General features: G+C 50.8%; 2 protein-coding genes across 2 annotated transcripts; one reads left to right on the top strand and one right to left on the bottom strand.

Annotated features, from left to right (window-relative positions):
* Window positions 1–18,932: 18,932 nt before the first annotated feature.
* LOC140395365 (transient receptor potential cation channel subfamily V member 6-like) lies at window positions 18,933–160,834 on the bottom strand. The gene is made up of 15 exons (XM_072483021.1): window positions 160,594–160,834; window positions 157,152–157,249; window positions 133,610–133,732; window positions 85,518–85,658; window positions 75,059–75,157; window positions 66,128–66,300; window positions 56,855–57,004; window positions 56,544–56,756; window positions 50,623–50,709; window positions 41,436–41,512; window positions 33,986–34,151; window positions 29,664–29,730; window positions 29,180–29,448; window positions 25,139–25,245; window positions 18,933–19,342 (listed from the first exon to the last, which is right to left on the bottom strand). The coding sequence occupies exons 1-15, from the start codon at window positions 160,722–160,724 to the stop codon at window positions 19,120–19,122; spliced, it is 2,124 nt and encodes a 707-aa protein (XP_072339122.1). The 5' UTR covers window positions 160,725–160,834; the 3' UTR covers window positions 18,933–19,119.
* A 41,169-nt stretch (window positions 160,835–202,003) lies between these two features.
* Window positions 202,004–223,517, top strand: LOC140395364 (E3 ubiquitin/ISG15 ligase TRIM25-like). Its single transcript, XM_072483019.1, is given in 5 exon segments — window positions 202,004–202,595; window positions 202,597–202,672; window positions 215,343–215,438; window positions 216,677–216,910; window positions 221,559–223,517. Coding segments are annotated over 5 exon segments (1,059 nt in total). The 5' UTR covers window positions 202,004–202,104; the 3' UTR covers window positions 221,721–223,517.
* Window positions 223,518–262,424: the final 38,907 nt, after the last annotated feature.

Raw genomic sequence — 262,424 nt, 5'->3', positions numbered from 1 at the left:
CCTGGCACGGACCCCCCCATCCCCCTGCCTGGCACGCACCTCCCCGTCCCGCTCCCTGGCACGGACCCCCCGTCCCCCTCCCTGGCATGGAGCCCCCCCCATCCCCCTCCTCGGCACGCACCTCCACGCCCCCCTCCCCGGCACAGACCCCCCGTCCCCCTCCCCGGCACGGACCCCCCCCCCCCGTTCCCCTCCCCGGCACGGACCCACCCCCCCCGTCCCCCTCCCCGGCACGCACCTCCACGCCCCCCTCCCCGGCACGGAACCCCCCCCGTCCACCTCCCCGGCACGGACCATCCCCCGTCCCCCTCCCCGGCACGGAACCCCCCCCGTCCCCCTCCCCCTCCCTGGCACGCACCTCCCCGTCCCCCTCCCCGGTATGGACCCCCCGTCCCCCTCCCCGGCACGGACCCCCCCCCCCGTCCCCTCTCCACGGCACGCACCCCCACGTCCCCCTCCCCGGCACGGACCTGTCCCCCTGTCCCCCTACCCGGCAGTCATCCTCCCATCCCGGCACTCCCCCCTCCCGGCATTCCCCCGGAGCCCAGCCCACTTTAACCAACCCCCCCACCGCACACACACACACACACAACCCTACACACACCTCTCCCCCACACATACAGACTGCGGCCACGCCATCGCCTCTCAGCGGCCAACCCCCCAGGCCGTCACCCACCTCCACGCTGGTCGGCGTCAACCATGAGCACTGGTTGATGCCGATTTAATGGTGTTTTGATTTATGCCGACGTGACCCATGGTCTCACTTAACAAGTGAGATAAAGTCAAATGTTTTTGTGAAGTAATAAGCAGAGATAGTTGTCCAACAGGAATATGGAGTAAATGAGAGGGGTATTAAAGCATAGAATCAGACTACAAACATGTTGAAGTGATTTATTTGAAGTATTTCTTATATCCCACAGATTTCATTCAACAATTCACATAATTAATTTTTATCACACAATTGTTTTAATTAGCTATTTTGACCCCACAAGCATGAAACATAAATCCCTAAATTTGCATAAAATTATTAGACATAAAATATTTATTTTAACAACAATTTTCTTTTATTTACTTTATTTAGGAGTTATAATTTTTACCAGGATTTTCCGAGCAGCAACAGAAGTGATCATCACTCGAAAATTCCCCAGACTCAGCGCTGCTGCGAATTTCTACTGGGACCTTCCAATCCTGGCTTTCACAGAAATACGCAAAGCAGGGTCATTTAGAGAATTCTGTCGGAGAAGTCACTGGGGGGTGGGAAGTGGGACTTTTTACGGCAGTAGCTGCTGTACGGTCAATGTCCAGTCAGAATGTTATTTACATAGAATTTGTACAGTGTAGAAGGAGGCCATTCGGCCTATTGAGTCTGCACCGACCCTCTGAAAAAATATCCTACCTAGGCCCACTGCCCAACCACATCCCCATAACCTCACCCAACCTGCACATCTTTGGACACTAAGGGGCAACTTAGCATGGCCAAACCACCTAAACTCCATATATTTTGACTGTGGGAGGTAAACGGAGCACTCAGAGGAAACCCATGCAGACACGGGGAAAATGTGCAAACTCCACACTGACAATCACCCAAGCCCGGAATCGAACCCGGGTCCCTGGCGCTGTGAGGCAGCAGAGCTAACCACTGTGCGACCATGCTGCCCCATTGGATGGATGGGTGAATGGGTAGGTGGGTAATTGGGTGATGTGGTAAGTTAGCTATGCTGATATGCATATGCATAGCAATATATATAGTTAAATGCATGACCTCCGACCAGCAGGTGGGGACTGTGATCCACCATGAGATCCGGCAGTTGGTAGTAAGTCGTACAAGAGGACAGTCGCAACAGAAGCAGCTCCAGGAGAATTCAATTTTTCATTACCCTTTGTATTATAGTTTGTTAGTTATCTTCCCATGTGTTCATTTTCTTAATAAACTATCTTACTAGTCAAAGAACTAGACGTTCTGTGTGCATCTTTATCATGGCCACAGCACAGAACATAACATGAGTGAGGTGGATAGGGTGGGTAAAATGATAGATGGGTGAATTGTTACCCATTGGAAGTTGAACCTTTATGAGCAATTCCCATGGAGGTCTGCGCACCAGGACTTCCACAAGGTCGCAATTCAACTCTCAGTCATACATTGGGTTCTGATGATCCAGAGAACAAGAATCACAGAATCTCTACAGTACAGAAGGAGGCCATTGGGCCCATTGAATCTGCACCAACACTCTGAAAGAACACCCTACCTAGGACCAGTGACCTGCCCCAACCCCATAACCCCACCTAACCATTGGATAATAAGGGTCAATTTGAGCACAGTCAATCCACCTAACCTGCACATCTTTGAACTGAAAATTTAGCCCATGATTTCTTCTAGTCGTTCTCTACATCCTCCGTGTCACTCGCAAAATTCTTTGGATCAAAATCTACACCTGCACCTTTCCTCAGTATTTGTTAATACGTAAAATATTTCGTCTTCAGTGTCTCGTTATATATTTTCAGTTTTTGCTGAAAATTTCATCATGGACCACATTAGAAATTCTTCCTTCTTGAACCAAATTAAAGAGATTTCAAGATGTTCGTACTCAGCTTTTACACTTTCTGATGTTTTGCAGAAGAGTTTGGTCATTTGGTACTAGACATTGAGCATTGCTAAAAAAAGAGACATTCTGAAAAGCTTTATTCAGTAATATTCAAGTGTTGGTTTTATTAGTCCTCCCATAAGAGTAATATTCAGCATGTCGGGTAGCTCACTTCATAGTGTCAGTTATACTTTACCATTTTCCACTCTGTTGCACCATAATATTCAGATCTATCCGATCTACTACCAATACTGTACTCTTGGTCTGCCTTGGAATTGTGATAAGGATAATAGCTGAAAGCTTCTTTTAAGAATCTCAGTCTCTTACTCAAAGCGCTGTCAACTTCTTGCCTTCTTGTTTCAGCTTTTTCTCCTTCCTTGGCTCTATGTACTGTCTGCCATTTCCCCCCTTACAAAACAATGACGGGTAATGTCTCTGAACAGACATTATGACAAACTAGATAAAACAAATGAGATGATCTTTCCAGGATCTACAACCAGTTTTATCCTGAAACAGTTCTCGAGATGGATGTCCCTGTCTTCCAAACAGAAACCTTTGCTCAATTTGGCTACTGTCAAGTGACTGTGTTCACCTCATTGTGCGTCGAAGTAAAAGGGAAACCAGACTGAACATTCACATGGTGGGTAACACTCAGGTTTGTGCATTCTAAAGTGTAAAACATGAACACTAAGTAGTCCAAGGGCAGGATCTCTGTTTCTGAGACTAAGTGTTGAATCCGGCTCAGAATTCATGGACTTTCACGACAGCAAATTTGCCGCCAAACCTGGACCGATTCCATGACTGTGGAGGGGCTAGCACCGACGCCACGTGGAACACTGTCAATTCCATTGAAAAACGGTGCGTGATTGACACTCGGGAGGCTGACAAGCTGCAGCCGCACATACACATTACACTCCCTACACACACTCATCCCAGCCAACAAAGTGGCACTGGTTGTGCTGGAACGCGCCCATACAGCTGATGGGTCGTCTAGGGCTGGAGGGCACCTAGGGGGGGGGGCACCTGGGGGGACACCCATACGATCCGTGGCCCTAGGTTCACGGTGGGCAGTCAGCGGCATGCGTAGTTGCATGGCTGCCTTTCCTACTGCGGCAGTGCTGTTCCATGCCCATCCACCCCAACCCCACAGCCCACCTCCCGGCCACACCCCGCTACTTCCCCGACCCTGGCAGAAATCCCTCGGCCAGCGGCACAACTGCCAGCAAACTATGGCGATGTTGGACACTTTCTGTACCCCCTCCCTCTCCCTCAGCAGTCACGATGCCGGTTTCACGATTTTTGAAAGCACAAGTGAACCGTGCCATCGGGAACTCGGACCATCGAAGGAGGAGCATCGCGGAGGACCAGGAGAATACCAGGTCAGGCCCGCTAATGATATGCAAAGAGTGTTTGCTGTACGTGCGTTCTGGACCACATTGATGCTGCGGTTGAGGTGATGGAGAATTGAGATTTGGCATCAAATCGGCGCCCGCCACGATTTTGCTGTTGGAACCTATGCTCCGCCCAATCGCGTTTCTCGATTTTGGTGTTAGCCAACGGAGAATCCGCCTAATGTGTATGATAACATTTATCAGGTTACACATAGAAAATAAGAGCAGGAGTAGGCCATTCGGCCCTTCGAGCCTGCTCCATAATTAATCATGTTCATGGCCGATCCTCTATCTCACCACCATACTGGTGGGGGGAGATTCAGAAATTCATATCGCCCCTGGATCTTTTCACTGTTTCATTTTTGTCTGTCCCTGGAGGTTACATGGCTGCAGGGAAGGAGGGCCTAGTTATAATGGTCTGTCCATCATGATGAGGGCAAGGCTTGATGAGTTAGTGGCCTTTTCTTGCCTATCAATGTTGTCTGTTGATAGCTCAGCAACAGAAACCACTATGCTACCACCGCACCCCTGTTGGTTGAATGCTTGTGGAGTCTGTATTCAGCCAAGCATCATTGCTCACAGAAATATGTCAACACCACATTTATTCTCTAATTGGAGTGTTAAACCTTTCATTTAAATATTTTGAGTTGCCGTTGATGGCATATAGATATGCAAGTGTGAACTTTCCGGTTTTGCAGTGATGACACGTACCAGCCTGTAAAACTGCAAAGATGCATTCCACCTTTTAGCCAAATGTTGAGAAGGTCAGAGTCATGGGGCGGGATTCTCTGTCCAGCGACGCTGGAATCCTGAAGCACGATTGGGTAGAGAATTGCATGTCAGCTGAAAATCGAGGCTAGCGCCGGGCGCCCAAAGGAATACAACGCTCCGGTGCCTCGACAATGGATGCATTCTACGCTGCACGTACAGTTACCGCCGTTGGCATATCATTAACAGGCCCGCCCCAGTATTCTCCGGGCCCCTCGTGATGCTCCGCAGCCACCAGGAGGAATAACCAATGGGGAGTTTCACTTGTGGTATTTAAAATCGGGAAACACTCACCATGGTTGCTGAGGGAGAGAGCGGAGGTAGGACATGTTCCTGAAAGTGCAGCCGTGGGTTGCCGACCCTGCCGCAAGCAGGGCTGGCTGGGGGGTGGGGTGGAGGGTGAGGGGGGAGTCTGGCAGGGCAGGGTGGAGTAGTGGGAGGTGACCAGGAGATGGATCGTGGGGTTGGGGTGTCCCCCCAGGACCGAGTTGTCCAGGCATGCACCTTCATTTCTGCGGCCAGCAAGGCAACCATATTGCTGCGCACCCCATTGCCCGCACACCATGGCCGTGATTGTGCAGAGCGACACCTACCGTATGGGCGCCCCTCCCCACCGCCAGCCACACCACTCCCCTCCCCCCCATCTACAACCGGATGACACCGGCCACCGGGCATCACACGGCCCACCTAAGGTGGAAGCCCACAATAGCTCCTACAGGCAGGGCATGGGTAGTGCCAGCCACTGGTACTCCTGATGGCAGGGACGGGTGCCATGGCCATTCTATCACACGGTCCCTCCGAACCCTTGGGGTGGTAGAGGTGGGGACACTGAACTCACCTTTAAGCTACCATGAAAGTTGGGAGTACAAGATTTCAAACTCTTTCCCCGCCGTTGGGAAGCTGATTTTTGGCCTCCCCCTAACTCTTACACCTCCACTGCTGGCAGGAGCGGCAAATTCCAACCAACATCTCTCCTCCCTTCAACAATTATTCTTTCAGCATTGATGCGATTGTTGGTTTAAAGATCTTGTGTTGTCAGTCTGTGCTCTGTAGGAAAGCACAAGGCCAGGCCAAGTGCAGCACCAAGGAGCATTCATTTCTCATAACCACTGGAGGCAGAGGTAAAGGCCCATAAACGCCAAGAGTCCTGCTCCACTGGAGCAAGCCCATGGATCTCACAAAAGGCAACAGAAAACTGCAACTAGCTCCCCCAAAAGAGCAATTGAAGCTTTCAAGGCCGTGATCGATAAAGTTTTGTTCGGCAAAAGTATTAAGGAATCAATTCAGGTAAATGGGGTTAAGGTAAAGAGCAGCCATGATGTCATTCAATGGTGGAGCAGGGTTGAGGGGTTGAATAATCTCCTCCTGTTCCTATCATCTTGATGCTGATCCTACTCCCCACTGTGGGAATGGTTTGACTTAATTGTTGAAGGAGTGTGTGAAAGCAGATTGGGAAATCTCAATGGTGCCATGATGGCCGAGTAGATGCTTGGAAACGGTAAGGTTGCCAATTTTACTTTCTGCTCCTCTGTCTTCCAATTAAGGCCAGTTTGGGGACGGGGTCCAGGGTTGGGGAGGGGGGTGGGAGGGGTTGGAGCTGGGTACCAGGGCGATGTGCAGTGGCTGACCTGGGGGCCCTGGCCTCTGCCCACCTCCAACGGCTGCCCTCCCCACCCCACCTTGTCCCTCTAACCCAGGGCTCCCTCTGCAGCCAGCCCAGCCAAGCCCATCCCTCACACTCTTCTGACAGAGCACCGAGACAGGTTGGAACATTTGTAAACAGGTAGAATCATAGAATTTACAGTGTAGAAGGAGGCTATTCAGTCCATCAAGTCTGCACTTACCATCTGAAAATAACCCGATCTAGATCCACGCTCCTACCCTATCGACATAACTCAATATCCCTACCTAACCTTTTGGACACTAAGGGCAATTTAGCATGGCCAATCCACCCAGCTTGCATATCTTTGGACTGTGGGAGGAAACCGGAGCACCCTGAGGAAACCCACGCAGACACAGGGAGAAAGTGCAAACTCCACACAGACAGTGACCCAAGCCTGGAATTGAGCCCGGGTCTTTGGTGCCGTGAGGCAGCAGTACCAACCACTGTGCCACCGTGCCGCACGTGTTTAATGTGAACAGGTCAATATGTCTCTACAGGTTTATGGCCTAGCTACTAACACTATCCTGTGTGCTGCACACATGCCAACTTAACTGGTGTCTAACGTTCTGGCCTTACGGGCCCTATTGCTGCATCTAGTTGCATTCCCAGGTGACACATCAGCAGTGGAGGTGGCCTGCTGCGATTCCCACCCTGTGACCTGAGTCCACTTTAGTGGCCATCCTCTGCAGCGATTGGGCCTGGATGGGCCTGGCAGTCTATCGGGTGTCCATGCTGCCACCCTGTTTTGCCCGCTGCCCATTGTATGCGCAGGAGGGACAGTGGGGGTGGGGGGGAGGGGGGTGGGGGGGAATGACTCCAAGGTGCTGTGGTCCCCTGCGGAGTTTAATGGCACGGGCCCCATCACCTTGTCCTCCCTCAGGCTACTCTTTGGGACAGGGGAGTGGCCAGAGCAAATACCGTTGGCTCCCCTGCCACCTGGCTCTGCCAGGCCTGGAGGCCTGATCCCGTCTCGACCAGTGTCTCAATGCTCACGGCCATGGAGCACAAGGACTGTGCCACATCACTCTGTGACTGGCTCAGGTCAGCCAGCGCAGAGGCAATGTTGTTGATGCCCACAACCAAGAAACATTGTGACTAGGCCAATCTCGGGAGCACTGCTGCAATGTCCAGGTGGCCCTGATACATAGCTGCCTGTGACAGAGCCGCCCTGCCATGTGGCAGGCCAACACCACCTGATGAGTGTTGGCCTGGGTAGTATGCATGGTTGGCACTACCTCCAGCACCTCCAGACGATTGGAAATCTGTCATCCTTACCTGGTCTGGCCTACCTGAGACTCCACACCCACAGCAATGTGGTTAACTCTTAACGGCCTGTTGGAATGACCTAGCCAGCCAATAAAGGATGGGTGAAAATGCTGTCCTTGCCAGCAATGCGCACATCCCATGAAAGAATAAAGGGAAAACAAAGTATTTCAAGTGACAGGTCTGTGCAGTAGCAGTCCTCCACTGAGAGTGGAATACTTTACTCAATAAATAAGGGAAATAAACTGAGATGGGTTTGTGCCTATTGTTCCTTCAACATGGTGAGTTCCCAATCTCAGCCATACTATCTCCTAAAAATATGGGACACTAAATTTATAGGCCTGAGTTAGGCTTCTGTTCTAACCTGCCTGATTACTACTGGCTGAGGACTAATGGCAATCCCACAATCCTTAGTGAGTATGTGCTTCCCCAATGAGGGGGGCGGAGAAATCATTAGCAGAGTCACCTGCATAAATAGAGCTGGCCAGCATGGAACCAGCTAGAGAGGAGAGAGCAGTGGTGGAGTACTGCTGCTGTTGTACATATGTAATTGTAAATAAAGTTTTTTTTGATTGTACAAACTCGTGCTGGATTCTTCATGGCCGTCACAAAAGCTTCTGAGCCCATGTCCTCTGCATTACTGAGATAGTCTGGACACTATTCTCCCCCCCCCCCCCCCACAGCGGGTGGGAGAATCGACGGGGCGCTGTGCGAATCGCACCAATCTGCCCCGACCCCCGCAAGCGATTCTCCCACCCATCGGAAACCAGCGGCGCGCAATTCGCACCGGGCCGCTCAGAGAACCGGCGAGCGGTGATTCTCTGGCCGGGTGGGCTGAGCGGCCGCTACGACACGAAAGGTTCCCGCCGGTGCCGTCCACCCCTGGTCGCTGCCGACGGGAACTCTGCGGGAAAGCTGGGGGGGGGGGGGGTCCGATGGGGTCTGGCCCGCGATCGGGGCCCACCGATCGGCGGGCTGGCCTCTCCCCCCCCGGGCCTACCTCCTTCCGCGCACGGCTCCAGAACACTGGCTCCATGATGGTGAGGGGCCGGCATGTGTAAGACGTTCCCCACGCATGCGCAGGATGGCGTGGCCCAACTGTGCATGCGCGGGTTGGTGCGGCGCCAAATTGGCATCGCGTAAGGACCCTGGAGCGGCATGAACCGCTCCAACGCCGTGCTGGCCCCCTAGGGGGCCAGAATAGGTCGTGTCCGGGCCCCTAATTGCACCATCGTGAAACGTGACAGCATTCACGACGGCGCAAACACTTGGCCTCAATATCGGAGAATCGCCCCTCTATTTCTACTTCCTTAACATTGTCCAGTACCATCGTTATCTCAGCTAATTAACTCCTGAAATCCAATCCATTTGTCTTTGCAGTTCCAGCCACAACTATTCCCTCTTGGCTGGCCTCCTACCTGAAACTCACTTAAACTTGAGCTCATGCAAAATGCTGCAGCCTTAACCTAACCTTTCACCCCTGTGATTTTTGACCTACATTGTCTCCCATTGGCAGTACTTCAAATCCCTCCATGGCTTTGCCCTCTCTATTTCCATAACTTCCTCCAGATCCCTCTGAGATCTCTGTGCTCCTCCATTTCTGGCCCCTTGTGCATTCTCGATTTTCATTGCTGCATAAATGGCAGCCGTGCCATCAGCGGCCTAGGCTTTAAGAGTTAGAATTTCCCTCCTAAACCTCACCATCTCTCTCTCACCCTTTAGGGTGATCCTTAAAACTGGCCTCATTGACCAAGCCTTTGGTCACCTGCCCTAATATCTTCCGATGTGTCTCGATGTCAAAATTAGTTCACTAATGCTCTTGAGAAGCGCTTTGGGACATTTTACTATCTTAAGGTTATATAAAGGGAAGTTTATGTTGTACAATGTAGTGATCGAGGAAACAGGCCTTTCTTACGCCAGAGGGAAATGCCTGTACATCAGTAGTGTGGTTTTTGATTAAAGATCCTAGTTGCCAGAGAACATGTTTATTCTCTGGTGTGTTGTCCATTATAAGGTGCCGTAAATCAGAATCAGCCTTCAGGCCTTCATTGCAGGAAATAAACAGAGATTGACCATCAAGACTAGGATAAGGTCATAAGAAATAGGAGCAGGAGTAGGCCATTCAGCCCATTGCACCTGCTCTGCTTTTCAATAAGATCACGGCTGATCAGGTTGGGGCCTCAACATCACACTCCTGCCTGCCCGCCATAACTCTTAACTCTTGTCAATCAAAAAGCTGTTTAACTTAGCCATGAAGATCCTGAATGGCCCCGGCCTCCACTGCTCTTTGGGAAAATAGAATTCCACAGACACACCAACCTCTGAGAGGAGAAATTCCTCCTCCTCTTCATCTTAAATGGAAATCCACTTATATTTAAACTGTGTCTCCACATGCCAATTGGGCGAGGGACCAGCCTCCTGGTAATCAGCATAAGTTAGTCTCTATGGAGAGCAGGGAGGGAAAAAGGAAGTCAATAAGTCCCTCACTAACCCTGCTGATTGTTTGAAGGGGCGATGGGGTATGTGGGCTTGGAATGGCGTAGCTTCCAGGCTACAGTGAAAACTGTGAATCTCAGTTATCAACCTGACATAAGCTGTAACCTGGCCCTGAATTCTCCGGCTGTTCACTGTGGGTGGGATTCTCTGGGCCCACCGGCAGCGCACCCATGCCCGCCCATTTCCCGGCGACGTGGGGTGACTTCAATGGGAAGTGCCATTGGCAGCAGGGGGAGCAGAGAATCCCGCCGCCAGCGAACAGTGCGCCGCCTTCCGCTGCTGAGAAACACGTGGCTGGGAGGCCAGAGAATCCTGCCCTGATGTGTATGTTTAATAAGGCTCTGCTTTCAAATTGTACTTCTATTGTTTTATTTTAACATAAAGATCTTTGGTCACATCAAGCATCGTTCATGATTCATGCTAAGAAAGAAAAGCCAGTGAAATATTTGCTCAATGCTCAGCTCCATTCGTGACTCCTCAGATACTGATACACTGCATATTCAAATGCAGAAAGAGTTGGACAACACTTTGGCTTGGGCTTGGGCTGATAAGTGACAAATTTCATTTGCACTACACAAGTGCCGATAATGATCATCTCCAACAAGAGAGAATCTAACCATCTCTCCCTGGCATCACTGAATCCCCCACTGTTACCACTGTGATGAGTAGAAGACTTTAGGAATATTGGGTTTGAAGTATTGGGCGATTTAAAAGTTAAATGCCTGCAGTTAGAGGTTATTTGACTGCAGTGGTCATATTTAAAAAAAAAAAGAATTCTGTTTTGCAGGGCCTGGGTGCTTTTAGCAGCCAAAAGGTGAAATTGACAAAGGAATGTGTTTTGCAGTCAGGGCTAATGGACTGTGGTTTGACTGGGAAAGTCCCTGGAGAGTTAATGTGCTGCAGAGATAATTTTGTTTTCAGCTTAGGGAGATAAGGTTATTGCTGGATGGGGCCAAGGAATGCAGAAATACATTTTGAAAAGGTTTAATGAGGCAGTTTTTGGCCTGACGCTGAGTCCATAATTCTCTCACAGTAGGATAGTTATGAAAGAGTAATATGTAAAGCAGAGCAGTCTCATCTGGGGACAAGGAAGAAGCTGAAAACCGCCAGGTGTTTTTGAAGATATTCAGCCAGAGTCTGAAGGGGTTCTAACAGGAGTACAAAATCTGTTCTGTGATGCATGTATTACTCGATGCCATGCTGATTTTTAAGATACATTATGATCTGTATGTTTATTTTCTTGTTTAATGGAAATTTGAGTAGTAGTGTTGAAGGGGTAATTGTAATAATAATCTGTGAGCTGTTACTTTCAGGTTAAAAATGTTAATATTGTATTTATAATAAAATTTTGTTTTAAAAATAACCAAGCCCTATTTCTTTGTGCAATCACTCCTGGAGCGAATCATTCTTTCCTCACAGTCTTACAAATAAATTAAAATATTGGGATTTGGGTCCAGTATCCTAGCCTGGGGTCTGGTCTGGGATCGTAATACCATTGACCAAAATCTTAACTGAGCCAGTGATAATGTGATTGCAAGAGCAGTTCAGAGGCTGGGAAATATGTGGCGAGTAACTCACCTCCTGATTTCTCAAACCCATCTACAAAGCACAAGTCAGGAGTGTAATGGAACACTCTCCACTTGCCTGCATGAATGCAGCTCCAACAACATGCAAGAAGCTAGACACCATCCAGGTCAAAGCAGTCCGCTTGATTGGCACCCCTTCCACAAACACTCTCTCCCTCCACCACCGACACACAGTGGCAGCCATGTGCATCATTTCCAAGATGCACTGCAGCAATTCATCCAGCTTCCTTCAACAGAAACGTCCAACCCCATGATCTCGACTGCCAAGAAAACAAGGGCAGCAGCCACATGGGAACACCACCACTTGGAAGTTCTCCTCCAAGCCACTCACCATCCTGACTTAGAAATATATCGGCCGTTCCTTGTCATTGGGTCAAATTCCTGCAACTCCCTCCCTAACAGCATTGTGGGTGTATCTACACCACATGTAACAGAATTTGACATGCGCCGCCAGGCAGACATGTGCCTGACCTGGAAGTGTATAAAAAGCGTGTGATGATGTTGGACGCATAGCCTGATGTTATCCCACACTAGCGTGATTGTTCGTTTGGCAGATGCAGGTGCGAATCGGCAGCGTTACAGTTAATGAACAAATTGAGGAGAGTATTTGTCCTATGACCGGAATATCATGTGTCTGTGATTTTTAGGTGGTCGCGCAGGCAGCACATAGAAGGGGGCCAATCCGTTTTCCAAATATGAAATGAAATGAAAATCGCTTATTGTCACGAGTAGGCTTCAATGAAGTTACTGTGAAAAGCCCCTAGTCGCCACATTACGGCGCCCGTTCGGGGAGGCTGGTACGGGAATCGAACCGTGCTGCTGGCCTGCCTTGGTCTGCTGTAAAAGCCAGCAATTTAGCCCAGTGTGCTAAACCAGCTTCTTCATCTTGGGCGGGATAGTGAAGCGAGGGGGGGGCGGGGGGATGCCTCAGTCTGAAGGCCCCATTCAGATTTGGGGCGCGCTCCCTTCCGGGACCTGGGAGCTATGGTCCTCACTCCATCCCTCACCCTGGCCTAACCCCCAATGCCGTGATCGCCCCCCTCCCGACCCTCCCCAGGGCATCCCTTGGGAGCGGCCTCCAGACCGAGGTCCAGGCAGGGGGCTGCAGTATCTCTTCTGCCACTGCAGCATTGTGCCTAGAGGGGTTGGAGAGCTGTTGGACAATCTGATTGGCAGAAAGGACCTCAAGGCAGGGCTTCCTCCAGGGTTGGAAGTTCTGCCTACTGCCAATCACATCTCAATTGAGCGTTAAATGGCAGTGGGCTTCTGACAGTCAGTGTGAGCGCATTTTGCGCCCACTCTCAGGTTGGTGAGTGCTGAGCCCTCCTAAAATCCTACCCATGGACTGCAGTGGTTGAAGAAGACTGACTCACTATCACCTTCTCAAACAAAATTAGGGATGCACAACAAATGCTGTTCCAAGCAGCCAAGCCCACATCCTGCGAGTGAATAAAAAAAACACAACGGGCTTTGATAGTTTGATAAAATCTCAGTCCAGTAGGTACAGTCTGTGCCACCTCATTACAAATGACATTTCAACCAATTCACTAATGTCTCAGTTCAATGCACAACCATTTAATCTTGAAAAAAAACAGAACAACCCAGAAGATGATGGTTTAAGCCTGGAACGCAGACCTTTGGAGCTGGAGAGTGAGGTGCCTCATTGCATCAAACCAGGTGGCTGGAATCAGCCCTTCCCAGCGCTGGTGCACCGAGATAACTTCAGGCGTTGCATCTATTATAGTCTGGGGTAGTGCTGTCCTGCACTTTGTGCCTCACCTCATAAACAAATACGCAGCTGGGTGAGAATTTTCCAGCCGTTCGTTGGCGGCGGGATTCCCTGTTCCCAACGGCAATGCACTCCTGCCCGCAGGTTTACCGGCAGCGTGGGGTGGTTGCAATGGGCAATCCCATTCAAAAGCAGCAGGAGTAGAGAATCCCACCACCAGCTAATGGCGCGCCAAATTCTCCATCCTTGATAGCACCGGTAGTGGGGCGGACTCGCAACGGAGAATCCCAGCCCTGCCATTTTATTGTGTCGGCAATCTGTGAATGGGGAATCGGTTCCCAAACCATGCCTACCACAGTTCATGGAGGCCTCTCCTCACCTTGTCCCACATTTGTAGAGTGGTGCTATATATAACCAATTGTCTCTCTCTCTAATGGAGAGAGATGCCTATGGTCCCTTGTGGACTATAGCTGATTACCAATTATCTATTACACAGAGGACAGTGGCCTGTAGACCAAAGGTTGAAGCTAGTCACAGGGCTGTAGCTGGGGCAAAGTGAGTGGCTGTCTCTGGCAATGAGAATGGGGAAGGGTCTGGATGTGAGCAGGAGGGTGCCACCATGATTGGAGATCGACTGGGGTCTTGCAAATGCAGTTCAGGATCGGGGAGGCGGGGGTGGTGGTGGAATGTGTGTCTGGTTGCTCTCTATATGGGACCTTTTGGGGATTGGGGGTAGATCAGTGCTGGGGAGGCCCAAGAACTGTTTGCAGGGTCTGGATAGAGCATGCTGCTCCTGTTTGCCCCACAGGGAGTTCTTAAACAGTCACCTTAGGGGAAAATGTGAAAAAGGAGAATAAAAAATATTTTTCTAAAAAACAGCCACCTTGGTGTTGTTTGACCTGTTGGTGGCTTCTGTTGTGTTTCAACTGTTGCGTTAGCAAACAGTGCAGGACTCCCCGAAATGATGTGAAAATTGAATGTAAAGTCTGCCTATAACGGGAGCCTCAGTTGAAGGTCAGGTTGGTTATTAGACGGGGCCTGAAATTAACCCCCCTTCCCCACACCATGGCACACCATTCCCATTGGGTGAGGGGTTGTTACAATTGAGGCTACAGAGTGGTGAGAAAGGGGAATTTGCTGCCACATAGAATGGCTTAAGCAGGGGGCCTTAATGCACTTATGAGGAGGATTGGTGGAGAAGTAACTGGACGGATATGGGAGTAAGGTGAGTTGGGGTAAATCCATTGGGAGGATGCTCATGTGAAGCATAAACACCAGCTCTGAACACTGGAACAAAAGGCCTGTTTTACGCTCCATGTACAACGTAGTTTTTTGAGCAACACTGATTAGACCAAAAATAAAGGTCCTTCTGCACCGTCACATCCAACACTCCCTGGCTGGGTACAGTATGGATTAGCTCCCAGTACCCTGGCATTTCTGCAGCCCAAATCAGGTAGACCATCCCAACATAACGGGCAGAATGTTCTGTTCCGGAGACTAAGGGCGGGAGTCTCCATCTGTTCACCGCAGCGGGATTCTCCAGTCCTGCTGCAGTGAATGGGAGATTTGACTGAGCGCCAAATTCTCTGTCCTCATTAGCAGCGGTAGCGGGGGGTACTCGTAAACGCAGAATCCGGGCCTAAGTCTGGTGGCAGAACCAGAAGTCGGAGTGGCTTCTGCTGGAGGGTGCGGTGACTGAACACGTACGATTTTGTGCTGTTCAGATCATGAATTATGCAGCCGTGAGGAGATTGTCAAATCTTGTGGTGGGGCCGGGCGGGCGGGAAGTGGCCCAGGGACGTCGTTACCTCATCAGCTCCAACATCCAGGCACTATATTTATGTGCCCTGTTCAGCGTGCATGTGACAGGCTGCTGATGTCCCTCAGTGAGGGTGTGAAAAGAAGACAAAACCTGAACTTACTGACCTGAAAGTTCCGGAAGAAGTCTCCCTTACCAGGTGCATGCCACTTATGTACAGCCGTGAAACAGAGCGTTCTAAATTCCTGCGGGCAGGGCGCTAAATTTGGAGGGTGTGTTGGGCTTTCAATGAGTATTCATGAGATACAAATGAGGTTCCTGCCACAGATTCCCGGGACACTGAACTCACCTTTAAGCTGCCGTGAAAGTTGGGAGTACAAGATTTCAAACTCTTTTCCCGCCGTTGGGAAGCTGATTCTTGGCCTCCCCCTAACTCTTACACCTCCACTGCTGGCAGGAGCGGCAAATTCCAACCAACATCTCTCCTCCCTTCAACAATTATTCTTTCAGCATTGATGCGATTGTTGGTTTAAAGATCTTGTGCTGTCAGTCTGTGCTCTGTAGGAAAGCACAAGGCCAGGCCAACTGCAGCACCAAGGAGCATTCATTTCTCATAACCACTGGAGACAGAGGTAAAGGCCCATAAACGCCAAGAGTCCTGCTCCACTGGAGCAAGCCCATGGATCTCACAAAAGGCAACAGAAAACTGCAACTAGCTCCCCCAAAAGAGCAATTGAAACTTTCAAGGCCATGATCGATAAAGTTTTGTTCGGCAAAAGTATTAAGGAATCAATTCAGATAAATGGGGTTAAGGTAAAGAGCAGCCATGATGTCATTCAATGGTGGAGCAGGGTTGAGGGGTTGAATAATCTCCTCCTGTTCCTATCATCTTGATGCTGATCCTACTCCCCACTGTGGGAATGGTTTGACTTAATTGTTGAAGGAGTATGTGAAAGCAGATTGGGAAATCTCAATGGTGCCATGATGGCCGAGTAGATGCTTGGAAACGGTAAGGTTGCCAATTTTACTTTCTGCTCCTCTGTTTTCCAATTAAGGTCAGTTTGTATGGACTTGATGGTCATTATGAAGATAAACTCAAGAACATGAGAACTAGGAGTAGGCCATTCAGCCCCTCGAGCCAGCTCTGCCATATAATACGATCATGGGTGATCTTGTCTTGGCCTCAACTCCACCTTTCTGCCCACCCTCCATAACCCTTCATCCCGCAACTAATTAAAAACCTATCTATCTCCTCAAATTTATTTTATGTTCCGACATCCACTACACTCTGGGATAGAGAGTTCCACAGATTCACGACCCTTTGAGTGAAGTAATTTCTGTTTTAAATCTTCCACCCTTAGCCTAAAACTATGGCCTCTAGAGTTCTAGAATGTTCAACAAGGTGAAACACCCACTCTTGATCAACCCTGTCAATCCCTTTAGCATCTTATATACCTCAATTAGATCTCCTCTCATTCCTCTGAACTCCAGCGAGTAGAGGACTCGACTGCTCAATCTCTATTCATAAAACAAGTCCTTCACCCCTGGAATCAATCTAGTGAACCTTCTCTGAATGGCCTCTAATGTATTTATATCCTTCCTCAGGTAAGGGGACCAAAACTGAATATTCCAGATGCCGTATCACCAATGCTCTATACAGGGGCAGCACGGTGGCGCAGTGGGTTAGCCCTGTTGCCTCACGGTGCCGAGTTCCCAGGTTCGATCCCGGCTCTGTGTCACTGTCCGTGTGGAGTTTGCACATTCTCCCTGTGTTTGCATGGGTTTCGCCCCCACAACCCAAAGATCTGCAGGCTAGGTGGATTGGCCACACTAAATTGCCCCTTAATGAGAAAAAATGAATTGGGTACTCTAAATTTATTTTAAAAAAGAAAATATAAAAACCAATGTTTCCTACTCCATTCCATTAACAATGAATGTCAAAATTTGCCTTCCTTATTACCTGCTGCACCTGCACACTAACTTCCTGTGATTCATACACGAGGACACCCAGATCCCTCTGCACCAAAGCATTTTGAAGTTTCTCTCTATTTAGATAATAAGTTTCTTTTTTTATTCCTCTAACCAAGATGGATAATTTCGGACTTAGCCACGGTAAACCCCATCTGCCAATCACCTAACCTACCGCTATCCATTTTAAAATTTATTTCCTCATTGCAACTTACTATCCCACCTATTTTAGCATCATCTGCAAATTTGGGTATAGTACCTTCTATCTCTGCATCCAAGTCATTAATATAGATTGTAAATATTTGGGACCCGAGGACTGAATTCCACTAGTTACACCTTGCCAACCAGAAAAAGACTCATTTATTCCCCACTCTCTGCTTCCTGTCGGTTAGCCATTCATCTATCCAAGCTAATAAATTACCCCCAAACCAATGTGATCTTACCTTGTGTATTACCCTTTCGTGCGGCACCTTATCAAATACCTTTTGGAAGTCCAGATATACTACATCGACAAGACCCCCATTATCCACTTTGCTTGTTACATCTTCGAAGAACTTGAGTAAAGTGGTCAAACACGATTTACCCTTAGTAAAACCATGCTGACTCTAATGGATTGTGTTTTGACTTTCTAAATGCCCTGTTGTTACTTTCTTAATAATGGATTTTAACAATTTCCCAACAGCAGACGTTAAACTAACTGGTCTATAGTTTCCTACTTTCTGGCTGGAATTCCCTAGCTGTTCGCTGGCGAGGGGATTCTCCGATCCAGCCGGTAGCGTTCCCCACCTGCGGGTTTCTCAGCAGTGTGGGGCAGCTTCAATGGGAATTCCCTTTGGCAGCAGTCGGAGCAGAGAATCCCGCCACCAGCGAACGGTGCGCCTCCTCCTGCTGTCGAGAAACACACGGCTGGGAGGCCAGAGAACACTGCCCTCTGCCTTTTTCCCTTTTTGAACAGGGGTGTTATGTAGCCTTTTTCCAAGCCACTGGAATCTTTTCAGAATCCAGGGAATTTTGTAATATTATTACCAATGGATCCACTATCTCTGCTGCAGGAAAAAGCCTCAATGGTTTTTTAGGATGAGTCAAATTAAATTGGAACGTGATTTGAATTCAGTTAAAACCCATTCACGTCGATCGAGATAAAGTGTTAATTGTGAGAGTGTCAATGATTGGTCATGGTGCTGTGTCTCAATCAGCAACACCAGGTATATTTGTTTCTGCTGTTTAACATTTGGTGTTGTTTATGACCAATAGATTGAGTGAGCAAGGGCACTTGTTTCCTGGGCGTATGGATATGTGCAGCATGGAATATTGACGGACTTCATACAGTCAGCTATTTAACCCAATTCAATTGGCAATGCTAATGAGTGGCTATGCTATTTTGGGTGGTACAGGCATGGGGTGTACGACCATATAGAACAAATTGAGGTATTTAGGCTCTCATAAATTACATTAAATGAGAAGGAACTAGTCAGTGTGGTAAGCTGCAATTCATTGCAGTGTTAATGAAAGCCTACTTGTGACAATAAAGATTATTTAAAATGTTGTTTTAAGTTATCTACAGAAACAAATCTAATGTCATATCGAACTATTGGCTTGACTCTGAACTGAATCTTCAAGCAGTTGATTGGAGATTGGGCTGATACTGGAAGAGGAGTGATGGGTAGGATTCCCCCCCCTATTCCCCGCCCCCACGCCTACTCCCCCCCGTGTTCTGCGGTGGCAGAGATGGCCCGATGTTGGCGGCTGCGGTATCGTCCGGTTCTGCCGCTGTCAATGGGGTTTCCCGTTGTTTCCACCCTCCAATGCCGGGGAATTTATATGGTGGGGGTGGGGAAGGGATCGTCGTTGGTGGGACTAGAATATCCCACTGCGGGGAACGGCCAGAAAATCTCGCCCTTTATCTTTGGGACTTTAAATGAGGCAGGATTCATCATTGCCCTCATTGTAAAGGTCGCTGCAATTCTGGCCCATCTTCCTCTGCCTCACCATCTGCCACCCCTGACACGACCTCTGCTGCATTTCATTCTTCTCCGATGCCTCATCTTTCTCCATCTTTTCCTCATATCCTTTGCTTTCCATTGTTTTGCCATAAGAGCGGATCTTCAAGACAGCATTGTCATTCCGGTCATCCACTCTGCATCAAAGACAGGCAACAGTAAAGTTAGCTTAGCCTTTCAAATGGGTTACAATCGACAATACTGAAGAAGAGTCACATTCAACTCGAAACGTTAACTCTGTTTCTTTCTCTACCAATGCTGCCAGATCCCCCGTGTATTTCCAGCACTTTCTGTTTTTATTACAAGCTTTTATACTGTCATACTAGATTCTTGCACTCAGTTTTAACTGTGCTTCATCTCATGTACTGGTCAACTCAATTCAATCATTCTGTGCTGTATTGAAAATCCTGCAATATTGATGGGGCGAAAACAGATTAAAATGTGCGGTGCAGGCACTGGTTGAGATGGTAGACTCAATGGCAACACGACAGAGCGGTTGAATTCGGATCAGTTCACAGTTTGCGACTTACTGAACACCTGATCTCACCTGGGGACCTGGAGGCTGAGCAATCAGAGTTCCAGTCATGTCCTGTGCATCACTCAGGCAAGATGGTGAGAATATTCATCACCCATAGAACATAGAACATTACAGCGCAGTACAGGCCCTTCGGCCCTCGATGTTGCACCGACCTGTGAAACCACTCTAAAGACCGTCTACATTATTCCCTTATCGTCCATATGACTATCCAATGACCATTTGAATGGCCTTAGTGTGGGCGAGTCCACCACTGTTGCAGGCAGGGCATTCCACGCCCTTACTACTCTCTGAGTAAAGAACCTACCTCTGACATCTGTCCTATATCTACCTCCCCTCAATTTAAAGCTATGTCCCCTTGTGCTAGACATCACCATCCGAGGAAAAAGGCTCTCACTGTCCACCCTATCTAATCCTCTGATCATCCTGTATGCCTCAATTAAGTCACCTCTTAACCTTCTCTCTAGTGAAAACAGCCCCAAGTCCCTCAGCCTTCCCTCATAAGATCTTCCCTCCATACCAGGCAACATTCTGCTAAATCTCCTCTGCACCCTTTCCAATGCTTCCACATCCTTCCTATAATGCGGCAACCAGAATTGCACGCAATACTCCAAATGTGGCCGCATCAGAGTTTTGTACAGCTGCAACATGACCTCATGGCTCCGAAACCCAATTCCTCTACCAATAAAAGCTAACACAGCGTACACCTTCTTAACAACCCTCTCAACCTGGATGGCAACTTTCAGGGATCTATGTACATAACACCGAGATTTCTCTGCTCATCCACACTGCCAAGAATCTTACCATTAGCCCAGTACTCTGTCTTCCTGTTATTCCTTCCAAAATGAATCACCTCACACTTTTCTGTATTAAACTCCATTTGCCACCTCTCAGCCCAGTGCTGCAGCTTATCTATGCCCCTCTGTAACTTGTAACATCCTTCCGCACTGTCCACAACTCCACCGACTTTAGTGTCATCTGCAAATTTACTCACCCATCCTTCTACACCCTCTTCTAGGTCATTTATAAAAATGACAAACAGCAGTGGCCCCAAAACAGATCACTTTGGTACACCACTAGTAACTGGACTCCAGTCTGTAAATTTCCCATCAACGACCACCCTTTGTCTTCTTCCAGCTAGCCAATTTCTGATCCAAACTGCTAAATCACCCTGAATCCCATGCCTCCGTATTTTCTGCAATAGCCTACCGTGGGGAACCTTATCAAACACTTTACTGAAATCCATATACACCACATCAACTGCTTTACCCTCATCCACCTGTTTGGTTACCTTCTCAAAGAACTCAATAAGGTTTGTGAGGCACAACCTACCCTTCACAAAACCGTGTTGACTATCTCTAATCAAATTATTCCTTTCTAGATGATTATACATCCTATCTCTTATAAACCTTTCCAAGACTTTGCCCACAACATAAGTAAGGCTCACTGGTATATAGTTACCGGGGTTGTCTCTACTCCCCTTCTTGAACAAGGGGACAACATTTGCTATCCTCCAGTCTTCTGGCACTATTCCTGCAGACAAAGATGGCTTAAAGATCAAAGCCAAAGGCTCAGCAATCTCCTCTCTAGCTTCCCAGAGAATCCGAGGACAAATCCCATCCGGCCCAGGGACTTATCTATTTTCACACTTTCCAGAATTGCTACCACCTCCTCCTTATGAACCTCAAGCCCTTCTAGTCTAGTAGCCCAGATATAACTCTTGCCCTGCGGTATATACCTATCCCTTTCCATCACTGAAGTAAAAGTAATCGAATTGTGGTCACTATCACCAAAGTGCTCACCTACCTCTAAATCTAACACCTGTCCTGGCTCATTACCCAATACCAAATCCAATATGGCCTTGCCTCTCATTGTCCTATCTACATACTGTGTGAGGAAACCCTCCTGCACACATTGGACAAAAACAGACCCATCTAAAGTACTCGAACTATAGCGTTTCCAGTCAATATGTGGAAAGTTAAAGTCCCCCATAACAACTACCCGATTGCTTTCGCTCCTATCCAGAATAATCTTTGCAATCCTTTCCTCTACATCTTTGGAACTTTTCGGAGGTCTATAGAAAATCTCTAACAGGCTGACCTCCCCTTTCCTGTTTCTAACCTCAGCCCATACTACCTCGATGTGGAGATGCCGGCGTTGGACTAGGGTGAGCACAGTACGAAGTCTTACAACACCAGGTTAAAGTCCAACAGGTTTGTTTCAAATCACTAGCTTTCGGAGCGCTGCTCCTTCCTCAGGTGAATGAAGAGGTATGTTCCAGAAACATATATATAGACAAATTCAAAGATGCCAAACAATGCTCGGAATGCGACCATTAGCAGGCTAATGGTCTGCTAATCCCTGTACTGACTGCTTCCTCCCAGCCCCTCCCACCGTCACCCATCTATCTTTATTCTTCGGAGTAACTACATCCCTGAAGCTTCCATCTATGACCACCTCTGCCTCCCGAATGATCAGAAGTTCATCCAGCTCCAGCTCCAGCTCCCTAACACAGTTTCTGAGTAGCTGGAGATGGGTGCATTTCCACAGATGAAATCAGCAGGAACACTGACAGCGTCCCTCACCTCAAACATTCTGCAGGAGGAACATTGCACTGCATTCCCTACCATCCTCTCTAGATAAAAAAAACTTACCTGTTATTCACTCTACCCCTTAGGTTAAAGGAGGTGGAAGGGTAGGGGACACTACAAGTGTAGTGTCTAGGGTTAAGAACCACTCATGTGTCACTTGACAACAGCTCCTCCACAAACCACCTTCAAGTTAGGGTGACCACAATGCACGTATGCACATTTCCCCCGCAACAGCCAATCTGCAGCTCCGCTCTACTTCCCTCTGCTGGATTCTTGCCTTCACTTGAACACCTAGGGTCTCTTGCTCAGGTTCACCTTCAAGTTAGGGTGACCATAATGCACGTATGCAAATGTCCTCCGCAACAGCCAATCAGCAGCTCCGCTCTACTGCCCTCTGCTGGATCAACCCATGAAGAGTTTTCTTGAATAGGTTACAGTGTGTGGCACAGGAGATAGGAGGTTAGGAAATCTCGAGTAAAGTGACACATTGGCAAACGGCAAACTGGTTGATGATGATTGATTTTCCTCACTTTCTTTTCGAAGGACACTATTCGTAGAGATTTTGCTGTGAGCTTTGAGACCCCCAAAGATGTGGCCAAAAAAGTATCCCGAATCTATACTTTCCGGCACTGGCTCAGGAACTTTCTGGAAGGTGGTCTCCTAATTGGTCACCTTTGCATTTGCCATTTATTAAGGATAACGGAGGGTTCTTAATGTTGCAGGTCTCATTAGAGGGCTGACAGCTCTGGAGCCTCTACAGTCCTATTAGGAGAGGTGGGCACTACTGAGGCAGGTTGGCACACTGGCACAGTGGTTAGCACTGTTGTCTCACAATGCCAGGGGCTTGGGTTCGATTCCGGCCTTGGGTGACTGCCTGAGGGGAGTTTGCACATCCTCCGTGTATCTGCGTGTGTTTCCTCCGGGTGCTTCAGTCTCCTCCCACAGTCCAAAGATTTGCAGGTTAGGTGGGGTTATGGGGATAGAGCAGTGCCTAGTAACGGTGCTCTTTCAGAGGGTTGATGCAGACTCGATGGCCCGAATGGCCTCCTTCTGCACTGTAGAGATTCTATGCTGGGAAGGTTGGAGACTGCATGGGAACCTCTACATGGAGGTCCCTTCACTGGGCTGCGCAGCAGTGAAGAAATAAATAGCCAACGGTACCATGGAATGAAAGAGAAATGCTTCTGCTCGATTAGGCTTGGCAGAGATTTTTGCCTTTGACCTTGTGGCCCTGTCAATGGGGCATAAACCTTCTCGCTCTGTTGACCCAGCAGCTTGCTGCAGGAAGTCTGCCTTCGCTGGTAGCCTCCACACACGATGAGAAGCCACAAAGTTGTAACATTGCCCTTAACTTGGGCCTTAAACATTTTAATTGATTGTCCACCTCTATGGAGCAGCCAGCCGATCTGATTCCCAGCCCACCCCGGGAAAGCTCCCCAATGACAGGTGTGCATCAGCGAGCATAATCGGTGCAGCTCCCCCCTCTATTCCTGGCTGAACTATTCCACTTTTCAATCTCCCACTTTGCATCAAAGCAGAGGGGATGACAAATGAAGAAATGAGGAGTAAGCTCTGTCTATAAAAATGGGATTAGTTATATTATTTTGAAACTTGCTCAAAAGAGAAACATGTTGCTGAAGCTTTTGATCTTACACTCATCAGGATGAATGCAAGAGTACAGATTTCAAACCATCACAACAATTTATGCTACAGGAGAAAAGGGTGCTGATTGGTCAGCAAGTCAACTGAGATTGTCCAAGGCTTTGCCATGGAGAAAATAAGGTTTTGTGGGGGGTAATTATCAACTAGATATATCTGTCTGTCTCTGGAGACTCACCGACCATTTATAAGGTCATCCACATCATATCGGCTAAAAATCCGATATTATTCTGCCCGGACCCTGGCAGTGCAACCTTTACACCCAGACTCTGCCAGTCTGGCACCCTGGAAATGTCCCTGGCACCTTGTAGTACCCCTGGTTCCTGGATGCCAGGAAGATTGCGAGGGTACCACCCTGCCCTGTCCCCAACTACCCAGGGGTCTCCAGTGGCCTGCGAGACCCCCCGAGGTACCGTTATGCCTGGGTCCACCTTTGTGGACCAGTACTGAATGGCACCCTGGTCAGGTCTCAGAGGCACAGCTGTTGAGTCCCGGGTGAATCCGGCATCCGGGTATTTAAATGAGCCATTCGGCTAATTTAAATATGCAGATCTGGATCTCGTCCAGCGAGGGCAAGATCAAGATCGCGCCAGGTGGAGTGAGTTGGGTGACTTGCAATCAGCCTGGGGCCCAGTGCAGAACCCGATTTGGGTTCTCAGCAATTCATCCGTTGCTTATGTGCTGCGAACTGTGACTAACAGTTATTGAAGGGAAGAGGCCAATTTTGGTTGCTGTGAACAGGGGGAAAACTGTGGGCAAATGGGGAGAGTCAGGGAGCAAGAGCACGTGGGCCTGTGCATATTGATTTGCCCTCTACCAGTCCTGACTTCTATTAGACTAAGAAGATGCCCATCATTGCCTACACATTCCAGCAGAGAGAAGCAACACAGCCTTCTTTGTTGAGGTAAGTTGGGAGCTACGTGCATGGGGTGCAGAACGGTTCAAATGTTCTTCGCCCCCAGAGCCAAGATTTCATAGTTCAGCTCTGGGGAGTTTGACAAAGGGTTAAATCTCCTCATCATCTTAATAGATGACTGAAAATGGAAGTAGGCTGTTGAGTGAATAATCAACTTCAAGGGTATCCTTCAGGTGGTAAAATTTGGGACATCTGTCATGTAAATGTTTGTCATATTACTCTTTGAACTCACCGCAGATACCAGGTGTCTCCAAATCCATATTTGCTTCCACAGATTCCCAAACGAGGAAAGAGGCATCTCGGGAGTCGACGCTCAAGCAGTAGAGTTGTTGCAGCGACCTTTGACCAGGAAACAGGGTAACAATGAAGGTCAAAGTATCATTAGCTGTTGCATCTTTACAACTTTGGGACCTGGGTTTTTAACTTGGCCCAGATACACTTTCACAACAGTCACTTTCTAATAGAGCATCACATTAGCAGGCACCTGGCAGAGAAACCGTCATCACCAACAGTCAGAGGGTCCTTTGTCCCTGTGAGGGTCCTTTGTCCCTGTGAGTACCTGAAGTATCATCATGCACGGTTCCAGGGTGTGTTTAACTGAGGTGGCTGAAAAAAGGCATCCAGGAATTTGCAGGCATGTGTTAACTACATACAATTATGTGGAGGGATAGATAAGCACGAGGTTCCTTCCAGAAACATTTGAGTTCCAGTGACATGTGATCTGACATCACTATTGATGCATGTTAGCTATCAGCTTCATAACTTTGAACCAGGTTATACTATGTCTCCCCCAAGTCTTTCATTCTCCTATTAAATACTTACACATCTACTTCTCTCGCTCACACCCAAAGACACTAGCCCTCCCAAAATGCCAGCCACTGTAGGTTGAAAGGCCTCGGTAACTGGGTCAATTCCGAACGGTAGGCGATTGAAACAGTAACAGGCAAAGGACGTGATAAATGTCATGAGCAATTTGGACTCTGTCTAATGGGAGCTGCCAGGAGCCACTGGTGTCAGATAGTTTAGTGAAAACTGTGCTCCTTACAAGTCATGCCAGTCTCTTTCCAAGAGATGTCATGGGTCGAATCTCCCTTTCTATGTTAAAATGTGTGAGGTCCATACCAATATGAAGTGAGTCTGGGTACAGGCACCAAATCTCACCACAAAGAAGTGTTGCGTTACTGCCAATCCCCACCCCCCCCCCAACTCTGGTATAGGATGGGGTCAATCTCTTATCTCACCTTTATCAAGAGAGGATGTTGGAACTTCTGTGGGGTAAATAAACACACTGGTTTGGAATTTGGCTTTGGAGTATTTTGGAACTTCCCCTGACCTGTGAATAGTTGTGGGAACTCCCTCTTGAATTTACACCCAATTTGGCCTAGTTGTTCAGCTACTCCACTTTGTAAACAAGTTGCAAATCTGAGTAGGATCTCTGGCTCAGTATTGAGTACATCTGATTTTGGATAACATAAAAAATATCTTCCTTGTGACAAATTGTGGCAGTCATGTGTGGCAGCACTTCCTTATAGATATTTAACTGTAAAAATCCAGTTATCTTACCCACAGCAAAGCAGCTGTCACTTCAATAAGACTGTTGCTTCCATATAACCTCTCAACCTCACTTCCACTCTGCTGTGGAAATCCAAGAGCTTCAGAACAAGGCTGCTTTTTGCAACAAGGGACTTTTTTGGCTTGACTGGATGATTCAAATCTCACCTCCTCCCAGCCCAGAGATGTTTCCAGGAGGTCTTTCCCATGCCGGCAACACCAACTCAACTTAAGATTTCTCCTTAAATATCCTTTTTTCCTTTTCATCTTCAATTCCATTGTTCTGAGCACTTCTTTGAAATTAACATTTCCAAAGCACAAAAATCTTTTCTGTGTTTCCTATTGCTCCAATCTTTGGGATCAAATAAAATTTAATAACCTTCCCTTGTTTACTTATCAAATTTTCACAAGCTGTAACAGCCTTTTGAGATTTAGCAGCTGAAAAAATAAGTCTCTCGATCTCCTAATGCAAATTTCTAAACTTTACTTATTTATTTATAAAACCGCTTTGCCCTACCTTTAGCACCTTCACTTCTTTCATCCCTCAACTGTTCCAGGCCATTAAACGTTTCCCAGCTTAATTAAATCATCTACAGACAGGGAGATGGACACACACACACAAACACACACAAACGTGCGCACACAGACAGGCACACAACTTTCTTTATAGAATAACACAATATTGTCCCAAAATGTAAAATAAAATCCATTCTCGCACAGTAGTAGAGTGAGGGGGACATGGCCACAATTGTGCGGGTTGCTTGGTAACTCCATTGTACAATGCTGACTGGGTGCCAGAATGTCCATAAGCACTGGTAGTTGTATTTGTGTTTGTCTGCCCATGTAAATTGGGTGCTCTGCCACTTCACCTGGATCAAAGCTAGAGGACATCAGTGGTTAGAAGCATGTGTAAACATTATGACCATATCCTGAGAAATTATGTTGATCAATTCGCTGCACAGAGCTGGAATAACAAAGTCACTGATGACCTTTGAGGCTGACTGAAACATTTCACAATATTATTGTACAAACTTCTGAAATGTTCAAACCAAATGCCATCAATGATTATTTCCATTGATGTGAAATAAATAGATTACCAGCTCAATTAAATTAGTGGACAGAGACATATTAGGAGGTAAAATTGCACAACAGGATTCCAGGCAGTGTGTTCAAAATTACTAGTACTTTAATTGATATAAACAAACAACAACAATGATTATAGACCTTCCAGCCCTTCAGTGCTCTCCACTTCTAGCAGAGGTGCAGCCTCATTCTCCAATCCTCCCAATACCTGATGACCTGGGCAACGCAATAAACTAAAAGTGGCCAGTTTCAGACAGAATCTGGCAACCTCTCCCTTGCCACATATAGTGGTAGAATGTTACAGACAGCAGATCTTTTGATCCATTGCTCTCTTTCTGTTTAGAACTTTTTCCCCTGGCCATGGTGTCTCCGTTTGTTCTCGGATTCATCCACATGCTTAGGTTCATTTGCCCGTTGCCTATTTCACTCAATGCATCTGCACTGGAACCCCAAACCTGTTGGGCAATTACAGACTTCCAAATTAGAAGAACCTATCGTATCTAAGCGTCCAGTAACTCTCACCATCCACAGTGTCTGCAGCTCAGCCTCCAGCCCAATGACTCTGAGCTGAAGCTCCTCAAGCCACAAGAAAAAAATGTTCTTATGATGTGGATAAAATGGGAATGCTGGAACTATTGTGCATTTCTAGTCACTCTGAGAAGACAGTGGGCCCTAATCTTGAAGGGATTTGACAACGGAGGGGGGGCTTACTATGTTAAAGTCAACTGCAGATTAGACTGTTCTGCTTGTGAATTTTAACATTATTTTTCTCTGCATCAAACTTATTAAAGTAATTTTCACAACTCATAGTGGGATTTGAATGCAGTGTCCCCATCTGGTAATCTGGGATTATAACTGTTACATTTTACTAAAAATGTGAAACAGCCACTTGGTATCAGTCAGTCAGTCACCCAGGTAGAAAATATCAGATGCAGTCGCGACTGATGGGAATTATATATGTTTTCCCTCATTTATTTTTAACACGAAGGAATGGGATTTTCCAGTCCTTCTTTCCAGTCCCACCGAAGCCGACCCCTGCCATGGGTTCCCATGCGATGCGACAGGCGAGACACACAAATTGCCATTTCAGTCCCACCGAGGGCCAATGGTGAGCTGCCTCGAGCTGCCTCCGCCATGGAAAAACCTACCACGGGTGGGGGTGTGGCCAGTGTGGAGGGCTGGAAAATTCCATCCTGTACTCCCTCCTCTTCCTCTCCTTATGATGTTGAATCCATTGATCAGAGTGGGATCCTTTGAATATTACTGTCTCTCCGGTCCTAGCCTTTTTTTGAGTAATTCACATGTGAGGTGCATCACAGCTGACCCTGAAGCTGGTCACACCCAGTGTCCAACTCTTTGCCGCAGAATGCTGTGAAGGCCAAATCACTGAGTGTATGTAAGACAGAGATAGGCCGGTTCTTGATTAATAAAGGGATCAGGGGTTATGGGGAGAAGGCAGAAAAATGGGGATGAGAAAAATATCAGCCATGATTGAATGGCGGAGCAGACACGATTGGGCCGAGTGGGCTAATTCTGCTCCTATGTCTTATGGTCTTATGGTCCATCCACATGAGCAGAAGGTGGCACTAGATAGATATCTGTTGACTTTATCACATGAGGAAGCATTTTATAAGCTCACCTGCGCTCTCCAGAGGTCATCGTGCTGCTTTGCCACTCGCCGAATCAATTCGCCCATCATGTGGATGACGAGAAAAACCGTGATGGCAAAAGCAAGTAGGGTGTACATGGCATAGAGGAATCGTGCCATGTCAGGCTGGATCACCTCCCAGTTGAGTGGCATGTTAACGAGCCCAAAGAAGAGGAGATATATGGTGAAGAGAACGGTGCTGAAATCCACAAAGCGTTCCCACTTTGCAGGATCCAAGACTTGGAAGGACAGATGGGTACCTGGAGAAAGTAGAGGGGAAGTCAAACGCGCATGCTACGCATAAAAGTCAAGAGGAGCACAAAGGATAAAGAAAGGAAGAATCGGAGGGAAAAATGAAATGTAGACAGAAAGAAAAGGGAGAGTGAAAGTAGAGAGAGAAAATGACTTGCATTTATATAGTGCTTCTCATGACCACCAAACAATTTAAGGCACTTTATAACTACTAAATGCTTACTGCATGTGAATGCCAGCAGCAAAATGAGCATCAGCACCAAATACGGCAGTATGATCTCAAATATTATCTGTGGAAAAAGAAGAAATGTGTCGGTAAAAATTGAATTCAAACAAATTGATTTGTTGCAGCATTGCACACGATTTATATGGACTGGACTCTCACCTTCGTAGTTGATAACAATGGCTTGTGCTTACTGTATCATGAATGGATGCGGGGTTGTTTCTCAGACTTAGGGGCTGGTTTAGCACAGTGGGCTAAACAGCTGGCTTGTAATGTAGAACAATGCCAGCAGCGCGGGTTCAATTCCCGTACCAGCCTCCCCGAACAGGCGCCGCAATGTGGCGACTCGGTGCTTTTCACAGTAACTTCATTGAAGCCTACTTGTGACAATAAGCGCTTATTATTATTATGTTTCAGCCCGGATTTTCATCTTTAATGCAGGAATCGTGTGTCGGTCCATTTTCCGATGTCACGATCCTGCCTCCTGCCCCGCAGTGCCTGTCTATGCCATTCTCATGTTAGGTTGGTGGGGACGGGTTGGATTAAGGGCCACTGTCTCCTGAAGCAGCCCCAAGATGGGAACGGAGACAGGTGATGTCGGGATGGGCAGAATAGAAGGCTCATTTTGCACTATCTAGGGTATTGGCCCAGTTCTGAGGGTTTGTGTTCGGCACTCTAACTTCAACTTTGAGCCTCACTCACCCCCATCCAAACACCCCCATGACCGTTCCATATTCCCAGGATTCTCCATATTCCCATGCCCCTTTATATTACCCTATCAGCAATCCATACCATTGGGAATTATTAGAGGTGTTCATGAAACTGTCAAAATAAACAAATAGCCATTCAAAATCCTCTTCAAAAATATAATCCTGTCAAATGTTCATAAAACTGCCAATCAAAATATAGTTCACAGCATGCCAACAACCACCATTGAGCTGAATCCATTTGTGAGATTTGGAGCTCAGGCAAGCATTCATAATTGAATTCCAATGCACATCTGTATAAACAATATCTCCAGAGCTGAATACAAGAAAATCTTTGATGTAGTGGCTCAGATGGTCATCTCTTCCACTGCTTCAAAGGTTCAACGGATGATTGAGTACCAATCAAAGAACTCAGCTATGTGTCCGTCCATTTTAAAGGCTCAATAGATGGTCATGCTGTTAATCATAGAGTCCAATTAACACATTAAAATCTGAATCTCAACACAGTTTAAAGCAGAAGAGGACATTATTCTCTGGAGAAAGTATTTTGTTGCAACTGAAAACTTTCCCACTTTCACAATACTTATCAATTTAATGGTCACTTAACTATTCTAAACATAGCCCTTTTATCAATTACCGGAGGAAAAACATATTTAACTGATCACATAGATCTAATTATGACATATGAAGCTGTCAAAAACATTTTGAAATTATCTATCAAAAGGTTCCCAACTCCAGACGAGGGTTCCTCTATGGTTCATGATATCTCTGTGAGCCACATCACCTACCAAACCTCCATGAAAATAGCACATGGTCTGAAATTGCCCATCCCCACAATGGAGCAAGGGTGGGATTGAAGTGTGTGGGCTTTCTACCTATGCCCTATTCCTGCATCCTTAAAAATACCACAAGACACCAATGGGGGCAGGAGTCCCAGAATCAGGTTCCGGTTTTCATTTGCAAATGACCGTCTACCTCCGTTCTGAAATGGATAAAGGCATGAAAGTCCAGCCATTTGTGTTGAATGCATAATTACTGTTCAATGCCTATTAAAATTAAAGGAAGGAATATCAGGTGAGTTTTTTGCCAACCTTCCGGCCTTCCCATCTGATTTTCCTGTCTCTGTTCCACCAGTAAAGACGGATCAGACAGATGGACAGAAATGCAAGTCAGGTTGTAGGTAGCGTTGCAAGTATTGGATAGTGCCTTGGGTATTCTCATTAGTACAATAGTGCTGGTCACTGCCACAAGTGGTCTGGGCTTTTCATGTTCAGGAGTGTGCCCATTCTGCTCAATGTCTACTTATATGAAGCTGTAACCCAATTTGTAAATATCTGATCTTCTTGAATCCTCCACTGGATCTAGTGGGGTGGATTCTCCATTGTTCGACCGCTCGATCAGGATCCTGATCTGGCATCCCGGATGGAGCATCCCCCGAAAAACAAGGTTGGCTCCTGAGATGCTCTGTACCCCCGCCAACGACCTCAGCACGCTACCTGCCCCGGGCTGGCAGGAGGTTACAAATCGGTGATTTGCATCCATTTCAATTCAATGAACAGGCTGGGAGCTGGATATACGCCCCCGCCCGTTCCCTCCCCTCCCCATGATGAACCCCCAGGTGGGTCAAAAAGGTCAGTGCATAACTGAGGTGTTCCCCATAATCCGCTGGAAGGCCCCCTCCTCCCCACAATGCAAATCCTGCTCCCTCCCTCGCCAACACGTAGGCGCATCCTCCACCCACCACGGGAATAATGGGTCACCCCCCACAGCGTGCACGCATGAAGGTGACCTGACCACCCGCCAATGGTCCCCCCCCTCTGATGGTGGTCTTTGATGGGGATCTCTGATGGGGGTGTCTGATGAGAGGTCTGAGCGGGTGGGTCTGATGGGGGTGACTGATGGGGGTATGTTGGGGGTCTGATGGGGAGTCTGATGGGACGGGTCTGTTAGGGGTGACTGATGAGGGGTCTGATGGGGAGTCTTTGATGGAGGTCTGATGTGGAGTCTGATGGGACGGGCCTGATAGGAGTGACTGAGAGAGATCTGATGGGGAGTCTTTGATGGCGGTGACTGATGGGGAGGTCTGATGGGGGTGTCTGATGGGAATTAATGGGGTATCTCTGATGAGGGTGACTGATGTAGGGTCTGATGGGGAGTCTTTGGTGGTGGTGGTTGATCGAGGGTCTGATGTGCGTGCCTGATAGGGAGTCTCTGATGCGGGAGTCTGATGGGGGTGGTCTGATGGGGGGGGGGATCTGATGGGGAGTCTCTGATGGGGAGTCTCTGATGGGGAGTCTCTGATGGGGGTGGTCTGATGGGGGGGTCTGATGGGGAGTCTCTGATGGGGAGTCTCTGATGTAGTGGCTGATGGGGGGTCTGATGGGGGTGGTCTGATGGGGTGGTCTGATGGGGAGTCTCTGATGTGGTGACCGATGGGAGGTCTGGTGGGGTGGGCTAATGGGTGGATCTGATAGGGAGTTTCTGATGGGGGGTGTCTGATGGTGGTGACTAATGGGGAGTCTCTGATGGGGGGTGTCTGATGGGGGGTGCCTGATGTGGTGACTGATGGGGGGGTCTGTTGGGGGGGTCTGATAGGGAGTCTCTGATGGGGAGTCTCTGATGTGGTGACTGATGGGGGGGTCTGTTGGGGGGGTCTGATAGGGAGTTTCTGATAGGGAGTCCCTGATGGGGAGTCTCTGATGTGGTGACCGATGGGAGGTCTGATAGGGAGTCTCTGATGGGGAGTCTTTGGTGGCGGTGGTTGATCGAGGGTCTGATGTGCGTGCCTGATAGGGAGTCTCTGATGCGGGAGTCTGATAGGGGTGGTCTGATGGGGGGGTCTGAAGGGGGTGGTCTGATGGGGTGTCTCTGATGGGGAGTCTCTGATGTGGTGACTGATGGGGGGGTCTGTTGGGGGGGTCTGATAGGGAGTTTCTGATGGGGGGTGTCTGATGGGGAGTCTCTGATGTGGTGACCGATGGGAGGTCTGATAGGGAGGTCTAATGGGTGGATTTGATAGGGAGTTTCTGATGGGGGTGTTTGATGGTGGTGACTGATGGGGAGTCTCTGATGGGAAGTCTCTGATGGGGAGTCTCTGATGGGGTGACTGATGGGGGTTCTGATGTGGGAGTCTGTTGGAGGAGTCTGATGGCAGCAACTGATGGGGTTCTGATGGGGGTTCTGATGTCAGTGACTGATAGGGTATCTGATGGGGGGGGGGTCTGATGGCAGTGATTGATAGGGTATCTGATGGGGGGTGGGTCTTATGGCAGTGACTGATAGGGTATCTGATGGGGGGGGGTCTGATGGCAGTGACTGATAGGGTATCTGATGGGGGGGTTTGATGGCAGTGACTGATAGGGTATCTGATGGGGGGGTTTGATGGCAGTGACTGATAGGGTATCTGATGGGGTAGCTGTGAGGCAGCAGTGCGAACCACTGTACCACCGTGCACAGTGTCCATTAACAAATGTCCTATTTGGTTTGATTCAAACCATTGCTTAGCCCTGTTATACATTGACTCCATTTGATTCTCTTGATAGAATTAGCTGCTGGATTTATCTCAGTGTAAGCCATTTATCTGATTTGGACAGTCATAAATCTTTTGCCATTTACCTTCTGGATCATAATGGTGAAAGGTCCCAGCAAGCGGAAGCCTCGAGCAAAGTACATGAGGTTACACCAGGCAAGGATAAGGGCGAAGGACATGGGGATTGTCTCACCAGTCGTGGATGTCAGTCTCAATGCTAGCACGGCCAAAACTAAGACTCCGTAGCAAATACTGTGGGAGCAAAGGAATAAGAGAGGACAAGAGATGTAGTGACAGTCGGAAAAAGACACATCAAAGAGAATGAGAGACACAATTAAAACAGGTCAAAAGATTGAGAGGAAGAGAAAAATGGAAGAATATGAAAATAGCTCAAGAGTTAAAGGGGGGATGGCAATCCAATAAAACAAAAAGAAAATGAAAGAGAAGGAAAGAAAAAGTGCACGAGGATAAGCCGGTAGAAAATATGAATAAAAGAAAACAAAAACGCAAAAGACAAGATAAAGGCCGAAAAATGGGAATGTGAAAGTGAAAGCGAGGAAAGGAAGTCAAGAACAGGGTGAGAGCAGACAGGTACAGAGAGAGGACGAGACGGAGGATAACACAGAAACAGGATAACTTCAATAAAACATTCCAAATTGTGATATTTAAAAGCTGTGCTTTATACAATGGTGAGTTTTCATTCATTCAGTAACAGAGCCGTCAGTGTGGCTCAGGTTAAAACATGCTGCCGAGTTTAGCAACACTGCAATTGGAGCCCTGACAGTAAGGGGCCATCTCAATTCTGACACCCCTTCCAGATATTAACCCTGTAGAATCGGACAGCGAGCTGGTAACATGTGACACTCAAACATGCCTCAAAGCTAAAAACATTGATATGCCCAGAAAAACCATAGCTCCAACACACATTCACACGCACACACACACACACATGTGCACACATACACACATGCGTACATGCACACATATGTACACACGCACACACACATAAATACACATATACACATGCACCCACATGCATGCACACGCATGCCTGCACACTTACATATACACACATCACACAGACAGACACACACACACAGGCATAAACACATATACACACACACACACACAGACCCGCACACACACACACACACACACATAAATACACATACACCCCCCCACATACACACACATTTACACAGACATGCACACACATGCATACACATACACACACAAACAGCCAGATTATTTGGTTCATGACTGCTTAATGAGGGTGGAATCTAGTGATCTCTGAAAAATAATTGAAAGTCAGGACCATTTCCAGGTCTTGATGCCACACTGACGGTCAGAGCATCTGCCTGGGGGATCTTTCTGGGGACAGCCAATGAAGAGGTTGCCTCCGAGTCTACCATCCAATTAAGTATATTGGTCATGGTCCTGAGGCCATAGACCCAATCAAAGGCCCTTGCAACCTTGGAAGAATAGCAATCCCATCGGTAGAATGAGAATTGGGTGACCAGACTGTGGAGGGTTTGGGGGTGCAAGGTGCCTCCATGTTGAGGTCCCCTCTCAATGGCCACCACTCTGGAAACCTCTCCACAGGATGACCCAATGGCCACAGTTGTGGTCTATTGATGTCCCATATCCAGTGGGAGTGGTTTGAGTGTAAGGAAACCTCAGGGTCCTCCATGAACAGCTACTGACAAACTGCCTCCAGACACCTGCCTGGTTTTGCTCTCAGTAGGGGAGATTCCAGCAGTGCCTCAATTTCCCCACAACCAGGTGGATCATGAAGCAACTTAACTGCCACCATTGCTAGACAGGTAGCCCCTGATGTGTTGGGTGTTCTGGATCACAAACAGGTCACCAACACTGGAAGTGGTGCAACTCTATTTTATTATAAGGTTAACTATATTAACATACTTGAACTGTGGGTAAATGCAATACCAGCTTCAACTGTTGACCCTTGCCTAGTCCTAACCAGGTGATGCACTCAGCCCATGGTGAATGTCTGTGTTGCAGGCTGTGACCTCTGTGCTCCGAGCTGGCTGCTACTAGAATGAGCGGAAACTCTCCTGTCCTCTGTCTTTATAGTGCGTGTGCTCTCACTGGTGATTGGCTGCGGTGTTGTGTATGCTGATTGGTCCCACTGCATGTCCATCAGTGTGTGTGTGTGTGTCTGCAACATAATATACTGGTGTATATTATGACATCCCCCCCTTTATATAAAGAACATGTGCCTGCGTGACAATAAATATCGTGTAGTGAATGTACCTGACTATGTTTGTGCGTGTTATTTACATGATGCTAATCTATTTACACGGGAAAGCGCCTGGTGCAGAGAAATAGGGTGTCACACCAACAACGAAATGAACATGATATACAAACTACTGGAACGATGAAACAGGATAACAGAACAGATCAAAGAGTCCAACATTGAAAAACTCATAAGTCAAGTCTCTGAGGTGGGCGACGAATTCTGGTTGACCGCCTCAAGGGTGGGTCAGGAGCCACCGGCTGAGGAACGGGCTGGGCCACGGCAGAGTGAGGAGGATGCAGAGTATTCGGAATCTCCACATAGTCCAGGGGACAACAGGAGGGCGTGGCACCGGTGGAGGATCACGTAGCGAGCATGGAACGAGACGAAGGGGACGCCGATTGCGGCGGCGAATGGAACCATCTAGCAGACGAACCAGGAATGAGCGGGGCGCCGCCTGCCAAAGAACCACAGCAGTTGTAGGCCAGCCACCCTCCGGAAGATGGATGCGGATTTGTGATCCGGCGCCAGAGCAGGGAGATCAGTCGCCCGAGCGTCATGCGCCGCCTTGTGTTGTGCACGAGACTGTTGCATCCGCTGAAGGACCGGAACGTGGTCGAGGTCTGGGACGTGAATGGACGGCACCGTGGTCCTGAGGGTGCGACCCATGAGCAGCTGGACTGGAGACAGGCCCGTGGTGAGTGGGGCTGAACGATAGGCCAGCAAGGCGAGGTAGAAGTCGGATCCTGCATCGGCAGCCTTGCAGAGGAGCCGTTTGACGATGTGGACGCCCTTTTCCGCTTTGCCATTGGACTGGGGGATGCAGGGGACTGGATGTCACATGCACAAAGTTGTACCTCCTGGCAAAGTTGGACCATTCCTGGCTCGCGAAGCAGGGGCCTTTATCCGACATCACAGTGAGTGGGATGCCGTGACGAGCAAAGGTCTCCCTGCAGGCACGGATGACCGCTGATGATGTGATGTCGTGGAGGCGTACGACCTCCGAGTAGTTCAAAAAATAGTCCACAATCAGAACATAGTCCCTGCCGAGCGCATGGAACAGATCAACGCCTACCTTAGACCAAGGGGACGTGACCAACTCATGGGGCTGTAGGGTCTCACGTGGTTGGGCCAGCTGGAACCGCTGACTGGTGGGGCAGTTGAGCACTGTGTTGGCGATGTCCTCATTGGTGCCGGGCCAGTACACAGCCTCTCGGGCCCTCCGTCGGCACTTCTCCACGCCAAGATGGCCCTCGTGTAGCTGTTCCAAAACGAGCTGGTGCATGCTGTGCGGGATCAAGATGCGGTCCAGTTTCAGGAGGACACCATCGACTACTGCCAGATCGTCTCTGCTATTGTAGAACTGCGGGCATTGGCCCTTGAGCCACCCGTCAGTCATGTGGCGCATGCCACGCTGTAGTAGGGGGTCAGCCGCAGTCTCGCAGCGAACGTGGATAAGGCGTTCATCCGTGGCCGGCAGATTGGAGGTCGTCAAGGCCACATGGGCGTCAACCTGGCAGACGAACCCCTCTGGGTCACACGGGGTGTTGACTGCCCTGGACAAAGCGTCGGCTATGATCAGGTCCTTGCCCGGGGTGTATAGGAGCTGGAAACCGTATCGCCGGAGTTTAAGCAGAATGCGCTGGAGGCGAGGGGTCATATCATTCAGGTCTTTTTGTACAATGTTGACCAGCGGGCAATGGTCGATCTCGACAGTGAATTGGGGAAGGCCGTACACGTAATCATGAAATTTGTCAACCCCAGTCAACAGGCCCAGACACTCCTTTTCGATCTGCACGTAGCGCTGTTCAGTGGGCTCATGGCACGTGACGCATATGCAACGGGGGCCCATGATGAGGCCTCATCGCGTTGCAGGAGCACAGCCCCAATGCCGGATTGGCTGGCATCCGTTGAAATTTTTGTTTCCTTCGTGGGATCAAAAAATGCCAATACCGGGGCTGTGGTAAGCTTGGTCTTCAGCTCCTCCCATTTGCGCTCGTGGGCGGGAAGCCATTGGAAGTCTGTCGTCTTCCTGACCAGGTTCTGGAGAGCTGTGGTATGGGAGGCGAGGTTGGGGATGAACTTCCCCAGGAAGTTGACCATGCCCAAAAATCGGAGGACCGCCTTCTTATCCGCTGGCTTCTGCCTTGTCCGCATCCGGCCACACATCCAACCGGGACATGTGGTCCCCTAGGAACATTTGGCTCTGTTGAGGCGAAGGCCTTGGTCCCGTATTCGTTTGAAAACGCGCTGGAGGCCACTGATATGCTCCTGCAGGATGGTGGACCAAATGATGATGTTGTCAATATAGACGCGCACACCCTCAATGCCCTCCATCATTTGCTCTATGATCCGGTGGAATACTTCTGATGCCGGAATAATCCCAAACGGCATCCTGTTGTAGCAGTATCTGCCAAACGGGGTATTAAAGGTACACAGATTTCTGCTGGACCTGTCTAGTTGAGTTTGCCAGAATCCTTTCGAGGCGTCAAGTTTAGTGAAGATGTTGGCCCGAGCCATCTCGCACATGATCTCCTCGCGCTTGGGGTTAGGGTAATGCTCCCTCATTATGTTGCGATTCAGATCCTTTGGGTCAATGCATATCCGGAGCTCGCCGGAAGCCTTCTTTACGCACACCATGGAACTGACCCAGTCGGTTGGTTCCATCACTCTGGAGAGCACTCCTTGGTCCTGGAGGTCCTGTAGCTGCTGCCTGAGGCGGTCCTTGAGGGGTGCTGGGACTCTGCGAGGTGCATGAACCACAGGCATGGCGTCTTGTTTGAGCAGGATTTTGTAAGTGTATGGAAGCGTGCCCATGCCTTCGAAAATGTCGCGGTGCTGGTCGATGATGGCATTGAGTTGCGCCCTGAAGTCCGCATCCTGGAAGGCAGACGTGTCCTCTGGAGAGAGAGAGTGTACTCGTTGAACGAGGTGGAGGAGTTTGCACGCCTGTGCGCCTAGCACAGAGTCCTTCGAAGAGCCCACGATCTCGAAGGGAAGGATGGCTTTTCGCGAGTTGTGCGTCACTTCGAGTTGGCATGAACCGGTAGCAGGAATGACGCTGTCATTGTAGTCCACTAGTTGGCAGGTCGACGGAAGAATGGTTGGTTTAACCCCAAGGGTCTGAAAGGCTGACCACGCTAGGAGATTAGCGGAAGCACCAGTGTCCAGGCGGAATCGTATCTGGGATTGGTTGACCGTCAGGGTGGCACACCACTCGTCGTCTGGATCAATGCTGTGCACCGACAGCGGCTGGTGGTTTTGATTCGGGGACAGCCTGTTCTTTGTTATAACAGCGACTCGAAAAGGCTCCCTCGGGTCCTCGATGTCACTGGTCTGCGGGAAGCCGGAATCGGACTCGGTGAACGTGGGTTGAATCGCCCGAACGTTCCTGCGAGGCTGGCTGAAGCAAAGCGAATTGGCAGGCTGAGCTGCTCGACAGCAGGCAGCATAGTGGCCAAGTCTGCCACATCGTAGGCATTGTCGCGATTTTGCAGGACATTGCCGCTTTAAATGGGCGGAGCCACAGTTGCCGCATGTCGTGACATCAGTACGCTCGTTGCGCCACCGCGCATGCACGGTGCGATCCTGCGCATCACGTTCCTCCACGTCACCAATCCCTCGTTTGGCGCGTACAAGCGCGGGAGACCGCGAAAAGCGCCCAAAATGGCCGCCCTCATCCAGGCTGCAGCCTTGGAGGTGTTCAATTGTTTGGACCCGTTCCGCCTCGTGGGGACCTTGCCGTGCCGTTTAAGCCACCTGTATGTGGGAGTACCGGCTGGTGGCATTTTCATGCAGGACACAGGTCTCGATGGCAGTCGCTAGGGTGAGTTGCTTAATTTTGAGGAGCTGCTGACACAGGGGGTCCGACAGAACACCAAATACGATCTGGTCGCATATCATGGAGGCGGAGGTGGGCTCGTAGCCGCAGGACTGCGCAAGGATGCGGATGTGTGTTAAAAAGGATTGGAAAGGCTCGTCTTTACCCTGCAAGCACTGCTGGAACAGGTATCTTTCGAAGCTTTCATTGACCTCTGTGCTGAAGTGGGTATCGCATTTGAGGAGAACCGTCTTGTACTTTGTCTTGTCCTCGTCGTCTGCGAATGTGAGGGAGTTGAAGATGTGGATGGCGTGTTGCCCGGCCGTGGAGAGGAGCAGAGCAATCTTCCTGGTGTCCAAGGCGTTCTCCCTGTCCGTGGCTTCGAGGAAGAACTGGAAGCGCTGTTTAAAAATCTTCCAATTGACCCCGAGATTGCCGGCGATGCGGAGCGGCGGCGGTGGGTTGATGTTCTCCATACTTCAGGGCACCGGAATGCTGATTAGTTGCAGGTGGGTCTCAGAGGTGCTAGTATGCAACCACTCCTTGTACCATGATGTGTTGGGTGTTCTGGATCACAAACAGGTCACCAACACTGGACGTGGTGCAACTCTATTTTATTAGGGCAGCACGGTAGCATTGTGGATAGCACAATTGATTCACAGCTCCAGGGTCCCAGGATCGATTCCGGCTTGGGTTACTGTCTGTGCGGAGTTTTCACATCCTCCCCGTGTGTGCGTGGGTTTCCTCCGGGTGCTCCAGTTTCCTCCCACAGTCCAAAGATGTGCAGGTTAGGTGGATTGGCCATGATAAATTGCCCTTAGTGTCCAAAATTTCCCTTAGTGTTGGGTGGGGTTACTGGGATATGGGGATAGGCTCGAGGTGTAGACCTTGGGTAGGGTGCTCTTTCCAAGAGCCGGTGCAGACTCGATGGGCCGTATGTCCTCCTTCTGCACTGTAAATTCTATGATTATAAGGTTAACTATATAAACATACTTGAATTGTGGGTAAATTCAATACCAGCTTTAACTGTTGACCCTTGCCTAGTCCTAACCAGGTGATGCACTCAGCACATGGTGAATGTCTGTGTTGCAGGCTGTGAGCTCTGTGCTCCGAGCTGGCTGCTACTAGAATGAGCAGGAACTCTCCTGTCCCCTGTCTTTATAGTGCGTGTGCTCTCACTGGTGATTGGCTGCGGTGTTGTGTATGCTGATTGGTCCCACTGCATGTCCATCAGTGTGTGTGTGTGTGTCTGCATCATAATATACTGGTGTATATTATGGCAGCCCCTGCTTTTGATAACCTGCCTCCACGAAGATCACCCGAGGTAGGAACATGTTGACACTTAAATGTCCAAGATTCCTCGCCTTCAAACCCATCCCCACGGGACTGAGAAGAGTCCGGCTCTGCCCATTCAGTGGGAGTTTCAACAATGCAATTGGTGATTGGCCTTCAAACTCACTTGATGACATGAAAAGGTCCACCTAGGGCAGTTTTTCCAAAGTATTTCTTTGGTCCATACCTCACTATGTCATGAATCTATTAAAAAGAAAGAACAGTTCATTCAATGATAAAAAGGCAAGAATATAATAATGTAAAATTCAAAGTCCAACAGAGACAGGAATCAAACACAATCACAAATCAAAATTCTGTTCCTTTTAAAGGAATTCAGAAATGGTGCAGATCTGACAGAATGAAGTGTCCTTTTTTATGGAAGTTAGAGCCATAGGATCCCTTTATGTGCAGAAGGAGGTCATTTGGCCCATCGAGCCTGCACTCAGCCTAGGCCCACTTCCCCACCCTATCCCTGTAACCCCATAACCCCACCAAAGTTGCACATCTTTGGACACTAAGAGGCAATTTAGCATGACCAATCCAGCTAACCTGCACAGCTTTGGACTGGGTTATTGGGTTAGGGGGATAGGGTGGAAGTGAGGGCTTAAGTGGGTCAGTGCAGACTCGATGGGATGAATGGCCTCCTTCTCCACTGTATGTTCTATGACATTGGATAACCCAGACAAAACTCACACAGACGTGGTGAGAATGTGCAAACTCCACACAGACAGTGAGCCAAGGCTGGAATTGAACCCGGGTCCCTGGCGCTGTGAGGCAGCAGTGCTAACCACTGTGCCATCGTGCTGTCCCTGTGATCTTGGTTGACATGTTTGGTGATGTTGTTGCCATTCGCAAATAAATTGTGGAATTGGATCAGTTTAATGCAACATTTATTTTCAACATGACACATTGGGTCATAATTATTTGTAGCAGAGGATTGAACACCATCTGTTGTTCGTTGGATTTGTTCATTGCATGTTTAGGTTTTTAAATGATTTGCGTGGGAAGTTGCTGAATGTGCTGATAATGTTGCAGTGAGAGAAGCTGGCCATCTGGGAACATAGAACATACAGTGCAGAAGGAGGCCATTGGGCCCATCGAGTCTGCACTGACCCACTTAAGTCCTCACTTCCACCCTCTCCCCATAACCCTTTTGGTCACTAAGGGCAATTTATCATGACCTATCCACCACCTGCACGGCTTTGGACTGTGGGAGGAAACCGGAGCACCCGGATGAAACCCACGCAGACACGGGGAGAACGTGCAGACTCCGCACAGACAGTGACCCAGCAGGGAATCGAACCTGGGACCCTGGCGCTGTGAAGCCACAGTGCTATCCACTTGTGCTACCGTGCTGCCCCCAAACAGGGGAAGCAACTGTGTATTAACCAGAAGAGTCTGAAGAATTATGAAATTAGCAGCCCGAAGATTGCGAAATGAGTGTAAATTAGACTGAGTGAATTCAATGTGAAATCAGGCACAGAAAGAGGAATATAGAGCGGGAAAGCGTTCTGATGAAAGGTCATCAGCTGAAATATTGGGTGAAATTCGGGCCTCCAGCCAAAATTGAGGTCCGCGCCAGTCGCTGATTCGGGCACCATGCTCCAGTTCCTCGCTGGTGACGATAATGAGTTTTGCATGTCCCACACTTGCAGGGGCATGCAAAACCGGCATTTGCGTGCATTTAATATGATTAGTGGGTTGGACACAGCATGCTCTGCCCTTCTGCAATGCTCTGTTCCTCTCAGGCAGAAGTTTTGTGGTTGTGAATTACGACAAGTATTGACAAACACGGACCAGGTGGCTTGGCTGCAGAGGGGGAGCGGGAGGCTAAGAAAATACTGATAAACCGTTGAACGCTGTTGGGTCTGCTGGGGGATGGCTGCCTGGGCTGGGGGCAGCAGCGGGTAGTGAGTTGGTGCCAAATCTGTGGACTTGGGGTTTCCCCCTCAGGATCAGAGTAGCCTGGCTTCGACCGCCTTTGCAGCAGTCTGTCTTTAAAACGCATCCCGATGGTGCTACGTGCAGGCTCCCGGCTGTTCATACTGCTGAGTGCTGCCTGTGTCCTTCAAATGCTCAGAAGGCCTCTGGTCACCTGGGAGCCCACCCAGGCTGCCCCATTGGACACCCTTATACCCCAGCTGTATCATCAAGGGCCAAGTTCAATCAGGAGCCCACCAGGTGTTGGCATTCCTCAAAAGCACTGCCCCATTGCAGAGCAAGCAGTGGATCCGCAGAGTTCACCCCAACCAGAGAACATCTGCTTTGCAGCCTTTGGAAGCCTCTTTGGTTCCCGGCCCACCTCAGGACAAAGGCCTCATCAGTGACCCCTCAGCCCTCCGGATCATCAGCTGTCTCCCCCTGGTGAGACTGGCAGCGCTGACTGCCTCTGCCACCACCTCCAGGCAGTGTTCATGAGGGCAGGCTCGAGTCAGTGGCCCATGCTGGGGAAGAGGGTGTCACAACGCTCTTCACTGGCATGGACACAGTGCGTGTCTGGGAAGTGGAGTACTTAAAAACAGCTCCAGCTGCCAGGCTCTTTTCCATTAACTTCTGCCCCAGCGGTTAGAACGCCTGCTGGGCTGGGAATTGCTCAGAATTCGCACCAGCATAGTGCTGGCCCATTGGCATGTCCTGAATTGCTCCCCGAATAGCGCTCCCAATATGGACACAAATTGTACGCAATTCAGTCCCAGCATCAACACTTACTCTCCCAAACAGAGAATTTTGCCCATTACCTCTATTTTCCTCTCCACGGATCAGACCAACTGAATATATCTAACATTTATGGTTCTCATTCCACATTTCCAGCACACTTTAGTAAGAGGATTGGAGTAATCAAGGTAAAATAGGCAGAAATAAACTGCATTAAAAAAATCTCCAACAGTTAAAACCTGAAGGAACATGACTCCACATTTGTAAAAGGCCATTCTCAGTGACAGAAAAGCTGGCTAGCAGTGACGTATTTGGAGGTTGGGGGTGGGGGTGGGAGCGTCACCCGTTTTAAGGCTGCATCGTTGCAAGCTCTGCCGCTACTCAATTTTTTAACTTAAAAAAAATCCTGATGCACAACCACAATTATTTGTTCCTGATGTGGATGATTTGTGCTATCTTTCTGGAAGATTCTGGTTAAATTTTGGCGATGGGGAGGAAAGTAAGGAGAAGAGTTTGATTGAGTTGGTCAGAGGTGGCCAGGCTGGGGCCCAGTTCGCATCGGCGGTTTCGCTGGTGAGTGGGCCTATGCTTCGGCGATGCCATTGGCGTCGAGATGAAGACTGCTATTGTAATCGCAGTTGTGGATGACGATCTTGGCTCCCGGCACAGATTATTGGTGCTCACCTTGACGACTTGCAAGATATCTTAAAGAGAATGGATGAAGTGGAGAAGAGAATCCTGTCAGTTGATAGGGCAGTTTCCTCATTGGGGGCTCAACTTCAGTCCTTGGAAACCCTGCATCATATATCGGACATCCCAGTAGATTCCGGGAGATTCCAGAGAAGAAGTTTCTGTGCGCCCGGTCTCCTGAGGGGAGGTGGGGATGAATTCCTGGCTGAATTTGAGAACTGGCTGCCATGTTTTCACAATCTTGATTTCAATGCTGGACATTTACAGTTTGTCGGAGCACCTTGTATCCGGTCTTTGAGGCCTGGGGTCGATCGGAACCCCCAGACACTTCACCACCCGTTGAGGCCTAGGTGTCTCTTTACCGGGGCTTCGGGATGACGACATGGCAGAGGTGCAGGGGCACCGATGAAACTCTGGATGGATCCTGGGTTGGTACTCGACGATCCTGTCATGGCTGTGGCCTTTCCAAGCTCTGTGAGGTCATATTATTTTTATTTTTTATTTTTTTTACAAAATTTAGAGTACGCCATTTTTTTTCCAATTAAGGGGCAACTTAGAGTGGCCAATTCACCTACACTGCACATTTGTTTGGGGTGGTTGTGGGGGTGAGACCCAAGTAGACAAGGGGAGAATGTATAACTCCACATGGACAGTGACCCGGGGCCAGATTTGAACTAGGGTTCTCAGCGTCATGTGGCAGTGGTGCTAACCACTGCGCCACCGCACTGCCCCGTGGGGTTATATTATCCTGCAATTCAACAATAATCTTGAACTTTCAATGTTACTGCTGATTATTCGTGGCTGTGGCCTATCCAAGCTCTGTGGACAGTGAAACTATCCTGAGGGTTGTACAGTATTTACCTAGTTTTGATTTATATATGTGATGCACAATCAATTACTCTCGGGACAAGGTGAGTCATAACTAATAGGCTTTAATCAGCTAGAACTGTACCCAGCAGCTTCGATACAGAAAGTGAATACTGCTGGGACGGCATTGGTTCTTATACCCCGCCTCTCAGGGCGGAGCTATGTACGTTAGCCAATGGTAGACTCCTAGGTCTAGCCAATGGTCATCCACCTCTCAGGTACTGCAATACCTGGTATTACCACATTCGCCCCCTGTTAAAAAGAACCCAGTGGGGTGATGGCCAGCGTTACTGTCGCCTTTTGCATGGTAGGACCAGGTATGGAGGTACCGTGATGTCGAGGGGAACAGGGACCCATTGTGCATAATAGCTAAAGAAGCCGAGGCAGCGCTTTAGGGCCTTGGGGCAGTGAGGGAGGGGGAACTCCATGAGGGGGCACATGCGTTCAGCGTCGGGGCCTATGACTCCATTTCGCACTACGTAGCCTAGGATGGCTAGACCGTCGGTGCTAAACACGCATTTATCCTTATTGTAGGTCAGATTAAGGATATTCGCGGTCTGGAGAAATTTTCGGAGGTTGGTGTCGTGGTCCTGCTGGTCATGGCCGCAGATGGTGACGTTATCAAGATACGGGAACGTTGCGCGTAAGCCGTACCGGTCAACTATTCGGTCCATCTCACGTTGGAAGACCGAGACCCCGTTCGTGACACCGAAGGGAACCCTTAAAAAGTGATAGAGCCGCCCATCTGCTTCGAAGGCAATGTACTGGCGGTCACCATGACGGAGGGGCAGCTGGTGGTAGGCAGACTTGAAATCCACCGTGGAGAAAACCTTGTATTGCGCAATCCTGTTTACCAGGTCGGCTATACGGGGGAGAGGGTACGCGTCCAGTTGCGTAAACCTGTTGATGGTCTGGCTATAGTCGATGACCATCCTATGTTTCTCCCCGGTCTTCACCACCACTACTTGAGCCCTCCAGGGGCTGTTGCTTGCTTCGATGACCCTTTCCTTCAGCAGCCTTTGGGACCTCGGACCTGATGAAGGTCCGGTCCTGGGCACTCTACCGTCTGCTCCTGGTGGCGATGGGTTTGCAATCCAGGGTGAGGTTCGCAAACAGGGAAGGCGGGTCGACCTTAAGGGTCGCGAGGCCGCAGACAGTAAGGGGGGTATAGGGCCGCCAAGTTTAAAGGTCAGGCTTTGTAGGTGGCACTGGAAATCCAGCCCAAGAAGGGTGGCTGCGCAGAGGTGCGGCAGAACGTACAGGCGGAAATTGCGGAATTCCCTGCCTTGGGCAGTGAGGTTCACTCGGCAGAACCCCTTTATCTCCACTGCGTGTGACCCGGAGGCCAGGGAAATCCGTTGGTTTACGGGATGGGTGACAAGAGAACAGCGCCTTACCGTGTCGGGGTGGACAAAGCTTTCCGTGCTCCTGGAGTCAATCAGGCACGACGTCACGTGGCCGTTCATGGCGATCGTTGTGGTGGCTTTCGCTAGTGTCCGGGGCCGACTCTGGTCCAGGGTAATGGAGGCCAGCTGCAGCAAGGGGGAGTTCTGGTCGGGCAGCGTGGAGTCGGCTGTGCTGGGGGCTTGAGGCCCCATCCAAGATGGCGTCAGCCACGGGTCGCACATGGAGTCCGGGGATGCAGAAGATGGCGTCGGCGAGGGACAAAATGGCGGCGCCCACCCATCCAGCGTGGTGGCCGGGGGGCAAAATGGCCACGGCCGTGTGTCGCACGTTGCCTGGGGATAGAAGGGCAGCGGTGGGCCTTGGACGGCCGGGACCTGAAAAAAAGGCTGCCAATAGTCACTGGAGACCGCTGCCATGGAGCCCTGGCAGACCGCGACATAGTGGCCTTTCTTGCCGCACCCTTTGCAGGTGGCAGTGCGGGCCGGGCAGCGCGCACGGAGGAGATTTGCCTGGCCGCAGAAGGAGCAGCGTTGGCCGGCGGTGAAAACAGGCCACCTTGTCGCGCAGGCCTGCGGGGTTAGCGGGAAAGTCTGGGGAGCTGCCGCGACGGGGTGCCACCAGCACAGGGGGGCGCCGTGCGTCCGAGACCAAAAGCCAGTGCGTTTTTGTACGCAACTTCCATGGACCCTGCCAGGGCCCGTGCCTCAGTGAGGTCCAGTGTGTCCATTTCAAGGAGCCTTCTGAGGATGTTGGGGGAAGTCATACCTGCCACGAAAGCGTCCTGAATTAAAAGTTCCGTGTGCTCGTTCCCCGTAACTGCTGGGCAGCCACAGTTTCGGCCCAGCACTAGTAGAGCCCGATAGAAGTCTTCCGGGTTTCTTCAGGGCTCTGCCTTCTAGTTGCCAGCAGGTGACGGGCGTAGACCTGGTTCAGAGGACGGATGTAGTGTCCTTCTAGCAGCTCCATAGCTGCAGCATAGTTCGCCGCCTCTTCGATCAGAGGGTAGATCGCAGGGCTGACCCGCGAGCGTAGAAGGTGCATTTTCTGCCTTTCCGTGGGGGTGTCGGCGGCCGTGTCGAGGTAGCCCTTGAAACACGCCAGCCATGCTTGAAAATAGCAGCGTGGGGGCTGAGCTGAAGGCACTCCGGCTTGATGCGGAGATCCATCCTTTCAGAAGTAATAGCTGATTAAATTGATGCACAATCAATTACTCTCGAGACAAGGTGAGTCATAACTAATCGGCTTTAATCAGCTAGAACTGTACCCAGCAGCTTCGATACAGAAAGTGAAGGCTGCTGGGATGGCATTGGTTCTTATACCCCACCTCTCAGGGCGGAGCTATGTACGTTAGCCAATGGTAGACTCCTAGGTCTAGCCAATGGTCATCCACCTCTCAGGTACTGCAATACCTGGTATTACCACAATATGGGCTGCAATCCTTGCTTCTACAATGAAGGAGTAGATTTTTTTTAGGTACCCTTCATTTTGTTTACAGAGAGAATGAGCAGCACCACAGCAGGGAGGTAGGTAGATTTGGTGTAGAGGTAGTTGATAAGACTTTGTAAATCCTCACTATGGGTGAGGAAAATTCTTCCATACTCCCAGTTAGAACTATTAGTGGTGTTTTTTTTGGTACTTTTGTTATTTTGGGATTATGGAACCCTTGCTTGTCTCCGATGAAGATGTGGACAGACTATGTATCTGAGAGATGACTCGGCTCCTTTTTATTTTCTCTTTTGTGGTTGGCACCTCTGGTGTTTTGGAGTTGGGGGAAACATACGGGTGCACGTCCATGTGTATTTGGTTAATCTCGGATATATAGCGTTCCCTGGGTAGGTCTCCTCTTCAGTTGGGGGTCGGGAGCACGGTATCACAGTGCTTAGCACTGTTGCTTCACAGCGCCAGGGACCCGGGTTCGATTCCAGGCTTGGGTCACTGGCTGTGCGGAGTCTGCACGTTCTCTCTGTGTCTGCGTGGGTTTCCTCCGGGTGCTCCGGTTTCCTCCCACAAGTCCCGAAAGATGTGCTTGTTAAGTTAATTGGACATTCTGAATTCTCCCTCCATGTACCCAAACAGGCGCCGGAGTGTAGCCACTGGGGGATATTCACAGTAACTTCATTGCAGTGTTAATGTAAGCCGACTTGTGACACTAATAAAGATTATTAATATTAGGTTGTGTGGAGGAGTAAGTCGCTCTCCTTTAAGTCGTCTTGTATAGGGACTTCCAGACTGTGCTCCTTCTTGAGGCTTGGACTCCCATGGGAAAGCAACGTTTCTTAAGAGGCTATGCCGGTCTGTCTTTAGTATCCCTTTTGCAAAGGTGTACATTGTTAGACCTTGTTTGATGTTTAGTGGCTAACCCTCTCTCTCAATTCCTTTTTTTATCTGGGTAGGTGAGAAGTTGATACAGGCTCTGATATATTTAGATTTAGAGGGTTTCGCTTATGATGTTGGGAGGCAAGGGGGAGATTGTATAGTGTCCTGAGACACCCTGGCAATGGGTAGTAGGTATCCTGTTGTCCCCCTTCGCTTGGGGTACCTATTCATTGCCGAGAGGCATTGGGAGGATGGGTTATGTTCCGAATGGGTAGCTTTGTCTTATGGAGAGAGGAGTGCACCATAGGTTTCATGTGCTCATGGTTTTATCATAATATTCTGTTGTCTTCAGAGCCCCTATTCTTTTTGTTATCTTTTTATCCTACCATTGTCTGTGTGAAGGGAGACGCCGACCGCAATGATTACAACCTGAACCAACTATATGAATATTTGCTGGTCTTCCCACAGCTTTCCACTGGCTGGCAGACCTGTCGTAATTTCTCCATCTGTTCGAGGCCAATGCCGGATAAAGGGGGGGGGACCAAGGGGTGCCAATAGGACCACACAAAGCTGACAGGAAAAAGTGGGGGGCAGCATGGGAGGAACCCAGGGAACTTCAGGAGGGGACACGGGAAAAGAGCAAAGAGTGCCAGAGGGAAAACAACAACAAAAACATGGCGAAAGACTATAACATCTACGATGGAAGAAAGGACCTAAGACGGCGCTCGAATAACAAAAAGGGGAGGAGGGAGAAACGGGGGGGGGGACGGGGGACGAGGGGGAGCAAGGGAGGGAGGAAGACCAATGAAAACAAAACATGCAAATTGTACATAATAACTGTCTCAATCATCTGCTGTATAGTGTACAAATGTAAAATTTAATAAAAATCTTTAAAAAAAGAACATTTGCTGGTCTTCTCTGTGTGAATATGCGGAATGGTGATTACTCTGTACTCTGCTGGATTTGGGGGATTTGTTGTATTTTGGGACTATATGTAAAATATCCTCTTAGAACTAATGGGTGGGATTCTCCATCCTGTCAGTCCTGTTTTCCAATGTGGTCTTGTATAGGGACTTCCATTCCCGCAAATGGGATTTCCCATTGTGGCCACTCCACGCCAGCGAAGCGGAGGATCCTGCCGATGGAGAATCCCGCAGCATGTCTTTGCAAATTGGATTTTTGAGTTTAACTGCACATCTGCCATTCCCATAAAGTTGCGATATGACTTACACTTTATGAATGGCAAGCACCATTAGCCTCACTGTTATTTTGACAGGAGAATCTAGCCAATTAGTTCAGTAAAAGCAGGTGACCAGGCAACTTGGATTTGAGCATCCTTATTGATTCAGTCAGCCGGGAAAGATGTGACAGCCCCTTACCTCCAATTGAAGGATGATGACAGCTCCGACCACACTGATAATCTCACCCACTAGTCGCACATGGTCTTCACGAGTAATGTAGCTTTCCTGCCAAAGTGATCAAAAGTGGCAAATGTTTTCAGAACCAGTGTTTTCTTTATTTAAGACTATTTTTTGAGGTAATTATTGTATGTATAAGAAGTGATATGGTTACCATGGAAATGGAAATGACTGTGTACCCCAATCATTTATAATCATATCCTTTGGAGGAGAGGATTCATTCGATCCTTCCCTCTCTGCAGCTCAAGGAACTGGCCCTTGATGGCATATAGTTCCATTGGCATTGGCAAACCTCTGGTATCTCCCTCAATTCGACATGCTGCATGTGCCTGTACAGTTGTTCCATCATGAGGGTCTTTGTGACCAGACCAATCCTGTTGTCATTTAATATGCATTAATGTGGACACAAGCACTGAATAACAATCATCAATGAGGACCCCAGCTAACAATCACTTCTTAAATCACAGGACGGAGTGGCGGGAGTGAGGAAAATGATGGTGTAAATACTGCTGTTAGAGTTGAGACTAACTGATGAGTACAGATGGGAGATTGCAGAGGGATGCTAGTTCACTCTCAACACCTTCCTAGTTTCAGTTTGTCATAGAGAGGCTGCACTTTATCAACTGTTTCAGAAACAGTCACTACCGGAACTCAGGCACATATCCAGAAATAGGGGGTGGGATTTTTGCTTTGAGAATTCCCACTGAAGCCACCCCACACCGCCAGGAAACCCACGGGCGGGGATGCACTGCCGGCGGGTCCAGAGAATCCCTCCACCAACGAGTGGCCGGAGAATTCAGACTTGGGCATTTCAACTGAAAGAGAAGTCAACTCTGATTCAAGGGAAACAATTTAACAAGGGTCTTAACCAGTCAACAAAGCTTTTCTAGATTGTGTTTCCCCAGTAAGATCTCACTGAGCTAGAAACATCAATCCATCCCTCATTTCAGCTGCCATGTTTAATCTGTCAGTGAACATGGTTCTCCAACTTTATGCTCCTCAACAGCAGCCAACATCTTGGTGTTGTTCTCAAACCTTGCACCTGTCCCACTGCTCAAGCTGTCACTGCACCTCCTCTTTCGCTTCCCTCTTGTTCTGCTCCCTTCAATTTTATCAGTCACTACCAGTTGCCTAGTTTCTCTCTTTTAAGTACATGCCTCGAGAATCGACGTTGTCTCTGGGCGATTATCTGCAGAAGTACTTCCTGTGTGCCTGCTTTCCTTGGGACTTCCTCGTTACTTGCCTGTGCTGTCCAACTAATCATCAGAAACCATAGGCTCGATTTTACCTTTGTAGGTGGGGTGAGTCCAACAGAAACTGAGGGGGTCACCTGTCGATTGTAGTCATTGTTGTAATGTAGGAAACATGGCAGCCATTCTGTGCACATTGAAACATAGAAAATAGGAGCAGGATTGGATTGGATTGGATTTGTTTATTGTCATGTGTACCGAGGTACAGTGAAAAGTATTTTTCTGCGAGCAGCTCAACAGATCATTAAGTACATGAAAAGAAAAGGAAATAAAATAAAATACATAATAGGGCAACACAAGGTACACAAGGTAACTACATAAGCACTGGCATCGGGTGAAGCATAAAGGGGTGTAGTGTTAATGAGGTCAGTCCATAAGAGGGTCATTTAGGAGTCTGGTGACAGTGGGGAAGAAGCTGTTTTTGAGTCTGTTCGTGCGTGTTCTCAGACTTCTGTATCTCCTGCCCGATGGAAGAAGTTGTAAGAGTGAGTAAGCCGGGTGGGAGAGGTCTTTGATTATGCTGCCCGCTTTCCCCAGGCAGCGGGAGGTGTAGATGGAGTCAATGGATGGGAGGTAGGTTCATGTGATGGACTGGGCGGTGTTCACGACTCTCTGAAGTTTCTTGCGGTCTTGGGCCGAGCAGTTACCATACCAGGCTGTGATGCAGCCTGATAGGATGCTTTCTATGCTGCATCTGTAAAAGTTGGTAAGAGTCAATGTGGACATGCCGAATTTCCTTAGTTTCCTGAGGAAGTATAGGCTCTGTTGTGCTTTCTTGGTGGTAGCGTCGATGTGGGTGGACCAGGACAGATTTTTGGTGATGTGCACCCCTAGGAATTTGAAACTGCTAACTATCTCCACCTCGGCCCCGTTGATGCTGACAAGGTGTGTACAGTACTTTGCTTCCTGAAGTCAATGACCAGCTCTTTAGTTTTGCTGGCATTGAGGGAGAGATTGTTGTCGCTGCACCACTCCACTAGGTTCTCTATCTCCCTCCTGTATTCAGACTCGTCGTTATTCAACCCGAGGTCATTCGGCCCTTCGAGCTTGCTCAGCCATTCATCATGACCATGGCTGATCATCCAACTCAACAGCCTAATCCCACCTTTTCCCATATCCTTTGATCCCTTTGGCCCTCAGTGTTATATCTAACTGCTTATTGAAAACATACAGGCTGGGACGCTCCGACCCGCTGCCAGGTCGCAGAATCCCCGGGGGGTGCGAGAATCGTGCCCCACCGCTCCGAAGCCTGCTTCCCCATTCTCCGGTGCCGTTTTCCGGGTGCTGGCGGGATGTCCGCCATGCCGGTTGGGGGCTGTTGACAGCTACAATTACTTCCTGTAGTAACAAATTTCACAGGCCGACCATTTTCTGGGTGAAGAGGTTTCTCCTCATCTCCATCCTAAATGGTCTAACACATATCTACAGACTGTGACCCCCTGGTTCTGGACACACCCACCATTGGAAACATTCTTATTGCATCTACCCTCTCGAGTCCTGTTAGAATTTTATAAATTTCGATGAGATGCCTCCTCCTTTTTCTGAACTCGGGCGAATACAATCCTACCCGACTCAACCTTTCCTCACACGTCAGGCCCTCCATCCCAGGAATCAGTCTGGTAACCTTCACTGCACTCCCTCCATAGCAAGAACATCCGTCCTCAGACAAGGAGGCCAAAACTGCGCAAAATATTCCAGGTGTGGTCTCACCAAGGCCTGCATAATTGCAGATAGACATCCCTGCTCCTGTACTCTAATCCTCTTGCTAAGAAGGCCAACATACCATTTGCCTTCTTTGCACCAAGGTTCCACAAACAAGATGTGATACTGTCCAAATGATCTGTTATTTATATTTACATATTGGCCAGGCCATCAGGAATATCTCCCTTTGCCATTCTTTGAAACAATGGTATGGAATCTTCTACATCTACACAAACAATATAATATCTCACCAGATAGGCTGCACCTCTGACAGTGCAACACCACACTGGAATTTTTGTTCTAAAATTCTGGAGTGGAAATTGGACCCAGAATGTTATCAGCTGAGCCTCAATATGTCCCACAGGTCCTCTCTATAAATCCCACTGTATCCCCTCCCTATTTGTCTCACTACTATATATCTCACTGCCCCCCCCCCCCCCTTCCACCCCCCCCCCCCCCCCCATATATAGTGCCCAGGACCGGATCTTTATTAGGTCAGAGGTCCAACTGTTACTGAAGGAAGGTGTCATTGAGGCTAGCAACAGCCCCTGGAGAGCTCAAGTAGTGGTTGTAAAGACCAGGGAGAAGCATAGGATGGTCATTGACTACAGTCAGACCATCAACAGGTTTACGCAGCTCGATGCGTTCCCTCTCCCCCGCATATCCAACCTGGTCAACAGGATCGCGCATTACAAGGTCTTCACGGTGGATCTTAAGTCCGCCTACCACCAGCTCCCCATCCGCACTAGTGACCACAAATACACTGCCTTCGAAGCAGATGGGCGGCTCTACCACTTCTTAAGGGTTCCCTTCGGTGTCACTAACGGGGTCTCAGTCTTCCAACGAGAGCTGGATCGAATGGTTGACTGGTACGGTTTACGGGCCACATTCCCGTACCTCGATAATGTCACTATCTGTGGCCACGACCAGCAGGACTACGACACCAACCTCTGAAAATTCCTCCAAACCGCAAAAATCCTTAACCTAACGTATAACAAGGGTAAATGCGTGTTCAGCACCGACTGCCTAGCCATCCTCGGCTACGTAGTGCGTAATGGAGTGATGGGCCCCGACCCTGAACGCATGCGCCCCCTTATGGAGTTCCCCCTCCCGCACTGCTCCAAGGCCCTGAAGCGCTGCCTAGGTTTTTTTTCCTACTATGCCCAGTGGGTCCCCAACTATGCGGACAAGGCCCGTCCGCTGATCCAATCCACAGTTTTTCCCCTGTCGATAGAGGCCCGCCAGGCCTTCAGCCGCATCAAAGCAGACATTGCTAAGGCCACAATGCACGCTATCAACGAGTCCCTCCCCTTCCAGGTTGAGAGCGATGCATCCGACGTAGCTCTGGCGGCTACCCTCAATCAAGCGGGCAGACGAGTGGCCTTCTTCTCACGCAACCTCCACGCCTCCGAAATCCGCCATTCCTCAGTCGAAAAGGAGGCCCAGGCCATAGTAGAAGCTGTGCGACATTGGAGGCATTTCCTGGCTGGCAGGAGGTTCACTCTCCTCACTGAACGGTCGGTTGCTTTCATGTTCGATAATGCACAGCGGGGCAAGATAAAAAACGACAAGATCTTACGGTGGAGGATCGAACTCTCCACCTACAACTATGAGATCTTGTATCATCCCGGGAAGCTAAACGAGCCTCCTGATGCCCTATTCCGTGGGCCACCGCAAAAGTGGACCGCCTCCGAGACCTTCACTCCATCCGGTCACTGCTTTGTACCACAACCAACCAAACACCTCACGAACGTCTCCTTGTCTTCCCCAGGAAGTCCTCCCCTGGGACCTCGCTCCCGACCTGGCTGGCAGCTCCCGGACCCGTCCTGCTCCGAAAACAAGTGCGGGCGCACAAATCAGACCCATTGGTCGAGAGGGTCCATCTCCTGCACGCTAACCCTCAGTACGCCTACGTGGCGTAACCCGATGGCCGACAGGATACAGCCTCCCCACGGGACCTGGCGCCCGCCCGATCCGCACACACCCCCCCGCCACCAGTCCCACCCTCCCTCCCACCAGTGCACCCCACAGCCGCCCCCCTCCCAGGTGGATCGGTTCTTCCACCGGCCCCGTCTAGGCCCTGCCCACCGGCGCACCCCACAGCCGCCCCCTTCCCAGGTCAGTCGGCCCTTCCACCAGCCACGCCTGAACCTCCACCGACTTCACCACCAAAGCTTCGACGATCGCAGAGGACGACCAGGGCCCCCGATCGACTAATTGCTTCCTTTTGAAATGTACATTACTGTTGTAAATAGTTAAAAGTTGTAATGAGTCAAAACGCTGTACGGAGGCATTACGGTACCTTTATAACTATAACTTCTACCACTTTTACCACGTTGTAATACAAAGCCACCACCCCCGCCGGACTCTTTTTTAACAGGGGGTGAATGTGGTAGTCTGTGTTAGGAGGATTACGGTACCTAGTAATGCCGGAATACCATTGGTGGAGAATGTACTTGTTCCCATTGGTTAAGCCTGTATGATAGCTCTGCCCTGCAAGGCGGGGTATCAGAGCCCATGCTGCCCCAACAGCTTTGCTCTGTACCTGCGCTGCTGGGGGAAACATCTAGCGTATTAAAGCCTTCAATTGTCTCCAATCTCATTTCTGAGGTTATTGATCGTACATCACTTCATTTATCCCTTAATTTAGTGTTGATCTTCCATTTATTCCTCTGTTCACCAGTATGCACACTCTATCAGAGTTCTGCCTCTCCTGTTAACAAACTGTTGCCCCAGTGACCTTTCCCGGTGTGGACTGATCACAGATTTCATTGGGTCCTCCTACAAAATTGATGCTGACACAAAATTGAGCCACTTAAAAGCAAGTGGCCACCAATCAGAGTACATTGTAGGAAGGTTGATTCTGTGGGGTTATGTGTTAGCCTGGGGGCAGGGTGGGCATGCGGTGTGGCGGTGGCAGACTGTACTAACCTCCAGTGTTCTTGGAACATATAACATGGAGTCTTTCTCACTGGTGGCATTATCAGTCCTGGGTTTCAGTGGGCGGTAGGCACAGCAGAACGTGAAGATGGTAATGTAGACCAGGTACAGGAACGCCAGCATCCGGAAATAATACATCCCATAGTTATTCCACTTCAAGTGGAGGAGCTCCTTCACTGGAGAAAGGCGGAGAATCTTCAGGGCCTGTGCAGTGAGACAGAGGAGTAAAGATATCTCAGTTATTTTCCTTCACTGTCCCTCTTCTCCCGAATGGCTCACCTCCCCCAGACTCTCCCATTTACCTCCTTGGTCTGACTGGAGACCACTAGTTGCAGCACGGAGCAGTCATCATTCCAGGAATCAATCTCAAACAGGTTGTAGTAAGTGCTGGAGACGGGACCATAGGGGTGTTGCACACCCTGTACCTTCCTCTGCAACAGATGCTGGAACATCTGATAAAGAGCAAGAACATCAAACCTCAATGGTAAGAGAATGACTTTGATAGAAATAGAAATGGGGAGAGATGTAAATGGCCTCGTTATCGCATGTTTCCCACTGACACATATATGTATGACGGTATGACATTAATGGGATTGATGGGCAGCTAATGATCATCTGGTCTCTGAAGCCTGCCTCACACTCATGTTAGCCAGAGAAACAGGACGGGACATTTGCTCCCGACCTCATTGATTGCCTATAAAAACCTTTCTTAATAAGCTGAAGTGCACGGTAGCACAGTGTTTAGCACTGTTGCTTCACAGCACCAGGATCCCAGATTCGATTCCCGGCTTGGGTCACTGTCTGTGTCCGCGGAGTCTGCACTTTCGTCCTGTGTCTGTGTGGGTTTCCTTCGGGTGCTCCGGTTTCCTCCCACAAGTCCCGAAAGACTTGCTTGTTAGGTGAATTGGACATTCTGAATTCTCCGTGTACCCGAACAGGCGGCGGAATAGAACATAGAACATAGAAAATAGAACATAGAACATAGAACATTACAGCGCAGTACAGGCCCTTCGGCCCTCGATGTTGCGCCGACCTGTGAAACCACTCTAAAGCCCATCTACACTATTCTCTTATCGTCCATATGTCTATCCAATGATCATTTGAATGCCCTTAGTGTTGGCGAGTCCACTACTGTTGCAGGCAAGGCATTCCACACGCTTACTACTCTCTGAGTAAAGAACCTACCTCTGACATCTGTCCTATATCTATCACCCCTCAATTTAAAGCTATGTCGCCTCGTGCTAGACATCACCATCCGAGGAAAAAGGCTCTCACTGTCCACCCTATCCAATCCTCTGATCATCTTGTATGCCTGAATTAAGTCATCTCTTAACCTTCTTCTCTCTAATGAAAACAGCCTCAAGTCCCTCAGCCTTTCCTCAGAAGATCTTCCCTCCATACCAGGCAACATTCTGCTAAATCCCCTCTGCACCCTTTCCAATGCTTCCACATCCTTCCTATAATGCGGCGACCAGAATTGCACGCAATACTCCAAATGTGGCCGCACCAGAGTTTTGTACAGCTGCAACATGACCTCATGGCTCCGAAACTCAATTCCTCTACCAATAAAAGCTAACACACCGTACGCCTTCTTAACAACCCTCTCAACCTGGGTGGCAACTTTCAGGGATCTATGTACATGGACACCGAGATCTCTCTGCTCATCCACACTGCCAAGAATCTTACCATTAGCCCAGTACTCTGTCTTCCTGTTATTCCTTCCAAAATGAATCACCTCACACTTTTCTGCATTAAACTCCATTTGCCACCTCTCAGCCCAGCGCTGAAGCTTATCTATGTCCCTCTGTAACTTGTAACATCCTTCCGCACTGTCCACAACTCCATCGACTTTAGTGTCATCTGCAAATTTACTCACCCATCCTTCTACGCCCTCCTCCAGGTCATTTATAAAAATGCCAAACAGCAGTGGCCCCAAAACAGATCCTTGTGGTACACCACTCATAACTGGACTGCAGTCTGAACATTTCCCATCAACCACCACCCTTTGTCTTCTTCCAGCTAGCCAATTTCTGATCCAAACTGCTAAATCACCCTGAATCCCATGCCTCCGTATTTTCTGCAGTAGCTTACCGTGGGGAACCTCATCAAATGCTTTACTGAAATCCATATACACCACATCAACTGCTTTACCCTCATCCACCTGTATGGTCACCTTCTCAAAGAACTCAATAAGGTTTGTGAGGCACGACCTACCCTTCACAAAACCGTGTTGACTATCTCTAATCAAATTATTTATTTCCAGGTGATTATACATCCTATCTCTTATAAACCTTTCCAAGATTTTGCCCACAACAGAAGTAAGGCTCACTGGTCTATAGTTACCGGGGTTGTCTCTACTCCCCTTCTTGAACAAGGGGACAACATTTGCTATCCTCCAATCTTCTGGCACTATTCCTGTAGACAAAGATGACTTAAAGATCAAAGCCAAAGGCTCAGCAATCTCCTCCCTAGCTTCCCAGAGAATCCTAGGATAAATCCCATCCGGCCCAGGGGACTTATCTATTTTCATACTTTCCAGAATTGCTAACACCTCCTCCTTATGAACCTCAAGCACTTCTAGTCTAGTCGCCTGAATCTCAGTATTCTCCTCGACAACATTGTCTTTTTCCTGTGTGAATACTGACGAAAATATTCATTTAGCACCTCTCCTATCTCCTCGGACTCCAAGCACAACTTCCCACTACTATCCTTGACTGGCCCTACTCTTACCCTAGTTATTCGTTTATTCCTGACATATCTACAGAAAGCTTTAAGGTTATCCTTGATCCTACCTGCTAAAGACTCATGTCCCCTCCTGGCTCTTCTTAGCTCTCTCTTTAGGACCTTCCTAGCTAACTTGTAACTCTCGAACGCCCTAACTGAACCTTCATGTCTCATCTTTACATAAGCCTCCTTCTTCCTTTTGACAAGTGTTTCGACTGCTTTAGTAAACCACGGTTCCCTTGCTCGACCACTTCCTCCCTGCCTGACAGGTACATACTTATCAAGGACACGCAGTCGCTGTTCCTTGAACAAGTTCCACATTTCCATTGTGCCCATCCCCTGCAGTTTTCCTTTCCATCCGATGCATCCTCAGTCTTGCCTCATCGCATCATAATTGCCTTTCCCCCAGATATAACTCTTGCCCTGCGATATGTACCTATCCCTTTCCATCACTAAAGTAAACTTAATCGAATTGTGGTCACTATCACCAAAGTGCTCACCTACCTCCAAATCTAACACCTGTCCTGGTTCATTACCCAGTACCAAATCCAATATGGCCTCGCCTCTCATTGGCCTATCTACATACTGTGTCAGGAAACCCTCTTGCACACATTGGACAAAAACAGACCCCTCTAAAGTACTCGAACTAGAGCGTTTCCAGTGGCGACTAGGGGCTTTTCACAGTAACTTCATCACAGTGTTATTGGAAGCCTACTTGTGACAATGAAGATTATTATTATAGAGTGCAAACTGCTTTCTATGACTTTAACCAGCTCCTCATATAACAATGCACGGTGGCACAGTGGTTAGCACTGCTGCCTCACAGCGCCAGGGATTGGGTTCGATTTAGACCTTGGGTGACTGTCTGTGTGGAGTTTGTATGTCCCCCCTGTGTCTTTCTGGGTTTCCTCTGGGTGCTCCGTTTCCTCCCACAGTCCAAAGATGTGAAGGTTAGGTGGATTGGCCATGATCAATGATAGGGCGGGGAGTGGACCTGGGTAGAGTGCTCATTTGGAGAGTGGGTGCACCCTCGATGGGCCGAATGGCACCCTTCTGCATTGTAGAAAGGTGCCTAATGTCCCAATTGTTGAAGGCATTACTTGGTGTGAAACTGAACCAGGCCAAAGACTGAGGTCTTCTCTTCGGTCAATGTCGAGTTAGTTAAGTTCAGTTGGAGAACTACGATTGATGTCAATTCTCTGGATGAAGGGATATGAGGAGCTGAATGCACAGAAAGAAGACATTCTGTGCTTGCATTTATATTCCACATGAATTCTCCCTCATATACTTATATGGCTGGATTCTCCGCTGTCGGAATTTTCTGTTGCGCCGGAAATGCGTGGATTTCCCGACGCCGTGGGGGTACGCACAATGGGAAATCCCACTGGCTGGCTGGCGAGACGGAGATTCCCGCCAATACGGTCTTTTCTCAAATGTATAAAAGTTATTTGCACCAACGACTCAATGAGGTAGCGAGTTCCACTGTCTAAACACTCGCTGAGTGAATATTTCCCCCGGAATTTCCTGTTGAGACTATACTATGACTGGAATTATCCGGCTGTTTGCTGCCGGAGGGATTCTCTGGTCCAGCCGGCAGTGCACCCCCGCCGTGGGTTTCTCAGTGGCATGGGGTGGCTTCAATTGGAATTCCCAGTGAAAGTGGCGGGAGCAGGGAATCCCGCTGCCAGCGAAAGGTGCGCCATCTCCCACTGCGGAGAATCCCATCCTATATTTCTGATGCCTAGTTTCAGTCTCCACCACAGTTGGAAGCATCATCTCAGTGTCTGGTCATTAAACTCTTTCATCGTTTGAAAGACATCTATCAGATCATTGGTACGATTTACCAGCCTTGTTGCGCCTGACTTGGTGTCGTGACGAGGCCGTTGAGTCTCGCAAGAGGCCCCTCGTGAGATTTGCGACGCTTGAGATGTCTCGCGGGTTCAACCCAACCTCGCGAGGCATGCAATCTGGATCTCACCCTCAGTGGGTGAGATCCAGATCTGCATATTTAAATTAGCAATTAGGCTCATTTAAATATGCATGCGTTAGATTTTCCTGGTGCCCAGAAACTACTGGTCTCCCCAGCAAGAACTTGCCACGGCGCCATTTAACACTGGACCACACAAATGTGAACCAGGCGTAACGATGTCTGGGAGGTCTCCAAGGCCATTGGAGACCCCTGGGTGATCGGGAACAGGGCAGGCTACCCTCTGGCTCGCATTCTGGCACACGGGCGCCTTAGCCCTGTCACCCTGACATTGTTAAGGTACCTGGGTGGCACAGCTAGACTGGCAGTGAAAGTGCCAGGGTGCCCAGGTGGCACTGCCACGGGTCTGGGCCCAAGGGAAGCCATGCCCATGAATGGGGGGATGAGGGGTGGTATGGAGGGTGGAGGGGTGGTATGGAGGGACGGTTTGAAAAGGCCTCATAAAGGTTGGGGGGGTGTTAAGTATGGATGTCCTGAAAAGGTGGGGTGAAAGGGGGGTGGGGTGTCCTGAAGTCATAGTGGGGTGTCCTCACTTGGGAGGGTGTGGTGTTATGCCCATGTGGGTGGGGGGGAGGTGAAATTGCCATGGGTGTGGGTTGTAAGGGACCCTCAAACTTACTTAGAGATCGGGGCAAAATGGCGGCCTGATCTCGGAGGAGCGAGTACAGCTCCCAGTGATGAAAACATTTTTAAGCATGGGCTGGACCGGAGCGAAACTCCCCAAGGCCCCAAAAAATGACAAAGGGTGTGATTTAATGACCACGCTGTGCTTAAACAAGAGCGCGACGGGGCTGTTAAAATGCGGGAGAGGCCAAATTCGAGAACCACGACAGTTGCTGATCTGTTTGCGGTCTGTTTGAGACTGGAACATGTCCCGTAGTGTCTCGTCAAGGTCCTCTTGATACTGGGTCACCTCCCCAGTGACTGGGACACATTGTTGGGGCGCTCAGCAATGGCCGACACTGATTGAGTCACGCCCTGTACACCTCCACGCATGCTGCCAACGTTGCACACCATACTCTCCACTGCAGTCACCACCCTAATAGTACTGGCCTCGGTGCCATGCATTACCGGTGCCATCTCCAATACCATAGCCTCCGGACTCCTCCAATCGGCTATGGACCTGCTGGGGGGTCGATGACAACCCCCTTCTGAATCTCTCGACCACACTCTAGTGTCTGCACCATCTCCGGTCCTGGTCCAGAGGCTCAGCATCTGACTGGGACCCAGCTGGGGCATTGGATCCAGCAGACTTCTGACTCTTGACTTGCCTGGGCTTTCCTGCCCCAACCTGATGTGCATCAGTAACTGTGTGGTGCTCACCATAATATGAATCAGAAGCCCGACCACTACCGTTGCCAACCGAGGTGTGTGTCTCTGTGCAGGTGGAGGGTGGGGATGACAGCTGTGACGCATCGATGGTGGCATTCTCGGAGCTCTCCTCCGAGGTGCTCTCATAGGAGGCGGGGAAGTGGGGGGGGGGGACCATCCCAGATGGGCCGGCACCATCAGATGAGGATCTTGCAGGAGAATGGACATGCGTTCAGTGGGAGGGATGGGTCAGTCTGTATGGCAATAACAACTCACATGTCAAAGGATACAGCAGGGTTTAGAGCGTTTGGAGACTTGGGCGGAGAGATGGCAGATGGAGTTTAATCCGGACAAATATGAGGTAATGCATTTTGGAAGGTCTAATACAGGTAGGGAATATACAGTGAATGATAGAACCCTCAAGAGTATTGAAAGTCAAAGAGATCTAGGTGTACAGGTCCACAGGACACTGAAAGGGGCAACACAGGTGGAGAAGGTAGTCAAGAAGGCACACGGCATGCTTGCCTTCATTGGCCGGGGCATTGAGTATAAGAATTGGCAAGTCATGTTGCAGCTGTATAGAACCTTAGTTAGGCCACACTTGGAGTATAGTGTTCAGGATGTTGCCTGGAATGGAGGGCATTATCTATGAGGAGCGGTTGAATAAACTCGGTTTGTTCTCACTGGAATGACGGAGGTTGAGGGGCCACCTGATAGAGGTCTACAAAATTATGAGGGGCAGAGACAGAGTGGAAAGCCAGAGGCTTTTTCCCAGGGTAGAGGGGTCAATTACTAGGGGGCATAGGTTTAAGGTGGGAGCGGCAAGGTTTAGAGGAGATTTACGAGGCAAGTTTTTTACACAGAGGGTAGTGGGTGCCTGGAACTCGCTGCTGGAGGAGGTGGTGGAAGCAGGGACGATAGTGACATTTAAGGGGCATCTTGACAAATACATGAATAGGATGGGAATAGAGGGATACGGACCCAGGAAGTGTAGAAGATTTTAGTTTAGTCGGGCAGCATGGTCGGCACGGGCTTGGAGGGCCGAAGGGCCTGTTCCTGTGCTGTACATTCTTTGTTCTTTGTTCTTTGTCACCTGGGTGGGGGCCGGTGGATCCTTACCTCTGCACCGTACGCCGATTTCTGCATTGGTGACAGATCTGTCCTTAGCCACATCAATAACCTCCAGGGCTCATTATTCATAGGGGTTGAGGACTCTGTGGCTGGAAACTCCCAAAATGGGACTATGTCCCCACGCCGGTGTAAAAACACTGGTGTTTCATTCCCGAGTTTCTGATTAACAAGATCAGCTAATTCACTCAGCTTCAGGGGGCTAGCAGGGACCCAGAGTGATTCACACAGCTTTAGCTGTGGATACGGGCCCCCACACTTCTGGTTTCGAGTCTGCGCATGCGCTCGGCGGCGGCCTCCAGCGGCCTTGCCGAGCACCATGGCGGACTCGGACTGCAGAGGCAGCTGCAAAATGTAGGCCTCCCCAATCGGCCCAGCACCCGAAGATCTGACCGGCCCAATCTGTCCCCCGGCCGCCCATAAGGCACCCCCCCCGGTGCCTGATCCTTCCGGTCCCCACCAGAGCTGCGATGGACTGAGTCCGCAGCCGCCACGCGAGCTTCCCGAAAGACGATAGGTGGTTAGAACCACGCCATTGGGAACTCGTCCGGTTGGGAGCGGAGGATCGCTGGACGGGCCTCTGGCTATGGCCCCCAGCCGGGCGGAGCACCCCACGAACATGCCTATTCTCAGGTCCTGGAGAATTGTCGGACCGGCGCCAGGCCTGAATCCGGCGTGAAAATGGATTCTCCGCCCCCACGCTAAACGCGCATTCGGCGCGGGGCTGTGGAAAATCCAGGCCCTGATGTCTGGCGACCTGCTGCCCGCCTGGGCCCTCTCCCGTCTGTTGTGGGCCAACTTCTCCTGCAGGGCCACAGAGAGGACATCGTTAGCCACACGCATCGTTCAACGTGGGTGGTTGTGGAGCTGGGATGTTTCCGGTGGGTGGAATGGGAAGTATGGGGGGGTGCTGTGGGCAGCACTGCTGGACATGTATGGGCCGGGGCATGAAATGGTGCTGGCCGTATTCTCATGGGGGTGGGGTGGATCGCGGCCTGCTTCTGACTCACCCGTGCGGCCCGGTGGTGGTCGCTGATCTTCTTGCGGCACTGGGTGCTGGTCCTCCTGGTCACACTCCCTGAGCTGACGGCCGCTGCCACTTCATCCCAGGTGGCATTGGCTGCCCAGTGGCTGACCCTCCGAGACCCTCGGGGGAACAGGGCATCCCATCTGGCATCCCAAAATCATGGAGCTGATCTTCCTGGAGGCATGGGTGTGAGCTGAGTGGGGTTGGCTGTGCAGGATCGGCTTAAGTACTGCTCTCCCTTGTCAGCGGGGTGCTGGCAAGCGCGGTTCCGGTGAATCAGCCGGCGAGACCATAATTTGCGGCATGAAGCCCTTGGGGCCTCAATAAGTGAACATTAATGTTTTGTGCCGGTGATGGCCTCACCGGGCCAAACGCCGGGAGTTTGCGGCAGTTCCCACTCGCCACCACACTTAGAAACTTTTCCATTTCATTCCACCCTAAGTGTGGGTGAATACCGGTGTGGATCTCACCTAAAAAGCTGACAGGAAACACCCTGTCAAACTCGCCCAAAATGACACTTCTAAATTTTTCGGTTGAATTCCGCCCCATCTTTGTCTTTTCTTTTCAAGTGAAAAGGGCCCCTTTTCTGATAGTTACAACTTCTCAGTTCTCATGTCTGTGGTATTATCATAACTATCAGCATTACAAGGGTTAATGTAGTACCACGAATAGCCACTAGAGGGAGCTGCAGAGAGTACTATATAAAACAGTGATGCTAGACCTTAGGAGAGAAGTAAGCAGGAGACAGCTAGGGAAGGTCATCAGAGCAGTTAGTGTCAGAAGGTTAGATTATAGTTATACCAGTGACTGAGATTAGCAGTAGATGAGTGTAGTTAGATGTTATTGATCCATTCTGTATTTTAATAAGGACTTAGTGCCAAAACCCAGTTGAGTCGTGTAAATAAAATCATAGCTTTGTTTAAGTAAAAGCTATACTGTGGTCCTTGTGGAACACTACGCCAACCATCCTAAATAAGCAACACAATGAACATCACAATATCCTTGTAAATCTTGCTTGCAAATTTTCCAGGTTCCAGTATTAACCAAGGTTATAGAAAAGTTAACCATGACCCCTTTGCTTGGTATTTCTAACCTTCTGGAAAAGGAAAGATAAATCTGTCGCTGTTCTCAATCTCTGATTGTTGCGATTTTTCTTTCCTCTCCTGGAACGTCAGAGAGTGTGAATTTTGGGAGAGGACAGTGTCAATTTTGACAGTGACACTGGCATTGTTGGATTGCCTCCCAACAATCACTTGCTAGGTTTAAACACAAAGAGCATCACATGGACAACAGGATGGAACATGCAATATCAGTGGAACCGTATCAGCAGTGCCATGAAGAGAGAATAGGAGACAAATATGGACAGAGGCAATTTAAACAAGAACAGAAGTTCCTGACCTGAATATTCCCTTCGACAGCTGCAAGTTTGATGGGGGTCAGTCTGTACCTATTGACGATCATGTCAACTGCAGTCTCATTCTCCGGTTTGTCGTAGGACAGAATTAAATCATACATCTGTGGAATGAGGGGACCTTTTGGTTGGAGCACCAGAACATGGAGAACAGTGTTACCTGAGAAAGGGAGACATCAGGATTGAGTGCTTTCTACTGCGTGGGAAAGGTTCTCGCTCACATCCCTGCCATGAAACTCCTTACTCCCTCAGGTCATCTCCTCCCACCGCCCACTGGAAGTTCAGTCTTTAATGGAACCGCCCCCAACTCATAATTACATTAATGAAAAGAAGATTAAGGCCAAAATTTTCCACCAATTGGGATCCTCTTTCCCCGCTGGCAGCACACACCCGCCCACGGGTTTCCCGGTGGCTTCAATGGGAAATCCCATTGACAAGCGGCGGGAGTGGAGTGGAGAATCCAGCTGCCAGCGAACGGCATGCTGCTGAGAAACACATGGTTGGGGGACCAGGGATTGCCCTAAGCTTCCCTGGAGCTCAGTAGTTAAACTACCATTCTTGGATCAGAGTGGATGAGTTCCCATTCTAACTCCAGTCATATTCCAGAACCATGGGCGAGATTCTCCGCCCCCCCCCCCGCCGGGTCGGAGAATCGCCGGGGGCTGGCGTGAATCCCGCCCCCGCCGGTTGCCGAATTCTCCGGCACTGGATATTCGGTGGGGGTGGGAATCGCGCCGCGTCGGTTGGCGCCCCCCCCCCCCCCCCCGCGATTCGCCGGCCCGGATGGGCCAAAGTCCCGCTGCTAGAATGCATGTCCCGCCGGCGTAGATTAAACCACCTACCTTACCGGCGGGACAAGGCGGCGCGGGTGGGCTCTGGGGTCCTGGGGGGGGCACGGGGCGATCTGGCCCCGGGGGGTGCCCCCACGGTGGCCTGGCCCGCGATCGGGGCCCACCGATCCGCGGGCGGGCCTGTGCCGTGGGGGCACTCTTTTCCTTCCGCCTTCACCACGGTCTCCACCATGGCGGAGGCGGAAGAGACTCCCTCCACAGCGCATGCACGGGGATGCCATGAGCGGCCGCTAACGCTCCCGCGCATGCGCCACCTGGAGATGTAATTTCCGCGCCAGCTGGTGGGGCACCAAAGGCCTTTTCCGCCAGCTGGCGGGGTGGAAATTAGTCCGGTGCGGGCCTAGCCCCTTAAGGTTGGGGCTCGGCCCCCCAAGATGCAGAGGATTCCGCACTTTTGGGGCGGCGTGATGCCCGACTGATTTGCGCCGTTTCGGGCGCTGGTCGGCGGACATCGCGCCGATACCGGACAATTTTGCACCTTGAGTACAATTTCCGGCCAAACACTCCACTGCGGACTGAGGGAATGCTGCACTGTCAGAGGTGCTGTCTTTCAGCCGAGACATTAAACTGAGGCTGTTTTAGTTCCAAGAAGCTTAGATTAATTTTAGACTCAAAATGCTGGATTTCCATGTGGCTATTGGACTCATAACATTGTAACTTGGAAACTGACTGCTGCATAGCAGTAAATGTGGCACGCTGGATGTACATCGACATTGCAATAATTCCTAGCTATTTGCAAATAACATAATAATCTAACAGGTGGGTGCATTCAAAGAAGAGCAAGGGAGTTTCCCACTTATCTCCCAACCAACATCACGAAAACAAAACATCTCACCTTGCTTTCTAAATAAATGCGTTTTCTTCGCTTCCATAGAGATTTATCATCTCACTCAGAAATGGCTGCAGTTCAATGATGGTTATTAATACAAAATGTGGCAGCCATTTTGCACCCAACTAGAGCTCACAAACATCAAATCGGTTACTGGCTAATTAATCTGTTTTGATTTGCATTGGTAGAGGGAGGAATGTTGGCCAGTACACCATGTGAACTCTTTGTTCCTGCCAGGAATTCTATGGATCCTTAATATCTTCCTGCATCACTGGAAGCAGCAGACAAGGCCTCAGTTTAGTGTCTCATCAAACTAACAAATCAGATAGGGGCGACCTTTATCCTCTATGTGAATGGTTGCCAAAGGAAGAACGAACGTGTCTCTTTGGCGACCACAGCACATATCCCAAAGCGTTATACAGTCCATGAAATATTTTTGAAGTGTGGTACTGTTAGAAATGTGGCTACCAATTTGCACTCAGGACCTTGATCCAACAACTCATCTGAAAGATGGCACCTTGGATAGTACGTGCTGCAGTACTGTGTTGGAGCATCAGCCTGGATTGTATCCTCAAGCCTATGGAATTGGAACTGAACCCTCCACCTTGTCACTCAGATGAGAGGGTGACCAACTGACCCTGTGCTGAGACCTCCTGAGCTTTTCCTAATCACAGACTGTGAGGGGCCCATTACTCCTGGCAAAAGTGGCAGCCAATGCATGTGGGGGTCAGGGGGAGTTAAATACATTTCTAACCTGCCCACCTCAAAGAGTTCATAATCCTTATATTGGCTGGAATTCTCCGGCCTGGCGATTCACTTTTCCCTCCAGCAACGCACCCCCGCCTATGGGTTCCCCGGAGACATGGAGTGGCTTCAAAGGGAAATCTCATTCACAAGCGGCGGGAAGAGAGAATCCCACTGGCAGCGCACGCCGTTCGGATGAGAAACACACAGCTGGGGAGACCGGAAAATCCAGCCCATTAACTTTGTGTGGTGGTATGTATTAGGGGTAATACGGTACACCACGTGTCGACTGGCTATTGGTGGAGGGATGCCAGGTCCTGATATATGGGAACATGGAGCTCCGAATCACCCCGGAGTGCCTGCGCATCGCACCCCAAGCAGCTAACTCGACCTCTATTTTCAAACACTGGATGGCATGCTTTGAGGGCTACCTCCGAACGGCCCCCGGCACACCAACAGACGAACAAAAGATGCAGGTCCTCTCTTCCAGGGTGAGTCCTGACGTCTACTCCCTTATCGAGGACGAGGACGGTTTCACCGGTGCCATCGCCGCACTGAAGGACATCTACATTCGGCCCGCCAACCAGGTTTTTGCTCGCGACCAGCTCGCTACACGACGGCAATTTCCGGGGGAATCGCTGGACGAGTTTTATAACGCCTTGCAGATCCTGGGTCGAAATTGCAACTGCCCGGCGGTAACAGCGAATGAACACACAGAGTTCCTGGTCCGCGATGCGTATGTGGCAGGTTTGGCCTCTTCCCAGATCCGCCAGAGGCTTCTGGAGAAAGAATCTCTGGGACTTACAGAAGCTCGGGCCCTGGCGGCATCCCTCGATGTGGCCTCGCGTAAAGCCCGCGCCTACGCCCCCGACCGCACTACAGCCCCTTGGGCTCCGTGGACCCCCGCTGCGGTCGACTCTCCGACACCCCCCCCCACCCCCGCAAACCTGCGCGGCCAAAACACCAGACCAACCGGGGGGGCCCCGCTGCTATTTTTGCGGCCAGCCGAAACACCCTCGGCAGCGCTGCCCGGCCCTCGCGGCTACCTGCAAAAGCTGCGGGAAGAAGGGCCACTACGCGACGGTGTGCAAGTCCCACGGGGTCGCCGCTATCTCCGGGGAAGAAACGGGACCACAGACCCAGCCCCCCCAGCGATCCACGTGCGACCAACGGACGCCGCCATTTTGGACCCCGGACGCCACGAGGGAGAGATGGGTGCCGCCATTTTGTCCACCCCCGACCGCGCTCGATCCGTGGACGCTGCCATCTTGGCTGAAGGACCCCGACACAGATGGCTACATACTGCCTGATTACGATACTCAACTTCAACAACCACGTCTGGCTTCGACGACCCTCGACCAGTCGCGACCCCGGACGCTCCAGACTGCAACCACTACAGTCCTAGTGAATGGCTACGAGACGCCGTGTCTTATCGACTCTGGGAGCACGGAGAGCTTCATTCATCCGGACACGGTAAGGCGCTGTTCCCTCGTAATTCGGCCAAGCACCCAGAAAATTTTCCTGGCGGCGGGATCCCACTCTGTTCAGATCACGGGGTTCTGCATCGCTAACCTAACGGTGCAGTGGAGGGAGTTCCGAAATTACCGGCTGTATGTCCTCCCCCATCTCTGTGCGCCCACACTCCTAGGGTTGGACTTCCAATGCAACCTCCAGAGTTTAACATTTAAATTTGGCGGCCCTATACCCCCACTGACTGTCTGCGGCCTTGCGACCCTCAAGGTTGAACCGCCTTCCTTGTTTGCGAACCTCACCCCGGATTGCAAACCAGTCGCCACAAGGAGCAGACGGTACAGCGCCCAGGACCGAGCATTTAGAACATAGAACATAGAACATAGAACAATACAGCGCAGTACAGGCCCTTCGGCCCACGATGTTGCACCGAAACAAAAGCCATCTAACCTACACTATGCCATTATCATCCATATGTTTATCCAATAAACTTTTAAATGCCTTCAATGTTGGCGAGTTCACTACTGTAGCAGGTAGGGCATTCCACGGCCTCACTACTCTTTGCGTAAAGAACCTACCTCTGACCTCTGTCCTATATCTATTACCCCTCAGTTTAAAGTTATGTCCCCTCGTGCCAGCCATATCCATCCGCGGGAGAAGGCTCTCACTGTCCACCCTATCCAACCCCCTGATCATTTTGTATGCCTCTATTAAGTCTCCTCTTAACCTTCTTCTCTCCAACGAAAACAACCTCAAGTCTATCAGCCTTTCCTCATAAGATTTTCCCTCCATACCAGGCAACATCCTGGTAAATCTCCTCTGCACCCGCTCCAAAGCCTCCACGTCCTTCCTATAATGCGGTGACCAGAACTGTACGCAATACTCCAAATGCGGCCGTACCAGAGTTCTGTACAGCTGCAACATGACCTCCCGACTCCGGAACTCAATCCCTCTACCAATAAAGGCCAACACTCCATAGGCCTTCTTCACAACCCTATCAACCTGGGTGGCAACTTTCAGGGATCTATGTACATGGACACCTAGATCCCTCTGCTCATCCACACTTTCAAGAACTTTACCATTAGCCAAATATTCCGCATTCCTGTTATTCCTTCCAAAGTGAATCACCTCACACTTCTCTACATTAAACTCCATTTGCCACCTCTCAGCCCAGCTCTGCAGCTTATCTATATCCCTCTGTAACCTGCTACATCCTTCCACACTATCGACAACACCACCGACTTTAGTATCGTCTGCAAATTTACTCACCCACCCTTCTGCGCCTTCCTCTAGGTCATTGATAAAAATGACAAACAGCAACGGCCCCAGAACAGATCCTTGTGGTACTCCACTTGTGACAGAACTCCATTCTGAACATTTCCCACCAACCACCACCCTCTGTCTTCTTTCAGCTAGCCAATTTCTGATCCACATCTCTAAATCACCCTCAATCCCCAGCCTCCGTATTTTTTGCAATAGCCTACCGTGGGGAACCTTATCAAACGCTTTGCTGAAATCCATATACACCACATCAACTGCTCTACCCTCGTCTACCTGTTCAGTCACCTTCTCAAAGAATTTATCCGGTCCGAAGTCCAGAGGCTGCTGAAGGAAGGCATCATCCAGGCTAGCAACAGTCCCTGGAGAGCCCAGGTGGTAGTCGTTAAGACCGGGGAGAAACAGAGAATGGTCATCGACTATAGTCAGACCATCAACAGGTACACTCAGCTAGATGCGTACCCTCTCCCCGCATATCCGACATGGTCAATCGGATTGCACAGTACAAGGTCTTTTCCACCGTGGACCTCAAGTCCGCCTACCACCAGCTCCCCATCTGTCCCGGTGACCGCAATTATACTGCCTTCGAAGCAGACGGGCGGTTATACCACTTTTGAAGGGTTCCATTCGGCGTCATGAACGGAGTCTCGGTCTTCCAACGAGAGATGGACCGAATGGTCGACCAGCACGGTTTACGGGCAACGTTCCCATATCTCGACAACGTCACCATCTGCGGCCACGACCAGCAGGACCATGACGCCAACCTCCAAAAATTCCTCCAGACCGCTCACGCTCTGAACCTCACTTACAACAAAGAAAAATGCGTGTTCCACACCGATCGTCTAGCCATCCTGGGCTACGTAGTGCGTAATGGAGTGATAGGCCCCGACCCTGAATGCATGCGCCCCCTCATGGAGTTCCCTCTCCCTCACTGTGCCAAAGCCCCGAAACGTTGCCAGGGCTTCTTTTCTTATTACGCCCAGTGGGTTCCACAATACGCCGACAAGGCCCATGCGCTAACCAAGTCCACTACTTTTCCCCTGTCGACAGAGGCATGCCAGGCCTTTAGCCGCATCAAAGCGGATATCGCAAAGGCCACGATGCGTGCCATCGACGAGTCCCTCCCCTTCCAGGTCGAGAGCGACTCATCGGATGTAGCTCTGGCGGCCACCCTCAACCAAGCAGGCAGACCCGTGGCCTTCTTCTCCCGAACCCTCCACGCTTCAGAAATCCGCCACTCCTCAGTGGAAAGGAGGCACAAGCAATAGTGGAAGCTGTGCGACACTGGAGGCATTACCTGGCCGGTAGGAGATTCACTCTCCTCACTGACCAACGGTCGGTTCCCTTGATGTTCGATAATGCACAGCGGGGCAAGATCAAGAACGACAAGATCTTGCGGTGGAGGATCGAACACTCCACCTTCAATTATGAGATCTTGTATCGTCCCGGAAAGCTGAACGAGCCATCCGATGCCCTATCTCGCGGCACATGTGCCAATGTACAAGTGGACCGTCTACAAGCCCTCCACGAGGACCTCTGCCACCCGGGGGTCACTCGTTTCTACCACTTCCTTAAGGCCCGCAACCTCCCTTACGCCATCGAGGACGTCCGAACAGTCACCAGAAACTGCCAGATCTGCGCTGAGTGCAAACCGCACTTTTTCAGGCCAGATAGAGCGCACCTGGTTAAGGCCTCTCGACCCTTTGAACGCCTCAGTTTGGATTTCAAAGGCCCCCTCCCCTCCACCGATCGCAACGCGTACTCCCTGAACGTCGTTGACGAATACTCCCGTTTCCCTTTCGCCATCCCCTGCCCCGACATGACCGCGTCCACGGTCATTAAAGCCCTCGGTACCATTTTTACACTGTTCGGTTTCCCCGGTTGACCCTGTTCGGCCACGGGTCTGCCCGCTTGGTTGAGGGTGGCCGCCAGAGCTACATCCGATGCGTCGCTCTCGACCTGGAAGGGGAGGGACTCGTCGATGGCACGCATCGTGGCCTTTGCGACAGGGGGTCCTCCTTTATGAGTGACGAACTGCGTCAATTCCTGCTCAGCAAGGGCATAGCCTCGAGCAGGACGACCAGTTACAACCCCTGGGGGAACGGGCAGGTAGAAAGGGAGAATGGAAAGGTCTGGAAGGCCGTCCTGCTGGCCCTCCGGTCTAGGAGTCTCCCAATTTCCCGCTGGCAGGAAGTCCTCCCGGATGCCCTTCACTCTATCCGGTCCCTGCTGTGCACCACCACGAATCAAACGCCTCACGAGCGCCTCCTCCTCTTTCTTAGGAAGTCCTCCTCTGGAACGCCACTTCCGACCTGGCTAGCAGCTCCGGGACCCATTCTGCTCCGGAAACATGTGCGGGCGCACAAGTCAGATCCGTTGGTGGAATGGGTGCATCTCCTTCACGCCAACCCGCAATACGCCTATGTGGAGTACCCCGATGGCCGACAGGACACGGTCTCCCTGCGAGGCCTGGCGCCCGCCGGAGCTACCCACACCCCCTCCAACGCCAATCACCACCTCCTCACTCCCGCCGGTTCATTTCGCAGCCACCCCCTTCCCGGGGGGTTCGGTTCTCCTCCCAGACTCGCCCAGGAGTAAGGACACAGGGGACAGCGCTACGCTCCCAGAGTCGACGGGACTCGAGCCAGCGCCATCACCACCACGCCCGAGACGATCGGAAAGGATGACCAGGGCGCCCATCCGGCTCATCAAATCACTATAACTCTCAACGTTTTCAGTTATTGTGTCTTGTTATAGTTATGGCATCATGCCGACCCTGTTTGGCCCGTTGGCCCAGTTGAAGCGATAATTTTGTGTTTTGTTCAAAGTTACGGCACAGTACCGACTCTGTAAACCCCTACTACCATGCGAACCACCATCCCGCCGGGTTTTTTTTTCAACAAGGGGTGAATGTGGTGGTATGTATTAGGGATAATATGGTACACCACGTGTTGACAGGCTATTGGTGGAGGGATGCCAGGTCCTGATAGGATCTGCCACCTACTGGACTCCACCCAGAAATGCCGGTATAAGAACCCAGCTTTTCCCTCCATTTCCCTCAGCAGCTGCATTCTGTAACCACGCTGCTGGGGATAAAGTTCTGCTTAATAAAGCCTTCAATTGACATTACCTCAACCTGCCTCGCGTCATATTGACGGTGCTACACTCTGTAAGAGTGTGTGGGTGCAATGGTGTATACAGGGCTGGGGCGGGGGTGGGTGGTGTTACGGGGGACAGGAAGGTGTTTGGAGGTTCGACCAAGTTTGAGTTGCAGGAAGCCTTGAATCCTAATATAAAGTACAGCGCCCAGGAAAGTGGGAAACTGGCTGAGTCAGATGGAGGACAGAATGCTGGCTCCTGCTTTATACTTTCCAGCTTCTAGGATCAGGAAGGCGTAGTCACTGCCAAGACGGTTTACCAGGGGCATGGTGGCGATGATATTGATTTCTGACAGAATGGTGAAATGGGCTGAAGCAAACAATACGGACTGTCCAATCACTACAAGCCACTGTTGACGACCAAGTCCTCTCACAGCGTTCATATCCAGTCAAACAATTAATGTGAGCTGATCAGGGTAATGTTATTTGAGTGCAAAAGGAGCCTTTCTGTCAGCCAGTGTAGTGTAAACATACACAGCATCACTCTCAGTCTTGGTTTGTCACCCCAAGGTAAAAAAAACATTGAGGAATATTCCTCCATTGTCTCAACAACTCAGTGATGAAATCAAAGTGATTTTTGCCTCTTACCCAGGTGATCCTGTGCCCTAATGTCGGCCCCGTTGTCAATCAGAATCCTGACGATCTCTTCATTTCCAACGCAAGCAGCGAAAGACAACACGTGTTCACCTGGGCAAAGAAATACAGTCAGAAATGAAAACTGATGAAAATTAGATTAACACAGCTGGGTGGGAGTTGTTCTGCTCTCATATTTCTAGCAATGGGTTAAACCAAGGAGGTATGATCTTAAAATTAGAGCTCAGCAATTAGGGGGAAACATCAGGGGACACGTTTTCATACAAAGTGGTATTATTTGCATTAAGTTTCAGAAATTTACAATGAAAGCCTTATCACCATTTGCATGTCAAATACAATATTGGAGCCTGTTTCTCCTTTTCTTATCTTTATTGGTCCCTGTTTCTTACCTCCATCTTCATCCCTTACTGGGAACTTCTCATGTGCGGTTTGGAATGTTTTATGTTGTTAATCCGAACAATGCATGCACTGGCCAGAACGGGCCACACGCGCACAGTGCTTAGGCGCACGATCAAGGTTAGAAATTCCGAACCGCCCATCTGCGGCCCATTCTCAACCAGCACATGCATGGGTTCATCAGGACTTGGAGATGCCAAAGATTAGAATTAATTTATTTTCATTAAAGTTTAATCGTTTTGATCCTTCTTTATAGCACACTTGTGGGGCCTCCACAGCACAACACCGGCTGGGAACCTGTGATCAAATTGAATGGTACGGCTGGCTTGAAAGGCAGAATGGCCTCATCCATTTCTAATGTTCTGTGAAAGAGCGGCAATGATGAAAGAAAGGGAGGAAGAACTTGGTTTTGTAACATGTCTTATTGCATTCTCAAGACTGACAACAGCCAATGAATTGCTTTGTGAAGTTCAGTCACTGCTGTTTTGCAGGAAAATCATCAGCTAATGTGCACATAGCAAGATGCCACAAATTGCAATTGATGAAAGACATGTTAGTGAGTTTTTGTTGTGTTGGTTTATGGAACAATATTGATCAGTGCACCAGGCCAGCTCTGAATGCATCAAATACGACCAAGGAATTGTTAATATCTACCTGAACGATAGGAACACACTGACGATCCATCATTTCACTGTCTCACCTAAAACTACCAGTTCTAAAAAATATTGATGGCATGGTACTTTTCTTTCTTCATTCATGAAATGAGAGTGTAGCTTCCATGACCGGCATTTGTTAATGATCATTACTTGTTCTTCAGAAGGTGGTGGTGAGCTGTCTTCTTGACCCGCTGCAGTCCATGTGGTACCCACAGTGCTGTGAGGGAGGGAGTTCCAGGACTTTGACGCAGCGACAATGAAGGAACGCCGATATATTTCCAAGTCGGATATGTGTGGCTTTGAAGGCAACTTGCAGCTGCTTTTTGTCTTCCAGGTGGTAGAGTTGTGGGTTTGGAAGGTGCTGTGAAGGTGAGTTCCTGCAGTGCATCTTGTAGATGGTACACGCGGCTGCCACTGTCGCTAATGATGAAGGGTTTGAATATTTAAGGTAGTGAATGAGGGGCTGATTAAGAGGGCTGCTTTGTCCTGGATGGTGCTAATCGTCTTGAGTGTTGTTGGAGCTGCACGCATCCAAGTCAGTGGGGAATATTCCATCACATTCCTGACTTGTGCCTTGTAGATTGTGGACAGACTCTGGGAAGTCAGGAGGTGAGTTACACGATTCCTAGCCTCTGACCTGTTTTTGTAGCCACAGTATTTATATAGCTTGTCCAGTTCATACTCTGGTCAATGGTAACCCCACAACGTTGATAGTAGTGGATTTACCTCCAACTACTACAGCCATCTTCCCTTGTGCAAAGTGTGGCTCCAACCTATGGAGAATTTTCCCCTGATTCCCATTGACTTGGATCCTTGATGCCACACTCTGTAAAATGCGGCCTTGATGTCATGGATATTGACACTCACCTCACCTCTGAAGGTCAGCTTTTTTGTCTGTGTTTGAACTAAGGCTGTAATGAGGTCAAGACTGAGTGACCCTGACGGAACCCAAACTGAGTGTCAATGAGCAGGCTATTGTCGAGTCAGTGCTGTTTGACAAAGTGCTTCCATCAGTGACTGATGATCGAAACTGGACTGATGGGGTGGCAATTGGTTGGGTTGGATTTGTCCTGCTTTTTGTGTAAAGGACAGAGGTGAATTTATGATGAAACACTCAGTTCCATGACATAGTAACAAGGGGTGCCAAAATGCTTCTTCAAGGGGAGGTCATGTCTGACAAATCTGTTAGAGTTCTTTGAGGAGATAACAAGTAAGTTGAACAAAGGAGAACCAGAGGACGTGATTTATTTAAATTTCCAGAAGGCTTTTGACAAGGTGCCGCATAGGAGACTATTAAATAAGTTAAGAGCCCATGGTGTTAAGGGTAAGATCCTGGCATGGATAGAGGATTGGCTGACTGGCAGAAGACAGAGAGTGGGGATTAAAGGGATCTTTTTCAGGATGGCAGCCGGTGATTAGTGGTGTGCCTCAGGAGTCTGTGTTGGGACCACAACTTTTCACAATATACATTAATGACCTGGAAGAAGGAACTGAAGGCACTGTTGCTAAGTTTGCAGATGATACAAATATATGTAGAAGGACAGGTAGTATTGAGGAAGCACACACTACCAGAAGGATGTGGAGGCTTTAGAGAGGGTGCAGAAGAGATTTACCAGAATGTTGCCTGGTATGGAGGCCATTAGCTATGAGGAGCGGTTGAATAAACTCGGTTTGTTCTCACTGGAACGACGGAGGTTGAGGCGCGACCTGATCGAGGTCTACAAAATTATGAGGGGCATAGACAGAGTGGAAAGTCAGAGGCTTTTCCCCAGGGTAGAGGGGTCAATTACTAGGGGGCAAAGGTTTAAGGTGAGAGGGGCAAGGTTTAGAGTAGATGTACGAGGCAAATTTTTTACGCAGAGGGTAGTGGGTGCCTGGAACTCGCTACCGGAGGAGGTGGTGGAAGCAGGGACGATAATGACATTTAAGGGGCATCTTGACAAATACATGAATAGGATGGGAATAGAGGGATACGGACCCAGGAAGTGTAGAAGATTGTAGTTTAGTCGGGCAGCATGGTCGGCACGGGCTTGGAGGGCCGAAGGGCCTTTTCTTGTGCTGTACATTTCTTTGTTCTTTGTTCTTTGTTCAGAGGGGCTGCAGAAGGACTTGGACAGACTAGGAGAGTGGGCAATGAACTGGCAGATAGAATATAATGTGTGAGGTTATGCACTTTGGAAGGAGGAATGGAGGCATAGACTATTTTCTAAATGGGGAAATGCTTAGGATATTAGAAACACAAAGGGACTTGGGAGTCCTTGTTCAAGATTCTCTTAAGGTTAACGTGTAGGTTCAGTCAGCAGTTAGGAAGGCAAATGCAATGTTAGCAATCATGTTGAGAGGGCTAGAATACAAGGGATGTACTTCTGAGGATGTATAAGGCTCTGGTCAGACCACATTTGGAGTATTGTGAGCAGTTTTGGGCTCCGTATCTAAGGAAGGATGTGCTGGCCTTGGAAAGGGTCCAGAGGAGGTTCAGAAGAATGATCCCTGGAATGAAGAGCTTGTCGTATAAGGAATAGTTGAGGACTCTGGGTCTGTACTCGTTGGTGTTTAGAAGGATGAGGGGGGATCTTATTCAAAATTACAGGATACTGCGAGGCCTGGATAGAGTGGAGGTGGAGAGGATGTTTCCACTTGTAGTTAAAATTAGAACCAGAGGACACCATCTCAGATTAAGGGGTGACCCTTTAAAACAGAGATGAAGAGGAACTTCTTCAGCCAGAGGGTGGTGAATCTGTGGAACTCATTGCGCAGAAGGCTGTGGAGGCCAAATCACTGAGTGTGTATAAGACAGTGATAGATAGTTTCTTGATTAATAAGGAGAATGGGGATGAGAAAAATATCAGCCATGGTTGAATGGCAGAGCAGACTCGATGGGCCGAGTGGCCTAATTCTGGTCCTATGTCTTATGGTCTTATAGTCTTTACTTTTGTCGGAGATGGAGGGGATGAATTTTTCTGAAAGGGATGTCAATTCAGTGGGCTGCTTTGTCCTGGATAGTGTTGAGCTTCTTGAGTGTTGTTGGAGCTGCACTCATCCAGGCAAGTGGAGAGCATTCCATTACACTCCTGACTTGTGCCTTGTAGATGGTGGACAGGCTTTGAGGAGTCAGGAGGTGAGTTACTCGTTGCAGAGTACCCAGTTCTGGATTGCTCATGTAGCCAGAATATTTTTTATGGCTGGTCCAGTTGAGTTTCTGGTCACTGGATCCCAGGATGTTGATAGTGGGAGATTCAATGATATTGATGTCGTTGAATGTTAGATTCTTCCTTACTGGCGAATGTAATTGTCTGGCCTTGCAAGGACTGAATTTCAGTCATGAGCTAATAACTGTGCTTAGACAGTGCATAATTGAACTGTATAGCAACGTGTAAGCTCTTGTGTTGTGAAAGGAATTTAATGTTTTTGCAATAAGCTTGAATTGATTTTATTTAATTCATGGCCGTCTTTGTCAGTTCACTGCTGAAAGGATGTCTGATCAACAGCACTGCACCCTCCACAAATGCTGGGGCCAAGAGGCAGGTTTAGAATCCAGGCCAGGTAGAATGGGGATTGGACACCAGTTGCTGCCCAGTGAACTGAGTGAGCCTACTTGGTCAGAGATGTGGTTTATGAAGGACCATGTACAGTGAAAGGGAGATGGTGAGGGGAGAGACGTAAGGGGGAATTTCAGAGCATAGGATCTGAAACGTGGATCCACAGATCCCTGGCAATTCATACAGACTGTCCGGGGTTTGCATAATAACGTGTGTCATGTGAGGGTACCTTTAAGACATGGATGTTTAAGCAATGTACCTTTAAGAAAACAGTGATGTCAGAGAGTGGGTGGGGCTCAGCTCAGGTCAACCATTTTGCAGTTTGGTTTTGCAGTTTAGTTTTGCAGTTTGCAGGAAGAAAGCAAGGTGCTGGTGCTGAAGTCAGCCAAGCTAATTCTACAGAATATATATATCCTTATGTGATACTGTTAAAAAGTGTTAAGTCTCTTGGAAGTTTGAAGGAACATTTTAAGGAGTTATTTACTGTTGCAATATTTTCTGAGTTATCTTTGAAGTAAGGGGTGTTAAGAGATTCAATGTTTATTTAAGATGTTAAGTTGAGTTCATGGAATAAAAAGTGTTTTGTGTTTAAAAACCCACGGGTCCATAATTGTAAACCCACCCCGAGGGAAAAAGCCGCTTGCTCGGAAAATCAACAAATACATTAAAGGGGAGGTTGGTTGAACTCCATGATACATTTTGGAGTTCTGAAAACGCTTCGCCCCTAACAACTGGGGGCTCGTCCGGGATAAAAGTCTATCTATTGGATTGGCTTTTGCGAACTTAAAGACAGTGAAGGATTGTTGCTTTTCCGGTGTGGTATTTTAGTTTAAGTGGGGAGAGTGTTGTGAACAATGGCTCTTTCAGAGGCTCAGAAGTTTTTTGGGGTGGAGAAGATCACACGTAGTACCTTACGGACAGAAACGAAAAGCAGATTATTAGATTTGGCAAGAACATTGCAGTTAACATTACCTGACAAAATGCGAAAAGATGAGGTAATTGTGGCGGTGGTTAAGCATTTAAAGTTGTCTGAGATAGAGTTTGACTCATTTGAAATGGCAAAAATGCAGTTGCAAATTAAACAAATGGAACATGAGAAATAATTAAAGCGGCTGGCATACGAGAGTGAGAGAGAGAAAAAAGAAAGAGAAAGAGAGAGAGACGAAAAGGAAAGAGAAAGAGAGAGAGAGGAAAAAGAAAAGGAGAGAGAAGAAAGGAGAAAAGAAAGAATAGCCCCAGCAGAACAAAAAGAAAAAGAAAGGGAGATACAGATCAGGGAAAAAGATAAAGAGAGGGAGTTTGAACTTCAGAAAATGGCCATGAAACATGACAATCAGTTAAAATTGGCAGACGTAAAGGGACATGTACAGTTAGAGGAGATGGATGAGGATAATGAGACAGAGCGTCATAGTCGAAGACGTGGTGAGGAGGATCTATTTAAATATGTCCAAGCATTGCCAAGGTTTGACGAGAAGGAAGTGGAAGCCTTTTTCATTTCATTTGAGAAGCCAACTAAACAAATGAAATGGCCACAGGACATGTGGGTGTTACTGATTCAAACAAAGCTGGTAGGTAGAGCTAGTGAAGTGTTTGCATCACACCGGAGGAGGTATCTGGAACGTATGAGGAGGTGAAGAAATCCATCTTAAGTGCATATGAGCTAGTGCCTGAAGCTTACAGACAAAGGTTTAGAAATTTAAGGAAAGAATTTGGTCAAACATACATGGGGTTTGAAAGGCTCAAACAAAGTAATTTTGATAGGTGGATAAAGGCTTTGAAAATAGACCAAATGTATGAAGCTCTCAGAGAAATTATACTTTTGGAGGAGTTTACAAATTCAATTCCTGATGTAGTGAGAACTCATGTGGAAGAACAGAGGGTTAAAACTGTGAGATTAACAGCGGAAATGGCAGATGATTAGGAATTAGTTCATAAATCAAAGATTGATGTCCGACATCAGTTTCAGCTGGTGATTGATAGAAACTGGGGACATGAGAAATACTCAAGTGGTAAAGGTAAAGGTGATCTGATGGGAGACAATAAAGAGAGTGTACCTCAGATTAAAAAAGAAATCCAGGAGGGTGGAAAAGGAATGAAAAGTTTCAAATGTTTTTACTGTAATAAACTAGGCCATGTAAAGTCACAGTGTTGGTGGTTTAAGGAAAGCACTGGGAAGGCTGATGTAGTAAAACAGGCTAAGACAGTGGGGTTTGTTAGAGTGGTAAAGGAAACCCAAGGGAAGTGAAGGAGGTGCAAACAATTGTACAGCCTGTTCAAGAAGTAATTGTTAAGAAGGTGCCAGATGATTTAAAGAATTTACTTGTGTGGGTAAAGTTTACTCATGTGTATCAGGAGGAGCAGGAAAAGAAGTCACAATTTTAAGAGATACAGGGGCTAGTCAATCTTTAATGGTAAGAGATGACGAATTATGTAGTTTGGGGAGAATGTTGCCATAAAAGGTGGCGATATGTGGAATTCAGGGTGAGAGGAGTAGTGTTCCATTATATAAGGTAAGGTTGGAAAGTCCAGTGAAGAGTGGTGAAGTGGTCATAGGAGTAATAGATAAACTATCTTGTCCAGGAATACAGTTTATCTTGGGTAATTATATAGCTGGATCGCAGGTGGGAGTGATGCCTACTGTGGTTGATAAGCCAGTGGAAAATCAGTCAACTGAAGGGTTGAAGGACGAATATCCTGGGATTTTTCCAGATTGTGTAGTAACAAGGTCGCAAAGTCACAGGTTAAGACAAGAGGAGAAATCAAAGAGTGAAGATGAAGTTGAAATGCAATTATCAGAAACGATTTTTGATCAGATGGTTGAAAAAGAACAAGAACAGGTGGAGGATGAGGCAGATAATTTTAGTTCAGGAAAATTGGCGGAGTTACAACAGAAAGATGTAGAAATAAAACGGATATATCAGAAAGCATATACGGAAGAGGAATCTGAGTGTATACCAGAGTGTTATTACCGTAAAAGTGATGTCTTGATGAGAAAATGGAGACCTGTACACATGCAGGCGGATGAAAAGTGGGCAGAAGTTCATCAAGTAGTATTGCCGGTAGGATATAGAAAGGAGGTGTTGCGAGTTGCACATGAGATACCAGTCAGAGGTCATTTGAGAATAAGGAAAACTCAAGCTAAAATCCAGAAACATTTTTATTGGCCTGAACTACATAAAGATGTAGTTAAATTTGGTCAATCATGTCACACATGTCAAGTGATAGGGAAACCTCAAGCAGTGATAAAACCAGCACCCTTAATACCCATTCCAGCATTTGAGGAACCTTTTACAAGGGTCCTAATCGATTGTGTAGGACCGCTTCCTAAAACAAAAAGTGGGAATCAATATCTTTTAACTGTAATGGATGTGTCTACTCGGTTTCCAGAGGCCATTCCAGTATGTAATATTACATGTAAAAGGATTGTGGAGGAGTTACTTAAATTCTTTACTAGATATGGACTACCGACAGAAATTCAATCGGATCAAGGAACAAATTTTACTTCAAAGTTATTCAAAGAAGTTATGGATAGCTTAGGAATAAAACAATTTAAATCAACTGCGTACCATCCAGAATCACAGGGAGCGTTAGAAAGGTGGCATCAGATATTAAAGACAATGTTGAGGGCGTAAAAATTCAATTCCTGATGTAGTGAGAACTCATGTGGAAGAACAGAGGGTTAAAACTGTGAGATTAGCAGCAGAAATGGCAGATGAATATGAATTAGTTCATAAATCAAAGATTGATTTCCGACATCAGTTTCAGCTGGTGATTGATAGAAACTGGGGACATGAGAAATACTCAAGTGGTAAAGGTAAAGTTGATCTGATGGGAGACAATAAAGAGAGTGTACCTCAGATTTAAAAAGAAATCCAGGAGGTTGTTTTTTTTTAAATCGAAAAGGTATATTTACTGTTTGTTAGTGGATGGTGCAAAAGTGAAAAATGAAACCATCTTGAAGTTGATGGTTTATTTTTTTTTCTTCGGGGAGGTGTCATGTGAGGGCACCTTTAAGACATGGATGTTTAAGCAATGTGCCTTTAAGAAAACAGTGATGTCAGAGAGTGGGTGTGGCTCAGCTCAGGTCAGCCATTTTGCAGTTTGGTTTTGCAGTTTAGTTTTGCAGTTTGCAGGAAGAAAGCAAGGTGTTGGAGCTGAAGTCAGCCAAGCTAATATATCTCTGCCATTCTACAGAAAAAATATATATCCTTTAACCTGATGTGATACTGCTTAAAGGTGTTAAGTATCTTGGAAGTTTGAAGGAACATTTTAAGGAGTTATTTACTGTTGTAATATTTTCTGAGTTATCTTTGAAGTAAGGGGTGTTAAGAGATCCAATGTTTATTTAAGATGTTAAATTGAGTTCATGGAATAAACAGTGTTTTGTGTTTAAAAACCCACGTGTCCATAATTGTAATCCCACACCTAGGGAAAAAGCCGCGTGCTCAGAAAAGCAACAAATACATTAAAGGGGGAGGTTGGTTGAACTCCATGATACATTTTGGGGTTCTGAAAACGCCTCGCCCATAACACGTGAAAGTGCATACCCAGCAGGGCTGGTCTTTTGGTTTGGATGCCCTTCAAATCCGCTATGCTGCACACGTATTGAATGTCCCGATTTGAATTTCCAACCTGAAATTGTTCCCTCCTGCGATTTTCATTCCATAGCTTTCTTTTCAGCTCAGCCCATTCCCATTGGAAGTTTCGTCCTTGGTCAACTTGAGCTCATCCAATCCTCTGCAGTCTGTGTCCCGCCTCGCACCAAGACCCCTTCACCCAGCACTATTGTATTCACTGACGCAATCGCACCTGGATCATACCTCCGATTTCAAAACATCAATTCCTATGATACAAATCTCTCCACGGCCTTGCCCCTCCCTATCTCTGTAACCTCCTCCAGTCGCACAACCCTCTGGGGCATCTGTGATGCTCCAAATCTGGTTCCTGCCCAACACCATTGCCTTTGCCCCAACATTGGCAGCTGTGGCTTCCACTGTGAGGCCCTTAACACAGGAATTCCCTGCCGAATTCTTCCATTTCTTTACCTCCCTTTTCCTTTTTTTAAGGCATGTGTGACCAAGTCATCCGTCTGAAGATCATCTTATATTGTTCAGTGCCAGGCTTTGTTTGATTCCTGTGAAGTGCTTAGGGATATGTTACTGAACCTAGGTGCTAAATAGATGTCAGATGTTGTTCTTGAGTTTAAATTCAACATATATAGATGTGCACATGCGATGCCAAGGCATATAAGGCTATGGGCCAAGTGCTAGAAAATGGAATTAGAATTGTTAGTTGGTTGTTTTTGACCAGCACAGACACGATGGCCGAAGTGCCTTTTCTATGTTGTAGCCCTCTATGGCTCTATATATTGTGGTGTTCTTTGTGGTTCAGATCCTAGGATGGTTGTATTGAACAAAGCTAAAGATTTATTTACACTACTTAATTGAATTCGACTCTTACTTCTATATAATAAACAATTGACAATAAACATACAATCTACACTCATCTACCACTAATCTCTACACTAAAACAATAACTATGATCTCCCCTCACTCACACCATCTTTCCTACAGTCTTTCATCTAGTATTCTCCTCAACACTCTCCCAGAAGGCTTAGCATCATGCTTTATATAGTTCTGCATCTAGCTCCCTTTAGTGGTTGATTTGGACATAACATTAACCCTTACAGTTCTGTACATTTCTCATAATGTCACATATATGTCTTCGGCTTTCCAGCATATGTCTGCTGGGAATGTCTGTCGATGATGAGGCTTAAAGAAACTGTGATTCCCTGGTCAGTAAAGTGGGTGAAGCTCCATCCAATGGCTCTGAATACTAGGTCTGAATGGATGCTGCACTCACCGTAATAAATGATACTTCTGCTGCTTTTCCGGAAGAACGTCCCAGTTGCTCGAGGTGTTACCACATCAGCTCTACGGCTTATCAGTTCTTTCACGAGACCCACATTCTGATTGGCCACAGCGATGTGAAGGGCTGTTTCCCCTATTTGGCAAAATTATCGCTAATTATTTCTGGATTCAGTATGCATTCACAGAAACATCAATAACTTCAGCCAAAATCACACTCATGTCCAACACTCTCAAACAGTATAGATTACCTCACTCTCTACACATCTCCTACTCCTCACTCACTACCCATTACCCTCCTCACTCACTATCCATACCCCACTCCTCACTCACTACCCATCCACCATTCCACACTCACTATCCATCCCCACTCCTCACTCACTACCCATCCCCACTCCTCACTCACTACCCATCCCCACTCCTCACTCACTACCCATCCCCACTCCTCACTCACTACCCATCCACCATTCCACACTCACTACCCATCCACCATTCCACACTCACTACCCATCCCCACTCCTCACTCACTACCCATCTCCACTCCTCACTCACTACCCATCCCCGCTCCTCACTCACTACCCATCCCCCACTCGTCATTCACTCCCCTTTCCCCCATGCCTCACTCACTACCCATCCACCATTCCACACTCACTACCCATCCCCACTCCTCACTCACTACCCATCTCCACTCCTCACTCACTACCCATCCCCGCTCCTCACTCACTACCCATCCCCCACTCCTCACTCACTCCCCTTTCCCCCATGCCTCACTCACTCCCCTTTCCCCCATGCCTCACTCACTACCCATCCCCTACTCCTCACTCACTACCCATCCCCACTCCTCACTTACTACCCATTCCCACTCCTCACTTACTACCCATCCCATCTTCAACCTCTCTTTACAACAATCTGAGGTCCCGATCTGGTTCAAGATGACGACCATCATCCCTGTACCAAAAAAGTCAAGCAGCGTGCCTTAATGACTATCGTCCAGTGGCTCTGACATCCATCATCATGAAGTGCTTCGAAAGGTTAGTCATGGCACGAATCAACTCCAGCCTCCCAAATTGCCTTGGTCCACTACAGTTCACCTACCGCTGCCACAGGTCTACAGCCGATGCCATCTCCATGGCCCCGCACTCTACCCTGGAAAACCTAGATAACAAAGACACCTATGTCAGACTCCTATTTATCGACTACAGCTCAGCCTTCAACACCATCATTCCTACAAAACTCATCTCCAAACTCCGTGGCCTTGGCCTCGGCTCCTCCCTCTGCGACTGGATCCTGAACTTTCAAACCCACAGGCCACAATCAGTAAAGATAGGCAACAACACCTCCTCCACGATCATCCTCAACACCGCTGCCCCACAAGACTGTGTCCTCAGCCCCCTACTATACTCCTTATACACCTGTGACTGTGTGGCCAAATTCCCCTCCAACTCGATTTTCAAATTTGCTGATGACACCACTGTAGAGGGTCGGATTTCAAATAATGATGAGACAGAGTACAGGAATGAGATCGAGAATCTGGTGAACTGGTGCGACGACAATAATCTCTCCCTCAATGTCAACAAAATAAAGGAGATTGTCATCGAATTCAGGAAGCGTAGTGGAGAACATGCCCCGGTCTACATCAATGGGAACGAAGTAGAAAGGGTCGAGAGCTTCAAGTTTTAAAAAATATATATATTTTATGAAAGTTTTTCGATCAAACAAAAATTTCCCATTTTACAACTTTGTAATAATATATACATTGATCGTTTTATAAATAAATAATATGCTGACTATCGGCAACTGGCAATAACAAAATAAGAAACAACAGAAATAATAACTAAAATAGTAACTTTGTGAAATCAAATATAAATAACTAATATATAAACACACACATAAAACCCCTGAAGACCCAAATGAGCCCTCCCCCCCGGGCTGCTGCTGCTGCCTTTCCTATTTTCCCTTATTGCTCTGCGAGATAGTCGAGGAACGGTTGCCACCGCCCGGTGAACCCTTGAGCCGAACCTCTTAATGCATATTTTATCCGCTCCAGTTTTATAAACCCTGCCATGTCGTTGATCCAGGCCTCCACACCCGGGGGCTTAGCTTCTTTCCACATAAGTAGAATCCTTCGCCGGGCTACTAGGGACGCAAAGGCCAACACGTCGGCCTCTCTCGCCTCCTGCACTCCCGGCTCATCTGCAACCCCAAATATAGCCAACCCCCAGCTTGGTTTGACCCGGACCCCCACCACCTTCGAGGTCACTTTTGCCACACCCACCCAGAACCCATGCAATACCGGACATGACCAAAACATGTGGGTGTGGTTCGCCGGGCTTCCCGCGCATCTCCCGCACCTATCTTCCACTCCAAAAAATCTACTCAGCCTTGTTCCCGTCATATGCGCCCTGTGTAGAACCTTGAATTGTATCAGGCTGAGCCTGGCACACGAGGACGAAGAGTTTACCCTACTTAGGGCATCTGCCCACAGCCCCTCCTCAATCTCTTCCCCCAGCTCCTCCTCCCATTTTCCCTTCAGCTCCTCTACCATCGTCTCCCCCTCGTCCCTCATTTCCCTATATATATCTGACACCCTACCATCACCCACCCATGCCCCCGAAATCACTCGGTCCTGGCTCTCTTGCGCCGGGAGCTGCAGAAATTCCCTCACCTGTTGCCTCACAAATGCCCTCACTTGCATATAGCGAAATGCATTCCCAGGTGGCAACCCATATTTTTCTGTCAGTGCTCCCAGACTCGCGAACGTCCCGTCTAAGAACAAGTCCTGCAATTTCGCAATTCCTGCTCGCTGCCAAGATTTAAATCCCCCATCTATCCTTCCCGGGATGAACCTATGGTTGTTCCTTATCGGGGACCACACTGAGGCACCCGTCACTCCCTTATGTCGTCTCCACTGCCCCCAAATTTTCAGAGTTGCCACCACCACTGGGTTTGTGGTGTATTTTTTCGGGGAGAACGGTAACGGCGCCGTCGCCAGTGCTTTTAAGCTAGTTCCCCTGCAGGATGCCATCTCCAGTCTTTTCCACGCCGCTCCTTCCCCTTCCCTCATCCACTTACATATCATTGACATGTTGGCGGCCCAATAATAATCACTTAGACTCGGCAGTGCCAGTCCCCCTCTGTCCCTACTGCGCTACAGGAACTCCCTCTTTACTCTTGGGGTTTTTCCAGCCCACACAAAGCTCATAATGCTCTTGTCCACCTTCTTAAAAAAGGCCTTTGTAATCAGTACAGGGAGGCACTGGAACACAAAAAGAAACCTCGGAAGGACCACCATTTTAACCGCCTGCACCCTGCCCGCCAATGACAGGGGCGCCATGTCCCACCTCCTAAAGTCCTCTTCCATCTGCTCTACCAGTCGTGCCAAGTTAAGCTTATGCAAAGTTCCCCAGTTCCTGGCCACCTGGATCCCTAAATACCGGAAATCTCTTCTTACCCTCCTCAACGGTAAATCGTCTAATCCCCTGCCCTGTTCCCCGGGGTGCATCACAAACAGTTCACTCTTCCCCAAATTCAATTTATATCCTGAAAATTCTCCAAACTCCCTGAGTGTCTGCATTATCTCAGGCATCCCCTCCACTGGGTCCGCAACATACAACAACAAATCTACCGCGTATAATGACACCCGATGCTCTTCTCCTCCTCTAAGTACCCCCCTCCACTTCCTAGAGCCCCTCAGCGCTATGGCCAATGGCTCAATTGCCAACGCAAACAGTAACAGGGACAAGGGACATCCCTGTCTTGTACCCCTATATAGTCGGAAGTGGTCAGATCATTGCCTATTTGTAATTACACTTGCCACCGGGGCCCTGTACAGGAGCTTCAAGTTTTTAGGTGTGCAGATCACCAACAACCTGTCCTAATCCCCCCATGCCGACACTATAGTTAAGAAAGCCCACCAACGACTCTACTTTCTCAGAAGACTAAGGAAATTTGGCATGTCAGCTACGACCCTCACCAACTTCTACAGATGCACCATAGAAAGCATTCTTTCTGGTTGTATCACAGCTTGGTGTGGATCCTGCTCTGCCCAAGACTGCAGGGAACTGCAAAAGGTAGTGAATGTAGCCCAGTCCATCATGCAAACCAGCCTCCCATCCATTGACTCTATCTATAATTCCCGCTGCCTCAGAAAGGCAGCCAGCATAATTAAGGACCACACGCACACCGGACATACTCTCTTCCACCTTCTTCCGTCAGGAAAAAGATACCAAAGTTTGAGGTGACGTACCAACCGACTCAAGAACAGCTTCTCCCCTACTGCCATCAGACTTTTGAATGGACCTACCTCGTATTAAGTTGATCTTTTCTCTACACCTTGCTATAACTGTAACATTATATTCTGCAGTCTCTCCTTCCTTCCCTATGTACGGTATGCATTGTTTGTACAGCATGCAAGAAACAATACTTTTCACTGTATACTAATACATGTGACAATAATAAATTAAATCAAATCAAATCAAATCCCCCACTCCTCACTCACTACCATCCCCATGCCTCACTCACTACCCATCCCCCACTCCTCACTCACTACCCATCCCCCTCTCCTCACTCACTACCAAACTCCCAGATCTCACACACTACCCATCCCCACACTCCTCACTCACTAACCAACTCCCAGACCTCAGACACTACCCATCCCCACGCCTCACTTACTACCCAACCCCCACTCCTCACTCACTAACCTTGAAAGGGGTTTTGGTTTTATTGGATTTAGGATTGAATTGGAACAGTTAAGGGGGATTCATTAAGAGCTATATACATAGATGACTGTAGCTGTTGATAACAAATTCTTGTTAAGTGTTTTACATATGTTAACTACATTCTTACGATAAACTTTGTTTTGATAAAAGTGCCGAGGAAGTCTGATGCATCACATCTGAAGTGATGGCTCTTGTCTCATCCTAGCCAAATTCACCATGAAAGCTGTTCGTCAGGTGAGCTTCATAATACACTTTGGAGTGTCTAAGCCCTGGCCCATAACAAGGCAATAACCCAGGTTTCATTGGCTGGGATTCCCCAATCCTGCGGCCAAGTTCTGAAGCCGGCATGAAAACCGGTGCCAACCACTCCGGCGTCATTGGTCCCCGATTTCAGGAATGCTCCCAATACTGGGGGGCTAGGTCAGCGCCGGAGTGGTCCCCGCAGCTCCAGCCGGCGCGGAACTGCAGGCGTGATTCCACGCAAGCGCGTGGGTTCAGGCCTCCGCGCCGGCCCCTGGGCAATATGGCGGAGCCCTACAGGGTCCCAGCGCGGAGGAACATAGGCCCCCACGGAACCAGCCCGCCCGCCGATCAGTAGGCCCCAATAGCAGGCTAGGCCACCGTGGAGGCCCGCCCAACCCCCTCTAGGATGGCCCCTGCAGACACACCTTCAAGGTCCCGCTGTGTGGGACCTGAGTAACCCACGGCGGCGGGATGCGGCCGAACTCGGCAGCCACTCGGCCTGTTGGGGCCCGGAGAATCGCCGGGGGGGCCGCATTCAACAGACCCCGGCTGGCGCGGTGGTGATCCTGCAGGCGCCCGAGAATCGCCGCCGGAGAATCAGTAATCCAGTGTCGGGCGACAGGGCGCGATTCTCGCGTCCCCCTGGGGATTCTCCGACCCGTTGCGGGGTCGGAGAATCCCGGCCATTATCTTTGAGGTTTTGCAGTTGCAACACATCACCTCTCCTGTTCATTTTTAATATTTTTTAATTAATTAATTATTATTTTCAAAATTAATTTATAATTCATGAATCTGACCACGCCCATTGGGTTCCACTCCTGCTAGTTAACCTTACTAATAGTAATAAAACCTTATAATTACTGGTACATTACCTAGGTTTTGAAAGATGAATAAGCAAATTACTCACCAACCAATCACGTACCTGATAAAAGCAAATTACTGCAGATACTGGAGTCTGAAACACATTCCTGCTTCCCTTTTCCAGCACTGCACCAAATTCCCTTACTCTCCATATTCCCAAATTCACACTGTGAATAGCTGTGCTCAGTGATGTTGTCTCTGAATTTGCTTACTTCATCTGCCTAGCAGAATTCACCTCTATTTATACCAGCTGTAATTCAAATTCCCCAAGTTCTCACTCTGTGACGAGCTGCACTCTGTGGTGAGCTGCACTCTGTGGTGAGCTGTACTCTGTCACCAGCTGCACTCTGTGGTGAGCTGCACTATGTGACGAGCTGCACTCTGTGGTGAGCTGCACTCTGTGGTGAGCTGCACTCTGTGACCAGCTGCACTCTGTTGTGAGCTGCACTCTGTGGTGAGCTGTACTCTGTCACCAGCTGCACTCTGTGACCAGCTGCACTCTGTGACCAGCTGTACTCTGTGACCAGCTGCACTCTGTGGTGCGCTGCACTCTGTGACCAGCTGCACTCTGTGACCAGCTGCACTCTGTGACTATCTGCACTCTGTGATGAGCTGCACTCTGTGACCAGCTGTACTTTGTGGTGCGCTGCACTCTGTGATGAGCTGCACTCTGTGACCAGGTGCACTCTGTGACTATCTGCACTCTGTGACCAGCTGCACTCTGTGATGAGCTGCACTCTGTGACCAGCTGCACTTTGTGGTGCGCTGCACTCTGTGACCAGCTGCACTCTGTGACCAGCTGCACTCTGTGGTGAGCTGCACTCTGTGACCAGCTACACTCTGTGACCAGCTGCACTCTGTGACCAGCTGCACTCTGTGGTGAGCTGCACTCTGTGACCAGCTGCACTCTGTGGTGAGCTGCACTCTGAGGTGAGCTGCACTCTGTGACCAGCTGCACTCTGTGACCAGCTGCACTCTGTGACCAGTTGCACTCTGTGGTGAGCTGCACTCTGAGGTGAGCTGCACTCTGTGATGAGCTGCACTCTGTGACCAGTTGCACCTGTGATGAGCTGCACTCTGTGACCAGCTGCACTCTGTGGTGAGCTGCACTCTGTGACCAGCTGCACTCTGTGACCAGCTGCACTCTGTGACCAGCTGCACTCTGTGGTGAGCTGCACTCTGTGACCAGCTGCACTCTGTGGTGATCTGCACGCTGTGGTGAGCTGCACTCTGTGACCAGCTGCACTCTGTGACCAGCTGCACTCTGTGACCAGCTGCACTCTGTGACCAGGTGCACTCTGAGGTGAGCTGCACTCTGTGATGAGCTGCACTCTGTGACCAGTTGCACCTGTGATGAGCTTCACTCTGTGACCAGCTGCACTCTGTGGTGAGCTGCACTCTGTGACCAGCTGCACTCTGTGACCAGCTGCACTCTGTGACCAGCTGCACTCTGTGGTGAGCTGCACTCTGTGACCAGCTGCACTCTGTGACCAGCTGCACTCTGTGACCAGCTGCACTCTGTGACCAGCTGCACTCTGTGGTGAGCTGCACTCTGTGACCAGCTGCACTCTGTGACCAGCTGCGTTCTGTGACCAGCTGCACTCTGTGACCAGCTGCACTCTGTGGTGAGCTGCACTCTGTGACCAGCTGCACTCTGTGACCAGCTGCACTCTGTGACCAGCTGCACTCTGTGACCAGCTGCACTCTGTGACCAGCTGCACTCTGTGGTGAGCTGTAATCTGTGACCAGCTGCACTCTGTGGTGAGCTGCACTCTGTGACCAGCTGCACTCTGTGACCAGCTGCACTCTGTGACCAGCTGCACTCTGTGGTGAGCTGCACGCTGTGGTGAGCTGCACTCTGTGACCAGCTGCACTCTGTGACCAGCTGCACTCTGTGACCAGCTGCACTCTGTGGTGAGCTGCACTCTGAGGTGAGCTGTACACTGTGACCAGCTGCACTCTGTGACCAGCTGCACTCTGTGACCAGTTGCACTCTGTGGTGAGCTGCACTCTGAGGTGAGCTGCACTCTGTGATGAGCTGCACTCTGTGACCAGTTGCACCTGTGATGAGCTGCACTCTGTGACCAGCTGCACTCTGTGGTGAGCTGCACTCTGTGACCAGCTGCACTCTGTGACCAGCTGCATCTGTGGTGAGCTGCACTCTGTGACCAGCTGCACTCTGTGACCAGTTGCACTCTGTGGTGAGCTGCACTCTGAGGTGAGATGTACTCTGTGGCCAGCTGTACTCTGTGACCAGCTGTACTCTGTGACCAGCTGCACTCTGTGACCAGCTGCACTCTGTGACCAGCTGCACTCTGTGATCAGCTGCACTCTGTGACAAGCTGCATTCAGTAGTAAGCTGCACTATGCGGAGAGCTGCACTCTGTGACCAGTTGCACCTGTGATGAGCTGCACTCTGTGACCAGCTGCACTCTGTGGTGAGCTGCACTCTGTGACCAGCTGCACTCTGTGATCAGCTGCACTCTGTGACAAGCTGCATTCAGTAGTAAGCTGCACTATGCGGAGAGCTGCACTCTGTGACCAGTTGCACCTGTGATGAGCTGCACTCTGTGACCAGCTGCACACTGTGGTGAGCTGCACTCTGTGACCAGCTGCACTCAGTAGTGACCAGCTGTACTCTGTGACTAGCTGCACTCTGTGACCAGCTGCACTCTGTGGTGAGCCGCACTCTGTGACCAGCTGCATTCTGTGGTGAGCTGCACTCTGTGACCAGCTGCACTCTGTGGTGAGCTGCACTTTGTGGTGAGCTGCACTCTGTGACCAGCTGCACTCTGTGACCAGCTGCACTCAGTAGTGAGCTGCACTCTGTGACCAGCTGCACTCAGTAGTGAGCTGCACTCTGTGACCAGCTGCACTCTGTGGTGAGCTGCACTCTGTGACCAGCTGCACTCTGTGACCAGCTGCACTCAGTAGTGAGCTGCACTCTGTGACTAGCTGCACTCAGTAGTGAGCTGCACTCTGTGACCAGATGCACTCTGTGACTGTGGTAGTCACCACTAAGTAGTATTACATGCATTACAGCACTGCCTGTATAATAGAGGTACAAGGGTAAATCGCTGCCTGCTGGCTCCGCCCAGTAGGCGGGGTATAAATGTGGGTGCTCGCCGGTACTGCAGCCATTCTGGTTCCAGCTACAGGAGGCACAAATCTTTGCTCAATAAAGACTTGATAATTCCACTACTCTCGTCTTTGTGGTAATTGATAGTACATCAATTTATTGAGCAAAGAATGTTTTAAAACGATGGATCTCCGCATCAAACCTGGTCGCCTGCAGCTGAGCGCTCCAGCAGCCAACGCTACGTCCGCCTTTGATCACTGGCTAGCCTGCTTCAAAATATACGCTGAGGAACCCTCGGACTCGCAGAAGCTCCAAGTCCTTTATTCACTGGTGAGCCCTGACATTTTTCCTCTCATCCGGGATGCGCCCACTTACTCCGAAGCGATAGAGCTCCTGAAGGGACATTACGTTTGACCAGTAATCTCCTGGCCACGAGACAGCAACTCCCCGGGGAGTCTCTGGACGATTTCTGGCGTGCCATGCACATCCTAGGTAGGAACTGTGGCTGCCAGGCAGTTTTGGCAGTCCAGCACACAGAACTTTTAATTAGAGACGCCTACGTCACGGGCATGAGATCTGCATACATCCGCCAGCGGCTATTGGAAGGAGGTACGCTTGATCTTGCGGGAACTAGGCAGCTCGCTAACTCGTTAGAAGTGGCCTCCCGTAACGTCCAGTCATATGCCCCCGACCGCGCAGCACCCTCGTGGGCATCGTGGGCCCCACCAGCTGCCGACTCCAGCTCACTGCAGGCCTGCGGCGCGCGGCAGCCAGCCAACCCTGGGGGGGTCGAAGTGCTATTTTTGCGGGCAGAACAAACACCCCCGGCAGCACTGCCCGGCGCAGAGCGCGACCTGCGACGGATGTGGGAAAAAGGGACACTTTGTTTCTGTTTGCCAGGCCCGGTCGGTCGTCGCTGTTCCAGGCCCGGCATTCCTGCACCCCCCACGTGCGACCCAGGGGCGCCACCATCTTCCTCATCACAAGCCACGTGCAGCCCGTGGGCACCGCCATCTTAAGCGCTATTTTGGACGGTGTCTCAGGACCCCTGCTCGTCTGGCCGTTCATCGCCTGCCGCTACTCCCACCACCGCTGACCAGCCCGGGACCTCCCAGCATCTGCTGCAGCTCGCCTCGAACACCATGGACCAGTCCCGGCCCCGCAACCTCGCGACCGCAATAACGACGATGAAGATCGATGGGCACGAGACGACCTGCCTTTTTGACTCCGGGAGCACGGAGAGCTTCATCCACCCCACTATGGTAAGGCTCTGCTCCCTCCCGGTACACCCTGTCACCCAGAAAATCTCCCTGGCCTCCGGATCCCATTCCGTGGAAATCCGGGGTTACTGCATCGCGACCCTCACCGTCCAAGGCGTAGAGTTCATCAACTTCGGGCTCTACGTACTCCCCAACCTCTGCGCTGCCCTGTTACTTGGCCTGGACTTCCAGTGCCACCTCCAAAGCTTAACCTTAAAATTCGGCGGACCCCTACCCCACCTCACCGAGTTCGGCCTCACGACCCTTAAGGTCGATCCACCTTCCCTGTTTGCGAACCTCACCCCGGATTGCAAACCCGTCGCCACCAGGAGCAGACGGTACAGTGCCCAGGACCGGACCTTCATCAGGTCGGAGGTCCAACGGCTTCTGCGGGAGGGGGTCATTGAGGCCAGCAACAGCCCCTGGAGAGCTCAAGTGGTAGTAGTAAAGACTGGGGAGAAGCACAGGATGGTCACTGACGACAGTCAGACCATCAACCGGTACACGCAGCTCGACACGGACCCCCTCCCACGCATATCTGAAATTGTCAGTCAGATTGCGCAGTATCGGGTCTTTTCCACAGTGGACTGAAGTCCGCCTCCCACCAGCTCCCCATCCGCCCGGAGGACCGCCAATACACTGCGTTCGAAGCAGATGGCCGCCTCTATCACTTCCTTAGGGTTTCCTTCGACATCACTAATGTGGTCTCGGTCCTCCAGCGAGAGATGGACCGAATGGTTGACCGGTACGGACTGCGGGCCACCTTCCCATACCTAGATAACGTCACCATCTGCGGCCACGATCAGCAGGACCACGACGCAAACTTCCAAAAATTCCTCCAGACCGCCAAACTCCTTAATCTCACATACAATAAGGAGAAATTCGTGTTCCGCACCAACCGCTTAGCCATCCTTGGCTACGTAGTGGAAAATGGACCCGACCTCGACCGCATGCGTCCCCTCATGGAACTCCCACTCCCCCACTGCCCCAAGGCCCTGAAAAGATGCCTGGGGTTTTCCTCCTATTATGCCCAGTGGGTCCCTAATTATGCGGACAAGGCCCGCCCACTCATTCAATCCACAGTCTTTCTCCTGACGGCTGAGGCCCGCCAGGCCTTCAACTGCATCAAGGCAGATATCGCCAAGGCCACGATGCACGCGGTCAACGAGTCCCTCCCCTTTTAGGTCGAGAGCAATGCATCGGACGTGGCTCTGGCCGCCACCCTCAACAAGGCGGGCAGGCCGGTGGCCTTCTTCTCCCGCACCCTCCATGCCTCCGAAACTCGGCACTCCTCTGTCGAAAAGAAGGCCCAAGCCATTGTGGACGCTGTGAGACATTGTAGGCATTACCTGACCAGCAGGAGATTCACTCTCCTCACTGACCAACGGTCGGTTGCCTTCATGTTCAATAACACACAGCGGGGCAAGATCAAAAACGACAAAATCTTGAGGTGGAGAATCGAGCTCTCCACCTATAATTACGAGATTTTGTATTGCCCGGGGAAGCTCAACGAGCCCCCTGCTGCCCTATCCCGCGGTACATGTGTCAGCGCACAAGTGGACCGACTTCGGGCTTTCCACTATGACCTCTGCCACCCGGGGGTCACCCGGTTCTTCCATTTCGTCAAGGCCCGCAACCTGCCCTACTCCATTGAGGAGGTCAGGACCGTCACCAGAGACTACCAGGTCTGCGCAGAGTGTAAGCTGCACTTCTACCGGCCAGATGGAGCGCACCTGGTGAAGGCCTCCCGCCCTTTTGAACGCATCAGCGTGATCTTCAAAGGGCCCTCCCCCTCCACCAACCGCAACACGTACTTTCTAAACGTGATTCACGAGTACTCCCAGTTCTCTTACGTCATCCCATGCCCCGATATGACTTCTGCCATGGTCATTAAAGCCCTCCACAGCATCTTCACTCTGTTCGGCTTCCCCACCTATATCCACAGTGATCGGGGAACCTCTTTTATGAGCGATGAGCTGCTTCAGTTCCTGCTCAGCAAGTGCATTGCCTCGAGCAGGACGACCAGCTACAACCCCCGGGGAAACGGGCAGGTGGAGAGGGAGAACGGGACGGTCTGGAAGCCGGTCCTGTTGGCCCTGCGATCTAAAAATCTCCCGGTCTCCCGCTGGCAGGAAGTCCTCCCCGACGAGCTCCACTCCATCCGATCGCTCCTCTGCACCGTGACGAACGAGACCCCTCACGAACATGTGTTTGCCTTCCCCAGGAAGTCCACCTCCGGGGTCTCGCTCCCAACATGGCTGACAGTTCCTGGACCCGTCCCCCTTCGCAACCATGTGTGGACCTACAAGTCGGACCCATTGGTCGAAAGAGTACACCTCCTACACGTGAACCCGCAGTACGCCTACGTGGCACACCCCGACGGGCGCCAGGACACAGTCTCCGTCCGGGACCTGGCACCCGTTGGATCCCCACCTACAGCCCCCAACCTAACCCCCCCCCCCCCCCCGGCTGCCTCTTCCACCACTGCACCACTCACTCGCCCCCCCAGCGAACCTCACCGGAGCCCCCACCCCGGCGGGATCCGTCCTCCCACTGGTTCCACTCAGGGGTGACTAAAACGAGGACAACACGCTCCCGGTGTTACAGGTGACGCACATCACCACCAGGACTCAGGCGATCGTAGAGGAGGGTCAAGGCCCCCGACAGACTGAACTTGTAATGTTTCCACCACCCCCGCCGGACTCTTTTTTAACAGGGGTTGAATGTGGTAGTCACCACTAAGTAGTATTACATGTATTACGGTAAGGCCCGTATAGTAGAGGTACATGGGTAACTCCCTGCCTGCTGGCTCCGTCCAGTAGGCGGCGTATAAATGTGTGTGCTCGCCGGTGCTGCAGCCATTCTGGTTCCAGCTACAGGAGGCACAACATCTTTGCTCAATAAAGCCTCGATTATTCCACTACTCTCGTCTTTGTGATAATTGATAGTGGATCAGTGACCAGTTGCACTCTGTGACCAGCTGCACTCTGTGACCAGCTTCACTCGGTGACCAGCTGTACTCTGTGACCAGTTGCACTCTGTGGTGAGCTGCACTCTGTGACCAGCTGCACTCTGTGACCAGCTGCACTCGGTGACCAGCTGTACTCTGTGACCAGTTGCACTCTGTGGTGAGCTGCACTCTGTGACCAGCTGCACTCTGTGACCAGCTGCACTCTGTGATGAGTTGTACTCTGTGACCAGCTGCACTCTGTGATGAGCTGCACTCTGTGGTGAGCTGCACTCTGTGACCAGCTGCACTCTGTGACCAGCTGCACTCTGTGATGAGCTGCACTCTGTGGTGAGCTGCACTCTGTGACCAGCTGCACTCTGTGACCAGCTGCACTCTGTGATGAGCTGCACTCTGTGGTGAGCTGCACTCTGTGACCAGCTGCACTCTGTGATGAGCTGCACTCTGTGGTGAGCTGCACTCTGTGACCAGCTGCACTCTGTGACCAGCTGCACTCTGTGACCAGCTGCACTCTGTGATGAGCTGCACTCTGTGACCAGCTGCACGCTGTTGTGAGCTGTACTCTGTGATGAGCTGCACTCTGTGGTGAGCTGCACTCTGTGACCAGCTGCACTCTGTGGTGAGCTACACTCTGTGACCAGCTGGACTCAGTTGTGAGCTGCACTCTGGGACCAGCTGCACTCTGTGACCAGCTGCACTCTGTGATGAGCTGCACTCTGTGACCAGCTGCACGCTGCTGTGAGCTGCACTCTGTGATGAGCTGCACTCTGTGGTGAGCTGCACTCTGTGACCAGCTGCACTCTGTGGTGAGCTACACTCTGTGGTGAGATGCACTCTGTTGTGAGCTGCACTCTGGGACCAGCTGCACTCTGTGACCAGCTGCACTCTGTGACCAGCTGAACTTAGTTCTGAGCTGCACTCTGTGGTGAGCTGTACTCCATGGTGAGCTGTACTCTGTGGTAAGCTGTATTCTGTGGTGAGCTGCACACTGCGGTGAGCTGTACACTGTGACCAGCTGCACTCTGTGACGAGCTGCACTCTGTGTCCAGTTGCACCTGTGACGAGCTGCACTCTGTGGTGAGCTGCACTCTGTGGTAAGCAGTACTCCGTGGTGAGCTGTACTCTGTGGCGAGCTGTACTCTGTGGTGAGCTGCACTCTGGAGTGAGCTGTACTCTGTGATCAGCTGCACTCTGTGGTGAGCTGCACTCTGTGATGAGCTGTACTCTGTGACCAGCTGCACTCTGTGATGAGGTGCACGCTGTGGTGAGCAGTACTCCGTGGTGAGCTGTACTCTGTGGTGAGCTGTACTCTGTGGTGAGCTGCACTCTGGAGTTAGCTGTACTCTGTGACCAGCTGCACTCTGTGATGAGCTGCACTCTGTGACCAGCTGCACTCTGTGATGAGGTGCACTCTGTGACCAGCTGCACTCTATGGCCTGCTGAACACAATTGTGAGCTGCACTCTATGGTGAGCTGTATTCTGTGGTGAGCTGCACTCTGTGGTGAGCTGCACTCTTGCGCTCTGTGGTGAGCTGCATTCTTTGACCAGTTGCACTCTGTGACAAGCTGCACTCTGTGACCAGCTGCACGCTGTTGTGAGCTGCACTCTGTGAAGAGCTGCACTCTGTGATGAGCTGCACTCTGTGGTGAGCTGCACTCTGTGACCAGCTGCACTCTGTGGTGAGCTACACTCTGTGGTGAGATGCACTCTGTTGTGAGCTGCACTCTGGGACCAGCTGCATTCTGTGACCAGCTGCACTCTGTGACCATCTGCACTCTGTGACCAGCTGAACTTAGTTGTGAGCTGCACTCTGTGGTGAGCTGTACTCTGTGGGGAGCTGTACTCTGTGGTGAGCTGCACTCTGTGGTGAGCTGTACTCTGTGAGCAGCAACACTCTGTGGTGAGCTGCACTCTGTGACCAGCTGCACTCTATGACCTGCTGAACACAATGGTGAGCTGCACTCTGTGGTGAGCTGTATTCTGTGGTGAGCTGCACTCTGTGATGAGCTGTACTCTGTGACCAGCTGCACTCTGTGGTGAGCTGTACTCTGTGACCAGCTGCATTCTGTGACTATCTGCACTCTGTGACCAGCTGGACTGAGTTGTGAGCTGCACTCTGTGCTGAGCTGTACTCTGTGACCAGCTGGACTCAGTTGTGAGCTGCACTCTGTGACCAGCTGCACCTGTGATGAGCTGTACTCTGTGATGAGCTGCACTCTGTGGTGAGCTGTACTATGAGACCGCTGCAATCTGTGACCAGCTGGACTCAGTTGTGAGCTGCACTCTGTGGTGAGATGCACTTTGTGGTGAGCTGCGGTCTGTGACCAGCAGCATTCTGTGACCAGCTGCACTCTGTGACCAGCTGCACTTTGTGACCAGCTGCACCTGTGACGAGCTGTACTCTGTGGTGAGCTGCACTCTGTGGTGAGCAGTACTCCGTGGTGAGCTGTACTCTGTGGTGAGCTGTACTCTGTGGTGAGCTGCACTCTGTAGTGAGCTGTAATCTGTGACCAGCTGCACTCTGTGGTGAGCTGCACTCTGTGATGAGCTGTACTCTGTGACCAGCTGCACTCTGTGACCAGCTGCACTCTATGACCTGCTGAGCACAATTGTGAGCTGCACTCTATGGTGAGCTGTATTCTATGGTGAGCTGCACTCTGTGGTGAGCTGCACTCTTGCGCTCTGTGATGTGCTGCATTCTTTGACCAGTTGCACTCTGTGACAAGCTGCACTCTGTGACCATCTGCACTCTGTGGTGAGCTGCACTCTGTGGTGAGCTGTACTCTGTGGTGAGCTGCACTCTGTGACTAGCTGCACTCTGTGATGAGCTGCACTCTGTGACCAACTGCACCTGTGACGAGCTGCACTCTGTGGTGAGCTGCACTCAGTGACCAGCTGCACTCTGTGGTGAGCTGTACTCTGTGGTGAGCTGTACTCTGTGACCAGCTTCACCTGTGATGAGCTGCACTCTGTGACCAGCTGCACTCTGTGATGAGCTGCACTCTGTGGTGAGCTGTACTCTGTGATGAGCTGCGCTCTGTGGTGAGCTGCACTCTGTGGTGAGCTGCACTCTGTGGTGAGCTACACTCTGTGACCAACTGCACCTGTGACGAGCTGTACTCTGTGATGTGCTGCACTCTGTGGTGAGCTGCACTCTGTGGTGAGCTGCACTCTGTAGTGAGCTGCACTCTGTGACCAACTGCACCTGTAACGAGCTGCACTTTGTGACCAGCTGCACTCTGTGGTGAGCTGCACTCTGTGGTGAGCTGTACTCTGTGACCAACTGTACTTGTGACGAGCTGCACTCTGTGACCAGCTGCACCTGTGATGAGCTGTACTCTGTGATGAGCTGCACTCTGTGGTGAGCTGCACTCTGTGGTGAGCTGTACTCTGTGACCAGCTGCACTCTGGTGAGCTGCACTCTGTGACCAGCTGCACCTGTGATGAGCTGCACTCTGTGACCAGCTGCACTCTGTGACCAGCTGCATTCTGTGACCAGCTGCACTCTGTGACCATCTGCACTCTGTGACCAGCTGAACTTAGTTGTGATCTGCACTCTGTGGTGAGCTGTACTCTGTGGGGAGCTGTACTCTGTGGTGAGCTGCACTCTGTGGTGAGCTGTACTCTGTGAGCAGCTGCACTCTGTAGTGAGCTGCACTCTGTGACCAGCTGCACTCTATGACCTGCTGAACACAATGGTGAGCTGCACTCTGTGGTGAGCTGTATTCTGTGGTGAGCTGTACTCTGTGGTGAGCTGTACTCTGTGATGAGCTGCACTCTGTGGTGAGCTGTACTCTGTGGTGAGCTGTATTCTGTGGTGAGCTGTACTCTGTGGTGAGCTGTACTCTGTGGTGAGCTGTACTCTGTGGTGAGCTGTACTCTGTGGTGAGCTGTACTCTGTGATGAGCTGCACTCTGTGGTGAGCTGTACTCTGTGATGAGCTGTACTCTGTGATGAGCTGCACTCTGTGACCAGCTGCACTCTGTGACCATCTGCTCTCTGTGGTGAGCTCTACTCTGTGACCAGCTGCACTCTGTGACCAGCTGCACTCTGTGACCAGTTGCACTCTGTGACCAGCTGCACTCTGTGACCATCTGCACTCTGTGGTGAGATGTACTCTGTGACCAACTGTACTTGTGACGAGTTGCACTCTGTGACCAGCTGCACCTGTGATGAGCTGTACTCTGTGATGAGCTGCACTCTGTGGTGAGCTGCACTCTGTGGTGAGCTGTACTCTGTGACCAGCTGCACTCTGGTGAGCTGCACTCTGTGACCAGCTGCACCTGTGATGAGCTGCACTCTGTGACCAGCTGCACTCTGTGACCAGCTGCATTCTGTGACCAGCTGCACTCTGTGACCATCTGCACTCTGTGACCAGCTGAACTTAGTTGTGAGCTGCACTCTGTGGTGAGCTGTACTCTGTGGGGAGCTGTACTCTGTGGTGAGCTGCACTCTGTGGTGAGCTGTACTCTGTGAGCAGCTGCACTCTGTGGTGAGCTGCACTCTGTGACCAGCTGCACTCTGTGACCAGCTGCACTCTGTGACCAGCTGCACTCTCTGGTGAGCTGTACTCTGTGGTGAGCTGTACTCTGTGGTGAGCTGTACTCTGTGATGAGCTGCACTCTGTGGTGAGCTGTACTCTGTGATGAACTGTACTCTGTGATGAGCTGCACTCTGTGACCAGCTGCACTCTGTCACCATCTGCTCTCTGTGGTGAGCTGTACTCTGTGACCAGCTGCACTCTGTGACCAGCTGCACTCTGTGACCAGTTGCACTCTGTGACCAGCTGCACTCTGTGACCATCTGCACTCTGTGGTGAGATGTACTCTGTGGTGAGCTGCACTCTTGCGCTCTGTGGTGAGCTGCATTCTTTGACCAGTTGCACTCTGTGACCAGCTGCACTCTGTGACCACCTGCACTCTGTGGTGAGCTGTACTCTGTGGTGAGCTGTACTCTGTGGTGAGCTTTACTCTGTGGTGAGCTTTACTCTGTGACCAGCTGCACTCTGTGACCAACTGCACCTGTGACGAGCTGCACTCTGTGACCAGCTGCACTCTGTGACCAACTGCACCTGTGGTGAGCTGCACTCAGTTGTGAGCTGCACTCTGGGACCAGCTGCACTCTGTGACCAGCTGCACTCTGTGATGAGCTGCACTCTGTGACCAGCTGCACGCTGTTGTGAGCTGCACTCTGTGATGAGCTGCACTCTGTGGTGAGCTGCACTCTGTGACCAGTTGCACTCTGTGACCAGCTGCACTCTGTGACCATCTGCACTCTGTGGTGAGCTGTACTCTGTGGTGAGCTGTACTCTGTGGTGAGCTGCACTCTGTGGTGAGCTTTACTCTGTGACCAGCTGCACTCTGTGACCAACTGCACCTGTGACGAGCTGCACTCTGTGACCAGCTGCACTCTGTGACCAACTGCACCTGTGGTGAGCTGCACTCTGTGACCAGCTGCACCTGTGATGAGCTGCACTCTGTGGTGAGCTGCACTCTGTGACCAGCTGCACTCTGTGATGAGCTGCACTCTGTGGTGAGCTGCACTCTGTGACCAGCTGCACTCTGTGACCAGCTGCACTCTGTGACCAGCTGCACTCTGTGATGAGCTGCACTCTGTGACCAGCTGCACGCTGTTGTGAGCTGCACTCTGTGATGAGCTGCACTCTGTGGTGAGCTGCACTCTGTGGTGAGCTGCACTCTGTGACCAGCTGCACTCTGTGATGAGCTGCACTCTGTGACCAGCTGCACGCTGTTGTGAGCTGCACTCTGTGATGAGCTGCACTCTGTGGTGAGCTGCACTCTGTGACCAGCTGCACTCTGTGGTGAGCTACACTCTGTGACCAGCTGGACTCAGTTGTGAGCTGCACTCTGGGACCAGCTGCACTCTGTGACCAGCTGCACTCTGTGATGAGCTGCACTCTGTGACCAGCTGCACGCTGTTGTGAGCTGCACTCTGTGATGAGCTGCACTCTGTGGTGAGCTGCACTCTGTGACCAGCTGCACTCTGTGGTGAGCTACACTCTGTGGTGAGATGCACTCTGTTGTGAGCTGCACTCTGGGACCAGCTGCACTCTGTGACCAGCTGCACTCTGTGACCAGCTGAACTTAGTTGTGAGCTGCACTCTGTGGTGAGCTGTACTCCATGGTGAGCTGTACTCTGTGGTAAGCTGTATTCTGTGGTGAGCTGCACACTGCGGTGAGCTGTACACTGTGACCAGCTGCACTCTGTGACGAGCTGCACTCTGTGTCCAGTTGCACCTGTGACGAGCTGCACTCTGTGGTGAGCTGCACTCTGTGGTAAGCAGTACTCCGTGGTGAGCTGTACTCTGTGGCGAGCTGTACTCTGTGGTGAGCTGCACTCTGGAGTGAGCTGTACTCTGTGACCAGCTGCACTCTGTGGTGAGCTGCACTCTGTGATGAGCTGTACTCTGTGACCAGCTGCACTCTGTGATGAGGTGCACGCTGTGGTGAGCAGTACTCCGTGGTGAGCTGTACTCTGTGGTGAGCTGTACTCTGTGGTGAGCTGCACTCTGGAGTTAGCTGTACTCTGTGACCAGCTGCACTCTGTGATGAGCTGCACTCTACGACCAGCTGCACTCTGTGATGAGGTGCACTCTGTGACCAGCTGCACTCTATGGCCTGCTGAACACAATTGTGAGCTGCACTCTATGGTGAGCTGTATTCTGTGGTGAGCTGCACTCTGTGGTGAGCTGCACTCTTGCGCTCTGTGGTGAGCTGCATTCTTTGACCAGTTGCACTCTGTGACAAGCTGCACTCTGTGACCAGCTGCACGCTGTTGTGAGCTGCACTCTGTGATGAGCTGCACTCTGTGATGAGCTGCACTCTGTGGTGAGCTGCACTCTGTGACCAGCTGCACTCTGTGGTGAGCTACACTCTGTGGTGAGATGCACTCTGTTGTGAGCTGCACTCTGGGACCAGCTGCACTCTGTGACCAGCTGCACTCTGTGGCCAGCTGAACTTAGTTGTGAGCTGCACTCTGTGGTGAGCTGTACTCCATGGTGAGCTGTACTCTGTGGTAAGCTGTATTCTGTGGTGAGCTGCACTCTGCGGTGAGCTGTACACTGTGACCAGCTGCACTCTGTGACGAGCTGCACTCTGTGTCCAGTTGCACCTGTGACGAGCTGCACTCTGTGACCAGCTGCTCTCTGTGGTGAGCTGTACTCTGTGACCAGCTGCACTCTGTGACCAGCTGCACTCTGTGACCAGTTGCACTCTGTGACCAGCTGCACTCTGTGACCATCTGCACTCTGTGGTGAGATGTACTCTGTGACCAACTGTACTTGTGACGAGCTGCACTCTGTGACCAGCTGCACCTGTGATGAGCTGTACTCTGTGATGAGCTGCACTCTGTGGTGAGCTGCACTCTATGGTGAGCTGTACTCTGTGACCAGCTGCACTCTGGTGAGCTGCACTCTGTGACCAGCTGCACCTGTGATGAGCTGCACTCTGTGACCAGCTGCACTCTGTGACCAGCTGCATTCTGTGACCAGCTGCACTCTGTGACCATCTGCACTCTGTGACCAGCTGAACTTAGTTGTGAGCTGCACTCTGTGGTGAGCTGTACTCTGTGGGGAGCTGTACTCTGTGGTGAGCTGCACTCTGTGGTGAGCTGTACTCTGTGAGCAGCAACACTCTGTGGTGAGCTGCACTCTGTGACCAGCTGCACTCTATGACCTGCTGAACACAATGGTGAGCTGCACTCTGTGGTGAGCTGTATTCTGTGGTGAGCTGCACTCTGTGATGAGCTGTACTCTGTGACCAGCTGCAATCTGTGGTGAGCTGTACTCTGTGACCAGCTGCATTCTGTGACTATCTGCACTCTGTGACCAGCTGGACTCAGTTGTGAGCTGCACTCTGTGGTGAGCTGTACTCTGTGACCAGCTGGACTCAGTTGTGAGCTGCACTCTGTGACCAGCTGCACCTGTGATGAGCTGTACTCTGTGATGAGCTGCACTCTGTGGTGAGCTGTACTATGAGACCGCTGCAATCTGTGACCAGCTGGACTCAGTTGTGAGCTGCACTCTGTGGTGAGATGCACTCTGTGGTGAGCTGCGGTCTGTGACCAGCTGCATTCTGTGACCAGCTGCACTCTGTGACCAGCTGCACTTTGTGACCAGCTGCACCTGTGACGAGCTGTACTCTGTGGTGAGCTGCACTCTGTGGTGAGCAGTACTCCGTGGTGAGCTGTACTCTGTGGTGAGCTGTACTCTGTGGTGAGCTGCACTCTGTAGTGAACTGTAATCTGTGACCAGCTGCACTCTGTGGTGAGCTGCACTCTGTGATGAGCTGTACTCTGTGACCAGCTGCACTCTGTGACCAGCTGCACTCTATGACCTGCTGAGCACAATTGTGAGCTGCACTCTATGGTGAGCTGTATTCTATGGTGAGCTGCACTCTGTGGTGAGCTGCACTCTTGCGCTCTGTGGTCTGCTGCATTCTTTGCCCAGTTGCACTCTGTGACAAGCTGCACTCTGTGACCATCTGCACTCTGTGGTGAGCTGCACTCTGTGGTGAGCTGCACTCTGTGGTGAGCTGCACTCTGTGACCAGCTGCACTCTGTGGTGAGCTACACTCTGTGGTGAGATGCACTCTGTTGTGAGCTGCACTCTGGGACCAGCTGCACTCTGTGACCAGCTGCACTCTGTGACCAGCTGAACTTAGTTGTGAGCTGCACTCTGTGGTGAGCTGTACTCCATGGTGAGCTGTACTCTGTGGTAAGCTGTATTCTGTGGTGAGCTGCACACTGCGGTGAGCTGTACACTGTGACCAGCTGCACTCTGTGACGAGCTGCACTCTGTGTCCAGTTGCACCTGTGACGAGCTGCACTCTGTGGTGAGCTGCACTCTGTGGTAAGCAGTACTCCGTGGTGAGCTGTACTCTGTGGCGAGCTGTACTCTGTGGTGAGCTGCACTCTGGAGTGAGCTGTACTCTGTGACCAGCTGCACTCTGTGGTGAGCTGCACTCTGTGATGAGCTGTACTCTGTGACCAGCTGCACTCTGTGATGAGGTGCACGCTGTGGTGAGCAGTACTCCGTGGTGAGCTGTACTCTGTGGTGAGCTGTACTCTGTGGTGAGCTGCACTCTGGAGTTAGCTGTACTCTGTGACCAGCTGCACTCTGTGATGAGCTGCACTCTACGACCAGCTGCACTCTGTGATGAGGTGCACTCTGTGACCAGCTGCACTCTATGGCCTGCTGAACACAATCGTGAGCTGCACTCTATGGTGAGCTGTATTCTGTGGTGAGCTGCACTCTGTGGTGAGCTGCACTCTTGCGCTCTGTGGTGAGCTGCATTCTTTGACCAGTTGCACTCTGTGACAAGCTGCACTCTGTGACCAGCTGCACGCTGTTGTGAGCTGCACTCTGTGATGAGCTGCACTCTGTGATGAGCTGCACTCTGTGGTGAGCTGCACTCTGTGACCAGCTGCACTCTGTGGTGAGCTACACTCTGTGGTGAGATGCACTCTGTTGTGAGCTGCACTCTGGGACCAGCTGCACTCTGTGACCAGCTGCACTCTGTGGCCAGCTGAACTTAGTTGTGAGCTGCACTCTGTGGTGAGCTGTACTCCATGGTGAGCTGTACTCTGTGGTAAGCTGTATTCTGTGGTGAGCTGCACTCTGCGGTGAGCTGTACACTGTGACCAGCTGCACTCTGTGACGAGCTGCACTCTGTGTCCAGTTGCACCTGTGACGAGCTGCACTCTGTGACCAGCTGCTCTCTGTGGTGAGCTGTACTCTGTGACCAGCTGCACTCTGTGACCAGCTGCACTCTGTGACCAGTTGCACTCTGTGACCAGCTGCACTCTGTGACCATCTGCACTCTGTGGTGAGATGTACTCTGTGACCAACTGTACTTGTGACGAGCTGCACTCTGTGACCAGCTGCACCTGTGATGAGCTGTACTCTGTGATGAGCTGCACTCTGTGGTGAGCTGCACTCTATGGTGAGCTGTACTCTGTGACCAGCTGCACTCTGGTGAGCTGCACTCTGTGACCAGCTGCACCTGTGATGAGCTGCACTCTGTGACCAGCTGCACTCTGTGACCAGCTGCATTCTGTGACCAGCTGCACTCTGTGACCATCTGCACTCTGTGACCAGCTGAACTTAGTTGTGAGCTGCACTCTGTGGTGAGCTGTACTCTGTGGGGAGCTGTACTCTGTGGTGAGCTGCACTCTGTGGTGAGCTGTACTCTGTGAGCAGCAACACTCTGTGGTGAGCTGCACTCTGTGACCAGCTGCACTCTATGACCTGCTGAACACAATGGTGAGCTGCACTCTGTGGTGAGCTGTATTCTGTGGTGAGCTGCACTCTGTGATGAGCTGTACTCTGTGACCAGCTGCAATCTGTGGTGAGCTGTACTCTGTGACCAGCTGCATTCTGTGACTATCTGCACTCTGTGACCAGCTGGACTCAGTTGTGAGCTGCACTCTGTGGTGAGCTGTACTCTGTGACCAGCTGGACTCAGTTGTGAGCTGCACTCTGTGACCAGCTGCACCTGTGATGAGCTGTACTCTGTGATGAGCTGCACTCTGTGGTGAGCTGTACTATGAGACCGCTGCAATCTGTGACCAGCTGGACTCAGTTGTGAGCTGCACTCTGTGGTGAGATGCACTCTGTGGTGAGCTGCGGTCTGTGACCAGCTGCATTCTGTGACCAGCTGCACTCTGTGACCAGCTGCACTTTGTGACCAGCTGCACCTGTGACGAGCTGTACTCTGTGGTGAGCTGCACTCTGTGGTGAGCAGTACTCCGTGGTGAGCTGTACTCTGTGGTGAGCTGTACTCTGTGGTGAGCTGCACTCTGTAGTGAACTGTAATCTGTGACCAGCTGCACTCTGTGGTGAGCTGCACTCTGTGATGAGCTGTACTCTGTGACCAGCTGCACTCTGTGACCAGCTGCACTCTATGACCTGCTGAGCACAATTGTGAGCTGCACTCTATGGTGAGCTGTATTCTATGGTGAGCTGCACTCTGTGGTGAGCTGCACTCTTGCGCTCTGTGGTGTGCTGCATTCTTTGCCCAGTTGCACTCTGTGACAAGCTGCACTCTGTGACCATCTGCACTCTGTGGTGAGCTGCACTCTGTGGTGAGCTGTACTCTGTGGTGAGCTGCACTCTGTGACTAGCTGCACTCTGTGATGAGCTGCACTCTGTGACCAACTGCACCTGTGACGAGCTGCACTCTGTGGTGAGCTGCACTCAGTGACCAGCTGCACTCTGTGGTGAGCTGTACTCTGTGGTGAGCTGTACTCTGTGACCAGCTTCACCTGTGATGAGCTGCACTCTGTGACCAGCTGCACTCTGTGATGAGCTGCACTCTGTGGTGAGCTGTACTCTGTGATGAGCTGCGCTCTGTGGTGAGCTGCACTCTGTGGTGAGCTGCACTCTGTGGTGAGCTACACTCTGTGACCAACTGCACCTGTGACGAGCTGTACTCTGTGATGTGCTGCATTCTGTGGTGAGCTGCACTCTGTGGTGAGCTGCACTCTGTGGTGAGCTGCACTCTGTGACCAACTGCACCTGTGACGAGCTGCACTTTGTGACCAGCTGCACTCTGTGGTGAGCTGCACTCTGTGGTGAGCTGTACTCTGTGACCAACTGTACTTGTGACGAGCTGCACTCTGTGACCAGCTGCACCTGTGATGAGCTGTACTCTGTGATGAGCTGCACTCTGTGGTGAGCTGCACTCTGTGGTGAGCTGTACTCTGTGACCAGCTGCACTCTGGTGAGCTGCACTCTGTGACCAGCTGCACCTGTGATGAGCTGCACTCTGTGACCAGCTGCACTCTGTGACCAGCTGTATTCTGTGACCAGCTGCACTCTGTGACCATCTGCACTCTGTGACCAGCTGAACTTAGTTGTGAGCTGCACTCTGTGGTGAGCTGTACTCTGTGGTGAGCTGTACTCTGTGGTGAGCTGCACTCTGTGGTGAGCTGTACTCTGTGAGCAGCTGCACTCTGTGGTGAGCTGCACTCTGTGACCAGCTGCACTCTATGACCTGCTGAACACAATGGTGAGCTGCACTCTGTGGTGAGCTGTATTCTGTGGTGAGCTGCACTCTGTGATGAGCTGTACTCTGTAACCAGCTGCACTCTGTGGTGAGCTGTACTCTGTGACCAGCTGCATTCTGTGACTATCTGCACTCTGTGACCAGCTGGACTCAGTTGTGAGCTGCACTCTGTGGTGAGCTGTACTCTGTGACCAGCTGGACTCACTTGTGAGCTGCACTCTGTGATGAGCTGCACTCTGTGACCAGCTGCACCTGTGATGAGCTGTACTCTGTGATGAGCTGCACTCTGTGGTGAGCTGTACTATGAGACCGCGGCAATCTGTGACCAGCTGCACGCTGTTGTGAGCTACACTCTGTGGTGAGATGCACTCTGTGGTGAGCTGCGGTCTGTGACCAGCTGCATTCTGTGACCAGCTGCACTCTGTGACCAGCTGCACTCTGTGACCAGCTGCACCTGTGACGAGCTGTACTCTGTGGTGAGCTGCACTCTGTGGTGAGCAGTACTCCGTGGTGAGCTGTACTCTGTGGTGAGCTGTACTCTGTGGTGAGCTGCACTCTGTGGTGAGCTGCACTCTGTAGTGAGCTGTAATCTGTGACCAGCTGCACTCTGTGGTGAGCTGCACTCTGTGATGAGCTGTACTCTGTGACCAGCTGTACTCTGTGACCAGCTGCACCTGTGATGAGCTGTACTCTGTGATGAGCTGCACTCTGTGGTGAGCTTTACTCTGTGACCAGCTGCACTCTGTGACCAACTGCACCTGTGACGAGCTGCACTCTGTGACCAGCTGCACTCTGTGACCAACTGCACCTGTGGTGAGCTGCACTCTGTGACCAGCTGCACCTGTGATGAGCTGCACTCTGTGATGAGCTGCACTCTGTGATGAGCTGTACTCTGTGGTGAGCCGCACTCTGTGTCCAGCTGCACTCTGTGACCAGCTGCACTCTGTGACCACTTGCACTCTGTGACCAGCTGCACTCTGTGGTGAGCTGCACTCTGTGATGAGCTGCACTCTGTGATGAGCTGTACTCTGTGGTGAGCCGCACTCTGTGTCCAGCTGCACTCTGTGACCAGCTGCACTCTGTGACCACTTGCACTCTGTGACCATCTGCTCTCTGTGGTGAGCTGTACTCTGTGACCAGCTGCACTCTGTGACCAGCTGCACTCTGTGACCACTTGCACTCTGTGACCAGCTGCACTCTGTGACCATCTGCACTCTGTGGTGAGATGTACTCTGTGGTGAGCTGTACTCTGTGATGAGCTGCACTCTGTGATGAGGTGCACTCTGTGACCAGCTGCACTCTATGACCTGCTGAACACAATTGTGAGCTGCACTCTGTGGTGAGCTGCACTCTGTGGTGAGCTGCACTCTGTGGTGAGCTGCACTCTTGCGCTCTGTGGTGAGCTGCATTCTTTGACCAGTTGCACTCTGTGAGCTGCACTCTGTGGTGAGCTGCACTCTGTGATGAGCTGTAATCTGTGACCAGCTGCACCTATGATGAGCTGTACTCTGTGACCAGCTGCACCTGTGATGAGCTGTACTCTGTGACCAGCTGCACTCTGTGACCAGCTGCACTTTGTGGTGCGCTGCACTCTGTGGTGAGCTTTACTCTGTGACCAGCTGCACTCTGTGACCAACTGCACCTGTGACGAGCTGCACTCTGTGACCAGCTGCACCTGTGATGAGCTGCACTCTGTGACCAGCTGCACCTGTGATGAGCTGCACTCTGTGGTGAGCTGTACTCTGTGGTGAGCTGCACTCTGTGGTGAGCTGCACTCTGTGGTGAGCTGTACTCTGTGACCCGCTGCACTCTGTGACCAGCTGCACTCTGTGGTGAGCTGCACTCTGTGGTGAGCTGCACTCTGTGGTGAGCTGTACTCTGTGACCCGCTGCACTCTGTGACCAGCTGCAGTCTGTGACCAGCTGCACTCTGTGACCAGCTGCACTTTGTGGTGCGCTGCACTCTGTGGTGAGTTGTACTCTGTGACCCGCTGCACTCTGTGCCCAGCTGCACTCTCTGATGTGCTGCACTCTGTGACCAACTGTACTTGTGACGAGCTGCACTCAGTGACCAGCTGCACCTGTGATGAGCTGTAATCTGTGACCAGCTGCACCTATGATGAGCTGTACTCTGTGTCCAGCTGCACCTGTGATGAGCTGTACTCTGTGATGAGCTGCACTCTGTGGTGAGCTGCACTCTGTGGTGAGCTGTACTCTGTGACCAGCTGCACTCTGGTGAGCTGCTGAACACAATGGTGAGCTGTACTCTGTGACCAGCTGCACTCTGGTGAGCTGCTGAACGCAATGGTGAGCTGCACTCTGTGGTGAGATGTATTCTGTGGTGAGCTACACTCTGTGGTGAGCTGTACTCTGTGACCAGCTGCACTCTGTGACTATCTGCACTCTGTGACCAGCTGGACTCAGTTGTGAGCTGCACTCTGTGGTGAGCTGTAATCTGTGGCCAGCTGCACCTGTGATGAGCTGCACTCTGTGAGCAGCTGCACTCTGTGGTGAGCTGCACTCTGTGACCAGCTGCACTCTATGACCTGCTGAACACAATGGTGAGCTGCACTCTGTGGTGAGATGTATTCTGTGGTGAGCTACACTCTGTGGTGAGCTGTACTCTGTGACCAGCTGCACTCTGTGACTATCTGCACTCTGTGACCAGCTGGACTCAGTTGTGAGCTGCACTCTGTGGTGAGCTGTAATCTGTGGCCAGCTGCACCTGTGATGAGCTGCACTCTGTGATCAGCTGCACCTGTGATGAGCTGCACTCTGTGACCAGCTGCACCTGTGATGAGCTGCACTCTGTGATGAGCTGTAATCTGTGACCAGCTGCACTCTGTGATGAGCTGCACTCTGTGATCAGCTGCACCTGTGATGAGCTGCACTTTGTGACCAGCTGCACCTGTGATGAGCTGTACTCTGTGATGAGCTGCACTCTGTGACCAGCTGCACTCTGTGATGAGCTGCACTCTGTGGTGAGCTGTACTCTGTGACCTACTGCACTCTGTGACCAGCTGAACTCAGTTGTGAGCTGCACTCTGTGTTGAGCTGCACTCTGTGTTGAGCTGTACTCTGTGGTGAGCTGCACTCTGTGATTAGCTGTACTCAGTGGTGAGCTGAATTCTGTGACCAACTGCACTCAGTGGTGAGCTGCACTCTGTGACGAGCTGTACTCTGTGGCGAGCTGCACTCTGTGGTGAGCAGTACTCCGTGGTGAGCGGTACTCTGTGGTGAGCTGCTGTTTCGTGTTTGCTGACTTATTGTCCCGCAACAAAAAAGTTGTGAGGTTTAATTGATTTTAAACTCACCTTTCCCTGCTCTCTGTCACCAACACTCCTCACCCCCATGCCCCCCCTCCCCGTCCCACGGTTTTAGTGTTCTCCATTTTATTTCCTAAGAATCGGTCATCGTGCTGACACTACCCATTCCCCATTCCTCACAGTTATTAAGAAGGCTTATAGGGCACTTCGGTTCATAAAGAGAGGCACAGAATATAAAAGTAGGGAGTGATGCTACACCTCTGCAAATCATTGGTCAGAGAACAATTGGAATATTGGGTGCTATCTAATTGAAAGGTTTCGAAGTGTCATGCGGTGAGCCACGTAAGGCTGTTGTATATATTATTGTATTTACTCACTGTTACTGTTGTTGTGTTGATGTTGTTGTTAGCTCCGCTCGGGTGAGCCACAGGATTTTACAACTCATCAGAGACACGGCCTCATACACGGAGGCAGGGGAGCTGCTCAAACGACAGTTCGTGAGGCTGGTGAATGATGTACTCGCTCGACACCTCCTGACCACACGGCATCAGCGCCAGGGTGAGTCTCTGGCTGAATATCTGCGTGAACTGAGAGTACTCGTCCGCAGTTGTAACTGCAGGACTGCCACAGCGGTCGAGCACGCGGAGCTGATGGTCCGGGACACCTATGCGGCAGGTGTCTGGTCCAGCTACATCCCGGCAGCGGCTTCGATCTCGAGGAGACTGTGAAGCTGGCTACCTCGCTGGAAGTGGCCTTCCAGAGCCTGAATGCCTTCCCATCCGACCACGCGGCTGTGGTAGTCTGTGTATAGGTATTACGGTACCTGGTAATGCTGGAGCACCATTGGTAGATATTGTATGTTTCCTATTGGTCAAACTGTATGGTAGCTCCGCCCTGCAAGCGGGGTATAGGAACCCGTGCCACCCCAGCAGCCTTCTTTCTGTACCTGAACTGCTGGGGGAAACATCTAGCTTATTAAAGCCTTCAGTTGGACTCAACCTCGCTTTAGTGGTCATTGATCGTGCATCAATTTAATAAGCTAGATTTAAAAGGACGGAGCTCCGAATCAAGCCAGAGTGTCTGCAACTCAGCCCCCAAGTGGCAAACTCAGCGGCAACCTTCAAGCACTGGCTGGCGTGTTTTAAAGGATATCTCTGAACGGCCGAAAACACACCCACGGGAGAACAGAAAATGCAAGTCCTGCACTCGAGGGTGAGCCCGGAAATTTACACCCTCATCGAGGACGCGGAAGACTTAGGACATTATATTCGCCCGGTAAACCAGGTCTACACCCGACATCTGCTAGCAACGAAGCGACAAACCCCTGGGGAATCGCTGGAAGAATTCTACCGTGCACTCCTGGTGTTGGGGAGAAACTGCAGCTGCCCGCAGGTTTCGGCGCACGACCACACAGAACTCTTGATCCGGGACGCTTTTGTAGCAGGTATGCTGTCCTCCCAAATCCGCCAGCGATTGCTGGAAAAAGACACCCTAGGCTCAAGGAGGCACGGGCCCTTGCCGGCTCCCTGGATGTGGCCTCCAGAAACGCCCGCGCTTATGTTCCCGACCGCTCGGCAGCACCCTGGGCAACGAGGAACCCCTCCGCAGCCGACCCCGAGACATCCCCCATCCCCCCACAAGCTTGTGCTGCAAGGCAGCCTGGCAACCCCGGGGGACTCCGCTGCTACTTTTGCGGGAAGGCCAAGCACCCCCGGCAGCGTTCCCGGCCCACGAATCCACCTGCAAGGGATGCGGTAAAAAGGGGCACTTCGTGGTGGTATGCCAGGCCCGTGCGGTTGTTGCGGTCTCCGGCGGCGAATGCGGACCGCCACCACAAGCCTCTTCACAGTCCCCGTGCGGCCAGTGGACGCCGCCATATTCCTCCTCCAGGGCCACGTGCGGCCCCCGGGCACCGCCATCTTGTCCCGCGGACGCCACATTCGATGGATGGGCGCCGTCATCGAGGAGGTCAGGACAGCCACCAGGGGCTGCCAAATCTGCGCGGAGTGCAAACCGCACTTCTCCCGGCCAGAGAAAGTGCAGCTGGTAAAGGCTTCCCGTCACTTTGAATGCCTCAGCATGGACTTCTAAGGCCCCCTCCTCTCCACCGACCGCAACATGTACTTCCTGAACATGATTGACGAGTACTCCCGGTTCCCATTCGCCAGCCCCTGCCCTGACATGACCGCAACCACCGTCATCAATGCCCTCCATAACATCTTTGCACTATTCGGGTTCCCCGCTTACATACATAGTGATAGGGGGGTCCTCCTTTATGAGCGGTGAACTGCGTCAATTCCTGCTCAGCAAGGGCATCGCCTCGAGCAGGACGACCAGTTACAACCCCCGGGGTAACGGACAGGTAGAGAGGGAGAACGGAACGGTCTGGAAGACCGTCCTACTGGCTCTACGGTCCAGGAATGTCCCAGTCTCCCGCTGGCAGGAAGTCCTCCCGGATGTCCTCCACTCCATCAGGTCACTGCTTTGTACCACGACCAACCAAACAGCTCACGAACGTCTCCTTGTCTTCCCCAGGAAGTCCTCCTCTGGGACCTCACACCCAACCTGGCTGGCAGCCCCCGGACCCATCCTGCTCCGAAAACACGTGCGGGCGCACAAGTCGGACACGTTGGTCGAGAGGGTCCATCTTCTCCACGCTAAACCCCCAGTACGCCTACGTGGCGTACCCTGACGGCCGATAAGATATGGTCTCCCTACGAGACCTGCCGCCCACCAGATCCCCACGCACACCCCAGCCACCAGTCCCACCCTCCCTCCCACCGGTGCACCTTACAGGGGGATCGGTCCTTCCGCCGGCCCCATCTAGGCCCCCCCACCCACCGACGCACCCCGCAGACGCTCCCTTCCCAGGTCAACCGTTTTCCCCACCTGCGCTGTCTAGGGGTGTTGAAGCTGCCACAGAGATCGAGGCCACGCTCCCGGAGTCACAGACACCCGAGCCTCCACCGGGGTCACCACCGAAGCTCCGACGATCACAGAGGACGACCAGGGCCCCCGATTGACTGATTGCTTCATTTTAAAGTGTAGTTAATTGTGAATCTGTAAATAGCTACAAAACGCTTTACGGAGGTATTACGGTACCTCCATAACTATAATTTCTACTATGTTACCACGTTGTAATATCAAGCCACCACCCCCGCCAGACTCTTTTTTCACAGGGGGTGAATGTGGTAGTCTGTGTTGAGGTATTACGGTACCTGGTAATGCTTGGACACCCTTGGTAGATATTGTATGTTTCCTATTGGTAAAGCTGTATGGTAGCTCCGCCCTGCAAGGCGGGGTATAAGAGCCCTTGCCGCCCTAGCAGCCTTCTTTCTGTACCTGAGCTACTGGCGGAAACATCTAGCTTATTAAAGCCTTCAGTTGGACTACAACCTCGCTTTAGTGGTCATTGATCATGCATCAGCGGCATCCTCGGGGACGTCGGAGGCGCAACCATCACCCGACACAAGCGTGCCTCATTCCTGTGCCGCACGGCAGCCGTCCAGCTCTGGAGGACCATTCTGTTACTTCTGTGGTCAGGGCCAGCACCCCAGGCAGCGTTGCCCAGGCTCGCAACTCCAAGTGTAACGAGTGTGGCAAGAAGGGGCACTACTCTAAGGTATGCCTAGCTAAGCTTAAAAATCAAAATCAAAAACCAAAAGCCTGTCAAGCCCGGTCTGAGACTCACAGACCCCGCAGCGTGGCATCGTGCCTGCCCGGAGCACCCTCTGCTGACGCGCCACACGCCGCGTGCGACCCGTGGGGGCAGCCATATTGGCTGATGTTGTCGACTCCGCCCGCCGCGTGCGCTCCATGGGGGCTGCCATCTTGTCTGATGTCATCGACGTCGAACGCCCGCCATTTTGTCCGACTTTGTCGACGCCGCCATTTTGTGACGAGCACGACACACATCGCCATCAACTCAGCTCCATTCAACTTGACCAGTCCCGGCCTTGCCATCTTCAAAGCTCGATGATGGCCATCGGCCTCAATGGGCAGGAGACGTCCTGCCTCTTCGACTTTGGGAGCACGGACAGCTTCGTCCACACGGACATGGTAAGGCGCTGTTCCCTCTGCATCCTCCCCATCTCACAAGTCATATCCCTAGCTTACGGATCACACTCCGTGCAGATCTGGGGGTACTGCACCGCCAACCTGGCAATACAGGGCGTCGAATACACCAATTTTAAGCTCTACGTCCTCCCCCATCTCTGCGCCCCTCTCCTACTGGGTTTAGACTTTCAGTGCAACCTCCGTAGTCTAACCCTGAAGTTCAGGGACCCCTGCCCCCTCTCACCGTCTGTAGCCTCGCGACCCTGAAGGTCGCCCTTCCCTCGCTCTTCGCGAACCTCACCCCAGACTGTAAGCCCGTTACCACCCGGAGCAGACGATACAGTGCTCATGACAGTGCTCTGACCATCAGGTCAGAGGTCCAGCGACTCCTGAGGGAAGGGATCATTGAGGCCAGTAATAGCCCCTGGAGAGCACAAGTGGTGGTCGTCAGGACCAGGGTGAAGAACCGGATGGTCATCGACGACAGTCAGACGATCAACCGATACACGCAGCTCGATGCGTACCCCCTCCCGTGCATATCTGACATGGTCAATCAGATTGCGCCGTATCGAGTCTTCTCTACGGTGAACTTGAAGTTCGCGTACCACCAGCTCCCTATCTGGCGGGAGGACCGCCAATACACTGCCTTTGAGGCAGATGGCCGTCTCCTCCATTTCCTCAGGGTCCCCTTCGGCGTCACCAACTGGGTTTCGGTCTTCCAACGAACGATGGGCCGAATGGTCGACCAGTACGGGCTGCGGGCCATGTTCCCGTCCTTGGATAATGTTACCATCTGTGGCCATGACCTGCAGGACCACGACGCCAACCTTCAAAAATTCCTCCGCACTGCCCAACACGTTAATTTGACATAAAATAAGGAGCCGCACACTCCGGCTAGCCATCCTCGGCTATGTCGTGGAAAACCGAGTCCTGGGGCCTGACCCCGAACGCATGCCCCCCCCCTCCTGCAACTCCCCCTCCCCCACTGTCCCAAGGCTCTGAAAAGGTGCTTGGGGTTCCTCTCCTACTATACCCAGCGGGTCCCCAACTACGCGGACAAAGCCCGCCCACTCAATAAGTCCACCACTTTTCCCCTGACGGCTGAGGCCCGCCTGGCCTTCAACCGCATCAGATCCGAAATTGCCAAGGCCACGCTGCACGCCATGGACGAATCCATCCCGTTCCAGGTGGAAAGCGATGCGTCAGACTTTGCCCTGGCAGCCACTCTTAACCAGGCAGGGAGGCCTGTCACCTTTTTTTCCCGTACCCTCCATGCCTCCGAAATTCGACACTCCTCATTTGAAAAGGAGGCGCAAGCCATTGTGGAAGCTGTGTGGCACTGGAGGTATTACCTGGCCGGCAGGAGATTCAGTCTCCTCACAGACCAACAGTCGGTTGCCCTCATGTTCAACAACACGCAACGGGGCAAAATTAAGAACGACAAGATTTTGCGGTGGAGGATTGAGCTCTCCACCTATAACTACGACATCTTGTATCGTCCTGGGAAGCTCAATGAACCCCCAGATGCCCTGTCTCGTGGCACCTGTGCCAAGTCTGTGCAGAGTGCAAGCCGCACTTCTATCGGCCAGACAAGGCCCACCTGGTGAAGGCCTCCCGACCTTTTGAACGCCTCAGTATGGATTTCAAAGGGCCACTCCCCTCCACTGATCATAACATGTACTGTCTCAACGTTGTTGATGAGTACTCACGTTTTCCTTTCGCCATCTCATGCCCTGACATGACCTCTGCCACAGACATCAAGGCCCTGCGCAGCATCTTCACCCTGTTCGGTTTCCCCACTTATATTCACAGCGATCGGGGATCCTCATTCATGAGCGATGAGCTGCGTCAGTACCTGCTCAGTAAGGGCATCGCCTCGAGCAGGACTACCAGCTACAACCCCAGGGGAAACGGGCAGGTGGAGAGGGAGAATGCTATGGTCTGGAAGCCCGTCCTTCTGGCCCTACAGTCTAGAAGTCTCCCAGTCGCCTGCTGACAGGAGGTCCTCCCTGACGCGCTCCACTCCATCCGGTCACTGGTGTGTACTGCCACTAACGAGACCCCTCACGACCATCTATTTGTCTTTCCCAGGACGTCGATCTCCGGGGTCTCACTTCCTACCTGGCTCACATCTCCTGGGCCAGTTCTCCTCCGGAAACACGTGAGGAGCCACAAGGCCGACCCCTTGGTCGAGAGGGTTCACCTCCTCCATGCGAACCCCCAGTACGCATACGTGACACACCGCGACGGGCGGCAGGACACAGTCTTCCTCAGGGACCTGGCCCCCGCGGGTACCCCTGCATCCACCATCACCTCACCGTTTCCTTCTACCTCCCCATCTACCCCATCAACTCATCCGGGGTCCATGAGCACAGCCCCTGCGCCATCACCCTGTCCGGGACCCTGTTGTGAGGAGACGTGCTCCCGGAGTCGAAGGTCTCGACGCCAGCGCCTACACTGCGACGTTCACAGCGGACAATACGCCCCCTGTGAGACTGAACCTGTGAGTCCACTTCACCCCGGCCGGACTTTTTTTTAACAGGGGGTGAATGTGGTGAGCCACGAATGGCTGTTGTATATATTATTGTATTTACTCACTGTTACTGTTGCTGTGTTGATGTTGATGTTGGCTCTGCCTGTGGCTCAGCCTCTCTGAGAAGGTATATAACCCATTGATCCGGGACAGCCTCTCAGTGCGGGAGGAGCTACTGGTGGACACAGTTCTTGTTAACTACCGTTTCGACTGGATTGATTGGTATCATGTCATTTGTTGAGGGTTTTGCTGGGAGTTTCCCACCAGTTCTGTTGGCGAGTTCTCCCTGCTATCTAACCACAATTAGTCACTTTGTTAGACCCTGGGGAGCCCACACTTCTCGCCGGTCAAGCCCACACTCGCTGGCCAGACCAGCTCTTCAGGGATCGGCCCACCATTTTGAAAACGTGCCCCGATCTTTAAGCGGGCCTGTGGGTCCCCCACTCTCCCACCCATGGGTAATGTCACACATGAGCATTCCTCCACACCCCCCAAGTTATGACATCCAGATATGGGTTTGCTGAGGGCTGCCCTTTTCAGACCATCTCATGCCCCCTTTCAGCACCCACTTCCAGGGCCCCGCCCTCCAATCCCTCCGGAGGCCTTCCAGAGTCCCTTTCATACCCACCCTGAACACTCTCACCGATCATATGCCCCTTCCACCCTCCTTTCATGGGCATGGCCCTCCTCAGCCCCCCCCTCATCATTGGCAGTGCCACCTTGGCACTGCCACCCTAGCACCCTGGCACCCTGGCAGTGCTCCTGTCAACTTTGCAGTGCCACCTGGGCACCTTGGCAGTGCCATAGTGCCAGCCTGGCAATGCCAAGGTGCCCACGTTCAATGGGGAGGACCCCACAGGGAGCCACCCTGCCCTGTCTCTAACCACCCAGGTGCCTCCGCTGACCCGGGAAACCCCCAGGTGCTGTGCAGCCAGGTCCACGTTTGTGTCGATCAGTCCTGAATGGAGGCTCCAGGAGCCCGATCGATCCCGGGTCAGCACCCCTATGTGGGTTTTAAACATCTTAGGCATACGAGTCTTGCTCCCATCCATTGTGGGTGGGATCCTGATCACGATGCCTCATGAGATGTGGGTGGGTCTCACGAGGTGTACTGACTGTTGGGAAGCTCGTGTAGGCCTCTTTGGGCATCGACCAGACGCATTGCACTCCAGTTCGGGCGCAGCATGGTCATAAGAGCGCGTCCATTGCATTCAGTTCTGGGCACCTTCTTAAGGAAGGATGTTAAAGCCCTGGAGAGAGTGCAGAGGAGATTTACTAGAATGATACCAGGAATGAGGAATTTTAGATACAAGAAAAGATTAGAGAGATTGGGCTTGTCCTCCTTTGAGCAGAGAAGATTAAAACATGGGACTGGATTCTCTGCACCCCGACGCCGAAAGCGCGTCCGGCGCCGGGGCGGAGAATCCAGTTTCGCGCATGGAATTGGGATCGGTGCCAGTTCCCTGATTCTCTGGGCCCCGAAAAGCGGCATAGCCAGGAAGTACACCACGCTGAGTATCACCCACCTGCGGCCATTGCCAGAGGCCCGCACCACGATTCTCCACCCCCAGAACCGGCCGAGGTCCCGATGGCGTATTTCTAAAATGGTCCCAGCCATTCAGGATGCTCGCGTGGCTGCGGACTCAGTCATGGTTGGGGGCGGGCCAATCGGAGGGCAGGGGGGCCTCATATGGGACCGGGGTATTTTTGGGCGGGCGGTCCGAGTCAGGCGTTTGGCCAACCAGGGGCACTATTTAGGAGGTCCAGCTCTGTAGTCTGAGTCCGCCATGGATTACGGCGCAGCCGCTGGAGGCCACCGCCATGCGCATGCGCGGCCTCCGACCCGGAAATGCGGGGGTCCGTATCTGTAGTTAAAGCTGCGAGAAGGGGACATAACTATAAGGTTCAGGGTGGGAGATATAGGAGGGATGTCCGAGGTTGGTTCTTTACTCAGAGAGTGGTTAGGGTGTGGAATGCACTGCCTGCTGTGGTAGCGGAGTCGGACACTTTAGGAACTTTCAAGCGGTTATTGGATAGGCACATGGAGCATACCAGAATGACAGGGAGTGGGATAGCTTGATCTTGGCTTCGTACAATGCTCGGCACAACATCGAGGGCCGAAGGACCTGTTCTGTGCTGTACTGTTCTATGTTCTATGTATTCACGATGGGTCCCTGCTAGCCCCCTGTTGGGCTGTGAATATGGAGCCTTATGACGCCAGTTTTTCTGGCATGAAAGGCCACAGTTTTTACGGCGGCATGGGGACATAGTCCCTGAAACGGAGAGTCCAGCCCAAGACCTTTTTAAGGTGCTCAAAATTATGAACAGTTTTGACAGGGTAAAGAGGATATTCTGTTTTCACTAGTTGGTATGTCAGTGACTCGGGTTCACAGCTTCAAGATGGTCAGCAAGAGAACTAGGAGTGAAATGAGGAAAAACCTCTTTACTCAGTGTGGTGAACCACTGTAATAGGAGATGTAAGGTAGGACCTGCACTACAGGTTCGCCGGTAGCTCCTGCCGGCTGGCTCCGCCCACGGAGAACTGTATAAATATATATGACCTCCAGTGCCCTGCCATTTCGCCAGCTGCAGCAGGAGGCCTCGCATCTGACTGTAATAAAGCCTCAGTTGTATCCAACTTTAGTCTTTGTGCAATTGATCGTGCATCAATTTATTACAGTCAGGTTTTCCACAGAATGGATATCTGAATTAAGCCCGATCGCCTGCAGCTGGATCCGCACTCGCCCGACGCCAGAAAAGACTTTACTCACTGGCTAGCATGTTTTGAGGCCTACATCAACGCGGCGGACCCCGAGCCAAAGGAGGCTCAGAAGATAAACGTCCTGTACTCCAGACTGAGCACCAGCGTGTTCCCGTTGATCCAAGATGCCACGAATTACACAAAAGCAATGGAACTCCTTAAGGAACACTACGCGCAGAAGACGAACACGCTCTTCGCCAGGCATGTACTCGCCACCCGCTTGCAACTACCTGGTGAGTCCATCGAAGACTTCTGGCGGGCCCTAATTCCACTCGTCCGGGACTGTGACTGTCAGGCCGTTACGGCCGCCGAACATGCGAACCTCCTCATGCGCGATGCCTTCGTGACGGGGATTGCGTCGGACCGCATCCGAGAACGATTACTGGAAGGGGCCACGCTCGAACTGGCGGAGACGAAAACCTTGGCGCTCTCCATGATGGTCGCATCCCGTAACGTACAATCGTACCCCTCCCCCCGCGCTGCCCACCCTTCTACTCCTTCCTACCTCTCTGGACCCCTCTGACGACCTCCTCAGCCGGGGCCCTGCCTTCCCAATACACCTGCGCCGCACGCCGACCCGCACACCCCGGAGGTCGCCGCTGCTACTTCTGCAGCCAGCAGACGCACCCCCGCCAACACTGCCTGGCCCGCACTGCAGTTTGTAAAGCCTTCAGTAAAAAGGGCCACTTTGCGGCTGTGTGCCAGGCCCGCGCAGTCGCTGCGATCGTGCCCACTATCGCCCCCTCCCCCACGCCAGACGCACAATGGGAGCTGCCATCTTCTCCTCCCGGGTCCATGTGCGACCAATGGGAGCCGCCATCTTGTCCCCCTTCGGCCACGTGCGCCCCATGGGCACCGCCATCTTGTCCCGACCCCGCAATGTGCGCACCAGGGGTGCCGCCATCTTGTTCCCCACAGAGCCCCCGGACATCCCGACATCGGAACCACACACGCTCGCCACCCGAAGCATCCGATGGCTACCCGCAGCTCGCTTCGATGACGCTGGACCAATCTCGCCCGCACAACCTGGCCACCGCGTCGACGACGGTTAAAATCAACGGCCACGCGACCTTGTGCCTGCTGGACTCCGGGAGCACCGAAAGCTTCGTTCACCCAGATACGGTAAGGCGCTGCTCCCTCGCGGTCCACCCTGCCAATCAAAGGATCTCCCTAGCATCCGGATCCCACTCCGTCCTGATCCGAGGCTTTTGTACAGTCACCCTCGCGGTCCAGGGCGTAGAATTTAGAAACTTCCGCCTCTATGTCCTCCTAATCTCTGCGCTGCACTCCTGTTGGGCCTGGACATCCAGTGCAACCTCCAGAGCCTCACCCTCAAATTCGGCGGGCCCTTACCCCCCCTTACCGTTTGCGGCCTCACGGCCCTCAAGGTCGATCCCCCCTCCCTTTTTGCCAATCTAACTGCGGATTGCAAGCCCGTTGCCACTAGGAGCAGACGGTACAGCACCCAGAACAAGACCATCATCAGATCCAAAGTCCAGCGGCTGCTTAAGGAGGGTATTATCGAGGCCAGCAACAGCCCCTGGAGGATCCAAGTGGTAGTGGTTAAAACTGGGAAGAAACACAGGATGGTCGTGGACTACAGCCAGACCATCAATCGGTACACGCAGCTCGACGCATACCCCCTCCCACGCATATCTGATATGGTCAATCAAATTGCGCAGTACCAGGTCTTCTCAACAATTGACCTGAAATCCGCCTACCACCAGCTCCCCATCTGGAAGTCGGACCGGCCATACACTGCCTTCGAGGCGGATGGCCGCCTCTACTACTTCCTTAGGGTCCCTTTCGGTGTCACAAATGGGGTCTCGGTCTTCCAAAGAGAGATGGACCGAATGGTCGACCAGTACGGTTTGCGGGCCACCTTTCCGTAATTAGATAATGTCACCATCTGCGGCCATGACCAGCAGGACCACGATGCCAACCTCGATAAATTCCTCCGCACTGCCACCCTTCTCAACCTGACCTACAGCAAAGAGAAGTGTGTGTTCAGCACGACCCGGTTAGCCATTCTCGGCTATATAGTCCAAAACGGACTTCTCGGGCCAGACCCCGACCGCATGCACCCCCTCGTGGAACTTCCCCTCCCCCACTGCCCCAAGGCCCTCAAACGCTGCCTGGGGTTCTTTTCCTACTACGCTCGGTGGGTCCCAAACTATGCGGACAAGGCCCGCCCACTGATTCAGTCCACCCAATTCCCCCTTGCGGCCGAGGCACAACACGCTTTCGCCCGCATCATAGCAGACATCGCCAAGGCCGGGATGCGCGCAGTGGACGAGTCACTGCCTTTCCAAGTGGAGAGCGACATTTCAGACATCGCCCTTGCTGCCACTCTAAACCAGGCAGGCAGACCCGTGGCATACTTTTCCCGCACCCTTCATGCCTCTGAAACTCGACACTCATCCGTCGAAAAGGAGGCCCAAGCTATCATTGAAGCTGTGCGGCATTGAAGGAATTAACTGGCCGGTAAGAGATTCACTCCTTACGGACCAACGGTCGGTAGCCTTCATGTTCAATAACACACAGTGGGGCAAGATCAAAAATGATAAAATCTTGCGGTGGAGAATCGAGCTCTCCACCTATAATTACGAGATCTTGTATCGCCCCGGTAAACTCAACGAACCCCCAGACGCCCTCTCCTGAGGTACATATGCCAGCGCACAAGTGGACCAACTCCGGGCCCTATACGACAGCCTTTGTCACCCGGGGTCACTCGATTGTACCATCTGGTCAAAACTCGCAACCTGCCCTACTCCGTCGAGGAAGTAAGGACAGTCACCAGGGACTGTCAGGTCTGTGCGGAGTGCAAGCCGCACTACTACCGGCCAGACCGTGGGTGCCTGGTGAAGGCTTCCCGCCCCTTTGAACGCCTCAGCGTGGATTTCAAAGGGCCCCTCCCCTCCACCGACCGTAACACGTACATTCACAGTGTGGTCGATGAGTACTCCAGATTCCCCTTCGCCATCCCATGCCCCGATATGACGACTGCCACCGTCGTCAAGGCCCTCAGCACCATTTTCACTCTGTTCGGTTTCCCCGCCTACATCCACAGTACGAAGTCTTACAACACCAGGTTAAAGTCCAACAGGTTTGTTTCGATGTAACTAGCTTTCGGAGCGCTGCTCCTTCCTCAGGTGAATGAAGAGGTATGTTCCAGAAACAAATATATAGACAAATTCAAAGATGCCCAACAATGCTTGGAATGCGAGCATTAGCAGGTGATTAAATCTTTACAGATCCAGAGATGGGGTAACCCCAGGTTAAAGAGATGTGAATTGTACCAAGCCAGGACAGTTGGTAGGATTTCGCAGGCCAGATGGTGGGGGATGAATGTAATGCGACATGAATCCCAGGTCCCGGTTGAGGCCGCACTCATGTGTGCGGAACTTGGCTATAAGTTTCTGCTCGGCGATTCTGCATTGTCGTGCGTCCTGAAGGCCGCCTTGGAGAACGCTTACCCGGAGATCAGAGGCTGAATGCCCTTGATTGCTGAAGTGTTCCCCGACTGGAAGGGAACATTCCTGTCTGGTGATTGTCGCGCGATGTCCGTTCATTCGTTGTCGCAGCGTCTGCATGATCTCGCCAATGTACCACGCTTCGGGACATCCTTTCCTGCAGCGTATGAGGTAGACAACGTTGGCCGAGTCGCACGAGTATGTACCGCGTATCTGGTGGGTGGTGTTCTCACGTGTAATAGTGGTATCCATGTCGATGATCTGGCACGTCTTGCAGAGATTGCCATGACAGGGTTGTGTGGTGTCGTGGTCACTGTTCTGAAGACTGGGTAGTTTGCTGCAAACAATGGTTTGTTTGAGGTTGCGCGGTTGTTTGAAGGCAAATAATGGGGGTGTGGGGATGACCTTGGCAAGATGTTCATCTTCATCAATGACGTGTTGAAGGCTGTGAAGAAGATGACGTAGTTTCTCCGCTCCGGGGAAGTACTGGACGACGAAGGGTATTCTGTTGGTTGTGTCCCATGTTTGTCTTCTGAGGAGGTCGGTGCGCTGCAGGGTCCAAGCATTGTCTGGCAGCTTTGAATTTGTCTATATATTTGTTTCTGGAACATACCTCTTCATTCACCTGAGGAAGGAGCAGCGCTCCGAAAGCTAGTGACATCGAAACAAATCTGTTGGACTTTAACCTGGTGTTGTAAGACTTCGTACTGTGCTCACCCCAGTCCAATGCCGGCATCTCCACATCATACATCCACAGTGACAGGGGATCCTCATTCATGAGCGATGAGCTGCGTCAGTTCCTGCTCAGCAGGTGTATAGCCTCCAGCAGGACGACCAGCTACAACCCCTGGGGAAATGGGCAAGTAGAATGGGAGAATGGGACGGTTTGGAGGGCCGTACAGCTGGCCCTACGGTCCAGGAACCTCCCAGCTTCTCGCTGGCAGGAGGTCCTCCCTGACGCTCTACACTCCATCCGGTCACTATTGTGCACCGCCACTAATAACACACCCCATGAACGTGTTTTTACCTTCCCCAGGAAGTCCACATCCGGGGTGTCGCTCCCGACTTGGCTCGCTGCTCCAGGACCGGTCCTTCTCCGTAGGCACGTCCGACTCCACAAGGCGGACCCCTTGGTGGACAGGCTTCACCTGCTCCAAGCCAACCCTCAATATGCCTACGTTGAGTTCCCTGACGGCCGCCAAGATACTGTCTTACTCAGGGACCTGGCACCGTCAGGTTCCACCCCAACACCCCCCCCCCCCCACCAATGCGCCCCCCCCCCATCTCCCACCGCGCCGCCAATATTGACCACACCACAGCACCCCCCCTCCCCTTTTCCGCACAAGAGGACGAAGAGGACTTCTGCATGCTCCCGGCGTTCCCCGATGACTGGCCAGCATCAGCACTGCCATCGGTGCCACCTCCACCACCGCCAGCACCGACTTCGCCGCCAACGTTACATAGAACATAGAACATAGAACAATACAGCGCAGTACAGGCCCTTCGGCCCACGATGTTGCACCGAAACAAAAGCCATCTAACCTACACTATGCCATTATCATCCATATGTTTATCCAATAAACTTTTAAATGCCCTCAATGTTGGCGAGTTCACTACTGTAGCAGGTAGGGCATTCCACGGCCTCACTACTCTTTGCGTAAAGAACCTACCTCTGACCTCTGTCCTATATCTATTACCCCTCAGTTTAAAGTTATGTCCCCTCGTGCCAGCCATATCCATCCGCGGGAGAAGGCTCTCACTGTCCACCCTATCCAACCCCCTGATCATTTTGTATGCCTCTATTAAGTCTCCTCTTAACCTTCTTCTCTCCAACGAAAACAACCTCAAGTCCGTCAGCCTTTCCTCATAAGATTTTCCCTCCATACCAGGCAACATCCTGGTAAATCTCCTCTGCACCCGCTCCAAAGCCTCCACGTCCTTCCTATAATGCGGTGACCAGAACTGTACGCAATACTCCAAATGCGGCCGGACCAGAGTTCTGTACAGCTGCAACATGACCTCCCGACTCCGGAACTCAATCCCTCTACCAATAAAGGCCAACACTCCATAGGCCTTCTTCACAACCCTATCAACCTGGGTGGCAACTTTCAGGGATCTATGTACATGGACACCTAGATCCCTCTGCTCAGCCACACTTTCAAGAACTTTACCATTAGCCAAATATTCCGCATTCCTGTTATTCCTTCCAAAGTGAATCACCTCACACTTCTCTACATTAAACTCCATTTGCCACCTCTCAGCCCAGCTCTGCAGCTTATCTATATCCCTCTGTAACCTGCTACATCCTTCCACACTATCGACAACACCACCGACTTTAGTATCATCTGCAAATTTACTCACCCACCCTTCTGTGCCTTCCTCTAGGTCATTGATAAAAATGACAAACAGCAACGGCCCCAGAACAGATCCTTGTGGTACTCCACTTGTGACTGTACTCCATTCTGAACATTTCCCATCAACCACCACCCTCTGTCTTCTTTCAGCTAGCCAATTTCTGATCCACATCTCTAAATCACCCTTAATCCCCAGCCTCCGTATTTTTTGCAATAGCCTACCGTGGGGAACCTTATCAAACGCTTTGCTGAAATCCATATACACCACATCAACTGCTCTACCCTCGTCTACCTGTTCAGTCACCTTCTCAAAGAACTCAATAAGGTTTGTGAGGCATGACCTACCCTTCACAAAGCCATGCTGACTATCCCTGATCATATCATTCCTATCTAGATGATTATAAATCTTGTCCCTTATAATCCCCTCCAAGACTTTACCCACTACAGACGTGAGGCTCACCGGTCTATAGTTGCCGGGGTTGTCTCTGCTCCCCTTTTTGAACAAAGGGACCACATTTGCTGTCCTCCAGTCCTCTGGCACTATTCCTGTAGCCAATGATGACATAAAAATCAAAGCCAAAGGTCCAGCAATCTCTTCCCTGGCCTCCCATAGAATCCTAGGATAAATCCCATCAGGTCCCGGGGACTTATCTATTTTCAGCCTGTCCAGAATTGCCAACACCTCTTCCCTACGTACCTCAATGCCATCTATTCTATTAGCCTGGGGCTCAGCATTCTCCTCCACAACATTATCTTTTTCCTGAGTGAATACTGACGAAAAATATTCATTTAGTATCTCGCCTATCTCTTCAGACTCCACACACAATTTCCCATCCCTGTCCTTGACTGGTCCTACTCTTTCCCTAGTCATTCGCTTATTCCTGACATACCTATAGAAAGCTTTTGGGTTTTCCTTGATCCTTCCTGCCAAATACTTCTCATGTCCCCTCCTTGCTCGTCTTAGCTCTCTCTTTAGATCCTTCCTCGCTACCTTGTAACTATCCATCGCCCCAACCGAAACTTCACACTTCATCTTCACATAGGCCTCCTTCTTCCTCTTAACAAGAGATTCCACTTCCCTGGTAAACCACGGTTCCCTCACTCGACGCCTTCCTCCCTGTCTGACCGGTACATACTTATCAAGAACACGCAGTAGCTGATCCTTGAACAAGCCCCACTTATCCAGTGTGCCCAACACTTGCAGCCTACTTCTCCACCTTATCCCCCCCAAGTCACGTCTAATGGCATCATAATTGCCCTTCCCCCAGCTATAACTCTTGCCCTGCGGTGTATACTTATCCCTTTCCATCATTAACGTAAACGTCACCGAATTGTGGTCACTGTCCCCAAAGTGCTCTCCTACCTCCAAATCCAACACCTGGCCTGGTTCATTACCCAAAACCAAATCCAACGTGGCCTCGCCTCTTGTTGGCCTGTCAACATATTGTTTCAGGAAACCCTCCTGCACACACTGTACAAAAAACGACCCATCTATTGTACTCGAACTATATCTTTTCCAGTCAATATTTGGAAAGTTAAAGTCTCCCATAATAACTACCCTGTTACTTTCGCTCATATCCAGAATCATCTTCGCTATCCTTTCCTCTACATCCCTAGAACTATTAGGAGGCCTATAAAAAACTCCCAACAGGGTGACCTCTCCTTTCCTGTTTCTAACTTCAGCCAATACTACCTCGGAAGAAGAGTCCCCATCTAGCATCCTCTCCGCCACCGTAATACTGCTCTTGACTAGCAGCGCCACACCTCCCCCTCTTTTGCCTCCTTCTCTGAGCTTACTAAAACACCTAAACCCCGGAACCTGCAACATCCATTCCTGTCCCTGCTCTATCCATGTCTCCGAAATGGCCACAACATCGAAGTCCCAGGTACCAACCCACGCTGCCAGTTCCCCTACCTTGTTTCGTATACTCCTGGCATTGAAGTAGACACACTTCAAACCACCTACCTGAACGCTGGCCCCCTCCTGCGACGTCAAATCTGTGCTCCTGACCTCTATACTCTCATTCTCCCTTACCCTAAAACTACAATCCAGGTTCCCATGCCCCTGCTGCATTAGTTTAAACCCCCCCAAAGAGCACTAACAAATCTCCCCCCCAGGATATTTGTGCCCCTCAGGTTCAGATGTAGACCATCCTGTCTGTAGAGGTCCCACCTTCCCCAGAAAGAGCCCCAGTTATCCAAAAATCTGAAACCCTCCCGCCTGCACCATCCCTGTAGCCACGTGTTTAAATGCTCTCTCTCCCTATTCCTCATCTCACTATCACGTGGCACGGGCAACAACCCAGAGATAACAACTCTGTTTGTTCTGGTTCTGAGCTTCCATCCTAGCTCCCTGAAAGCCTGCCTGACATCCTTGTCCCCTTTCCTACCTATGTCGTTGGTGCCAATGTGGACCACGACTTGGGGCTGCTCCCCCTCCCCCCTAAGGACCCGGAAAACACGATCCGAGACATCACGTACCCTTGCACCTGGGAGGCAACATACCAAACGTGAGTCTCTCACGCTCCCACAAAATCTCCTATCTGTGCCCCTGACTATAGAGTCCCCAATTACTAATGCTCTGCTCCTCTCCCCCCTTCCCTTCTGAGCAACAGGGACAGACTCCGTGCCAGAGGCCCGTACCCCATGGCTTACCCCTGGTAAGTCGTCCCCCCCACAAGTATCCAAAGCGGTATACTTGTTTCTCAGGGGAACGACCGCAGGGGATCCCTGCACTGACTGTTTTTTCCCAGTCCCTCTTACAGTTACCCACCTATCTCCAATCTTTGGTGTAACTAATTCCCTGAAGCTGCTATCTATGACCCCTTCTGCCTCCCGAATGATCCGAAGTTCTTCCAACTCCAGCTCCAGTTCCCTAACTCGGTCTTGGAGGAGCTGGAGATGGCAGCACTTCCTGCAGGTAAAATCAGCAGGGACACTAACTGCATCCCTCACCTCAAACATCCTGCAGGAGGAACATTGTACTCCCTTCCCTGCCATTCCTCTAACTTTCTACCAAGATCTAGCGAACAACTAAATTAAATTTTTATAAAAAATAATAATAATATAATAAAAATATGGTACTTACCTCAGACCAATGGGTTTTATTATTAGGTTAGAGGAGGAGGGCGGGTGGGAGACACTACACGTGTAGTGTCTCGGGTTTCCTCTCCACCAGAATTTATTGGTGAGGGTCTTCCCAGACGTCCGCGGGTCGACTTCCTGATCCCGCCTAAAAAACTAATTTAAAGAAAAGAGAAAAAGTCTCAGCTCCTGCTGAAACTGACTCACCACTCACCAGCTGCTCTCACGCCACCGAAATCGACTGGCCTGCCCCTGCAAAGAGAAGTGCTTTTAAAGGTTGACTTACCTCCCAGCACCCTCCTTCCGCAATGCTCCCGCTGAAACTGACTAACCAGCTGCTCTCACGCCACCGAAATCGACTGGCCTGCCCCTGCAAAGAGAAGTGCTTTTAAAGGTTGACTTACCTCCCAGCACCCTCCTTCCGCAATGCTCCCGCTGAAACTGACTAACCAGCTGCTCTCACGCCACCGAAATCGACTGGCCTGCCCCTGCAAAGAGAAGTGCTTTTAAAGGTTGACTTACCTCCCAGCACCCTCCTTCCGCAATGCTCCCGCTGAAACTGACTAACCAGCTGCTCTCACGCCACCGAAATACGCCGCTCTCAACAAAGCACCGGACCGGCTGAACCTTTGACGGACTCCGGACCGCCAACATGGCCTTTTCTTTCCCTACCACTGTACATAATTGCACTAATTGTATATAGTTTCACGTTGCCCCCGCCAGACACATTTTTAACAGGGGGTGAAAGTGGTGAACCACTGTAAGAGGAGATGTAAGGTAGGACCTGCACTACAGGTTCGCCGGTAGCTCCTGCCAGCTGGCTCCGCCCACGGAGAACTGTATAAATATGCATGACCTCCAGTGCCCTGCCATTTCGCCAGCTGCAGCAGGAGGCCACGCATCTGACTGTAATAAAGCCACAGTTGTACCCAACTTTAGTCTTTGTGCAATTGGTCATGCATCAATCAGAGAGTTGTTGGGATTTGGATTGCGCTGCCTGGGAGAGTGGTGGAGGTGGATTCCATAGAGGTTTCAAAAGAGAGCTAGATATATATTTGAAAATGATGAATTTAGAGGTCTAGGTAGCTCTTTCCATAGCCGCTGCAGATACGATGGGCGGAATATCCTAATTCTGTGCTGTAAAATTCTTTGGTTCTATGATTCCTCACTCGCTACACATCCGCACTCATTATCCGTCCTCCATTGCTCGCTTACCACCTATCCCCCACCAGCTATTCAATACCCATTCCCCATTTTCCACATCATTAACTATTCCCTTTTCCTCACACATTACATAGCTGCAGTATTGTGTATGTTCAGTGCTTGCATTGGGTTTGCCCCAGATCATTATGCTGACTCCCCCTTAGACTGATGGCAAGAAAAGTCAACATAAAAGCAACTAGTACCTGCGTAGAGCTCGCCCGTGATTGACATGTTCATGAGTTCAGGAGCCACATCGAGGAGTGTGACTGCTGCTTTATTGGCATTGTACATGGCCGCCACATGTAACGCTGTCTCTCCCATAGTGCCTGTGAAGAGAGTGCAAAGAGAGCCTGAGGTGCGGATCAGTAAAGCTGGTAGTAAGAGGGAGGAAAGATAAAGGCATTGATTAACTTGGGGAAGAAGCCAAAAACTCAAGGCACCATTTTGGGGTGGGAGAGGAGTGAGTGGGGGTTTATGATTACAGTGCAGCTCACATGATGTTTCTTTGAAAGTTAATGTTCCTGAGATCCCAGAGATATGTCACCATGACTTTCCAAGATGGCAGTTGATGTGTTGGGTGTTCTGGATCACATACAGGTCACCAACACTTGAGATAGCGCAACACTATTTTATTGAATCGTTAACTATTTAAACATACTTACACTGTGGGTTAATACGATACTAGTTTTAACTAAAGACCTCTGCCTTGCCCTAACCAGTCAATGCAGTCAGCACATGGTGAATGTCTGTGTTGCAGGCTGTGAGCTCTGTCCTCCTAGCTAGCTGCTACTTGAATGAGCGGGAACTCTGATGCGCCCTGTTTTTATAGTGCGTGTGCTCTCACTGGTGATTGGCTGCGGTGTTGTGTGTGTTGATTGGTCCCACTGTGTGTCCATCAGTGTGTGTCTGCACCATGATATACTGGTGTATATTATGACATCCCCCTTTTCTAAAATATGTACCTGCGTGGCAATAAATAGTGTATAGTGAGTTTTCCTGACTACGTGTGTGCGACATATTTACAGGACTATGCACATAAAAGCAAAGCTATTTACATGGGAAGGTGCCTGGTGCAGAAAAAAACAGTGGGCGGGATTCTCCACTCCCACGCCGAAGTGGCCGCGCCGTCGTGAACGCCGTTGAGGTTCACGACGGCGCTGAACGGCCCCGGTCCCGACCGATTCAGGCCCTGACAATGGGCCAGTATCGGGGCCGCGTCATCTACACGCGCCAGGCCTTGTCGCCCGCGTAAAAGCGGCGCGGCATAGATGACGTGGCCGGCGCCGCATGACGGACGTCATCCGCGCATGCGTGGTTGTCGTCCTGTCTAAATCCGCCACGCAAGAAGATGGGGGACGGATCTTGCGGGGCGGCGGAAGGAAGGAGGTCCTCCTTCAGAGAGGATGGCCCGACGATCGGTGGGCACCGATCGCGGGCCACCCCACATTCCAGGAGAAGCCCGGTGCAGGATCCCCCTCGCCCCCCCACAGGCCGCCCCCCCAGCGTTAACGCACCGCCCACGACTGCAGCGACCAGGTGTGGACGGCGCCGGGGGAACCCGCCGTGTTGGCCTGGCCGCTCGGCCCATCCGGGCCTCAGAATAGCGGGGGTGCCGGAGAATCGCCATTTTCGGTGTCTCCGGCGATTCTCCGGCCTGCGGCCCGCGAAACTCGACCGGGCCGTTCCCGCTGCTTGGGAGAATTGTGGGAGCACGTCGGACCGGCGTCCCCGGAAATTTTGGCGGCCCAGGCGATTCTCCCAACCGGTGTGGGAGTGGAGAATCGCGCCCAGTGTGTCACACAAATAATGAGATGAACACTATATACAAACCACTTGAACGATTAAACAGAAGAACAGAACAAATCAGAAAGTCCACAAGTCCACAAAGTTCACAAATTAAGTCTCTGAGGTGGGCGACGAATTCTGGGTGACCGCCTCAAGGGTGGGTCGGGAGCCACCGGCTGAGGAGCGGGCTGGACTGCGTCAGAGTGAGGAGGATGCAGAGTATTCGGAATCTCTGCATAGTCCAGGTCAGGGTCAACAGGAGGGCGTGGCAATGGTGGAGGATCACGTAGCGAGCGCAGAACAAGATGAAGGGCACATCGATTGCGGCGCAGAATGGAGCCATCCGGTAGACGAACCAGGAACGAGCGGGGAGCCACCTGCCGAAGAACCACAGCAGTTGCAGACCAGCCACCATCCGGAAGATGGATGCGGACGTTGTCATCTGGAGCCAGAGCAGGGAGATCAGCTGCACGGGCGTCCTGAGCCGCCTTGTGCTGTGCACGAGACAGTTGCATACGTTGAAGGACCGGAACGTGGTCGAGGTCTGGGACATAAATGGACGTCACCGTCGTCCTCAGGGTGCGACCCATGAGCAGCTGGGCTGGCGACAGGCCAGTGGACAGTGGGGCGGAGCGATAGGCCAGCAGGGCGAGGCAGAAATCGGACCCAGCAACAGCAGCCTTGCAGAGGAGCCGTTTGACTATGTGGACGTCCTTCTCCGCTTTGCCGTTGGATTGGGGGTACAGGGGACTGGATGTCACATGCACGAAGTTGAACCTCCTGGCAAAGTTGGACCATTCTTGGCCCGCGAAGCAGGGGACATTGTCCGACATCACAGTGAGTGGGATGCCGTGCCGAGCAAAGGTGTCCTTACAGGCACGGATGACTGCAGACGATGTGATGTTGTGTAAACGTACCTCCTGCATGTAGTTTGAAAAGTAGTCTACAATCAGGACATAGTCCCTGCCCAGCGCGTGGAACAGGTCAATTCCGACCTTGGACCAAGGGGACGTGACCAACTCACGGGGCTGTAGGGTCTCATGTGGTTGGGCCGACTAGAAGCGCTGACAAGTAGGGCAGTTGAGCACTGAGTTGGCGATGTCGTCATTGGTGCTGGGCCAGTACACTGCCTCTCGGGCCTGTCGGCGGCACTTCTCAATGCCAAGGTGGCCCTCGTGTAGCTGTTCCAAGATGAGCAGGTGCATGCTGTGCGGGATGGCAATGCGGTCCAGTTTCAGGAGAACACCATCGACTACCGCCAGATCATCTCTGATGTTGTAGAACTGCGGATATTGGCCCTTGAGCCACCCGTCTGTTAGATGGCGCATGACACGCTGTAGCCTAGGGTCAGCCGTTGTCTCGCGGCGAATTTGGACGAGGTGTTCATCTGTGGCAGGTAGATTGGAGGCCACGAAGGCCACATGGGCGTCAACCTGGCAGACGAATCCCGCTGGGCCACACGGAGTGTTGACTGCCCTGGTGAGAGCGTCTGCAATGATGAAGTCTTTGCCTGGGGTGTATACCAGCTGGAAGTCGTATCGCCGGAGCTTGAGAAGAATACGCTGGAGGCGAGGCGTCATGTCGTTCAAGTCTTTCTGTATTATATTGACCAGCGGGCGATGGTCGGTCTCGACGGTGAATTGAGGAAGGCCGTACACATAATCGTGAAGCTTGACGACACCCGTCAACAGGCCCAGGCACTCCTTTTCTATCTGCACGTAGCGCTGTTTCCGTGGGGGTCATGGCGGGTGACGCATATGCAACAGGGGCCCATGATGAGGCCTCATCGTGTTGCAGGAGCACTGCCCCAATGCCGGATTGGCTGGCATCGGTCAAAAGTTTTGTCTAATTCGCTGGATCAAAAAAGGCTAAGACCGGGGCCGTGGTGAGTTTGGTTTTGAATTCTCTCCATTCGCACTTGTGGGCAGGAAGCGATTGGAAGTCTGTCGTCTTCCTGACCAGGTCCTGAGAGCCGTGGTATGAGAGGCGAGGTTAGGGATGAACTTCACTCGGAAGTTGACCATGCCCAGAAATTGGAGGATCGCCTTCTCGTCCTCTGGCGTTTCATGGCTGTGATAGCAGCCACCTTGTCCGCATCCGGCCACACACCCAACTGGGAGATGTGGTCCCCTAGGAACTTGAGTTCCATCTGGCCAAAGGAACATTTGGCCCTGTTGAGGCGTAGGCCTTTCTCCCGTATGCGTTTGAACACACGCTGGAGGCGACTGACATGCTCCTGCGGGGTGGTGGGCCATATGATCATGTCGTCGACATAGACACAAACACCTTCAATGCCTTCCATCATTTATTCCATGATCCTGTGAAACACTTCTGAAGCCGATATGATCCCAAACGGCATCCTGTTGTAACAATATCTGCCAAAGTTGGTGTCAAAGGTACAGTTATCTGCTGGATTTGTCGAGCTGGATTTCCCAGAATCCTTTCGAGGCGTCAAGTTTGGTGAAGAGCTTGGCGCGAGCCATCTCGCATGTGATCTCTTCGCGCTTGGGAATTGGATAATGCTCCCTCATGATATTGCGATTCAGATCCTTGGGATCAATGCAAATTCTCAGCTCGCCGGAAGGCTTTTTTACGCACACCATGGAACTGACCCAGTCGGTTGGTTCCGTAACTCTTGCGATCACTCCTTGTTCTTGGAAGTCCTGCAGCTGCTGCTTGAGGCAGTCCTTGGGGGGTGCTGGGACTCTGCGAGGTGCATGCACCACAGGTGTGGCGTTCTGTTTGAGAAGGATCTTGTAAGTTTATGGGAGCGTGCCCATGCCTTCAAAGACTTTGTGGTGCTGGTCGATGATGGCGTCGAGAAGCGCCCTGAAGTCAGCGTCCTGGAAGGCAGGCATGTCATCAGGAGAGAGAGAGTGAACTCTTTGAACGAGGTTCAACAGCTTGCACGCCTTTGCGCCAAGCAGGGAGTCCTTCGAGGAGCCCACAATCTCGAAAGGAAGGATGGCTTTCCGTGACTTGTGCGTCACTTCAAGTTGGCACGAGCCGGTAGCAGGAATGATGTTGCCATTGTAGTCCAATAGCTGGCAGGCTGATGGAAGGATGACTGATTTGACACGAAGGCTTTGGAAAGCAGACTACGCCATGAGATTGGCGGAGGCACCAGTGTCCAGGCGGAATCGTATTTGGGACCGGTTGACCGTCAGGGTGGCACACCACTCATCGTCTGGATCAATGCTGTATACCGACAGTGGCTGGTGTCTTTGCTTCGGGGACAGCCTGTTTTCCGTTACGACACTGACTCGAAAAGGCGCCTTTGGGTCCTCGGTGTCACTGCTGTGTGGGAGGTCTACATCGGACTCAGTGACCGTGGGTAGAATTGCCTGAACATTCCTGCGAGGCTGGCTGAAGCGATGGGAGTTGGCAGGCTGAGCTGCTCGACAGAAGGCAGCATAGTGGCCAAGTCTTCCACATCGTAGACATTGTCGAGATTTTGCGGGGCATTTCCGCTTTAAATGGGCGGAGCCACAATTGCCGCACGTCGTGACGTTAGCATGTTCGCTGCGCCACCGCACATTCGCGGTGCGGCAGTGCGTGGTGCGCGTCTGCGCATTACGTTCCTCCACGTCGCCGTCCCCTCGTTTGGTGCGTACAAGCACGGGAGTCTGCGAAAAGTGCGCAAAATGGCCGCCCTCATCCAGGCTGATGGCCTGAAGGTGCTCAGTCACTTGGACCCGTTCCACCTCGTGGGGACCTTGCTGCGCCGTTTCAGCCGCTTGTATACGGGAATACCGACTCGTGGCGCTTTCATGTAAGACACAGGTCTCGATGGCGGTCGCTAGGGTGAGTTGCTTTACTTTGAGGAGCTGCTGACGTAGGGGGTCTGACTGAACACCAAAAACGATCTGGTCACGTATCATGGAGTCGGAGGTGGGCCCGTAGCTGCAAGATTGCGCAAGGATGCGGAGGTGCGAGAGAAAGGGTTGGAAAGGTTCATCCTTACCCTGCAAACGGTGCTGGAACACGTAGCGTTCGAAACTTTCATTCACCTGTACGCTGCAGTGACTGTGAAACTTGAGGAGGACCGTCTTGAACTTCGTCTTATCTTCATCATCTGCAAAGGTGAGAGAGTTGAAAATGTGGATGGCATGGTCCCAGGCCGTGAAGAGGAGAAGAGCAATCTTTCTGGTGTCCGAGGCACCCTCCCTGTCCGTGGCTTCGAGGAAGAGCTGGAAGCGCTGATTGAAAATCTTCCAGCTGGCCCCGAGGTTGCCGGTGATGCGGAGCGGCGGCGGCGGGCTGATGTTGTCCATGGGGCAGGATGACGGAATGCTGGCGGAAGGCAGATCACTTGCAGGTCGGTCTAAGAAGTGCTAGTATCCACCACTCCTGGTATCATGATGTTTTGGGTGTTCTGGATCACATGCAGGTCACCAACACTTGAAATAGTGCAACACTATTTTATTGAATCATTAACTGTTTAAACATACTTAGACTGTGGGTAAGCTTTAACTAAAGATCTCTGCCTTGTCCTAACCAGTCGATGCACTCAGCACATGGTGAATGTCTGTGTTGCAGGCTGTGAGCTCTGTCCTCCTAGCTAGCTGCAACTCGAATGAGCGGGAACTCTGATGCTCTCTGTCTTTATAGTGCGTGTGCTCTCACTGGTGATTGGCTGCGGTGTTGTGTATGTTGATTGGTCCCACTATGTGTCCATCAGTGTGTGTCTGCACCATGATATACTGGTGTATATTATGACAGCAGTGTGGTCAGGGGCTGCGATCTGCTCAGCTGCACTACAGGAAGGGTGCAGGAGGACTTCACTCTGAAGCAACAAGTATGTTTTACGTCGTGGGAGTGGCCCGGCAAACCATGTGCATGTTCTGGGCATGTCCTGAGCTGAGGAGATTTTGGGTTTCCTTCTTCAGCACCAAGTTGGCAATTCTACAGATGGAATTGGAGCCCAGTCCCCTAGTGGCTAAATTTGGGGCAGCACTGTAGCACAGTGACTAGCACAGTTGCTTCAAAGCGCCAGGGTCCCAGGTTCGATTCCGAATTGGGTCACTGTCTGTGCGTAGTCTGCACGTTCTCCCTGTGTCTGCATGGGTTTCCTCCGGGTGCTCCGGTTTCCTCCCACAAGTCCCGAAAGATGTACTGTTAGGTGAATTGGACATTCTGAATTCTCCCTCAGTGTACCCGAACAGGCGCCGGAATTTGGCGACTAGGGGCTTTTCACAGTAACCTCATTGCAGTGTTAATGTAAGCCTACTTGTGACACTGATAAAGATGATTTATTTATTTATTTATCAGAGCTGCCGGAGCTGCAGACGGGTGCGGGGCAGATGTCTTAGCTATTGCTTCGCTGATTGCTCACAGGCAGGTGCTGTTGGAGGGAAGGTCAGCTTCTCCACCTTGGTATGGTATGACTGGGGAATCTTATGGATTTTTTGCATCTTGAGAAAATCAAGTATACGGTAAGGGGCGCAATTGAGGGGTTTTATAAAAGATGACATTTTTTCATTGTTTTTGAAACAGCTAGTCACCGAGTGCTGTTTGGGGGTAGGGGGAGGGCTGCTGATTTCTATGTTGGTGTTTTTTGTTTTATTTTACTGTTCTGTGTTCATTAAAAAATGTTCACCAAAAGTATTTTTTTTTTAAAGTATGCTCCAGCATCTTTTGGCACATCACAGATTAAGTAAAAAATATAGATACGCGATGCTTTGATTTCTCAGAAAGGTACAACAGTGATGGAGACCAACTGTGTTCTCACAAATTCTCAAAGGCATTGGTGTCATTGGAGAAGGATGAATCGCAGGGCTGTCGACATTGTACTGTGAGGATAGGTCCATATATATCAATAAATACACTAGCTGGTTAGATAACATAGAAAACAGGAGCAGGAAGAGGTCATTTGGCCATTCGAGCCTGCTCCGCCATTCATTATGATCATGGCTGATCATCCAACTCAACAACCTAATCCCCCCATAGCCTTTGATCCCCTTCACCCCAAATGCTATATCTAACCACTTCCTGCAAACATACAATATTTTAGCCTCAACTACTTCCCATGGTAACGAAATCCACAGGCTCACCACTCTCTGGGTGAAGAAATGTCTCCTCGGGCGAAATTCTCCCCCAACGGCGGGATGTCCGCCGACTGGCGCCAAAGCCGGCGCCAATCAGACGGGCATCGCGCCGGCCCAAAGGTGCGGAATGCTCCGCATCTTTGGGGGCCGAGCCCCAACATTGAGGGGCTACGCCGATGCCGGAGGGATTTCCGCCCCGCCAGCTGGCGGAAATGGCGTTTGTTTCCCCGCCAGCTGGCGCGGAAATGCGGCGCATGCGCGGGAGCGTCAGCGGCCGCTGTCAGTTTCCCAGCGCATGCGCGGGAGCGTCAGCGGCCGCTGTCAGTTTCCCGCGCATGCGCAGTGGGGAGAGTCTCTTCCGCCTCCGCCATGGTGGAGGCCGTAGCGGAAAGAGTGCCCCCACGGCACAGGCCCGCCCGCGGATCGGTGGGCCCCGATCGCGGGCCAGGCCACCGTGGGGGCACCCCCCGGGGTCAGATCGCCCCGCGCCCCCCCCCAGGACCCCGGAGCCCGCCCACGCCGCCTGGTCCCGCCGGTAAATACCAGGTTTGATTTACGTCGGCGGGACAGGCAATTCCTGGGCGGGACTTCGGCCCATCCGGGCCGGAGAATCCAGCGGGGGGTCCCGCCAACCGGCGCGGCCCGTTTCCCGCCCCCGCCCAATCTCCGGGAGCGGAGACTTCGGCGGGGGCGGGGGCGGGATTCACGGCGGCCAACGGCCATTCTCCGACCCGGCGGGGGGTCGGAGAATGACGCCCCTCATCTCTGGACATCCCCACCATAGGAACATCCTTCTTGCATCTACCCTGTAGTCCTGCTAGAATTTTATAGCTTTCTAAGAAATCCCCACCCCATTCTTCTGAACTCCAGCAACATGCGTGGAATCAAGTCGGCTGTTCTGCGCATGCGCAAACTCGCGCGGGCCGTTCCACGCCGACTGGAACTGCGGGGACGACTCCGGCGCCAACCTAACCCCCTAGGAAGGGGGGAATTCCTCACTTTCGGGGACCATTGACGCCGGATTGGTTGCTGCAGCTTTTCACGCCGGCGTGGGGACATAGTCCCATTATTAGAGAATCCCGCCCATTATATTTTGTTCCCCCATCTAAATCATTAATATATATTGTGAATAGCTGGGGCCCTAGCACCGATCCCTGCGGTACCCTAGTAGTCACTGCCTGCCATTTGGAAAAAGGCCCATTAATTCCTACTCTTTGTTTCCTGTCTGCCAACGAGTTTTCTATCCATCGCAATACACTATGCCTAATCCCATGCTTTAATTTTACACGCTAATCTCTTCTTGGGACTTTGTCAAAAGCCTTCTTAAAGTCCAAATAAACCACATCCTCTGGCTCCCCTTCATCAACTCTACTAGTTACATCCACGAAGAATTCCAATAGATTTGTCAAGCATGATTTCCCCTTCATAAATCCATGCTGACTCTGTCTGATCCTGCCACTGTTTTCTAAGTGCTCTGCTATAAAATCTTTGATAATGGTAATACGACAAGCTCTTCATGAAGAACGGTTGAGGACTCTGGGTCTGTACTCATTGGAGTTTAGAAGGATGAGGGGTGTTATGCAGGTTGGTTCGATGTGGACTGCACTCGATGCAGGGAAGTTAGAAACAGACGTCTAACACAGGAGAAGATCCAACACTGTTTTATTCAACTAGATAAACTGCTGCACATATTCAGCTGTGGGTCGACACTATACTGATCTGACTAGTGACCTTGTAGGAGCCTGACCAGACTTACTAGCTGCTGCATGGTGTTTGTGCTTGCTAGCTCGTGGACTCTGACTGTCTCTGTAGCTGGGTCCCAAGAGAGCGGAAAACCTAGTGCCCTCTGGCTTTATAGTGGTAGTGTCCTGTCTGGTGATTGGCTGTGCTGTGTTGTATGCTTACTGGTCGTCCTATGTGTCAATCACTGCCTGTCTGCATCTCATTATATACATGAGTGGATATTATGACATTCCCTCCCCTTTCTTTTTAGTTAAATAAATACTGAGGTATGTATATATATACATATATATGTATGCCTGACTATATACAAACGGTGATTGAACAAACATATATACATGTTAAGGTGTCGATAGTGCAGATACATGGCAAACTAGGCAAAATTTGCAAGAGTTAAGTCGATGGATTCAGTCACAAAATTTACAAAAGTTAAGTCGACAGATTCAGTCTTTGTGGCGGGCGACGAATTCTTGTTGATCGCCGCAGATGTGGATCAGGAGCCACCCGCAAGTGGAGAGGTGGGATCGCTGCCATTGCGGTGGTCACGTGGGCTGGCAGGATCGCTGGCAGACGGGCATTGCAAAGAGTTCCATGCCCGCCTGTTGTGCCGTAGCAGGGAGCCATCAGCCATGCGAACAATGAAAGACCTCGGGGAAACTTGTTTGACAACAACAGCTGTGGCTGACCAACCGCCCTCAGGCAACTGGACGCGAACATGATCGGCTGGAGCCAGCTCAGGTAAATCTGTGGCATGAGCATCAGATGTGGTGTCATGTGAGGGTACCTTTAAGACATGGATGTTTAAGCAATGTACCTTTAAGAAAACAGTGATGTCAGAGAGAGGGTGGGGCTGAGCTCAGGTCAGCCATTTTGCAGGTTTTTAGTTTCAGTTTAAAAAGCAGTGTGTGTGTGTCTGTGTGTTTCCCGAGAGCTTCAAGTTTTGAAAAGAGCTGGGTGTGTGTCTGTGTTTTGCAGTGAGCTGGATCTCTGCCATGAAAGACTATCTCTGGATCATTTGGGTGATTTAAAGTAAAGCCTTTAACCTGATGTGATTTTGTTTAAAGATGTTAAGTCTCTTGGAAGTTTGAAGGAACATTTTAAGGAGTTATTTACTGTTGCAATATTTTCTGACTTATCTTTGAAGTAAAGGGTGTTAAGAGATCCAATGTTTATTTAAGATGTTAAATTGAGTTCATGGAATAAACAGTGTTTTGTGTTTAAAAACCCACGTGTCCATAATTGTAATCCCACACCTAGGGAAAAAGCCGCGTGCGAGGAAAAGCAACAAATCCATTAAAGGGAGAGGTTGGTTGAACTCCATGTTGCATTTTGGGGTTCTGAAAACGCTTCGCCCATAACAGTGGCCTTCTATTGGGCCCGGGACTGCTGCACTTTTTGTAGTACTGTGAGATGGTCAAGGTCTGAAACATGGATGGCTGGAACTGTGGTCCTCAGAGTGCGATTCATGAGCATCTGCGCTGGAGACAACCCAGTGGACAGTGGGGTTGCCCTGTATGCCAGCATTGTCAGGTTGAAGTCGGAGCCTGAGTCTGCAGCTTTGCACAGCAACCGCTTGACAATAATGACCCCTTTATCGGCCTTCCCGTTTGATTGCAGGTAGTGGGGACTGGAGGTAACGTGACGGAAGTTGTAGGACGGTGCAAAATCAGACCATTCTTGGCTGTAAAAGCACGGACCGTTGTCGCTCATTACAGTGAGCGGTATGCCGTGCCTGGCGAATGTTTCTTTGCAGGCTTTGATGACTGCCTTCATAGAACATAGAACATTACAGCGCAGGACAGGCCCTTCGGCCCTCGATGTTGCGCCGACCTGTGAAACCACTCTAAAGCCCATCTACACTATTCCTTTATCGTCCATATGTCTATCCAATGACCATTTGAATGCCCTTAGTGTAGGCGAGTCCACGACTGTTGCAGGCAGGACATTCCACACCCTTACTACTCTCTGAGTAAAGAACCTACCTCTGACATCTGTCTTATATCTATCTCCCCTCAATTTAAAGCTATGTCCCCTCGTGCTAGACATCACCATCTGAGGAAGAAGGCTCTCACTGCCCACCCTATCCAATCCTCTGATCATCTTGTATGCCTCAATTAAGTCACCTGTTAACCTTCTTCTCTCTAACAAAAACAGCCTCAAGTCCCTCAGCCTTTCCTCATAAGATCTTCCCTCCATACCAGGCAACATTCTGCTAAATATCCTCTGCACCCTTTCCAATGCTTCCACATCCTTCCTATAATGCGGCGACCAGAATTGCACGCAATACTCCGAATGTGGCCGCACTAGAGTTTTGTACATCTGCAACATGACCTCATGGCTCCGAAACTTAATTCCTCTACCAATAAAAGCTAACACACCATACGCCTTCTTAACAACCCTCTCAACCTGGGTGGCAACTTTCAGGGATCTATGTACATGGACACTGAGATCTCTCTGCTCATCCACACTGCCAAGAATCTTACCATTAGCCCAGTACTCTGTCTTCCTGTTATTCCTTCCAAAATGAATCACCTCAACACTTTTCTGCATTAAACTCCATTTGCCACCTCTCAGCCCAGCGCTGCAGCTTATCTATGTCCCTCTGTAACTTGTAACATCCTTCCACACTGTCCACAACTCCATCGACTTGAGTGTCATCTGCAAATTTACTCACCCATCCTTCTACGCCCTCCTCCAGGTCATTTATAAAAATGCCAAACAGCAGTGGCCCCAAAACAGATCCTTGTGGTACACCACTCGTAACTGGACTGCAGTCTGAACATTTCCCATCAACCACCACCCTTTGTCTTCTTCCAGCTAGCCAATGTCTGATCCAAACTGCTAAATCACCCTGAATCCCATGCCTCCGTATTTTCTGCAGTAGCCTACCGTGGGGAACCTCATCAAACGCTTTACTGAAATCCATATACACCACATCAACTGCTTTACCCTCATCCACCTGTTTGGTCACCTTCTCAAAGAACTCAATAAGGTTTGTGAGGCACGACCTACCCTTCACAAAACCGTGTTGACTATCTCTAATCAAATTATTCCTTTCCAAGATTTTGTCCACAACAGAAGTAAGGCTCACTGGTCTATAGTTACTGGGGTTGTCTCTACTCCCCTTCTTGAACAAGGGGACAACATTTGCTATCCTCCAATCTTCTGGCACTATTCCTGTAGACAAAGATGACTTAAAGATCAAAGCCAAAGGCTCAGCAATCTCCTCCCTAGCTTCCCAGAGAATCCTAGGATAAATCCCATCCGGCCCAGGGGACTTATCTATTTTCACACTTTCCAGAATTGCTAACACCGCCTCCTTATGAACCTCAAGCACTTCTAGTCTAGTAGCCTGAATCTCAGTATTCTCCTCGACAACATTGTCTTTTTCCTGTGTGAATACTGACGAAAGATATTCATTTAGCACCTCTCCTATCTCCTCGGACTCCAAGCACAACTTCCCACTACTATCCTTGACTGGCCCTACTCGTTTATTCCTGACATATCTACAGAAAGCTTTAGGGTTATCCTTGATCCTACCTGCCAAAGACTTCTCATGTCCTCTCCTGGCTCTTCTTAGCTCTCTCTTTAGGACCTTCCTAGCTAACTTGTAACTCTCGAACGCCCGAACTGAACCTTCATGTCTCATCTTTACATAAGCCTCCTTCTTCCTTTTGACAAGTGTTTCGGCTGCTTTAGTAAACCACGGTTCCCTTGCTCGACCACTTCCTCCCTGCCTGACAGGTACATACTTATCAAGGACACGCAGTTGCTGTTCCTTGAACAAGTTCCACATTTCCATTGTGCCCATCCCCTGCAGTTTTCCTCTCCATCCGATGCATCCTAAGTCTTGCCTCATCGCATCATAATTGCCTTTCCCCCAGATATAACTCTTGCCCTGCGGTATATACCTATCCCTTTCCATCACTAAAGTAAACTTAATCGAATTGTGGTCACTATCACCAAAGTGCTCGCCTACCTCCAAATCTAACACCTGTCCTGGTTCATTACCCAGTACCAAATCCAATGTGGCCTCGCTTCTCGCCTTCGACGTGAGGTCGGACAGTTTCACCACTTCTGCACAGTAAATTCTATGACTTCTGGGTAACTGGAGAAGTAGTCAACCAGGAGTACGTAGTCACGCCCCTTGGCGTGAAAAAGGTCTACACCTCCTTTGGACCACGGAGAGGTCACGATCTCGTGCTGTTGCAGTGTTTCCTTGGGTTGAGCCGGTTGAAACTTCTGACAGGTGGGGCAGTTGAGGACCGTGTTGTCAATATCCTGGTTAATGCCCGGCTAGTAAACCGCCTCCCGAGCTCTGCATCGGCATTTCTCGACTCCAAGGTGACCCTCATGGAGTTGGCCCAGCACCGTAGCCTGCATGCTCTGAGGAATAACAATCCTGTCGAGTTTCAGAAGGATTCCCTCCACAACCGTCAGCTCGTCTTTAACATTAAAGAATTGGGGACATTGTCCCTTCTGCCAGCCATGGGTAAGGTGCTGCATCACATGCTGCAGTAAAGGATCCTTGGCCGTTTCCTCACGAATTTGGACCACCCGTTCGTCAGAGGCTGGGGGATTGGTGGCACACAATTGCACTTGCACTTCTATGTGACAATGAAGTCACCTTGCTCACACGGTGTGGTGATGGACCGGGATAGAGCATCTACAATGATCAGCTCTTTTCCTGGCGTGTCGACAAGTTCGAAGTCATAGCGGCAGAGTCGAAGAAGAATTCGCTGTAACCGAGGTGTCATGTCATTTAAATCCTTCTGGATTATGTGGACTAGAGGCCTGTGGTCCGTTTCCACCGTGAATTTCGGCAGGCCGTAAACATAATTGTGGTGAGCCACATATGGGTACGTAAGGCTGTTGTATATATGTTCCACTGTTTTATAAGTATTGTTATCTCCACTGTTGTATATACTTATTGTTATTGCTGTTCTGTTATTGGTTGTTGCTGTTGTACTGTTGGAATGTTATTATTGGTGCTGCTGTTGGCTCCACCTGTGGCTCCGCCCAGCTGTGGAGGTATAAAGCCTGTTGACCTGGGTCAGCCCTGCATTGCGGGAGGAGATACAGGTCAGCACATATTTAGCTTATTAAAGCATCGGTTCACTGCTTCTCAGCGTCTCGTCTGAATTGATGTCTATCAATTTAATAAGCTAAAAGTTTGATAATGGACGCTGCCCTCAAACCTGAACATCTCGAACTGGACCCGCAGGCCGCTGAAGCGCCGGCTATCTTTGAGCATTGGCTCAGCTGCTTCGAGGTCTATCTCGAATCCTCGACTGCTGCGGTTTCCCCGGCATTCAAGCAACGTCTCCTCAACGCCCGGGTGAGCCACCGGATCTTCCAGTTAATCCAAGATGCGGGCTCGTATACGGAGACTGTAGATGTATTCAAGGAACAGTTTGTGAGGCCGGTCAACGAGATCCTCGCCCGACACCTCCTCACCACGCGGCGTCAGCGCCAGGGTGAGTCGCTCGCGGAGTATCTTTGTGAGTTGAGGGTACTCGCCCGCAGTTGTAACTGCCGGGCGGTCTCTGCATCGGAGCATTCGGAGCTAATGATTCGGGACACTTGTGTGACTGGAGTCTGGTCCAGCTATGTCCGGCAGCGCCTCCTCGAGAAAGGGGCTCTCGACCTTGAGGCGACAGTGAAGCTGGCGACCTCACTAGAAGTGGCTTTCCAGAGCCTCGAGGCCTTCCCATCCGACCACGCGGCATCCTCGGGGACGTCAGAGGCGAAGCCATCACCCGACCTCTGCGTATCTCACTCCTGCACCGCATGGCTGCCCACAGCTCCGGAGGACCTTGCTGTTATTTCTACGGGCAAGGCCAGCATCCCCGGCAGCGCTACCCAGCAGGCAGCACTCTGTGTAATGAGTGCGGCAAGAAAGGTATGTCTGAGCCGCTCTAAAGCCCCCAAATCAAAACCCGGTCGGCCTGAGGCTCACAGACCCCACAACATGGCATCGTGCCTGCCGGGACCGCCCCCTTCCGACGCGTCATCTGCCGCCTGCAACCCGTGGAGGACGCCATCTTGGTCGTCGTCACCGACGCCGCCCGCCACGTGTGACCAGTGGGTGCCGCCATCGTGCCTGACATCGTCGACACCACCATTTTATGATCACGCTGCTGCCACAGATAATCCTTCGCATTACCTCAGCTCGGTCCAGCTCGACCATCCCGGCCTTACCATCTGCGAAATTTGATGATGGCTGTCAAAGTCAACGGGCAGGAGGCATGCTGTGTCTTTGACTCCGGGAGCACAGATAGTTTTGTCCACCCGGATATGGTAAGGCGCTGCTCCCTCCGGGTCCTCCCCATCTCGCAGACTATATCCCTCGCGTCCGGTTCGCACTCCGTACAGATCCGGGGGTATTGCTTTGCAAACCTGTCAATACAAGGCGTAGAGTACACTAACTTTAAGCTCTACGTCCTCCCTCATCTCTGCGCTCCTCTCCTGCTCGAGCTAGATTTCCAGTGCAACCTCAGATGCCTAACACTAAAATTCGGGGGACCCCTGCCCCCTCTCACGATCTGTAGCCTCGCAACCCTGAAGGTCACCTCTCCCTCACTCTTCGCGAACCTCACCCCAGATTGTAAGCCCGTTGCCACCCAGAGCAGACGATACAGTGCTCAGGACAGGGCCTTCATCAGGTTAGAGGTTCAGCGGCTCCTGGAGGAGGGGATCATCGAGGCTAGTAACAGTCCCTGGAGAGCGCAAGTGGTGGTCGTCCGGACTGGGGAAAAGAACCGGACGGTAGTCGACTACAGTCAGACGATCATTCGGTACACGCAGCTCGGCGCGTACCCCTTCCCACGCATATCTGACATGGTTAATCAGATTGCGCAGTATCGAGTCTTCTCTACGGTAGACTTGAAGTCCACGTACCACCAGCTCCCTATCCGGCGGGAAGACCGCCAGTACACTGCCTTCAAGGCAGATGGCCACCTCTTCCATTTCCTCAGGGTCCCCTTCGGCGTCACCAACAGGGTTTCGGTCTTCCAACGAACAATGGACCGAATGGTGGACCAGTACGGGCTGCGGGCCACATTTCCGTACTTGGATAATGTCACCATCTGCGGCCATGACCTGCAGGACCATGACGTGAACCTAGACAATTTCCTCCGCACCGCCCGACTCCTTAATTTAACCTACAATAAGGAGAAGTGTGTTTTCTGCACAACCCGGCTAGCCAGCCTCGACTATGTCGTGGAAAACGGTGCCCTAGGGCCCGACCCTGACCGCATGCACCCCCTTCTCCAGCTCCCCCTTCCCCACTGCCCCAAGGCCCTGAAACGATGCCTGGGGTTTTTCTCATATTATGCCCAGTGGGTCCCCTACTACGCGGACAAGGCCCGCCCACTCATTAAGTCCACCATTTTTCCCCTGACGGCTGAGGCCCGTTTGGCTTTCAACCGCATTAGAGCCAACATTGCCAAGACCACGATGCACGCTGTGGATGAATCCCTTCCATTCCAGGTTGAGAGCGATGCGTCTGACTTTGCCCTGGCTGCTACCCTCAACCAGGCAGGAAGGCCTGTTGTCTTTTTTTCCCGTACCCTCCATGCCTCCGAGATTCGACACCCCTCCATCGAGAGGCACAAGCCATTGTGGAAGCTGTGCGACACTGGAGCCATTACCTGGCAGGCAGGAGATTCACTCTCCTCACAGACCAACGGTCAGTTGCCTTCATGTTTAATAACACGCAGCGGGGCAAGATTAAGAACGACAAGATTTTGCAGTGGAGAATCGACCTCTCCACCTATAACTACGACATCTTGTATCACCCTGGGAAGCTCAACGAGCCCCCAGATGCCCTGTCCTGCGGTATATGCGCCAGCGTGAAACAGACCGGTTGTGGGCCATCCACAACGACCTCTGTCACCCGGGGGTCACCCGGCTTCTTCACTTCGTCAAGGCCCGCAACCTGCCCTACACGATGTCAGGGCTGTGACCAGGGATTGCCAAATCTGTGCAGAGTGCAAGCGCACTTCTATCGGCCAGACAAGGCTCACCGAGTGAAGGCCTCCCGCCCTTTTGAACGCCTCAGCATGGACTTCAAAGGGCCACTCCCCTCCACTGACCGTAATGTGTACTTTCTCAACGTTGTTGAGTACTCCCGCTTCCCGTTTGCAATCCCTTGTCCTGATATGTCCTCTGCCACTGTCATCAAGGCCCTGCGCAGCATTTTCTTCCTGTTTGGTTTCCCCACCTATATATATACCTCCTCTTTTATGAGTGAGGAGCTGCATCAGTACCTGCTCAGTAAGGGCGTTGCCTCGAGCAGGACTACCAGCTACAACCCCCGTGGGAACGAGCAGGTGGAGAGGGAGAATGCTACGGTCTGGAAGGCCGTCCTTCTGGCCCTACGGTCTAGAAGTCTCCCAGTCTCCCGATGGCAAAAAGTCCTCCCTGACATGCTTCACTCCACCCGGTCGCTTCTGTGTACTGCCACAAACGAGACCCCTCACAACCGTCTATTTGTCTTTCCCAGGACGTCGATCTCCAGGGTCTCACTCCCGGCCTGGTTAACGAAACCTGGGCCAGTCCGCCTACGGAAACAGGTGAGGAGCCATAAGGCCGTTCCCCTGGTCGAGCGGGTTCAGCTTCTCCACGTGAACCCTCAGTACGCATATGTGGCACACCACGATGGACGACAGGACACAGTCTCCCTCCGCGACCTGGTTCCCGCGGGTACCCCTACGTCCATTATTACCGCGCCCCTCCCAGCCACCTCCCCACCCACTTCCCCACCTACACCTTCACCAACATCTCCCAAAGGGTCCTTGAGCCCTGCCTCTGCATCGTCACCCTATCCGAGACCCCGTTGTGCAGACGATGTGCTCCCGGAGCATAAGATTTTGACGCCAGTGTCCACGCCGCAGCCGGAGCTGAGGCGTTCGCAGCGAACAATTCACCCTCCTGTGAGACTGAACTTATGAGTCCCTTTCACCCCCGCCAGACATTTTTTTAACGGGGGGTGAATGTGGTGAGCCACGTATGGCTACGTAAGGCTGTTGTATATATGTTCACTATTGTTCTACTGTTCTATTAGTATTGTTATCTCCACTGTTGTAGAGACTTATTGTTATTGCTGTTCTGTTATTGGTTGTTGCTGTTGTACTGTTGGAATGTTATTATTGGTGCTGCTATTGGCTCCGCCTGTGGCTCCGCCCAGCTGTGGAGGTATAAAGCCTGTTGACCTGGGTCAGCCCTGCATTGCGGGAGGAGCTACAGGTCGGCACATATTTAGCTTATTAAAGCATCGGTTCACTGCTTCTCAGCATCTCGTCTGAATTGACGTCTATCAATAATCATGAAACTTGACTATTCCTGTCAGGAGACCCAGACACTCCTTTTCGATCTGGGCATACCGTTGCTCAGTGGGCGTCATGGCCCTGGAGGCATATGCCACTGGAGCCCAGGACGAGGAGTCATCTCGCGGGAGGAGCACCACCCCAATGCCGTCCTGGCTTGCATCAGTTGATATCTTGGTTTCCTTGGTTGGGTCGAAGAACGCTAGAACTGGGGCTGTGGTGAGCTTTGCCTTCAGCTCACGCCATTCCGCTTCATGCGTGGGCAGCCACTGGAATTCCGTTGACTTCTTGACGAGATGGCGGAGGGCCGTGGTGTGGGATGCCATATCGGGAATGAATTTCCCGAGGAAGTTGACCATCCCGAGGAAGCGGAGGACCGCCTTCTTGTCCTCCGGGGTCTTCATGGCGTTGATCGGCAAGACCTTGTCGGTGTTTGGCCGCACACCCTGCCGCGAGATGTGGTCGCCTAGAAACTTTATATCAGATTGACCAAATGAGCACTTGGCCCTGTTGAGCTGGAGACCATGTTCATGAATTCGCTGGAAGACCTCTTGAGGCGAGCGATATGTTCCTGGGGTGTTGTGGACCAGATGATCACGGCGTCCACGTATACTCGTACCCCCTTGATGCCCTCCATCATCTGCTCCATGATGCGATGAAACACTTCGGAAGCAGATATGATACCCAAAGGCATGCGGTTGTAACAGTAGCGGCCAAACGGGGTGTTGAACGTGCACAGCTTGCGACTGGACGCGTCCAGCTGTATTTACCAAAAACCCCGGGAGGTGTCCAGCTTAGTGAAGAATTTGGCATGAGCCATCTCACTGGTTAACTCTTCACGCTTCGGGAACGGGTAGTGCTCCCGCATGATGTTGCTGTTTAAATCCTTGGGATCAATGCAAATGCGGAGCTCCCCTGATGGCTTCTTTACGCATACCATGGAGCTGACCCAGTCTGTTGGCTCCGTGACCTTTGAGATGATGCCCTGGTCTTGGAGGTCCTGTAGTTGCTTTTTCAGACGATCCTTGAGGGGCGCCGGCTCCCGGCGTGGTGCATGGATTACAGGGATGGCGTTCGGCTTGAGCAGTATTTTGTATCGGTACGGGAGCGTGCTCATTCCATCGAATATACTGTGGTATTGCATGATAATGTCGTCTATGTCGGCTTGCAAATTTCCATCGGGCGAGGCCGTCGCCGGTGACGATGACATGGTGTGGACTCGCTGAACCAGGTTCAGGAGCTTGCAGGCGCGAGCACCAAGCAGGGACGCCCTGTCAGGCCTGACGATTTCAAATCGTAACGTTGCCTTGATCGCCTTGTTGGATACCCCTAGTTGACACGAGCCACTGGCAGCTATGGCATTGCCATTGTAATCAAGGAGCTGGCAGGCCGGTGGAAGAATGCTTGGTCTGGCGCGGATGGTGTCGAGATTGTGAGATGAGTTTCGCAGGCGTGCCTGTGTCCAGTTTAAATCGGATGCGAGCCTTGTTAACTGTGAGGGCAGCACACCACTCGTCGTCGGGATCCACACTGAGGATCGAGAGGCATGTTTGGTGGAGGCCAGCTCATGTGTGGTTATGATGCCCACCCGATATGGAGACTTGAGGCAGTCAGCATCAGGGTCCATTGGGCTGTCGGGATCAGAATCTGGCTTGCCTTGTTGTATTGAGCGGATACTTCTGCGCCGCAGCTGGGATTTCTGGCTGCTGAGCGGTGGAGCGGATCTGCAGAGGGCTGCGTAGTGGCCAAACTTGCCACACTGGAGACATCGGCGTCCTCTTGCCGGACATTGCCGCTTTAAGTGGGTGGAGCCACAATTTGGACAAGTCATGACGCTGACGTCCGTCAGCGCGATCCGTGCGCCATACGCATGCGCAGTGCGGTCGGCCGACGTACGCACCTGCGCAGTCGGGTTTTCGGTCTCGTCATCCACTCGGTCGTGGCGCGCATGCGCAGGGATCCGAGAAAAGCGCGCAAAACGGCCACTCTCCTCGATGCTCAGGCCTGCATCTGTGCAATGGCCTGCACCCTTTCTGCCTCGTGGGAGGCCAGCTTTGCAGTTTCTGCTGCCCTGATGTGGGAGTAACGATTCTTGGCATGCTCATGGACAACGCACGTCTCGATAGCGACAGAGAGGGTCAACTGTTTGATTTTAAGGAGCTGCTGCTGCAGGGAGTCGGAGTGGACCCCGAAAACGACCTGATCCCGGATCATGAAATCAGCCGTCGAGTCATAGTTACATGATTGCGCTAGGATGTGGAGATGGGTCAAGAAGGACTGAAAAGGTTCATCCTTAACCTGAAGCCTCTGCAGGGAGATATACAGTTCAAAGCTCTCATTAACCTCAATGTCACAGTGGCTGTCGAACTTCAGCAGGACTGTTTTGAATTTCGTTTTGTCTTCACTGTTGGCGAACGTAAGTGAATTGTAGATATGGATTGCGTAGTCCCCTGCAGTGGAGAGAAATAGTGCGATCTTCCTGGCATCCAATGTTGTCTCGAGGTCGGAGGCCTCGATGTACAAGAGGAACTTTTGCTTGAAGATTTTCCAGTTGGCGCTGAGGTTTCCGGAGATGCGGAGTTGCGGAGGAGGCTGGATGTTTTCCATTTCGCTGGATGGCCGCTTGCTGGTCGATGCTGATTCACTCGAGGTAGGTCCGTCATGATCAATATCACTCTGGTGTGTTAGGCAGGTTGGTTCGATGTGGACTGAACTCGATGCAGGGAAGTTAGAAACAGACGTCTAACACAGGAGAAGATCCAACACTGTTTTATTCAACTAGATGAACTGCTGTACATATTCAGCTGTGGGTTGACACTATACTGATCTGTCTAGTGACCTTGTAGTAGCCTGACCAGACTTACTAGCTACCGCATGGTGTTTGTGCTTGTTAGCTCGAGGACTCTGACTGTCTCAGTAGCTGGGTCCCGAGAGAGCGGGAAACCTAGTGCCCTCTGGCTTTATAGTGGTAGTGTCCTGTCTGGTGATTGGCCGTGCTGTGTTGTATGCTTACTAGTCATCCTGTGTGTCAATCTCTGCCTGTCTGCATCTCATTATATACATGAGTGGATATTATGACAGGGGGATCTTATTGAAAGTTACAGGATGCTGTGAGGCCTGGGTAGAGTGGACGTAGAGAGGATGTTTCCACTTGTAGGAAAAACTAGAAGCAGAGGACACAATCTCAGACTAAAGGGACGATCCTTTAAAACAGAGAATAGGAGGAATTTCTTCAGCCAGAGGGTGGTGAATCTGTGGAACTCTTGGCTGCAGAAGGCTGTGGAGACCAAATCACCGAGTGTCTTTAAGACAGAGATGGATAGGTTCTTGATTAATAAGGGGACCAGGGGTTATGGGGAGAAGGCAGGAGAATGGGGATGAGAGAAATATCAGCCATGATTGAATGGTTGAGCAGACTCGATGGGCTGAGTGGCCTAATTCTGCTCCTATGTCTCATAACTAATAGTTCATCCGCTTTATTGCAAATGCTCTGTGTGATCAGGCACAAAGCCTTTAAACTTATCGTTTTAACATTGCCTCACTCCCAATATTTTTTGCTATGGCCCTGTTTGAATCTGGTTTCTCTGCCTACCACTTTTCTTACTCCCCTTTCTGTCTTTGACATTGAACTAAAAAGGTTGTTCGGATTAAAACACACAGTTTGGGGGTGGGGAGGCAGTGTTAGTGAAGGAGATTGCTCCTACATAAAAATGCAATCAAGTTGTTATAGAGCTGAACTAAAAACATTTTATACATCAAAGCTATCATTTGGATAAGCAGTGATTGGGAGTCACAGTATGGTATTGAACAGATGCCAAGACCCCATGTCCCTATCTGGGAATCTATTCAAACAAGTGGGAGCAGGGTGGGGTAGGAGGATAGGTGGTGGGAACAGGCCACAAAGGATGTAACATAGAAGGAGCTGTAATGTTCTTGCTCCACTGATCTTCAAGACCAGTGAACCTGAAGAGACTTGGAGAAGGTTCCTCACTAAATCCTACAAATCATGGGTGGCACAGTGGTTAGCATTGCTGCCTCACAGCGCCAGGGCCCTGGGTTCAATTCCGGCCCACAGTCTGAGTGGAGCTTTCACTTTCTCCCTGTGTCTGCGTGGGTTTCCTCCAGGTGCTCCGGCTTGGGACCCAGCTGGGACTGAAAGTTCAGGAACAGGCTCCAGAGTGCCATTTATTGGAAAACACCTGCATGGAAATGTGCGTTTCCTTTGGGTGACCCGGTTTCCTCCCACAGTCCAAAGATTGCGCCTGGCTAACTCTTGCAAAGGCGAACAATGTGCACCAAACAAACCCCGTCCATGAAATTCATCCCTTTAAGACAATTTCCTTTTCCCCTCTGATTCTTCTAACCTGATGCTATTAATACTTCTCTAACAGTCTGGTTAGCAACATCAGATTTTGTTAAGGGGATGTAATGTTAAGGGGATTGAGTAAATACAATTTGCGTCACTGTCTGTGTGGAGTCTGCACGTTCTCCCCGTGTCTACGTGGGTTTCCTCCGGGTGCTCCAGTTTCCTCCCACAGTCCAAAGATGTGCAGGTTAGGTGGATTGGCCATACTAAATTGCCCTTTGTGTCCAAAATGGTTAGGTGGTGTTACTGGGTTACGGGGATAAGGTGGAGGTGTGGGCTTAAGTAAGGTGCTCTTTACAAGGGCCGGTGCAAACTCCTTGGGCCGAATGGCCTCCTTCTACACTGTAAATGCTGTGATTCTATTCCATTCTAAACCCCCACATAGACAGTTCCAACATTAATCAAAACTGGACCACAAATTGGGACAACAGAAATATGGGCATCATGTGGAGTCGATTAAAAGATAAATCCTTCTCACCTGTATCCAAAAGGTTAAATGATGGACATTGAGCAATTTTTAAAATATCCCGATCTTTATTTTCTTTGGCTGCAAGAAGGAGAGGTGATTCATTGATCCTGTTAACAGAGAAAGCGGGAATCTATTAATATATGTTGACAACAACCAGCTCTAGCTGTGTGTGTTCAATCCTTTCAGTGTTTCTGTGCTGTCATACTGTTTGATGGATACAAACCTATATTTAATCCCATGCTGTATCTGCCCTGGGAATGCTGGATGGGGACAATGTGGAGGGAGCTTTACTCTGTATCTAATCCCATGCTGTATCTGCCCTGGGAATGCTGGATGGGGACAATGTGGAGGGAGCTTTACTCTGTACCTAACCCCACGCTGTACCTTCCTGGGAGTGCTGGATGGGGACAGCGTAGAGCGAGCTTTCCTCTGTATCTAACCTTGTGCTGTACCTGTCCTGGGAGTGTTTGATGGGGACAGTGTAGAGGCAGATTTACTCTGTAACTAACCCTGTGCTGTACCTGTCCTGGGAGTGTATGATGGGGACAGTATAATGAGATCTTTATCTTATATCTAACCCCATGCTGTAGCTGTCCTGGGAGTGTTTGATGGTGACAGTGTGGAGGGAGCTCTACTCTGTTCAAAAATAAATCAGATATACAGTTTGTAACAAGAATTAACAGTTTAAATTCTCAAGTAGGAAATTGATTGTTTATCCTGTGTATTCTGCAGCTTTTATTATTCCTGAGCTCAGGATGCACAGTGCTGACACCTAGTGACAATTCTGGAATAGTACACTCCCATTTCTGGGATGGACTACAAGGTCGTTACGTTTAATGATGATAAAATAACACCAAATTCTTTCAGTCAGTCTGTAACCTTCCATTTAATTTATGCTCATATGAAGTGCTGGATATGCATGGTAGGTTTATCAGGTTCTGCCGCAGAATAAATGGACTTACATTGACGCGCACAATAGACATGGATACACAATACGGTATTCCAGCTTTTAATTTCACTTATGTACACTCAGCTTATTGTGCCAAACTCATTGATCACAGAGGCCAAAGGGCCAGAAGATACTATCGGATGGATCATTCCAGCTCCTTACACCTGGGCATTTGTCACTCACTGGACTCTAAGCTGGCTGGGGGTTAGACAAAGTGAGAAAGGACGGCCTCAGCTCCAGCAACAACTGACGGCACTGTGTATGTTGGCTATGGTGGTGGCAACAGTGGCATCTGTGGTGATGACTGCTTTCGGTGAGGCCGTTCCTGCCCTGAGGGACTGAGCTAGCCTGCAAGGCAACAGCAATGCCAGGGTGCCTATTATGCCATGCAATATTAGCGTATGAAGGTCTAAAACATTCATACCAACAGCAACATAATAATAATAATAATCGCTTATTGTCACAAGTAGGCTTCAATGAAGTTACTGTGAAAGGCCCCTAGTCGCCACATTCCGGCACCTGTTCGGGGAGGCTGGTATGGGAATTGAACCCGCGCTGCTGCCTTGTTCTGCATTACAAGCCAGTTATTTAGCCCACTGTGCTAAACCAGCCCCTCACCTTTAATGTAATTGCTTCGCAGATTGTCCGTCAGGTAAGAATTTGACACTGAATCTCGCCAAAAGTCTAAAAGCAGAAGACCATGGCTGGAAATCAGCGGCTGTTGGAATTCTCGTTTCCCATTGGCAGCACCCTCCCCCCCGCGCCCCCCCCCTGCCCCCTGGGGGTTTCCCAGCACCCTGGGATGGCTTCAATGGCAAATCCCATTGACAAGTGACAAGAAGAGAGAATCCCGGTGCCAGCAAATGGCGCGTGGCCGAGAAGCATGAGGCTGGAGGACCAGAGAACTCAGCCCCATAACTTCAAGTGTAAAAGGTAGGTTTTAAGGAGGGTCATAAGTGAGGAGGGAGGTGTAGGGAGGTGGGTGCGTTGAGGAGAGCTCTGGGCCTAGGCAGCTGGAGTCATGATTCCTTAAACTAGCAGATGAGGAACGTGACACTATGCCATTGAATTCCCAGGAAGTAATATCATAGTCTAACTTCCAGGTCCCAAACATTGCAAAGTTCCACTCTCGGGATCACCGGGAAATGGAATATGGTTGGTGTCCATGCCAGATCATCCGATCGGTGCTTCCTGGGTACCTTTGCCTCAAATAATTCATGATCCAACATTTTCTATTTTCTCCCTCAACTGTTTTCTCTTTATTTATTTCCCGTTTTACTCTGGGCCCTCGATTGATTTAGGACCGTCTCGCCCAGGCTCCTGCTGAACGCTGTCAAATAGAACCATCGAATCACAGAATCATAGAATCCCCTCAGTGCAGAAGGAGGCCATTCAGAACATCAAGTCTGCACCGACCTTCCGAAAGAGTGTCCTACATAGGCCCAATGCCCCGCCCTATCCCCGTAATGCAATTAGCCTTTGGATACTCGGGGGAAATTTATCATGGTCAATCTACCTAATCTGCACATCTTTGGACTGTGGGAGGAAACCGGAGCACCCGGAGGAAACCCACGCAGATGCGGGGAGAACTTGCAAATTCCACACAGTCATCCAATGTAGGAATCAAACCCGGGCCCATGGCGCTGTGAGGCAGCAGTGCTAACCACTGTGCCACATTGTGCCACCATGCCAAATCACTCGCAAACTGATTTGCCTGACGGTGGTGTTGGGGGTACAGGAAGAGGTTTCGTCCAACAAGTGGGGCTGGCACACTCAATTAGGGCGGCACAGTAGCACAGGGCAGCACGGTACACAGTAGTTAGTACTGTTTCTTCCCAGCGCCACGGTGCCAGGTTCGAATCCTGGCTTGGGCCACTGTTTGTACGGAGTCTGCATGTTCTCCCTGTGTCTGCGTGGGATTCCTCCGGTTTCCTCTCACAAGTCCCCAAAGACGTGCTTGTTAGGTGAATTAGGCATTCTGAATTCTCCCGCAGTGTACCCGAACAGGCACCGGAGTGTGGCGACTAGGGGCTTTTCTCAGTAACTTCATTGCAATGTTAATGTAACACTAATAAAGATTATTATTGTTAATAATAATTATTGCACGGGCAGCACGGTAGCATTGTGGATAACACAATTGCTTCACAGCTCCAGGGTCCCAGGTTCAATTCCGGCTTGGGTCACTGTCTGCACATCCTCCCAGTGTGTGCGTGGGTTTCCTCCGGGTGCTCCGGTTTCCTCCCACAGTCCAAAGATGTGCGGGTTAGGTGGATTGGTCTTGATAAATTGCCCTTAGTGTCCAAAATTGCCCTTAGTGTTGGGTGGGGTTACTGGGTTATGGGGATAGGGTGGAGGTGCTGAACTTGGGTAGGGTGCTCTTTCCAACAGCCGGTGCACACTCGATGGGCCGAATGGCCTCCTTCTGCACTGTAAGTTCTATGATAATCTATGATAACCTGCACAGCCTGCGATTACCGCCTCACATTCGGACGCTGCGCTCACCTCTTTTGCTGAAGCACATGCTGCTCGTACACCTCTGGCCCCGGCCCTTCCTCGGGCTGCAGATCCAGGACCGGCCCACGCAGCCAGTTCAGGAAGGTCAACTGCCAGGCTTTCTGTAAGAGTCCTGGCATTTGGTCCCCTGGACTCCTCCAGACACAGAGAGACTTGCAGCGTCAGTCCCACCTTTCCCAGCAATGGTCTTCTCGCTGATTTATTCAAATTAAATGTTGGAGCTCAGCTTTTGGAGAAAAAAAACACTTGCTTTGCCGATTGTTAGCAGTCAATGAGACAGGATCTTTTAGAAAGTTAGTGCTTGCAGCTTGCTGTATATTCTCTCTGACAGAGGCTGATAATGTCGTCACTGGAACATTGCAGGAATTGTCACACCTTTGGGAGGAGCCACAATCATTTCCCACAGGTGTGCCTTAACCCTTCAAGTCCCGCTGGCTGTGTTTCCAGGTCAGTACAGAAAGGCCCCCTATCTATCAAACACTTTACAGAATTCATGTTTCCTTAATAACCATTCACTCTCCGATACTGAGGGTTGGACAGGTGGTGGTCACTTTGGGACAGAAATGAGAACGATTTTCTTCACATATGGCAGTATTCTTTATATTGCGCGACATGTAAAGTGGGAGCTATTACCGGTTTTCTTAATATTAATTTCCAATGACTTCTAAAAATGAAAATCAGGGGTGGGATTCTCCGCAATCGGTGCGATATCCGCCGACCGGCGCCAAAAACGGCGCGAATCAGACCGGCATCGCGCCGTCCCAAAGGTGCGGAATTCTCCGCATCTTGAGGGGCCGAGCCCTCACCTTGAGGGGCTAGGCCCGCGCCGGACTGATTTCCGCCCCGCCAGCTGGCGGGAAAGGCCTTTGGTGCCCCGCCAGCTGGTGCGGAAATGACTTTGCCGTGCGGCACACGCGCGGGAGCGTCAGCGGCCGCTCACGGCATCCCCGCGCATGCGCAGTGGAGACCATGGTGAAGGCAGAAGGAAAAGAGTTCCCCCATGGCACAGGCCCGCCCGCGGATCGGTGGGCCCCGATCACGGGCCAGGCCACCGTGGGGGCACCCCCGGGGCCAAATCGCCCCACGCCCCCCCCCAGGACCCCGGAGCCCGCCCACGCCGCCTTGTCCCGCCGGTAAGAGAGGTGGTTTGATTCTCACCGGCGGGACAGGCATTCCAGCAGCGGGACTTCGGCCCATCGCAGGCCGGAGAATCGCCGGGGGGGGGGGCCCGCCAACCGGCGCGGCGCGATTCCCACCCCCGCCGAATATCCAGTGCCGGAGAATTCGGCAACTGGTGGGGGCGGGATTCACGCCAGCCCCCGGCGATTCTCCGACCCGGCGGGGGGTCGGAGAATCCCGCCCCAGATATAAACGGCAAGAAACCAGATATCACTCATTTTATGCTGTCGCCCTAAGTCAGAATGATCACTGCAAAGAAAGAACTTGCACTTCCATAGCACCTTCACATCCTCCGGATGGCCCAAAGCACTTGATGTGCAGAGAAATATTTTTAAACTGTAGTCGCTGTTGTAATACAAAGTACAAAGAACAAAGAAATGTACAGCACAGGAACAGGCCCTTCGGCCCTCCAAGCCCGTGCCGACCATGCTGCCCGACTAAACTACAATCTTCTACACTTCCTGGGTCCGTATCCTTCTATTCCCATCCTATTCATATATTTGTCAAGATGCCCCTTAAATGTCCCTATCGTCCCTGCTTCCACTACCTCCTCCGGTAGCGAGTTCCAGGCACCCACTACCCTCTGCGTAAAAAACTTGCCTCGTAAATCTACTCTAAACCTTGCCCCTCTCACCTTAAACCTATGCCCCCTAGTAATTGACCCCTCTACCCTGGGGAAAAGCCTCTGACTATCCACTCTGTCTATGCCCCTCATAATTTTGTATACCTCTATCAGGTCTCCCCTCAACCTCCTTCGTTCCAGTGAGAACAAACCGAGTTTATTCAACCGCTCCTCATAGCTAATGCCCTCCATACCAGGCAACATTCTGGTAAATCTCTTCTGCACCCTCTCTAAAGCCTCCACATCCTTCTGGTAGTGTGGCGACCAGAATTGAACACTATACTCCAAGTGTGGCCTAACTAAGGTTCTATACAGCTGCAACATGACTTGCCAATTCTTATACTCAATGCCCCGACCAATGAAGGCAAGCATGCCGTATGCCTTCTTGACTACCTTCTCCACCTGTGTTGCCCCTTTCAATGACCTGTGGACCTGTACTCCTAGATCTCTTTGACTTTCAATACTCTTGAGGGTTCTACCATTCACTGTATATTCCCTACCTGCATTAGGAATGTAGGAAACATAGCAGCAATTTGAGCACAGCACGATCCCACAAGCAGCAATCTGAAAAGATTCAATCATCTGCCTTTTAATGATGTTGGTTGAGGGATACATATTGGCCTGAACACTGGGCAAAAGACCCATGCTCTTCTGCAAGATATTGCTACGGAATCTTTAACATTGTGACTGGACAGATGGGCTTTGATTAAATGTATCAGCCAATAGACCAGCTGACGGTGCAGCACCTGGATTTTGTGCTCAAGTGTCTGGAGTGGGACTTGAACCCACAACTTTTTTTTAAAGTTTAGAATACCCAATTCATTTTTTCCAATTAAGGGGCAATTTAGTGTGGCCAATCCACCGACCCTGCACATCTTTGGGTTGTGGGGGTGAAACCCTCGCAGACATGGGGAGAATGTGCAAACTGCACACGGACAGTGGCCCAGAGCCGGGATCGAACCTGGGACCTCGATGCCGTGATGCAGCAGTGCTAACCACTGCGCCACCATGCTGCCCTTGAACCCACAACTTGAGTAATACCAACTGAATCACAGCTGGCGCAATGTAATTATGAGGGATCAATGTGTGGAATAAACTTCCAGATGGACACTCTTCTTAGGCTATCACTCTGGGTCGAGGATGACCTACTTCTAGTCTGGTTCATATGTACATATGAAATAGGAGCAGAAGTGGGCCATTCGGCCCGTTGCGCCTGCTCCACTATTCAATAAGATCATGGTCCATGTTTCGAATTCAACATTCCCATTTACTCCGAATAACATTTGGTTCCCTTGCCTAACAAGAATCTATCTACCCCTGCCTTAAAACTATTCAGTGACCCTGCTTCAGTCTTCTGAGGCAGAGATTTCCAAAGTCGCACAACCCTTTGAGAGAAAAGAAATTCACCTCATCTCTGTCCTATAAAGGTGAACCCTAATTTGAAAACAGTGACCCCTAGTTCTGGACTCACCCACATGAGGGAATATCCTTTCAATGTCCATCTTGTGGAGGCATCATGTTCGATGGGTCCTATGGGATAACTGATGAGTACAATGCAAAATCTGCAGACACTGTCACATGTGGGGCAGATGGTGCTTGAAGGGTTAGGTCAATGAGGTGTTTCGAAGTTACCTTGAATTTTCCTCTGCATGATCCCGATGAAGCCTCCTAATGTGTTTGGTGCCTTCCTGAACGAACCTTCTCCATTTTCGTCGGTCAGCGGCCAGGTCATCCCATGAACTGATAGGAATTTTTGACCATTCCAGGGATGCTTTGATGACACCCCTGAAGCTTTGGGAATCTGGGGCAAGAGTCTCCGACCCCCCGCCGGGTCGGAGAATCGCCGGGGGCTGGCGTGAATCCCGCCCCCGCCGGTTGCCGAATTCTCCGGCACCGGATATTCGGCGGGGGCGGGAATCGCGCCGCGCCGGTTGGCGGGCCCCCCCCCCCGCGATTCTCCGGCCCGGATGGGCCGAAGTCCCGCCGCTAAAATGCCTGTTCCGCCGGCGTAGATTAAACCACCTACCTTACCGGCGGGACAAGGCGGCGCGGGCGGGCTCCGGGGTCCTGGGGGGGGGCGCGGGGTGATCTGGCCACGGGGGGGTGCCCCCACGGTGGCCTGGCCCACGATCGGGACCCACCGATCCGCGGACGGGCCTGTGCCGTGGAGGCACTCTTTCCCTTCCGCCTCCGCCACGGTCTCCATCATGGCAGAGGCAGAAGAGACTCCCTCCAATGCGCATGTGCGGGAATGCCGTCAGCGGCCACTATCGCTCCCGTGCATGCGCCGCCCGGAGATGTCATTTCTGCGCCAGCTGGCGGGTCACCAAAGGCCTTTTCCGCCAGCTGGCGGGGCGGAAATTTGTCCGCCGCCGACCTAGCCCCTTAAGGTTGGGGCTCGGCCCCCAAAGATGCGGAGCATTCCGCACCTTTGGGGCGGCGCGATGCCCGACTGATTTGCGCCGTTTTGGGCGCCAGTCGGCGGACATCGCGCCGTTTCCGGAGAATTTCGCCCCTGATGTTGGACACACAGACAACATGTCTTGCCAGCGGTCCAGTGAAAGCAGCAATGTAAGAAGTCACTGTGTGCTGCAATACCAACGCTCTGGATGGATGGATTAAGATAGGCCAAATGGCAGATGTGAACGGTGCCAAGGAGGCCTGGCCAACCATGCCCACATGTTTTGGTCTTGTCCCAGCTTGCGGGGTACTGGACAGCCTTCTTCGAGGCAATGTCCAAAGTGGTGGGGATGAGGGTGGAGCCATGGCCGAAAGTGGTGATCTTCAGGGTATCAGATCAGCCAAATCTCTTCATGGGGAGGATGACGGACGCCCTTGCCTTTGCCTCCCTGATCAGTCGCCGTAGAATCCTGCTCTGCTGGTGGTCAGCAGCACCACCTAAAGCTGCAGACTGGCTGTCCGACCTATATGAATTTCGCCAAATGGAGAGAATCAAATTTGCCATCCGAGAGTCGGAAGATGGCTGCCTCAAAACATGGGAGCCATTCACCCGACTGTTCCGGGACCTGTTTGTGGCCAACAAACAAACAAACAAACAAATAAACAAGTAGCCAAGAGCCAGGGGAAAGTAGCCAGGATATGATAGAAGAGAGGGAAGGGAGGTAGGTCCGGGGAGGTGGGGGATGGGGGAGGGGTGGGGGGGGGGGGGGGGGGGCGGGGAGCAAGAGGGAGTAGCCAAACCCAGCAGGAAAGAAAGGGCAGTAGCAGAGAAGAAGGGGGTGCTTAGGAGGGTGGGAGAAGGGGTAGGGGAGGGGGGAGGGGTGGGAGGGAGGGAGGGAGGACGAGGGAAGGAGATCAACAGGGGGAGCCAGAAGGGAGGAAAGAAGAGGGAATACAAACTGGGGGAAGAGCGCAGGAAATGACAACGACCACAACACACCCAGCAAGGCGAAAGAGAGAAAGAAAGAACGACAGACGGCGTGTTGTGGTTGTTGCCCCTTCCACCCAGTTTTGTTTTGCTTGTTTTGTATTAAAAAAAGAGAAGATGGGGAGAAAGCCCCCCTTACTGCGATGTGTAATGACATTTTTCTTTGTTTTTTTTATGTACTTCCTCTGTTTTATTTTGTGCCTCTGTGTATACATTTGTAAGTATATCGTGTATAAAACCCAATATAAACATTTCAAAAAAGGATGGGCCAAAAGGCCTTCTTCAATTCCGATAATATTGTGAATGGAGCTTTAAAGCTGGACTTGGCCTCATGACATCTGGCTCAGGAAATAAAAAAATTACCGCCCCTGAGCCAATAGTCTGGGGCTTCAGGTGCCATGATAAGTTCAGAAGATTCTGGAAAGACAAGAGGTAATTTTAACAAAGAGGCAGATGTGTGGAGCTGAGGGACTGAGGGGGCCGCAAAGGACTGGGGTTGGGGGAGGTCAAGGGATGAGTCAGGGGCTGTGCTTCTAAACTCCTATATGTTGGAAAGTGATCTCAGAGCATGAACATTAAGCAACTCTGCATGCTTAAAAAGCCTTTATTTTTTCTCTATTTTAACGTCGCCCTCTCTCTCTTCCATCTTCTTCCTTCCTCCATTCTGTATCTTAGAATCATAGAATTTACAGTGCAGAAGGAGGCCATTCAGCCCACAGAGTCTGCACCAGCCCTTGGAAAGAGCACCCTATCCAAGCCCACACCTCCACCCAATCCCCATAACCCAGTAACCCACCCAAGGGCATTTTGGACACTAAGGACAATTTAGCATGGCCAATCCACCTAACCTGCATATTTTTGGACTGTGGGAGGAAACCGGAGCACCCGGAGGAAACCCACGCACACACGGGGAGGATGTGCAGACTCCACACAGACAGTGACCCAAGCCGGGAATCGAACCTGTGACCCTGGAGCTGTGAAGCAATAGTGCTAACCACAATCTTGACTCCACCAAGTTCTCAGAATGTGTTGATTAACAATTGAGGCCACAGGCCGTGAACTTTACTGGAGGTTAGTGCTGAGGAGGAAGTGAAACCTCGGCTGGATTCTGAGTCGAATGGGAAGAGCTGTGCTTCATCCATAGTTTTCAACTGTGAACTGTTGGACACAGTACGTCGTCTAGTGGGAATGTGATAGGGAGGGTTGGGGTATTGGTGTGATAGCCCTCGCGAGGACAACGGGGGATTGCTGATTGAGCTCCCTCTGGGCTTCGTAGAATACGAGGTCCCGTGGTGCGTGGGCAGAGGCCGGGCCAGCTGGAGCTCATTAGAGTGAATTTTTAAATGTAGCTCCCAGACCCGGAACGGGAGTTCCTGATGGTTCTGGGCCGGGACGTATGTTTACTGTGCCGTGGTAAAGGCGCTATTTTCAGTTTAAAATAAACCAGTTTGGCCTTTCATTCCATGCTTCTGGGAATTATTACATTGGCAACAAGGAATAAGCACAGGATTCTGGGCAGCTTTTTCAAAACTCCCCAATAAGTAACAAATCAAAAGGAAAAACCTGAAAATGCCCTTGTATGACAAGCTCGAGCCTTATGATGCAGATGTGGAGGACTGGCCCCAGTATGCCAAACGCATGCACTACATCTTCCATGCCAACAGTATAGAAAGGGGATGACAGACATATAATAATCCTTTGACAGTATGCGGGGCCTCGACGTTCAGTATTTAAAAAATATATATATTTTTATTAAGGCATTTATAAATAAACATCAGATAAAACCACAACCAAGATAAAAAAGATAACCAACAGATAACAAACAGGAGAACACAGCATAACTCAATAAATAGCCAACAACCGCAACCCATCCTCCCTACCATACCCACCACCTTCTCTGCCTACATTCTTTCTTGTTAACCCTACACGCCCCCATCCCCCCACTCCCCCTGCTGACTTAACTGTCCTGGAAGAAGTCAATGAACAGTTTCCATCTCCGGGCGAACCCTTCCATTGACCCTTAAGGCGAATTTAATTTTCTCAAGCCTAAGGAAATCCATAAGGTAGCTCACCCCTACCCCCGGCTTTGAAGGCTCCGAGTCCCTCCATCCCAACAGGATCCATCTCCGGGCTACTAGAGAAGCAAAGGCTGGAACGTCGGCCTCTCTCACCTCCTGGACTCCCACATCTTCCGAAACTCCAAACACTGCCAATTCTGGACTCGGGACCACCTCCACCCTCAGTGCCTCCGCCATCACGCCAGCGAACCCCCGCCAAAATCCCTACAACTTTGGGCAGGCCAAAATATGTGAACATGATTCACGGGGCCCCCCGCACACCGCCCACACCTATCCTCCACCCCCTCAAAGAACCTACTCATTCTAGCCATCGTCATATGCGCCCTGTGGGCTAATTTAAATTGGATGAGACTCAACCTGGTGCATGAGGAGGACCAATTCACCCTCCTCAAAGCTTCTTCCCATAGCCCAGCCTCCAGCTCACCCCCCAGCTCCTCCTCCCATTTTTGCTTAACTACTCCTATCGGGGCGCTCTTCCAATCCATCAATTTCTTATTTATCTCTGACACCTTGCCCTCTCCAACCCCTGCTCTCGACAGCACCATCTCCTGAAACCCAGAGTGCGGCAGACCAGGAAAGGACAGCACCTGCTTTCTTACGTCGTTCCACACCTGTAAGTATCGGAATCCGTTTCCGCTGAGCAACTCATAGTCTTCTACCAGTCCTTCCAAACTCGGGAGGTTGACCTCCACGAACAAATCTCCAAACCTCTCAATCCCCGCCCGCCGCCATTCCTGAACCCCCCTTCCAGTTTCCCCGGAGCGAACCTGGAATTCCCACAGATCAGGCCCCACACCGAGGTCCCCTCCAGCCTCAGGTGCTGCCGCCACTGTCCCCACACCCTCAGGACCGCTGCCACTACCAGACTTGTGGAGGTCCTGGCCGGCGAGAACGGCAGAGGCGCCGTCAACAGTGCTCCCAATCTAGTGTCCTTACATGAGGCTGCCTCCATCTGCTTCCATACCGACCCCTACCCCACTACCCACTTCTGTACAATGGCTATATTTGCCGATCAATAATAATTCATTAAATTTGGCAAGGCCAACCTGCACCTCCCCCCTCGCCCCCGCTCCAACAGTGCCTTCTTTATCCGAGGGGCCTTCCCCGCCCACACAAACCACAATATCAACGATTAACCTTCTTGAAAAAGGCCTTGGGGATAAAAATAGGGAGGTTCTGGAATGCAAATAAAAACCTCGTGAGCACAGTCATCTTTACAGCCCTCCCCGCCAATGACAACGGAAGCACATCCCACCTTTTAAATTCACCCGACATTTACTCCACCAACCGAACCAGATTCAACTTGTGTAATTGCTCCCATCCCCGTGCCACCTGAATACCTAGATACCTAAACTCGCCCCCACTACCTTAAATGGCAGCTCCCCCAGCCTCCTCTCCTGCCCCCTCGCCCGAATCGGGAAGACTTCACTCTTTCCCATGTTTCATTTGTACCCCAAAAACCGGCCGAATTTCACCAAAATGTCCATGATATCCCCTATGCTTCCAGGTGGGTTCGATATATACAAGAATGGGTTGTCCGCATATAGGGACACCCTATGCTCCAAACCCCCACCCCTTTGCAGTTCTTACATGCTCTAAGCGCCATTCCCAGTGGCTCTATTGCCATTGCGAAAGTCAACGGGGAGAGTGGCCATCCTTGCCTCGTCCCCGGGACAACCTAACGGGGGTGATTATGCAAAGTGGAGACCAAGTGTTCGCGCTGTCGTGAATGCCGTCTCCTTTCACGACGGTGAGAAATGGGCATGGGGATGACCGATTCTGGCCCCCACAGGGGGCCAGCACGGCGCTGGAGCGGTTCACGCCGCTCCAGCCTCCCTTCCCGGCACCACGTGGGCGCCGTGCCAGCCCGCGCATGCACGGGGGACTTCTTCAGCACGCCGGCCCCGACTCAACATGGTGTCGGGGTTCAGGGGCCGGCCGCGCAACAAAGTAGGCCGGGGGGGGGGAGAGGCCGGCCCACCGATCGGTGGGCCCCGATCGTGGGCCAGACCCCATCGGAGGCCCCCCCCGGTGACGTAGCGCTTTTCCCCGCCCCACAGGCCGCCCCCCCGACCCTTCGCGCAGAGTTCCCGCCGGCAGCGACCGGGGTGAACGGCGCTGGCGGGACTCTGTCATTTCTGCGCAGCTGCTCGGCCCATCCGGGCCGGAGAATCGGCGGCCCCGCCCGCGGCCGGCACCGCGCCCAACGCGCCAGCGCAAATGGCGCCGATTCTCCGCACTTCAGAGAATCACGCGCCGGCGTCGTGGCGCGGTTGCGGCGATTCTGCGGCCCGGCACGGTACTCGGAGAATCACGCCCAACGTACCCCTGACTCACCCTATTCGTTCTTACACTCACCACCGGCGCCCAGTACAGCAACCGGATCCAATGTACAAACACCTGCCCAAACCCAGTACCCCCCACAAATATTCCCACTTTACCCGATAAAAGGCCTTCTCCGCATCCATCGCGAACGCCACCTCCACATTTCATCTCTCTGGGGGCATCATTATGCCATTTAGCAGGCACCTGATATTGGCCAACATGTGCCTCCCTTTTACGAATCCCGCCTGGTCCCCCCCCCGCCCCCCATCACCTCCAGCACACAATCCCCAATCCGCGAGGCCAGAATCTTAGCCAGCAACGTGGCATCCACATTCAACAGTGATACTGGACGGTACGACTCACACTGCTCCAGGTCCTTGCCTTTCTTCGGGATCAGAGATATTGAGGCCTACACCAATGTAGGGGGGAGCTCACCCGCCTCCTCGCCTCATTAAATGCCCTCACCAGCAGGGGCCCCAGGTCACCCAAAAACTTTTCATAAAACTCGACTGGGAAACCATCTGAACCCGGGGCCTTCCCTGGCTGCATTGCCTCCATACCCTCCAGCGCCTCCGTCAATTCAATGGGCGCTCCCAGCCCCTCTATCAGACCTTCCTCCACCCTAGGTAGTTTCAGACCATCCAAAAAATCCTGCATTCCCTTCCCCTCAGTCGGGGGTTCCAATTCATACAGCCTCCTATAACTCCTCAAACACCCCATTCACCCCCACCGGATCCACCCTTGACGTGCTTCACCCTGCCAATCTCCCTCACCACCTCCTGCTTCCTGAGCTGGTGGGCCAGCATCCTGCTAGCTTCCCTCCTATACTCATACACTGCCCCTCCTGCCCTCCTCAACTACCCCACTGCCTTCCCTGACACCAACCCAAACTCCATCTGGAACTTCTGCCTCTCCTTCAACAATCCTGCCTCCGGGACCTCCGCATACTTCTGCCCACCCACATAATCCTGCCCACCAACCTTGACATCTCTGATCGCTCCTCCTTCTCCCTGTGGGCCCGGATTGATATAAACTGCCCCCCTGACCACTGTCGTGAGTGCCTCCCATAGCGTCGCGGCCGATAACTCACCTGTATCATTTACCTCCACGTAACCCTGGATGGCAGCCACTCACACACCTCCTCCTCCGCTAGCAGCCCCACGTCCAACCTCCACTGAGTTTGCTGAGCCCCTCCCCGGTCCACTCACAAGTCCGAGACCATGATCGCCGAATATCCCGAGTCCACCACCTCCGCCAGCAACAGCTTACCCACCGCAAAAAATTCAACCTGCGAATAAACCTTATGCACATGGGATAAGTATGAAAACTTCTTCACCCTAGGCCTCCCAAACCTCCACGGGTCGACTCTCCCCATGGTTCTACTGCCTTCCCTGGGTGATCCTGATTCTTTTGACATCACGGCGTGCCAAAGATACAGGCAGACAGTTTATCAGTGGCCTTTTACTATCTGGAGATAATAGTACTGATTTTATTTTTCGAAAGCTCTATCTGGGACACCTGTGTTAGTCGCAGTCAGCAAACAGGGTTCAAAAGCTAACATGTTGAGTGGAAAGAGAGAGGAAGCACCCACTCAGGATTTGTTCCGTCAGTGTCTAAGTTGCTTACCCTGTGCTGCAGGGAGGCCAGATGCTTAAAGACACGAACGGTAGGCTTGTTACATTTCCTTAGACAGCTATTTAAACATGGCCAGGGCTGATGCATCCTAATTGTAACTTGATTGCTGTTGAATCCGACGACTTGACCATGTGGGAACTCACAATTGGATACAAAATGAACACAGGTTTATTTCTCATACAACAATCTCTCCACTCCCCAAAGGGTTGTTTTCATCAACCTGCACCCAGGTTGGGGTTTTTATACTGAGAGGCTCCCCTTGTTAATGGGGAAGCCCCACCCTGTTCATCAAGGAAGTTTGTATTCTGGGATGGTCACAGGGAAACGGATGGTGCACACCCCGTGACCTCTGAGGAGATCATAACACGCTTCCCTCCACAGGCCCAGAGAAACGCCCATGTCCATCAGCTGTAGAGATGAAACCCTCACCCTCTGAGCTTGATAGCGGCATCCAGGTGTCAATGGAGCTGGGCCGGGGGGTGTATACCACACTGAGGACCAGCGTTTCCTTGTGGAGTGTTTTGCCTAGGTTGTCGTAGCCGACGCGAGTGTAGGCACAGACAGTGGTACGTCGACGTCTGCTTGTTGCTGGACGTGCATTTTGGAATCGGGATTGAATCTTATTGGTCGGCATCAGGCGTTTCAGCTTCTTGCACATTGACAGCTGGCGGAGCGGGTCGTCGAGGGGCAACGGCTGTTGTTGGATGAGCAGGACCGGGGTATCCGGGATAGGCTTCCGCAGCTCCTGGATGCATCAGAGAATTTGGTCCACATGGCGTGTGGATTCTCTGCCTTGAGACCACACAGAATAAGAGACCGTCCCGTCTGACACCACGCCCGCATCCATGTGGCCCAGGTGCCAACATTTTGGACGTAAACTGCATCCCCAGGCGGAAAGCAGCAGAGTGACTTGCGCCTACCCGTGTCTGATTCGGATTGGTTTTGGCCGTGGTGGACCTTCTCTCCGATGTCCGGGATGACCAGACTCAAACCCATCTGAAGCTGTCAGCCATGAGTAGCTCAGCTACCCTTTGACCCCTGTGGTGGTGTGCGGCATGGTCTGGTAAAATTCTAAAAAATGGGCTAATCTTTGAATATTATGGGGACCACTATGACCTCAGTTACCTATGGCCTGACTTCCGTTCATAGATATATGAGGACCAGGATCCTGCCTCTTGGGCAGAGGCTGGCTCCAGAGGATCCATTTGGACAAACTACAAGAAATCCAGGTACGACCTCCGCAAAGCCATCCGGAATTCCAAGAGAAAATGTCAAACCAAGCTAGAGTCACAGACAGACTCTCAGCGGTTGTGGCAAGGACTAAACAACATAACGGGCTACAAAGCGAAGCAGAACAGTATCTCTGGCAGCAGCGCACTCCTCCCCGATGGACTCAATGCATTCTATGCTCGGTTCGAGCAGGTAACCAATAATCCGCTGGTGAGTGCCCCAGCAGCCCATAACTCACCCATACCCACCATCACAGCTTCCAAAGTCAGATTGGCCTTCCTGAAAGTGAACCCTCGGAAGGTGACGGGCCCAGACGGGATCCCTGGTCGTGCACTCAGAGCCTGCGTGGACCAGCTGGCAGAGGTGTTCACGGACATCCTTAACCTGTCCCTACTCCACTCCGAGGTCCCCACCTGCTTCAAGAAGACCACCACCATGCCGGTGCCAAAGAAGAACCAGGCAATGTGCCTCAATGACTACCGTCCGGTGGTCCTGACTCCAGTCGTAATGAAGTGCTTCGAGAGGTTGGCCATGAAGCGCATCACCTCCATACTCCCAGAACGCCTTGATCCACTGCAATTCGCATACCGCTGCAACCGGTACACGGCAGATGCCATTTCCCTGGCCCTACACTCATCCCGAGAGCATCTCGACAACAAAGATTCCTACATCAGACTCCTATTTATTGACTACAGCTCTGCCTTCAACACAATAATCCCAGCCAAGCTCATATCAAAGCTCCAAAACCTAGGACTTGGCTCCCCATTCTGCAACTGGATCCTGACTTTTCTGACCCACAGACCACAATCAGTAAGAATAAACAACAACTCATTCTCCACAATAGGCGTCAATACCGGCTGCGTATTTAGCCCCCTACTCTACTCCCTGTACACACACGTCTGCGTGGCAAAATTTGGTTCTTACTCCATCTACAAGTTTGCTGACGATACGACCATAGTGGGCCGGATCTCGAATAACGATGAGTCCGAATACAGGAGGGAGACAGAGAACCTAGTGGAGTGGTGTAGTGACAACAATCTCTCCCTCAATGCCAGCAAAACTAAAGAGCTGGTCATTGACTTCAGGAAGCAAAGTACTGTACACACACCTGTCAGCATCAACAGGGCCGAGGTGGAGATGGTTAGCAGTTTCAAATTCCTAGGACTGCACATCTCCAAAAATCTGTCCTGGTCCACCCACGTCGACGCTACCACCAAGAAAGCACAACAGCGCCGATACTTCCTCAGGAAACTAAGGAAATTCAGCATGTCCACATTAACTCTTACCAACTTTTACAGATGCACTATAGAAAGCATCCTATCGGGCTGCATCGCAGCCTGGTATGGTAACTGCTCGGCCCAGGACCGCAAGAAACGTCAGAGAGTCGTGAACACAGCCCAGTCCATCACACGAACCTGCCTCCCATCCATTGACTCCATCTACACCTCCTGGTGCCTGGGGAAAACGGGCAGCATAAACAAAGACCCCTCCCACCTGGCTTACTCACTCTTTCAACGTCTTCCATCGGGCAGGAGATACAGAAGTCTGAGAACACGCAAGAACAGACTCAAAAACAGCTTCTTCCCCGCTGCTGCCAGACTCCTAAATGACCCTCTTATGGACTGACCTCATTAACACTACACCCCTGTATGCTTCACCCGATGCTGATATTATGTAGTTATATTGTGTACCTTGTGTTGCCCTATTATGTATTTTGTTTTATTTCCTTTTCTTTTCATGTACTTAATGATCTGTTGAGCTTCTCGCAGAAAAATACTTTTCACTGTACCTCGGTACACGTGACAATAAACAAATCCAATCCAGAAAGCCGTAGCAAAGAGTTATGTGGACCCGGCCACCCTACCCAAATATTTCAGGGCACGGCCAGTCCCATACACTTTACTTACCAATCTAGAGACTGGGCTCGAGTAGTTAGAGAGCCTTGGGATAATTCATCCAGTGCAGTTCGCAGAGTGGGCTGCACCAGTCGACCCTGTCCTCAAGGCCAACAAGTTGGTCCACCTTTATGGGGACTATAAACTAATGGTTAATAATGGCTGATGTTTAGCTCCGTACCCCATGCTATGCATAGAAGATCTATATTCCAAACTGGTAGGGGATTGAACCTTTACCAAACTATATATGATCCATGCCTACCTCCAGTGAGAACTAGACGGGTCAAAGTCAGGAAGAAATGCCCACTTTTCAAGATCTTAATTTCCAGCCAAAACATGAGCTCTGTCAGGAAACAACAAGCTTGCAACAAAATAGAAGCAGAGTTCAATTTCACTTTTATAATTACTGCTTTGCCTTCAACTGTATTTAGTTTTTGTGTGTGTGATAGTGTGGGTGAGTCCTGTGGGTTAGACATCAAACTTTTGTTTAATCTTTGGGGAAAATGTGCATGAGAACTAAAGTAACTGTCTTCATTTTTAATACTAATGCTTGGATTATTTAAAGTGACTCATTCGTAACAAATGTAAGAAAATACACACATCCACAGAGAAATATATTTGATCATGGGCAATAAAACGTAATATCTTAAAGTTTTCCATGACAACGCATTCATCCTGAAATTATAAATGTTACAATATGCACACACACAAGAAAGATACAGTTAAAGAGAATAGTATACTTTTCTAACTTGTAAATTAAAAGAATAGTGCGTTGTTCATGGGCGGAATTCTCTGATCCTGAGGCTAAGTGTTGACGCCGTCGGAAACGCCGTCGCGTTTCCCTATGGCGTCAACACTGCCCTAGGATCAGCAATGCTGGCCCCTATAGGGGACCAGCAGGGCGCTGGAGAGGTTCATGCCGCTCCAGCTGCCGATCCGGGCTCGGAAAGGGCGCCGGGTGATGCGCGCATGCGCAGTGGGTCCAGCGCAAACCCGCGCATGCGCAATCCCACCGGCATGATTTCTGCGTGGTGTCGCCCTTGTCCGCGCCGGCCCCGACCCAACATGGCGCAGGAGTACAGGCGCTGGCGCGGAAGAAGGGAGGCCGGGAAACAGAGAGGCCGGCCCGCCGATTGGTGGGCCCCGATCGTGGCCCAGGCCACATCGGAGGCCCTCCCCCCCCCGGATCATACCCCCCTTCCCTCCCTCACAGGCCGCCCCCGGACCCTTCAACGCCGTGGTCCCGCCGGCTCAGAGCAGGTTAGAACAGCGCCGGCAGGACTCGGTTTTTATTTACGGTCGCTCGGCTCATCTGGGCCGGAGAATCGCGGGGGGCGGGGTGGGGCGGATGTGTCTGGCTCATTGCAGACTCCTTGTGTACATTTAAGGCTGAGATAGATAGGTTCTGATCAGTCAGGGAATCAAGGGTTACGGGGAAAGGGCAGGGAAATGGACGTGAGGAATGTCGGATCGGCTTGAGGGGCCGAACGGCCCACTCCTGTTCCTATTTCTTATTATCGTATGATACTGCTTGAAATGAATGTTATGACTTTCTGATCTTTACCACAGTCATTGGTGGGCCTGGAAAAGAAAATCCTTTTCTGCCTGAATTGTAGTTCAGATGAGTTTAAGTAGCTGGGGTTGAATATCAAGATAATTGCAGGACTTCCTCGTCGTGATGGCTTCTTGGCAGATCGCAAAGTTGGTCCCTTGTGGTTACTTTACCAGGCAGCCTCCGGGTTGTGAAAGGCAAAACTGACACCATTGTTCGCTGCTACTAGTCTGCAGCTTTCGAACTTTTCTGCCACCCACCCGAGAAACGCTTTGCTAAAAGGGTGACCAACGTGGATGCCTACCATGTGATCCTTCACAGCTCTCTTCCAAATATGGTGTTGGATTCCAGTTAGTCAGTTACAGTCTGGGCCTTCGTGTTTGCAGATCTGTCCCTGACAGTTCCCGACAATCGTTGTGTTGGTGTCAGAATGACCCATTCCAGTCAGGAAGGGGGTTAGAACGATTTCAGGATATGGGTATTTACACCTCTTTATACTCGAATGTCCCTTTGTCTTGTCAAGATGGTGTGACGGTGTTTTATGGAATCCACAGACTAGGAGTCAGGTGATACTGCCCAAATCCCCCAAGACAAGTCCATCTTTTGAAGCCTCACTGTCCATTTTCAAAAGTAAACGACAGGCCCAGAAGCTTCCAGGTGAACACAGTACATTTTTAAAAGTTATGAAATATGGCATGCTTTCACTGGGCACAGCCAAGGCCTTCAGCTAAGTGCTTGTCTTACTCTTTAGACTGTATCCATTGCTTCTGCACATTAGCAACCAATTGATCTCTGAATCAATTGGAACAGATGCTAAAAACAGAGAGTGTCTCATTCCTTTGGTCCAATTTACTGTTTTTTAAAAGTAAATTACTGCGGATGCTGGAATCTGAAACGAAAGAGAAAATGCTGGAAAATTTCAGCAAGTCTGGCAGCATCTGTAGGGAGAGAAAAGAGCTAACGTTTCGAGTACGATGACAAAGCTTTGATAAAGAGTCATCGGACTCGAAACGTTAGCTCTTTTCTTCCCTGATGATGCTGCCAAACCTGCTGAGATTTTCCAGCATTTTCTCTTTCGTTACTGTTTTTTAATTCGCACTCAGTCAGGATGTGGGCATCAAATTGCTCGTCCTGAATTGCCCTTTGAAGGTATTTCCTTGAAACAATGCAGCAGTTTGATACAACGGGGCCCATTTGGCCAATATAACCACTGCTGATGTCAGACCGGGGTCACAATTAGGCCAGGCAGTATCTTCTGTAAAGGATATCAAAGAAACCAGTTGTGTTTTTAACAACAATACCACAGTTTCATGGTTACTTTTACTGACATCAGTTTTTTAACTTCCAGATTTGAATACTGATGTGTTATATATGTTGGATTAACACGGACTGCAACTCGATGCAGTATCACTTGAAAACAGGCTTCCAACGCTGTAGATGGTTCAACACTGCTTTATTGTACTTGCCGTGTAATGTACATAGTTCGCTGTGGGTTGACACTCTATTAATCTAAGCTTGCTAACCTTGGTCTGGCTTGTCCAGACTTGCTCTGTGCCATGTGCAGTAGGTGCTGACTGTACATTGCACCCTGACTGTTGCTACAACTATCACCAGTCCGAAGAGGCCAAGCCTTCCTGCCTCGTGTGTTTTATACTGGTAATGTACCCTGTAGTGTATGCCTGGTGATTGGTTGTTCTGTATTCTGTGTGCTGATTGGTCCTGCATCACTGCCTGTCTGTATCTCACTATGAACATGAGTGCATATTATGACATCTCCCCTTTTAAAATACATTTTTGATGCTTGTGGCTGTGTGCTTGTATTTACATGTGTGACTATGTGCAAAATGGTGTGTGAGTGAACATATATACATGGGAAGGTGTCTATCGTGCTTATACAGAACAATGTGAACAAAAGTTACACAGTTAAAGTCTAAAAGTTCAGTCTTTGTGGTGGGCGACGGAATCTTGTCGACCGCCTCAGAGGTGGCAGGGGGGGGACGATGCCGGCATCTCGACAGGCGGGATTGCTGCCAGATTGGCAGGCTCATGGTTTGAAATGTCCGGAGGAGGCGTCTCGACATACGGAGGGGTGTGGTCAGGTGGTGGTGGGCAGGCAACTTTGTGCAGTGCCCTTCTGTTGTGCCTGATCAGCCATGTGAACAACGAAAAACCTGGGTGTCATAATATGCACCAGTATATCATGGTGCAGACACACACTGGTGGATACACAGTGGGACCAATCGACATACACAACATCGCAGCCAATCACCAGTGAGAGCACACGCACTATAAAGACAGGGGACATCAGAGTTCACGCTCATTCGAGTAGCAGCCAGCTCGGAGCACAGAGCTCACAGCCTGCAACACAGACATTCACCATGTGCTGAGTGCATCAACTGGTTAGGACAAGGCAAAGGTCTTTAGTTAAAGCTGGTATCGTATTTACCCACAGTTCAAGTATGTTTAAATAGTTAACCTTTTAATAAAATAGTGTTGCACTACTTCAAGTGGTGGTGACCTGCATGTGATCCAGAACACCCAACACATCATTGGGGGCAGCCTGTTGTACAACAACAGCTGGGGCTGACCAACCTCCCTCAGGCAGCTTGATGCGAACAACATCTTCTGGAGCCAGCGCAGGCAAATCAGCAGCATGAGCATCATACGTGATCTTCTGCTGGTCCCTGAGTCGCTGCACTTTTCTTAGCACCGTGAGGTGATCAAGGTCTGGAACGTGGATGGTTGGGACAGTTGTCCGCAGGTTGCGATTCTTGAGTAGTTGAGCCGGAGACAGACCAGTCGACAGAGGGGTTGCCCTGTATGCCAACAGTGCAAGGTTAAAATCAGATGCAGAGTCTGCAGCCTTGCAGAGCAGCTGCTTGACAATGTGGACCCCTTTTCCACCCTCCCGTTTGACTGCGGGTAATGGGGACTGGATGTGACATGTTTGAAGTGGTAGGATTGTGTAAAGTTGGACCACTCTTGGCTGTGGAAACATGGACCATTATCGCTCATCACTGTGAGTGGCAAACGTCTCCTTGCAGGCCTTGATGACTGATTTTGACGTGAAGTCCGACAGCTTCACAATTCTGGGTAGTTCGAAAAGTAATCGATCAGAAGTACATAGTCACGCCCATTTGCGTGAAAGAGGTCTATTCCCACCTTGGACCACGGAGAGGTCACAAGCTCATATTGTTGGAGCGTCTCCTTGAGCTGAGATGGTTGGAATCTCTGGCATGTGGTGCAATTGAGGACCATGTTGGAGATGTCCTGCTGATCCCAGGCCAGTACACTGCCTGTCGAGCTCTGCGTCGGCATTTCATCCTTGACATTAAAAAACTGGAGGCATTGCCCCTTGCGCCACCCATTTGCGAGGTGGTGCATTACCCTTTGCAGCAGAGGGTCTTTGGCAGTTTCTGCTCGTATCTGGACGACACGTTCATCAGTGGCCGGGAGGTTGCTGGTGCACATCTGCACCTGTGCCTCAATTTGACGGATGAATTCTACATGTTCGCAGGGCATGGTGATGGATCTGGATAGGGCATCCGTGATTATCAGCTCCTTGCCTGGTGTGTAGACGAGGTCGAAATCATATCGGCGGAGTCGCAGAAGAATGCGCTGTAGCCAGGGCGTCATGTTATTTAAATCCTTCTGGATGCTATGGACTGAGGGTCTGTGGTCTGTTTCCACCGTGAACTTTGGCAAACTGTATACGTAATCGTGGAATTTAATGATTCCTGTTAGGAGACCCAGGCACTCCTTTTCAATCTGTGCGTACCTTTGCTCAGTCGGAGTCATGGCCCTGGATGCGTATGCCACTGGAGCCCAGGACGAGGAGTCATCTTTCTGGAGGAGCACCGCACCAATGCCGTGCTGGCTTGGTCCGTGGATATTTTTGTTGCCTTGGTCGGGTCAAAGAACACCAGGACTGGGGCCGTGGTGAGCTTTGCCTTGAGCTCCACCCACTCTGCTTGATGTGTTGGTGTCCACTGGAATACTGTGGTCTTTTTTACTAGGTGCCGGAGGGCTGTGGTGTGGGATGCCATGTTAGGAATGAATTTTCCCAGAAAATTCACCATCCCCAGGAAGCGTAGTACCACCTTTTTGTCCTCTGGTGTCTTCATGGCATTGATTGCCGTTACTTTGTCGGAATCAGGTTGCACACCCTGCTGGGATATTTGGTCACCCAGAAATCTGATTGATGACAGACCAAATGAGCATTTGGCCCTGTTTAGCATTCTCGTGGACCCTTTTAAAGACCTGTTTGAGCTGATCTATGTGCTCCTCGGGGGTCATGGATCAGATTATCACGTCATCCACATCGACTCGCGCACCCTCGATGCCCTCCATTTGCTCCATTATGCGGTGAAAGACTTCGGAGGCTAAAATGATACCGAAAGGCATGCGGTTGTAACAGTACCTGCCAAACGGAGTGTTAAATGTGCAGAGCTTCCTGCTGGAGTCGTCCAGTTATACCTGCCAGAAACCACGTGAGACGTCCAGCTTGGTAAAGAATTTGGCGTGTGTTCTTCCTGCTTCGGGATTGGGTAGTGCTCCCTCATGATGTTGCGATTGAGGTCTTTGGGATCGATACAGATTCGTATTTCGCCTGAGGGCTTCTTCACGCAGACCATGGAGCTGACCCAGTCTGTTGGTTCCGTGACCCTTGAAATTATGCCTTGGCTTTGGAGCTCTTGCAGCTGCGCTTTTAAACGATCCTTTAGAGGATCCGGCACCCGACGTGGTGCATGAATGACTGGGGTGGCATCCAGCTTGAGTAGTATTTTGTAGCGATACGGGAGCGTGCCCACCCCATCGAACACATCGGGATATTGCGTGAGGATGTTGTCTATGTTAGCCTGTAGATTCACATGAGATGAGGCAGTCGGAGGTGCAGAGGACATGGCATGGATTCGCTGTACCAGATTAAGGAGTTGACATGCATGGGCACCAAGCAGGGATGCCTTGTCAGGCCTGACAATCTCGAATCTTAACGTGGCCATGATTGCCTTGTGGGATGCAACTAGATGACACGATCCACTCGCATCTATGGCATTGCCATTGTAATCAAGGAGCTGGCAGGCTGGTGGAAGAATTTTGGGTTGGTCTCGGATGCTGTCGAGGTCTGCCCGGGATATGAGGTTTGCAGACGCACCAGTGTCCAGTTTGAATTGGATTCTGCGCTGATTCACTTTAACGACAGCGCGCCATTCGTCACCAGAATCCACACTTAGGATTGAGAGGCACTTTGCATGAGTGGAGGAGACATTCTCACGTGTGGTGATAATGCCCACCTGATATGGAGACTCAAGGCAGTCATCATTTGGGTCCGTTGGGCGATTGGGATCGGAATCCTGCATGCCTTGCTGCATGCAGTGGACAGGTCTGCGTTGCAGCTGGGATCGCTGGCTTTTGACCGGTGGAGCGGACCTACATAAGGCCGCATAATGCCCAGGCTTTCCACACTGTAGACATCGCCTTCCTTTGGCTGGGCATTGCCGCTTTAAATGGGCGGAGCCACAATTTTGGCACGTCTGCGTTCCGTGTGCCTTCGCGCCTGCACAGTGCGGTCGGCCGACGTTCGCACATGCGTACTAGGGTTTTCGGCCGCATTGTCCTCCCAGTCGCGGTGCGCCTGCGTGGGGCCCCGTGGAAAGCCCGCGAAATGACCACTGAAACCTGCGAAACGGCCACTCTCCTCAACGCTCAGCCTAACGATGGCCTGTACACTTTCTGCCTCGAGGGAGGCTAGTTTTGTCGTTTCTGCCGCCTTGATGTGGGAGTAGCGATTTCTGGCATGTTCATAGACAACGCATGTTTCGATGGCGATCGGGAGGATCATATGTTTGATTTTAAGGAGCTGCTCCCGCAGGGAGTCGGAATGGACCCCGAAAACGATCTGATCCTGGATGATGGAATCAGCAGTCGAGTCATAGTTACATGACTGCACTAAGATGCGGAGATGGGTCAAAAAGGAGTGAAAAGGCTTGTCCTTACCCTGAAGCCTCTGTTGGAAGATGTACCGTTCAAAGCTCTCATTTAGCTCGACTTCACAGTGGCTGTCGAACTTTTGCAAAATGGTCTGGAACTTTGCTTTATCTTCCCCTTGGGCAAACGTGAGCGAGTTAAAGATGTGGATGGTGTGATCTCCCGCCGTCGACAGGAGCAGTGCGATTTTCCTGGCATCTGATGCTTCCTCAAGGTCAGATGCCGTGAGGTGTAGGAGGAACTTCTGTCTGCAGACCCTCCAGTTGGCGCTGAGGTTGCCGGAGATCCGGAGCTGTAGAGGGGCCTGGATCTTTTCCATACCGCTGGCTGTTTGCTACTTGCTTTCTGGTTGTTTCAGATTTACTCGAGGTAGGTCTGTTAGAGTTAATAGTTTCCTGGTACCATGATGTGTTATATATGCTGGATTAACACGGACTGCAACTCGATGCAGTATCACTTGAAACAGGCTTCCAACGCTGTAGATGGTCCAACACTGCTTTATTGAACTTGCCGAGTAATGTACACAGTTCGCTGTGGGTCGACACTATATCAATCTAAGCTTGCTAACCTTGGTCTGGCTTGCCCAGACTTGCTCTGTGCCATGTGTAGTAGGTGCTGACTGTACATTGCACCCTGACTGTTGCTACAGCTATCACCAGTACGAAGAGGCCGAACCTTCCTGCCTTGTGTGTTTTATACTGGTAATGTACCCTGTAGTGTCCTGCCTGGTGATTGGTTGTTCTGTATTGTGTGTGGTGATTGGTTCCTGTGTGTGTCCATCACTGCCTGTCTGTATCTCAATATGAACATGAGTGCATATTATGACAACTACCTTGCAATGAATTCAAATCCGTAAATTGCTTGTGGCAGGATCACGCTCTTCAGATTGTGTTACGACCTGACAGGAGGTCCAGGGATCTGAAATCTCGGAATCTCTGCAGCCTCACCTGAATACAATTTACTCAGATGAGGGGGCGGTGCTAACCCCTCAAACACTGCTGGGATATAAATGCGCCGGCCCAGGTGTGAGCCAGGTGCGGGAGACCCTTTGGGGGAGTAGGAGGTGTGTAGTAACCTGAATAAAACCAAATGTTTTTACAGATATCGCTTCCAGGTGGTCGCTTGCCTGAGATTTTACAGATTGCTTGTCCAATTGTATAGCCACTGCATTACTAGCTGTGTCATTTCATGTGGGGAGATCTTCTGGTGGAAATCGCTGCCGTTTTCTGTAAACAGGGGACAGGCAGTGAACGAGGAACTGTACTAGCTGCGCCCTGGAACCTGACCCAACAGCGCCATCTATTGCAATAGATTAGCAATGTGATTGTAAGCGATTTTAGAAAGAATAATCATCTCCGAGAGGCTGTATTCAAATCCCACTTCAGGACATCATGACCATGGATGGTGCATCTGCAATGTGGCCGAAGAGGGTGATTATCAGTCTGTAAACAATTTCAATCTGCCCAATGACAGGCGGTAAAGAGCAGGAGAGTTTCCTGGTCTGCCATACTGCACTACAGGCTTATTGTAATCAATGAGGAGTCACGAAAAAGAGGGTCAAAATAGTTTATTTCCTACTCACTCTAGGAAATACAATAACAAAGTCCAAAGTCCCAACTGGGATCATCCTGCGATGTCGGCTACTTCCTGAGCCAGTTTTTATCTTGGGGAATTAACGAGCCCCCCTGGTGGACTTCCGCCCCTCAGCGGGGAGCTCGTACTCCACGAGCCTCCGGGAAGATCAACTGGGTAAAGGTAAACCACTGCGGTACTTTATCAAGGATTATTTTGGACTAATCCAATGGGAGTTCATGATCACCAACGCCTTCTTAGGGCCACGGCGCCTGAAGGCAGAGGAGGAGAGGCCGTTAATAACCTTGTTGTGTTGCTGCACATCAGATAGTTCCCTGCACTGAGAACTGCGACCTGTGGAGACCAGTCAGCATCACCCGTGTCTCTGAGCCTAATTCCTCACTCCAGCACAAATTGTAGGCTGCTGCTTTAGGGAAGTACTGGCGGAGTGCCACAATGTTGCAGATGCCAACCTTCAGGGGAAATGTTAAAGTGAAGCCCTATTAGCAAGGAAGAATTTTTAAAAAAGCAGAGTGTTTTTTAAATCGAGAACAACTGCAAAATTCCGAGGTGCAGAGGGATCTGGGTATTCTAGTGCATGAGTCACAAAAGGTTAGTCTGCAGGCACAGCATTTAATCAGGAATGCTAACCTTTACTGGGGGACATGGGTTTAAGGTGCGAGGAGCAAAGTTTAAAGGAGATGTGCGAGGAACGTTTTTTACACAGAGAGTAGTGGGCGCCTGGAACTCGCTGGATGCAGGTACAATAGTGACATTTAAGGGGAGTCTTGACAAATACATGAATAGGATGGAAATAGAGGGTTACGGGCCCCAGAAGTGTAGAAGGTTTCAGGTTAGACGGGCAGCATGGTGGTCGCAGGCTTGGAGGGCCGAAGGGCCTGTTCCTGTGCTTTGCTGTTCTTTGTTCTTTATTGCGAGAGGAATTAAATGTAAAAGTAAGGATGTTATGCTTCCGTTATACAGGGCATTGGTGAGACCCCATCTCGATTACTGTGTGCAGTTATAGTTTCATTATTTAAAGAAGAATGTGAATGTGCTGGAGGTGTGCAAGGGGAGATTGAGATGGAATGAGTGAGTTGTCTTATGACGAAAGACATGAGTGCTCCTGCAATCAAATCCTCTTCCAATGAAGGCCATCAGTTTGATCTGATGTCTGTTGCCTGTAAAGATTTCCTGGGGAAGAAGTCACTTCCAGCTGACCTGGGGGAACGAATGGTACATTCTTTGGTATCACAAAGAATAGAAAACTCAATGACTGCCATCTGGACATCGGCTTCAAAACAAGGGAAGAGTTAGGGACAGGCAGAATGAGGATGAAAGCATCATTAGTAGATCTGGATATCACAGCAGAAATAGGCGAATGAACCCCAGGAATGCCAGGGGGATAAGACCATAAGACATAGGAGCAGAATTAGGCCACTCGGCCCATCGAGTCTGCTCTGCCATTCAATCATGGCTGATTTTTCTCATCCCTCATTCTCCTGCCTTCTCCCCATAATCTCTGATCCCCTTATTAATCCAGAACCTAGCTATCTCTGTCTTTGGCCTCAGTGATTTGGCCTCTATAGCCTTCTGTTAATAGTTTTTTTTAAAAATTCTTTATTCTCCTCCTTTTTCGCATTTTCTCCCCAATTTACACCCATCAACAATAAACAATAATCAGTAACAAATATGTCAATCCCCATATCAATATCAACGATCCATCCTCCCACCAAACCCCAAACATTCGTCCACATGTTCACATAAACAAATGACAAAAAGGAATCAGGGATTCCCCCATAGACCCCATTAACACCCATCACCTCCCCCCCTCCCCCCAACCCTCCCATCCACCCCCCCAACTAATGTTCGCTATTATCCAGTTCTTGAAAGTGCATAATGAATAATGCCCATGACTTGTAGAACCCCTCCATCCTTCCCCTCAGTTCAAACTTAATGTTCTCAAGATCAAGAATTCCAACAGATCCCCCCACCCGCCAGGGCACAGGGTGGAGAGGCTGCTCTCCATCCCAGCAGGATCTGCCTTTGGGCAATCAATGAGGCGAAGGCTACGACATCTGCCTCCGCACCCGTTTCCAACCCTGGCTGGTCCGACACTCCGAATATGGCCTCCCGGGGGCCCGGGTCCAGTTTCACGTGCACCACTTTAGAAATTATCCTAAAAACCTCCTTCCAGTAATCTTCTAGCTTGGGACAGGACCAAAATATAAGAACGTGATGAGCGGGCCCCCCCCCGCAATGTTCACACACATCTTCTACTCCTGCAAAGAATCGGCTCATCCTCGCCCTCGTGAGGTGTGCTCTGTATACCCCTTCAGCTGTATCAGCCCCAACCTTGTGCATGAGGTGGAGGCATTTACTCTCCGGAGCACCTCACACCAGAACCCCTCCACCATATCCTCTCCCAACTCTTCCTCCCACTTTGCTTTTATCCCTTCCAGCGGTGCCTTCTCCTCCTCCAAAATATCTCCGTAGACCGCTGACACGGCCCCCTTCTCCAGTCCCCCTGTCATCAGCACCTCCTCCAGCAATGTGGAGGCCGGCTCCTCCGGGAAGTTCTGTATCTCCTTTCTGGCAAAATCTCAAACCTGCATGTATCTAAACATTTCCCCCTGCTCTAGCCCATACTTCACTTCCAGCTCCTTCAATCCTGCAAACCGACCCCTAAGAAACAAATCTTTTAGTGTCTTAATCCCCTTCTCCTCCCATTTCCGAAAATTTCCATCCCACCTCCCTGGCTCAAATCTGTGGTTCCCCCGAATCGGCATTTCCCTTGACCCTGCCCCCAACCCGAAGTGTTGGCGGAACTGCCTCAAAATTTTCAATGAAGCTACTATTTCCGGACTCTCTGAGTACTTCCCCGGGGCTATCAGGAGCGGCGCTGCTGCTAGTGCTTTCAATCCTGACCCCCTGCACAAACTCTCCTCCATTCTGACCCACTGGGAATCAACCCCTCTGACCCCGCTCCGCACCTTCTCCACATTCGCTGCCCAGTAGTGTCGTGTTGGGTGTTCTGGTCTACAAACAGGTCAACACAACTGGAGATGGTGTAACTCTATTTTATTAACAACTCAACTGTAATAACATACTGTAAGCTTGGGTATGTGCATTACCAGCTTATCTGTGGACCCTGTCCTATCACTATCTAGGTGAGGCACTCAGCACATTGTGAATGTCTGAGAGGCAGGCTGTGAGCTCTGTGCTCTGAGCTGGCTGCTGCTAGAATGAGCGGGAACTCTGGTGTCCCCTGTCTTTATAGTGCGTGTGCTCTCACTGGTGATTGGCTGCGATGCCATGTATGCTGGTTGGTCCTACTGTATGTCCATCAGTGTGTCAATGTGTGTGTGATTGCACCATGATATGCTGACATATATCATGACATCCCCCCTTTTTGCAAAGAATATGTGCCTACATGAGAATAAATAAAGTGTAGTGAGTGTGTCTGATCATGTGTGTGCATTATTTACATCAATATGTACATGTGGCTATGCTATATACACAGGAAGGTGCCAGGTGCAGAGGAAAACGATGTTAGACCAAGAACGAAAGAAATGCTATTAACAAACGATGAAAAACTCTTAAACAGTATGGCAGAACAAGTCAGTGAGTCCAATAGTGCAAGGTTTATAAATCAAGTCTTTGGGGTGGGCAACGAATTCGGGTTGACCGTCTCAAGGGTGGTTCAGGATCCACCGGCTGAGGAATGGGCCGGGCCACGGTCGAGTGAGGAGGAGGCAGGGTATCCGGAAGCTCAACAAAGTCCATGTCAGGGACAACAGGAGGGCGTGGCACGGGTGCAGAATTTCGTAGTGAGCGTGGAACCAGACGAAGGGCACACCGATTGCGGCGGCGAATGGAGCCATCAGGCAAACGAACCAGAAACGAGCGGGGAGCCACCTGTCTAAGAACCTCAGGGGTTGCTGACCATCCACCCTCTGAAAGATGTATGCGGACATGATCTCCAAGCACCAGGGCAGGAAGATCAGTCGCCCGAGTATCATGAGCCGCCTTGTGTTGCTCACGCTGTTGCTGCATCCGCCGAAGTACCGGAGCATGGTCGAGGTCTGGGACGTGAATGGATGGCACAGTGGTCCTGAGGGTGCGACCCATCAGCAGTTGGGCCGGCGATAGGCCCGTGGACAATGGGGCCGAGCGATAGGCCAGCAAGGCGAGGCAGAAGTCAGATCCTGCATCAGCAGCCTTGCAGAGGAGCCTTTTTACAATGTGGACGCCCTTCTCTGCTTTGCCATTTGGTTGAGGGTGCAGGGGACTGCACATCACGTGTGCAAAGTTGTATGCACTATCGAAGGAAGACCATTCCTGACTCGCGAAGCAGAGGCCATTGTCTGACACCACGGTGAGCGGAATGCCGTGGCGAGCGAAGGTCTCCTTACAGGCCCGGATAACAGTCGATGACGTGGTGTCGTGCAGGCATATAACCTCAGGATAGTTGGAAAAGTAGTCGATGATGATGATTTATCCCTGCCGAACGCATGGAACAGGTCCACCCCCACCTTCGACCAGGGGGACGTGACCAACTCATGGGGCTGAAGGGTCTCACGTGGTTGTGCCGGCTGGAACTGCTGACAAGTGGGGCAATTGAGCACAGTGCTGGCAGTGTCCTCATTTATTCCCGGCCAGTATACAGCCTCTCGGGCCCTCCGTCGGCACTTCTCAGCTGTTGTAAGACAAGCCGTTGCATGCTGTGTGGGATCACAATGCGGTTCAGCTTCAGGAGGACACCATACACGACTGCCAAGTCGTCCCGAATGTTGTAAAACTGTGGGCATTGTCCCTTGAGCCACCCGTCCATCATGTGGCGCATTACATGTTGCAGAAGGGGGTCAGCCGCAGTCTCACGGCGAATGTGGGCAAGGCGTTCGTCAGTGGCCGGCAGATTGGCAGAAGTGGAGGCTACATGTGCGTCGACTTGGCCAACGAACCCCTCTGGGTCGGACGGAGTGTCGACTGCCCTGGACAGAACGTCTGCTATGATCAGGTCCTTACCCGGGGTGTATACAAGTTGGAAGTCGTACCTCCGGAGTTTGAGCAGAATGCGCTGGAGGCGAGGGGTCATGTCATTAAGGTCCTTTTGGATGATGCCAACCAGCGGGCGATGGTCGGTCTCCACAGTGAACTGGGGAAGGCCATACACATAGTCGTGGAACTTGTCAACGCCAGGCAACAGGCCTAGGCACTCTTTCTCAATTTGCACATAGCGCTGCTCTGTGGGGGTCATGGCATGTGATGCATAGGTGACAAGGGCCCATGATGAGGCGTCATCTTGTTGCAGGAGGACCGCCCCAGTGCCGGATTGGCTGGCATCAGTCGAGATCTTCGTCTCCCTTGCAAGATTGAAGAACGCCAGTACCGGGGCGGTGGTGAGCTTGACCTTGAGCTCCTCCCATTCACGCTGGTGGGTGGGAAGCCACTGGAATTCAGTTGTCTTCCTGACAAGGTGCCGGAGAGCTGTGGTGTGGGAAGCAAGGTTAGGGAAGAATTTTCCCAGGAAGTTGACCATTCCTAGGAAGTGTAGCACCGCCTTCTTGTCTGTCGGCTTCTGCATAGCCGTGATGGCTGCCACCTTGTCGGCAACCGGCCCCCAAGAACTTGAGCTCGGTTTGGCCAATCTCCTTTGGTCCCATATCTGTTGAAAGACGCGACTGATGTGCTCCTGCGATGTGGTAGACCAAATAATGATATCGTCCACATAGACGCGCACGCCTTCGATGCCCTCCATCATCTGTTCCATGATGCGATGGAAAACTTCAGAGGCCGATATGATTCCAAATGGCATCCTATTGTAGCAGTATCTGCCAAAAGGAGTGTTGAAGGTACACAGCTTCCTGCTGGACTGATCCAATTGAATCTGCCAGAAGCCCTTTGAGGCATCAAGCTGTTGCTTGAGACGGTCCTTGAGGGGTGCTGGGACTCTGCGAGGTGCATGAACTACTGGGGTGGCATCCTGTTTGAGCAGGATTTTGTATGTGTAGGGCAGTGTACCCATGCCCTCGAAAGCATCCTGGTTGTGAGAGAGGATTGAGTTTAGTTGCGCCCTGAATTCCGCATCTTGGAAGTCCGACGTGCCTTCTGGAGAGAGTGTACTCGCTGAACGAGGTGGAGGAGTTTGCACGCCTGTGCGCCTAGCAGAGAGTCCTTTGAAGAGCCCACAATCTCGAAGGGTAGGATGGCTTTACGCGAGTTGTGCGTCACTACGAGTTGGCAAGACCCCGTGGCGGGGATGACGTTGCCATTATAGTCGACCAGTTGACAGATGGATGGAAGAATTGCTGGCTTGACCCTCAGGGTTTGAAGTGCTGACCATGCGAGGAGATTTGCGGAAGCACCCGTGTCCAGGCGGAATGTGATCTGGGATTGGTTGACCATCAGGGTGGCACACCACTCGTCGTCCAGATCAATGCTGTGCACCGACAGCGGCTGGTGCATTCGACTCGGGGACAGCTTGTTCTTGTTGATGACAGCAATGCGGAAAGGCTCCCTGTCCTCCGTATCACTGGTCTGTATGATGTCAGGATCGGACTCGGTGAACGTGGGTAGAATTGCCCGAACATTTCTGTGAGGCTGGTTAAACTGTTATGAGTTGGCAGGCTGAGGTGCTCGACAGCAGGCAGCATAGTGGCCAAGCCTGCCACAGCGTAGGCATTGCCGCACATCATGACGTCAGTGCATTCGTTGCGCCACCGCGCATGCGCGGTGCGGTCTTGCAATCGCGTTCCTCCGCGTCAACGTCCCCTCCTTTGGCGCGTACAAGCGCGGGAGGCCTCGGAAAGTGCGCGAAATGGCGGCCTTCCTCCGGGCCGCGGGCCAGTAGGTACTCGATCGTCTGGACCTGCTCCGCATTGTGGGGCCCCTGCCGCGCCGTTTCAGCCGCCTGTATGTGTGAGTACCGGCTGGTGGCGTTCTCATGCAGGACGCAGGTCTCGATGGCCGTCGCTAGGGTGAGTTGCTTGATTTTAAGGAGCTGCTGGCACAGGGTGTCCGACATGCCCCCGAAAACTATCTGGTCGCGTATCATGGAGTCAGATGTGGGCCCATAGCCACAGATCTGCGCCAGGACGCGGAGGTGCGTTAAATAAGACTGGAAAGGCTCATCCTTACCCTGCAGGCGCTGCTGGAACAGGTACCTTTCGAAGCTTTCGTTAACTTCGACGCTGAAGTGTTCATCGAATTTTAGGAGCACCGTCTTGTATTTGGTTTTGTCCTCGCCGTCCGCGAATGTAAGGGAGTTAAAGATGTGAATGGCGTGTTGCCCTGCCGTGGAGAGAAGAGGGGCAATCTTCCTGGTGTCCGATGCATTCTCCCTGTCTGTGGCCTCTAGGAAGAGCTGGAAGTGCTGTTTAAAAAGCTTCCAATTCACCCCGAGATTGCCAGCGATGCGTAGCGGCGGCGGCGGGTTGATGTTCTCCATGCTGCAGGATGGCGGATTGCAGATAAGTTGCAGGTAGGTCTCACAGGGGCTAGTATGTGTCCACTCCTGGAACCATGTCGCGTTGGGTGTTCTGGTCTACAAACAGGTCAACACGGCTGGAGATGGTGTAACTCTATTTTATTAACAACTCAACTGTAATAACATACTGTAAGCTTGGGTACATGCATTACCAGCTTATCTGTGGACCCTGGCCTATCACTATCCAGGTGAGGCACTCAGCACATGGTGATTGGCTGCGATGTTGTGTATGCTGGTTGGTCCTACTGTATGTCCATCAGTGTGTCAGTGTGTGTGTAATTGCACCATGATATGCTGATGTATATCATGACAAGTAGCAGTACATCAGGTTCGGAAGACCCAAACCCCCTGCCTGCCTTCCCCCCTATAGTTGCACCTTTCTAACTCTGGCCACCTTCCCTCCCCATATGAACGACGTAACCCTTCCCTCAATCTCTCTGAAAAAAGCCTTTGGCAGGAAAATCGGCAGGCATTGAAAAATAAACAGAAATCGTGGCAACACGTTCATTTTAACCGCCTGTACCCGACCCGCCAGTGACCATCCCACCTTGCCAGATCCGCTTTCACTCTCCCCACCAAACTAGAAATGTTGTATCTACGGAGCCCCCCCCCTCCGCCACTCCCGGGCAACCTGCACCCCCAGGTACCTAAAGTGAGTCCCTGCCCTACGGAATGGCAGCCCCCCCACCCCTGCCCCCACACCCGACCGCGATACCACAAAATACTCACTCTTGTCTAGATTCAGCTTGTACCCCGAGAAAGACCCAAACACTCGAAGCAGCTCCAATATTCCCCCTATCAACCCACTCGGTTCCGACACGTATAACAGCAAGTCATCAGCATATAAGGACACCCTATGCTCTATCCCCCCCCCCCCCCCGCACTATTCCTTTCCATACCCCCAAACACTTCTGTTAATAGTTAAGAGGTGCCTCAGCTGTGACTAAAAACATCATGATGCAATGAACTGACCTAAGCAGAAAAACATAATGCTCAGTCCGAAGGAATTTTCCCAGTCTCATGGAGCTTTAGTTAAGTGATGAGTGTGTTAGTTATGGACTCATTCAATTGTGCTGTGTTAGATAGTGCTTGCCCCTCAAAAGTATGTGGATCGGTCAAAATGTGACTTAGATTCACTCTGTAGTGAGGATCAGTGTAAGATCAGGGAGTTTAAAGGTTCAATTTGTTTTAGGTTCGGTAATAACACATTTTCATCACTAAAAACAATGACAATTCCATTTAGAACTGCTGGAGTAAACAACTTTATCGTTACTGATATAATCTCTAGTGAAATACTCTTGCTGTTAAGTAAGCTTTCCGTGAAAAGGGCACAAATAAAACTGGACGAGTGGCATCATAAGCCAATTGTCTTTGGAAAGTCAGTGGAACTGTAGTTTCCTCAATCCCCTTAACATTACGCCGGTCCAGCGATTCTCCAGAGAGCGGAGAATCGGCACCATTGTCGCCGGCGCAGTCGGCGCGGCGCCGGTCGGGGGCCACTCTACGCGGCCCCCCAGTGATTCTCCACCCGGGATGGGCCAAGCGGCCATAAAAAAACGAGTCCTGCCGGCGCCGCCCACGTGTGGTCTTACCCGGCGGGACCTCGGTGTGCAACCATCTGGGGGCGACCTGGTGGGAGGGTCCGATCCCGGGGGGGGCCTCCACTGTGGCCTGGCCCACAATCGGGGCCTACCGATTGGCGGGCCAGCCTCTCGGGCTGGGGGCCTCTTTTGTTCCGCGCCGGCCCCTGTAGCCCTACGCCATGTAAGGCCAGCGCGGAGGAGGGAGCCACCACGCATGAAATGGGCATGTAGATGCCGTGGAGAAACTCGAAGGCGTTTACAACGGCATCAACACTTAGCCTCAGGTCAGAGAATCCCACCCAGGAATCTATTTGTCAAATCTTTTAGGAGGAAATTTATACAAGGGGCATTCTGAAGATAACTTATCCATTGAATGATGCAGAGCGAATCGTTCTTTGTGGGATAACAAACACTGCAAAAAGTGTGAGTGAAAGAAAGTTACCGTTTGATCTTGCTGCATTGAAACTATTGTTGGGGAGAATGGAAATATCCAAGATCAATTGGGTTGATCCAATCAATAATTGATTGTTTCATAAAAACGTGCTTGTACTGAGAAATCGCTGGGGATCCTAGAAGAGAGGATTCTCTTAATGTCGTGCTTTGTACTGAATATGAAAAACAAAGACACTCTCTTTGACTTGTTTTGAAATATTGGGCGTGATTTAACGGAAAAATTTCTAAGCGCAGGAACTGCCGTGAGCTTCCCAAAGCTCGACCTGGTGAGGTCGTCACCGGTATCAAATGTTAATTGGTCCTCTTAACGAGTCCCCACAAGCTTCAGCCGAAAATGACGGTGCCACCGCGACTCCGCCCGCCAGCTCTCTGCTAACAAGGGAGAGCAGCACTTAAGCCGCTCCTGCAGGGCAAACCCCACACAGCCCGCAGCCATGCCACCGGGGAAACAAACCTCAGGATTCGGGGATGCCGACCTGGTCAGATTGTTGGACGTGGTTGAGACCAGACGGGATGCCCTGTTCCCCCAAGGGGCTCGGGGGGTCAGCCACAGGGCAGCCAGTGCCGCCTGCGAGGAAACGGCAGCGCCCGTCAGCTCGGGGAGTGTGACCAGGAGGACCGGCACCCAGTGCCGTGAGTAAATCAATGATCTCCACTGGGCTGCATGGGTGGGTTGGCACTGACCCCATGGCATTGCCCCCCATGAGCATACGCCTGCCACTGCCCACACCCAGCACAGTACCATGCCCCAGTTCACCCATGTCCAGCTGTGCCGCCCACGCCACTCCCCCATCCTCCCCACCTCCTCCCCCAATCCCCCATCTTCCCAAATCCTCCCCCATCCCCCTCATACTCCTGCTCCCCACCAGCGGGTCTATAGTCAATTGGAGGAGCCCTCGAGGCTACGGGTGCAAGAGATGGCACGGGCAATTCGTGGCGCCGAGGCCAACACTGCTAGGGTGGTGACTGTAGTGGAGAGCCTGGTGCATGACGTCAGCAGCATGAGTGGAGGTGTCCAAGGCGTGGCTCAGTCAGTGATGGCCATGGTTGAGTGACTCAACAGCATGTCCCAGTCACTGCGGGACGTGTCCCAGTCCCACGTGGACCTTGATGAGGCACTGCAGAGCATGTCCCAATCACTGGGAAAGGTGTCCCAGTCGCAGCTGGGCATTGCCGGGGCACTTCAGAGCATGTCCCAATCACTGCGGAGCATCGCTGAGGGTTTTGACACCATGCTGCAGACATTGGGGAGCCGCCAAGGCTGGCAGTGCCATATGATGGAGGGGCAGCTGCCCCTCCGTCCCGAGGTGAGCCTTAGGTCCCTACAGGCACTGACCGGGAGCACGGTGGGCTGGGTGCCAAACCGGAGCGACCCTATAGAGTGGCGACGGCGGCCACCAGCTCCCCGCGTTCCACCCCCCTGACAATGGCGCATCTCTTTTTTTTTAAGCAACAATTTTATTGAAGCATTTTTGGCACAGTAAACAACAACAATACAAAACAGTGTGCAAAGAACAATAAACATAGTGCAAAAACTGCTCCTATCCCACAAGAACCGTCTAATTAACCCCCTAATCGACGTTTGCCCTAACCCCCCCCCTCCCGCCACCCCCCCTGCTGACGATTAATTTTCCGCGAAGAAGTCAATATATGATTGCCACCTCTGGGCGGACCCTAACAGTGATGCTCTCAGAGCGAACTTAATTTTCTCCAGACGGAGAAAGCTCGCCATGTCCGATAGCCAGGCCTCCGACTTTGGTGGCTTTGAGTCCCTCCATGCCAGCAGTATTCGTCGCCGGGCTACTAGGGAAGCAAAGGCCAGAACATCAGCCTCTCTCTCCTCCTGGACTCCCGGGTCCTCCGAAACCTCAAAAATTGCCACCTCTGGACTCATCGCCACCCTTGTTTTCAGTACCCGCGACATAACGTCCGCGAGTCCCTGCCAGTACCCCCTGAGTTTTGGACATGCCCAGAACATGTGGACATGGTTCGTTGGTCCTCCCGCACATCTGGAGCACCTGTCCTCCAATCCAAATAATTTGCTCATCCGGGCCACTGCCATGTGGGCCCGGTGGACGACCTTGAATTGGATCAGGCTGAGCCTAGCGCATGTTGCGGTCGCGTTTACCCTGCTCAACGCCTCCGCCCACATGCCCTCTTCTATCTCACCTGCGAGCTCCTCTTCCCACTTAAGCTTCACTCCTCGGTCTGCGTCTCCCCTGCTCCCATAAGTTCTTTATATATATCCAAGACCCTCCCATCCCCCACGCATCCACTGGACACTACTCTGTCCTGGATCCCCCTCAGAGGCAGGCGTGGGAAGGATGGAATCTGTCTGTGTAGAAAGTCCCGCACCTGCAAGTACCTGAAATCATTCCCTCTCGCCAGCCCAAATTTCTCTTCCAGCGCCCTCATGCTTGGGAAGCTCCCTTCTAAGAACAGGTTCCCCAACCGCTCAATCCCAGCCCTCTGCCATATTCGGAACCCGCCGTCCATATTCCCCGAGGCAAATCGATGATTATCGCAAATTGGGGACCAAATCGATGCTCTCACTTCCCCCATGTGCCTCCTCCATTGGCCCCAGATCCGCAAAGTCGCCACCACTGTAGGGCTGGTGGAGTACCGTGCCGACGGGAGCGGCAGTGGCACCGTAACCAGGGCTGCCAAACTGATACCCCTGCACGAAGCGGCCTCCATCCGCCCCCAAACCGACCCCGCACCCACCATCCACTTCCTTATCACAGCTATGTTGGCCCCCCAGTAGTAATTACTAAAGTTTGGCAGTGCAAACCCCCCTTTCCCTCGGTTTCTCTCGAGCATCACCCTCTTCACCCGCGGGGATTTTCCCGCCCACACAAATCCCATAATCATTTTATTGACCCTCTTAAAAAAGGACCGCGGAATGAAAATGGGGAGACACTGGAATATCAACAGGAATCTTGGGAGGATCGTCATTTTCACCGTCTGCACTCTCCCCGCTAGTGACTGTGGGAGCGCATCTCATCTCCGGAACTCAACCCTCATTTGCTCCACCAACCGGGATAAGTTCAACTTGTGCAACCGACCCCAGTCCCGCGCCACCTGTATCCCTAAGTACCTGAAACTATCCCCTACTAACCTAAACGGCAGCCCCCTCAGCCGACCCTCCTGGCCCCTCGCCTGGACTACAAACAGCTCACTGTTTGCCACGTTCAGTTTATACCCCGAGAACCGGAAAGAATTCCCTCAAGATTCCCATGATTCCATCCATCCCAGCCACTGGATCCGTGATGATCCAGGTCGTCGGCGTATAGCGAGACTTTGTCGGCATCCATTGCCACGACTACCTCTATCTTCCTATTCTCCGGGGGCATCATGATCACATTTAGCAGCCTTGTTAGATTAGCCACCAGCTGCGTGTCCTTGATGAACCCGGTTTGGTCTTCCATGATAACAGTCCTCAATCCTAGAAGCCAAAAGCTTGGCCAGTAATTTTGCATCTACATTGAGCATAGAGATCAGCCTAGAGGACCCACATGCCTCCGGGTCTTTGTCCCGTTTCAATATCAGGGAGATGCTGGCCTGTGACATCGTCAGGGGTAAAACCTCTCTGTCTCTTGCCTCATTAAAAACCCTGACCAGCACCGGCCCCACTATCTCAGAGAACTTTTTATAGAACTCCACCGGATACCCATCCGGCCCCCGGGGCTTTACCTTATTGCATGGCCCTCAAGCCCTCCAATATTTCTTCGGCCCTAATCGGGGCCCCAGCCCGTCTACCAACCCCCTACCCACTTTTGGGAAGGTCAGTCTGTCCAAAAAGCGCCTCATCCCCTCCGGCACCGCGGGGGGTTCCGAGGTATAGAGCTTACTGTAGGAGTCCCTAAACACCTTGTTCAGCCCTGCCGGATCCTCTACCAAGTTTCCCCCCCCCGTCGACTACCTTCCCTATTTCCCTAGCCGCCTCCCTCTTCCTCAGTTGCTGTGCAAGCATTCTACTGGCTTTCTCCCCATGTTCATAAATCGCGCCCCTCGCCTTCCTAAGCTGCTCCACAGCCTTACCTGTGGATAACATCCCAAACTCAGTCTGTAACCTCCGTCGTTCCCTTAATAGCTCTGTCCTCGGGGTCTCCGCATACCTCCTGTCTATCTGTAAGATCTCCTTTACCAGTCGGTCTGTTTCTGCCCTGTCCGTCTTGTCCCTATGAGCTCGAAATCAGCTCCCCTCTCCCACCGCCTTCAGCGCCTCCCAGAGCACCGCAGCTGAGACTTCTCCTGTATCATTGACCTGCAGGTAGTTTTGCACACATTTCCTCACCCTCTCACACACCGCCTCGTCCGACAACAGTCCAACCTCTAACCTCCATTGTGGGCGCTGAAAGCTTTCCTTACAGACCTGCAGATCAACCCAATGTGGAGCATGACCCGAAATAGCGATCGCCGAATATTCTACGTCCGTCACCCCCACCAGCAAATCCCTGCTTATGATGAAAAAATCAATTTGGGAATACACCTTATGAACATGTAAATAGAACGAAAACTCCTTCCCCATCGGCCGACTAACCCTCCTTGGTCAAACACCCCCATTTGCTCCATGAACTCCCTCATTTCCTTTGCCATTGCCAGCACCCTACCCATTTTTGAACACGACCGGTCAAGGCCAGGGTCAAGGACTGTGTTAAAATCCCCTCCCATAATCCAGGTCAGGTATCTTCCCCAGCAGTCTCTTAATAAAATCCACATCATCCCAATTTGGGGCATATACATTGACCAAAACTACCCTCACCCCCTCGAGCTTGCTACTAACCACGACAAATCTACCTCCCCCATCCAAAATTGTGCTACCCACCTCGAATTGCACCCGTTTGTTAACCAAAATCGCAACCCCTCTGGTCTCATTATCCAGCCCCGAGTGGAAGACCTAGCTAATCCAGCCCTTCCTTAATCTGACCTGGTCAGCTACTTTCAGATGAGTCTCCTGTAGCATAATTACGTCCGCCTTTAGCGCCCTCAGATTCGTGAACACACGTGCCCTCTTTCTGGCCCGTTTAACCCTCTAACGTTCCAGGTGATCAGCCTGGTTGGGGGGGCACCGTGCCCCCCCCCCCCCCCCCTTCGCCGATCAGCCATCTCCTTTCTTGGGCCCGCCCCCAGCCCCTGTGTCACACCTCCCCGGCCCGCCTCCTGGCAGCCTCCACCTCCGACCTCTTCAATGTTACTAAACCCAAGTCCCTCCCTCGTCAGCAGATCAACTACGCCCCTTTCCCCACCTAGCAACAACACCCTGTAACCTAACCCCTGCTGTAAACTAGCTATATGCACACCCCCCACCTGGCTTCCGTAGACCAGCTCACCCAGCTAGCCTGGTGGCTCTCGACTCCGGCGCCTGCAAATCTCCCACCTATTGTTCCCTCTGACCCATCTCCCCCGCCCACTGACACCACTTCCCTAAACCAGCCATCCTCGAGCAATTGCTCTGAAAAAAAACCAAAGAGCTAAGAAAACCCTGACAATAGTGCAATTCAAATAATACAAAGTAATAGGCACTTCCAACCACCCCCATCAGAACACAAAAAGCCCCGAGAATCAAATAACTTATCTTCCCACTTCTCCAACAAAAACTCGAAAACAGCCTAGAAAAAGAGACAAGAAAAACATATAACTTAAAAACGTAATAACTTTTTAACTTAAGTCCAAAAGTCCTCAGTTCGGCACCAGCCCTTCTCTCTTGGCAAAGTCCATTGCATCCTCGGGCTCCTCAAAATAATGCTGCTGTCCCTCGTGCGTGACCCAAAGGCGCGCCAGGTATAGCAGCCCAAACTTCACCTGCTTCTTAAACAAAATCTCTTTGACTTGCCTGCCAGCCCCCCTTGCCTGCAGCTGTCTGCACCGGGTCCGGACATCGGCCATATTGTCTTCAGCAGCAGCCTCCACACTGCCCTTGCTTGCCCACTTCTTCAACTGTTTACGATTCTTTCTACTTCTTAGTTCCATACACCTATGCATGGAATCAGTGCCTGAGTGCCTGATCCTTCGGATCCAGCGCTCAAAAGCACAAAAAAGTCGGGGGAAAAGGCCTAAAGGTCCGACCGGAGCGAGAGCCACCAAATGTGCGACTTACTCCCTCATAGCCACCACTGGAAGTCGACAATGGCACATCCCTGATTCAGTTCCTGTAACAGGGGGCCACGGCGAGGCATGTGATGCTGGCAAGTGGGTCAGGGCCCTCCAGCCCCAGGGCCCCCAGAGGACACTGGTCAGGCGCATTGAAGGTCAAGGGGCACGGTAAGCAGCAAGCTGCCTCCACCTCTGATGTACATCGTGGTGACACACCTAGATGCAGCGGTAGAGCATGGAAAGCTAAGCAGGTCGAGGATCACTGAGAGGGCACTGGTGGAAGGGGGGAAGGTGGTGTGAGTGGGGGATTGCACTGATAGTGAGATGCTGCGTTATGCAGACTCTTGTAAATACTTGTAAATACGTCTGTTGTAACCACATGAGACCTGCGGGATTGGACTAGTCTCCTGGTGAGTCTCGTTGAGTACAGCCCATGAGTGCATCCGTGAAGTCACGGATCCCCTGGTTTGCCCGGGCACCTAATTATGTAAACTTTGATATGGACCATGCCCAACAAGATGCCCAGGCAGCAGGATTCTCCACCATCGCCGGGATGCCCCAGGTCCAGGGGGTAATAGATGGCACGCATGTTTCCCATGGTCCTCGTGGGGGTTATGACAGGTCTTATTATGCCGACCTTGGGACACTTCCCATGTTTAATATAATGTCAAATAAATACTCATTAGTGAAACAACAATAATTAAGAGGAAAAATAGTAATTTGAGTCGATGTGTGTAACCTATCATTCGTTTCACAGTGTGCAGGCTGATGTGTGCAATGAAATAAAAATTTGTGATGTGAAGGTATAGAAACATCAGTGGAATGATACTGTACTGTGTGATTTGATTGGACAAATACTTATCATCTTCCTTTGACATCTATTTTGTTGAAAACTACTTATAATGTCCTCTGTTAATGTCCCCTTTCAAATAGTAAGCAGAGTTTATATGAATATCTCTGAAATATCCGAGAGATGTCACACATTACTCCCCTTTGTCCATTTTCACACTCTGGAACGGAATCACGTGGAAATGAACTTTCAGTAAGAAATTATTAGAATCAACAGGAAACTCCGATTTGGAGAATTAATGAATCACGGAATTGGGAATTGTTCGGGTGCAGAAGGAGGCCATTTGGCCCATTGTGTTGGCACCAGCTCTCAGTACGAGCATTGTGACTTGATGCCATTGCCCTGCTTTTTCCCAATACCCCTGCACATTGTTCCTATTTAAATAATGCCCTCTTGAATGCCTCGATTGAGTTCTGGGATAGGCCCATGACCCCGGCATCAAGTCAGAGGTAATCACAGGGGTTGCTGAGTGGCTTGGTGGGCTGTTTAATAGTCCCACCTTAGTGCTCTGGGTCCTTGCCCCTCAGTAGTAAAAAAAAGTAGTCAGGCTGTCAGCAATCTCCCACTCCCCAACTATGCCATCTCATGCCCTCACTTAGAATCGCTACAATCCAGAAGGAGGCCATTTAACCCATTGAGTCTGCATCCACCCTCTGAAAGAGCACCCTACCTAGGCCTATTCCCCCACCCTATCCCCACAGAACCTGCACATCCCTGCACACTCCAGGGCAATTTAGCATGGCCAATCCACATCACCTGCACACCTTTGGGCACTAAGGGGCAATTTTATCATGACCAATCCACCTAACCTGCACATCTTTGGACTGTGGGAGGAAATCGGAGCATCCGGAGGAAACCCACGGGGAGAAAGTGCAAATTCCACACAATCACCCGAGGTCGGAAGTGAGCCCCGATCCCTGGTGTTGTTTGGCAACAGTGCTAACCACTGTGCCACCATGCCTCACCCACTCCCAATGGTCACTCATGCCCTCCCTGCCAACCTCTGATTCTCTACCCAACCGTGAGCTGCCAATTTCATGCCAACCTTTCCCCAATTAATCCTCTTGTAGCTCCACCTGTTATCCTTACACCCTGTGTGATTCACATACCACCCTCTTTCCAGTCTTGGAAAAAGTAGGAAGTGTTGGAAATGAGGGCGGGACTTTGGCTCGAGCATCCTGCCGTTATTTTGGAAAAAACAGGAGGCTAGGGTGGGGGGAGCTGGGTGCTGGACAATTCAGGTTTAAACCTGATCTGGGATTGAACCTCCTCGTGACTCAGTAATTAATTGGTGGGGAAGAGGGAATTCAATCCCCAATGGGAGAACAGGAGCAGTGACGACAGAAACAAAATAAGCTGCAATTAGGGGAGGAATTCACATATTCTGGACGTGCCAGAATCAGTTAAGACGGTGTCTCGGTAACCTTTTGTACTTGCTGTGTGTGAGCAGGCTTGGGGCTATAGAATCAGTTAAGACGGTGTCTCGGTAACCTTTTGTACTTGCTGTGTGTGAGCAGGCTTGGGGCTATACCACTCGATAATTCTGTCTTTGCTTCCCATCGCTATGGCTTCATCCACAGTGGGTTCCCAGGATAAATTTGTTTGTACGATCTGTCTTGACATCTTCAACAAGCCGACCACCCTCCCGTGTGGCCACAGTTTCTGCCTGCAGTGTATCGACTGTTACTGGGAGCTAAACCCCAGCTTAGGCGGACCCAGTTGCCCGCAGTGTCTCCAAATCTTCAGTCCCAAACCCACCCTGCAACAAAACCTCATCTTGTGTGAAATCATGGAGGAGCTCAGATCAAGGGGCAAGCTTTCAGCGGGGGCGAAGGCTGGCCTCGGGGATGCGGCCTGTGACCTCTGCACCGAGACAAAGTTGAAAGGCAGGAAGTCTCACTTGGATTGCCTGGTCACTTTCCGTCAGAGCCACTTGGCAGCTCATGAGAAGGTCCCACTTTCTCTGGTTGACCCGGTCAAGCAGCTCAACGCCCAGAGACCGTGTGCAACTCACGGGAAACCTCTGGATTGGTTCTGCAGAACCGATGGAATGTGTGTGTGAACTGTGTGCCAGCCAGCAACACCTTATTCACGAAACGGTGACTGTGCCGGAGGAAATGGCTAAACGACAGGTAAGGAAAGCCTTCCGCCTGCTTCTGAAGCAGAGGCCCAGTTTTGAGAGTGGAAACAACCAACATTGAAAGTAAAAATCCAGATCCTTCTACAATGCTGTTGTTCAATTGTTGTATGTGTGCAGTGAATGGTTTATATTCAGAATATAGTAATCAGGGTACTTACCTTGTATATGAGAGAACATCAGGGATTATTGAGGATTTAATGCTTTTACAGTTTATCATAGATAGAATCATAGAATGTACAGTGCAGAAGGAGGCCATTCAGCCATCGAGTCTGCACCGGCCCTTGGAAAGAGCACCCTACCTAAGTCCACACCCCCACCTCTCCCCGTAACCCAGTAGCCCCACTTAACCTTTTTGGACACTAAGGACAATTTAGAACATAGAACATACAGTGCAAAAGGAGGCCATTCGGCCCATTGAGTCTGCACCGACCCACTTAAGCTCTCACTTCCACCCTATCTCCATAACCCAATAACTCTCCTAACAGTTTTTAGTCACTAAGGGCAATTTATCATGGGCAATCCACCCAACCTGCATGTCTTTGGACTGTGGGAGGAGACCGGAGCACCCGGAGGAAACCCATGCAGACACGGGGAGAACGTGCAGACAACGCACAGCTAGTGACCCAGCGGGGAATCGAGCCTGGGATCCTGGAGCTGTGAAGCAACTGTGCTAACCACTGGGCTACTGTGCTGTCCCAAACCGTTTAGTTTTGATTCAACATAATTACTCTAAAAGGACATTATCCATATAAGTGTGACAGTATCAAAAGTGGGTGAGTAGTTCAAGTTCAAAACATTAAATGATCAAATTCATTAAACAAAATTCTTTGATGGGCTGCACTGGCTGGGCCGGTGTTGTCCATCCTTAGTTTCCGTTAAGAAGGTGGGAGTGAGTTGACTCCTTGATCTACTGTTGTCCATGTGGTGTAGCCACAGCCACAGTGCTGTTCAGGAGGGAGGTCCAGGATTTTGATCCAGTGACAGTGAAGGAACAACGATATATTTCCAAGTCAGGATGGTAAGTGGCTTGGTGGGGAAATTCTAGGTGGTGCTGTTGCACCTGCTGTCCCTGTCCTTCTAGGTGGGAAAGGTTTTGAGTTTGGAAGGTGCTGTGTCAGGAGCCTTGGTGAGTTCCTGCTGTGCATCTTGTAATGTGCGCTGGTGGTAGAGGTAGTGAATATTGAAGGTGGGGGATTGTGTGCCAATCAAGTGGTCTGTTTTGACTTGGATGGTGTCAAGCTTCTTGAATTGCACGCATCCAGGCAAGTATTCCATCACTTTCTGACTTGAGCCTTGTAGTTGGGAATTGAACTGAACATCGTGCAATCATCAGTGAACATCCCCACTTCTGACCTTATGCTAGAAGGAAGGTCATTGATGAAGCAGCTGAAAATGGTTGGGCCTGGGACACTACCCTGAAGAACTCCAGCAGTGATGTCCTAGAGCTGAGATGATTGATTTCCAACAACTACAACCTTTTTCCTTAGGTATGAATCAAACCAGCGGAGAGTTCCCCCCCGATTCCCATTGACTTGAGTTTTGTTGGGGCTCGTTGATGCCACACTAGGTCAAAAGCTGCCTTGATGAGAACTGAAGGCACAAAGCCCTCAGACTACATGGCCCAGATGCTGGGAAATCTGGTGGGAAGGGACAGCTTCCTCAAACCACCAAAGATAGATCGGGCTCACAGGTCACTCCCACCGAAACCCAGGGCCGGGGAACAGCCGAGGTGATGGGGATGAATAATCGGCAAGATGCACTGGTACCAGGATCGGGAAAGAAGCCAGTGCTGGACAAGGCAAACAAAGAGCTGCAACTGAGAGGTGTCATAATGTCCACGCATGTATATAATGAAGTGCAGACAGACAGTGATTGGCACACAGGAGGACCAGTGAGCACACGACATGGTGCAGCCAATCACCAGACAGGACACCACCACTATAAAGCCAGAGGGCACTAGGTTTCCCGCTCTCTCGGGACCCAGCTACTGAGACAGTCAGAGTCCACTAGCTAGCACAGTGCAAACACCATGCGGTAGCTAGTAAGTCTGGTCAGGCTACTACAAGGTCTCCAATCAGTTCAGTATAGTGTCGACCCACAGTTAAATATGTATGTTAGTTCTATCGTTCAATAAAACCGTGTTGGATCTTCTACAGTGTTTGAGGTCTGTTTCTCGCATTGCTGCATCAAGTGCAGTCCACACCGAAGCGACCTGCCTAACACATCAAGAGGGTCACCAGATTTGGATGTACCAGGACATTGGGGAAGACCTGGCTAAGCACTGCGTGAAGTTTAACAGAGCAAAGGTGGCTCTGTTCAAAAGTGGGGTGAAGCTCATGATGTTGAACCCAGCCAAATTGTGGGTCACTTTCCAGGGCAGGGAACACTACTTCACAGCCCCTGCGGATCATCCAAGAGAATGGGCTGGGAAGGCAGCAAGAGGAGCAACAGTTAAACAATCACTCGGAAAGACGGAAATGCTCAAAGACAATTTGCACGGGACTGTACCGTCTCGCTCTGAACATGAGAGCTAAAACACAACAATGAGGGCGGGAGGGCAGCAGAGCGCAGGAAAGGGTGCGGAGGAAGAAGAGGGGGAAGAAAGGTAGTGGGCGAAGGATAGATTTAGGCCAACCCCAGGAGAGGGTGGCCACCACACTAGCGGGAAAGCTAGCATCAGGAAGTGTAAGTGAGGGCGGGGGGCTGTGGCACATCTGGTAATCGAGCCATTGGTGATCGCCCTCAGTGCTGTGAAAAATTGGAAGGGAATCCAGAGTCTCACTCTATGCGTCAATCTGCTCCTCTACGGCTTGGCCCCCCAAAGCAGCATGGAGGGGATCATGAGGCTCATGAAGAGTTTTAAGCCTTCTTGGGCTACAAACTCAACCTGAAAAAAGTGAAATCGTCCTGGTGAACCTACAAGGGAGAGGGGCAGAGCTGGAGAGATTGCCATTCAAACAAGCTCAAATCAAATTCCGCTAAAAGAAGGATCCAAAAGCAGGGTCAAAAGGTTCCAGGACAGAATAAAAGTGTATACACACCAACCACACTCTATACCGGTGGGGGGGGTTCAGGAAAGAAACCCCCCGCCCGATGGAAGCTTGTAAATATGTTCGATACATTAGGGTTGGACTATTGTTATATCTTATATCTGTTACCGTATGACCATGCTCTCTGCAGTGTGTTCCACACACAATGTAAAATAACAAGAAACCAATAAAAACATTTAAAAAAAGAGCTGCCTTGATGTCAATGGCAGTCACTCTCCCCTCACCTCTGGAGTTTACCTCCTTTTGTCCATGTTTGGACCAATATTGGAATGAGGTCAGGAGCTTGAGTGACCCTGGCAGAACCCAAACTGAACATCAACAATGTTTTGTTTGTTCAATTATGTCCTTACATAATAATTGTTTTTTCTTTGTCACAGCTGCTTCTGCAATTCTAAATTCCCAATAGTCATGCCCCAATGTTTGTCTCCTATTTGCATGTTCTAAGTTGGTTTAAATTAGGAGCGGAGTTCCCTTAAGGCTCAAGTGATTAAGTGAACATTGCTATACAATAAGTGCCTGTCTAAAAATAAAAATAGCTCCAACTGATGTTTACCCCCCATTTGTACATCTGTATTGCAGAGGAATGATTCTAACTGCAAAGCAAACCCAATGCCCATTTATTAATCATGTTGTATGATTTTACAAAGTATGAAATTTACCTACTTCCCATGTTATGAAGCCCACTGATTAATTTTCATTTTTATGTTGGCTACTTTGTACCTCTAATTCCCCACAGGACACAATCGTACTCCATTACCTCATCACTGATTTTGACCTTTCTTTATTCTCTCTTTTTCAATTTACATTCCTCTCCTGAAATTTCATAACCCCAATCTCTTGTCTGTCACAGCTTTGCCGACATTCCCCAGATTTAACTCCCACCTACATGCCCCCTCACTCACAAATGTATGACATTCCCTCTCCTTTTACATAAATTATGTTAATTCCTAAGTACATAGAATTAAGTAAATAGAATTGTCAGCACCCTGCTAAAAAGATTTTTAAAAGTATATTAATTGTACCAAATTGAAATAGTGATGGACTGACACACTTGCAGGATGTCCTTGACATGGTCGCAAACAACCTCGACATTCAACGAGTGTAAGCCTTTGTGGTTTATGAAGAGGATTCCTCATTGCCCTGGAGAATAGACGGCCACATGTATGCAATCAACGGCTCCCTGCACTTGTGGGAAAGCCAGCTCTGCCTTCCTGGCTGGCCTGGTCCCAGTCAAATTCGCGAACAGCGCATCCATGGCCTCTCTAATGCACATACCTGGGATATGCCACAAAGGTTGCCTGAAAGGAGCTACTGGCATAAACACTTTGGGTGGCCGTCAGGGCTACAGACAGTGGGTGGCCTCTGAGGCCATGTGATGCCACCTCCTGCAGAACCTGGCAAGGGCGAGTGACAGTGTCCCTGGACACCCGGAGTCTCCTCTTGCACTGGTTCTCACTCACCTTTAGATACGTCTTCTGCCATCCATAAACTCTGGCCTGATGATGTTGCCTTGGAGTGACCACTCTGTGATGCAGCCTCTGGCAGCTGAACAGGCCCTACCACCTGTTCCTGCTCCAGGAAATACTGCTGCCTCTGTGCAGCCACAGGTTGAGGCTGGCATCATCTCTCCTGCCTCACAGTTTGCAGGATAACCATCAACTCTCCAGGCTCCATGATTATATTAGCCCAATAACTAAAAGGGAAGTAAGGGAATGAGTGACCATTGAGAATTCCTGTCTGGGCCCTGGCCCATCAGTCGCCAAGCCCTGGGAGTATCCTAGTACTGGTCAGTGACTGATGTTCTTGCCTCCTCACTGAACTCCAGGTCCATACTATCTCGCACACTGGCCACGGCCCCACATGATCCTCTCCCCATTCAGCATGACAGGTGGACATCAACGGGTGGAACAGTAGTACAGTGGTTAGCATTGTTGCTTCACAGTGCCAGGGGTCAGGGTTCGATTCCCGGCTTGGGTCACTGTCTGTGCGGTGTCTGCACGCTCTCCCCGTGTCTGCTCCGATTTCATCCCACAAGTCCCAAAGACGTGCTTTGTTATGTGAAATGGACATTTTGAATTCTCCCTCAGTGTACCTGAACAGGTGCCGGATTGTGGCGACTATGTGTTAATGTAAGCCTACTGTGACAATAATAAAGATTATTATTATCTTGGGTACCCTCATTAGCACTCACGCCTCCTGAAAGGCGAACCCATGAGGCCCAGGGTTTAACTGAGGGGTCCTGTGTGAATACATTCTGTGGGGGAGGGCAATGGCCTGTGAGGACACCATTGGAACATCACATGCTGGAGTTGGGTGGCCTGGTACATTCTGTAATCTTTGGTCCTTGTGCACATGCTGAAGATAAGCCTTGCATTCACAGAATGGGGAGCTCATCATGGAAAGGGTTCATTCGTGAGCACCAATCTGTGCCACTAGCATCCATCACATCTAAGTAACTGGACATAATTGGCCCATCCATCAAGGTTATGGTATGACAATGGGCAAGTGGGCTGGCATGGGCGAACTCATTGCCGTCATGCCTCCATATTAAACATAACAGGAGCAGATAACATAATTGGCAGAGCCCCCCACTCCCAATATTGTGCCCACCCACCAGCCTTGTACTGTGGACACCCACCCATGCCCCACTCTCATTCATGCCAATGGCAGTTCCCCAAAGTCTGCCTCTGCACCCCCACCTGGGAACATAGCCTTTGCTGCCTGTGCTGACCCGGTGGAGAATTCTAGAACTAGGGGGCATAGATTCAAGATAAGTGGCAGAAGGTATAGATGGGACATGACGAAAAATGTTTTTACCAAGGGTAGTGGGAGTCTGAAATTCGCTGCCCGAGTTGGTTGTGGAGGCAGAGACCCTAAACTCTTTTAAAAAGCACCTTAATTGCTGTAAGCTACAGGGCTATGGACCTGGTGCAGGAAGGTGGGATTAGAAAGGACACCTGGGTGCCCGAGAGCTGGCATGGATATAATAGGCCAAATGGCCTCCTTCTGTGCTGTAACTTTTCTGTGGTACTATCTCTCGGGAGGAAGCCTGCCGCCTTAGCCGGGTAGATAATGGATGGCTGGCCTTCTCCCCATAATCATTAAAAGGTCCCTCTCCAGCGTCGCAGCTGGCTCACTTCCCTACCTGTTGGCAACAACTCAAAATCCATTTGCAATTTATTTATTTCCGCCACTAACTTCAGTTTGGGGCGATCGAGTACAAACGGTCCACCTCGAGAATTGAGTCCACCAGCTCCTGCCTCTCCATCTTTTCAGATTTATCCCTATACGCCTTGCAAGAGATTATCTCCCATCCCTAATAGCCACGTCAGGGCTTCCCAGAGTGTGGAAGGCCAGTCCGCCTCATTCCTGTTAAACTCCACATACTCCCCGATAGCAGAGGCTATACGTTCACAAAAATTCTTATTCCCATAACAGCCTCCACGAACAGGCGCCGGCATGTGGCGACTAGGGGCTTTTCACAGTAACTTCATTTGAAGCCTACTTGTGACAATAAGCGATTTTCATTTTCAACACCGTGTCCAATCTCCACAGTGGTCGCTGAGATCGGCTCGGATCCAACATCAGCTACACAAAATGTGGAGCATGATCCGAGATAATGATCCGCAAGTACTCGGCCAGGGAGAACGTATCTACCCACCACAAAGAAGTGAATCTGGGAGTAAACCGGATAGAGGTGGGGAAACAAATTTCCCCCTCATGAACACCAATAACACCTTTGCCACCGCTGCTGGACTCAGAGATTTGGGACTCAACCTATCCAACCTAGGATCCAGAACACAGTTGAAGTACCACCCCCATAATTAGCTGATATAAATCAAGATCTGAGATAGAAGCCAGCACCTTATTAATGAAAGCCGCGTCACCCCAATTCGGTGTATACGCATTGACCAACACCAGCAATGTGCCCGCCAATGACCCAACGACAATTACTTACCTCCCATCTGGTCTGCTACGATATTTACCGCAGAAAAAGCCACCTTCTTATTAATCAGCACAGTGATATATCTGCATCCCTTCCGCAAAATTGTTTGTTACTTTATTTTCAGATGGGTCTCCTGTAGAAAAGCCACATCCACCTTCAAACTTCTCAGGTACGCAAACACCGGGACATTTTCACTGGGCCGTTTAATCCCCTACATCCCAAGTTCTCAACTGGACAGGGGCCTCTGAACCCCTGACCCAGTATCAGGCATATCCACCCCGTGAGGCAATTTTCTTTTTCTTTTCTTGAAACTTTTTTTCCAATTAAGGGGTAATTTAGCTGCCAAATCCACCTACTCTGCACCTCTTTTGGGTTGTGGGGGTGAGACCCACATGCAGACACATGGAGAATGTGCAAACTCCACGCGGAGAGTGATCCAGGGCCGGGATCAAACCCAAGTCCTCGGCACCATGAGGCAGCAGTGCTAACCACTGTGCCTCCTTTCCCCCCTCTCTGTGAGGCAATTAAGCAGTGCCCCTACCTGTGGTAGCTCTGGGACCACCCAAGGAGGCCACCACATCCCCATAAAGCCAGCCCAAAAACAAAGGAACCGTCACTGTCAGCAGTCTACCCCTCCCTCCTCCTCCCCTCCCCACCTCCCAGCCCCACCTTGAAAACCAAACAAACAGCCAACAGAAGAATAAAAGCCCCCATTAACCCTTTAATAAGGATATGGGGAGTCCACACTCAGTCCTAAATCTACTTCCCCTTATTTTGAGGCTATGCCCCCTAGTTCTGCTTTCACCCTCCAGTGGAAACAATCTGCCCACATCTATCCTATCTATTCCCTTCATAATTTTATATGTTTCTATAAGATCCCCCCCCTCATCCTTCTAAATTCCAACGAGTACAGTCCCAGTCTACTCCACCTCTCCTTGTAATCCAACCCCTTCAGTTCTGGGATTAACCTAGTGAATCTCCTCTGCACACCCTCCAATGCCAGTACGTCCTTTCTCAAGTAAGGAGACCAAAACCGAACACAATACTCCAGATGCGGCCTCACTAACACCTTATACAATTGCAAACCTTACAATTGCATACAAATGATGATGATGTCTTGCCCGACTTCTGCCTTGTACTATATTTACCGGACATTACTTGTATGAAGGCATCCTATCCCTTCACACAAAACCAATTTCCACCCTAACATTGCCCATAGACCAGGCAAAAAGGGCTAAAATCAAAGTACCAGGAGCCACCACGTATCACATAGCCGCACCAAAAGAGTGACCCATAATGATGACATTGAAACCATTTTCAATGTTCGTAAAAACCCACCCGGTTTATTAATGTCCTTTATGGAAGGAAATCTTAACCCAGTCTGGCCTACATGTGACTCCAGATCAGCGGTAATATGACTGATCTGGACGTTGAAATGCCCTCTGAAATGGTCAGCAAGCCACTCAGCTGTAAAAAAGATTTAAAAATTCAATAAAAAGGAGTGAAACCAGACAGACCACCCACCATTGACCTAGGTACTGGAAGCAGCAATGGCAAACCCAGCTCTGTCGACCCTGCACAGTCTTCCTCACCAACATCTGGAGGCTTGTGCCAAAGTTGGGAGAGCTGTTTCACAGACTAGTCAACAACAGCCTGACGTATTCATACTCACAGAATCATACCTTACAGATAACTTCCCAGACACTACTATCACCATCCCAGGGCATATCCTGTCTCTCCTTCAGGACAGACCTAGCAGAGGGGACGGCGCGGTGCTATAGTCAGGAGATAGTTACCCTGAGAGTCCTCAACGTCGACTCTAGACCCCATGAAGTCTCATGGCACCAGGTCAAACATGGGCAAGGGAACCTCCTGCTGATTATCACGTACCAGCCACCATCAGCTGATATTGAATAGCACTTGGAAGTGCTGAGGGCAGTAAGAGCACAGAATGTGCTCTGGGGGAGGGACTTCCATGTCCATCACCAGGAGTGGCTCAGTAGCACCACCACAGACCGAGCTGGCGGGTCCTAAAGGACATAGCTGCTAGACTGGGACTGCAGCAGGTGGCGAGGGAACCAACAAGAGAAAAAATCATACTTGACTTCATCCTCACCAACCTGCCTGCTACAGATGCATCTGCCTACAACAGTATTGATGAGAGTGATCACCGTACAGTCATTGTGGAGGTGAAGTCCCATTTTCACGTTGAAGATGCCCTCCATCATGTTGTGTGGCACTACCATTGTGCTAAAAGGGATAGATTTTCAGCAGATTTAGCAACTCAAGACTGGGTACCCATGAGGTGCTCTGGGGCATCAGCAGCAGGCAGAATTGTATTCAACCACAATCTGCAATCTCATGCCTCATATATCCCCCACTTTACCATTACCACCAAGCCAGGGGATCAACCCTGATTTAATGAAGAGTGCAGATGGGCAGGCCAGGAACAATACCAGGTGAGGTGTCAATCTGGTGAAACTACAAAACAGGACTACTTGCACGCCAAACAGCATAAGCAGCATAAGTGATAGAAGTAAGCAATTCCACAACAATGGATCAGATCTAAGCTCTGCCGTCCTGCCACATCCAGCCATGAATGGTGGTGGACAACGAATGAACTCACTGGAGGAGGGGGTTTCATGAATATCTCCATCCTCAATAATGCAGGAGCCCAGATTCAGTGTCAGGATGATGGAAAAAACCTCAGAATTAAGTGTAGACATATTGAACTTTTAAATAAAATGGACAAACAAGCCAAAGGTGGCTGAGGATGTAAATTCGGAGAATGTAAATTCAGTCGCTCCCTGAATCCTTCTGGTGTGTCTGAAACTAAGAGAGAGATGGTGGAATGTCATACTCCCTCTCAGACAGACATTTTAAAGTAAGAAGCCATGCAAACGTGAACTGTCATCTATGTAGATAATGGAAACTAATATCTCTCAGTGGCAATCATATCCAGTAAGTAATATTGCAGACTGGTTTGTGGGTTTCTGTCTTCTATGAATACATGGGAGACTGTGATTTAAAAAAAGGGAGCATAGGGGCGGCACGGTAGCACCGTGGTTACTTCACTGTTGCTTCACAGCTCCAGCGTCCCAGGTTCGATTCTCAGCTTGGGTCACTGTCTGTGTGGGGTTTGCACTTTCTCCTCGTGTCTGTGTGGGTTTCCTCCGGGTCCTCCCACAGCACAAAGTTGTGCAGATTAGGTGGATTGGCTAAATTGCCCTCAGTGACCAAAAAGGTTAGGTGGGGTTACTGGGTCATGGGGATGGGGTGGAGGTGTGGGCTTAAGTCGGGCGCTCTTTCCAAGAGCTGGTGCAGACTCGATGGGCTGAATAGCCTCCTTCTGCACTGTAAATTCTACGATTCTATAATTCTATGATTCTATGAGCTGCAGAACCTCGTGTGTGGACTAGCGTTTGATGCGTCAGTGTGTGACATAGATGTAAGGAAAGGCAATAGTAGACACCCCTGCTGTCTGGTAACACACGCTCTCTGATTGCGGAAGCAAGCCATGTCAGCAACTCCACAGCTGAAAAGGAAACAGCGCAACATCTCAGCTAATCTGCAGGAGTCTTGAAACCAACTAGTAAACTGCTGAAGTCAGTGCTACGGGAATCACGAACCTCAAACGGCCGCAACATTTCACTATCTATTCCTCATGGACAAATCAAAGACTGATTCCTATGTATTTTTTAACTTACTTTTCATTTCAATTCTCATCTCCAATCTGTGTGAAAGTTTGTGCTCGTGTTTTATTACTTGCCTCGCGTTTCGCAACTAATATACCTAATCTTTCTTTAACTGCAGAAAGCCTGGTTAAATTGGAACCTATAAAATATACATTTTCCTATTCCTATTCCTAATAAATTAATCTGAAAGGGAAGGGAGCAATCCAGTGTTGTGTGCTGACCTGTATCCGTCACCATTAATAGAGGGCCTATCTGCTGGACTGTCAGATGGACAACAGTTCAATAAGAGAAATCTTTCCCAAGGGTCCTTCCCGTTAATTCCCTGATTAACTAATCATGATGCAGCCATAAGAAACTCTGAACCAATAAAGACGCATCCGTCTCGACTAAAACCACAGAGACCGGCTCAGTTCGAGACTGAAATGCGATGCATGTTGCAGAAACCAGGGAAGATACTGTGGTTCACAGAACACCAAGTAGAGTTTGACAGATTAGTGGACAAACCAGAGCTGACTGCCCCGGACTTTTCCAGACAATTTAAAAATGGCCACAGATGCCAGTGACCTGGGGTGAGGACCAGTTCTACTACAAGACAATGTTGCAGGAAAAGAGAGGCCAGTGAGATATTTTTTGAAAAAACTAAGTCCGTGCCAAACAAGTATTCCACCATTGAAAAGGAAGACTTGCTACTAGCTCTTCTGCACTTTGAAGTATATGTTCGACATTACAATGAACAGAGCTTAGTTTAAACAGACCATAACCCACTTATGTTTATAGAGAAGGTTAAAACCCGTAACACAAGCTTATTCCATTGAAGTTTATTATTACAACAGTTCAATGCTTTGTTATGCAGCACGTTTAATGAAATATTCAAGTTCCAATTTCGCAGGAGCCAAAATTGATACTGAGTCACAGAAAGACTTGCATTTATGCAGCAACTTTCCTGACCACAACATATCCCAAAGCTCCCAGAGTCAATTAAATACTTTTGAAAGTAATCACTGTTTTGATCTAAGAAACAAAGTTAGCTCCCACAAACAGCAGTGCGATAATGATCAGATAATTATTTTTGCGAAGTTAATTGAGGGATAAATATTGGCCAGGACACTGGGGAGAAGCAACCGTTCTCCTTTGAAACAGAGCTGAGGGATTTCACACACACACTTAAGAGGGTTGTTTGAAACACCACCTGTGGGATTCTCCGTCAGCGGGATCCTTCGCTTTGCCGGCAGCACACCCATGCCTGCAGGTTTCCTGACGGCATGGAGTGGCCACAATGGGGAATCCCATTGGTCAGCTGTGGGAACAGAGGATCCCGCTGCTGGCGGGGTGCGCCGTGCCGGAAAACGGGGCTGGCGGGAGGGAGAATTCCATTCCGCACCTTTAACAGTGCAGCATTCCCACAGTATCGATTCAGTGTCAGTCTAGATTTCTGTGTTCAAGTCTCTGGTGTGGGACTGGAACCTTCCAGACTCTAGATGAGTCGGGAAGAGGAGATATTAGCAGCAGTGACAAAATGCTTGTGCAAAGAGGTAGGTTTAAGGCAAGAGTTTTAAAAAGCTGGTTTAGAAAGAGAATTACAGAGATTGGGGTCTAAGAAACAGATAGCAAAGTTGTCAATGGTGGAGTGATGAAAATCAGGAGCTGGATTCTCCCGTCAACCCCAGCCGAATGTTTCTCGGCAGTGCACCGTTCGTTGGTGGCGGGATTCTCTACTCCCGCGCTTGTCAATGGGGTTTCCACCCCATGCTGTCGGGAAACTCGCGGGCGTGGGTGCACTGCCAGCAGAGACGGGTAATCCCAACATCTGGAGAATTCCAGCCCAGAGAGTCGCACGAGGCCAGAATTGGAGAAGTACAACAATCTTGAAGTGTAGCAGAATTTGAGGAAGTCATCGAGATGGAGAGATCAAAATGTTGTGATACATGCACCCTCGTTGTAGATTATTAATCGCATGTGGTTTTCTTCTAGAATCTGATTCTCCAGGAGTCATCTAAAAATAAACTACAGCTACAAAAGACATTGGCAGAGGTCAGCAAGCTTCAGCTGAAAGCTGATTCAGTTAAGGTAAGCATGTTGATTATTCTGCACTTAATGAGCTTCTCTCCTGTCATGTGAGAGTACCTTTAAGATATGGATGTTTAAGCAATGTACCTTTTAAGAAAACAGTGATGTCAGAGAGTGGGTGGGGCTGAGCTCAGGTCAGCCATTTTGCAGTTTGGTTTTGCAGTTTGGAAGAAAAGAGCTGGGTGCGTGTCTGTGTTTTGCAGTGAGCTGGATCTCTGCCATGAAAGACTATCTCTGGATCATTTGGGTGATTTAAACTTATAATAGTGAAGCCTTTAACCTGATGTGATTCTGTTTAAAGGTGTTAAGTCTCTTGGAAGTTTGAAGGAACATTTTAAGGAATTATTTACTGTTGCAATATTTTCTGAGTTATCTTTGAAGTAAGGGGTGTTAAGAGATCCAATGTTTATTTGAGATGTTAAGTTGAGTTCATGGAATAAACAGTGTTTTGTGTTTAAAAACCCACGTGTCCATAATTGTAATCCCACACCTAGGGAAAAAGCCGTGTGCTAGGAAAAGCAACAAATCCATTGAAGGGAGAGGTTGGTTGAACTCAATGATACATTTTGGTTTCTGAAAACGCCTTGCCCATAACACTCCATTTAGAACATAGGAACAGGAGGAGGCCATTCAGTCCATTGATGCTATTCTTCCATTCAATTAGATGATAGCTGATTAGTATCGTTACTCCATTTACCTGCTTTTGTTCCGTATATATTAATAGCATTGACTAACACAAATCTATGAATTCAGGTTTTGAACTTTCACTCAGTCCCAACAGCGTTTTAGAGGAGACAGCTCCAGACTCCCACTTTGTGTCATGAAATGCTTCTTGCCATCACCCTAAACGCCCAGTTTGATTTTAAGTATACGCTCGTTTGTCCTGGTATCCCCCCAGCAGATGAAGTAGTTTCTCTCCACGTAAAGTAGCGAATCCTCCAATCACCTTGATATTTTCCATCACTCCATCATTATCGGCCGTGCCTACAGCTGCTGAGGCCAAAATTCTGAAATTCCCCCCTGAACCAATTTTTATCCCCGTCTCCTGCGCTGGGAGTGCAGTTCTGTTTGATAACTCTCTGTGATGTGCTTTGGAATGTTTTGTTATGTCAAGGTGCTTTTTAAATGCAAATTGTACTTGCTGGATGCCTCAGTCAGATCATCGCCTCGACTTTCTATAGTTGAGGCAGCACACACCTCAGACTGGAACGTCGCTGACTCCCTTTTGTTGTTCATAGAATTCCTCACAGGAGCTGAGAACTGAGGTCACTAAGAAATTTACTGCCATGATCAAAGTCATTGAAGAAGCACATAAAGAAGCGATTGGGCTGATCAATGATGATGAGCAAGCCATGCTGCGCCAAGTTGAGGGTGTCAGGAGCCAACTGCAGCAGAGGTGTGCTGAACTCAGCAGGAACGAGAATCAACTGAGTACCCTGTTGAAGATCAATGATGACCTAATATTTTTGCAGGTAAGTATAAATAAAAGAATCGTTTAAAATTTGTCACCAGGGCTGATCACCAGAAGAAGATTGTCCAAAGGTTCAGGCCATCATGTCCTTCTCCTGGGGATTGAAGTTAGGATTCTCAGTTTCATACGTGTCAGCCTCTGACTTTGCTATGAGTTACCTTTTGTTTTCTATAAATTGTATTGACTATTCGGGCTGTCTTGTGATCAAGCAGGTTTAAAGGCCAGATTTTTGTCAAGGAGAACGGAAGTGGGAATTAGGAAATATCGCAGGATCAGGCATCCCACCTTGATCTTGGAAGAGCCTTGTTATGATCTTGATAGAGAACAGTCATGTTTTCTTTAGAATCTGAAAGCTCATGTTTATTTAAAGAATAAAAAAACAAGTTTATTACATAAAATCAAAGAACATAAATACTGAGAAATACATTCGATTTTAAATAGTCAGTTAAGTTAAAGGTAATAAAAGTACACTGAACTCAGTTTCTTATAATCTAAACCAACCGTAACTCCACTTTCCTCCCATATATTCATGTACAGGCTATGATTTCTTGGCTGCCCTTTCAAACCCCCTCTCAGTTTCCTATAATTCCATACTCTTATTCAACACATGCCTCTTTAGCATCTTGAGCATGACCACCTCAAATCGGGGGCGACATTCTCCGACCCCCCCGCCGGGTCGGAGAATCGCCGGGGGCTGGCATGAATCCCGCCCCTGCCGGTTGCCGAAGTCTCCGGCACCGGATATTCGGCGGGGGCGGGAATCGCGCCGCGCCGGTTGGCGGGCCTCCCCGCTCCATTCTCCGGCACGGATGGGCTGAAGTCCCGCCGATAAATTGCCTGTCCCACCGGCGTAAATTAAACCACCTACCTTACCGGCGGGACAAGGCGGCGCGGGTGGGCTCTGGGGTCCTGGGGGGGGCGCGGGGCGATCTGGCCCCGAGGGGTGCCCCCACGGTGGCCTGGCCCGTGATCGGGGCCCACCGATCCGCGGGCGGGCCTGTGCCGTGGGGGCACTCTTTCCCTTCCGCCTCCGCCACGGTCTCCACCATGGCGGAGGCGGAAGAGACTCCCTCCACTGCGCATGCGTGGGAAACTGTCAGCGGCCGCTGACGTTCACTCGCATGCGCCGCCCCGAGATGTCATTTCCGCGCCAGCTGGCGGGGCAACAAAGGCCGTTTCCGCCAGCTGGCAGGGCGGAAATTCCTCCGGCGTCGGCCTAGCCCCTCAATGTTGGGGCTCGGCCCCCAAAGATGCCGACCATTCCGCACCTTTGCGGCGGCGGAATGCCCGTCTGATTGGCGCCGTTTTGGGCGCCAGTCGGCGGACATCGCGCCGTTTCGGGAGAATTTCGCCCCGGATCTCTACTGATTCTAATGTTCTTTAACGTTGATGTTCACTCAAGAGAATAGATGCATCAAAATCTCTCTCTCTTTCCCTCTCTCTCCACCTCTCTCTCTCACACAAACATACACACTCTCAGTTTGGCTATATCCAAAGTTTAACTTCTTGGGCGAAATTCTCCGGAAACGGCGCGATGTCCGCCGACTGGCGCCCAAAACGGCACCAATCAGACGGGCATCGCGCCGCCCCAAAGGTGCGGAATGCTCCGCATCTTTGGGGACCGAGCCCCAACATTGAGGGGCTAGGCCGACACTGGAGGAATTTCTGCCCCGCCAGCTGGCTGAAACGGCCTTTGTTGCCCCGCCAGCTGGCGCGGAAATGACATCTCCGGGCGGCGTATGCGCGGGAGCGTCAGCGGCCGCTGACAGTTTCCCACGCATGCGCAGTGGAGGGAGTCTCTTCCACCTCCGCCATGGTGGAGACCGTGGTGGAGGCGGAAGGGAAAGAGTGCCCCCACGGCACAGGCCCGCCCGCAGATCGGTGGGCCCCGATTGCGGGCCAGGCCACCGTGGGGGCACCCCCCGGGGCCAGATCGCCCCGCACCCCCCCCCCCCCAGGACCCGGGAGCCCGCCCACGCCACCTTGTCCCGCCGTTAAGGTAGGTGATTTAATTTACGCCAGCGGGACAGGCAATTTATCGGCGGGACCTCGGCCCATCCGGGCCGGAGAATCGAGCGGGGGGGCCTGCCAACCGGCGCGGCGTGATTCCCGCCCCAGCCGAATCTCCGGTGCCGGAGACTTCGGCAACCGGCGGGGCCGGGATTCACACCAGCCCCCGGCGATTCTCCGACCCGGCGGGTGGTCGGAGAATGTCGCCCCTTGTTTGGAAATCTTGAGTTAACAAGAGGGTTAAACTGAAAAAAATTCACCTGAACTCTAAGAGACCTGTTTTCTCCCCACTTGTTCTCAAATATAAAAACTAAACTGCTTGAACATAGAACCATCCCCTATAATTAATTCAGGTTGAACGTTTTTCTCTATTGTTTATCTCACAGGCAATCTGGTCGCATGATTATTTACTGGAAGCCAGGTGCTTTACCATAAATCCCCTTTTGGAGAAATGTAGTTCTTCAAGGGGCCATCATCCCAAAATACATTTCCCCCCAAAGAGCATGTCAGTCATCATTATACCATGTCCATTCCCACTCACCCAATATGCATGAGGTATATAACGAATGACCCGAGTCTACATTGTTTGCTGTTAAGTCTTTGAAATGCTCACATAATAAAAAGAAAACAGCCATTCAAAATTGTACCTTGCCTTTTGATAAAGCCGTAAATGAAGCCTAGGCAGTGAAAGTCCCATTGAAAAAATCTTTAAGATATCTGCAGGTCCGGAATTTTGTCAGGAAGGAGGTTCAGAGCTTCCCGATAGTGTCGGCCTCCACATTGTTGGAGGAGGTATTGAAGTCAGGGGGAATGGAGAGGGGGTGTCAGTGATTTATGGGAAGATTCTGGGGAAGGACAAGGCATTCTGGGGAAGGACAAGGTATCATTGGAGGGGATTAAAGCAAAGTGTGAGGAAGAGTTGGGAGAGGGTATGAAGGAAGAAGGGCTGTGGTGTGAGGTGCTTCAGAGGGTGAATGCCTCAACCTAGTGTGTGAGGCTGGGGCTGATACAGTTGAAGGTGGTATATAGGGCGCACCTCACGAGGGCGAGGATGAGACAACCTTTGAGGGGGTGGAGGATATGTGTGAGCGCTGTGGGAGGAGCCCCGCAAACCATATTCACATGTTTTGGTCCTGCCCGAAACTGGAGTGGTATTAGAGGGAGGTCTTTAAGGTCATCTCGGGGGTGGTGCATGTGAGGTTCGAACCAGGGCCCCTTGAAGCCATATTCGGGGTGTCGGACCAGCCTGGGCTGGAGGTGGATGCAGGGGCATATGCCTTAGCCTTCGCCTCGCTGATTGCCTGGGGGCGAGTCCTGCTGGGCTGGAGGTCAGCATCTCCGCCCTGTGCCTTGGCTTGGCGGGGGGACCTGCTGGAATTTTGGACACTTGAGAAGGTGAGGTTTGAGTTGAAGAAGAGGATGGAAGGGTTCTACAATTCATGGGCATTGTTTATCCTGCACTTTCAAGAATTGGATACCATCGAACATTAGGGGGGCTGGCTGGGGGCTGGGGGGCTGAGTTATATGTTTTATTGTTTACCATGTAAGGGATGACCGTGGTTTAGTTTTTGGTCTTTCTTGTTTTGTAGTTGGATGTAGGGGTGGTGTTTGGGTTTGTATATTGTAGGGGACGCTGGTTGGGGGATATCTATTGTATTTATTATTGTTGGTTATCTTTTGTTGGTTGTATATTTGATCAAAAAATTGAAAATGCGAATAAAAATATTTTTTATAAAAGAAAACAATCATTAATCCATTTCGCACCTCTTAATCTTGTTCAAACAAACACGAAAGTCATCGAAAGATCATGTTATTACAAGGTCATAAAGCTGTAAATCAAACAAATCCAGCCGTGCCCTTTGCAGCTTTGTGAACAGATACCTGCTGTGCTGGTCCACTCGTCATTTTTGCCTTCATAAGGGCAGCATGTGGCGCAGTGGGTAGCACTGGGACTGGGCGCTGAGGACCTGGGTTCGAATCTCGGGCCTGGGTCACTGTCCGTGTGGAGTTTGCCCAGTCTCCCTGTGTCTGCTTGGGCTTTACCCCCACAACCCAAATATGTGCTGGTTAGGTGGATTGGCCACGCTAAATTGCCCCTTAATTGGAAAAGAAAAATAATTGGCTACTCTAAATTTATATTTTTAAAAAATTCTTGCCTTCATATTTGATCTGAATGAGTCGGTCTCTCGAGTGTTTTCTGTGAACCCACCTCAGTATGAGCTCAACTGCTCTCTCGACGCTGAAATGTCTTTGGTGCAGCATAAGTACCAGCATAGGCACTTAACTCGAATGACTTGCTCCTGCCTTGTAAAGCTCAAGTAACTCTATGAACTAGAGAAGCTATCGTCAAAGTAAATATTAAATAGAGGTGTTTCATATTTGATTTCCCTTGTCACCCTCAACACATCAAATGGTTCACTTCAGGTTAAGAGTCCTGCCACCTCTACCTGACCAGCCTTAAACGTGAGTCCAGGCCCACACTAGAGGGGTAAGTCACTGCTCTCGGGGTCACTGAGTTTGGACCAGTGTTGCAGGAAGAAATGGGGAGAATATAATGGTGCAGTCAGTTTAAGCCCTGAAATTGAATACCAGCTGATGGTCCGTACATTGAATAATCCATTGTGCTTTCTCCCTGATAGGGATCCAGTTGTTTCAAAGCAAGTGAGCAACCTCTGGATTTCTCACAGTTAAATACAGATGTCCAATCTACAATGGCTCATGTCAACTTGGCTGTCACAGACCTTGCAACATGGATTGAACAGCGAGTGCAGAAGTTTCCCAATCAAATCCGAGGCAAATGAAACATAGTCAGCGAATAATGTGTTTTGTATTAACATTTTAGTTTCAGCATTATGTAAAAGGCAAGTGACCTGGTTCAGTGTGATGATTTTCAAAGAGTCCTCAGTGCATTGTGTCCTCAGAGCACTTTACCCTCAAGGCACGGTGTCCTCCGCGCACGGTGTCCTACCGCGCACGGTGTCCTACCGCGCACGGTGTCCTACCGCGCACGGTGTCCTACCGCGCACGGTGTCCTACCGCGCACGGTGTCCTACCGCGCACGGTGTCCTACCGCGCACGGTGTCCTACCGCGCACGGTGTCCTACCGCGCACGGTGTCCTACCGCGCACGGTGTCCTACCGCGCACGGTGTCCTACCGCGCACGGTGTCCTACCGCGCACGGTGTCCTACCGCGCACGGTGTCCTACCGCGCACGGTGTCCTACCGCGCACGGTGTCCTACCGCGCACGGTGTCCTACCGCGCACGGTGTCCTACCGCGCACGGGCAGGGTAAGGAAGAAGGATGTGGAGGCTTTAGAGAGGGTGCAGAAGAGATTTACCAGAATGTTGCCTGGTATGGAGGGCATTAGCTATGAGGAGCGGTTGAATAAACTCGGTTTGTTCTCACTGGAATGACGGAGGTTGAGGGGCCACCTGATAGAGGTCTACAAAATTATGAGGGGCATAGACAGAGTGGATAGTCAGAGGCTTTTCCCCAGGGTAGAGGGGTCAATTACTAGGGGGCATAGGTTTAAGGTGAGAGGGGCAAGGTTTAGAGTAGATGTACGAGGCAAGTTTTTTTACACAGAGGGTAGTGGGTGCCTGGAACTCGCTACCGGAGGAGGTAGTGGAAGCAGGGACGATAGTGACATTTAAGGGGCATCTTGACAAATACATGAATAGGATGGGAATAGAGGGATACGCACCCAGGAAGTGTAGACGATTGTAGTTTAGTCGGGCAGCATGGTCGGCAAGGGCTTGGAGGGCCGAAGGGCCTGTTCCTGTGCTGTACATTTCTTTGTTCTTTGTTCTTTGTTCATGTTGTAAAGAAAATAAGTTGGTATTATGTTTTGCATTTTCTGGTGATCTTGGAATAGTGAGTGTAAACCTGGTCCTGCTTTGTGTTCAAATCACAACGGGAATGAATGTCTGTCACACCCATTTGTTTCTCAGTCCCTTGGGCTTGAGGGATGTGGGGGTGGGATGGGTTTCCCTTCAGAATGGAACATTGAGGCCAATTGTACAATTGCATCAACAAAGAGGCTGCAAATAAACCTGGCATCTTTTCAATCTGTTTGCCTAATCTTGGTAATAAAAGATTCAATCAGGTACCTATTGCCTGTCTGGACTTCTGTCAGATGAAAGAACGACTCAGTTTCATATAGTGCCTTTTCTCTTGGATGTCCCATAAGAACATAAGCTCACTAAAGCTAGTTCACTGTTACAACTCCCACTGAGGTCACGGGGCGGGGACCGTCCGGTTCCCCGTGACATCCACTTGTCATAACACCAGTATATCATGGTGCAGACACACACTGATGGACACACAGTGGGACCAATCAACATACGCAAAACCGCAGCCAATCACCAGTGAGAGCACACGCACTATAAAGACAGGGGGCATCAGAGTTCCCGCTCATTCAAGCAGCAGCTAGCTAGCAGCACAGAGCTCACAGCCTGCAACACAGACATTCACCATGTGCTGAGTGCATCACCTGGTTAGGACAAGGCAAAGGTATTTGGTTAAAGCTAGTATCGTATTTACCCACAGTTCAAGTATGTTTAAATCGTTAATCTTTTAATAAAATAGTGTTGCACTACTTCAAGTGTTGGTGACCTGTATGTGATCCAGAACACCCAACACATCATGATACCAGGGGTGGTTGCATACTAGCACTTTTTAGACCTACCTGCAAGTGATCTGCCTTCCGCCAGCATTCCGTCATCCTGCCCCATGGATAACATCAGCCCGCCGCTCCGCATCGCCGGCAACCTCGGGGCCAGCTGGAAGATTTTCAAACAGCGCTTCCAGCTCTTCCTCGAAGCCACGGACAAGGGGGCGACTCGGACACCAGAAAGATTGCTCTGCTCCTCTCCACGGCCGTGGACCATGCCATCCACATTTTCAACTCTCTCAGCTTTGCAGATGACGAAGACAAGGTGAAGTTCAAGACGGTTCTCCTCAAATTTGACACTCACTGCAGCTTAGAGGTGAATGAAAGTTTTGAACGCGACGTGTTCCGGCAGCGTTTGCAGGGTAAGGAAGAACCTTTCCAATTCTTTCTAACGCACCTCCGCATCCTTGCGCAATCTTGCAGCTACGGGCCCACCTCCGACTCCATGATATGCAACCAGATCGTTTTCAGTCGGACCCCCTACGTCAGCAGCTCCTCAAAGTAAAGCAACTCACCCTAGCGACCGCCATTGAGACCTGTGTCCTACATGAAAATGCCACCAGTCGGGACTCCCATATACAAGCAGCTAAAACGGCCATTTCGCGCGCTTTTCGCGGACACCTGCGCTTGTACACACCAAACGAGGGGACGGCGACGTGGAGGAACGTAATGTGCAGGCGCGCACCACGCATGACCGCACCGTGCATGCGCGGTGGTGCAGTGAACGTACTGACATCACGACGTGCGGCAACTGTGGCTCCGCCCATTTAAAGCTGCAATGCACTGCAAAATCTCGACAATGCCTACAATGTGGCAGACTTGGCCACTATGCTGCCTGCTGTCGAGCAGCTCAGCCTGCCAATTCGCATCGCTTCAGCCAGCCTCGCAGGAACGTTCAGGCAATTCAACCCACGTCCACCGAGTCCGATTCCGACCTCCCACACAGCAGTGACACCGAGGACCCGAAGGCGCCTTTTCAAGTCAGTGTCGTAACGAAAACAGGCTGTCCCCGAAGCAAAGACACCAGCCGCTGTCGGTGTACAGCATCAATCCAGACGATGAGTGGTGTGCCATCCTGACGGTCAACCGGTCCCAAATACGATTCCGCCTGGACACTGGTGCCTCCGCCAATCTCATGGCGTGGTCTGCTTTCCAAAGCCTTCGTGTCAAACCAACCATTTTCCCATCGGCCTGCCAGCTATTGGACTACAATGGCAACATCATTCCTGCTACCGGCTCGTGCCAACCCGAAGTGACGCACAAGTCACGAAAAGCCATCCTTCCTTTCGAGATCGTGGGCTCCTCGAAGGACTCTCTGCTTGGCGCACAGGCGTGCAAGCTGCTAAACTTCGTTCAAAGAGTTCACTCTCTCTCGCCTGATGACGCGTCTGCCTTCCAGGCTGCTGACTTCAGGGCGCAACTCGACGCCATCATCGACCAGCACCGCAACGTATTCGAAGGCATGGGCACGCTCCCATATACTTACAAGATCCTTCTCAAACAGAACGCCACGCCTGTGGTGCATGCACCTCGCAGAGTCCCAGCACCCCTCAAGGACCGCCTCAAGCAGCAGCTGCAGGACGTCCAAGACCAAGGAGTGATCTCCAGAGTTACAGAACCAACCGACTGGGTCAGTTCCATGGTGTGCGTAAAAAAGCCTTCCGGTGAGCTCAGACTCTGCATTGATCCAAAGGATCTGAATCGCAACATAATGAGGGAACATTATCCAATTCCCAAGCGTGAAGAGATCACATGCGAGATGGCTCGCGCCAAGCTCTTCACCAAACTTGACGCCTCGAAAGGATTCTGGCAAATTCAACTAGACAGATCCAGCAGGAAACCGTGTACCTTTAACAATCCTTTTGGCAGATATTGTTACAACAGGATGCCGTTTGGGATCATATCGGCGTCAGAAGTCTTCCACAGGATCATGGAACAAATGATGGAAGGCATTGAAGGTGTTTGTGTCTATGTCGACGACGTAATCATTTGGTCCACCACCCCGCAGGAGCATATCAGTCGCCACCAGCGTGTGTTCAAATGCATACGGGAGCAGGGCCTACGCCTCAACAGAGCCAAATGCTCCTTCGGCCAGACAAAACTCCAGTTCCGAGGGGACCACATCTCCCAGTTGGGTGTGCGGCCGGATGCGGACAAGGTGGCTGCCATCACAGCCATGAAAAAGCCAGAGGACGAGAAGGCAGTCCTCCGATTTCTGGGCATGGACACTTCCTAGGGAAGTTCATCCCTAACCTCGCCTCTCATACCACAGCTCTCAGGAACCTGGTCAGGAAGACGACAGACTTCAATGGCTTCCTGCCCACGAGCGCGAATGGAGAGAACTTAAAACCAAACTTACGACAGCCCCGCCGGTATTGGCCTTTTTTGATCCAGCGAAAGAGACAAAAATTTTGACCGATGCCAGCCAATCCAGCATTGGGGCGGTGCTCCTGCAACACGATGTGGCCTCATCATGGGCCCCCGTTGCATATGCGTCACGTGCCATGGTCCCCACGGAACAGCGCTACGCGCACATAGAAAAGGAGTGCCTGGGCCTGTTGACCGGTGTCAAGTTTCATGATTATGTGTATGGCCTTCCCCAATTCACCGTCGAGACCGACCATCGCCCGCTGGTCAAGATAATACAAAAGGACTTGAACGACATGACGCCTCGCCTCCAGCGCATTCTGCTCAACCTCAGGCGATACGACTTCCAGCTGGTATACACCCCAGGCAAAGACCTGATCATAGCCGACGCTCTGTCCAGGGCAGTCAACACCCCGTGTGACCCAGCGGGATTCGTCTGCCAGGCTGACGCCCATGTAGCCTTCGTGGCCTCCAATCTACCGGCCACGGATGAACGCCTCGTCCAAATTCGCCGCGAGACTGCGGCTGACCCCCTGCTACAGCGTGTCATGTGCCATCTAACAGACTGGTGGCTCAAGGGCCAATGCCCGCAGTTCTACAACATCAGAGACGATCTGGCGGTAGTCGATGGTGTCCTCCTGAAGCTGGACCGCATTGTTATACCGCACCAGCTTGTCTTGGAACAGCTACACGAGGGCCATCTTGGCGTGGAGAAGTGCCGCCGACGGGCCCGAGAGGCAGTGTACTGGCCCGGCATCAATGACGACATCGCCAACACAGTGCTCAACTGCCCCACCTATCAGCAGTTCCATCCGCCCAACCACATGAGACCCTACAGCTCCATGAGTTGGTCACGTCCACTTGGTCCAAGGTTGGCAAGGTCCAAGTTCCACGCGCTGGGCAGGGACTATGTTCTGATTGTAGACTATTTTTCAAACTACCCGGAGGTGGTACGGTTGCACGACATCACATCGTCTGCAGTCATCCGTGCCTGTAAGGACACCTTTGCTCGACACGGCATCCCACTCACTGTGATGTCGGACAATGTCCCCTGCCTCGCAAGCCAGGAATGGTCCAACTTTGTCAGGAGGTACAACTTTGTGCATGTGACATCCAGTCCCCTGTACCCCCAATCCAATGGCAAAGCGGAGAAGGGTGTCCACATAGGCAGCCTTGCAGAGGAGCCGTTTGACTATGCTGGGTCCGATATCTACCTCGCCTTGCTGGCCTATCGCTCGGCCCCACTGTCCACTGGCCTGTCACCAGCCCAGCTGCTCATGGGTCGTACCCTGAGGACGACGGTGTCGTCCATTCACGTCCCAAACCTCAACCACGTTCCGGTCCTTCAACTAATGCAGCTGTCTCGTGCACAGCACAAGGCGGCTCATGACTCCCGTGCAGCTGATCTCCCTGCTCTGGCTCCAGATGACAACGTCCGCATCCATCTTCCGGATGGTGGCTGGTCTGCAACTGCTGTGGTTCTTCGGCAGGTGGCTCCCCGCTCGTTCCTGGTTCGTCTACCGGATGGCTCCATTCTGCGCCGCAATAGACGTGCCCTTCGTCTCGTTCCGCGCTCGCTACGTGATCTTCCGCCAGTGCCACGCCCTCCTGTTGTCCCTGACCTGGACTATGCAGAGATTCCGGTCACTCTGCATCCTCCTCACTCTGACGCAGTCTGTCCCGCTCCTCAGCTGGTGGCTCCTGACCCACCCTTGAGGCGGTCAACCAGAATTCTCAGAGACTTAATTTGTGAACTTTGTGCACGAAAGGACTCTCTGGTCTGTTCAGTTCTTCCGTTTAATCGTTCAAGTGGTTTGTATATAGTGTTCATCTTGTTATTTGTGTGACTCACTGTTTTTTCTGCACCAGGCACCTTCCCATGTAAATAGCTTAGTTTTATGTACATAGTCCTGTAAATGTTTCGCACACACGTAGTCAGGAACATTCACCACACACTATTTATTATTGTCACGCAGGCACATTTATTTATAAAACGGAAAATGTCATAATATACACCAATATATCATGGTGCAGACACACACTGATGGACACACAGTGGGACCAATCAACATACACAACACCGCAGCCAATCACCAGTGAGAGCACACACACTATAAAGACAGGGGGCATCAGAGTTCCCGCTTATTCGAGTTGCAGCTAGCTAGGAGCACAGAGCTCACAGCCGGCAACACAGACATTCACCATGTGCTGAGTGCGTAAACTGGTTAGGACAAGGCAAAGGTCTTTAGTTAAAGCTAGTATCGTATTTATCCACAGTTCAAGTATGTTTAAATAGTTAACCTTTTAATAAAATAGTGTTGCACTACTTCAAGTGTTGGTGACCTGTATGTGATCCAGAACACATCAACACATCACCACTGAATTCAAACTTCCCCTTTAATGAGGGGAGCCCACATAGTGTAAAAACTCCGACCTGAGTATAGGTCGTGGTGGGAGGCCCTTCGGGAGTGGAGAGAATTAGTGTAAGTGTAAATAAACCCATATTTCTGGAATGTGGCGACTAGGGGCTTTTCACAGTAACTGCATTGCAGTGTTAATGTAAGCCTACTTGTGACAATAAAGATTATTATTATCTTTTGACACTAAGAGGCAATTTAGCATGGCCAATCCACCTAACCTGCACATCTTTGGAATGTGGGAGGAATCCAGAGCATCCGGAGGAAACCCACGCAGACACGGGGAGATGTGCAAATTTCACACAGTCACCCAAGACCGGAATTGAATCGCAGTCGCTGGCGCTGTGTGGCAGCAGCGTGAATCACTGTGCCACTGTGCTGCCCATTCTGTTGGATTTTCAAACCAGTAAAGTTTTCACAGGAAGTGTCTTGGAAAAGCATTAGAGAGCAGACAAGGCCTCAGTTTAGTTTTATCCAAGAAACACCATGTATGATATAACATCACTCTCTCAGTACTCTGTTGGGCTGTCAGCCAGATTTGAGCAAGGGAGCTAATCAGCTCTCGGACTCCTTTCAGTGTTCCCTGGACAACTACCTGGAATTTAAACTAATTCGGCAGTGGGAGGGGACGCAGACTGTTAGCAGAATAGGAACACAGCATTACACAGAAAAACAATCCAGTCAGAGGGAATACTGTGGTCGTAAGTTTCAAGGGAGTAAGACACGGCTGGATGGCCTCTACCTTAATGCCAGGAGTATTACAGGTAATATGGATGAGGGCGAGGATTGACACATGGAATTGTGACATAATAGCCATCACAGAGACGTGGTTGAGGGAGGGGCAAGATTGGCAGCTCAACACCTCATGATATAGAATCTTCAGGTGAAGTGGAGGAGGGGGTAAAAGAGGAGGAAGCATTGCATTATTAGTGAAGGAGTCAGCTACTGCAGTAAGAAGAAATGGTATCTTGGAAGGAGCATCAAATGAAGCTTTGTGGGTAGAGCTTATGAATAAAAAAGGTGATAATTATAGACCCCCAGACAGTCAGTGGGAAATTGAGGAGCAAATGCTTGTGCAATTTGCAGAGGTGTGTAAAAATAATAGGGTAATTATATGAGGTGATTTCAACTTTCCCCACATTAATTGGGATAGTCATCGTGTTAAGGGCTTAGGTGGAGTGAAGTTCTTAAAATGTATACAGGAGAACCTTTTAGCTCAATATATAAAGTGTCCAACAAGGGACGGTGCAGTGCTGGACCTAATTCTGGGGAATGAAACCGGACAGGTGGTTGACGTGTTGGCGGGAGAGCATTTTGGTTATAGCGATCACTACACGATACAATTTGTTATGGACAAGGAAATAGACAAGTTGCAAAAAAAGGTTTTGGATTTGGAGAGTGCAGATTTTCATGAATTAAGGCAGGATCTGGCCAAGGTAGACTGGAAAGAGTTACTTGTGGGGAAATCTACAGAAGAGCAGTGGGGAGCATTCAAAATGGAAATGGGGAGGGTACAGGCCCAACATGTTCCCTCAGGGTAATAGGAAGGAGTAACAAGCCCAGAGAACCATGGATGACCAGAGGCATTCAGGATACGATGCGAAGCAAAAGAGAGGCTTTTAGCAAGTACAAGGGGAGCAAGTCAGAGGCATTAGTGGAGTACTGAAAGTGTAGGATGGAGCTCCAGAAAGCAATTATGAGTACAAAGAGGGAATATGAGAAAGCTCTGACTGGTAAAAGTAGGGGAAGTCGCAAGATATTCTATAAGTATATCAATGGGAAGAGGATAACCAGGTAAAGAGTAGGGCCTGTTAGGGACCAAGGGGTAATCCGTGAGTGGAGCCAGAGGACATTGGTAGGGTGTTAAATGGATATTTCACATCTCTCTCCACCCAAGAGAATGAGGAGGTAGTTATGGAACTTGGGGTGAGACACTGTGAGGGTTTTGAACAAATTGTCATAGAGAGTGACAAGGTATTGGAGGTGTTGGCAGGCTTAAACATGGACAAATCTCCAGGTCCGGATGAATTGTGTCCCAGGATGAATTGTGTCCCAGGTTGCTGTGCGAGGCGAGGATGAGATTGCAGGGGCTCTGATCCATATTTTTAATTCCTCTCGGGCCACATGGGAGGTGCCAGAGAATTGGAGAGCAGCTAATGGGGTCCCACTATTTAAGAAAGGTTGTACAGATTCCAGGAAACTACAGACCAGTGAGTCTCACGTCAGTGGTAGGGAAACTATTGGAGAAAATTCTGAAGGAGAGAATCTATCTCCATTTGGAGAGGTAAGGTTTGATCATGGATAGTCAGCATAGCTTTGTTAGAGGGAGTTCATCCCTAGCAAATTTGTTTGCATTTTTTGAGCATGTGACTAGGTGTGTAGATGAGGGTAATGCAGTTGATGTAGTTTACATGGATTTCAGAAAAACCTTTGACAAGGCGGCACATGGGAGACTTATAAAGAAGGCAAAGGCACATAGGATACAGGGTAACTTGATAAGGTGGATTCAAAATTGGCTTAGCTGTAGGAGACAGAGAGTGATGACAGACGGCTGCTTTAGTGACTGGAAGCCAGTGTCCAGTGGTGTACCGCAGGGATCTGTGCTGGGTTTCTATTGTTTGTCATTTATATAAGTGACATGGATGACTATTTGGGGGGGGGGGTCGGATCAATGGGCGGGATTCTGTGATCCTGAGGCTAAGTGTTGACGCTGTCGGAAATGCCGTCGCTTTTCTCGACGGCGTCAACATGGCCTCATGATCACTAATTCTGGACCCTACAGAGGCCAGCATGGCACTGGAGCGGACCACGCAGCTTCAGCTGCTGATCCTGGCGTGAACTGGGCGCTGCAGTGTCTACGCATGCACAGTGGCACCGGCGCCAACGCACGCATGTGCAGTGCCACCGGCGCCAACGTGCACATGCGCAGTGGCGTCCTTCAACGCACCGGCCCCGACGCATCATGGCGCAGAACGACAGGGGCCGGCGCAGAAGAAAGGAGGCCCCCAGCCAGAGAGGCCGGCCCGCCGATCGGTGGGCCCCGATTGCGGGCCAGGCCACATCAGAGGCCCCCCCCCTAGGATCAGACCCCCTTCCCCGCCCCACAGGCTGCCTCCGGACTCTTCGACGCCGAGGTCTCGCCAGCTGAGAGCAGGTGTGAACGTCGCTGGCGGGACTCAATGTTTTTACGACGGCCACTCGGGCATCCTGGGCTGAGAATCGGCAGAGGGGCCACGTTGAGCGGCCCCCGACCAGTGCCGCGCCAACCACACCAGCGCCAATTCTCCGCTCTGCGGAGAATCACATCCCGGCATCAGGGCGGCATGGCGCGATTCGCGCCAGTCGCGGGGATTCTCCGGCCCGGTCCCGGGCTGAGAGAATCCCGCCCAATAAGTTTGCAGATGACATAATGATTGACTGGGTGGCTAACAGTGAGGCTGAGAGTCTTGGGTTACTGGAAGGAATAGACGAGATGGTAAAATGGGCAGAAAAGTGGCAGATGGAATTTAACCCTGAAATGTTTGTTGCTCTTTTTAACTGGATACTGATATGACAGTTATTAATGATGATATTGCTTTTCAGAGTCGCCAGGTATCAAATGATACCACCACAAGGTTTTACCGGATATCGATCAAAAACCAAACAACCAATTAGTTAGTTCAAGTTCAATGATAGTTTATTTACACACAAGAATTACCTCGACATGCAACATAAAACACTACAAGCTAAATTATACCTAACACTACAACAACCTGTACTTAACTTCAGGCACCCGGCTTTATGCAGAGGAACAAGGCCTTTGTTCGGATCTTGCGTGGCTCGGTCTGGAGAAGTGACTTTGTTTCTGCTGGGCTCACCCGTCTGGTAGTGATTGTGGTCGTGAACTTGTCTTCTGGTCGTGGTGCTACACTTGGTTTTAGGCGGAGGTCGGGGCCAAGAGAGACCAAGCGCCGGGGCCAAGAGGGACTGAACACATGGCAGTGTCTCTCTTTATCCTTCTGGGGTTTCGCGCTCTTTTGAGCGATCCTTAGCTTTGGACCCAATAATGGGCTTCGATTACTGCCTTCGATTTTGGCCAATAAAGGGGCGGGTGCCTTGATGGCGGGTAATGTCCTGAGCGGTCATTGACTTTGGCTTTTTGGGCTCCCTGAGCAAAGGGAGCGGCGCCGATGAGTCTGTTTCTGTATCTGTTACCTGAGTACAGGTCTTTTGTTCGGGGGAAATGGGCCATTAGAATGCAAAGTAGCTGGGGGTTTCAATAGCATCTAGTTATCTGAGTTGCCAATATACATAAGCTCTGAGCTTCTGAGTCCTGGGTTGACCATATTTCCCATGGTCCTTTGCAGGTGGCCATATTTCCCGGGATCCTTTGTAAGTGGCCATCCCAGATGGCTACATCCCGTCCTTTTGATCCTGAACGCGAAGCGTTGTGGATCACACTGTTGATCCTCATCCGTCCTTGGTGCACCGGTTACCCTTGGTCAAGGACAGGTTCTACACTACTCTGTCCTATGTTTTTGGAGCATTTACCTAATTTTATTAACACATCATAAATTCATAAACTCTAAGGGGCCACTATAAAACATTGAATCATTACACATTTAAATTATTTACACAAGGGAACCTCTAACTTTCATTACATAAGGTACTCTCATGCTGCTGGCAAATATCAAAAAGGAACTTATGTACAATACAAACATTTTAAAGAAATAAACAGCAGCATCACATCTCTACTGAATCTATTACAGTCATAGAAGAAGTACAATCTTTTTATTTTGTCAGTGAAAAAGGTTTAAAAGGTTTGTGGGGTTTGTTAGATTCCAAGGAAAGGGGCTCGGAGTGTGTATATCGGGGAGCGGGAGGCTCTCCTTCGCCATTTCCGGAGTCTAAGTGTCTGAACGCCACTGCAGAGAATTGCTATTACCAAAAGGGCTTCTACTGTATAGGAATGGGAATACCATTTTACAATGTTTTCGCACCATGTGGGGGTATCAGTGTTTATTTTCATGTGAGGTGTGGTGCCCGGGCTCGGGGTCTCATATTGTATGGTTATGTCCGGGGACGGTGTGGTGTGGGGTACAAAGGCTGTCAACGCGCGCAGTTGTAGGAGTCCAGCAATGATCACAATGGCAGTCATCAGTCCTGTCTTCATCTTGTCTTTTTGTTCTTCGTATATTCCTGAGGGTGCAAGCATAATATCTGTTATTATCGTTGGTTAACATCTTGTTTTGTTTGTCTTTCTCTCTGCAACGTCAATTATCCATTAGTATCGTCACCAAGTGTGACTCCCTCATTTAAAAAAAAAAACATTTTAGAGACAAGACATCCGAAAAAAAAATTCTGTTTAAGTGCAATGAATCCCGCAGCTTGTGGTCGATGCGGTGAGTGGGCGGACAATTTCTCCGTTCAGGGTCCAGAGGTAGTTCACGTATAGTTGCAAATGTGTAACAACCAAGTGTATCAAACATGTAAATAGCAGTTGGGATAGTGACCAAAGAGTCGCGAAAGGTAAAGAGTTGAGTGTACAGGCTGTGGCAAAAGGCATTCTTTAAACCACATTAAAGAACAGGTAAGGGGAAACGAAGACCTGCCAAGGACAGTAAGGAGTGTAAAGAACCATTCCAGATTACTTGGAGTGATCGCAGCATGAGGTGAGTGTAGGCTGCGGCAGGGCAAGAATGGGTGGGATTCCCCGTGTAGGGCGGTGATCAGTGCCGTTGCTCCACTACCCGATATTGGCTGACCGGATGCATTGGGGGTCCTCAGGCAGGGCGGGGATTAGTGCCGTTACTGCCTACCCGGGTGACCGAATGAGCGGAAAGACTTTGTAACATATGGGATCCAACAATTTGTTCTTTTAATGGTCATTGGGCAGTAAATGGCGTCAGAAGAGTAACCATGACGGTATCAAGAAATTTTGTAACTGGCCAACATTAATTAAAACCATGTGAGATCGGAAGAATAAACTGTATCAAGAAATTTTGTGTCGAGCCGATATTAAAACCATGTAGCAATAAGAAAGAAAGAAAGAAAGAAAGCGGGGAGGTTCCATCAGGAATAGGACACCGTAATTTACATGCGGCTCCTTTTTCTCATCATCTGGACACCTCAGGGTTACGTATCAAAAAGCATCGCGAAAGGGTTACCGTAACGGGAGTCAGACTCTGAGTCATTACCATCTCCCGGTTGCCGAACCCGTGTCTGTCGTTCCTGTGCCGTGGCCGCATGGGCCGTCATGGGATCCGAATCATCATTCCTTACTAATCGACATGAGTTGTCGCAGTGCCAATGGGGGGTTCGTTTGTCATGAGGGGCGGTAGCTGCAAAGGGCAAATTTCTGTTGTCAGGCGGTGGCGGTGGCTCTGGCTGTGGCAGTGAAAGGGAGTACAGGGGGCCAAACATGTCCTGGTCGTGGTTCCAGGGACTGTCGCTGTCGTCTGAATCAAGCTCAAGGTGGAAAGGCGTACCTGTGGGCGGAGACAAGGTCGGGTGTGTGGGTGTGGACGTGCTGTCCTGGCTGGGGGGCTGGTCTAAGTTGTCGATGGGCGGGGCGGAATTGTCTGCCATTGCTAGGGAGATGTGGTGGGAGTGGCTACATTGGGTTCCATAAACTTTAAGCTGGTTGATATGGAACCAACCTGTTTTTCCATTGGGGTACATTATTTTGTACACAGAGGGGCTCACTTTGTCCGAAATGGAGTAGGGTCCTGCAAATTTAGGGGTGAGGAATGAACTAGGATTATTATAGGGAAACCATCACTTGCTGACCGACTGTATACTATACTGGGTGGACTGTTTTATCAAAGCAGGCCTTGCTCTGCTTTTTCCTAGCGCCTAGTCGGACAGCTGCAGCGAGCTGGGCTGCTTTAATATTTTTTGTGAATTGTTGGGCTTCTTTTGCGTGGGTGAGGGTGGTGACTGTGGGGCTGGCCAAATCAAGTCCTAATAAACATTCAGTTCCTTTCATGGGTCGTCCGGTCATGAGAGTGTGGGGGGTGAAACCTGTGGAACTTGATACTGTGTTCCGAATAAACATAAGGGCGAATGGGAGAACTGTGTCCCATGTGGTGTTATGCTGTTGCACCATTTTCCTAATAGTCGCTTTCAGGGTCCGATTCATACGTTCCACAGTACCGCTGGATTGGGGGTGTAACAGCCGGAACAGCCTCCCCGAACAGGCGCCGAAATGTGGCGACTAGGGGCTTTTCACAGTAACTTCATTTGAAGCCTACTTGTGACAATAACTGATTTTCATTTCATTTAATTTCATGAGCAATGTGGAATTTTTGTTTTATTCCAAAAATTGTGAGGACATTCTGCATTACTCTGCCAGTGAAATGGGAACCTTGGTCTGATTCAATGCTGTGGAGGAGTCCACAGCGTGTAAATATCTGCTCTGTTAAGATCTTGGCTGTTGCCTTAGCCGTGTTTGTCCTGGAGGGAAATGCTTCCACCCATTTTGTGAAGGTGTCGATTACGACCAACACATATTTAATACCATTTCTGCAGGGGTGGAGGGGACCAATGTAATCGAGCTGTAAATTCGTCCATGGGCCATTAACAGGTCGAGTGTGCCTTAATTGTCCTTCCCTGGAGTACCTTTCGGGATTATTCTGTGCGCCGATTAAACAATTCTCAACATAATGCGTCACGTCTGCTTTTAAATCGGGCCATCAGCACAAAGGTCTTAAGTGGCCAATGGTGGTTTCTATCCCCTGATGTCCGTGTCCATCATGAAACTGGCAAATTATCTGGTTTCTGTCCTGGGTGGGGACCACATAAATTCCATTCTTTAAAATTATATTGTCCTGTGCCGTCTGTGAGTTCTTGAATTTGTCATAGGGGGTTGGGTAGTTTCCATCTAAAACTTGCTTAAGAGTGTTGTCTGCCTTTTGGGCCTGGGCTATTAGTCTGTGAAACCTGAAACCTGCACTGCGTGTATCGGTTCACTCTCGGGGAGTTGCCAAAAGTGATTGTGTCGTGATCCTAACTTGGCTAAGGCGTCTGCCTTTACGTTACCGGGTGGGGAGGAACGATGATGGCTTCTGATTTTGATTATGCCATATGTGCGGTATTTTGTTGTCTCAAGAATATGCTTCAATAATGGGGCTGAGGGTAGGGGTTTACCATCAGCGGATTGGAATCCTCTAGGTTCCCACAGGGGCAGAAATTCTGTCAAATTATTGCAGACATATAAACTTTCCAAATATATATCTGCGGGGGTCGGGAAAGAATCTGGGTGCTCAGAGACACAGCCTGAGTGAGACACATCCAGAGTGGGAATTTGGAACTTGGTAATTTGGTGCAGAGAGGTAATCAGGAAAGGTAAGTGGTAAGTCTAATTCTGCTGTTCTTCAGTTAAAAGTGCAGTGTGTAGATTAGTGTCTGATTGGCTGAAGCTGCCCCCACCCTAATTGCTGAGAGACAGTTATCTGTCAGTCACCTGAGGCCTGTTTAGGGGCACAAAGGTGCACATTGTATTCTTCTCTTTGAAGTTTAAGTAGTGTGAGTCACCCTGGTCAGCTGAAGTCTGTAAAAAAGACAGACCGAAAGCGCACTCAGTAAGCATTGCGCAGGTCAAAGAGACACAACCAGAGTGGGAATTTGGAACTTGGTAATTTGGTGCAATGAGGTAATTCGGTGCAGAGTGGGAGAAGGTGCTTTTTCCCTACTGTTTTGTTCTCTCTCTTTCTTCTGGCCTGAAACTTTTAATCTGCAGGGAGAGAACCAGAGAGCATCTGAGACCCTTGGAAGGTAAGTAAGTGATTTTTATTCATTTTTATTTTTATCACCTTTCCAAATTGTGTGTGGGGGAAACTGAAGTGACACCACAGTAAAGCCGGGACCTGATTAGCTGGTTGGGAATCTACACTAAATTAAAAAATATTAAGCATTGTTAAACTAATTAAACATAATTACTTAATTATAATTTAGAGGGGTATCTACACCAGAGATCGGAGAGTACTGCATTTAGCTTTCACAATTATAGTAGAAATCTAGAGCTAGGAAACATATAGTTAACAGTAACCTTTATTACAAATTTTTAAATTTAATTTACTAATTAATTGACGCAATGTCAATTAGAGGGGTGCAGTGCTCTGACTGTGAGATGTGGCAGGTCCGGGAGGCTTCCAACGTCCCGGATGCCTTCATCTGCAGAAAGTGCACCCAACTGGAGCTCCTCACAGCCCGCATGGTTCGGTTGGAGCAGCAGTTGGATGCACTTAGGAACATACAGGTGGCGGAAAGCGTCATAGATAGCAGTTATATAAATGTGGTCACACCCAAGGTGCAGGCAGGGAAATGGGTGACCACCAGAAAGGGCAGGCAGTCAGTGCAGGAATCCCCTGTGGTTGTCCCCCTCTCGAACAGGTATACCCCTTTGGATACTGTCGGGGGATAGCCTATCAGGGGAAAACAGCAGGAGCCAGAGCAGTGGCACCACGGCTGGCTCTGATGTTCAGAAGGGAGGGTCAAAGCGCAGAAGAGCAATAGTCATAGGGGACTCTATAGTCAGGGGCACAGATAGGTGCTTCTGTGGACATGAAAGAGACTCCAGGATGGTATGTTGCCTCCCTGGTGCCAGGGTCCAGGATGTCTCCAAACGGGTAGCGGGCATCCTGAAGGGGGAGGGAAAATGGGCAGAGGTCGTTGTACATATTGGTACTAACGACATAGGCAGGAAGGGGCATGAGGTCCTGAGGCAGGAGTTCAGGGAGCTAGGCAGAAAGTTAAAAGACAGGACCTCTCGGGTTGTAATCTCAGGATTACTCCCTGTGCCACGTGCCAGTGAGGCTAGAAATAGGAAGATAGAGCAGCTAAACATGTGGCTAAACAGCTGGTGTAGGAGGGAGGGTTTCTGTTATCTGGACCACTGGGGGCTCTTCCGGGGCAGGTGTGACCTGTATAAGAAGGACGGGTTGCATCTAAACTGGAGAGGCATAAATATCCTGGCCGCAAGGTTTGCTAGTGTCACACGGGAGGGTTTAAACTAGTATGGCAGGGAGGTGGGCATGGGAGCAATAGGTCAGAAGGTGAGAGCATTGAGGGAGAACTAGGGAATAGGGCCAGTATGGCTCTGAGGCAGAGCAAACAGGGAGATGTTGCTGAACACAGCAGGTCTGGTGGCCTGAAGTGCATATGTTTTAATGCAAGAAGTATTACGGGTAAGGTAGATGAACTTAGAGCTTGGATTAGTACTTGGAATTATGATGTTGTTGCCATTAGAGACCTGGTTGAGGGAAGGGCAGGATTGGCAGCTAAACGTTCCAGGATTTAGATGTTTCAGGCGGAATAGAGGGGGATGTAAAAGGGGTGGCGGAGTTGCGCTACTGGTTAGGGAGAATATCACAGCTGTACTATGGGAGGACACCTCAGAGGGCAGTGAGGCTATATGGGTAGAGATGTTGGGGGTTTACTACAGGCCTCCCAACAGCCAGCGGGAGATAGAGGAGCAGATAGGTAGACAGATTTTGGAAAAGAGTAAAAACAACAGGGTTGTTGTGATGGGAAACTTCAACTTCCCCAATATTGACTGGGACTCACTTAGTGCCAGGGTCTTAGACGGGGCAGAGTTTGTAAGGAGCATCCAAGAGGGCTTCTTGAAACAATATGCAGACAGTCCAACTAGGGAAGGGGCTGTCCTGGACCTGGTGGGAATGAGCCCGGCCAGGTGGTAGAGGTTTCAGTAGGGGATCATTTCGGGAACAGTGACCACAATTCAGTAAGTTTTAAAGTGCTGGTGGACAAGGATAAGAGTGGTCCTAGGGTGAATGTGCTAAATTGGGGGAAAGCTAATTATAACAACATTGGGCAGAAACTGAAGAACCTAGATTGGGGGCGGATGTTTGAGGGCAAATCAACATCTGACATGTGGGAGGCTTTCAAGTGTTCAAGTGTTCAAAGGAATTCAGGGCCGGCATGTTCCTGTGAGGAAGAAGGATAAATACGGCAATTTTCGGGAACCTTGGATAACGAGACATATTGTAGGCCTCGTCAAAAAGAAAAGGGAGGCATTTGTCAGGGCTAAAAGGCTGGCAACAGACGAAGCCTGTGTGGATTATAAGGAAAGTAGGAGGAACTTAAGCAAGGAGTCAGGAGGGCAAGAAGGGGGTCACGAAATGTCATTGGCAAATCGGGTTAAGGAAAATCCCAAGGCTTTTTACACGTACATAAAAAGCAAGAGGGTAGCCAGGGAAAGGGCTGGCCCACTGAAGGATAGGCAGGGGAATCTATGTGTGGAGCCAGAGGAAATGGGCGAGGTACTAAATGAATACTTTGCATCAGTATTCACCAAAGAGAAGGAATTGGTGGATGTTGAGTCTGGAGAAGGGTGTGTAGATAGCCTGGGTCACATTGAGATCCAAAAAGACGAGGTGTTGGGCGTCTTGAAAAATATTAAGGTAGATAAGTCCCCAGGGCCTGATGGGATCTACCCCAGAATACTGAAGGAGGCTAGAGAGGAAACTGCTGAGGCCTTGACAGAAATCTTTGGATCCTCACTGTCTTCAGGTGATGTCCCAGAGGACTGGAGAAGAGTCAATGTTGTTCCTTTGTTTAAGAAGGGTGGCAAGGATACTCCAGGGAACTAGAGGCTGGTGAGCCTTATGTCAGTGGTAGGGAAATTACTGGAGAGAATTCTTCGAGACAGGATCTACTCCCATTTGGAAGCAAATGGACGTATTAGTGAGAGGCAGCATGGTTTTGTGAAGGGGAGGTTGTGTCTCACTAACTTGATAGAGTTTCTCGAAGAGGTCACAAAGATGATTGATGCAGGTAGGGCAGTGGATGTTGTCTATATGGACTTCTATATGTCTATATGACAAGGTCCCTCATGGTAGACTAGTACAAAAGGTGAAGGCACACGGGATCAGGGGTGAGCTGGCAAGGTGGATACAGAACTGGCTAGGTCATAGAAGGCAGAGAGTAGCAATGGAAGGATGCTTTTCTAATTGGAGGGCTGTGACTCGTGGTGTTCCACAGGGATCAGTGCTGGGACCTTTGCTGTTTGTAGTATATATAAATGATTTGGAGGAAAATGTAACTGGTCTGATTAGTAAGTTTGCAGACGACACAAAGGTTGGTGGAATTGCGGATAGCGATGAGGACTGTCCGAGGATACAGCAGGATTTAAATTGTTTGGAGACTTGGGCGGAGAGATGGCAGATGGAGTTTAATCCGGACAAATGTGAGGTAATGCATTTTGGAAGGTCGAATGCAGGTAGGGAATATACAGTGAATGGTAGAACCCTCAAGAGTATTGAAAGTCAGAGAGATCTAGGTGTACAGGTCCACAGGTCACTGAAAGGGGCAAAACAGGTGGAGAAGGTAGTCAAGAAGGCATACGGAATGCTTGCCTTCATTGGCCGGGGCATTGAGTATAAGAATTGGCAAGTCATGTTGCAGCTGTATAGAACCTTAGTTAGGCCACACTTAGAGTATAGTGTTCAATTCTGGTTGCCACACTACCAGAAGGATGTGGAGGCCTTAGAGAGGGTGCAGAAGAGATTTACCAGAACGTTGCCTGGTATGGAGGGCATTAGCTATGAGGAGCAGTTGAATAAACTCGGTTTGTTCTCACTGGAACGACGGAGGTTGAGGGGCGACCTGATAGAGGTCTACAAAATTATGAGGGGCATAGACAGAGTGGATAGTCAGAGGCTTTTCCCCAGCGTAGAGGGGTCAATTACTAGAGGGCATAGGTTTAAGGTGCGAGGGGCAAGGTTTAGAGTAGATGTACGAGGCAAGTTTTTTACGCAGAGGGTCGTGGGTGCCTGGAACTCGCGACCGGAGGAGGTGGTGGGAGCAGGGACGATAGTGACATTTAAGGGGCATCTTGACAAATACATGAATAGGATGGGAATAGAGGGATACGGACCCAGGAAGTGTAGAAGATTGTAGTTTAGTCGGGCAGCATAGTCGGCACGGGCTTGGAGGGCCGAAGGGCCTGTTCCTGTGCTGTACTTTTCTTTGTTCTTTGTTCTTTCCTGCCCTACATATGCTATTGCTGCTAATTTGGCTGCTTGTGATCCTAAGTGGCCTGGCAATTTTAAAGATATTTCCTCTAATGCGCATCCCTATGCATCTTCTGCATAAATACCGCATCCTGTTATTCTTTTTCCATTGTCAATGGTGGAGGAACCATCTACATAAATTTTTAAAGAGTTATCCGTGGTCGGGGGATTCTGTGTTCTGATGCCTGCTCGTGTGGGCAGTGATTTCAGAATAAAGGGTCCTGTGTGGTGTTTGGCTGCAATGATCTGGCACTCATGTGGGGTTCCTTCATACTGCAGGTTGTCCGCTAAAAATGTGTGGGTCTTTGTCCGTTTAACTGTGATGTCCCTTCCTTGTAATAACAGTGTCCAGTGTGATCTGGCTAACTGAACCGCCCTTTAACCTACCATCTAACAATAGCTGCGTTGGGGCGTGCTCGGTTAAAATCGTTACGGGGTTGAGGCCTGTGATGTGTGCAAAATATTGAACTGCCCAAAAGACTGCAAGAAAGTGCCGTTCGCAGGCTGAAAATCCTTGCTCCACGAGATCCAAAACTCATGAGGCATAGGTTACGGGTCCTAAACGGTCATGTCTTTCCTGTAGTAGTACTGCAGAGAGGGTTCGGTCGGTGGTCGCTACTTCTATGGCGTAGGACAGTGTGGGTTTGGTACCGGCAAAGCGGGGGCTGTGCCTAGGGTGCGTTTTAATTCATCGATGGCGTCCGTGTGCTGAGGAAGCCATTCCCATGGAGTGTTCTTTTTAAGGAGTTCTGAAAGTGGGGCTGCTATTGTGGCAAAACCATCTATATGGTTCCTACAATACCCAACTAATCCTCAGAATGATCGGAGTGCAGTGACATTGTGGGGCAGGGGCAATTTAACTATTGATTCAATCCGTTTCTGTTCGATCTCTCTTTTCCCGTTTGTGAACCTAAGTCAAGGTACCTAAGTAAGGACCTTTTCTTTCAGGATCTGGGCTTTTTCGGGTTGACTTTGCATCCAATTGATTGTAAGAGACCTAGCAATTCGGAAAGAAGCTTAACATGATCTTCCTTTGTGCCGTCTGTAGGAGTAAGTCACCCACATACTGAATAAGGCAGTCGGGTCGGGAAAATTTGGAAAGTCCGTTGGCCAATTGTCGGTGAAAGATGGAGGGGGAGTTGTGGAAACATTGCGGGAGGCATGTCCACGTTTACTGTTGTCCTTGAAGTGTGAACGCAAACTTGTATTGACAGGCCTTATCTAAGGGAATGGACCAAAAGCCATTGCTAATGTCCAGCTCAGTAAAGTACTTAGCATGTACACCCTGCTTCAGCATGGTTTCGGGGCTCATGGCTATGGTGGGGGCTGCTAATGGGGTAACCTTGTTGAGCTCTCTGTAGTCAATGGTCAATCTCCATGAACCGTCGGGTTTCTTTATGGGCCAAACTGGGGCATTGTTTGTTGAGGCTATGGGCCAAATTACTCCTTGATCTAGTAAGCTATTGATAACTTTTGCAATCTCACCCTCGGCTTGCTGTGGGTAACTGTATTGCTTCTGGGGCTTGGGATCGGGACCTGTAATTGTGACTGTTCCCGGAATTTTTCCACAATCGTGCTTGTGCTGGGCGAAGGATACTTTATGTTTTCTTAGGACCTCTCTAATCGTCCTATCTGTACTAATGGCTTGCGGATCAAACCAATAGTCGCCTACTGAGCAGATTCTATGTTAGTAGTCTCCTACTGTGAGCGTGGTGGGGGCTCTTGCTGTTCTGGCCATTTTCCATACACGCTTGTTCACGGGGTGAAAGGGAAGGTTGTGTGAGCTCATGAAGTCGATTCCTAAAATGTGCTCTGCTGTTTGGGGCAAGTCCACTAAAACAACGGGGTGCTTGTTGTTTATGTTGCCAATTTGAATATCTACGGGGGCCGTAATGTATCCCTGCTGTACATGTCCTGTAAATCCACTAAGAGTGATGGTGTCTGTGGTGGGCCATTTGTCACGCTGGAACATTGTGAAGGAGTTTAAAGTGGTGCGGGACCCTCCTGTGTCCCAAAAGAACTCTACTGGGTGTGCCTGTGACTACTGGTCTGCCTGATTTGTCCCAGAGTGTGTCGCAGACCCAAGTTGGGGAGTCCGAACACTATCAATCTGTGCTATTAATCACTGCATTATCTGATCAGGCGCTAATGCTATGTATGGGCCTAACATGGTTCCTAGGTGGGACGTTCAATTGCTGGTTCCGTTGCTGGTTCGACGGGGCGTTGCATTCATGGGGGTAATGTCCCTTTTGTCCATAATTATAGCAACCTCGTGGTGCCTGTGCTCTGGGGTGCTGACCTTCATTTCTGCCCTCATTTACCCATGAGGGGTCCTGAGTAATTCTGACTGGGTTCATATTTGCTTCTGCCTTCTCCTGATCTGCCTTTCTATGTAGGGATTGTTCCCAAGCTCTGGAGTGTCTCTTTAAAACCCAAACTTCATTATGTGTGTGGTCTGCGGGGTCGTAATTCACACAAGCCTTTTGACCTGCTTCTGTGGCGTGGGAGACAAAAGTACAAACCCATTTAGTTGTGTTGTCGTTATCTAAGTTTGTGAGGTTCAATTCCCCAAATACCGCTTTAAAATGGATCCAAAGGCGACCTGCGTATGCAGTCGGATGCTCTCCCTTCTTTTGGCTACAACCTTCTAGGGGATCTCCTCTGTTGTATCCAACCACGTCTAAAATAGCTGCCTTCATCTCCTAAATTCTGGGGTTCTGGTAAAGCTGAGCTCACGGACGGGTCAAGGCTCATGAATATAAGCTTAACTTCCTCCGGTTCATCCAGACCGTACATAACTGTTTGCTGTCAGACTCGCCCAAAGAAATTATACGGGTCTGCTGTGGGTACAAATGGTTGAATGTTGGCGCAGGCATCTCTCAATTGGGTGATGGTTAGTGGGGTGGTGTAAACAAAATTGGGCTCCTCACGTTCCTGTGACGTGCGCTGTGTGGTGACCGGATTCATGGGGGTGTGTGTTGCCTGTGCAGTCGGTGGTGCGGGTGCTTTTCTTTTCGGGGCCTGGGCGGCTCTATTCTGATTTTCTGTATCCTCCACATATCTATGGGCGGTTTCATTTAGTTCTTGCCAACTGGGGCCTTTCTCCTGATATAAATTCAGTCCAAAGGTATCTCTGAAGCCGTTTTGCACTGAAAGCAGTGACTGTAACTTTGCTATTTGTTGCCTACATTTGGCGTGATCTATTGTACTCTGTCTTTGTTCTGTTGTGGAGCTATGGAGTGCTCGTAATGCTGCCTTCAAATCTGCGCATTGTTTCTTTAGCTGTTCTACCTGCTGTTCCGTCTCTTCTCGTATCAAAATTGCACGCTGTGTATCTTGGTAGGCCTTATCATACTGGGTCTGATGGTGTGCCCGTTTGACATCAGCTATCTCTTTCTCGTTAGCTGCCAACTGTTCCCGGAGTTGCTCATTAATTTTCTCACATTCACTAAAGTTTCCCTCATTCTTCTCCTCTTTCTCAACTAGCTGTCTGTGGAGCGTCCTCATGACCTCCTCTGTGCCTCGCAACTGTGCCAAACAGGACACGATTGCCATCGGCTTATGAACTTTCACTGCAATCTTTTTGTGTACTCCAGTTAGGTTGTCCCACCAGGTTTGTCCTATGCTTCCTGGACCTGACTCTTCATTTGAACAAAACTCGGACCAAAGGGGCCATCCTTTCCCCTTTAAATACTTTCTCAATTCCTCTTCCCATATGGGGCACTGCTCTGCTCTACTTGTCACTGTGACCTCTGGTTCCTGCGGGTTCATTAGGCGTTCCATTGCCTTTGCTGCCATTGCTTCTATTATCTCTTTTCCTACCATTAATTTGGGACAGGGGGAATAAGGCGGCGATTCGAACAGCGGGTATGGCCTAGGCTATTTTCCAGTTCACAATACTCCCGATAGTTTTACGCAACAAAATCTAACGGGTTTACCTTATATCTCTGTTAGTACGCATGCAAGTTAATACACACTTCCGAATCGTGGAGATTTGACCGATACGGGCCTTACACTTGTAGTTTCTTTCACTTTTCTTAATTGGGTTTCTAATGCAAAGTTTTGTGGGTTTCCTCGGAGTGACAAAATCACTTCTAGGTCAAAATCACTTCTAGGTCTCCAATAATGTTGCTCTTTTTAACTGGATACTGATATGACAGTTATTAATGATGATATTGCTTTTCAGAGTTATCAAATGATACCACCACGAGGTTTTACCTGATATCGATCAAAGACCAAACAACCAGTTAGTTAGTTCAAGTTCAATGATAGTTTATTTACACACAAGAATTACTTCGACATGCAACATAAAACACTACAAGCTAAATTACACCTAACACTACAACAACCTGTACTTAACTTCAGGCACCCGGCTTTATGCAGAGGAACAAGGCCTTTGTTCGGATCTTGCGTGGCTGGGTCTGGAGAAGTGACTTCGTTTCTGCTGGGCTCACCCGTCTAGTAGCGATCGTTGCTCTTGAACTTGTCTTCTGGTCGTGATGCTACACTTGGTTTTAGGCGTAGGTCGGGACCAAGAGAGACCGAGCGCTGGGGCCAAGAGAGACCGAACACATGGCAGTGTCTCTCTTTATCCTTCTGGGGTTTTGCGCTCTTTTGGGCGGTCTTTAGCTTTGGACCCAATAATTCAGCAATTTTGGCCAATAAAGGGGCGGATGCCTTGATGGCAGGGCGTGTCCTGAGCGGTCATTGACCTTGGCTTTTTGGGCTCCCTGAGCAAAGGGAGTGGCGCCGATGAGTCTGTTTCTGTATCTGTTACCTGAGCACAGGTCTTTTGTTCGGGGGAAATGGACCACTGGAATGCAAAGTAGCTGGGGGTTTTGATAGCGTCTAGTCATCTGAGTTGCCAATGTACATAAAGAACAAAGAAAAGTACAGCACAGGAACAGGTCCTTCGGCCCTCCAAGCCCGTGCCGACCATGCTGCCCGACTAAACTACAATCTTCTACACTTCCTGGGTCCGTACCCCTCTATTCCCATCAGCATTGTATCATTCTGTGATTCTGTGAAATCTAGCTTACAACTCCGACAGGGAACCTCCTTCCACTTGCATCCAATGCTTGTGTGTGGGATGTGGTTTACATGCAATGGCAGCTGGGTTATCTGAGAACTGATATGATAACGCTCATTTCCAGTCTGACTTTTGAAACATGCATTCTAACAAAGGAATTCTCACTCATTCTTTGTGTTCACAGATGCTGAAAGGCTGCAATTCAATACGAATTCAGCAAATAGTCATCTTCGCTTCTATAATGAGTATCGGACAGTGTCACATTCATCACCAATAAATTATCCTGATCATCATAGTAGATTTGACATACAACCACTAGTCCTGTGTGAGAATATGTGGGCAGGTTGTTCCAGTAAATATTGTGAAGTAGAATTGTATAAAAGTTGGAATAGTAGCCATATTTTTGTGGGCATCGCGTGCATTAAAATGCAAAGAAAAGGCATTGCCCCTTCCAGTATACTTGGTAGGAATAACATGTCACTGGGTTTAGATTTGCACCTAACACCACGTAATACTTTCTTCGTCTTTGAGAATGGAGTAGAGTCTGAAATACCGAGCGTAAGCTATGACAGAATTGGAATGTTTGTGAAGAATGATCGCTTGTCACTTTACAGTGTGACAGATACAATGACTCTAATCCACCAATTCACTAATATAAATTTAAATGGAATCTGTCCTGCTTTTCGATTTGGAGCTGGGACAGCACTGACCCTCTATTAACTTTAGTTGAGACTTGTTGCTATGGCTGATTATGTGGGCTGGGAGTCTATCGTTGAATGTTTTTCGACAGAATATAACTCCTACATCCAATGGTCATGATCATTCATTCAGTTTACAGAATTTGGACAGCTGCGTTCGCAAGCGTAACGTTGACGAGTATGTAATTTGCAAGCTGGGGAGGGGCCAATGAATGCTGTGTGCACGTCTATACGCTGTGGGAGGGGAATGATGTACAGTGGTACTCATGGGAATGACAACAGCTGCAAGGTCCCCTCCAAGCCACACGTCACTCTGACTTGGAAAGATATCGCCACTGTTTCTTCACCCCCAACTCTGACAACACAGTGGGTTAGCCTGCACTGCACGGACTAAAGTCGCTCACCACCACCTTCTCGCTGGCAATTCCGGATGGGTCACAAATGTTGGCCTTGCCAGTGGCACTTGCATCTTCTGAAAAAAAAAACTTGGAAAAAAAATCTCACTGCCTTTCTTACCTTGAGGGAGGAATGTGAACATTTGTCATAATAATGAAGGGAAAAGCACTGAAACATATCTGGAAATATTGGACTTTAAATCAGACCAGAGCTTTTTTTAATGGACACACGAGCCACTAGCTGAATGGTTGCAGCGTGATTCTCTGAGCGACACGAGAACCCTACCCGGTTACCAGACAAGGTACTTCTAAAAGCATCCAGAAACTAATTGCTGTCTCCAGTGGGGTCAGTGGGACATAATGGCCATCTCAAGAGATTCCTTGTGTAATGCCCAGACAGATTTTGCGTATTCGCCTTCCCACTTAGAATGGACAAAGAATGAGTTAAAAGCTAGCTGAAAGGCTGCCCCCAGGTTTCTGTGGGTATGTGTGTGTGTTCTGTGAGACAAGTGCTGGATGTTTGACACAGAATTAAAAAGCACACTGTTGATCTTTCTCCCCCTGACTGTGGAAGTCAGCAAGGACCGCAGCTGAAAAGAGAACTGGGACGTTTATTCGCCAAACCACAGAACACTGGAATCACATTTGCCAGCTGAAATCAACTCTACTCAAACCTCAAACTAAATAATTGCCCATTGATGTTAACCCTCCTGGAATCTCAAATCGCAACGGCTGCAATGCTCAATCATATACCCCTCAGGATTCAAGAACTGTCCCGGATTCTTTTTTAAAATATTTACTTACTTTGAACTCAATTATCACTCCTCATCTGTGTGAATGTACATTCCGGTATTTTACCACTTTCTTGCATTTAGTAGACAATTCACCCACTCTATCTTTAACTGAGGAAAGCCTGGTTAAGGACGTTGGCTCTTTTTAAAACATAACTATTAGGTTTGGAGAAAGGTATCCACAAAAAGGGGCTCTTTTCAGAATAAATCTTGTTGCGATCAACAGGTGGGGTGGAATAAAGACAGGCAGCCAGTTCATTCCTGCTGACCCGGGACATCGACAATTTCGGGGAAGCTCACCTCAGGTGCCTAACACCCTCATCACTACAAAGACTGACTACTTTCCACATCTAGTGCCATATGTCCAAAACCCTTGGTCAGATCCAGACTTGATGATTTCAGTGCTCTTTCTGTCCTTTGTAAACCTCAACTCACAGCACTGCTGCCTAGTTAGTATCCCGCCCACCTATCATCTCTGTCCTCGCTGGCCTACATTGGCCTTGGTCCCTGAATGTATCCACATTAAAATTCTCATCCTCATATTTATATCCATTTGGCCTCACCCCTCTGTAACTCTGTAATTGTCAAACCTCACAGCCCTGCAATAGTCTTTGTTCCTTTTACTTTTCGTGTTCTCTTTGCCCATTCACTGACCACTGTGGAATCTCTTTCTTCATAGAATCATAGAATTCCTATAGTGCAGAAGGAGGCCATTCAGCCCCTCGAGTCTGCACTGATACTTCGAATGAGCACTTTACCCATGGCCACTCACCCGTCCACCCTGCCCTATCCCCATAACCTTACCTGCACATCACTGGACTCTAAGGGACAATTTATCACGGCCAATCCACCTAACCTACACATCTTTGGAATGTGGGAGGAAACCGGAGCACCCGGAGGAAAGCCACGCAGACACGGGGAGAACGTGCAAACTTCATACCAGTCATTCAAGGCCGGAATTGAACCTGGGTCCCTGGTGCTGTGAGGCTAACCACTGTGCCACCGTGCCACCCTCTTAAACCTTTCCATTTCCTGTTCCCTATTTAAGATCCTTCTTACCACTTGTGCACCGCCAGTTCAGCGATTAATGTTTGTGCGTTTATGCTTTTTCTCTGCGGCTATGTCTCTGCATTCCAGGTGGAGTCGAAAGACAAGATGTTGTGCATTGTCGAGAGGTTGTATATTTCCTTCCTCCACACCTCAATCCATTCCAATATTCAGCTTTCAGGTTTATGGTTTACAGTAATTCTGTTTAGAGTTGCTTAATATATAAAAACACTAAGTGAGCACGCCTCTTTTGATCTAGAAATGGACATGTTATTTGGTGTCGGTTATTATAGAATTGGTGGAATGCTGTGGTTCAATGGAAATCTATTTTAATGTATGTTTATTATGAAAGGGTTAAAAATCATACAGGTTTAAATAAAACAGTTAGTACACACGTAATACGGTGGTTTGTCCAATACGGAGTTCACACCTGTGGTTTCTTTTTGATCTGTGAATAATCCTCAAGAATAGAGACCTTTATATTCCCTTGGATGAATTTGGAACCCTGGCCATTATGTGGGTCAATTGCCTACCTACGTCGGGCTCAGGCGGAATCCCCAAGACTCTCCTGTGGGATCTTTCGGAGCAACAATTGTAACTCCCAGCCGAATACCACCAGGGTCGCCTGATTTGTTATACCTTCTGAACCATAGTGTATCTCCAACCTGCTTCGATGGACAAATGACGACACCAGCTGCATGCAATAATACTAGCTCAATACACACACAGAGTTAATATTAGCCAATCACACACACTTACAGGCTGGACTCTAAACTAACCCACTTGAAAGACCAACTTAACTTCCAGGTGACTGGCATGTGCAGAGCAGATATGGCCTCATCTGAAATCCGTCGTCTGGCAGTGCTGGATGTCTGTCGCTGGTCGTCAGTGTCCTCGGCTCTGGTCCTTTTGTGGATGGCGTGGATGGTCCCCTCCTTGGCTGCTGCAGGTATCACCGTTGTTGTCATTGGCGGTCGAGAGTTGTTGTCAGGCTCAATCACCCTGATCGATCTCAACCAATTGGTGGTGGACACCTCAAACAAACAAAGAACAAAGAAATGTACAGCACAGGAACAGGCCCTTCGGCCCTCCAAGCCCGTGCCGACCATACTGCCCGACTAAACTACAATCTTCTACACTTCCTGGGTCCGTATCCTTCTATTCCCATCCTATTCATATATTTGTCAAGATGCCCCTTAAATGTCCCTATCGTCCCTGCCTCCACTACCTCCTCCGGTAGTGAGTTCCAGGCACCCACTACCCTCTGCGTAAAAAACTTGCCTCGTACATCTACTCTAAACTTTGCCCCTCTCACCTTAAACCTATGCCCCCTAGTAATTGACCCCTCTACCCTGGGGAAAAGCCTCTGACTATCCACTCTGTCTATGCCCCTCATAATTTTGTATACCTCTATCAGGTCGCCCCTCAACCTCCTTCGTTCCAGTGAGAACAAACCGAGTTTATTCAATCGCTCCTCATAGCTTATGCCCTCCATACCAGGCAACATTCTGGTAAATCTCTTCTGCACCCTCTCTAAAGCCTCCACATCCTTCTGGTAGTGTGGCGACCAGAATTGAACACTATACTCCAAGTGTGGCCTAACTAAGGTTCTATACAGCTGCAACATGACTTGCCAATTCTTATACTCAATGCCCCGGCCAATGAAGGCAAGCATGCCGTATGCCTTCTTGACTACCTTCTCCACCTGTGTAGCCCCTTTCAGTGATCTGTGGACCTGTACTCCTAGATCTCTTTGACTTTCAATACTCTTGAGGGTTCTACCATTCACTGTATATTCCCTACCTGCATTAGCCCTTCCAAAATGCATTACCTCACATTTGTCCAGGTTAAACTCCATCTGCCATCTCTCCGCCCAAGTCTCCAGACAATCTAAATCCTGCTGTATCCTCAGACAGTCCTCATCGCTATCCGCAATTCCACCAACCTTTGTGTCGTCTGCAAACTTACTAATCAGACCAGTTACATTTTCCTCCAAATCATTTATATATACTACAAAGAGCAAAGGTCCCAGCACTGATCCCTGTGGAACACCACTGGTCACAGCCCTCCAATTAGAAAAGCATCCCTCCATTGCTACCCTCTGCCTTCTATGGCCTAGCCAGTTCTGTATCCACCTTGCCAGTTCACCCCTGATCCCGTGTGACTTCACCTTTTGTACTAGTCTACCATGAGGGACCTTGTCAAAGGCCTTACTGAAGTCCATATAGACAACATCTACTGCCCTACCTGCATCAATCATCTTAGTGACCTCCTCGAAAAACTCTATCAAGTTAGTGAGACACGACCTCCCCTTCACAAAACCGTGCTGCCTCTCACTAATACGTCCATTTGCTTCCAAATGGGAGTAGATCCTGTCTCGAAGAATTCTCTCCAGTAATTTCCCTACCACTGAAGTAAGGCTCACCGGCCTGTAGTTCCCGGGATTATCCCTGCCACCCTTCTTAAACAGAGGAACAACATTGGCTATTCTCCAGTCCTCCGGGACATCCCCTGAAGACAGCGAGGATCCAAAGATTTCTGTCAAGGCCTCAGCAATTTCCTCTCCAGCCTCCTTCAGTATTCTGGGGTAGATCCCATCCGGCCCTGGGGACTTATCTACCTTAATATTTTTTAAGACACCCAACACCTCGTCTTTTTGGATCACAATGTGACCCAGGCTATCTACACCCCCTTCTCCAGACTCAACATCTACCAATTCCTTCTCTTTGGTGAATACTGATGCAAAGTATTCATTTAGTACCTCGCCCATTTCCTCTGGCTCCACACACAGATTCCCTTGCCTATCCTTCAGTGGGCCAACCCTTTCCCTGGCTACCCTCTTGCTTTTTATGTAAGTGTAAAAAGCCTTGGGATTTTCCTTAACCCTATTTGCCAATGACTTTTCATGACCCCTTCTAGCCCTCCTGACTCCTTGCTTAAGTTCCTTCCTACTTTCCTTATATGCCACACAGGCTTCGTCTGTTCCCAGCCTTTTAGCCCTGACAAATGCCTCCTTTTTCTTTTTGACGAGGCCTACAATATCACTCGTCATCCAAGGTTCCCGAAAATTGCCGTATTTATCTTTCTTCCTCACAGGAACATGCCTGTCCTGTATTCCTTTCAACTGACACTTGAAAGCCTCCCACATGTCAGATGTTGATTTGCCCTCAAACATCCGCCCCCAATCTATGTTCTTCAGTTCCCGCCTAATATTGTTATAATTAGCCTTCCCCCAGTTTAGTACATTCATCCTCGGACCACTCTTATCCTTGTCCACCAGTACTTTAAAACTTACTGAATTGTGGTCACTGTTACCGAAATGCTCCCCTACTGAAACATCTACCACCTGGCCGGGCTCATTCCCCAATACCAGGTCCAGTACCGCCCCTTCCCTAGTTGGACTGTTTACATATTGTTTTAAGAAGCCCTCCTGGATGCTCCTTACAAACTCTGCCCCGTCTAAGCCCCTGGCACTAAGTGAGTCCCAGTCAATATTGGGGAAGTTGAAGTCTCCCATCACCACAACCCTGTTGTTTTTACTCTTTTCCAAAATCTGTCTACCTATCTGCTCCTCTATCTCCCGCTGGCTGTTGGGAGGCCTGTAGTATACCCCCAACATTGTGACTGCACCCTTCTTATTCCTGATCTCTACCCATATAGCCTCACTGCCCTCTGAGGTGTCCTCTCGCTGTATAGCTGTGATACTCTCCTGAACAAGTAGCGCAACTCCGCCTCCCCTTTTACATCCCCCTCTATCCCGCCTGAAACATCTAAATCCTGGAACGTTTAGCTGCCAATCCTGCCCTTCCCTCAACCAGGTCTCTGTAATGGCAACAACATCATAGTTCCAAGTAGTAATCCAAGCTCTAAGTTCATCTGCCTTACCCGTAATGCTCCTTGCATTAAAACATATGCACTTCAGGCCACCAGACCCGCTGTGTTCAGCAACTTCTCCCCGTCTGCGCTGCCTCAGAGCCACACTGTCCCTATTCCCTAGTTCTCCCTCAATGCTCTCACCTTCTGACCTATTGCTCCCGTGCCCACCCCCCTGCCATACTAGTTTAAACCCTCCCGTGTGACACTAGCAAACCTCGCGGCCAGGATATTTATGCCTCTCCGGTTTAGATGCAACCCGTCCATCTTATACAGGTCACACCTGCCCCGGAAGAGCTCCCAGTGGTCCAGATAACAGAAACCCTCCCTCCTACACCAGCTGTTTAGCCACGTGTTTGTCTGCTCTATCTTCCTATTTCTAGCCTCACTGGCACGTGGCACAGGGAGTAATCCCGAGATTACAACCCTCGAGGTCCTGTCTTTTAACTTTCTGCCTAGCTCCCTGAACTCCTGCTGCAGGACCTCATGCCCCTTCCTGCCTATGTCGTTAGTACCAATATGTACAACGACCTCTGCCTGTTTGCCCTCCCCCTTCAGGATTCCCTCTACCCGTTCGGAGACATCCTGGACCCTGGCACCAGGGAGGCAACATACCATCCTGGAGTCTCTTTCACGTCCACAGAAGCGCCTATCTGTGCCCCTGACTATAGAGTCCCCTATAACTATTACTCTTCTGCGCTTTGACCCTCCCTTCTGAACATCAGAGCCAGCCGTGGTGCCACTGCTCTGGCTGCTGCTGTTTTCCCCTGATAGGCTATCCCCCCCGACAGTATCCAAAGGGGTATATCTGTTCGAGAGGGGGACAACCACAGGGGATTCCTGCACTGACTGCCTGCCCTTTCTGGTGGTCACCCATTTCTCTGCCTGCAGCTTGGGTGTGACCACACTTACATAACTGCGATCTATGACGCTTTCCGCCACCTGCATGCTCCTAAGTGCATCCAATTGCTGCTCCAACCGAACCATGCGGTCTGTGAGGAGCTGCAGTTGGGTGCACTTTCTGCAGATGAAGCCATCCGGGACGCTGGAAGCCTCCCGGACCTGCCACATCTCACAGTCAGAGCACAGCACCCCTCTAACTGACATTGCGTCAATTAATTAAAATTAAAATTTGTCTTTTTTTTTTATAAATACTTTTTTTTAAATTTCAAAGTTACTGTCAACTATCTGTTTCCTAGCACTAGATTTCTAATAGAAATGCGATAGCTAACTATAATATTCTCCGATCTCTGGCTTAGATATCCTCTAAATTATAATTAAGTTATTATGTTTAATTAGTTCCCAAATACTCAAAAAAATTTAGGTTAGAATCCCAACCAGCCACTCAGGTCACAGCTTTTCTGTGATGTCACTTCAGTTTCCCCCCGACACACACAATTTGAAAAACAGGTATAAAAGTAAAAATCACTTGCTTACCTTCTGAGATGTTCTCAGGTTCTCTCGCTGACAGAGACTGCTCCTCCACCTCCAATCCTTGACCTGCACAATGCTAATAATATAATAATATAATATGGCACTTACCTTACACCAATGGGTCTTATTATTAGGTTAGAGGAGGAGGGTGGGTGGGAGACACTACACGTGTAGTGTCTCGGGTTTCCTCTCCACCAGAATTTATTGGTTGGGGGGGGGGGGGCTTGCCAGAGGTCGAACTTCCGGGTCCCGCCGAAATCCAAAGGGCTGCTCCTGTAAAGGTAAGTGCTTTTAAACTAACTACTCACCTCCCAGAAGGCCCCTGCGCACCGCTGCCGCCGAAATCCAAAGGGCTGCTCCTGTAAAGGTAAGAGCTTTTAAACTAACTACTCACCTCCCAGAAGGCCCCTGCGCACCGCTGCCGCCGAAATCCAAAGGGCTGCTCCTGTAAAGGTAAGTGCTTTTAAATTCACTACTCACCTCCAAGAAGGCCCCTGCGCACCGCTGCCGCCGAAATCCAAAGGGCTGCTCCTGTAAAGGTAAGTGCTTTTAAACTAACTACTCACCTCCCAGAAGGCCCCTGCGCACCGCTGCCGCCGAAATCCAAAGGGCTGCTCCTGTAAAGGTAAGTGCTTTTAAATTCACTACTCACCTCCAAGAAGGCCCCTGCGCACCGCTGCCGCCGAAATCCAAAGGGCTGCTCCTGTAAAGGTAAGTGCTTTTAAATTCACTACTCACCTCCAAGAAGGCCCCTGCGCACCGCTGCCGCCGAAATCCAAAGGGCTGCTCCTGTAAAGGTAAGTGCTTTTAAACTAACTACTCACCTCCCAGAAGGCCCCTGCGCACCGCTGCCGCCGAAATCCAAAGGGCTGCTCCTGTAAAGGTAAGTGCTTTTAAATTCACTACTCACCTCCAAGAAGGCCCCTGCGCACCGCTGCCGCCGAAATCCAAAGGGCTGCTCCTGTAAAGGTAAGTGCTTTTAAACTAACTACTCACCTCCCAGAAGGCCCCTGCGCACCGCTGCCGCCGAAATCCAAAACCTCGATGGCGGTGCGGGTCCCAGTCAGCCATGGCCATTAGTGTCTGAGGCACGTAGACCTTCCCAAATAAGGAAACCAATGTCACCAAGTCTGCCACATATTGTTAGTTTCTACCTGCAGCCCTGGGATGGCCTTTCAATGTCTTTTCCCTGTGTCAGTTTCTACAAGGTCCATGCTGCAGCTCTTGTATATTTGCAAACTGCAGTCTGTCTGTGTCTCTGTGTTGACCAATTTCCCATCGATCTGTGCGGGTGGCCATTTTGGATGCCCACCCCCCTCACCCCTGGACTGTTATCCACCAGTGCTCCCGGTCCTGACCCATGTCCCTGCTGCCAGGGGCACTATTGGCTGCACTGTCCTCACTGGGGGCTGCTTTTGGTGTGGTCCTGGGTGGTCTCCCGGTGGGTGGCTGCCGGTTGGGCGGGGTGATTAGTGCCCATTCGGCCGGTGCCATCGCGTAGAACCAGAGGCCGTGGTGGGTGGTTAGCGGGTGTTCAGAAAGATGGCGGTCAGTGCCTGGGCACTGCCCCAGTCCCGTGGAGGGGCACCCCAGCTGCTCTGTTCGGCCCGACCTCCCTCCTGATCCCCCTCCCCTCCCCCAGCCCTGGCAGGGCCCCCCACCACAACTAGCACCACCGGTGTCCGGGCCGGCAGCCCGCAGTCACTCCACGTCATTTTCTACCTCCTTTCTCTCGCTCAGCAGCCAGGACGCTGAGTTCACGATTTTTATAACCACAGGTGAACCATGCTGTCGGGAACTCCACCCATCGGTGAATCGCGGAGACGCCGGACCATCGGGTGTTAGGCCCGCTAATGATACGTCTACTGTACTTGTAGCCCGCGCGGTGAGCGATGCGTTTACACCATTTTCGGGGTGCCGGAGCATCCCTATTTGGCGTCAAACCGTCGGCCAACATGGTTTCAGCGTTGGAAGCTATTCTCCAGCCAATCGCATTTAGTGATTGCGGCGTTAGCAAACAGAAAATCATGCCCATATCTGCTCGGTACTTGTAAGTTAAGTTGCATTTATATGTGATTGAGATAACTTTAACATTGTGTGCTAGCCAATAAATTATACTATTGTATGAAGAAACTTGTCATTTGCCAGGGGTTAAAGACACACTGTGGTTAGGGCACAACAGGGTAAAAGTTTAAGACTGAGGTGAGGAGAAATCTCTTCACCCAGAGAGTGGTGAATCTGTGGAATTCACTACCACAAAAAGTAGATGAAACCAAAACATTGTGTAATTTCAAGAGGGAATTAGATATATCTTTTGGGTGAAAGGGATCAAGGGATATGGGGGGAAAGTGGGATCAGGGTATTGAACTTGATGATCTGCCATGATCATAATAAAAGACAGAGCAGGCTTGAAGGACTGAATGGCCTCCTCCTGCTTCCATTTTCTATATCATGGAAGAGTCTTTTAAGAAGGCTTTGTGGGTAGAGTTTAGGAATAAAAAGGGGGCATCACACAGCTGGGAGCGTATTATAGACCACTGTAATGATATGTATATATGCACACAAGTAAAGGGTTAATTATTACAACTCCGTGTATACAAACGCTAGTGTGCAAACTCAATATAATTTAATCGTTATTCAATAAATCAGTTTTGCTTTAAGTTAGAGATTGGTGGTTTATTTATAAGCACACCATCAAACCATTCTGGATTACGAAGCAAAGAGTAACGATATATTACAACCGAGTAATATAACAACTGTAATGATATGTAGACTGACATGTAACTAAAGGGTTAATCACAACACTTATCTGTAACACTACCACTAGAGGGCAAATACAAGATACACCAGATAACGGAGCTCTCAAAGGCTCCTGGTCACTCGGGCCCCGCACATGCGCACTACGCAAAAAGTGCGAGACGGCAGAGAACCGTTCTGCGTATGTGCGAAGGCGCACAGGACGTCATTACATTGACGCGATGACGTGCACGAGATGTGGGACTGCCCACATTCATAAAAATGTCCTGCAAAAGGCAAACAACGTCGCCAATGTGGAAGACTGAATCACTATGCTGCACAGTGCAGATCTGCACTCCAGTTTAAAAATCACAAACAGTGGGGCGGGATTCCCCGACCCCCTGCCGGGTCAGAGAATCGCTGGGGGGCGGCGTAAATCACGCCCCTACCGCCCGCCGAATTCTCCGAAGGGTGAAAAGTTCTCCTGGCCGGATGGGCCGAAGTCCCGCCGACGTGATCACCTTTTTAACAGCGTCAACCAGAGCTGATGGTTGACGCCGTCCAGCGTGGAGGTAGGCCACGGCCTGGGGGGTGGCCTCAGGAGAGGTGATGGCATGGCCGCAGTCTGTGTGTGTGGGGGAGAAGTGTGTGTGGGTGTGTGTGCGGCGGGGGGCGTTGGGGTGGGGTGGGCTTCGGGGGAGTGCCGGGTACGGGGGGGGGATGAGTGCCGGGGATGGGGGGGTGAGTGCTGGGTTCGGGGGGATAAGTGCCGGGTACGGGGGGATGAGTGCCGGGGAGGGGGGGTGAGTGCCAGGTTCGGGGAGATGAGTGCCGGGTTCGGGGGGGATGAGTGCCGGGTTCGGGGGGGTGAGTGCCGGGGACGGGGGGGGTGAGTGCCGGGTTCGGGGGGATGAGTGCCGGGTACGGGGGGGAAGAGTGCCGGGGACGGGGGGGATGAGTGCCGGGTACGGGGGGGGAGAGTGCCGGGTATGGGGGGGTGAGTGCCGGGTACGGGGGGGTGAGTGCCAGGTTCGGGGAGATGAGTGCCGGGCTCGGGAGGGATGAGTGCCGGGGACGGGGGGGGGGTGAGTGCCGGGTTCGTGGGGGGATGAGTGCCGGGGACGGGGGGGGTGAGTGCCGGGTTCGGGGGATGAGTGCCGGGGATGGGGGGTGAGTGCCGGGTTCGGGGGGATGAGTGCCGGGTACGGGGGGATGAGTGCCGGGGACGGGGGTGAGTGCCGGGTTCGGGGGGATGAGTGCCGGGTACGGGGGGGAAGAGTGCCGGGGACGGGGGGATGAGTGCCGGGTTCGGGGGGCATGAGTGCCGGGGATGGGGGGGTGAGTGCCGGGTACGGGGGGGAAGAGTGCCGGGGATGGGGGGGGGTGAGTGCCGGGTTCGGGGGGGATGAGTGCCGGGGACGGGGGGATGAGTGCCGGGTTCGGGGGGGATGAGTGCCGGGGACGGGGGGGTGAGTGCCGGGTTCGGGGGGGATGAGTGCCGGGGATGGGGGGGTGAGTGCCGGGTTCGGGGGGATGAGTGCCGGGGATGGGGGGTGAGTGCCGGGTACGGGGGGATGAGTGCTGGGGATGGGGAGGTGAGTGCCGGGTTCGGGGGGATGAGTGCCAGGTTCGGGGGGGTGAATGCCGGGTACGGGGGGATGAGTGCCGGGGATGGGGGGTGAGTGCCGGGTACGGGGGGATGAGTGCTGAGGAGGGGGGATGAATGCCGGGGATGGGGGGGGGCTGAGTGCCGGGTACTGGGGGGGTGAGTGCCAGGTACGGGGGGGTGAGTGCCGGGTAAGGGGGATGAGTGCCGGGGGCGGGGAGGTGAGTGCTGGGTTCGGGGGGGGATGAGTGCCGGGTTCGGGGGGATGAGTGCCGGGTTCGGGGGGATGAGTGCCAGGTTCGGGGGGGGTGAGTGCCGGGTACGGGGGGGTGAGTGCCGGGTACGGGGGGGTGAGTGCCGGGTACGGGGGGGTGAGTGCCGGGTACGGGGGGATGAGTGCTGAGGAGGGGGGATGAGTGCCGGGGATGGGGGGGTGAGTGCCGGGTACGGGGGGTGAGTGCCGGGTACGGGGGGATGAGTGCTGGGGAGGGGGGATGACTGCTGGGGATGGGGGGGGTGAGTTCCGGATACGAGGGGATGAGTGCCGGTTACGAGGGGATGAGTGCCGGGTACGGGGGAGATGAGTGCCGGGTACGGGGGGGATGAGTGCCGGGTACGGGGGGTGAGTGCCGGGTATGGGGGGGTGAGTGCCGGGTTCGGGGGGATGAGTGACGGGTACTGGGGGGGTGAGTGGCAGGTGCGAGGGGGTGAGTGCCGGGTAAGGGGGGATGAGTGCCGGGTTCGGGGGGATGAGTGCCAGGATCGAGGGGGTGAGTGCCAGGTACGGGGGGATGAATGCTGGGGAGGGGGGATGAGTGCCGGGGATGGGGGTGTGAGTGCCGGGTACGGGGGGATGAGTGCTGGGGAGCGGGGATGACTGCCGGGGATGGGGGGGTGAGTGCCGGGTACGAGGGGATGAGTGCCGGGTACGGGGGGTGAGTGCCGGGTACGGGGGGGGTGAGTGCCGGGTACGGGGGGATGAGTGCCGGGGACGGGGGGTGAGTGCCGTGTTCGGGGGGATGAGTGCTGAGGAGGGGGGATGAGTGCCGGGTACGGGGGGGGTGAGTGCCGGGTACGGGGGAATGAATGCCGGGCAGGGGGGATGAGTGCTGGGGATGGGGGGGGTGAGTGCCGGGTACGGGGGGATGAGTGCTGGGGAGGGGGGATGACTGCTGGGGATGGGGGGGTGAGTTCCGGATACGAGGGGATGAGTGCCGGGTACGGGGGAGATGAGTGCCGGGTACGGGGGGGATGAGTGCCGGGTACGGGGGGTGAGTGCCGGGTATGGGGGGGGTGAATGCCGGGTTCGGGGGGATGAGTGACGGGTACTGGGGGGGTGAGTGGCAGGTGCGGGGGGGTGAGTGCCGGGTAAGGGGGGATGAGTGCCGGGTTCGGGGGGATGAGTGCCAGGATCGAGGGGGTGAGTGCCAGGTACGGGGGGATGAATGCCGGGGAGGGGGGATGAGTGCCGGGGATGGGGGGGTGAGTGCCGGGTATGGGGGGATGAGTGCTGGGGAGCGGGGATGACTGCCGGGGATGGGGGGTGAGTGCCGTGTTCGGGGGGATGAGTGCCGGGTACGGGGGGATGAATGCCGGGTACGGGGGGGTGACTGCCGGGTACGGGGGGATGAGTGCCGGGGATGGGGGGTGAGTGCCGGGTACGGGGGGATGAATGCCGGGGAGGGGGGATGAGTGCCGGGGATGGGGGGGTGAGTGCCGGGTACGGGGGGATGAGTGCTGGGGAGCGGGGATGACTGCCGGGGATGGGGGGGTGAGTGCCGGGTACGAGGGGATGAGTGCCGGGTACGGGGGGGTGAGTGCTGGGTACGGGGGGGGGTGAGTGCCGGGTACGGGGGGATGAGTGCCGGGGACGGGGGGTGAGTGCCGTGTTCGGGGGGATGAGTGCCGGGTACGGGCGGGTGAATGCCGGGTATGGGGGGGTGACTGCCGGGTACGGGGGGATGAGTGCCGGGGACGGGGGGTGAGTGCCGGGTACGGGGGGATGAGTGCCGGGTACGGGGGGATGAGTGCCGGGTACGGGGGGGTGAGTGCCGGGTACGGGGGGGTGAGTGCCGGGTACGGGGGGATGAATGCCGGGTACGGAGGGGTGACTGCCGGGTACGGGGGGGGGTGAGTGCCGGGTACGGGGGGATGAGTGCCGGGGACGGGGGGTGAGTGCCGGGTACGGGGGGATGTGTGCCGGGTACGGGGGGGATGAGTGCCGGGTACGGGGGGGTGACTGCCGGGTACGGGGGGGTGAGTGCCGGGTATGAGGGGATGAGTGCCGGGTACGGGGGGGTGAGTGCCGGGTATGAGGGGATGAGTGCCGGTTACGAGGGGATGAGTGCCGGGTACGGGGGGATGAGTGCCGGGTACGGTGGGTGAGTGCCGGGTACGGGGGGATGAGTGCCGGGTACGGGGGGATGAGTGCCGGGTACGGGGGGATGAGTGCCGGGGACGGGGGGTGAGTGCCGTGTTCGGGGGGATGAGTGCCGGGTACGGGGGGATGAATGCCGGGTACGGGGGGGTGACTGCCGGGTACGGGGGGATGAGTGCCGGGGACGGGGGGTGAGTGCCGGGTACGGGGGGATGAGTGCCGGGTACGGGGGGATGAGTGCCGGGTACGGGGGGGTGACTGCCGGGTACGGGGGGGTGAGTGCCGGGTACGAGGGGATGAGTGCCGGGTACGGGGGGGTGAGTGCCGGGTATGAGGGGATGAGTGCCGGGTACGGGAGGGTGAGTGCCGGGTATGAGGGGATGAGTGCCGGTTACGAGGGGATGAGTGCCGGGTACGGGGGGGATGAGTGCCGGGTACGGTGGGTGAGTGCCGGGTACGGGGGGATGAGTGCCGGGTACGGGGGGATGAGTGCCGGGTACGGTGGGTGAGTGCCGGGTACGGGGGGGTGAGTGCCGGGGACGGGGGTGAGTGCCGGGTACGGGGGGATGAGTGCCGGGTACGGGGGGGTGACTGCCGGGTACGGGGGGATGAGTGCCGGGGACGGGGGGTGAGTGCCGGGTACGGGGGGATGAGTGCCGGGTACGGGGGGATGAATGCCGGGTACGGGGGGATGAATGCCGGGTACGGGGGGATGAGTGCCGGGGACGGGGGGATGAGTGCCGGTTACTGGGGGGGGGTGAGTGCCGGGTACGGGGGGATGAGTGCCGGGGACTGTGGGTGAGTGCCGGGTACGGGGGGATGAGTGCCGGGTACGGGGGGATGAGTGCCGGGTACGGTGGGTGAGTGCCGGGTACGGGGGGATGAGTGCCGGGGACGGGGGGTGAGTGCCGTGTTCGGGGGGATGAGTGCCGGGTACGGGGGGATGAATGCCGGGTATGGGGGGGGGTGACTGCCGGGTACGGGGGGGATGAGTGCCGGGGATGAGGGGTGAGTGCCGGGTACGGGGGGATGAGTGTCGGGTACGGGGC

This window comes from Scyliorhinus torazame, chromosome 18, assembly GCF_047496885.1.
Source record: "Scyliorhinus torazame isolate Kashiwa2021f chromosome 18, sScyTor2.1, whole genome shotgun sequence".
Taxonomy (NCBI): Eukaryota; Metazoa; Chordata; class Chondrichthyes; order Carcharhiniformes; family Scyliorhinidae; genus Scyliorhinus; species Scyliorhinus torazame.
This window is presented reverse-complemented; position numbering and strand designations above follow the sequence as displayed.

Excerpts from the sequence above, each read along its gene's own strand:
- LOC140395365 (XM_072483021.1), bottom strand. The coding sequence starts at position 160,724 with ATGCCAGGACTCTTACAGAAAGCCTGGCAGTTGACCTTCCTGAACTGG. Across the intron at positions 85,659-133,609 it reads CACGGGCGAGCTCTACGCAG|GGGAAACAGCCCTTCACATC; the intron begins GTACTAGTTGCT and ends TTTGCCAAATAG. Across the intron at positions 25,246-29,179 it reads ATGACCTCTGGAGAGCGCAG|GTCGCTGCAACAACTCTACT; the intron begins GTGAGCTTATAA and ends TCCTGGTCAAAG.